The sequence below is a fragment of the Pholcus phalangioides genome, unplaced genomic scaffold (assembly GCF_987345545.1).
Source record: "Pholcus phalangioides strain wild (caught in Gottingen) unplaced genomic scaffold, Ppha-v1.0 ptg000011l_1, whole genome shotgun sequence".
NCBI lineage: Eukaryota > Metazoa > Arthropoda > Arachnida > Araneae > Pholcidae > Pholcus > Pholcus phalangioides.
In genome coordinates, this window is record NW_028301604.1 from 61,499,159 (window position 1) to 61,746,988 (window position 247,830).

Sequence of the window (247,830 nt, forward strand, 5' to 3'; positions counted from 1 at the left end):
TATTTAAATTATTTCAGTTCCATTTTGCAGGTCGATGAAAATACTTATTCAGTATTTCTCTTTCATTTACTCTTTAATTTAATAGATTCATTTATTCTTTTTGGACGCCTATAGTGAATCACCTGGCATCACAGAATCACTTCGTTTTATCAAAAAACCGTTGCATAGAAAATTCACGGCAGAGGAATAATCTTTGATGTTATAAAACTAAATTAAAGGAAAATTAAACGTTTGGATAGAAATTTTGTTTTGTGTAAAACACGTTTCAAAGTGGTTCATTATGTAGAAATTCTACAGTAGTTTCATTTGGTGTAGTAAGTATATTAAGTGCCGTCTTAACGCATGGGTCCACTCAAGAGAAGAAGGGTCTCCCAAAAACGAAATGTAGTTGAAATTTTCAAGAATTTGCCTGGTAAGGGCCTCAGAAAAATCATTCGGGATTTGACTCCTCTCATTGGGAGGATATTCAACATTTTCTTTCTTCCTGAAAGGGGTATCGTTTTTTTTACTGCAAACATGCACCATAATCTTTTCTCGGGGGAGGGGGGTTGCACAAAACTTTTCGAGAAAGTGGGGGCCCGGCCAGGGCCGCAACTAGGGGGGAGCCGGCGGGTCTCGTGCCCCGGGCGCTGGACCAGAGGGAGCGCAAATTTTATTCTTAAAACCTCTCCTTCAACATTACAAGGGAGTGCCAAAATGTGCACTTGCCCCGGGTGACCAAACATCTAGTTGCGCCCCTGGGACCGGCACTAGTGGCGATTGTGGGAGTCATGCGGAGGGGTTAGGCAGGAAGTGCAATTCCCTCAAGTTTTCTCAACATCTCCGTTGTCAAGGTATGGCTCAAAAGCGTAATGTCATGTGCAGTGGCATCGAAGCCGGGGGTGCTGTGGGTGCTCAAACATCCACTAAAATTTGTATAACGGGTCCAAGAACCTCCAAAATGAATTCAAAAATCGAAATTTCCTACATGAAACTCAAGACAAGCACCCACTGGTTCGAAACACTTCCAAAGCCATTGGTCGTGTGAATTTTTACTCTGTGAAATTTTTAAACAATTTGGAGTCTGACTAAAGTCTACGCTGCCACCCCTTACGACCTGCTACCCGGGTTCAGGGCCGTCTTAAGAGCATCATGGGACCCTGGGCCAAATGATTTTTCTGAAGCCCTACCAGGCAAATTTTCGAAAATCTCAACCAGATTCCATTTCCGTGAGACCCCCGGGCCGTGCCCGGGTGGGCCCATGCCTTAAGACGGGCTGCCCGGGTTCACCGCACCATTTGCACCCTCGCTTAAGCCACCCATGCCCTTCCCCCAATATGCAAATGGTCCACGTCTGAATGTAATTTCTGGATACAGGGGGGTGGGGGGCTCACGTTTCAAAAGTTGTACATTCCTGCTATGGGAGATATTGATGAAAAACCTTGGATTGATTTTTTTTCTTCCTCAAAAAACCTACCCATAGGGTATAAGCAGACCATCCCAATATAGGAATGATTTTTTTTGAACAAAATTGCTTGGCTTATAAACGTGAAAGGGAGATGTGTTATATGTGTTCTCATCAGTGTTCGTCAATACCCATCTATATGAGTGATTCACGCATCAAAATTCTATTTCACTACGAATTTTGTTGAGGAGTGAAAATACTCAATATGGACAAAGATGTGGGGAGGGAGGGGGGGGGGCATGGAGGGATGCCCCCCCAGCGTCAAAGGTGGACCCCACTGATCTAACATATATGTGTATATATGAACTGACAACATCATTATCATGCTTCCCGAGCAATCATCACCTTCCCCAGACTTTCATGTCTACCGTATATACTCGTGTACAGTATAAGCCGAGTTTTTTTGTGGGAAAAATTCCTTCCTCAAGTGGGGGGTCGGCTTATACTCGGGTCAGTATGTGGTGAGAAAATATCGACCCCCGCAATCAGTAGTCATTTTTGTTGCAGTGTTCGAGAAACCGGCATTATTGGTATGGGATATGTTCAAACCCCCGAAAATGTCAAAGACGAGGCAAAGAAATCGAAAACATCATTGGCTTTGATACCAGGTGGGCTAACGTCGATTGTACAGCCTTTAGATGTGAGCATCAACAAGCCTCTCAAAGACTATTTGAGGAATTTGTGGATCGAATGGATGAGTTCCGATGATAAAGAAACTACAAAAAGTGGTGTCTTGAAGAAACCTGACATTGGCCTAGTGTGCCAATGGGTAGGCTTCAATGAGGCGTGGAATTCTGTTTCCACCGAAATTATCACCCGATCCTTCGAAAAGTGTTGCATCAGCAATGCGATGGACGGAACTGAAGATGATATCCTCTTTGAAAGTGACAATGGCGATAACAGCCCAGATGAAGATAAAAACGAAGATGCCGCACCCCCTATGATGATCTGATGGATTACCATGAGCTTGGAGACTTAAAAAGAAACGGATTAAAAAGTTTGAATCATTTTCTATCCTAAATTTCCGTAAGAAGCTATTCATTTTGCATGAAAATTTAAGTTTTTTTTTTCCTCTAAAATGCACGGATTTTTTGGGGTCGGCTTATACACGGGTTTTCAATTTATTGCGGATTTGGTGGTCCTGAAGTGGGGGGGTCGGCTTATACACGAGTATATACGGTATCTCTGCCTATGCTCCTCAATTAATCCTCATAAATTTTTGGCAATTTTTTTAATAGAGTTATTTCTCACTGATAAAAACAAATATCACTCATTTTACAAAAATACCCTTATAATTTTGAAGTGGAGCGAAAAATTAATCTTCAAAATTATTTTTTCGTATAAAGCTGTTTCTCATTTGTTCATAATCCGATTCTCTCTTCCTTTTGCCTCTGCTAAAGATGCTGGTGGTGCTATGGTGATATGTTTCAATTCCGAAAATATAATATGAGGATTTTTGTGAGGTTTATCAAGATTTTGCCATCCTTTCCCCCATTCCAATGTAATGCTCTCGACCACCACCAACATGACTACTAATAAGATTGCTACAGCAGGAAGTTCTCCATTGAGGGGTTAGACATCGACGAAGTTATGGGGTGGGGGCATCAGCGTCAATGACAAAGCAGATATATGCATATATATGAATAGCCATCATCATGTCTCTCAGTTTTCATTATCGTGACCCCAAGCATTTCATATCTATCTCTACCTATGGGGTTAATGCACACCTACCTCTCAACAAGATATATGTTTAAAAAAAGTGTTGAACACACTCTGTTTGGATTTGGCAATAAACTATAGGTCTCGGACGAGTTAGCCCTCGTTTGCAGAAAATAACAGCGGTGCGACAAAAATGATCAATTTTAAGCATAATTCATAAGGTTCAAAGGTGACTGGAGGGGTAAGAGCATCAAAAAAGATGTCTCAAATGGGTAAGAATTCCTAATTGACTGCTGATAAATCAAGGGAATAAAATCAAACCATTATTAAAATTATAATGCATCAAAATCGTATTGCAATAAATAAAAATAAAAAAAATATATTGTGTTATATTAGAATTAAAAAAAAAAAAAAACCAACAAATCACTATACTGTTAGTTTTGCTATTATAATAATTTGCTGTTACTTGCATTCTTTTAAACAGTAAATTGTTAAAAATCATAGAAAATAACAAAACATTGAGCTAATGATGTTTAAATTGATGGTCGACAATGTTGATCATGAGTTCATGCAATATCAACCAACATACTTATTTTAAAACTTCCTCAGAAATTTTTCATATTGCATAGCATCAAAAGGTCTATCAGGTGTGTGTTTCTGTTAGGGGTCATTCAAGTATTACGTCAGCATCGAGGGGGGGGGGGGTTTGTTGACTTTTGATGACAGGGGGAAGGGGGGTTTGAAGGTTGCTTACGTCATCAACCACCCCCTTTTGAAGATATGAAATATTCTAAGCTGTTGTTCGAAATTTTGCTGACAAGAGGGGAAGGGGGTCAAAAATGGCTGAAAATCTGCTTACGTAATACTTGAATGGCCCCTTAATAAAACTCACATACAACTGAATATAAAATATTTTGGTAAAACAGTCAGTGTGCATACAAAATGTCTTGCTATCTGTTGCTTATATAAATGTTAATACCATACCTACATGGAATTTTGTTTAACTTCATTACTCACCTCTTGAATGTTATATCTCAAATTCAAAGCAAAAAGTATCGTAAAATAAAAGGTCAAAAAACGATTGTACTAAAACAATCTTTGCAGGAAAATTGTAAATTTTAATAAGATTTTTTATTTTAGTTTGATAAGAATTGAATCTTTATAAGATTTAAATCTTATCAAAATAAAATGTGTCTATGTTTATGTTGAAGCTAATATAGGGAAAATTTTTCTATCTTTTTGCTGAACAGGGTACCTAATATTTTAATTTGTTCATCAATTAGGTACGAGCTTATTTATAGTTATAGATTATTGCTATGGATGAAGTAGAAGTTTTTATGTTAGAAGTTCTAGAACATTAAACTAAAATATTTGTGAAAACCTTCATTCTTAATCTACCACAAAAGAAATAAACAAGCAATACAAAAATAACTCAGCACATTACAATTTTTCAAACAAATGAGCAAGCAAAAGTTATAAATGATATATTTATTTGCTCTTTGAAATAATCTGTACAAAAGTAAGTTAGGCACAATTCCATTTTGTAAAAAAATAAAATTTCAAAAACATTTAAACACATTTTAAAGTTGAGAAAATACTGAATATTTTGCAGAAACTCAAACAGCTATCATTTCATTTGAAGGCACAGCCACTTCATCTCAGATTTAAAAAAAATGAAATAAAGGCGCAATGTTCAAAACATGTAACAATCAGATGAGATTTTTTTAACAAGTGTACAAAAAAGAAATAAAAAAACTTTGGCACATTTTTGTTTCAACACTGATTTATAACTATCCATCACATCAAATGTAAAACATCACAACAAACATATGTACATGCTTTAGTATATATGTATACATAATACAGTAATTATATTTGAACTCAAAACTTTGTGCATGTGAAATAACAAAATAACAAGATTTTATTTTTTAAAGCAGTGTTTCACATTGTATGTATCTTAAAAAAATGAATAAAAATCTTAAAAAATGAACAAAACAGAAATTATGTATGTACTTATATATTCACCTTTCAGTATCTTTGTATGAGCATTTTTTTTTTTATTTTATTTTACTGGAAATTGCAAATCAAAGTGTATGTAAAATTGATTCTAAAAATGCAGAAAAGTTTCAGTTAATAGTCCACTTCATTAAATGAAAATTATTTTGTATTTAACCATACTATCCACAAGATATTCTACTGCTAGCAAGAGGAGGGGAGAATTTTGGAGAATTGATGGATTTTAGTTACTACAGCAGAAGTGGATTTATAGGGCATGTTAAAGATGTGACTGCAATAGAGAGCAAAAGACTAAATCTGAAAAAACTGCTTTAAGTAATATAAAATACACATTGATTGACAAATAGTCCCCTGTAGCAGCATGCATGGGCATTTTAAAAAAAAAATATTGAAACTCATTGTCTGAAATCTGGAAGCTCATTGTTATAAAAAATAACAAAGTTTTGCCTGGTGAACAGACATATTGGGTGCTTCATAACAGGCAAAACATGCTTAATAAAGCTTTTGCACTTACAACAAAAGATTGGTTGCCATATTTTAAAATTCACTGCGCTATTGGAAAAAATGATACAATCGAAATCTAATTCTCTTTACTGGCCATAACGGTTGCAGATGGCTTTACAAGCAAACAGCCAAAATGGCCTTAGACCACAATGATAGGGGGTATGGTATATAAGAGGTTATTGTGAAAGGGTAGGTAGCGATGATTGACAACTCTGATCAGGGGCGGGAGTTTTACATCAAGAAAGACAAGTATAGACGCCTTATCATTTGGATTTCAAAAGCTCCACTCAAGTTTCAGAATGAAGCTCACTGTTGTTTGAAACAATACAATATAGGAACTGAATGGTGAAAAAGTATGTGGGTTAGGTGAGTAGTAAAAGTTTGGACGAGTTTATTTCAGAAAGCAAAAATAGGTTATTTTCACGGACTTCCCAGTAGCCTTCAAGAATTGGTAAAGGGTTAAAAGCAAGAAGAATAAAAAATATTTTCTCAGGAAACTGAATCATGAACAAAAACAGCAAACAGTACACAAAAAGACTGCAAGCATGTTCAAATTTAACTAACTATGATTTTTGCTTGAAGCCATAAAAATAATGTCATGTTAGAGTAATTATGAGTATTACATTATAAAATATATTCTAATTTTGCTGATATCCACAAACTTAAAAAAAATTGATCAACGTTTTTGAAATGAAAAATTTTGACACTACGAATAATATTTACATGAACATTGATGAGAATATGTTTTTGTTTTTTCTAAATCAAGAATAAATCTATAAAAAGTTTTGCAAACAAAAAAAAATGTATAAAATTTTCACAAGTAAGCAAATATTAATGTACAGTATTATGAATGAACATAATCATTCATTGTGAAATATCATATCATTACATTGTGAAATGTAGCACAAACTAATTTACAGGTAAACTCTAGAGGGAAAATTCAAACAGATAAGTTTTAGATACAGTTTCAAAGAAATTATGCAGTGTTTCCTAATTGGTGTACTATGGCACTATAGAGCATTATTTCTCAACTGCTCATTCAAATGTGAAAGCCAATTTTATAAAATATCTCTACTTTCTAAGCATTGGAATTCTTTTTCAAATTCAGGAGAAATCATTACTGTTATTATTGTGAATAATGTAGAGTGTATTCTTATTACACCTATAATTGATCAATTAATGATATCTATTCTTTCTTTATAAAAAGGAAAAGACTTTTATTGACTTTTTATGTTAATTATTTTCTTTAATATAATAACCACAGTGAAACCTTGCTACAATGATACTTGATATAATAATAAATCCCTCTACAACAATATTTTTTCAAATTGTATTTAGAATTACCTATAGCCTAATGTTAAACTCCTCTTGATACAATGATATTCTTTACTATGATAAATCCCTATAATAAATAAAAGTTTTGAAATAAAAATTTCAAAACTGCTACAACAATATATTTTATACTTTGCTTAAAATCATCTTCAATATATTTTTAAATTCCTTACCGTTTTTGTTCTTTCAAGGGTGTCTAATAGCAACAGTATTTTGCACTATCTACCCTTTAGAAGTGTTAACGAAGTTTCTGTGATTCAACTTTCTCTGTAAAGCACAAAAATGTTTTGCAGTAAACTACTTTACAGGGTGCAATAACAAACTGAATTTCATTCAACTAATCAATTACAATTTTTTGCTGTGAATAAACACTCATAAATGCATTTTATGGTGCTACTAAATAACGCCAATTCAGAAGAGATGAATATCAACATCATAAATTTGGTGGTGCCTGATAATATAATGCTACCTCTTGATATAAACATAACCTCTCTTCAACAACATATTTTCTTAGTACGCAGAGTATCATTATATCAAGGTGTCACTGCATATAAATAATAAACATACAATGAATATTGAAATTTATTCAATATATAAAACAGAAGTAACCAAGCCATTGTCTTTCAAAGGTGGAAAACCACTTATTTAGGGTATGTTGAGGTATTCTGAGCATACAGCACTTTTATGCAGAATTACACAAAAATAATTTCTATATCCATGCTTTTGACTGCTTTGCAGTTGACAATGTTACTAACAAAAAAATTGTCAAAGATGATCCTTTACCATTATTCTTTCTTTTGTTGATTATCAAAACATCAATAAGTAAATTAAATCAAAATATCAATATTAATAAAATATTACTGTGTTTATTGATCTTTCGACAGTAAAACCTGTCTAAGACAGACACTGTATGAGACAGAAACCTGTCTTGAACAGAATCAAAAGATAGTCCCATCAATGATTAGTGTGCACCTTTATAAAACAGAATATTATTTCAGTCTTTTGAAATTTCGTGTTGTACAAGTTTCACTGTATAAGATTTTATTGCCCTTGCTGTGAGATTTTTAATACATTTGTTCCTATGTTACATGTTCATCTAATCATTATTCATGTTATATTACATTTATGACTATATTTGTTTTGTTTTTCAATGTTTGATCTAAACAAATTGGTTAACAAATGGTATTAATTTGTATTTTGAGGAAAATTGATGTTCCCCTAAACTAGCGCAAAATAGTATTCTATTAGTTATTTCCATTTTCAAAACAGTGGCACTTATACTGAGATATGCACAAATTAAATGTGTTTGAAAAACAGTATCACAGTTTAGGAAATAATTGAATCTCTAAATTATAATAACTATATTTATGATACATATCTACAAATTTTTCATAAATACAGTATTTCTGAATGCTCAGAAAAATTTAAAAATTTCTGGCAATATATTTTCGGCATAGTATATTTTGATTTCATTACATGAATAGCAGTTTACAAGAGAATATTTCTTTGAGACAATTTGGTACCAGGTAAAAATGGCAAAAGAGTATCAGATTCATCAATCTTCATTTCTGAAACCTTGACATATAAAAAGCACAATCTGAACAATAAATGTTTGAAGAAATGGCAGATTTGTTATGACATAAGTTACATAAAACTCCTCCATCAGAATTACAAGAAATTACAGGGGACTTTTCATCAAAATTTGAGTGCGGGGATGAATAGTCTTGTAATTCCACACTATTTTCTCCAGTCTTTGAGCTAACCTCTTCTGGTGTATTTTGCATCATATGTTGTTTGTATACACGTTGCAACAGTGGATTTGGAAGGAAATCATTATCTTCATCACCTGCACAAGCAACTAATACTACTTTATCAGAAAAAGTTACACTTTTTTTAGGACTTCTCCTCCTCTTATCATGTTCCAATAATGATAAATCTATGCATTGAAATCGATTCACATCCAGATGTTTCATGTGAGCTCTGTCACCACGAATCAGTTCCAAACGTTGAATAGCAGTTTCATAATCTGGAGGCTTTTCTGGTCGTCGCACTTCTACCCTGGATGATACTTCAGAATGATTTGCACTCTGTACAGGATATGTTAAATCTTTCACACTAGACGAATTCATGTTTCTAGATGAAGCACCATTCACACCTATATGCAACACATTTGACAACTGTGCATCTGACAAGTGAGAACTATAAACATATACACTTGGGGAACTAGTTTGGGGTTTAACAGAACTAGTAGAGTTGTTATCTGGATTTGAGGAGAATACCTCTCTTTGAACAGTATTTCGTGGCTGTGAGCTAGTGCTACTTTCCACTTGATTGCAATTCGAAGCATCCTGGTTAAGAGCACAATTATGCTTTTCAGACACAGGATGAACAATATCATTTGAGACTGGAGTAGCTGCTTCACTCATTGGTGCATCTGAATGGGTGATTTTCTCAAATTTTGAAGTCAAATATCTTACTGAAGTATTATTCTGTTCAATGTCTTTGATATCTGAACCACCTTTTGGATGTCGATGAAACACTTGATCATCCACAGATAAATCTGAGGAACAGCTGTAAATATCCTGCAAAAAGATTAAACAATATTAATGCATATTTCACCATGAAACATTGTAAGTATGCTTAATATTATAAGTTACCCCAATAAGACAAAAATTGGTAATTAGCAGCAAAGTTAAATTAACTTTTGCCTAAAAACTATGAAGTTCTTCAGAATTTCAAATTAATGACAGTCAAATATTTTTCTTCATTTGGTTTTTTTTTTCATAGTCTGGACCTGATTTCCATATGGGCAACTGGGACATTTGATCAAGACCCCAAATTCAAACAACATAACGTATATTAACTAACCAGAGTTTTCCAAACTTATCCATCCTCTATTACCCCTTCTTGGAAAAATAATATTCTCAGTACCAACCTAGCTGAGCCACCCCATAATTTCCTATATTATGCATATCTCCTCGGTTTATTCCAGCCCCACCCCCTAAAAGGATGATGTCACCCACTCTGAGAGGCACTGGACTGACTGGCAGGCTAACCAAGCATCTTTGAGCCTAGCAATAGGGGCCCCAACTTTTTTTTTTTTTTGGAAAAAAATGAATGAAATATAGGATGTGAAATGTTACAATACCCCCCCTCAACCTTCCCTTGAAAATTCACTTTGCTTAATACTCATCCTTCCAAATATCTTCAGGGCAAAGTAGAACATTAATGCCATTATAAGCTTCAAAATGCCATTAAATATAGGAAAAGATAAAGTCTCTGTTTGCACATTGCAAGGGAGGGACTGAGATTTCAGTCCAACCTCATCTGACTAAAATTTAAAACTTGTTCTTCAGCTGCAGAAAGTTGCTGAGTGTAGAATCCTCTTCATCACGCTTTTAAAATGGAGTGAAAGAAATGGTATTCAAGTGAGATCTTTTTTGTCTTTTCCCTTTGTTTGCTGATTAGAGATGGGAACCTTCTGAAGGTTGCCTGTTGGCCTTTTGCTTTTTCATTCAGATGAAAATCGCCTGCATATAAGAATAAGTGTTAAATGGAATAAAATCTCCTGCCATATACTTTGGGTGGGAGTGAAGTAGGAGAGTTGAATAAAACTCTTAACTAAAAAATCTAGCTAAATGGAACAAATTCTCATTTGTCCTCCAAGCTATTCAAATCTTCTGAACAGTTTTATTTCCTACTTAATTGTTAAGAGAACAAAAGAAATGTTGATTGATGTTTCAACTTCAAAACCCATATCTGTAAAGCATAACTATAAGCTTTTGAGAAAGCTTATTCAAAACATTCTTTTGTGTGTGTCTCTGTTGCTACTTATTATAATTTCATTGATTCTCAACAAAAACGAAATATGTTTGGGAAAAGACAATCGGGAGAAAAGTTATTGCATAGACTGATTGTTTGAATTAGCCACAAGAGCCAATAATTAACTTTTAAAACTCTTTAAGCCATGTTTCTTATATGAGAGTTTTACATGAGAGTGGTACTTTTACATGTTTTTTACATGAGAGTGGTACTTTTACATGTTTTTTACATGAGAGTGGTACTTTTACATGTTTTTTACATGAGAGTGGTACTTTTACATGCTTTTTACGTGAGAGTGGTACTCTCTCTATATTTTCCTGCATGTAATCCGTAGACACACATAATATTAAAAAAACATTGGAATTCCTTAGTGTGGTTTATATACCACTGCATATTATCAGCAGTTTTTTTTTCCCTGAGAGGTTAGAATAGAAATAAATATTCAAAAAAATTAATGCGTAAAAATACAGCTTTATAAAAAATAATTGACATATAAATTTGAGTAGGAAAATCTACATTTCTTTCTCCAAAAGCATGACCAACATCTTCCATTCCTTAATATTTCATTATTGGTTGGTGCAATTAGCATATGCAGATTATACACCGCTGCTGGTTATACAATATTTTCTCTCAGAATAGTAAAATTTGTATCAGTGAATTATATGCAAGATTTTTTTGACAGATATAATTAATCAATAGGCAGGTCAAATTCACAAAAATATAACAACTAGCAAATAATCGAAATTGTCTATTGATAACTATATACAGTAAGACCTCTGTATAATGTTAACTACTTTTAATGTCCCACATCTATAACTTTATTCTTTGAATGCCCCTGCCAGCATAAACAGCAGGTTGATCTTACTTGTTATTAAGTCACCCCACCTTATGAAGTCATTTATATTTGGTCACCTGGTGTGACATTACACCGAGGTCTGACTGTATATAACCCCCCATTCCATATATAAATTAATCTTTATCAAGCAAATTCTACAATTCAGTTTTGAGCTACATTATCAACTTACATTTGTTCTTGGTCTGGAGGATGATGTATCTCTATTAATATCATCAGCAATTTTATCTCTGTTACCTAAAACAGAAGCAAAAACATAACTTGAGAAAAATGAATGTTTATTAAAAAATTTAGGACTAAATGATTCAATTATCAAAATTATTCTATAAATATTAAGTAATTCCAATAATTTAAAAAATGAAAAATTCTTAGCACCATAAAACATATATATAGCACCATCATGTATCATAAATATTTTTCATATATTTCTTACATTAGTACTTTTTAACCAATTTGGAATATTAATTTCGTGTGCAATAGAGATTTAGGAAGTATGTGATTAATCTAAAATAGTCTTTGTTAAGCTTATTCATGAACTATACTTCAATTTCATACTTGTAGATGTATAACACTGCAATAAATATTTCATCACAAGAGTTAAAAATTATATTTTCAGGAAACTTCCATAATCTAACACGGTTCTTTGAGATGTTTAACTACATAAAAATGAAACTGAAAGTAGTTGAAGCTTACCTGAGGAAAATTGATACATTGAAGGAATATCATTGATTTTCATTTCATGCCTTAGACGCTCTTCCTGTAGCTTTTTCTTTTGAATAAGTTCCTCTTGCTTTAATTGCAACTCTTTCAACCAAACAGCACTCCCTTTGGGAGGTTCTTGAGAATTATAGTTCGGTGCATTATTATTTTTCATTAATGAACAGTTCTGGGGAATACTGGAAATTGGTCCATTTGGAAAGCTTGAATTGAATTTCAAACTCGCTTGAGACTTTTGGAGATGTTCATCTTTGGGAGACTTAGAAAAACTGGAATGAAGAGATTTAAATGGTGGTACAAATTGTTTGGTGCTGGTATCTTTATTATGCGAAATGAATCTCTTATGAATCTCCCCATCTCCTCCAATTCCTGTAACTGGAGGAGGGGGCGGTTTGTAGGGAGGGGGTGTGTGTGTTCTTGAATTTTGCATATTTGAAGAATTTGTAGATTGAAGACATTGTTTCTGCCTTGAAATCCCATCTTTGCATGGATTTAAACTGGGTGCAGTATTTGGGTGAAATTCTAATTGTTTGTGTTTATTAACAACTTGAGGCATATCGTTTGAAACAAGCTTTTTTGATCTATCAGTTAACACTTTCAAAGATAGAGGTTTCTGTGAGATGTCACAATCATCATATGCACGTGAGAGACTGCTTGATTTATCTTGTCCTTCTCGCAGATCTGGCAGACTTCTATTCTTCCGTCTCATAAAGCCCCCTATGAGCTTTCTCCTTATCTTGTGTTGTTTTTTGGCTTGTTGATTTAATAACTGATTATTCTCTTCAGCAATATCTCCAACTATATCTTTACTTTGTTGTTGTGAAGGAGGCCCAGAATAAGTTCGATACAATGGACTCTTTTTACTGTGCTCCCATTCACTGGAATAATCACTAAGGTCTGAATCTTTGCTCGCATATTTTGTACTTGTTCGAGATTTTTTTCTGTATGATTTAGAAGAACCGCTTTCTGAACTACTGCTTCTGTTTTGAGATGCAGCACTATCACTATGAAAAGATTCACTCCCGTTATTTTTTTCTTGGTATAATTCATCTCTTGATTTACTACACTTTTCAGCAGAGGAATCCTCACTTGTTAGAGATTCAACAAAGGAAAGAAGACTGTTTTTCTTTTTCAAACTTTTCTTTGGAAGAGTAGCATATATTTCAATATTTTTCTCAGGAAAATCAGAAATATTTATCAAGTGTTTGTGAGGAGTACAAGATCTGCTGGTTTCACTAATTTGTGTGCAGTTATGCTTCAACTGTAAATCAAAGTTTCCTTTTCTGAGAGTACTTTGATCACCATGTTTATTTTCATGACTAGATTCATGGTACTGGTGGGATTTAGAAAGTTCTCTTGTTCGTTGTTGAGAAACAACATCTTTCAGTTTCTTTTGGAGATTACATGAACGAATGATGCACATACTATGTTTCAGTTTTGCCAATGAAAGAGAATGTGGGCTACTATATGGCACATCCATTGCTGATCGAGCTTTAGCTGAAATATAAAATAATGATGAACTTTAGAAATATTTGAGTTGTCAAAGAGGTTTTAAATGACTGTTTTTCAATTTTCTTACACAGATTTAAAAGCATATGCAGAATTTTTATGTTTTCTATGCATCATCACTAAATTGATATCAAAACAGGTTACTGAAGTGAAAGATAACTCATAACTAAGAATACTTAATAACCTTTTACGTGTTTTGGAACAAATATCTTTTGTATTTAATATTTGTATAATGTTATGACAAACCCAAAAAATGTATTTATCTTCTGGATTTTTTTTAAAGTTTTTTCAACTTTCAAACATTAAGTGTTGAATAACTTCACACACACACAAAAATGTAAATAATATTTTGCTGAAGATACACTACTGTTTTTAAGTTTTGTCTCTTCATTTAGCATCACATTTTTTAAATGAAAGACCTAGCTATCAATCTGCTCATCATTCCCATCTCGATATGTGTAAATTCTTAACCAAATTGTGCAGTTTAAAAAGATACTGATATATTTGACAATAAATGTTTCAATACATAAAGAATTTTTTTTTTGGGTTGGGGTGATGATGTTAATTTATATACTAATCGGATTATAGTAAATTATTATAACAAATTTAAAATAATTGTTTTTGACAACAAAATTAAAGAATTTCAAAAAATTCTAACTAATGCTTTTGTTTTGTTTTTTTTGAGGACTTTAACAAAATGCTGTTTATACTCCTATTGAAACCGACTGCCATTTAAGAAAAAATATGTGAATTAATCATATGCAATTCAGTCAGTCAGTCAGTCAGAGAGAGAGAGAGAGAGAGATCATTGTTCAAATGATACTTACCAGCAGCACTATCACTTAAAAGAGCTGCCATGGAAATATCTCCTATATTTTCTCTTTCAACTGACTTAGCAAGAAATATATCAGCTTCTGTGCACAGTTTTTCACACTCATCTCTAAAGCCTGAAAGAAATGGAAAAAAAAGTTCTAACTTGATTCAATATAAACAATACTGGTATCCCTCATATTATGACATCTTATTTCACGCATGGTTTTGATGCATGAACACCATTGCTTGTTAAAGCTGATTCAAACTATTACAAGCAGTGATTTCGCAACTCATTTTAGAGAGTATCATGGTGCCCACATGAGGGATGCAAACACCTATATTGGCCATTTTAGAGAGACAAAGTGCATTTTAATACAACCAAAACTATTAGATTGTTTTACTAATTTACCCAAATTGTTTTTAACCCCAAACACATACAGCCTTCCTCATTCAACACATGGATCAGTGTGTTATCATGATTTTCAAGAGTCATTATCTCTACATCTCTTTCTTGCAGCTGGTTGATGCTACCGACAGCAAAGATAAAATTCCATAGAAAGAATTTTGGTGTTACAATTGTATGATATAGAGATCACAATTGACAGCATTGAGAGGCAAAGACCGAAATTTATCGGCTCTGCAGAAAGCAAGTTTGTAGTTTTGCCTAGAGTTTCAGATAATAATAATTTAGATTAACTATTCTAACAAACATTTGCTACTGGAATAATAAAAAACAGATAAAAAAAATAAAAAAAAGTTTAATTTCATCATGGAAAGCCTATATGCTCATAACCTCATAATAATATCATATTACTCTGCTAAAGTTAAATTTTGTTTTGGAATTTTGACAATTTACACAATACCAGATATCCAATTTGAAAAATCCAGTAATAAATCTTTTTCTTCATGTATTAATTTTCTTTTCATGAGATAAACAGCTACTCTCAAAGTCAGGGCCACAACTAGATACTTTGTCAGCCGGGGCAAACCAGCATTTTTGCACCCCTTGCCATGTAGAAGAAGCAGTTAAAGGGTTAATTCAGTGCCCCTACTGGTCCAGCGCGCAAGCCCAGGGCACTAGACCCGCCTGCTCCCCCCTAGTTGCTGCCCTGCTCAAAGTTATGTTTTTCATAATGGTCAAATGATATAGAACCTTAAATCATACAAACTAATACCCTGAACAGAAGCTTTTATGTATGAGTATGCTGACAAAGATATTAAGGTAGATAATGTACAAATATATTTACCGTATTTTAAGGTGCATAAGGAACACCTTGCTAAAAATAGGAGGGTTTCTTATACATGGGTACTATAGGATATGATTTGAAGTAAGATATCTGGGAACCTTTATAAGAAGTCAGCTATGCTGGTGCTAGACCAGTTTGGGGTACACTTGATAAAACAAAGACATTGGCAAAAAAAATCTGAAATCCAATTGGCAGTCATTCCTGGTGGCCTCACAAGCCAATTTCGACCTCTAAATGTCAGTATCAACAAACTCTTCAAGGCACTAATGAGGGAGGAATAGAGCAAATGGAAGAAAGATGTTGACTCCAACCTAACACCAACGAGAAAAGTCAGGAAGCCAACAATTAGTGAAGTTTGCAGCTGAGTGAAGAAGTCAGGGAATGGTGTTAAGAAAGAAGCAATTATAAAAGGTGCCGCTTAAGCAACAACATGGGTGGTACTGAGGATAATGCAATTTACAATGCGAGTGACTCTGGCGTAGGTGCCAGAACCTAGGGACTGAGGCCATTTGAGAGCCCCAAATAAACTTTGTAAGGGAGGCTTAGCCCCCCCCCCCCCAATAATTTTTGAAAACACATTGCGATGCACCCTCGCTCTCCTGTATACGCACTTGAGTCCCATATAAATGGGACTACCAGCAACTTTCAGCACCCCCAATGTTTTCTTCATATCGGTGCCTCTGGACTCTGGTGATGATAATGAACTAGTTGATGTAGCTGATTGTAATTTATCAGATGAGGGTGATGAGGAATTTAATGGTTTCAATGACAAATTTAAAAACTATATATATATATATATATATATAAATACCTTAAAATGCAAAATAGCTTTGATGAAAATTTTTTCATAATTTTTAGCCCTAAAAATCAGGGTTATGTATGAGGGTTCATTATGTATGAGTGTTCATTATGTATGAGGGTTCATTATGTATGAAGGTTCCTTATACATGTTAAAATATGGTAACTTAATACGTTCATTTTAATGTTCTTTTTGTCTTAGAAGATTGGAATATATTGATGAAATATTCTTTTTAATTCCACAACTATAATTTCTTGTTATGCATGCAGCAAAGTAAAAATAAGCTTCCTCAGAAAATTTTCTTAGAAAATCATTTTTTTTAGGCTTCTTGTGTAAAGAAGTACTTTGAAAAATGCATTTGAGAATATTTTTTCAGTTTTCTTTGTTGCTAAACAGGTTTTCATTTCTTTGATTCTTTGAATACCATTAATAAATAAATACCATTTTCTAAATTTACAAGAGGTAAGTTTTTTGACAGAGATCAGCTGAAGTCATTATTTCAAATAACACCTCAATCTTTTATTTCAGCTATATCAATAAAAAATACTAAATGAAAGAAAACATGTAGTTATTCCTTACCATATACATGATTTTCACTTTTTTTACTCAGATCTTGAACACAATGTTGTAAATGTGCCACATCATATGGAACAAATGCAGCCTGCTGATTTTCTAATATTTGTCCTAACCTAGGATCAGCTTTTCCTGGACAAAATGCCAACACTGAAGGATAGCTATCAGAACTTGACAATGAAAATGAATCGTAGCCAGGATCTGTGGATACTGATTCAGATGTATTACCCCGAGTGAGTATTCTTCCATTACTAAGAGCCCTAATAAGAAATGAGTTATTAAAGTTTATGAAATTCGCCAATGTAAACTAAACCACACAGAAACCTTTCTCTTTCAACACAGTAACAATTATTTAGGAGCATATATCATCACCTTATAATGAAAACCTTGTGCATCAATTTTTTTTCAAAAATGACTTTTTGACAGTTTTAGATTGAGCTCATCAGGGCTTCCACTCAAAAATTAGAAAAAGTAGGGCTACAGGATGGGTACCCTCCCCCCCCCCTTAAGACAACATAATCACAGCCTTATAAAAAAAGCTAAAAAACATAATTTTTTTTATTTTCAAAAAATTTTAAGATACATTTTTTTTTTCATAGCACTATTTCAGTATCCTATAAGAATAACTTGAGCCTAAGCAAAATGACAGAAAAGACTTGGTAACAAAAACAATTTTGGACCAAAACAGTGTACTAACAACTCTCTTCTTTTCTGTTAACTCTTTTCCTGGATGCACTGCAAATTATGAAGACATGTAAGTTTAAGAATATAAGACATTAAGAATGACACTCCTTTGAGACAACTTTCAAAAGCACAGTGCAAAATTTATTAATTACAAGGTCCAATGTAAGCAATGTACTGTCCATCTAATGCCAGCCAGATTGCTTTGGACACATGGAACACTTTCATTTGTAGCTCTTTGCAGAGCTTTGCAAATATTGTTTACGCCTCTGACTGTCCTAAAAATACAGAAAACAATTGAATGCTATTGGGTAGCATCAGAGTCACAAAACATAGAATAGGCCTATGTAGCTAACTGCTTTGTTATGCAAACTTTTGTTTCACCTATACACAAAATGTGCACCATAATTTTGAATGAAGAATATTAGTTACTGAACAATGAATAGTCCAAGACCAATGAAGTAGAAATACAAAATTGTTTATTCTATCCAGATAGAAGTTTTTAATCACTACTCAAAACAATGACACAAAAGGAGTTTTTGAATCCTCAAAATAAGTAAAAGAAAAATTAATAAACCAAATGATCTACATAGACCCCCCCAAATAACCTTAAAAAATGGCACAACTTTTGCTTTGGAAGAATCATTAATTGCAATCTACTACATTCGTATTATTTGGCAATATTTTGATGATTCCCCTTTCATTTAAAAAAAATTTACACAAATTTTTGTTGACCATATTTGGTAAAAAAGTAGAAAAAGTATGACAAAACCTAGAAAGTAGGACATTTTACCAAAAAGTATGAAAAGTAGAACAAGTGGGAGCCCTGCATCATATCATCAATTACAGCTTTTGAAGGAAAAAAAAATTGGCAACAATCTGCTCTTTACAAAGAAAAAAATGAACCCCCTTTAATGTGTTATTCAATGGAACGTCCCATCCTCTTTTTGCTTTTCCTGTAAAGTTGGGAATTTTTTATATATGAGGTTTTCATTATTTTATTGTGATATACTATTATTGCATAACAAATACAATTATACTATTACTGTGTTAAATATTTCCATTGTTAAAGTTTTTTTGAAAGATTAATTAAATATATTTCACAGTGGTACCTTTTGTTTCCCACTGGATAGAAATGTGGATTGTCTAGAGATGTAGTGCTTGATGAGCTAGCACTGTTACGATCACCACTCCAATTGCCAGAATCACGCCTTCTGGGAATATTTATTGCTTCATGAATATCAAATTTCATTCCAGAAAGATTTCCAACTCCTTTATCTTGAGCAGAATATATATTTTCAAGTGACTCCAAACTGCTGTTACTATTTCGTTGACATAGAAAGACATGGCCATTCTTAGCATTCATAGATTTTTGCCTTTGTAGTTTTTGTAGATGGAGAACATTTTCAACTGCTCTTCTGCTAATATAAGTATTTTCATTCTTTTTATCTTCTTCAAATGTGCTAATTGTTTTATTGTTCATTATTTCATTTGTCCCTTGAGTTGTACCTCTATGATTAGACTGAATATTGAATGGGGTAGACAAACAGTGGGCAGAAGAACTGTTCTTAGCAATTGAAATAGGATCCTGAAAGCTCTTTGAGTCACAAGAAGTGTACATTTTAGGTGCAACTCCATGAATAGGATATAATGGACCAGTATCATTGCCACTGATGAGCCTGCTTTTTCCAAAATCGAAATTTCCTGCAGCCTGAATTTTGCTGAGGGATTGCTTGGACCTCCATGAGTGACTTATCTGGGAAGTACAATCAACTACACTGTATGTGTCTGAAACTTCAGAACTAGATTCACATTTGTGTTTTTCTGTTACTATGCTTGGCATGCTACAAGTATTTTCCTTATCCAGGCAACTGTGGGACACATCCCCATTTGGAGTGACTGCACGACGAGGGCGAATGCTGGCATTATGATCATATGAATTATCAGGATTTGGAGTCACTGCTCTTCTCTGGTTTTCATTGAACTGGTTATGGTTGACCTGCCTTAACTTTTCAGGACATTTAATAGAGCTGTTGTCTTTACCTATTAAGATAATATTCATAATTAATATAAAATTTCTATATTAGTTTTCTATAAAAAATTGAGATGCATATCATGTTTGATTCAATGATTATGAACATTTAAAAGACATTTTAAACTGAAATTTTCATGGAACTTTAGGAAACAAGATTCATATTGAAAACCCACCAATTATTATTATACATAATCTTCAATACATTTTTTTAAATAACTGATGAATTTCAAACATACCAAAAACATTTTGCTCATTCCCAACAAGAACAATATTATGTGGAGCAGTGGATGTTGAAATGGAAGTTCCATAAGGATTAGCATAAAGTAGTAACAGTGGTTGGAAATGACCTCGACAACATTTGTCAACAACTTGCTCCCATTTTGGACCAATCTGTAACATTCAAGTATTATAATAAAACTGAAAAGCTTTGAAATTTAAAAATAAATTTAAAGTTTTTATTGAAATATTTACTTGTTATATGATGCTACATTTATTTTAGCAAATGTTATCAATGCATTAATACTTTAGCTTGTATATATTTTTTTGTCTGAAATATCTACTGTATTTCTTGGAATATGCTCAGGTTACACCAATTCATTTTGTTTCAAATAACATAATTTTGAAGAATTTTACATTAACCCTTATTGTGTAATTTTCCAATATCAATTAGCTCAATTAAATTGCAACTATTCAAAATTGGTTTCAACAAAAGTATTTTCTAAAAAATGCACTTTCATGTTAGACTCAAAAATGCATTTTGATGTTTTGTTCACTTTGGTGTGCGTACACAATGTGACATGCATTTGATACATGAATATGATTATTAAATTAAAATTTTTAATTTCATATATAATTAAAAAAGTGATAGCAAATTCTGAAAAAATATTTATTTCTCATTAAAAAATATCAAAAATGAATGTTACTACAGTTGAATCCCATTATAACAAACTCCAAGAGATGGGAGAAATCACTTTGTTATAACAAAATTTCGTTATAAAGGAATTCCAAGTTTTTACATTGTTCCTACATAAACTTATCTGGGGAATTGGAAAAGTGTTTGTTAAAATGAGATTTTTTTGCTATAATGGTATTTGTTAAAACAGAATTCGACTGTACTGTCAAAAACTTTAGGAAGAGGGGTAACAGAATTCTATAATTTTAATTATTTTACAGATCAAAGCCAAAATGCAATATAAATCTGAAAAGATAACCATTTTCATTTACTAGTAGTTTATAAGTACTTACTTCTCTTACAGCTGCATCATCAAAATAAATCCAAACTCTTAGCTTTGTATGAAAGAAAAAGGTAGAATAATGTTTTCCATAATATGTTACAATTCCTACTAGCTGATGAATGGCTGCAGCAGCCCATCGACTGTCAACTACTGAATGAAAAACCTAAAAAATTAATAAAAGATATGTAAAATAAACAAATGCACATATTTTAATATATGAAAATGTGATAAAAGTACATAAATACAGCAGAACTTTCAATAAATACACTGTTATTGAAACAGACCTTATCCAACAGAAAGGTTTCAGCATTTTTTGACAACTTTAGACATTTTTGAAATTTTCAGAAAATGTTAAAGTAGCTCACCATCTCTGAGCAGTATATCATTTGATATACATATAAACTTTCATCAAGATTTATCAATAACATAGACACACACACAGTGTGACAATAAATTGAATAAAATTTTGGTATAACAATACTCTGCCAATCAAGGAAAAATATTCTTCTAAAGTGGTGATTTCCCATTGTGGGGCCTCTTCACGACAATACAAGGGGGCAATTTGATTTTGAAGAAGGAAATTTGAGAATGATTTTTTCTACTAAGGCTTATACACTTTTTCAGAATTCTCGAATTTCTTGATGACTTCTTTCTTTTATTTGTCTCTTTCAGTGTTTTTTTTTGGAAGGGGTTTAACCAGAGGTTCTTAATGTTTTGTGCTTCAGGGACAATATGCGCAAGTAAGATAAAGTCCACAAATCTACTGTGCCAATAAAATGAAAAAGATGAAAACCACAAACCCCACCCCTTTATAAAATACTATTCTGTCTGTAGCAATGTAAAAACAATGAGTTAACTAAAAGTATCCATACTTTTTTGGGCTGTTATGCCATGTTCGAAGCTTTTATTAACAGACATTTCGTACCAGGCCATTTTACAAGAAATTCAAACTGGTCGACCACATTGAAGAAAGGGCATATAACATTATGAAGGAGTCATAATCATTGACAAAAAAACAATAGGTCATAACCTAAGAGTAATTTTTTTTCCTTTTTACTGGTGGGCCAAAAACCCCACCAGTTAACCATGTTAAAAAAGAAGGCTTCTTTCAATGTCTACTACTGCAGTAGACATTAGTGCAGATTACAGCAAGCAAGCAGATGAAAAGATGAAACGACCTCCTCTGAAGATTTCGATCTACTGGTGCTTCAGATGAAGACGCTGTGAAATCAGTATCATTGTTGTACAAGTGACACATCACAAGTTGCTGTATTGTCGTGAAACAAGTGACATATAGTCGATAGTCTTCCATAGAGGTCGTTTTATCTCCTTGCTTGCTATAATTGAAATGATGATATCCACCACAGTAGTAGGAGAAACATCTGCTGATAAAAAGCCTCGAACACAACAAAACTGCCTGAACAGTATGGATACTAAAGCCTACATACTCTATTCAATGAGCTAATTGTTTACTCATCCAAACTTACAAACCCCCAAAACCTCTTCAAGGACCCCTGGTTAAGAACTACTTTTTCTAACTAAGTAAACAACTTTTTTGGTTCCCTGAACGTGAATAGGAGTTAACTTTTTGAACAACAAGAATTACAAGTAATAGTAGGAATGAGAAAAAAACTAGCAAAAAAAAATTATTTTTAGTTATGGGAAAAAACCAAACTTTGTTATAGAACTATGATGTATTGGGGGGAGAAAACACATATTAGAGTTTCAGAGATGCTTTGGTGGGGTATAGCATAAAAAAGGTTGGGAGTTTGAGAACCACTGTTCTAGAGGGATCATCGTTACATACAGAGGCTGCATTATCATCGTGCATCACCAAATTTATACTGTTGTTGACATCTTTCCCAAATCAGACATTTTAGTATCCCAGAAAATATACTTGTGAGTATTTATTCCTGGCAAAAAATTATAATTGATTAATTAATTAATAAAATTCAGTTGGGTGTTTTACCCCTCCTAAAGGGGGTTTACCCTTTATTATGTAGATTCTATAATTCCAAAATAAATATAAATATCAAAAATAAATTGCCATTGAGTGTTAATTGAACCCAACATGTGAAATCTATTAACATTATTGAAAGAAAAGACAGAAAATTCTTAGAGCAAATCATATCATAAGTTTATATATTCCACAAATTGTATTCAAGCCTATTGCTGAAATAAATGCAAAGTAATCAAAGAAATTTTAAAACACAATTTGATTGCATATATCTGTAAACACTACTCACATCTTGAAGTTTTAAGGTCATGCCTATTGTGCTGAACACATCCATAATGTGATCTATTGTTGGCTTTTCTGAATCCCAAACCAAACCAATGCTCACTATGCAAAATAAATAAATAAAAAAGCTTTAATTATACATACTGAGCATTTTTTTGTGTAGCAATACAATTTTTTACATGTTTCAGTACATTTGGATTCTATAACAAAAAAATTAAAGCAAGTGTAAAGTGCAACGGAGCTAGGAAAATAAATTAACTAGCATGTTATCCTGAATCTGAAAAAATTATATGAATCTCCAAATGTCTGAGTAGCAGAGGGATTAGTGTACTAACTTTTGGTTTATCTGGTGTAAATTTGGATTGTGTTTCAAGAATGAGCACATAGTTGAGAGTCATTCAAAATTTACAAGAAATGGTAGGCCTTGGTCCTATAAGCTTTTAACAAACTTAACTAAACAAATGAATGTAGAGAGTCAAGTTTTAATGCAGCTGTCCAAGATTTTTTGGAGACTTGCTTGATTATTTTTATTAAATTTTAGAAGTGTGTGTAGTTAACCCTTTAACTGTGAGAAAAATCCCATCTTTGCTTTCCAGTCTCATTATTGTTTTAGTAGAGGAAAAATTAATTTAAAATGAGAATTTCAATATATAATTTTTTAAGAAGATATATTGTTTGTTTCATTAAAAAACCAATATTTACAACATAGATTGCTCATAGATGATTGAGCAGTTTAAGGGTTAAAACAGTCAAAACACACAGTATTGCAAACATCAAAATATCATGAAACAATCACAAATATTTCTGAAATATGCAGCAGCTAACTATAACCATTATCATGAACAGTATTTAGGCTGATAGACTCAAGAAATGTCAAGATGAAGATGTTATAAAAAAGATCGGCAATAACAACCATTTATTAGGACAACATTAAAGGCCCCCCCTATACACATATGCTTTTGTGCGCGATAGCTGTAAACAACTTCAGAACCACCTTCAAGAGTGTGCATGTAAAGGCGAAAAAAGTGTGCAGTTAAGAGTGCGTGCTGGAACTGGTCATTCCAGCGTTCAATCGCGAACTCAAAACCTTACATCTAAATGCAAACCAACCCTACAGGCAAAAACGCGATGAATCCCTCATCTCCCACATCATCTTTCTTCATTATCATTCTAAAAAAAAAAAAGAGATTTATGCAATATTAATGATTTCTTCAGTGATAATATTACTTGCAATTTTTTTTCAGAGTCTATTTGACGATTTTTCTTCCTTTTCCAATGAATTGTATTTTTTTTTTAATGATAAATTAGTTTCAAGTACCGTAGTAATATTTATTAGGTTATTGTAATAATTTTTGAATTTTGATTTGGTTCCTTTACCAACTGACATTTATCTATAGGTATATTAGATTACTATAATTATAAAATAACTTCACAAGTTTTCATTTACCCTCAGGGTGTGGAAAAATGTCAAATAGTTTAACTAGGAGCTTTAACACCTATATAAGTTCTTTTTTCTTTTTAAAGAAAATAATTGCTTTTTTAAAAGAAAATAAGAATTTTAAGTAAGATTAGTCTCAAAATTTGAAATTAACAATAGAAATATAGTAATAAATCCATAATTAATGCAAAATAATGTGAGAATTGGTGAAAGAAACTATTCCAAAATTAATAAAAATCCAGAATTGAAGAAAGAAACAATTTAGAATAAATGAAAGTCTTTCAATAATTTGATTGCCCCTTTTTGATTTGGGGCAGGAGCGGTCTTAGGGCAGTGCGACAGGTGCAGGCAAAATGAGAAGGGGAGCCGAAACGCGTTAAATATACATTACTAGAAAAATATTTTTAAGGTACTTATTTAAAAAAAAAACTATAAAATATACATGAAAAATGAGAGATGAGAAAAAAATTGGAGGTTTGTGGCATATAATATTACGGTTATTTTTCGGAAAGAAAAGAATCGATGGGCAGTGCACCTATATATGTACAGTACATAGCGATTTTGGTCAGATAAAAATACACTTTCTTTTTTTCTCTCTCTCTCGAGCTCTTTTCGTTTACCCCTGCGAGAGATTTTGGGGGAGACGCAATTTCTTTCTCTTTTGCTGTGCAGTAAAAAATAAAAATAATGGAGGAATCACCCTTGTGGTCACCCAATTTTTCTACTAACGAGAGCCAAAGTGTTTTCCTGTGTTGTGAGGAGTATTACAAGAATTAAGGGCATCTTATGATGTGGGAAAGATTTTGAGCAAGAGAGGCTTTTCATGCCTCTTTTTTCCCGACTTGTATTACTTTTATTAAAAACGCAGGAGCTAATTGCCAATACAGTACAGTGTATTTCGAAAAAAAATATATATATATACTTATATATTATGGGCCTGGGTTCGAGTGTGGGAGATGTGATGACTTTTCTTTCAGAGTTCACCTCAGCAAAATATCCAGAAAATAACTGTTTCCTTGAATGTTGGTTATGTTTCCATATCATGATATGTGTTTAAAAAAAACCAAAATTAAAAAACTGATAGTAATTCTTATGTTTTTTATCTCCTTCACACACTCATTTAAATTTAATTTTTATGGCAAAATACATATAGTATATGGTACACATATCAAGCCTGAGTAAAACTACTAAGTGGTTAAACAAAAGGGGTATTTTCATATGAATTTTTTCCATTTTTATCAAACCAGTTTCATTTAGGCTTCATATTCACTGGTGAAAGTTATGAATATAGTGAAATTTGACAAAATGACCATAACAATTGGTGATTATGCATAATTATTGATGTATCACTTTTACCGCAATATATACATACACTGCAGAGACGCAAGACCAGCAGCATCTCTAATTTAGTTATGCTCTTGCATTTTAGAGTTTATTGTTATGTAGCAAGTACATGGTTATGATTGTAGAAATAACACTGTATTTTATATTTATATAGTTCCTGCATGACTACAACTTCAAAAAAAAAAAAAGTCAACTATATATGTTTTTAACAATGCACCAAATATGCTGTCTTTTCCAGTGGGGATGAAACATAAAACTGCTTCAGTACAACTATAATACAACTAAAAATACAAGACCACAACAAGCAAAATGGCTAATGAAGTGGCTGAGAAAAGATGCCCATAACGAACATAGATGTTATATATTTTCTAAAATACAGCAAACCCAATTATAAAAACTAAAAACTTAAGATAAGAAAACTTTTAAAAGAAAAGTGTAACTATCCTATGTGAAATTTACCTATTTCTGGTCTGTTCATGAGTGTCTTTCGTATTTGTATAACTGTTCCACAAGCACTCTGAAATAATCACAACAACAAAAAAAAAGTTTAGTGTATAACACATTTATACACAAGTAATAATCTGTAATAAATATAAAAATAAAATAAATAAAAGTAAAATTGAAGAGATTATGAGATAGCATGCCCCATCTATCATGAAAAGTCTCTAATTTCAGAAATTAGAAAATTTGCCCAATTCAGGATATTTTGTCTATGTACTTTAGTTCCAATCAATAAAAAAAAAACAGTATTTTGCAATAGATTTGAATTTTTAGGGAATCCTTTCATAATTTTTCTTACAGTTTTCTATTCTAGTTCTCTTGCAGCATATGGGGAAACTGATTGTTAAAAAATATCCATTGAAAATTAAGACATCAAAAGGAAATAAATCGAAAGGTTATTAATATACACTCATTGCCATAAAAATTTGCGCACCCAGAAGAAGTCGTCAAAATGAAACGAAATTTTACACATGTAAGTACTACGTTGATATAAGTAAGTGATTAGAAAATCCAAGAAAAAGGATAATTTATTGCAGAAAAAAGTACAGATGAACAGAAGTTTTAGTACTCTGTTGGACCCCCCCCCCTCTAGCGCGAATGCACGATGCGATACGAGCGGGCATTGAGGCATACAAATTCCGTATGATGTCCTGAGACATCTCATTCCACACTTGCTGTAAATGCGCCTCTAGTTCGACCAACCTCGTAGGGTGTCCAACTTGCTGTCCCAAATGATCCCAGATATGCTCGATTGGTGACAAATCTGGGGATAGAGCAGGCCAGGGAAGAGTGGTAATGTGGTGGAGGCAGTCTTGTGACATCCTTGCTGTGTGTGGCCTAGCATTGTCTTGTTGAAAAATGGCTCCTGGGAGCCCTGCCATGAGTGGCAACACATGTGGCTGAAGGATGTTATGGACATACCGCTGGGCTGTCATTGTGCCATGGATCAATATTAGGGGTGGCCGTGTATCGTAAGCAATGGCACCCCATACCATGACACCAGCTGTGGGAGCGGTGTGTCGCTGTAAAGCAAAGGCAGGATTGAAGCGTTCACCACGGGGCCTCCACACACGAACACGATTGTCATCACTGCTCAAGTTGAATCTCGATTCGTCGCTGAAGACAACCTGGTTCCATTCCGTTGCAGTCCAATCCCGTCGTGCTCAACACCACTCCAAACGGAGGCGTTGGTGGGTGGGTGTCATTGGCAGCACACGTAATGAGCGCCGCGATACCAGATGTCCTTCAGCCAGGCGCCTTGCGATGGTTCGGGAAGACACAGGGGCCCGTAGTGAAGCTGCTGCCCGTGTCTGGATAGCGGCCAATGAGGCAGTTGGCTCTACACGTGAGTTTCGGATGATGTGACGGTCTTCTCGATGACTGGTCTGTCGAGGGCGTCCTGAACCTGGTTGCCGTGTAAATGACGTCTCTTCTGTCCACTGGTCCCAACACTTCCTCACAGTAAAATCAGAACGGCCTAGTTGACGAGCTACTCACCGAGCTGACCACCCAGCTTCCATCATCCCGATGATTCTTCCCCTATCGAACTCTGACAACTGCTCATATGGTCTTCGACGGCAGCGTAACGGCATGTCTACCTCAGCATTTCCTTTGCAAACTATTAAATACACTCCAGCAAGCTCTGCTTACCTGTTTTATACTCCAAGGAGAACGAAGTTCAACGCCCTCTAGTGGCATTATGCAATGCGCAATCACGCTGCATTTCTAATCATTTGCATATCTGCCCGACATGTACCTTCAGGCCAACTTTCGTTTTGATCCCACAATTATTTCTTGGTGCGCAAATTTTTATGGCAATGAGTGTATTTCAATTTATTAGTCTGAGTTGATAGTTTTTTCAACTTCTAGGGAAGGGGGATAAAATTGTAAAATTTTGTACTTGTAACTAAGAAAAAGTGCAGGGAGAAGGAATTGAACATTTTCCAGAATAATTGGAAAATACAATACAGTCGAACCTTATTAAGATGAAGTAAAAAAAAACAACACACATAAAATCCCTAATACTAACTGAATTTCCTTTCTACTGATAAAACAGCAATTTTAAATATGTCCAACATGAAAAATATTTATTTCATATTAAGTTGCTTTGTCTCAATGAGGTTCAACTGTATAATACGATAATTAAAATTCATATCAAAATGCATAAGCAAAGAAAATATGTCATTCTTTCACTAGAGTAAAAATATTACTCTTTCACTCAAGCAAAAAATATTATTCTTTCACTCAAGCAAAAATATATATCAACGTACTGGACAATCTCTTAAGTCGCCTAAGCCTCCAGCTCTTCTGAGCAGCTCTCCAAAGCTTAGGGCATCATCCTTTTCACTTTTCAAAACTTTGGCCTGAGAACTGAATGATTAATAGGAGAAATGTATGGCTTATATGAAATAATATTATGTACTTCTATGAAGTGAGAAGTCAAAGAGCATGCAACACCTTCAAGAATTTAGCAAACACAGCTTTTCTTAATCAGTGCATATCATAAAATACATTGATGGATTAAAACTTGTTAAAATGCTATACAAGAAGCTTTGTTTGATGAATAGTTATTATGTACAGGGCTGGGTAAATTCCCGGGGTCAGGTCGCCATGACAACTGAAAAATTGGAGCCTAATATTTTTCATGTATAATAACTTAATTGAAGTCAAAAGACAGCACAAAATTATTGGAAATTATGTCAGCATGTCTGCTAACATGTAAAGGGGTCCTTAAGTCCTGGACAAGTGAAAAAATACACTATTTTAGACTGATTTTGTTGGGAGAAAAATTGCTTGGCACATATGATTTTGCTGGTGCCTAAAATTTTTTTTGAGTTGTCAAGCCCTGGTTATCATCATAACTGATTATAATAATATTGATCACAATGATATATAATAGTTATACAAAAATAATTATCAAATCATATGGCAGTATATGAAATTTCTTATTCATGATAAAAAAAAAAATGAAGAGTTTACTTTGTTCAAATGAACAAGCTTACCAGAGAGCAGATGATGGTACATAATGAATCATTTGTGTAAAAGGCAATGGCTCAGATGTAGCGCCACAAGCATGACATACAGTCTGAAAAAAAAAGTTTTAAATATTTGCTTTGTAAGTCAACTTCTGTAAGAATTTCAATTAAAAAAATATATGAGTAGGGCAATAGAGATAAAAAAACATATGAAAAAAAATTAACGAAACCTCTGAAAATAATGGATAACCTTTCACCAATCTTTTAAATAATTCCCATCATAATTAAGACACTTGTCAAAAAAGTGGGTAACTAACTTTTCTACTTCTTCCTCAAAACAACCAATTCCACTAGTGCTGATAACAAGCAATGAACAACATCTTTGACTCTAGAAATTTCTTCTGATGAAGGAATAAGTCTGAGCTGTAAGCCAGATGCTCTACCTGCTGAATTTTGCAGCTTCATGGCTATCAATAATGCCTTCATCAGTAAACATTCTGGGCTGTCATTTGAATGAGTCAAACATCAAAAATATACATGCCATTTTTAAAACCTTTTTTGCTCAGGGAATAGAAAAGTTAGTAGTAACCTGATGTGACAAGTGGCTTCATAAAATGACAGAAATCATGTAAAAAAAAAAAGTAGTTGAAGGTTAGTCATAATTAAATACTGTGTGTAATTCATTTAATTTATCAAAAAAAATATATGTTCAATTATTTTTCATACCAAACCAGTATGTTTTCTTTTTGAACAACGCTTCACATATTTTTTAAACTGTTTTACTATTTACCTGTTCAACTAAAGTCATAGCAAATTTTTGATGAGGAATACAATGACTTGCACTGCACATATCTTCTGATTCTTTGTTGGCAATATGGAAGTGTATTCTAAGAAGAATATTTTCCTGACAAAAAATAAACATTTATTAACTGTTGATTGAGAATTTCAGAGTTACTTTGAACAAATTCATGAACATATAATTATATTCATTAGTTATAATAATTAGAATAAATAAATAGCCATATATATTATACTAATTCAGATAAATAAAAACTTGCATATATAACACTAGTTGAAAAAACTAAATAGTTATATATATGTCATGGTAAATGTGATAAATTGGTAATATTATTATGCATAATTGTCAATCGCCTCAGTATGTTTGATAAATTGATCTCTTTTCTTGATAAATTTATCACTAGCAATTATGCATAATACCTAAGCGTCATTGGTAAATTTGATAAATACTAAAAAAATTACCACTATTACGATGATTATGCATTTTACCTAACTGTCATTGGTAAATTTGATAAATGTAAAAAATTTATCACTTTTATGATGATTATCCATATTATCTAGCTGTCCTAGTAAATTTGATGAATGTACAAAAAATTATCATTGATCAGATTGTATGTGCAATAACCCAATGTACATGATGAATTTGATAAATACTTGAAATTTATCGCTTTTACTAGTGATTATGCAAGATACTCTAGTGCAGGAGTTCTGAAACTGTGCACTGTCAACCTTTCTTAGGGGTACCATGGAACGCCAATCTTGATAGAGGTTATTCCAAGCAATTCTTTGTTAGACGGCTGCTTTGAGGGAGCCATGGACAAGCGTTGATTAGGGAAAGGGGTGCTGCAGATGAAAAAGTTTCAGAAGCCCTTCCCTAGCATAATTGGTAAAGTTGATAAACATGAATAAAAAATCTTAAATGATTCTTGGTAGTATGTTTGACAAAAATATAGTTGAACCCTCACAGGCCTGTAGCCAGAAATTTCATTTGGAGAGGGATCACTTTCATTTTAGGCAGGGGGACCAAAGTGATAGAAAAATAGATTTGGTCATCTTTTTCTCTTTTTTTGGTCATTTTCTCACATTTTGGGGGGGAGGGGCAGACCTTCAAGTCCCTTCCTCACTTGGAACCTCTTATAATGAACTCCTATTTAATGAATTTTGCAATTTAACCTTTTTTTTAACCCTGTCCTTGTGCAAAAATCTATTAAATAAGAACTTGTGAAAATTAAAGAGTTTCTTAAATAGGAGTTTGTTATATCGGGGTATGGTAGTAAAATTTGTTAAATATAAGTTCATTATATCTGGATATGATCGTAAAATTTGTTAAATATAAGTTCATTATATCTGGATATGATCGTAAAATTTGTTTAATAGGAATTCATTATATCTAGGTTCCATTGCAGAATTTGTCAGATAGGTCTTAACTGTAGGAGTTATTTCAGTGATGTTTAGAGAGCGATTAGTTAAATTACAGTCCATTATGTCTGGTTCAGACCCTGGCTTATAAGTATGGTGATCTAAATAATAAATCTTATCATGGCAATGAGATCAATTTAACATATTTACCAATAGTAAATGATGATTATGCATAATAACTGGCAAATGTGATGTATTTAGTACGATTCGTCATGTTTACTAATGGCACTTGGTATTAAGAATAATCACCAATAAAAATAATAATTTTTTTAGCATTTATCAAATTCAGACAGCCCTGGCATAAGATGTTTATTTTACTTCAAAAAACTTAGCGTTTGATGAGCATTCACACAAAAATTTTCAGGGGGGGAGGGACTGGCTTATATTGATTTTATAGTAAATTTATATGGTAGAAAATTACGACAACATAAGGTTCATCCTTGGGCTTGAGCTCCATCAGTCTCCCACTTGTGTAAGGTCAGTTATTTGCATTCTGCATATGAAAGCAATTGGCCTTTTTAATCAAAGTTCTAACATTGAAAAGTAAAACTATTTTGATCAGATGAAACAACTTTTCCAAGTTGTTTTCTTCAGACCAATGCATTCATACTTAGTCTTTTGTTCTCAATTCAACAGTTCTTAATTCATTATTGACTAAAGCTGCCAAGATCCACCTTCAGACTGAAATGACTCACACTTGTGAGAAAAATAAAACAAAGTATGTTTTTTTGTGGAAGAGAATAAAAAGATAGATGCTTTAAGAAGGAATTTTGAAAAACTTCAGCATCTCAGATTATCCAGAATCTTGAACTATGAGACTCAAATTATTGTGACACTATATGAGGTTTGATAGTTCTCTAAGTTGAGCAAAAAAAGATCTTAATAAATAAAAAATACTGTAGATGTCCTATATCATTCAGTACCTGTGCAGCTATGCATCTGTCAGCATTTAATATTTTACAAATTGCTGCATTTTCATTCAGTCAGTAACTAAATCGTGCAAAAATTATTTTCAATTTAAAAAGTAAAAGCATTCATTATACAGTATATGCACTATGCTACTAAAATTAAATACTGGCTTGTTTTAGGTTATGTTTTTTGCAAATTATAAATTATATTTTTGATTATAACTTTAGAATGATTAAACATCTTTTGAGAAAAATAAATTAGAACAGAAAAAACATAACTTACAAAACATTCAGCTGCATCATCCATAAATCCAAGCTGGAAACGTCGTTGATTACTGAAAGTTTCAGCTAAGGCACGTCTTAAGGCATCTGGTGGAAGAGCCGATTCTTGGCTGTACTGAAACTGGGCAAAAAGTTCCTAGGAAATAGAAATGAATAGCTTTTTATATATCTTAGAAAATTGAGTAATAATCAATTTATCTGTATGTAATACAATGATGATAAAGCAAATTCATTTATTTTTAAAAGGCTTTAAAGAGGGTCTAATTTCCTTTTTGCAAAATCAAAATGTCACAAATTTAGTTTGCATCCATAATATAATATTCGATTTTAAGACAGAACAGGCCTACATCTAATACACAAATACTGTTGAAGAAATTTGCATACTTTCAAGGCACAAAATATACAGGATTCAGCCATGCATGTATGTCCCGTCAATTCTCGAAAGCTTCTTCGGAAGATATCCAAATGCCATAAGACCTTAAGTGAAAGAAAATTGTAATTTTCAAATTATTTTGCTTTCTTCAGAGAATAAAATTTAAATCATGCTACACTCCATGAGAAATTTCAAAGGCTTATGGATTAAAAAATAAATAAAACGATTTTTTTATGTAGCATAACATTATACCAACATACGAAGAAATATTTTCATCCTTTTTACGATATGCACGAAAATTTAATGATACGGATGGTGTATTGGCTATAAAGCTTATTCTTGACACCTGTAAGTTGTCTTTCTTCTTGATATCATGTCTCAGTAAAAACATAATTAAAAAAAAAATTATAGTAAATTCAGTTTAAAAAAAATTATGAAAATTGCACTTTATTGGAGCTTCATATTATTTTAATTAACCATATTCCCATAGACATTAATATGATATATATCGAATTTTTAAAATAAAATTGAAGGCTCTGAACTAAAAACTTGAGCTGAGATGAGCTGCGAGTGAAAAATGATGCCCCCCCCCCCCACCTTTCAAAAAGAATTTAAAAATATAACAGCCCCTTATATAAGGATAAACTTTTATCTTTCCTCATTGTTGAAACATGTAGAAGGCACATTAAATAGTCATGGTGCTTACATTTATTTACTTATTTAGATTTTAAAAGTATTTGGGCTTGCAAAACACGTGTTAAGTATTATAGACTCGCTAATCTGGCACATATCATACCAGGGTGCGCCAGATTACTGGAAGTCAATTGAAAAAAGCCCATTTAAATAATATAAACTTTGGCGCAAAGGCATGCAGTGATATGTTCTCTTCTATGCTTGAAGAAAAGTCGAGAGTCTACTGTATAGGGGAAAGCGCAGTTTGTTTGGGCTTACTCAGTCAGCCAATGGGGTTGACACAACAGCTTCAATTTTCCCCTCCTCATGTAATCTCCAGGGCCGTCTTAAGATCATCATGGGCCCCCGGGCCAAGTGATTTTTCTGAAGCCCTATCCGAAAAATTCAACTAGTACTTGTCGTTATTCTGAGGCCCCCTCCTCTCCTGAGACCCACGGGCAGTCCCCGGGTGAGCCCATGCGTCAAGACGGCACTGTTCAAATCTCCTTGGATAAAACGTCATTGCATGGCGATGACATTATGCAATATGAATGTAAGGCCGGGTTTTTTTTTTTTTCAACTGGATCGATACTACAACGATGATTCGCGATATTGACACGGTTGGTTAAAAAATATGAAATTAGGGTTTTTAACCAATCCGTGCGATATCGCGGTTGTATCGCTTATCGTATCGGTTCAGTGTGAACCCAGCCTAAAAGTTTTGAAGAGATGTCAGGGCGTCACAATCAACTTCGAGGCACACACAAGGCCAATGAAAAAAAAGGTCCAACTCCTCTGTGACTGTGATCACTAACAGACACGTTGTCACGCAAGTGAGCATCTTTTTTGGATTAATTACTCCCGTTGCCCGCTAAAAAATGCTTATCTGTTTCATGTCGAGAACAAAGGTTCGATAATTTCTTAGATTGTTGGTAATTTTTCAGAAGGTGGCCTGCTCATTCGGGCTTGACGTAATGAAGAGAACATGCCGTTCGGCACGCGCTGTCGCACGTGGCTAGGCAAAGTTTAACATTTACTCAACGGAAACAAAAAGAACACTTCTATTTTATGCAATCTAATAACTAAAATAGGACCGGATGTGGTAAAAGACGATATTTATCGGAAAGTAAATCTTTCTTAAAGTGTCTTCAATAGTGAATTCGGTCACGCAAGTCTGAAGCACCTCAAGAAAAGCCCACTATACTAACAACAAAACCCTTTTTCACCTTTTTTCTTCAGTCACCTTGTTTTACCCTCTCTTAAACTGCAGATGATAAGATAAGTTTGATAAGATTCACGGTACAGATATGTTAAACGGAAATATCTTCAATGAATCTACAAAATCGTATTTTAGAATTTTCTCTGGAGCTAGGAACAATGGGTTTCACGCAAATGAAATCTACATACTGCCATCAAACAAAAAGATTAATAGATATTATCAAAGAAAAAAATCAAGATTCCGCTTTCCATCGTTTCGCGCAGTGAACTGTCATGAATGAAATTGGGGAGACGTTAAAAGAAATGGGATATTGTTCGGAACCAGAGGATTAGTTCGTAACTATAGCTGTAGTTATAGGAGGTGTTGATACAGGGCCGCAACTAGGAGGGCACTGAGTTTACTGTTTTTCCGTCAAAAATTCTGGGGAGAGAGCGCCAAAATGGACATTGGCACTCGGGTGATAAAGTAAATTTTCGTTTGCAGTTGCGGCACGGACTGTACATATATTTGAAATACAGTAAAAACCCCTCTTAACAGACACCCGTAAGATGCGGTCACCCCTCTTTTACCATCAAATAATAATTTCCCCTCGTATAATAAAAGTAAGCATTCAAACCCCTGATTAACGGTCGCCCGTCTTTTACGGAGGAATTTTTTTGTCCCGCTGGTGACCGCAAAAGAGAGGTTGACTGTATTCCAAAACTTGCGCAATAAACTACTTTTCATGCTAACGAAAATTAGATACAAATACTAAATTAACTAATTCAAATAGGATAATTGTTCAATATTTTCCACTTTGTTTTAATTTTTAAAAAAGTGGTTCATTGAAGAGATGCATTCTCCAGCGGTGGGGAGAAGAGAAAATAGGATAAACACACTTTTACTTTTGGGGGGGGGGGGCATATCTAAAGGGATGGTCAGAGAAAATAGCAACCGCCAAACAACCTGTCAACCTCCGAAATATTTACGACTCCGAAGAAGTTACCCACTCCCTTCTGAAACTAAATACGAAAGTTTGTATGAGGAGAAAACTGGTAAGATAGGTGGCGATTCCAGGATCACTACATGACCTTACTTGACAGATGGGGGGGGGGGGGGGAACTAAAAAAACCTTCTCCCCTCACTTTGAGCTGAAACTGGGAATTCCAAAAAGAAGAATCTCTTATTACTTTGGAAGTAGTTAAGAAGAGTTAGTAGAAGAAATAGTTACCCCAGGCACATGTATAAGAAACTGACAAAAAACAGAAACGAAACTGATAATACAGAAATGGTGTATTATCAGTTTCAAAGATATTGTATTATCATACAAAGATTTCAGTATTGTAAAGAAGAGAATTACTTCGTAAAACATACAATCGGGTTTAAAAACAGTATTCTCCGCATTATCCGGCATACCGAGAATAACCATATTTTCTGGTGTGCCGGGGAATTCGCGCGAGTCACGGTTTCCGGGAAATTTTTCTTAATATCTAGACTCTGAGAACTGATTGAAATACTAGCTGATTCGAACCTTGCCTACTCTCTGCATTTTGGGACCGTTTCTATTTTACAGAACTGTGTTCAGATAGTTCGAATTTCACTTCTGCTTTTACTACCATAAATCTTGGTTTATTGCAAATTTCGGATACTAAGATATTTGTTCTCGTAAATTAGATGAGCTAAATGAAAAAATAAGTAGGCTGTGAAGTATTTCTGTATTCTTTGATTTGAATAAGCACAGCAAAAAATTGTATAATTGCATTACACAATATCATATTGTAATACAAAAGCGACAAAGCGACAGCACTTGCAATCTCTGAACATGTCCATTTTGACACCGTGCAAAACGCAATATTTGTATTTTTGTATAAAGCTGGCGATAATTAGGTTAGAGTGTTAATTAAATGCTCAATTTTCATTACTGTTATCAAATTTCTGGACAAAACACGTTTGCTACAGTGAAAAATATTTTATTTCTATTAGCGCATATTTATTCAGTTTTAATATAGATTGATACACCAGTTTTCTGAACGTATCATGTGATTCTTTTTGAAACTCGCTTTTCCCAGCATGCCGGGAATAGACCAGACTCCATCATTCAAAAAGCCAGTAACCCCCGATTTTCACGGCATGCCGACTAATGCAGAGAATATAGTAAGTTTACAGACAGCTTTATACACGCTTTTAGTATAATATGGTGACGCTCACGATGGTACGTAAAGCATTCAACGATATTGTTGGCGTTTACTTATTTGTTGATGATAAATCAAATCAAATTCAGTCTCTAGATTGTTGCTCAAAGCACTCATAAGTTATAGACCTAATGTATAAGTCACATTAACTCTTACTAGATATTCTAACTTGAGTTTAGGATCCTTCCAAAAAAATTAATTTCAATTTTGATGATATTGATGTTTGGAAAATTCCCAGGACGCCAATAAAGTGTTATATACAGTGAAACCTCGATATAACGATACTCCGTGGACCAAGAAAAATATCCTTGTAAAGGTATTATCGTTATATCGATAGGCTTCAGTTTAACTTTAGAGTACAGATGTTTCCAAACAAGACTTGAAAAAATACCGTTGTTGAAGGATTTATCATTATATCGAGTATCGTTGTAATGAGGTTTCACTGTATTTGTATCCAGTTTGTTCCAGCTAAAGTTATAGAACGAACGAATGCGCGTGTTAAACACGAGCGGCAGCGATTTAAATGCAAAAATACGGACATTTCAAAGATTATTTTGTATTCTCTATTTCGACACGGTTTACAGGTGAGAGAATGTCACTGACCTCTCGAATGACAGCCATTAAAGCTCCGATCATTTGATCGAATCGTGAACGAAACAACCGGTTTTCATCGTCAATGTTCCATCTATCTGTTTCTCAACCACAAACATAAACAGCGAAAATCCTTTCTACTCATACTCGGCAAAAACATATATACTTTATATACACCGTGGATTCATTTCGGTAGATGGAATGAAAAAACATATATTTCATGGAGAAAAGTTGCTGTGTCTGTTTTGTTCATTTCCCTTTTTTATCACCTTTCCGTGTATTTTTTTTTCTTTTTCAACGAAGATTATCCATGGACAGAACCATGGAACTTTTGCTTATAGTGAGCGGTACTTATTCTCTTTTGCATCGTCAAAAAGATTAAAAAATGTTGGTATTTCGTGATTTAGCGCACCGAAGCTTTTTCACCATGCGCGGTCGCGTACGCTCAGTATAGAGAGAGCAGTAGCTATAACGGTCATATTACTGGTTAATTGCACTGATATACAGTCCTGTTTCTACTGAAAAAGAGAAGAGAAAGAAATATTAGCTGAATAATTGAAGAGCTCTTCACTAATTTGTTAAGAAATGGTTGCTTCTAAATTAAAAAAGTATCAGAGCCGTCTCAGCGCACCTAGGCAGGGCCAAGAAGCTCACGGTGCTATCAAAATGGCCTTGCACATATAGAATCAATATTGAGTAGTAGAACTTTGACTGATAGATCATCGTTTATGAGAAAAAGACTATGATGCAACAAAATGAATATTCACCAATAAAAAATTCATTCCACAGAGAATGAATTGTTGGTTAAAAATCCTTAAAAATAAAACCATGTACAGAATAAACCTCATGAAAAGGAATATTCCTATAGTGGGTGAAATAAAATAAAAGAAACTACGTTTTTTTAAATGTTAATTACACGCCGCCTGGCAGTCCAGTGGTTAGGGAGCTAGCTTGTGAGTTCTGCAGGTCTGGGTTCGTACCCCGGTTCGGGCATGAATGTCTACTAACATTAACAAATTCCCTGGACAAATCGTAAAGTTCTCTTGGGAATACGTGATAAATTAAAAAAAATATGAACATACTTGGACGGCGCTGTTCAGAAAACAGTTGTTTTGGCCAGGCATGTTTAGAAGTCCTTTGGTATTTGTGATGGACATACTGTTTCTTGAGTTGGAGGTCAAGTAGGGAAGAAGAATCGGATTTCCCGCAAGGAGACGAGAGCCTCCTCCCGTGTGGTCCCTTCCACCAGCGATTCGACATTTTACAGAGGGCTGAGTATGTGTGGTAGGTGACGAGGACACATCTGTCCCGGGAGTCATCATGGGTGATGACAATCACCCTCAATGCGTTCCAGCAGAGCCTGGTTTACATCCTCGCCACATTTTTTGTTAACTGTAAAAGAATAAAAAAAAATTTGGTTAAATAAAAATTGAATACTTCAAAATAATAAACTACAAACATATTAGCACGAAAGAACAAAAATATACTCATGCGCGAGTATGGTATCACTCCATCCCCTCGTTCAAGTTTATGTAGTGGTAAAAATAACTTTGTGTGTGCGTGAACTAAAAATATGCATCCCGGGGACTTGCAAATATTTGAAACAATAATTTCTCTTTACTGTTGCTCATTATTATTATTAAAAAAAGAAAAAAGCTTTCTGCATTCGTTATATTTTAGGTGACACGAGCCGCCCTTGGAGACAATGAAGCAAAAGATATTTAAAAGAAACACTATCAATCCCGATGATAAACAAATACACGTGACGTAGTTTGAAATTCCATAGAGGGGGTTCCTTCAGTGGTTTTAATGAATATTTCTTTAATGAAAACTATTGTGTATTTTAAATTTTTTACGACTGAGATATGTGAAGAAATATATCATTCCTACATCTAAATCTTCTTTAGGCCGGGATTACACCATAAAAGTTTGATAAAAGATCTTTTACGTAACTTGAAAAAAATAAGCAATAATCCTATTGAATGTAACCAATACGTTTATTGGTGGCATTTCAAGTTTTATAAAAGATATTTTCTAAAAAATTTGATAAATGTTCTTTTATAAAACGTGAAAATGCAACCAATGAATGTATCGGTTACATTCGAGCGAATGTAATCAACAGGCTTATTGGTTGTTTTTCCAAGTTTTGTAAAAGATCTTTTATGAAACCTTTGTAGGGTAATCCCGTTTTAGAGCTACATAAAGTCTTGTAAACGAGCTGATGATGTTAAAATCATATAAGTTACGATTTCATGCTCAGAATTCTCCACGCCACTAACACGAAGAATTTATGCTTTAACTCTATCGCATAATTTATAACCACCCTCTCAAAACATCCTGTTGAAATACGCACACATAAACCATAAATTTCACCCCGATTCCATGGTAACAAACAATAAAGACCAACGTTTGTCAGTTTTATATCTATTCATTTGGAATGAAATAGCATATATTCCACAATGTGTTTGATCATCTTGTTTGCCGACTTGAAAAATTGGGATGGTAACGAAAAACTGACCAAAGGCAGTGAATAGCGCTTGGGAAACATTACATGCTATCAGATGCGATACGTGACACGCGTACTCCTACGCTTTGATAGCTTTAATTAACGATATGCGAAGAGGTTGATTCGACGTTTATTCATTTAAAGAAATGCACTCGCCAGGAAATTTTGTTATGAAAGTCTTAAAAATTCCAAAATATATGTTATCCCCTATTTAAAAGATAAAAGATGCTTTCAATCTGCCATGGTCATCTCCAAAGCTTTAAGGTAAGCGCTCGTAATTCGTGGGCTTAATTTTTATTTCAGTGGATGCAAAAGCGGAAACGTATGAAAAAACCTTTCGTAATTTTTTTTATCTATAACCCACTAATCCGCTTAGACCAACAATACTATAAACGGGTATGCACGTCATCAAACAGTAGAAGCATTTCGCATTTAAACTGCCCAACTTCGAGATCTGCCCAAGGAGGCTAATGGGCACACGATGCGAATAGTCAGGTTATATGTGCGTTGTCGTTACTCGCGAATAATAGACATATGCAGCAGCAAAGATGGAGGTCAGCCATTGTGTTCCGCCAACGGCGGTCAAACTCAGGAGCTCAAGCGCGACGTTTTACAGAGATACCGAATGGTCCTAACATGTACAGTTGAGTGGGGAGGCTGATTAAAAGAACTACAGCAAAAATAAATCACACACGCAATCAGGAAGTGAAATTAAAAAAAAAATGTGAAATGAAGTATTAAGCGAGAGGTCGGCAAGGTCTGATTGCTTGCTGATAACACTAAAATACAAACTAAACATTGTTAAAAGTTTTTGGGAAGTCGAAACGGGACTTATTGTCTTTGTAGCTGTCTGTCGCCACAACAACAAGAACGACACTATCATTAATGTCCACCTAATGACGATCGAAGAAAGTGTAACTTTGTCTTTATACGTCATGGTTATATACCATCGTAAAAACTCCATTTGTATGAAAGTTATAGATTCGAAAATAATGACAAGCCATTTGCCATTGAAACGAACGAAATTGGAATTTTAAAAAGAGATAATATTGAAGAAGAAAAGTCCTTCTCGAAGTGAAGTTAAGACACATCAATATTTAACATAGTGTTTGTGACACCGTGACGAATAGCCAGATAATCTAATAATAACGAGAGCTTTTAAAAATGGTCGTACAAAACATGTTTTCTAGCAACACGAATGAACGTCTGTAAATTTAAATCATCTGAAACTAATTGATTCGTCAATTAACAATACATGCAGGAATCACTGAGGAAAAATTAATCAGCCCATGTTTATAATTTCCCCATATCCCAAGAATTTTTAGCCTGATATCGTAATCTTATTTTCGCATTTTAAATGCAGTCATGATCATCCAATATCTTATAAGCACATTCGGGGAAAAAAATCCAGTACATTGGCATAAAACTCGAAAGAAATGATTACACAAAACAAGTTCAAATTCTCTGGACAGATAATACGGATCTCTTGGGAATAGGTGAGGACTACATAATTATTAAAAAAAGTTTAGAAAGAGAATATCCAACAACTTTACAGACATTAACCACGCTTGAAAGAGAGAAACACTCGAACTGCAGAGCCAAATTTAGATATGCCGGAGTTATTCTGCGAATTGAATGACATGGGAAAGCTGATTTGAGAATTGGCCCATTTAAGTTAGAGTTCTTTACGAGAGTGTGAGAAGTTTTGAAATGCGACAACAAATTTCTCCCAGTATTATAATGAACGCGCGTTACTTTGAACAAAAGACAATAGACACGGTTTCGTTTAATAAGATCGCGAATTCGTTCTCATGATAACAATTCGGCCATTCTAAGTTGCTCTAGAAAAAAAACTAGGCAATGTGATGCCACTTGACCACACTACATCCTGCCGGCAGGCTTTCATAATGTATTTACTAATGGACATACAAAAGACGATTGAAAAGCAGAACTACATGGACGTGAAAAGACTATTTAACCACAGTCATTTGACTTGTCTTTCTTTTACCCTGGAATAATCACTGGCAGTCAGCCAGGCACAAGCACAAGAGATTCCTTGTATATGCTTGTAAAGTGAGATTACTCAGAATTGCCTGCCTTTACATTCCAGTAGCTAAAAAATGAATAATGAGGAGGACTTTTGTTTTTCCTCAGGAAAAAAAAGATCATGAATTTCAAATCACTTCTCGACAACTTCAGACGCTTGTAGCATGTATTAGGAAAATTTATTTTCAAGCAGTAATGAAGCAGATTTCGTTAACGATCCTTAACACAATAAAATATATATTTAAAAAAAAACCTATTTTTTTTATAAAACCTTGGACGTTTGAAGATCCACATTTTATCCCGATGAATAATAAAATAAGTTATATTTAAAATAAAAATAAGATGTCAATTTCAGAATTGCTCAATAAGTTTGATAACTAGCCAGTCTGGGGGGGGGGGGGGTGTACAATGTGTGAAACTGCATGCAGTAATTCTAGACGGGCGTAAAAACGACCATGAGTAAAAATAAACGCGCAGACGAACAGACAGTAGTGAAAGTGAATGCTGTATTACACAATTGGTGATTATTTTTCACCTCTATTACCACAGTTCGGTATAGATACGCTCCAAAATAGAATGCTTTGCAATGTTCTGCAATGAGCCCTCGGCTGACGGAATACTTTCTGTAATAATATTATTTTCTGCACAGAGAAGAGAGTTAATTTCTTCATTCTTTATTTATAATTCTTCCCAAGATTGTTCTTTGACGTACGTCGCAAATTTTGGTATATTCTGCTTTGTGGGAGATACGAATCATTCTTTCTCAGTTACATTATTAGATGTACGTACAATGATCAACGATAATACGCAAATACTGTTGGGCATTCACATGTTGTTCTACTATAACCAGAATGCCTAGAGAATGCAAGGAAAATGTTTCCCAAATCAAAAGAATTCCCTTCTACAGCTTGACGTGCAATTGCAATGCTGATTTTAAATCGATGTTTTCGTGCTGATTTCTCCAATTTCGCAATCTGACGTATGCACTGTGTAATTGCAATTGTGATTCATCGGACCTTTGAACTTTTAAATACTATCTGTAGAATAAACATCAAAACCAATAATAAAACCCATATTTCCAATTACAGTTGACGTTAAATGTGATGCTAAATTTAAAATAAAAGGGGGAGGAAGAAGTGCTCTAGTGTAGCGAAACCTTGATATAACGACTCTCTAAGGACCAAAAAAAATTCCTCTATCGTTATAGAAGAGTAATCGTTATACCGAGAGGTAGCATTATCATTAGTCGCAGTAAAATTTATGCTGTTTTTGGCATCTATTCTGAATTGGCACTGTCAGTACCACCATAAAAACCATTTATAAGTATTTATTCGCAACAAAAAATTATAATTGATTATTTGATTTATAAAATTCAGTTGATTGTTTCACCCTGTGAAGTGGTTTACCGCACAATACTTCTAGTGTACTGCACAGAAAGTAGCTGAAGTAGCTTCATGGCAACTTCATTAACACTTTCTGAGTGTTACATAGTGTAAAATGCTGATGTCATTAAACGCCCTCGAAAGAACAAAAACTGGTGAGAAATTTAAAAATATCCTGAAAGTGATTTTGAGCGAATATAAAAAATATCGTTGCAGCAGTTACTAAATCTTAAAACATATCGTTATATCGTTGTATCGAGGGGAGTTTAACGCTAGACGATAGGCAACTCCAAACAAGATATGAAAAAATATCATTGCAGAGGGATTTATCTTTATATCTAGTATCGTTGTAGCAAGGTTTCACTGTATTACTTTTACACACAACTCAAATTAGAGCTTAGACGGACTTCGTGCCTATCACACCGATCCACTGTATTTCAGTAAAAATAATAATTTTTTTTTATTATAGGACAGTTGGAAGAACTTTTTGCTAATTACGCGCAAAAGTAAGTTATCCAGTAGTAGCTATAAATAATAAATTAGGTCAATTTCATAAATTTTTGGAAGAAAATTCACTTTCATATTTGCGTCTCATTTTATTTGTCTGCGGTAATTTGAAAGTGTCAATTTACAGTATTTTTACACCTTTCAAAACTGTTAAACGACAATCAAAAATATACTGTAACATAAACCTGATTATCGTTAAATATTGGCAGCAAAAAATACATATACAGTGTATGTATATTATTTTTTTTACATGTAATGTTTATGTTTCTTTTTCACACATACTGTACTTAGTTGTTACAGTATCGTACATTATACTCAATACAAAAGAATTGACTGATAATGATGGAAAGACAATAACTCATTTTACACTTCACCGAAACGAGGAAGTATTTACTACCTTTGAAACCTTCTTCTTGGAAGCTTACATTTAAGGAAGAAGAAAGAAAATAGCAAGATAAGTGGAATTTATATATTCTCGTATGTGTGTTTGTGTTGCTCTCCCTCATTTCTCGGTTTTTATCTGCGCTTTGCAATCACCATCCCGTGAACATTATAGAACATTCCTGAATTATTCAGGCTGGAATAAAAGCTCGAGAAGATTTGTAGCACCATTCAAGCGAAATGGACCCCCCAACGAAGGACTGAATTTCCGGTAATGGATTTTACGCTAAGTGCACAACGGGATGTCCATTTCACCTCTCCCAGCAGCATAAAAACAATTCCATCAGCAACAACCAAACAGTGATTGACCCCTTCGATAGATGGAAATAAACGTAGATGTCCAATTCTTTAAGCCACAAATTCATTTAGAAATACCAGAGGAAAAAAATTTGAACAATTTCTGTGTGCGAAAATGGAAAACATTTAAACATCTCATGACCGCTCCTTAAAAATATTGAAAAAAAAATTTAAAGGGTTTTTTCGAATGAGCTTAATTCAAGGCTAGGAATGCAAAGCGCGATCTAGTCTGGAAAGTAACATCGGTAGAATGGAACAAGGCCGTAGTGAGGGGAGAGGGAAGGGGTCCATCCCCTCCGAAATGTTATAAAATGACTGATATTTTTATGAAATAACATAGTTAAATCTATTATTCTCTACCACTTTGGTCCCCTCCGGAATAAATTTATAGCTATGCCCTGGAATGAAGTATGCCTTTTTTTGTCAGCATAAAAAGACACGAATGACTGTTTATCATATTGAACTCATTATTAAAAAAATAAAAGATTAAAGAAATATTTTGAGTCTTGTCGTCGAATGGCCAACGCAATGACCCTCAGTTTAAACAGGTCTGGGTACGGGTATAATATGTTTGTTTAGCCCTGGTACTCCCGAAAATTTTCTCGGCTCTCTAGAAAAAATGAGATTAAAATTGCAAATATCTTGCGCACCCTTGCCTGAGCTTCATTTACTTCAGAAACACCCTAAACTATCTTGAGAAACCCGCTTAGATTCATTGTCTTGACCATATCACCCACACTATGGAGAGTGTATACTGATATATTCTAGAGGCTATAACACCACACTAGTCACAGGTGGACATAGACTTGAAAGTCTGGGGGGGGGGGGACATGATGATGATGATGTCAATTCATATATACGCATATACATTAGATCAGTCGGCTCTATTTTTGACGCTGGGGGAGGGGGGTGTGTACCTCCGCCCATGACACCAGCCATGATGTAATATATACAGTGGATCCCTGCTTGTAACGTTCCCGCTTAGTACGACTTATTTTCTTGGTCTCTCTCTCTCAACTATTAGTAATACTTATTGAGATTTCCCATTTAAAACGTTTTCCCGCTTACAACGTTCTTTCAACATGTTTTTTTTTAAACGTTATAAGCGGGATCCGCTGTAATTTCCCTTGTAAAAAGTATTCAGTTATAACTTAGCGTTACGTGCGAATTCATTCCTCATCCAAAGATGACAAATGAGTTTTATGAACCATTTTAAATGTCAGGAATTGGAACTTTACCGTACACAGAATACGACTATTATTATCTTTAGTTTGTGGTGCAATATAATACTTCTTGAACAAATGAATAAAAATTCCGTGTACTACAAAGTAATTTACTCCAACTAATTCGGTCCTCAAAATATCTCACGACTACCTTGGTTGATCTCACGGTAACTGAAAGTTCCGCGGCATACCGCTTGAGAATCACTGACTTCGCCATTCGGAACTGAATGAAAAGTGTAAGTTCTGATGCAGTGACCAGAGGAGTACGCAGGAAGGGGGCATAGGGGTCCGTAAAAATTAAAATATCGAAAGAAAATACTTTTACATGCTGTATTTTCCAATTTCTGTTAATTTCTTCGCTTTTTTGAAGGTTAGAGAATCAAAATTTATCTGGAAGAAATTCTCCGTGAACCCTCCCCCCCCCCACACCATATATTAGAAAGGGAGTGTGAAGGGGGTTCCCATTAAAAATCCTCGCGTTGGATCCACACTCTCGGATGAAGGGGGGCCTGCACCTACATTTTTTGGGAGAGAGAGAGTCATGACAATTATAATAAATTATGATTTTTTTTTGCGCTCGGAAGGAAATCCATAATTAAAAATAATACTGATCTAGAGTCTAGAGCAACGCTACTTTGAATGGTAATAAAAATTAGTTGTTCACGCAATCAAATACAAAATGATTCAAAAAATTTAACACCTAAAGCAGTGTTTCTCAAAGTGTGCGCCGCGGCTCCAAGGGGAGTCACCAACCTTTGTCAGGAGATATTGATTTGCGTGCCTATTCATGCACTGAAGTGGCTATTTTATGAAGGAAAACAGTACCTATCAAACTATTCTGGGGAGTCGCAGTGAACCACGAATCGGGCAAGGGAGCCGCAGGTGAAAAACGTTTGAGAACCACTGACCTAAAGTAAAGTTAGACGTGATACCATATCTCAAGAGAATAACTATGTCCCCATACATGGCGAGGGGGAGCCACTGAAAACGCTCCATCCCAGGGATGGGATTCGTCCGGGAACGAATCTTTTTTTACACTAAAATTTTATTATAAAGCGGCTGGTGAGAGTGCCTGGGTCCAGTAGCTTGACTCCAAGATGTAAGGGCCTTGAGAATAACATTATAAAAAATATAATAATTTTAACAATATCAATAAATCGAAACAGTACAGATTCTTAGTCGCTAAGCTAATTTTGAATTCATAAAAATGATAACAATAACTTTTTCAAACATGGACTGTCAATCTCTCTTGGCCTGAATTCTGTGTAAGTAAGCAGGGCATTTTTCCAGGTTCCTTCCACTACATTTTTTGTTTGAAATTATTTTTCCACATAATAATTATTCGAGAACCCCAAAATTTGAACCAGGGTTTCTTGAACTTTTTTCACCTATGGCCCGCTTTGGACCAGACTTTTTTGTGGCTCGTTGCCTTATATATATCCACACATGCCCCCCCCCCTAATGAGCGAGACCCTTCTTGCTTATTGAATTGAAGAAAATTTTCGTGAGTAAGGCTAACCCCTGATTCAGTGCATAGGCGTACTAGACTTGAAAGGCTGGGGGGGGGGCGTGATGATGATGTCAATTCATAAATATGAATATACATTATATCAATCGGCTCTGCCATTGACGCTGGGGGGGGGGGGATCCCATATCCGTATCTGCACCCATGATTCAGTGAGGGTTTTGGTGGGGAGAGGGAGGAGTTCTATGTAGTGCTGTATCAACACCACGTGCCCTCAGGAAAAAAAGATGTTCTGGAGCACAAGGGCCGGAACTAGAGGGGGACGAAGGGCAACTGCCCGGGCGGAAAAATTTAGTGGGGGGGGGCAGTTTTTGGTGGGGAACAAAGAACACCGTTATAAACTAATCGAATTTTAAAGTTGTGGGAGCGGCATTATCAAGTTTGCCCCGTGCTGCAAAAATCTTAGTTACGGCTCTGCTGGAGCCCCCCCCCCCCCCCCAAATAGCTTCGTATTTCGTATTTACGTTTACTCTCGCAAATCACGGTACCAGATCTCACCATGTAGAACTCACTATGGACATCAGGCTCAGGGACATGCCTGGATGGGCCTATGTATTAGCATGGCCCTGGTTTTATGCAGAGCCATATTCACAAACAGGGCCCCCCTAATTGTTTGGGAGTACCTGTATACAAATTCACATACTTATTCTCGAACAAAATTGTATCAAATACCATTGGCCCTGCCACGCACTCAAGGTCCCGGGCTGTGTCCGGGTGGGCTCTTGTGTTAAAATGGTCCTTGCTAATGCTTCATTCTGCATGTAGTCACATCCCCCCCCCCCACCACATTTCACTCGAGCTTTATTTCTTTACATCAGAATTTCTTTTTCACAGTGCATTGTGTGACCCCCCTCAGCAGACTGTGATGGCTCCCCTTCAACTTTACTTTCACCTGTAGCCCCTTCCCCCCCTGTAGTATCTCAGGACCGCAAGTGGGCCATATGGCCCCAGGTTTAGAAACACTGATTTGAACAATATATATTTTCTAGCTAGTAAAACATCTTTTGACCACAGTCGTGGATAGAGAAAGACTCTCTCTCTCCCAATGCCTGCTTTACCCAGGGCCACATCAAGTCAAAATGGGACTCTGCGTCCAATTTTTTATGTTTAACAATTTTTTATTTCGATTTATATGCAGAAACAAACTTACCGAACAGATATAGGAACATTGCATTAACGAAGCATATTTTCAAAGTTTAATATCACTTCAACTAGGACAAATGGATATGAAAAATTCAAATTCCGAGACTTACCGGGGTAAGCAAGACGCCTTCATGGTTGCTACGCAACCACAAATCCAACATCAAGGTGCGCAGAAAAAACAGGTAACGATCCACTATAGCGCACAACCACACTCATGTAAACAATGCATTTTTTTTCTTTTTTCGATGAATCAAATCGTATCCGTGTATTTTAACGAATTTTAATATTTCTCAGTCTTACTAAGAAATCATCGTTGCTTCGCAACATCTTTCAACATATTATTTTGCTCGAGGGTAAAATCACGGCTCCCATTTCAGCACTGAGAGTCAAGCTTTACAACTTTTAGGTTAGCATAGAAACATGAAGAAGAAAAAGAAGCCGAATACCCTCGCGCGCTCTCGCCAAACGGCGCCAGGGCAACTTATTTGTCGCCAAATTTTATTTAAACTCGATGTTATATTATTAATCTTACATTATCATTACATTTGTATTGAATTAAAGATTTCAGTTTTTATAAATCTTGACAGAAATTCGATATGAAAGCTATCGTTTTGTACGAACTGGTTTAATTTAAAATTATTGATTGAAAATGAATTCTTTTTATATTCAGAAATTATATATACTTAAAAAAAATCGCCATTTAACTTCTTTTTTTTTTCAAATATTTTTCAATTAGAAATAGTATTTTGATTATTTGTTACATAGTTTTTTATGCATTTTTGTCACATATTTTTTACGTATTTCTTTAACATTGTTTTTCTTTACATCAAAATATTTTTAACAATAAATTTTGTAACGTTTTATGAGTTTATTCAATTATCCGTAAGTACAGTAAAACCTCGGTAAGTCATCACCTTAATAAGTCGTCATTTTTCTTCGGTCCCGTCTAGGCTTTCATAGATAACAATGTTATTAAGCCCTCGTTTACTCGCCGCTAAGTCCGGTAATGGAATTCGCCGTAATGGAAAAGTTTGAGAGAGCGGAACAGATGATTTCTATGGCTTTTTTCCTGTGAAGAAAATGTTCCATAACAACACTGCTATATGTTCAAAAGTTACCATAAAAGCCTTACATACCAAAACGAAGCAACTCAATTAAAGAGAGGGACATCGAAGAAGTCTATTTTCCGAGTTTTGAAGCGTTAGGGACTGCTCGAGCTGGACCGAATTCTTGCATGGGCCTCCATGAATATGGGGCTTCAAATTAAAACAAAAGATCTTTTTGATAATACCAGACATTTTTCCCCAGTTGAGAATGTTCTCTAATGTCTGTTTTGCCCTGCCCAGAGACCCCTCAAGCCAAAATTTGGCCTCGAGTTCGAGATCACCTCACATTTGCACCTTGAACTACTGATAAAAAATTCAAATCACTAAAAGTATCTTGTACATACAGTATATAATTAATGTGCATTAATTGTGTTTTAGAGAAATGCTAACTATTCTAACATTTGCTCTGATTAGTACAAATTAAAAAACTGCTGATATAAATGGTAAGTTTACCAATGTATTTAACCATATATAGTTACAAGGAAACAGTTATTTTCCGGATATTTTTGCTGAGGTGAACTCGGAAAGAAAAGTCACCACGCCTCTGCCGGGACTCGAACCCGGGCCCTCTTGCATACCGGGCAAGCATGCTACCATCTACACCACTGGAGACAAGACCCTGCCTTCCTTATTTCACGCACTGTGGCGTGAGACGCTGAAGTAAAGGCATTAGCAGCCTCTCTTAACTTCAGGAAATGTCCCCCGGGTGGGACGGTTTAGAGTGAGATAGGTGGTTTTTTCTCAGCCCGAGATATCAAGGAAACAGTTCGAGTCCCGGCGGAGACGTGGTGGCTTTTCTTTCCGAGCGTAGCCGGTCAATTTGTCGCAATCAACTTGTCGCGCTCAACTCGTCGCGCATCAATTTGTCGCAGTGCCAATTCGTCGCGGTACAAATTCGTCGCAGAGCCAATTCGTCGCGATACAAATTCGTCGCGGTACAAATTCGTCGCGATACAAATTCGTCGCGGTACAAATTCGTCGCAGAGCCAATTCGTCGCGGTACAAATTCGTCGCAGAGCCAATTCGTCGCGGTACAAATTCGTCGCAGTGACAATTTGTCGTGTAACCAATTCGTCGGGACGTCAATTTATCGCAGAGTCAACTCGTCACGCGATCTGTATGTAGGTTTTTTTGTCTCATACGTGAAAAAATAAACATGAAGAAAAGTTTTTTTCCATCAAGAAATGCACACAGTTTACTAAATTTTTTTTTTTGTCATTTCGAAAAAAATCATCGAAATTACATCGAAATTAAAATTACAATTGATATTAATGTTTTATTATTTAATTATTGTAAATGTTAAAAAAATCATTTTTTCTATGATAAAATTTTAAAATTCTGTAAAAAAATGTCGGTGTTTATGATATTCCCCAAATTACAGTACAGCGGAGGCTGTCTTTAAGTGTAAACTTGTATCTGTCCCATGTGGAATCGAGACTCCCACCAACATTAACCACTACAGTATCTCCACAAGAACCTGAAATAATTAATAATTTAATTTAATTAATATTTCATTTTCACCGGATAAGCCACACTTGTCGCTTTCTCTCGAGATTTGCATTACTCGTAGCGAGGGGAGTTGGGGCGCACACCGAGATGATAAATTGCGATCACATACATTTTCAAAATTTAATTTGCACCGGATAAGTTGCTCAAGTTAAAAACTCAAAAAATCCAACCAATAAAGTTCATAGGTTACATTCGAGCAAATGCAACCGATAATCTTATTGGTTGAATTTTTCAAGTTTTATAAAAGGACTTTTAGAACACTTTCATAGTGTAATGCTAGCCTTAGATATATTGTCGGTAAAAAATTCCTCAAAGATGTATTCCCTACATGGCAGATACATATTCAATAGTGAATTAGGGCCATTCAAGTATTACGTGAGCAGATTTTCAGCCATTTTTGACCCCCTCCCCCTTGTCAGCAAAAATCAGCAAAACACTGACCCCCATCCCCTCCCCCGTCAGCAAAATTTCACCAGAAGCTTAGAATATTTCATATCTTCAAAAAGGGGTGGTTGATGACGTAAGCGACCTTCAACCCCCCCCCCCCCGCCATCAAAAGTCAACAAATCCGAAACTCCCTCCCCGATCCTGACGTAATACTTGAATGACCCCTTAGGCAAATTGTGCTTTGGGATGGGCATTGATCCTAATTTATCATCTTGGTGTGTTCCCGCAACACCCCTCGCTGCGAGAAATGGAGATCCCGCCAGAAAGCGGGAGTGCGGCTTATACGGTGAAAATTTAATTTTGAAAATTTATTTTATCGTAATTTATCATCTTGGTGTGTTCGCCCAACGCCACTCGCTGCGAGAAATGGAGATCCCGCCAGAAAGCGGGAGTGCGGCTTATACGGTGAAAATTTAATTTTGAAAATTTATTTTATCGTAATTTATCATCTTGGTGTGTTCGCCCAACGCCACTCGCTGTGAGAAATGGAGATCCCGCCAGAAAGCGGGAGTGCGGCTTATACGGTGAAAATTTAATTTTGAAAATTTATTTTATCGTAATTTATCATCTTGGTGTGTTCGCCCAACGCCACTCGCTGCGAGAAATGGAGATCCCGCCAGAAAGCGGGAGTGCGGCTTATACGGTGAAAATTTAATTTTGAAAATTTATTTTATCGTAATTTATCATCTTGGTGTGTTCGCCCAACGCCACTCGCTGTGAGAAATGGAGTTCCCGCCAGAAAGCGGGAGTGCGGCTTATACGGTGAAAATTTAATTTTGAAAATTTATTTTATCGTAATTTATCATCTTGGTGTGTTCGCCCAACGCCCCTCGCTGCGAGAAATGGAGATCCCGCCAGAAAGCGGGAGTGCGGCTTATGCGGTGAAAATTTAATTTTGAAAATTTATTTGATCGGCGTACTGACTCTGCGACAAATTTGTACCGCGACGAACTGATTCTGCGACAAATTCGTACCGCGACGAACTGATTCTGCGACAAATTTGTACCGCGACGAACTGACTCTGCGACAAATTTGTACCGCGACGAAATGAGTCTGCGACAAATTTTCACCGCGACGAACTGACTCTGCGACAAATTTGTACCGCGACGAACTGACTCTGCGACAAATTTGTACCGCGACGAGTTTGTAGCACGACGAATTGACGCTGCGACAAATTGATTGCGACGAATTGTCGTGCGACAAGTTGATCGCGACGAATTGACCTAGACCCCTTTCCGAGATAACCACAGCAAAAATATCCGGAAAATACCTGTTTCCTTGATATCTCGGGCTGAGAAAAAGCCATCTATCTCACCATATACAAGTTGAATGTTACCATATGAGTTGAATGTTAAAAAACTCGTTATTTTTTCTTTTATTATCTATAAACTTTCTCAATATTGTAGTTTTAATTCATGTTTTGATAAATGTTGTAACATTTTAAATTTATACGATATCCACACTAGCACATTGAAACTGAAACTTACGGCACTTTACTCAAGTCGTCACTCGGCTTAAGCTGTCAAAATTTCTCGATAACTCGAGCGACGACATATCGAGGTTTTACTGCATATTTACAGATATTATTAATGAATTTTTTTTTTGAAGTATAAATTCTTTTTCTAGGTTTCTTATATTCTGTAAAATGACGTTTACCCGGATAATGATGATGAAAACGTCACTTTTCCGTCACTCAATATTTTAAAATTAGGTAATTAAAATGACACGTGAAACAGAGGCACCGACATGGATAAAACATTGGAGGGAACTGAAAATTGCCAGACGTCCCGTACATACGGGACACAAGCTCGTATGCAGGAGGAGAGGGTGTTGAATTATATATTCATGGGGGGGGGGGGGGGGGCTCAAATAGTCTCAGCTCCCAGGTGCGGTGCTTACGACGTGAAATATATTGACGCGCGCACGCGCGTGAGAACTTTACACTTCTTTGAATCCATTTCAAAATTTGTAAATCAATTTTAAATGTTTTCTTTTCAACAATCATACATTTTTTTTAAATTTATCAAAAGATGTTTCAAGACATCTTTTTTTAGCAATCATGGTTAGAATATACGCAAAAGCTAGTAAGAAATCTTTTCAAAGAAATGCTTCTGATGTAATGAATGAAAGTAATTGTGATTCCTAACGATGTAATTATGAATAAACATTGTTCATATTTATTTTCTAACTAATGATAAAAATACATTAATAATTTGTTCATCTTGTCAAATTAAATTTTTTATGTAACATGTCTGGGAAAAGGTATTACTTTTGGATCATGCAATATGGTTAATGTTGGAAATAATGATTTTGATGGATCTGCATTGTTACAAGCACCCAAATGTGCTTACATTGTCAGATAGTTTGTTATGTACTGACTAATTGTTTGAAAAAGCCTTTCTTCTTTTTCTTTTTTTTGTCTTTACTTAGAGCTAAAAGGACCTACCAGATAATTTACATAATAATTATTTATTACTATCATTATATTTTTACTTTTATTTTCATTTATTATCTTTTTTTTTATTATTCTACTTTCATAATGTAGTAGACAAAGGGTTATAATTGATGCATTTATATTCATCCGAATCAATACATTTTTCTTTTTTCTCTGATGCTTTTTGTTTTCATCAGAATACTATAATTGTATTTCGTATCATATATAAATGCCTACTGTACTTTTTATATTTTTTAAGTTCTGAAAATAGATTGCAGCTTATATAGGTAGTATAGTAGGGGTCTTGAACTCGTGGTCCGCCGACGACTGATTTGTGAAAAATGAAATCAGCTTTCCACTGTCTGAAACTTTAATCATATAATTCTCATCAATTTCGGACATTCTTTGTTGGTACATATACAGAAAAATCAAACCTTGACCAGAATTCTTACTGACCAATAGTGGCCGATTACCTTGGAATAAATTTGTGTTTGGGAATTCGCTATTTCAAGATGAAAGTTGGGTTTTTTCAACATCAAGCTGATAGTCCTGTCCTGGGTATTGTTCTACAAAACTCTCAGAGTGATCAAAATTTATCAAATTAATTAATGATTGCTTAATAATTAATGATTGTGTAATTATTATTGGTAATTATAATTTTTTTTTTTTTTGCAAAATGAATTCAAATTTTACCATAACAACTCATTGTATAGTCGCCAAGAGGGGGGCTACTCAGCCCCTGTGATTCACCCTTCTCATTAAATGTGGCCCACGTAACTTCACGTAAATATTGATGAGGCCCTCGGATACAAAATTTGAAAACTCTTATAGTATAGGATATGTACTTTGCAGCTTATTTTATTGAAGAATCTTGAGTTCGCAGAGAATAACCACCTAACGACGGCCATCTTGACAATTTCAGAGGCCCATGAACGTAAAATTTTTTTAGGCCCCTGCTCAATTTTGTTTTGAAAAATGTCTCTCAGAGGGGGAACATTGAATCGAATTCACAGAAAATAAAACTAAATATTGACGTGAGAAATACAGAATAATTATAATTCAAACAAATAAAAAATGTCTAAGATTTCTAGCCCCTGTTCGAATTTGTCTTGTACCCGAGGACTCGTTGACCAGTAAAGACGCCACTGCACGTAACACACTGAATAATTTACATACTGTTTATTTATTTTAACGAATAGGATCAGTTATTTAATTCATTGTTTTTAACCAGCATTATCTTTTGAAAGTGTAGAAAAAAAGGTTGACAAAAAAAAAGCAGGATACATTCAGGGCCGTAGAGGGCCTTCTCGGGACTCCGGGGATGACTTTTTCTTTGGGCCAATGGAAAGGGTTATGTTCAGAAAAGTGGGGGTTCACCCTCCCAACCTCATTTTTTCAACGATTCGTTTTGGAAGCTAGTCTCTCTTGCAGATTATTTCAAACAAGGAAGTCAAAATTTCCAAGAAATAAGGAAAATAAGTGTACTTTTTCCTTTGTATGGCCCCCCCGCCCATTCGGCTCGGGGCGCCTGGAAATCGCCCTGTTTGCCCCAGCCTAGTTACGGGTCTGGATACATTATATGAAATCAAATTCCATTTACTCTCTGCTTGCTCAAAAAAAAACAAAAAAAAAAACAATGACAATGTAAAAAAAATCGCCTTTGGATTAATTTTGGTCGAAATAGTATGGAAACCGTAAAAAGTTCTTTGCGTTTTCAGATTTTGTTTTCGGCGGTTTCTGGAAAAGGTTTGACCAAAACCACCTACCAATGAGAGAGACTGCAATAAGCCGCCAAGTTGTGTTGCTCTCGTCTAGTTACGTGCTTGAACGGACTTCAGAAGCGCATGCGTGCGTAAAACTCATCTATATTGGAAGCACGCCAACAACAACCGGTTTTTCTCAGAAATAAGAAAAACAATGAAGAAAAAAGTTAAGAAAAACAGCTCCATCACACATACTAGATATTCCAAAAAGAACCCCTTGGCTTTCCCGCCAAAAACTAATCCTCTTTTACCACCCAGTGTAGCAAAAAAAAAAAAAATTTCTAAAAGTTGACCAAGTGGCAGATGTTGGTAAAAAAAACAAGAAATATATATATATATATATATATATATATATATATATATATATATATATATATATATATATATATATATATATATATATATATATATATATATATATATATATATATATAAACGTCACGAGAGATGATTCCATTCCAAATGACAGATTCGAATTTTATCGAGAAAAAAGCTATCAAAACGACTGATATAGTATAAAATCAATGTAGAAACCAATTGAAAAATATTCTAAGAAAAAATGAGTTAATTTTTACAAATAAACAGAAATCTACGATTAAAAGGAAAAAACCATTCGGATCGAAATCTATCAAATAAGTTGGTTTTTTTTCTCAAAAGCTTAAATGAATAGTTTTTACTTTTCCTACTGTATGCGCATTTGTAAACTTAAACAATGAATTGAAACTGACTATTTGAAACTAATAGATTGAATGAATATATAATAAACTATATGAAACTGATAGATTGAATGAATATATAATAAACTATATGAAACTAATAGATTAAATGAATATAATAAACTATATGAAACTAATAGTAGATTGAATGAATATAATAAACTATATGAAACTAATAGTAGATTGAATGAATATAATAAACTATATGAAACTAATTTTAGATGAGTTGAAACTAACACACAATGAGTTGCCGTTCTCCTCCCGTTATACGAGAGACGCATCGAGCTTACCTGCCGCCCGGGTGCAAAGCCTCATGTGCTACCCTTAACACCACCCTGACAGGAGTCTTGCTGGTCTTTAGGGCTTTATGCTAGGGAACCTTGGGAAAAATCCGATTTTTTTCTTAGTACAAAACCTCACATCATTGTTTACCGAGCAAAATGTACGTGATCATTCGTCTCGCTTTTAAAGATTTTCAATACCTTTTTGATGTAGGAGTATTTTATATTAATTTTGTCAGGTGACTTAATCCACAAAAAAAAACTTATTGATAAGCCATACATTTACCCTAGGAAGAGGCAGTACAACAAAACGATTGCTGTTATCACTTCAAGCGGCATAGCAGAAATTACTAAACCCGCTTTAAAAAAATGTCATATATTTTTTTAATAAACTAGGCTTTCTTTCGATTTTCAGAAGGTGCAAACTAAGGGGTATAGAATAAAGTACTCTACAGAGAAATAAACTTTACAAAATATTTGGACTTGTCAATGCTAAAATAAAAGGCTTTTAGGGAGACGAGATATTTCGTCAATGCCACTTAAAAAGTTAAGAAGTTCCTTTCAAAGGCGTTTCTGGAGCTCCAGGGACCGTACAAGTGCGAAGTCGAATTCTTCTTTTGCCTTTATTTAACTGTTCCGGAAAAATTACGGGGTGGGAGCTCAAAAATGCACACTTGCCCTTTGTGATAGAGTACATTCTTGTTTCCGGTATTATGGTCCCAGGTCCTGTCTGTTCCCTCAAATTTTCTTAACATCTTCGTCGTCAAGGCATGATGTCATTTTTATATTGCCAATTTTTAAAAATTTATGTGTCTGACTAAACCCAAGCTGCTGCTCCTTACAACCTACCACCCGGGTGCACCGCACCCCTTGCACCCTCGCTTATACAGTAATACCCCAACTTAGTCCACTCCGAGTTGCACGACTTCGGAGTTACGTGATTTTTTTATGAAACATGCACATTTGTGTAAGTCAAGCATAATCACGGTATTATTGCTGATGTAGTAAAGATTATTAAGTGATAATCCAGCAAAAGCTGTTTTATTCGATCGAACATCATATATAACCAAACTACACTGATTTGAAAGGTATATAAAGATGAAACTTTGTCGCTTATTTAGGAATGGAATTTCAAGGCTTGATACCTGACATTTTTGCAGAAGTCACAATTGCGTACCTCAAGTCCAACGTTATTGCCAGCCTTAAGAAACAAATTAGCTCAATGGACCTTAACTGGAACTCTTAATTAATCCCCACCTACGGGCTACAGTTGTTTCCTTGCCTCCAAACACGAGTAGCTCTTCTTTTTTCGGTGGAAAAAGATAGTGTCAAACATTCAAAGCATTTAATGAAACAAAAAAGGCTTTCGTGGCCATCGTGTAAATTAGAATTAAGTTTAAAAGTTTTCGGCCGACGTGAAGTAGTTTTTGTCTTTCGACGTTTCGTTCGCACGAGTGGCGAACATTTTCAAGAATTTTGCACAGATTTTAGGGAATACAGTTTTTCTTGAGAACCAGATTGCAGTCACAAGGCAAATTAAATTTTATGAAGTCATAGGAAAGTACCATAGTGGTACAACCACAGTAAGAAGAAAAAAAAGGTGTTTTTACTAAATTTTAGTCCCAATCAACAAATATTTATACGCATTTGCATGTAAAATCGTATTTCGACTTTAGCGAATTCGATTCATGCGGTTATCGTCGGTCCCACCTAATAAAGAGTAACTTCGGGGGAATTACTGTAGTCTAATTTTCTCGACCACCCATTCGCCAAATTTTCTCCAGGGCTCCTCCGAGTCTGTTCAAGTACAGGATAAGAAACGCACGTTGGAAAATTCAACCACGTATTCCATAGACAGTCTATTCACATTATAACAGTAGTCATTTTGTACCAAAAAAAATCGTGAAGTTGAATAAATCAAAATACTATGGAAATAAGACAGACGCCCTGTTTCGGTCAAGGAGTTCACCGTGAATTGACCTTGAATACCAACGAAGGTGTATTCTACGCACGGAGCAAGGGAGGTAACTGGTAACTAAAAACTTCTCGCTGGTCTCCTCCAACTTGAAAAAACGCGGGAATTTTTTTTTTCCCATGATAAGAGTGACGCTCCTTACCCTTTTCTTGAAAGTTTTTTTTCTTGTCTACTCCATCATTCTATACCACATACCCCAAAAACAACTTCACGAAACTCCTTCCACTTTAAAACACTGGCTTTCGAGATACACGAATAGCGATATACGTGTAATGGTATACTACTGATAATAACACACTCTCTATATATCGGTGAGTTTATTCCCTTTACTGTAGTTTATGTCATCTATCTTAATCAATAACTAGCTTTCACAACAAAGCATTGCAGTTTCGAAGTATAATTCACTTTCGAAACGTATAAAAATCGTTTCATTATACGGGTAAAAAAATATTTTTCAAATATAATCCAAAAAAAAACAAAAAACTTTTAGTATGTTTGTCGGAAATACGACTCTACGTAATTTTGAGCGTGTTATGAGTTCAAAATCTCTCTCTCTCAGTTTAATAAGTTTCAGGCAATAACGTCAAATTATTACTTACAACAAAATAAATTTGATTGTACGATTTTGCGAAAATTTAATGGCTTCGATATCAGAGTTTCAATAGTTTCAACAATATCTTAAAAATTGACACACGAATCAGTAGCTTCAGGTGCAGTAGATTCAACACAGTATTCACCAAAAATTACCATAACCTCTTCCAACCTGAGCCAAAACCAACCTTTTTTAATTTTTTTTCATTGATTTGTGTTTATTTTATGTCAAAATGCCCTTTAAAAAAGAATTTTTTTTTTAAATTATTTGGGTCGATATCTTTACTGGGACCATTTGAGTTAGGTACCCTTACGCATACCTAAAGTCATAACTTGAACAAAACATAATTAAAACCATTAAAAACCGTTAAAAAATGAAGGTACACATGTGTACCTCTGGAACGAAGAGGATAAGCATTGCATTATTTAAACCAATTGTTTTTTAAAAACTTTATGTACTCATTGCAATAGCTTAAACAAGTCACTAAAAATTGATGTACGCATTGAAATAGTTTCGACAGTTCCTTAAAAATAATGTGATGAATGTGATTAATTAAATAATTGATCATATCGTTTGATGTCGATTGAACGAAAGTATTTGATTCATTAATAAATGGAAACACAACAGAATTCTTTCCGATCACAAGATCTGAAAATCACGTACGCGTTGGTAGACGTTTTACTAGACTTATTTTTATTAGATATCGTGGGGAAGAGTAAATGTATCCAAAAAGAATACGAGCAATTCAACATCAGAACGGAAACGCAAACTACATCAAAAATAATTGGAAGCCAGACAGTGACAGCAAATGGCTCTTTGAAAAACATTTTGAAAAGAGAGCGATCACGTCCCTGTTAAAGGCTCGAAACATTCTTGTCAGTAGAATTCGTTTTCGGGAAAAACAAAAACAACGCAATTCACATGAAAGGATAAACTAAGTCTCTAGGGTAGACTAGAAAAGCAAAAAAAAAAAAAGGCCGTGGAAAAATCTCACCAGTCACACATGCAATGACTGACAGAAGAGACACAGTTTAGATAGCGATATGCAATCTTTCTCGTGCAGTGGGACAAGAAAAACCACTTTGCGGCAAAAAAGTAGTTTATGCATTGAATCCAAAAACCATTAAAAGAAAAAAGATCAGTTATCGAAGCTAATAGATTCGAAATATTTCAAGAGTTTTTCGAGATACTTCGGTTTTTCGGAGCGTGACTTGCTTTCATATCAAAGGATTCGAAACATTAATCATCATTCAAAGATTAACTAACCAAAAACATTCCATTAACATCTACTTTCTGCGATATTTTTCTCTTACGCTTTGAAAAAACTGTAGTTTATATTTCATTTCTGGCAATAAACCTCGCATTCATACAAAACATTTTCTCAGCTCGTTTCTATTTTTTTGTCATTAAAAGTACCAATAATCATTGCAATAGTTGATGCTATATAAAGATTTCTTTCAATACATCTTTTACTGAACTACTGCGTTTCATTTTTTCTGCCGTTATCATAGCCATATTTAAATTTGTTCCTTCTATCCACTGGTGGTAACTTACAGCAAGAAATGCTAATGAATGTCAAAATAACAGCATGATCGAGAATAGTTGGCTCCCCCATTAGGCTGCTATTCGATTAGGACACCTGCTGGGAAATCTGATACGTGTAACGTCAACCAAGTTCTACCAAGAAGTTTACACAAGTTGATGAATATGCTTACATATCTACGTATTTACAACAAAACCACCTGGGGGTTATATTTCACTATTTCATCTACTCTATGACTTATTTTACCTTCAAATATTTTTGATTTGTTTTAATCATGCAATACTACCTCTTGCAGCCTACAAACTCACGGCTCGGTAGCAAGGGCGTAGCGGGGGGGGGGGGCTTGGGGGGTCTAGTCCGCCCCCGAAATGTGAGAAAATGACCGAAAAAAGGGAAAAAGATGGCAAAATCTATTGTTCTATCACTTTGGTTCCCCCCCCCCCCCCGAAATGAAAGTGGTCCCCCGAACGAAATTTCTGGCTACGCCCCTGCTTGGTAGGTCTGGGTCGGGAATTTAGCGAGAGCATAGTCATTCGAATCAGGCTTTGAACTGCAGGTTCCATTCTAATTAGTCCATGTGTACATAAAAAGATCATGGTGCGACAATAATGATAAAACGATTATGACGCGACAATAATGATCGAGATGATTAATCCTGCCGGTATTGAAGCATGAACACTATAATTTTCCTATTTTTTCCCAAAATTAAAAAAACCGCATTATTTTGTAATTTATCTTTTGTTTTTTTCATACTTTGAATCTTCGAGAATTTTTATTTTTAGCACTGCACAAACTTAGATTTTTTACAGTAAGTTTTGAATACTAATCACTTACAGCTTGTGGGTAATCAAAGAAATTCAAAAGTAAATTTCATACAACGATTATTGAAGTAAATTTCTCTTTGTAGTGGCAAAAATCAAATATTAAGAGAGAGAATTTCTTTGTTATGTGGGCGCTTATAAGGAGAAAATAATAATATTAAGAAAAATAAGAAGTGCTTAAGAGAAGAGAAATCCTCAGTCAAAAGTGGGAAGTAAAGAGGCGAAAAATAAACTCTAAACTGATCTCCAGGGTCTCTCGTCGCAGGTAGGAGAAATTAATAGAACAAGACAGACTAACACATGACTGCTAACCAATTCAGCCCACCATCTCTGGCGGCACCCACTAGGCCCTACACTAGGTTAAACGCTGTCAGAAGGTGTTAGAAGATGGAAGAGGGATATGATAGCCCACCGAAAGCATAATTTTCTGTTTCAGTTCACTCCATTCACCCACCAATGCTACCCACTGGTAAGCTATAATCAACTAGCTTCCTACAGTTTAAAAAGGGATGATTATGAAGCTCTTGGTAGAGATTTTGGCTGCCGTGAGTCAGCTAATCTTTCATATATGGTTATGAGGATTTAAATGGGTCTACGGATGAAAGCAACGAGTTTCCATAGAAAACTTTCTGACGCCGTTGATTGATTGTTATCATGGGGAAGGGAGTGTGAGATATAAAAGAATAAAAAGAATGATTGGGTGCTTAAAGAAAACTTATCAACAATTTCAATCAACGTTGCACCTTCGTTTAGTGGGTTCGGTGAATTTCACGGATCGAGTAAGACGATGGTTGGGTGCACGTATAACTGTTGATCGTGATGATTTTATCAACGTCACTTGCTTCAGTTGTGCTGTGTAATGGCTTGTTTGAAACACACATTGGGCCCTATATATCCTAGGACCTAGGTTATAGAGAGGTAAAAAAAAAGCAGGTTAACTATCAACTATTAGTGATGTCGATACATATAGGGTGCCCAAGTTATATTTTTGTTTCACGAAAGTTATTTTTAGACTTATAATAATGTCATATTGTTGATGCAAAATAATCAACATTTTCAAGATCTTTTTGACTCGGCGGATGGATTTCAAGTCACGTTGTTATGAAGAAAAACACTCATCTTCAGTCGTATGGGTATTTCACGAGAGTTTTAAAAGCCGGTGTGATTTACGTTAGGCGTTCAAAAATATAAAAGGTTCCACCAGTTATAAATTAATTTTGTGATAAAACAAGTGTACCCATTTCACTCTTACTTTTCTACTTCATTTTCACTCAGAATCACCTGCCTCTATAAACCAGTAACTAAGAAATTAATAATGAAGAGAGCTTTTGTTTTTGTTTTTTTTAAAACATCATGAATTCCAAATCATTTCTTGACAACTTCAGACGTGCTAGAAAAAATTTATTTTCAAGCAGTATCAGATTTCGTAAAACAAATGTGATCCTCGAGTCAATAAAATATTTCTCCCAAAAGGAAACAAAATTGGGATTAATTGAAAAAAATCTTGGACATTTTTAGACCTACATTTGCTATCTTGGTGAAAAATTAATTAAGCCACAAATTTTTTTTTTTAATATTAAAAATGAAAATGCGCATGTATGCAGAATTACTCAATAAGCTTGATACATGCATTGATTTTCTGAAGTATCGTAAAAAGATGCAGTAAAAAATGTGATACAATTAAAAATTAAAATTGATTCTAAAATTATGAAGTGTTTTATTACAGAACGGCTGAAAAATAAATTTTTTTTTCGGATCAGTGTCAGGAAACAATTTATATGGAATACTATGTTAGAGTTTTTAAATAAAATTGGCTGATTTTATACAGTTTTAGTACAAGATTCACTTTTAAATTTGTGTCTCGTTTCATTCTCTTTTAGTACGTACAGCGATCCAAAAATATGCACCATCAATATAAATTAATTTTGTGACGAAATTGTTTCATCCGTAGTGAATTATTCTTTTTCTTTAAAAAATGGCGCCTAATTTTTCGTTCTGATAATAATGTACTGTAGCAGATATCATAAATACAGTACGACTGCGATAGTAGTAACATGAAATTTTTCACCTTGAAAGGAAAGAGATGGTCGTATGATTAGAAAAATGTCTAAATTGATATGGAAGTTTAGGAAAAAAATTGTTTATGTAATTTATCACGAATATCCTTTAATTTGTATCTGAGACATGGTTCTTTTTTATCATTAGGTGAGAAAATTTTTTGGATTAGCCTTCGTATATTTCAGGTATATGTAGAAACAAAAAATATCTCAAATAATATTTTTTAACCCAATAACCTCGTGATATATCTCGCCCTTCAAGGGAAAGAGAAAAGATAGTCAATCGCTTAAAAAATCGAATTAATTTGAAGTAAACAAACAACTACAGCAAAATAAAAAAACATGACTTGTAACCACTAATAGGAGGCCTCAGTTGTGAATAACGCTTCTTTTATGTATTTTTTTACATCACCCGCGTAGCACATATACATTTCACGCCCAAAACTAAATTGATGGCCTTACAAAGAAAAGGTAGGTTTTCTCTCGAACGTTTCAAAACCATAGCACTTTTTTTTTCTTGACTTTCAGTTTTGCCTCGAACATTTGGTCAAAAACTTGATTTACATTTACAGCTACGTGAAACAGTACGGGATTGTAAGGGGGAAATAAGCTCAGAAACTTGTTTCCAGGTAAACACTTATGGTCGTAAATTTAAAATAAAATAAACAAAAAGAGCATAAAAGCTTATTCAGAGGTTCAATTGAAATAGTAGAAAAAGAGAAAATGAGGGAAAAGAACATGAAAGGGTGTGAAAAAAATGTTCCATCGTATTTATATACATATGCACGTATGTTGTCAAAAAAGCGGGTGCGCCTTCTGTAACCCAAATTTCAAGTGCACGCCCAATTATAGTATAGTATACTACAGTTGAACAACTTGCCGCATTTCCAACAAAATAAAAGCGTAATATTCATAAACAATAACGATGCATTTTAGTTTTTCTTTGCAAACAGCTGTTTTGAAGATTGCAATTCTTTTCCGGAATCATTTCATGGTACAGTAACTGGTTTTGAGTTCGAGTGTTTCTTAAATTTTTTTTTCCATATATTGCTTATAATCTCATTGTGACGTTTCATTCTAAAACATCATCACAAAAACAGCAAAAATATTAGTCATTTATTGTTGTTGTTGTTTTGAAGATCTATGTTACAGCTAATGCGTTAATCCGACCCAAGAGTTGATCCAGTGGTTCCAAAGCCGGTGTCGAGCCCTGAATAGACGAATAATACTGAATTATATTTCACGTCTTTGGATTCGTAGTCCGTAACAAGTTGCTATGTTGCAGTTAACCGTTTCTGACAATAAATTTGGATATTTTGGGACCGCCACGCTCACGAAAAGTTCCACTTGCCCCTAGGCACATAAAGATTGGGAACTGCATGAACAAGTTTAGATTATTGTATTTTGTACAGAAAAAAGAAGTCGGTTTTTACGCTCATTTGGTTTGGCAAAAAGATTAATGTTTTATAAATAGTCGTTGTGATGATGAAATAACTTATTGGGATGATTTGATTCTCAAAATATCTGTTGAAAAAGGATGTTTGTCACTATTAGTCCTACTTAAATTACGTGTTCTTAGGCACTTCTTTAAAAGCCTATTAAAAACATTTTCGTTACTATAATTCAATTGCGTATATGTTTACGTCATAGCGAATGTTCAAGCACGTAGAAATAAAGAAATAAGTCAAGTGAAAATAGCGCAAGAACAAACAAAAAGAATATTACAGTCAAGTTTCACGGATTGATGCTCTGCTAAACGATGAAAATAAATGAAGTGACCACTTGACCTCATGTAACTGTTGCTGATATTGAGAGGTTTTTCAAATCGACAACTTACTATCAGAAGAATAATTTTGAAAATTAAGCATACAAATATTTTCTCATTTGGAAATGGTAATGTAAATTTGATTATTTGTTTCTGGTGCTACAGTACATCGGTTATCGAAATTGACTGATTCGATATGGAACACGTGCAACTTCCATTTCTATCAAAACGGACCTCGATTGCATAGAACGACGTAATGAATTCTAAAGGATCTTGATGCCCTATTTTTTATCAACTAATTTTCTTTATAAGGATATTTTTGAAGTAAAGAAAATTCTAGTTTCTAACAATATCTCATAAAGAATACTGAAAAACGCAAGAATTTTACATAAAAGTTCTGTAGTAAATCATAGATTGCAATACAGTCAAACCACTTGTGAAAACTTTGGAGAATTTTATACGGGATAAAAGAAAATTGTCTCCTACAATGAAAATTATTCTTTATGTAAATAGCCTTTTAGCTATAACAACAATTTCATTTTACATCATTCATTCTATTCTAAATAAACTAGATGTATTTACGTTCATAGACTTTTAATAACTACAATTAGATACACCACAGTACTTTTGTCTCTCTAGCAATAACAGGCAAATGACAGACAGAACAATAAAAAGAATCGTAAAGAGCTTGGGAACGCATAAATGTACGACGAAACAAATGGTTTCGGTACAGTGGATACGATGGACAACACATTCGTCTCTCGTGATGTGGTTAGACCATTAGACAATGGCAGGAATGAGCTAGCGGTGATTTCAACAATTACGTCGTGATTTCAAACAGCGTTTTAATTGGTAGAAAGTAATTTTCCTTTTTGGGAGCTGATTACCTCATCCGGCAGTCCATACTTTCGAAATATATCTTTTTACCCCTTTCAGTAGAGAGACTAAGGTTTCAACTGTCACTACATTATTGTTCTCTGAGCTGAAACATGCTATATACAGCTCGCTTTCAGCTTCAAAGCAACTCATTTCAAAAAGAGAGAAAGCTCCATCGCAATTCAAGGTTGTATTCTAACAAAGCGCTCTCTATTCACGAGCTCTTATTCAGGAAGAAAATCCAGATCACCAATGAAAAGATACATGAAACTTGTCAAGGGCAAATTCAATGCATCAGCAATTTACTATTTACTGAGACTTGAAAGCAAGTCTTTACTAATCATTACACACCTCTAACCTCGGCTTAATCTGGCGACATCCACAATTGTTCCACTTACTTCTTCCTCTTTCAAAGGGTTGAAACTGCTTCCTCTAATGGATTTAATTTCGTGTTCACAGTAAAAGTGAAATTATCAGGTGAATAACGTGCAAGTGAAACGAAAATGACATTGTTTGGAGCTGAATTGAATTAACTTGAAAAAAAAAAAGCCATACATTTCAGGCAGGAAGAAAACGCGCTAACAATGAGGCAAACATAAAACGACACGTGAGAAGTTTGAAATGGCATCTACCGGTAGTGCACTGACCCTTACTGTTAAACTGATGAGATGACTGTAACCATTCGCTTTTTTTAGTGAAAAATAATTTATTTTGTTTCTTTAAACGAAAAAAAAAAAAAACAGACTGTGTGATGTTACAGAAGAAAAAAAATGTAACTATCCATTTTATTCTACCCTCTACCAATCCATATAAAGAGAGCGGCTCATATCTACTCTCTCTGTTCTGTAATGCGAAAGTGACTGATTAACGAGTAAAGTGTATTGCTCTAATATAATGCTGTATATCCATCTCAATTCATTAAAAATCGAAAATATGATGAAAAACACTACTAAGCATCATCAAGTCACGCGGATTACTGTTCAAGAATTTTTGCCGCAAACGTGTGTATTATAGTAAGACGATATGGAACTTACACGAATTAATGGATTTGAGATTTAGCAATAGCAAATACGAATTGCCACTCAATGCCAAGTCTAGATTGATCATCAAGCAAGCTAAACACGTGCTTAGGATATCAGGAGAAAAATGTTGCCACAATACATACTCGGAATAAAAAAAAAATTCTTCTTATATTTTAACTACCATTTACATCGTCAGCTACGTCGTCCTGATCTTCGTCGCTTCCATTTCACACACATTCGACACTTATAGATGATTCATGAGTACATATGAGAGATATCTATCTAGAGTCTAGAGCTCCAAAATCGTTCAATTGCTTAAAGAAGCTAGATTCAAGGAGTAAGGTTCCGGGACGAATCGTCAGGGAAGCTGCTAAACGAAGAAGCAAAAGAGGGAAAAACTACCCTGAAAAATATAGCGCGGGAGCCACAGAGAGAAGAAAAGAGAAACGCTCCCCCTGGGGTCTTTTTTCCTGATTATTATTATGATGAGTGTGGTGTTGTAAGGTGTGATGTGCTCGTTGTGTAGCACTTTTCTCTATCCTCCTTAATCAAAATAAATATGATTATTGTTTTGAAAGACGACTCATCAATGAGTACGTGTTCAGTTACTCGACCACGAAGAGGGAGGATCGTTACTGGCGCAGTCGGTAGGATTTAGAACTGAAAAAAAAATCGGGGGAACATTTTGAAGAATAACACTTATGAAGAAGGGCAAAATGGCCACAGCGTTCCTCCATTGTCAAGCTATGAGAAAGAGAAAGCATGGACTGCTGATGACGGGTGGTTCCTGAGAGCACCATTGCTCTGCAGTTGAAAGGTGAAGAGCATCATTGCTCCAGAGGCGTAGGTGGCGAGCATCATTGCTCCAGTGGCGTAGGTGGCGAGCATCAGCCCCAGTGGCGTAGGTGGCGAGCATCAGCTCCAGTGGCGTATTCAGCGAGCATCAGCTCCAGTGGCGTATTCAGCGAGCATCAGCTCCAGTGGCGTATTCAGCGAGCATCAGCTCCAGCGGCATAGTTGACGAGCATCATTGCTCCAGAGGCGTAGGTGGCGAGCATCAGCTCCAGCGACGTATTCAGCGAGCATCAGCTCCAGTGGCGTATTCAGTGAGCATCAGCTCCAGTGGCGTATTCAGTGAGCATCAGCTCCAGCAGCGTAGGTGGCGAGCATCAGCTCCAGTGGCATAGGTGGCGAGCATCAGCTCCAGTGGCGTATTGAGCGAGCATCAGCTCCAGTGGCGTATTCAGCGAGCATCAGCTCCAGCGGCATAGTTGACGAGCATCAGCTCCAGCGGCATAGTTGACGAGCATCATCTCTAGTGATATACGTGAGAGCATTATTGCCCTGTTGTGTGTCAAGTGAGAGCATCATTGTTCTGTTGTTTATCAAGTGAGAGCATCATTGCTCGGTTGTTTATCAAGTGAGAGCATCATTGCTCTGTTGTGTATCAAGTGAGAGCATCGTTGCTCTGTTGTTTATCAAGTGAGAGCATCATTGCTCTGTTGTTTATCAAGTGAGAGCATCATTGCTCTGTTGTGTGTTGAAACGGCGGTAATTACGCGAGTATTGATTTTTTTTTTTTTGGAAAGATACGTCAGTATTATTCGTTCAGAAAATGATTTTTTTTTTTTTTGAAACGTCAGTTTATTATTGAGAATGTGATTTTTTTTTTTTTTTTTTTGAACAGCAGTATTATCGCACATACTAATTTTTTTTTTACAATTATCTTCGAATGTACGATTTTATATATATATGTATATATATATTTTTTTTTTTGGGGGTTTGTTTGAAATACGTCAGTATTATTGTGCATATATCTATCTATATATTTTTTTTTTTCTCGAATGATTAGTCATTAGTATATGACGTAGACTAGGTGCGAACATTTATATAAGTGAAAAAAAAAACCGCTATACCAAGCAACATGGCATACCTCGGGCGTGCAAGGAGGGATGATTTGGTGGTTTTGGCAGAAGAGTTGGGTCTGGTGGTCAAGGACGGATCGAACATATTGGACTTGAGGAATAGCATCCTCAAATGTGACGGCTATGACGAGGAGTTCATCCGAGAGCAGTTAGCCGTCATCAAGGGAGACAGGGAAGCACGAGAAGAGCGTGACCTAGCTGAAGGGAGGATGCATGAAGAACGAGAACACCTCTTTCGAATGGAAAAACTCCGCCTGGAGATGGAAAGGACGAACGTGTCCACAAATGGACGACAGAATTTTACCTCATTCAGTACGGAACTGACGAGGCTTGTTCCAAAATTTGACGCCAAGGAGGATGATATCGCCTTATTTCTCATAATATTTGAACGCCAGGCGAATAGAATCGGGGTGGACAAAAGAAACTGGGTGTCAGCTTTGCTGACCTTATTGCCGTCAGACATAACCCAATTAATCGCCCGAGAATCGGAAGAGAAGTTTGATGATTATGAGTACATTAAGGAGATCCTCCTTAGAAAATTCAAATTAAGTGCGGAACATTTCCGGCAAAAATTCACCAAACATCAACGCAACCCGGCGAAATCATGGCGAGAATTTGTCTTCGAAATAGCGAATTTCTTCGAAGAGTGGATCCGGGGTCTGGACGTTGGTGACTTCGAGACACTGAAAAGCCTTGTCATTACTGACCAACTAAAACGACGAGTTCCCGGCGATATACGTGACCATTTCGTGGACGAATGGGCCTCTTTCATATCTCCGTCTATCCTAGCTGACAAGCTAGATGAATACGAAAGTGTGCGGTCAAACTTCAAGAAGTTGGGCTCGGGCAATGATAACGTGAAAGATGAAGCAGGCAAATATGGTAACATTAGAAGTTTTCCTCCTAAAGCACCGAATTCCAGGCCAGGACTCAAAACCGAAACACGTAGAACCTTTGTGAAGCCAACTTGCTATTCTTGTGGCTCGGTTGGGCACATATCGAGGGCTTGCAACAATAACGCGAAAGGGCATGCCGTTGTGAATGCACAGAGTCAATTAACGACGGTGGAACCAAGTGAAGCCTCGAATATTTTGACGGTGAAGGTTTCGGTTCCTGTGTCTTCTGCGAAGGTCACGGGGAAAATCGATGAACTTAAAATTGCACCCATCAAATGCGGAACGAAAAAATTTAAAGCGATTATTGATAATGGAGCTCAGATATCAGTTCTGAGAGAGGATTTGGTGCCTTCGAACTGCGACGGAGAAGGCACTATACGAATAATATCTGCGTTCGGGGAAACTGAGGTAGCGGCACAGAAAGTTATCCCGATGAGAATCGATGATGGTATGCACAGCGACATTCCTGTAACTTGTGCCGTGTCGAAGAAACTTGTTAACGACATGTTAATATGCTCAACTGCGTACGAGGCGCTGTCGGAAAGTGTGCAGCTCACTGGGTCCATTCGGCATACCGGAGACTCAACGATGTCGGTCGTACAACTCCTGGATTCGAACGTGGAAGGAGGGAACTGCATCCCTGATGCATCACAAGTCCCCGATAAAGGAGACAAGGACTTTATCGGTTTGCTAATTGGAGATGGCGATCTCGAGAAGGGCTGGGACTTCGTACGTCTGGGCCAAAGACCTTATGGCGTAAGGAATGGTGTTCTCACTCACTCCGAGAACGTAAACGGCGAAAATATCGTACAGGTTGTCGTTCCCACCTGCAAACGAATGGAAACGCTTCGGATGGCCCATGAAATACCTTTGGCAGCACATCTAGGGGAGCGCAAAACGAAACAACGCATGAAGTATTCGTCGTACTGGCCTACCATCAAAAAGGATGTTCAGAAGTTTCGTAGGAGTCGTCGAGAATGCCAAGTCAGACGCACCGTCACGTATAGAGATCGCCTACCCATCCAACCAATCGTGAGACCCGAAAACCCATTCGAGGTCTGCTGCGTTGACTACATTGGACCCTTAGAACCCAAGTCAAGCAGAGGCCATACATTGCCAGAGTACAACACGTGGGACTGATATTTGATCAGGACGTAGAATTTGGAGATGTGGACTACGCTCCTGTTCACATAAAAATGAAATCAGTCCAGGACATTCAGAACCACGTAATGGGGTTATCTAATAAGCTGGAAGTTCACAGCAACGGCAATTATTCGAAACCGAAAGAATTTTTAGACGTGTTCAGCAGTCGGGGAATGTATATATTAGGAAAGTACACGGAAAATGTTTGTAAATGTGAATGCATTTCAGTGCATATGTATTACTAATGTGTATTCAGTATGGTATTTTCATTGATCCCACGATGGTAATTGTTGATTTTGTGATTTTTTTTTTGTATGTGTGCTTGAACATGTTTTTCTTTGTTCATTTCTTTTCCTAAATGTGGTAAGCTCAGTTGTCTTGAAAAAAAAGATAGGCAATGAGCTCCCAAGGGGGGACGAGTAAGGTTCCGGGACGAATCGTCAGGGAAGCTGCTAAACGAAGAAGCAAAAGAGGGAAAAACTACCCTGAAAAATATAGCGCGGGAGCCACAGAGAGAAGAAAAGAGAAACGCTCCCCCTGGGGTCTTTTTTCCTGATTATTATTATGATGAGTGTGGTGTTGTAAGGTGTGATGTGCTCGTTGTGTAGCACTTTTCTCTATCCTCCTTAATCAAAATAAATATGATTATTGTTTTGAAAGACGACTCATCAATGAGTACGTGTTCAGTTACTCGACCACGAAGAGGGAGGATCGTTACTCAAGGGGTTTAAGAGGCTACGATCCAGCCATGTTCCTTTATGGTATAGTATTTTTAAGAAAAATTATATTTATTCACTGCGTTTAAAATATTTAATTATTATTTCTTAAACGAAAAGGACCTTATTTCACGACTACTCTATCCAATAATGTGTTCTTTCAGATAGCTACATGATTAAAAAATATATGTTAACATCGATAATTCAGTTTTTGTAGGATTTCACTTTTTCTTACACAGATAAATACAGCACTTGAAAGTTAAATCTTTAGTCTGCAGTTTCAACATGGGACAAATTATTTATCTATAAGGCCGGTCACCCACTGGAAGTTACAGCGAGCGAAAACAAGAATATATTCGAATAATCAGTGAAACACCTGCTGTATACAGAAAATAGTGTTTTGAATTGGTCATCAAGGTGTATATAACTACTGATGATAACTCGAATACTGTTTTCTTTGCAAAAACGCAGTGAATTACGTTGTGAGAGTTTTCGTTTTGATTTTTTTTCCAGTGTCGTATTTTTCATTTGTTCAAATGATAGGTTCACAAATCTAAATTTTTGTTAAAAAATAGAGAAAAGTTCAAGTTTTAGAGTTCGCGATCAAAGTTTTGAAATTTATCATGTTACACAATTTAACATAAGCATCTATCGTGAATATACCGAAAAGAGTGTTTCGCCCAAAAATGAACAATTTTCTGCTCTTCAGCGGACTTTTGTATGGTGTGAGTTACAATATAGACAATTTTTTATATCATTACCTTCTTTCTAGCTAAGATTAAATACAAAGCTCGATCGTGTAAAATATATTTTACACTAAGTTATTAAAAAAGTGCTAATAAATAAGTGTTGCGTCGATGTCAGCACAAATAAATTCCATTGCCCTCTGTGAATGAAAACTTCGTACTTTTACACACTATACGAAATTAGTCTATAAAATTGAATATTAAGACATTTCGATTGAATTCAATAGAATTTTTTAATGAGGTAGAGGCGCCGAAATGAAGAAAACATTGAGAGGGCTGAAGCTGCCATTTGTCCCATATATATACGGGCTCAAGCCCTTATGCAGGAGAGGGAGTAGAGCGTTGCATTGTATATTGATTATTGGGCCTCAGGCACCTTGTAAAATATATTGGGTTGCTCAAACAGCCTCAATATCCAGGTTCAGGCACCTAAGCAATGAGAACGTTTAGTGCAGTTGCTGATGAAACGCTTCGTTTATGTTTTGACTTCCGCACGTTATTAATGCATTACTGAAAAAAAAATGTTGCATCACTCCGTAAGATAATGTATTCAATTCATTAAACGGATTTTAATTAATGAAAATGATTTAAGTTAATTAATCAATTAATTAAAAAGGTTTAAATTTATAAATAGGAATTTAATTGATTAAATTGGTTTTTAATAATTTAATTAAAAACAAATTATTAGCTCGCAATTAAAAGGTAATTGGTTGTTTATTAATTATTAACTTATGAATGAGTAAGCTATTCCAGACCGGGCCGTAGACTCATAGAAATTTGATTCACCGGGCCGTGGTTCCAAAAAGGTTGAGAAACATTGCACTAGAACCTTTAAAGACGCTTACGCACACACGCCACTTGTTTTCACTTGTTGTAGCTTCCAGTGAACAACTAGCCTAAAAGAGTTACTTATCAGCACGTGTTTCATACCCTCTATTATCTCAACCCAAATTTATTTTGTTTAATACAATTGTAGCTCATCGAATGTTGAACGATGATAGCTGATTAGCGAGTTAAAACTTTTTTCTGAGACGTGCTGTTTTTGTTAGTTCAATTTTCGATTAACCATTATTTGCATTGAACGGTAAATGAACACTTATTACAATTACTGTGCTTGGAAATAAAAATATATTTAAAAACTGTGTTTCATGCCGTGAATGTTTTTTAGTTATGTCTATATCTTTACAAAAATATAATTGATTAATTACTTCTTTTAACTCGATTTAGAATAGTTATTTGACAGGATTAATCTGAACACTGCATATACTCGGCTTAATACATTATTATCTACACCAAAAACCAACAAGGTGAAAAAGTACAAGTCGGATTTTCTCACGTGTGAGAGAGTTGAATATTCCTCGGAGATTTTACTTTAACTAATATACACGCAACAAGAAACCTTAGGAGCGAAAACAAACTTGAAGCCTTGTGAGGACAAGGTTTTTTGTGTTTCGTCCCTATGAAGTTCCTACGTCCACGTCCCTACGTTAGAATATAAGGAGGGAAGCCATATCAGTATGACATTTCGGGATTGAGAAGCGATGTGTCACCACACAAGGGGAACACCGGATTCAAGCCCTTATTATTATTAATTCGGCAAGTAGGAGGAGCGATGGTCACAGCTTTCAGATAAGTCATCATAGACCGACAGTAACAGACAAGTCTTTCACGAATTCACTCAACCGAAAGATTGCCATGTCTAATGCCCTCAGATAGCTTCATGCCTTCGAGACATCAACTACTAAAAAGACTAGGAAATAAAAAAAAGAGTATAATAAACAAAATTCAATTCTTTACACACATCCAAAAAACAACGAAATTATTTCGACCTGAATTTAAAAAAAAAAAGTAATTTGCAGCCAGTCGAGCGTAAGATTGCAGAATATACGTTATAATGTACAACAATGTATCTTATAACAATCGGCTTCTTGATTTTGACAGTTCTAAATCTTTTAGCAATGTATTCATAGAAAGTTGTAAAAAAAAGTTCCCTCGTTTAATAAAATAATATTTACAATAATAAACAAAACAATAAGGAATATGCCGGTAGCTGATAGGCACAACAGATTCCGGACGGCGAGGAAAACATTATTAAATAAGTAATTAGTACCAGTACTTGTTACAATATTCATTTTATAATAAAAATTATAATTCTGAGATTATATTCAAGATCATCAACTTATTGTATCCAGTTGACTGAAATCAATCAATGGGACAATTACATTGGATATTACTTTAGAAACCGATAATACATATAAGTATTTCTGAACTGAAATACGAAACTTGGAGTTGTGCATACATGAAAACAAACTGTCTGTTTAGGATAATGTAAGAACACGTTGAACAACCGAATCAATATGCGTACGTTTCATGAATTAGTAAATATGCAAATTTTTGAGTATATGACCTAAAAATGTGGGAGCGAGTCGAAAAAAGTCAAACAATAAGGAGGACGAAACCGTGACCTGGATCACGGTTCGGTTATTCAACAGATTATTGTTATTTTATTTTTGTCAAGCTATTTCGCAGACGGAGTGATTTGAACGTGTATCAGAATTTTAAATAATTTTAACAATGAAAAACAAATGGAAGGATCAAGTTCAGCTCTATACATGTTGAAAGCATTAAAAACTATATAATAAAAACAGATTAAAAATAATATGACCTGCCATCATTGATACCACACGTATCCTTAGTTTGGAAAATTTAAATTAATATCTGTTAATGTTAATTTTTGGTATCGCCAAATAAAAGTGTTTGAAATGTTATATGAATTGCAGAAATTTTATTAGTCTCGATTCATTTCGTTTTTTAATTTTTTAAAATACAGTTTTATTTGAAGTTCTCATCCGACACCTATACATAATATTTTGTGTTAGTTAAATGGTCAACCACGATTCATTTTATGTAATCAAATGTAAACAAGCCGTTAATAGTTAGCCTACTTAAAAATGAACTGGTTTTGAATAGCAAAAACACTGGATCAAAGACCAAGTTTCTTTTTAAACTAAAGTTGCATTTAATTGGGGGATATTGAACCATTGTCCATAAATCGACACGAAAAAAATCCATAAATACAATACGTTATTTAAAAAAAAAAGTTAAAAGGACGACATTTGTCACAGAATTCTATTACAATTCGTAATAAAAGTTTTATGTATATAAACCAATTTTTCAATAATATTTTAGCATCAGATAACTACTGTATTAGTATATGATTAAGAGCAAAGCAAGCAAAGGAAAATGATAAATCTCACCAATTTGGTTCTTTTGCTTCTATAACCGTACTCGATTACAAAAACTACCCGCTTTCATGTCTCATTAGTTAATAGAAATCCAATAATATTGAAAAATTTAAACACTTTAGCAAAAGGTTATATTTCCCGTATTCTCAATCCAACAGGGGTAAAAACAATTTTTTTCATATCTTTGTCTCTGTTGATACTTGAAGTTACGCACTTGGATATCTAATTATTATTTTTTTTCTGCGTTTCTAACTCTTACAATGCTTCCACCTGTTTTTTCTTTCACTTGATGCTTTGAGTACCAAAAAGTGACATCGCAGCAGCGAAAAGGGAGAAAAAAAAGTAGAGATTGCAAATAGTGATAGACGCAACAAACCCCACCCACAATGGTAAATGTAAATTACCAGAGAGAAGAACGTTGTTTTTAAATCGAATGATGGAAAGAAATTCAATCACACCTACAAATCAATCAAATGTTCATAAAATCGTGGGAGAGTTACGAGTACTTTGGTAATAAAACTCTAGAAGGCGAGACATGTAAAAAAAATAAATGAAAATGGTCTAGGTTAACGACTCGTGAGTCATCTTATCCTTTTTATACAGTACGTCCATATCGCCTCACTTTTTTTAGTGTCCATTAAAGATGTTCGTTTTAGGAAGACGTTCATTAAAGGAAGATGACAGTCACAGACATTCTCCCCCTTCAACACTCACGTAAGAACCCCTTTCTTACCAGATGTTGACATTTTTTTTAAATCTCTTTCACTTCTTTGTCAATAACTGAAGGGGCCTCATATGGAGATTGTATTGTAAAGGTACCTAGGGGTTCTTTTATTTCTTACCTGAGAGATGCTATAGAAATCGAGAAGAGAAAGCACGGGGCCCATACGAGGGCTCTCTCTTCTATCACCTTTATGACAATAATGCTTGAGGGAAGATGAAAATAACCGTAACGGTTACCTATTATGAACCAGGAACAGTGAAGGTAAGGTGGCCTCATCCACAACCAGCAGAGGTTACCTAGAATTGGGGCATCGCTAGAACACCGACATTATGGGAAAACGATAAGTTCAGATCCGATTTTCACTGGCATATCACTGATACAACTCGAGCGTGAACTGAATGATTCCAGTTACAGCAACATCCCCTTTTTCTCGCTAGATTTCTATCCAGTATAATAGGTTTTATTGTTTTTTATTCCCTTTTTTTCTCAGGTAATCGAACTTTTGTACTGGCCAGACGAATAAAATAATGATTGCATTTAATTTCATCCCCGTTCGTGCTCCAATAACTTGACGAGCAATAAATAACTCAAACTTTCAGCGTAGAGTGACCATGTAACCATGGCATTTCATGAATGAAATGTGAAATAGGCCCTTTTAATGCGTTCTGAAATAAAATCAAAATTGTCCATTATTAATTATTTTATTCGATTTTTTGTCCAGTTAAAAAATTAGTTTAAAAAGTGAAACTGAACATACCTCTGTTTTCCATCATAAGTGCACCAGGATTCATAAACCTGTGCTCAGATGGCAAAATGTAATGTCACTTTTTCAAAATTTCACGAGAGCAAATTTGTAAAAAATACTTCGCAAAAATGTGATACTGTGGCTTTTTGACTTATTGCAATTTGCCTCTGTTGGTTCCTCATAAACCAAAAGAGATGGACGAAATTTTGTCACCTTCCAAAATTTTGACGAACGAGGCACAAGAATGCGAACAACTCAATTTTTTGGAAAAGTGACTTGTGACATTTTGCCATCTGATCACAGAAATAATCTATTACCTTCATCCAATTTCAGAAACTGGAGATTATGTCTATGCTTGAATCATAATTTCAATTAATGGTAAAAAAATTACTCAACGCCTATTAGTTACCATTATAATTTTCAAATTCTAGGTTTACTTACGTGTCTGGGCTTAGAGGAGAATTATATATCTCCTCTAAGGTCTGGAGCAATTGGGAAGACTTTTGAGTTTTAAACTATGATCATGGCCATTATATAGATCGTGGTCTACAATTTGATTCGTCAACTATATATCTATACAAATGTACAATGTGTGATACACAGGGCGTCCATAACTAAAAGACACTATTTTAAAGTAGCCTACAGGCGAAACCAATCATCAGAAAATTGTGAAATTTTGTAGAGGACTTCATGAAGTGATGGGAATTTGTTTCAGGGGGGAAAAATGAGTTGCTCATGTCGCCACCAGATGGCATTTTATTAAGAAATGGCACATTTAGGCAAACGTTTATAATTTTAAGTATTGTTAAACACTTTTCCAATTGTTACTGCAACAAAACATGATCCACATGATGGCCATCATTCCCAGATACCATGTGAAATCGCAAGATGGCAGGTTCCACAACTGACTGAAGTGTGTGCGGGGAAATGTTCAGCACGTGGCGTGAAATGTGAAATGCTGCCTTTAAGGTCAGGTAAAGTTCTTGAATTGTCACGACTTACCAGACGTTTCAAATGCCCACAAAGCCAAAAATCGTATGGATTAAGGTCCGGGGATCGGGGAGGCCATAGATTAGGGAAGTGCCGGCTGATGACACGTTCTTCTTTAAAATATGTTTTCAGAACGTTCTTAACACACACTGCAATGTGTGGAGGAGCTCCATCTTGCATAAAGATTGTGTCTGCAAGGCAGTGACGTGCTTGCAGAGCCGAAACAATTTCGTTCTGTAACAGCAATGCATATCGCCTCCCGGTGATCGAACATGTCACTGGACCTGTAGAACGTAACTCCTCGTAGAAGTAGGGACCTAGAATAAATGATGCAGTAAATCCACACTATGCCGTCACTTTTAGTGAATGCAACGGAACCTCTAAGCTAGCGTGCGGACTTTCTGGTTACTAAATTCGGCAGTTGTGAGTATTGACTGCATCATCCAAGTGAAAATGCGCTTCGTCTGTCCTGAGGATATTCCAAGGACATTCTGAGTCGACCTCAACGCGAGCTAGAAACTGCAGTGAGAACCAGAGTCGAGCGTCATAATCATGTAGAAGCAACAGCTGCACAAGTGAAAGTTTGTGCGAATAATATCGGGGGATATTCCGCATGATCATATGGACAGTTGAACGTGGCCTATCCAACGCCTGTTCTACACGCCTGACACTACCACGACAATTTGAAGCTCCGTCCTCTTCCACCCGAAGCGAAACCTCCTGTATTGCGTCTATAGAAACGGGTTTTCTTCCACTTTCAGGATAAACAGCCAACGATCCTGTGGTTTCAAATTTCGTTATCATACTCCGAAAGTTTTTAACATTCATTGGACCTTTTCGAATCCTCTCCGAAGTCCGATATTTCCGTAGAGCAGTTACTGCGGAATTGCTGTTTTGGTAAAACAATTTGACCAAGAAAGCGCGATGTCTTATCGTCATTGTGAGCAACAAACACATTGAGAAACGAGGTCTCCGCGAATGTTTCTAGGTTTTATAACAGCTACTGCGTGACATCACATAAATTTGCATGTTTACTACAGGTATTCAAAGTGAAACGCCCTCTTGTGATGACATGTGCAACTAATTTTTTTCTCCCAGAAACAAATTCCCATCACTTCATGAAGTCCTCCACAAAATTTCACACTTTTCTGATGATTGGTTTAGCCTGTAGGCCACTTTAAAATAGGGTCTTTTAGTTATGTACGCCCTGTACAATCGGCTTGCAGCTTAAGACTGAAATAATTAGCAACACATGCACATGTAAGATCAAATAAGGGAAGCCACGAAAATGAAGTGCAAAATAAAATAATCCATCCAAACCTTTCTTTTTCCTTGAGAATTACTATTTACAGGGGGGGGGGGTGCAAAAAGTCCGTAGAAACTTTAAAAATGAAGAAAAACCGGAAAAATAACCGAAATAAAAAACGGTTTGCTGGGTTAGCATCGCTGGGTCAAGGGAATTTTTTTAAGATAGGAGAAACTCCTAAAAACAGCCGATAGGTGGCGCTTGTACGAGCTACTTCGGTGGAAATATGCAAATGAGACGGTTATAAGATTTTGCGCTCCTAATCCACAATCAGTTCACCATCGTAAACCGTGTATTTGGAACCTGCTGCACTCTGTCGTTGCTGGATTTGTGACTCGCCTGCAATGTGCTATTCCCTGTGGTGGTCATGTGGAACACATACCGCTGTAATAAACGATTTGGAGGCATTCTGTTCGTTATTTGCGTATTTTTTCTTTGACTCGTGTACGTCAGTGCCACCTATCGGCTGTTTTTTAGTTACTTTTTTCCTATCCTAAAAAAATTCCCGTGACCTAGCGATGCTACCCTGCAAATCGTTTTTTATTTCGGTAATTTTTCCGGCTTTTATGAATTTTCTACGGACTTTTTGTCCACCTTGTATTTGAAAACCTTCTTACCATACCTTTTTATCATTGTACTAATCTCATATATTGTACTAATTTCTTCTTCATAAATGTATATAGAATTTTTTGTTGTTCGATTCCATGAATTAATGAATTAGTGATGAACTACATACACATTGATAAATAACGTATGTTCATGGGCAAAATAAGAACAGAGATTTAAAAGCGAAGTTAATATTATGTACGATGAGTAATTTCCTTCACAACTTACAAAATCAGAACTGCAAATGTCAATCAATGGCTTATTCACTTAATTGAAAACAAAGTGAATCAGAAATATGTATATAGTAAAATGTGGTAAACAAACGTGCTGCAAACATACTGCATACAAGAGAAGAAGTGAATGCAAACATAACGAACAAAATTTGAATATGATAAATAAAAACTTGAGTATACACTACTTTTTAAACAGGTTGCCAAAAAAATTTAGTTACCAAAAAATAAGACAAATTGTGGACGGGATATCTTACGCGTTTAGAGTGCAATAGTGCAATTTTCCAATAGTCCAAAAAAAATCCCTACTCTCACACATACATTTTATTTAACCAAATTATTATTTAGACATTTCGCCAAAATTACTGGACATGCCTTACCATAAAACGTACATGTACGTCATTCATCGTAAGTTTTAATGATCTTAACAATCAGATGTTATTGACTTCAACTCAAGTACACAATTTTCTTCACTTAAAGAAAAAACTGTTTGAAGAAATTTATTTCATACGAAATACTGCGCAGTTTAATTACCAGTACTACTTGCTAAGTTTTTTCAAAACTTCCATCAGTTTAGTTATGTAACAAAGCACATTGTATCATTTAAAATAGAGACTGAAATGATGAAAATAGGCAGCTCCATCTTGTCTTATAAAGGCCTTACTTTAAGATGATAAAAATATACATTATTCGTTGTCTTTTCATATGAAAGAAATTAAATAAAAAAAATATTTACCCTCTCTACTCAAACATAAGCCATTGATCATGCACGCAAAAATGGAAATGACTTTATTGCGTGACTTCGATAGATACTTCGTTTCCGGCTCGACCCTGCGTCGATTTTCGATTTCCATCGAGATATTGTTAATACTTTGGTCTGTTCTGAATCAATGAAGATGAAAAATCTAGTACTAATATTATAATTGGAGTTAATTAGTGAATAAAAAAAAACAAAAATATGTACGTGCCGGACTCGTGAATATGAATGCCGGACTCGTGATGCGAGGATCCGGGTTCGAACCCCACAGTGGTGGTCGGCTGAAGTTGGTTTTCTGTGGTTCCCAACTTCAAGGCGCAAATGCGAGCCGATCTCCCCGTTAAAAAGTCTCGCCACAGAGAGCAACAGTCCTACAACGATAAATCATTCAACCATAACACTTCACTCATAGTTAGAAAAACTGGGGGCAGATGACAGCACTACACATAACAAGCATTACACCGAAACAAACTTTACGTCAGGTTGCACTACACGTACACTCACATTCCCGCATGTACCGGTTCGTTGGGGGGTTCCGCGGGGGGGGTGGGGTTGCATGTGTGGTGTAGCAGTGGTAGGTAGGGACTCCAAAAAATGGCTCGGGGATCCATGATGTTCTTAAGTCAGCCACCTCGTTGGGCAATTTGCCTGTTGTGGCGTTGTATTTGTATTTGTATTTGTATTTGTACGTTGGATGAATTTATAAATATGTCATTCTCAAATTTTATTGTAAAATAAATGAAGCAGTTAAAATAAGCAGCCCCTTTAGTGTCGAAAAACTGTTCTTCTATCGAGGCATCAAAAAGTGAGGTCGCCAGCTTGAATAATTTCAATCCACCTCATTAATTTGTATTGTCACCCATTCGTTTGAAAGCGCATTCGTTGCATTTATTCAAAAATTAAAATAAAATCTAGAGCTCCATAGTTAATTTAAAAATTAGCTTCAAGTTAATTTTAAAAATAATGAAAAACGTTATGCAATGCATCTTTAGCACGTAAATAAATTATTTTCTAAACTCGTTTTCAGTTCCAATACCTTGTTTTTCTGCTTGCGTGTGTCGGCTGCGACTATATAGGTCGTATTTATACTTTTTCGAAGCTTTTAACACACACATTTGTATAAGATACTTGAAACAAATTAGGATTATAGAATTTATCAGTAATACTGGGGGTAGTATATTTTTTCATTCGTGATAAAAACTTTGTTATATTTTTCTGTTGATTATGTTAAAAGAGGAATCGAGTGGACAAAATCGTACAAAAACTATTTTGGTCACATTTAATGGCTAAAAATCTCTGAAATTTAAAACATAAGACTCTGGTAGACATTTTTATTTCTTTTACATTGTTCGTGGAAGACCACCCTAGTCAATGATATTTGCATGCAATGATGAGCGTTTGAGAGGGAGAAATAAGGTAAAAAAATGACCAGTCTACTTTTTTAAAAAATAAAAAATATTCTTCTGGCTACTTGTTTCAGACTCGTTGGGAGAAAGCTTAGTCACGACATAATATCGGATAAATACGACTCACGATGTAATAGGTAGCGCCCGAAGGTGAATAAGATCGAGTTCCGAAACAGCTCAAAGGCTTTTTTCGTCATACATTATAAGGAAGCTTAACTGTAGAGATGTAGAGACTGGAAAAGTAAGAGAAAAATCTAGAAATGCTACGCGTTACTACGCTACCTATAAGCAACAACGAAGAGGTAGTCAAGGAATCCAGCAGAAGCAGTGGGGCATCGTTAGTTCGACACACTGGAGGGCTTTATCTTGAGGAAACATTCGTGAAAGGAAGAGAGCCTTCAAACATCTAATTAAACTTAGGAAGGAATGTCCAAAGATATCCAGAGGGAATCGGTGATGATTTTTGTTTGGCTGACTGGCCGTTAATCGTTGAGGATTCCAACCTGCGGTATTCGAATATTGGTAAAAAAAGATGACGAATCAACGACTAAAATGTGATGAATTGTCGGTTTTTCGTTTCTTGTTTGGAGACAGTCGCATCAGCAGAATTTGGCAATGTTGATGTCCACATATCTTTTTATGAACGCGTGGCGTGTATAATAGCAAGGTCATTGTAGGGATTCGTCACTTCCATTTCGTGGCGTGTCACCGGATTTGTTCCAAAAGAATAAGAATCTTTTCATAGAAATTGCCCTTTAGAGTAATGGTTGAACGCTTTCTGCGTGTATACATAACACGCCTCCAGCAAGAAATTATGCGCTATCTAAACCTTTTTCTTAGGTGTTTGGGATCTTTGTAATTCCATTCCGTCTTGTAATCTGAAGACCAAGAACCAACGATGCAGTGAAGAGAAGCGAATCGTCGCATGAGACATGTAAAATTTGGCAACAGATATCAAGCTTATAGTCGCATATAATAGCATTCTATTATTCAAATTACTCTTTAAACTGCCTATTCGTACGATTGTGTGGGTTTCAAAATCGTGCCTTTAGTGGAATATTTTTAAAATAATCTTGCATAAATATATGAAGCTAGAAATATTTTCTAATCGCATATAAATTTCATTTTTCAGAGTCTTCTGTCGTACCTTGACCGATAAAAATAATTTATTTCGTTTATTTCCGAAAAGTCAAATACCATAATTATCTTTCGGCATGATGTTCTTTCAACAAAACGAAACTATAACATACGAGCAAAAATTTTCAAAACTTTTCTGGTGATATGAATGAAAATCTGAGTTATATAATTATGTATTAATAACCCAAACCTGAAAAATAGTTAGCATTTGAAAAATGTAAGCGGAATGTAGTGTAGTATCATAAAGTTTTTGATGTTCATTCATTTTAACGATACTTGAGGATTTTGTTTTTTATTTCTAATTTTTGCAATTTTTGTTTGCACTAATGCTATCTCAAGATATTTGATGTTTCGTATATTTTTGTTGATCATCGGGGAAAGAAAAGTAGGTTTTTTCTCTCTCTCTATCTTAAACAATAATCAGAAAAAGCTCTACTTTGTGACAGTATATGGTATTCCCTTGAAGACGATCCACAAATCGGATTCTTCATATTTTGTTTAAGTTTTTTTTTACTATTTTTAGTTTTCTTGGTTTTTTTTTTGTTTATTTATATATGTATCGATTTTTTTTTTCAAGGTAAAGTTTTGATGTATTGATTTTTCTCATTCATCATTTACGCAACATCAGATAAGTGATGATGTAAAAAAAAATTGAGAGCTTGCTGAATTGGGGCACGTCCATTCCGTAGAATATACGCTTGCGGTCACTTACACCATTGGGTCAATAGCTGTATGAAGCGAATGGGATAGAGAAGGGGGAAACAGATGATACAGTGCATCAATCGATGAAGCATTCACTTATTGACTTACTAAAACACGCACAAACGTTTTCAAATAGCACAAACTAGGTGCGGCAATATCTGCTCAACAAGAAGAATCGAGTCCTCGTAAGTCACCTATGGCTATAGGATTTTGCGTTCTCACGCAACTTCTGCAGCGAAACAGTCGTCTATCTTTATTTTTCATTCAACCTCATAATGGCTATTATCTTCCATTTTAATGAATGCAGAGGAAGAACTACGCTTGCTAAAGATGAATTAGCTATTGTTTCAATCAGCGTTTCGTATACACGCATACGAATAATACATAGAAGACCTGGTTACGACCGTAAGTTTTCGTGTCGATAGTCTATCAAGCGGGATAGAACAATCAAGATTTATCTCATTTTTCGATGAGGGGAAACACTCAATCAACTTGAAGTTCAGTGAAGTAAATATGCACTCAAACGGAAAAAAAATTATATTACTCAAACAAAGAAATGAAATGACATAATTAATACTAATGTTTGACAGATAGATTGACACCTATGTATCTAACACAAGTTCTTGATATTTAACTTTTAGAAATAGGCTTGTTATTTAAATAACGTATAACTTGAAATTCGATGATAATTTTAAAATTTTTGATTAACATTTCAACTAGATTTTTCCCCTTCATTAATATTTTGATGTTGACTCTATAATGCAGATGACTCATTTGCTACAAGTTCTGGTGCATTTTGATGCATTAGATGTTTAAGTCACCCGATCACTTATTATTCTAAGTGAAAAAAAAAATCATACTACTATCGTAAGTATAAAACTCCTTCTCAGAACTTGCTAGAACATTTCTTGACCAGTAAAGTACTACTTTCACTCATGGAATAGAGATGGCTCCAAGATGACCATATAAGAATACGCTCACCATAAAAGTTCTCAAAGAAAATTTTTCACCTTTTTATTTACACTTCCATATTAATTTTATCGCCCCGCCTATGGTTTAGTATAGGATCCTATGGTTTGGCTTGAGTAAGGGAACAATGAGAAAAAAATTTTGAAGACAAGATGATTGGGGGCGGTGGAACAAAAATGTTTGGGAAACACTATGAACTAAAATAACAATATATTTTATAAAGAGTTTCGTTTTTCGAAATTTAGAGTAGTCTCCAAACACTTACAGGTTCTATGGATCCTCTCGTTTCGGAAGAAATTTTCTCAGTGCCCCGTAGTGGCCGTAGTGAAAGGAAGGAGGATGGTCCGCCTCCCCTCCCAAAATGTTAGAAAATGATGTTTATGGAATAACATGGTTATTCCACATTGTACTGTATTTTTCGTGTATTTGCCTTATTCGTTGGTTGACTTCTTAATAACATGGTTAAGTTCACTCTGTCACTTTGGTCCTCCTCCTAAAGAAATTTTTGGCAACGGCCCTGGTTCCCCCCCCCCCCCAAAGCAAGAAGAATAGGATCCTATATTCAGGGCTGCAACTACATACTTGGACAACCGGGGGAAATGCTCATTTTGGCACCCCGTGTAATGTAAAAGGAATCCGCGAAAGGGTGAATTCGGTGTCCCCCCCCCCGGTCCAGCTGACACGTCTGCTCCCCCGCCCCTTCGCTTGTTGCAGCCCTGCCTATTATCTGTACTTGCTATTCCACGCCAACCGAGGGATGATATCGCCCACTTTGGGCACTGATTTAGAGGATAATATTTTTTTTCCTTTTTCACATATTTATTTTCGACCGCTTTTCAAGGGACATTTCTCAAACAGAGCAACTTGCCTTTTACGTAGACGAAAACGTAAGAGATAATCAAGTCCCACTAAATGCAAACGATCTTAGAGTAGGTACTAGACTAGGTTCCATGAGAATATTATAACCCAGATAAAATTATTTATATCTTGAAGTGGCAACACTTGGAAAATTGTCGCGGTCTCACAAAAAGTTTTCCTCAGAGATCCTGAAGTGCTTCCTCTTTAAGGAACCCAAAGACGTACTTGTCGAGAACATTGGACACAAATAGTTTATTTATTGGCCACATGGTAAGTGAGATAAGTGAAGCCACAAATGGGCAGATGGTAAGTGCACATGGCGAGCCAGCTGAAGAAGATGGCACTAAATAATAATTGATATGTATCAACTACTATCATACGCGAAAAGTAACAAAAACTCGAGAAGCTACTGTACACATAACATCATAATTCCAATCAGAGGCGCCGACATGAAGAAAACATGGTGTGGGGGGGGGGGGAGAACTGAAAGTTGCTGGTAAAATAAATTGTAACATTTTCTAAGTTTATTCGATTATCGGTAAGTATATTTATCGATTTTTTTTCTTTTCTTTTTGAGTCCTACAGAAACAATTCCTCGTGTTCCACACAGTATGTATGTTTATTTACCGATATGTTATTAATGAATTTTTAAGTATAAATTCTTTTTCTAGGTTTCTTATATTCTGTAAAATGACGTTTACCCGGATAATGATGATGAAAACGTCACTTTTCCGTCACTCAATATTTTGAATTTAGGTAATTAAAATGACACGTGAAACAAACGCACCAACATGGATAAAACATTGAAGGGAACTGAAAGTTGCCAGTCGTCCCGCATATACGGGACTCAAGTTCGTACGCAGGAGAGGGAGGGTGCGTTGCATCGTTTTTTCAGAAATTATTGGGGGAGGGAGTCCTCAGCCCTCTTACAAAATGGGCTCAAATGACCTCAGACCCTAGGTTTCGACGCCTATGATTCCAATATCAAACACACGATAATTATGATAAATTAATACAACTTCAAGACATCTGTAATGGTTTCTTAATCTCTTTTTGTTAGACTAAAACCAAAATTCCTAACAAGTAGTAGAAATGTAGAAATCATAGGACGTATTGTGAAAACAAATTGTACGATTGTTTTTAACAAATTGTACAATTGCTTTTAACAAATTGTACAATTGCTTTTAACAAATTGTACAATTGCTTTTAACAAATTGTACAATTGCTTTTAACAAATTGTACAATTGCTTTTAACAAATTGTACAATTGCTTTTAACAAATTGTACAATTGCTTTTAACAAATTGTACAATTGCTTTTAACAAATTGAATAATTGTTTTTAACTTTATAATAAGTTTTATGATCAAAACACACGATGGACAAATTTATAGACCGAAAATACACATGAAAAATAAATTTTCACAACATAAACATCTGCAGCTTATTCGATTCCAAATCGATTATTTCGCAAGTTAATTATGCACAGAAGCGACTTTTATCCAGATCTTTCTAGAATTTATTGTAAACTTATAGATTTCCTGGAACCTGGAAGATTTCATGACCGAAAATTTGATTACTCAATTTTGTGTTTTATAGCTGTTTCAATTTTTCATTTATAAACTCATAATAGTTCGAACTGAATTTGGAATATAGTACTACTGTAACTAGAAATCAACAATTGCACGCGCTTGAAAACTCTAAAATTCCGATACTCACCGTGGACTTGCTGTCAAATTCAGGACATCATTTCCGCATTAGTTGTTTTTCCCGCGTGAACGTGATCACAGCTTTTAGATCACTAAAATCTCTCTAATGGTTAAATAATCCAAATTTTCCCGCTTTTCACAAAACACAATATAGAAAAATGCTATTCTAGTCTTTTCTTCGAATTATATACAGTATTTCAAAACCATCACAACTTTTTAAAATATTAGGTACGTCACATTTCTCGGCAACACGATTACAAACACCGTGATTGTCTTCTCGTCTCAGGGTTGCAACACAACTTACTCAGGTGCATTACGCCAAATTCGGACAACAAAAACGATTCGCGCCAAAAAAAGTTATCATGATAACGCCATGCTTGGTTAATCATTAATATAAGACTCCTGAGAATACAATAAATATACCCAAATATCACAGAATAATGCCGTGAAAATAATTCAAAATTATTTTTATTTTTTCACCCACATATTTCAGAACAGACATTTATTTTATTTTTTCAATAACTCGAATGCAAATTAATCTCGATACTTGAAGATTATCAACGACAATCGAGCATAACGGTTTTTAGTGACACGCTAGACTATGTTATCGGAATATATAACTGAGACGCATGAGATGTTTAATAAACCGGCGATTAAATTAATTTGATTTTCCGACCTAGAAAACTTCCAATTTATTTCATGTGAGAATAAAATATTTTAAATAACTCGGATTCGATTTTTTACCGATATTTTTAAGTTAACCCCCCATAAAAACGTATTGAAAAAAATTTTTTTTGCAAAAAACGAATGTGAATTGGTGCTATTAGAATATTTTTAGTTGAAACAATACATCAACACACAGCAATTTAATTAATTAGGGAGGATTTTTGAATTAGCTAAAATGATTTATTCGGGGTTAAATATACAGTTTGCCTCGTGAATGTTATCTATAAACAGATAAAATCTAGCTTAGCAAAGTTGAATAGTTTTTATTTATTTCCAATTTCCTCAATTTTTTTGCGATTTTATAAATCTCTGAACTCTCTCGTAAAATTGCAGCAGTTGTCAAAAAATGATACCGACAGGAAATCAACTCTTTCTAGTAAAAAATGTTTTGTACCTATGCAGTCGTATTTGTGTTGAAATAACACTAATAGATGCACTTTCTAAAATACCAAAAAAAAAAAAATTGAGAAAAGAAATTGGTACAAAATGGGTTTATGCCCATTAATGTATTTGCCATGTATATACAAATATACACAGGACCATAGAGGAGTTGAGAAACGCCAGTTCTTTTTAAGGACGTGCTTTTCGTAAAAAGTAATGCTTTTGCGTACTAAATAAATTGAAGACAATCAATCTATAGTTTGTTTTTCAATGATATTAAAATTATCATAAAAACACTATTTCGAAGCTTAGTAAGATGAAACAAGTCAACAGTGCTTTGAACGTACAAAATAATTTAGTCTTAAATTCGAATACGCAATAATTTATTCGTGTAGCATTTCTTTTGGAGCCACTGCAGGGATCGTTTGCCAAAGTTGGCGATCGTATATAACAGGTAGTTGAGATCGCGGTTGTTATGTTTTATATATGATGGACGGCGCCTCGAGTATATACCTTCTACTTTTGCTGAGCTCACTACGTGTCATCATGGAAAACCCGTTTTGAAAAGTGCACGCGGTACTTCAGAGCTCTTTTCTCTCGTATCTATTTCTACGGTGGTTTGTCTGTTCTCGTTCAAATTCGATTCAGCTTTAAACCAATACATTATAACGGTCATTCAAAATTTACATAATCAGTTCCCGTGATTGTAAAAATTAAAAGCATCGTTTCTCGCAGCTTCAACGTCAGTCAGAAATCTTTCGAGCATATCTGAGCCAGATATCAGAAAATGTTCACTGTATTCTTTATATAAATGTCATATAGTAGAAACTTGCTACAACGATACTTACAGGCACCGGAACAACGGGGACTGAAATAGCTTCAGCCCCCCCCCCCCCCCGAATTTAAAACTAAATTATTTTGCACGCTCAAAGCACGTAATTTTTTAAGAATTTTTCCAAGCGTGTCATCATGGCGCGCATCAGCGTTCAAACTTTACAATTTGAAACAACCAATTGAATTTTATAAATCAACTTATTAATTAGGATTTTTAGTTGTGAATAAATACTTTCAATGCATTTTATGGTGGGGCTAAAAACGCCAATTCCGAAGAGATGCCGACAACAGCATAAATATGGTGGTGACTGATGACAATGCTACCTCTCGATATAACGACAAATCCTCTACAACGATATATTTTCTTGGTCCGTCGAGTATAGTTATATCGAGGTTTCACTGTATTTACGTTGGAAATTTTTTGCATTCTTTTAGAAGAGATGATGAAATAATGTGTGTGAAATTGAAAAAAATCTGCACATTTGTGAAAAATCTGCACATGCGTGAAATCTTCACGATTTCTTCTTTTTGAAAAGACATTAACCGTGAAATTAAAAGTATATACGCAGCGGAGTGCATCTTTAATTATTAAATTATATTTTTTGATTTTTCTCTGGTTTTCCCTCAAGTTCAAATCTAAAACATGAAAGAGAGACAAACTATTCGAGTTCTTCGCGGTAAAAGCATATGCATTAGGCAGCTGAAATGCGGCCTCATGATTTGCTCGTAATCTGGGCCATGGGAAAATGTGTCTTCATAATTCTTCAGTTTTTGTCGGAGGCACGTATTTGTAATCGAGTGCATTTCTTTTTCTTTCCTTGATGCAGGAGTTTGATAATTTGTCACGAAATTCAAACAAAAAATTTTTAAAAATGCATGAATAAATACGGAAGGTAATGGTAGTTTTTGGAGCTCCGGAATATAAAGTTTCTAAATGAAAGCGAGACGTTTAAAAACCGTACAGAAACTAATTGATATTTTCTGTAGTTTTTGAAACTTGTTATAAATTGAACTCAAGAATAAACTATGTAAACTTTCTTCTCTATATATTACACCAAATCACACATTTTCACCATCTATCATTTTATGCTCTATAAAACCGGTTTATAGATGGAAGGGATTTCCTCACAGACTAGGTAAGCCTAAATCTGATTAATATTTAGAAAACGTTAGGCTATTATTCTCCATGAAGTTTTCATGTAGAATAATAGAACCAATCGGTTATTGTCTTCCTTATCTTTGTTTTTAATTGTAGACTATGGTAAGAGATTTTTTTCCCCATACAATACGATGCAAGTGATATCCAAAAACAGTTCTCACAACCTTTGAAAGAAACTGATATGCAGAATTCAAATTCGTATTTTTCACTATTTAAACTTCTTTGGAAGAAAATTATTGACAACTCTACTGCAAGATCAAAAATTTTCCATCAAATAAAATATAACGCGTGAGAGAACTTCAGTCTATTTATAACGATGAATTTAACGCAAATGTATCCAGCGATTTTTTCTCTATTCGTTTTCGGTACATCGAGACCTGTTGTAACTAAATATTACAAGGGTTCCACTTTTCAACGTTCACTACGAAAAAGACAGTGCGTTTTTCTCTTCAACATCGAGCAACGCATACCCTCTGCCCCGCTCGAAAAAAGGAAAAAAGAAACGGCATCTCTTCAGTCTGAAGGAAAAAAAAAAAAATACTACCAGCAGCAATCAACACCCAACCCTGGTCCAGGCAGGGGGCTAGATTAGATATTATATCTTGGAGTCGAAAGATTTTTTTTGGAAGTATGGAGAACGTAGAATGTAGGAAAGGAAGGTAGAGAAGAGAGTTCGATGAATATTTTCGGCAGAACGTGCCAGATAAACACGATATTCTCCAGCCCGCGGCAATATCCTTCAAGCAACTAAATTTTTTTTTCCCTTATATTTCTGAGTTGTTTCTTATTTCCTGAGGATAGTAGAAAACCGGTTGAAGCTAGAACCACTTACTAGGGAGTCCTTAGAACTGAGGTAAGCGCGCGAAAAGCATGGTGCATAAGTAATGATGATGGCCTCCACATAAACCGGAAAGACAAGATTCGTTTTGTGCGTGTGTGCTTGATTTGTCTTCCTTTTCTATGTATGTTATCCCTGGCCATCGAGATCTCGATTCACCCAGTTCAGAAAACGGAGCATGCCACATCTTATAGTTTTTGGAGCCTTCTATAAGATCGTCGACGAATACGTAGGAGCATGGTACGCTCCATTAGTTGACATTGAGAATAACTGTGATCTTTGTGGAATCGAATGTGGACAACCTTTTACATATTATCATAGGCGTCGGAACCTATAACATTATTTTATATATCTATTATGGAATGAGCTCCTTTAAAAACATTTAACTGAATCTTATTAACTAACTAATTACAATTTTTTTTCTGTGAATACTGAAAAGTGCATTTTCTGGTGATACTAATAATGCCCATAACATCAATTTAGTGGCATGTGATAATGCAGCCACTCGATTTACAGAGTGTCTAGTTCAAATATCAATATTCTTGAGCAGTTTCTAGGGCTGAGAGTATTTGAACCCTCCCAATAAATTTTGTGATGGGGCTATATATATATATATAAAAAGCCCCCCCCCCCTCCAAAAATTCATAAATATACAATGGAACGCACCATTCTGCCTCCTGCGTACGGGCACGAGTCCCGTATATACGGGACGATTGGCAATTTTCAGCCCCCTCAATACTTTCTTCATGTCAGCGCCTCTGTATGTTATAAATTGAAATGCATTTTGACCATCAAACAAGAACTAATATATAGTAGCATTCAAAAGCCTTTTGTCAAATCTAAATGTGTCTGCAAAATTTTTATTTGAATTTTTTTTATTGAAATCTATCTCCTATGAAACATAACCACCGAATCGCACTACAAACTATACAAACAAAAAAATTGCATATCTAAACGTTTTAAATTCAGAGAAAAATTAATTTACTTTTATGTTTCCTTAAAAGTCTTATGACACAAACAAACAAGAAAGCAAACACCTCCTAAATAAATCAGTCACGTATTGGGCCAGGACCGTAGCGTGCGCTTTCTCGGGGCACCGGGACAGACTTTTTCTTGAAAGCCCCTCTGAAAGGGTTATTATTATGCAAAATAAGTGTACATTTTTTGTGGGGGCCCCATTCAGTTCGGGCCCTGTGCCAGTACCCCGGTTGTCCCAGCCTAATTACGGACCCGTATTGCACCATAACAAAGTAGAATAAGTCAACACACGTTTTGTTGGAAGCAGTTCAGATTGTAAGACTACTTACTGTGTTTTGGTATGGACTCGGGGCAGGGCCGTCTTAAGAGCATTATGGGCCCCCAGGCCAAACTATTTTTCTGAGGCCCTACCTGGTAAATTCTAGAAAATTTCAACCAGATGTCATTTTTGTTGGGCCCCTCTTCTCTTGAGGCCCCCGGGTGGGCTCATGCGTTAAGACGACACTAACTCAGAGTCACAACTAGACGCTTCGTTAGACGGGACAATCACGCATTTTGGCGCCCGTGTTTTTTACAGAAGGTAAAGCGTACAAACACCGTTATCAGAGAAGCATCCTCACTATCACTTTTGTGTTTAACAGTGAGAACTTATACCTTAATATATATAATTAAATTATAACCGATAACCTATAGGAGCCTGTAATACCTCATACGATGTATTACCTATTTCTACCTTGGACTGCTTCTCTTTTCTATAGAAAGATTAGCATAATTTTCCCCCTTCTTGCCCATTTGTGCTTAAGTAATAACATGTTTTTTTGGGTTTTTTTCAATTGGAAGACGATCAAATAAGCCCATGTCATATATTTTTTTGTTTATTCAAAGATTGAAAAGATTGCATATGCAGAACCGAACTCAAGCAGTTGAGAAAGGTACGGGTCGCTAAATTTTAGGGGCGGCAAAACGGGATAAAAATATGTAGTTTGATTACATTTTGATTTTAACATCTTAGCAAACTATTAATAGCTTGAAACTCTGTCCAAGACAGGGAACCCTTAATATTCAGACATCAAAACTCAGGACCAGGGCTTCGAAAGACCCCCCAATATGGCAAGAGAGTGAATCTGGTGTTTCCGATGCTGGTCCCAAGAGGAGGCTGCATTCTTTCATTAACCAATTATTGAAAATTACACTGATGAAACAAAACGCGTTCTTGCTCCGGCTGAAAAAATATCTAGTAGCAGCTCTCGGTAAATGATCGGTTCTCTAGCTCCGACAGCCCTCCCACTATGGTTCCCTGCGTACAGATATTGTAGAGCAGTGTTTCTGGTGGCACACTTGTAATTTTTTCGCTGGGCAGCGGGCACTATTGCCCAAATTTAATGCCGAATAGCTTCCTTATCACCATGAAATAGTAGATTTATAGGCGTTCTCGGTTGTCAGTGTGAAACAAGGCATGCGCCAGAGTGCTCAAAGACACTGGGGGAGGTATGGGAAATCAGTTTTAGAAGACCCACAAAGCTGTTTTTGCAGCGGGCTGCCAAATATTCAAGTCCATCCCTAGGCATATAGCAAACTCTCTAAGAGAGACACAGTGATTCTCCAAAAAAACGGCACCTTTAACAAGTGGTCCCTCAGAAGAGTTGAAAATGAAATGTATTGAAAAAATTCAGACGACAGTTGGGAGGTGGCGCATTAGTGAAGTTTCTCTGAACGTATTTTAATTTGGATGGAAAGTAACTCAAAAGAAATGGTATCAATGTTCATTTATACAATACAGTGATACCTCGGCTAATTCGTTCCAAAATCACGTTCGTTAGCTGAAACATGATTTCCATAAGTTTCTATGGAAAATCATTTGACTCATTCCAGGTTCTGCCCAATATTAAAAAGATAAGTTTTTAAAACACCAAGGAACGCTATAAAAAAGTAAAAACTTTCTGAAGGCTAAAATGAACAGATTCAAAATTAGATAAATGAGAATCTGCAGGAATTTGAGAGCAACTGCGTGTGTGAAGATCTTTTGTATTTTATACTCATGTACGCAATCAACAACAGCTTCAGTCTGCTGGTGTTCACACAACCCAGTCGAGTTCATAGGATCGTAGGGTGTCCCATCCATTTGCGACTTTTCAGCTCATTTCTGTGTCAATGCAATTTCTGTCTACATTTCTGTCTACATGCAAATAGAAAAGATAAGCTCCTGCAATGTTCCGACTGTTTAATTTGATGCTAAGTGTCTTTCCCTGATAGAACGCGTGCTATGAGAAGGGCTCCTGAACAGGCTCCTTTTCAATGCATTTTCTATTTTGGCTAAATCTTTCATTTTACATGAAATGGTTCATAAACTTTCAGAAAGAAAAGTAGAGATATAATTGGAAAAAGATTCCGATTTGGACATGAGTTATTCGGGCTCGAACAACAATAATTTGCGCGAAAATTCTACTCATGACGCGGCTGTTTTATGTCAGCACGTGCATCCATATACAAATACAATACAAATACAACGCCACAACAGGCAAAATGCCCAACGAGGTGGCTGATAAAAAGATGCCCATAAAAATATGGTTGTCATATGTTTCAAAAATACAGCAACCCAATTAAAAATGCAATTAACACAAATTACAAACAATATATACACATGATAAAATATTATACGATGCCCATAAAGAATACTTATGGTTGTCTTATTCTAAGAATGGATAGCTTCTCGATTTACCCCAACATGTTTATCGTATTTCTTTTTAAACGTGTCAATTGTGTTACAATTTACTACCTCCGGGGGTAAGCTATTCCACGAATCAACGAAAATGTTCGTTAGCCGAATCCATATTCCTTAGCCGAGGCAGAAAAATCACGAAAAAAAAATTTTTTAGCCTAAAAACTCGTAAACCGGGGCATTCGTTATCCGAGGTATCACTGTAATTACAAAATCGAGTTAGAGATATAATCGAAAAGTCTAATTACCGGGCCAGCTAATGACAAATCGGGGCTAAACTATTGGATTTCGGCGAAGGACCGTAGAGATGGTTTACCCCCAGGTACGGTAATGATTGACTTTCTAATTAAATTCTTCCTTCAAGTAGCATTCAAAAATTACTATCATACTGATTTGAGTATATATCAGAGTCGTCATATCGGTGCTGTCTTGATGGGCGCAGATTCAAAAAAAGTTGAAATCCCTCACCCTTCTGTTCTACAGCAAAGCATTTGCGGTCGCAGCCACCGTTAAGAGATCATTGACGAATTGGTTTACTTTACTTATGTCAACACTTCACACTCGACCCTAAATTCTTGAGACATAATCTCAAGGGGTGCCAGTAGGGGTCCAATTTCTCCCTCCAAATAAAATGGTGGTGTATGGAGATCTTGCATACCAAAGAATAAAACTCTCTTGAAGTCACCAAAAGCCCCTTCACTGCCTGAAAAGAAAAGTTGTTTCAATGGACTGAAAGAAAAGAAAGGGAACGAGCGTTCTTGTATACGTATTTACCAGTATAGAAATATATTTTATTCGTCTGGGTGGCCTTTCACTTTGAGCATATTGTTAAAGTCATCTAACGTCTTTTGGTATAGTGTGTACCGATGATGCATGCAGATTCTTTAAGATGAAAGTACGCTTTAGTATCCGTTGACAGCTTTTTTTTGACACTAGATAACATTAGAAATTGAGAGGTTTCTCATTTCTTGCGTATTATGGTAGAAAATTACAAAAATTTGAAATACGCAGTATTAGTTTAATTTCTTAATACATTTTTTTTAAATCTGATATTAATTAAAAAAAGTCGTACCCTGTAATGCGAAAACTTGTATGACATATACATCACGGTGCAGATAATTATGAACTATTGCCATATACTATATAGGAAATATTCAGTAAAAACCTAATGATCTATAAGAATGACAGTAACTGTATAGAACAAGATCTTTATCTAACTAGCTTACCCGTCGCGCGTTGCTGCGATCTCAGAAAAAAGGAAATTCAAGGAAATGAAGAAAAGGGGAAAAAAAATTTAAAAAAAAAACGTTGCCAGAAACCTTCTCGCGGGAGTTTAACGCATGGGCCCACCAGGGCACGGCTAGGGGGCCTCAAGAGAATAGGGGCCTCAGAAAAATGAGAATTGGTTGAATTTTTCGAAAATTTTCCAGGTAGGGCTTCAAAAAAATCACTTGACCCGGGGGAACAACAACTTCCCAAAGTTTCATGGCGATCGGATAAATGGTGTAGTAATGCATAAAGGACAAACAGACATACATTCGTTTTTATATATATAGATATGGAAAGTCCCAAACTTTTTAGATTTTATAGCCCCAGAAATAAGATTACAGAAATTCACGAGATATTTAGTGTCACCTTAAAATACCAAGAATCGTCGCTTGCTTACCATTGCATAAAATTATGAATCATTCCTCATGTGGTCTGATGTAAATAAAACACAAATATTAAATTACCAGCCAGTAAAAATTACGTATAAAATTAATTGAAAAATATCGCTGGCCGTATCCGATTCCCGGTGGAGAGAAATTACATTTTTTGCCCGAGTGGAGTGGTGGTAAGATGCTTGTCTACAACCGTGAAGGCAGGACCGTCTTAAGAACATCATGGGCCCCCGGGTCAAGTGATTTTTTTTGAGGCCCTACCTGGAAAATTTTCGAAAAATTCAACCAATTCTCATTTTTCTGAGGCCCCAATTCTCTTGAGCCCCCGCGCCGTGCTCGGGTGGGCCCATGCGTTACGACGGCACTGCGTGAAGGTTCAGTTCAATTCGCCGACAATAACTCCAAAAAAACAGGACCATGAAGGTTGCTGTCACTGTCTTATGTTCAAACCCGAGGGAGGATATAGATAAGATATTTTCCTTAACGAGCTTGAGGCGACTACCCCGATATAGACAGCGCCTTCATTTCCAACCCATTTCCAATCTCATTAATGGCAGTAAATTGCAATATAGCGATTTGGCCAGAGTTGGTGTTTGGTGAAGTAGCCGTATGAGATAAATTACTCAGGTACGCAGAGTGCAAGACCGAGGCAAAAATACCAAGAACCAAGGGCCTAGCGAGGGGGGGGGGGACTTGGGGGTCTGGTTCCCCCCCCCGAAATGTGAGAAAATGACCGAAAAAAGTGAAAAAGATGGCCAAATCCATTGTTCTGTCACTTTGGTCCCCCCCCGAACGAAATTTATGGCTACGCCCCTGCCAAGAACTCTATTATTCAGGAACTTATTCGCCTCTGTCGCCTTTAAATTCCCAAAAAAATTCAATGTAACAATTTTTGCCTGACAAGTTTGCTTTCCTGTTTGGTACACGCGAGACCGCCAAATTATTACTGTGTTCTCCAGAGGCGAATCAAGGTCGGTTGAGGACCCGGGCAAAAAGAAATAAAGGAAGCCCCTGAACCCTTACAGCGGCAATCCCGAGATATCTCGTCAAACTTGATCTGATTCAGTTCGGTCGCCCCGAAATATCTTGGGTTCTTAACACGCTTTTATTTCCAATGTGACAGTTAAAATGCGGATCAAGAAAATTTTAAAAAAATCTTAAAAGGGTTAAATTAGAAAAAAGTGTGAAGTTCGGGGCCCAGAGCGCGTCCGCCGTTAAATCTGCCTCTGATATCTGTGTGTGTTTCTCTCTCTTCCACCTTTATTTATTTTCTTTCTACAACAGCGGTTCCCAACCTTTTCGTTTCGCGGAGCATTTTTCAGAATAAATTTCTATGGCGGAGCCCATTAAGCTCGCTTTTCATATTTACTTACTGCATTTATAAATTTTTTCACTGAAGTGACCTGGGAAGTGTTGACGGAGCACGCACCACACCGCTTTACCCTAGAAGATTCCAAGAAACAAACCGCTACTACTGTATATCGTGTAAAAACGTCGAACATTACAGCATGTCAAGTGGCGTTGATGCACAAACTATTACTTCAGTTAGAACATTCCAGGAGTATGAATTTTTTTGATAAATCTTTGAATATTGTTTTTATAAGTTATAATGTATTGGTGCAAATCTTTTTACGAATTCGAGTACATAGAAGCTATTTGGGGTATCAGTGATGAAAAATGATTGATTATGCTGTTGTTTGAAAGTATGTAGACACACGATCATTGTAAGATGCATTTAAATCATTAGTCCAGAAAGTGAGAACAATAACTGGATTATTTTTTTATTCTCAGAGAAACCGATCAAAAAGCTAAGTTTTTCATATTTTTCACCATCGCTTTACCATTTAATGACCATGTTGTGCGTAGAAAACCGTAGCGCCATCTATCAGCAAGCCGAAGGACCCAAAAACCGTCGTAGCAGAGGAGGCTATGGGCAAAAGTTGAAATGATGGGCCTGGCTATGGGTGCTGTGCGCATGACGCCACATCCTGGAGCAGAGCACCCCCCCCGCCCGGTCAGACGTTTCGACGGGCCTTTCTATAGTCAATTTATATCGCCGCTGATGTCATAGTGGCCCGGGCTCGAACCCTAACAGCACCACAGTGGTGGTCGCGGAAGATGGTTTTCTGTGGTTACCAAGTTCGAGCCGATCTCCCCGTTAAAAAGTTTCGTCACAGAGCTACAAACGGTTCAAATATTCGATCATTGCACTTCTGAAATATAGATGGCAGCACTGATCAAATCAGAGACAACTCTAGACACACACTTAACGTGTCCAGCACGACTTACTAAGTGGAAATTGTCCATGGCGATAGACCACAGCTGTGCTCATGTCTTATTTATGGGTTCAGGTCTATACAGAAGTGATTTCTGAAAAATTACAGTATTTTAAAGTGTATATGAAACCCCCTTTTGCCAAAAATTGGGTCCCAAAAAAATATTTAGGTGTTCTTATACATAGATAGTATTATAGATATATCTTTCCAAATTTCAAGCCCAAAAAAATCTGGGGGTACCTTATACATGTTAAAACATGGTAGGTATAAGGTGGATAAGCGTTGTCACGGCAAGGGAGCTATGGGTGGCAAATGTTTGAGAATTACTGCGCTGAATCATCATTGTGATCTGCTCCTCCCCAGGGGTCACGACTCACACTTTGGGCACCACTGTATTTGCGGGTAGTAGACGTGAAGAAAGAAAACTTTTTTCAGATAGTCATATCCAAAAGGTGCCAAAAAATTATTCACTTCAGGCAGCAAAATTTTTTGGATTGGCCCTCTGGCTGTAACATACCATAGTTTAAAATATATAAGAAACATATACAAATATTAAATAACCATACCCATTTTAAATATATTATTATTTTTATATTCATACTTCATGTAATAGACATATCAAGCAACTATATACAAAAAAATGTAGCATGAAACAACGATGCTAATCCATTTAAATTACACAAAATACATCGATAATAATTATGAGAAACCCCAAAATATTTTAGAGGAACCATTTTAATTGGTAATCTTTTCTATGATGGAGTGAAAAACATTACAAGGAACTGGAAGAATTGGGGAAATGCTTTAAAATTCAATAACTCTTGCAAAAGCAATAAGTTTCAACACTGAGTAGGTGAGAGTAATACAATTCTGCCACCCATTCTACTGACTCTTGTGTTGTTGCTAGGCATGAATGAGTTAGGCACTGCCCTAGCAGGAGATGCGGGAAGCTTCAGTAAGTTCCGCCATTGCACCTGTTACATCTAGTTGTGTGTGCTGTTTGCAAATAAGTAAATTTTCCTCATTGTTCTATAGTTTTCATTATCTGTCAAACTTGTGACATTTGGACAAAGGTCAGTGTTTTTCAGAGAGTTTTACTAGAATATAAATCAATATTGCATATTATCAGGTATTTGATACGAAAATTTAATTTGTTTTCATCCAGTCCTATGTCAGCTGTAAGGTCTGAACTACAATAATGTTGTAATGGGGTAATTCTTCCACTTCTATGTGGAACAGTTCTGCCATGTGGCAGTATTGCCCTAATACAACCAGTAGTTATTGAGGAGGAGAACACTGCTTTTCGGAAACGGCAGATTCCACTGTAACCAGTGCAACTCCTTCAGTATCAGAAGACTTGTATACTAATCCTCAACCAGGCATACCTTGGGAAAGACAACTAAAAAAAAAACAATTGAAGAGCTCTCATCAATGCCAGCAAAAGACCCTAGACCCAAAACTGGTAAAGATAGAAAACAGCACTTAGTTATTTCAACATCTTCACGCATGAAGTCAGTTCTTGAAGACAGTAAATTACAAAAATAGGTGAACGAAAAAAAAAGGAAATCCTAAAGCACAAAATGAATTAAAAGAAAAACAGAGCATCCAAGAAAAATAAGGTTGATAATAAGACCAACAAAGACAATAACAAATAAGTTGAAAATAGACAGGGTTCTCCAACTGAAAAAGCCAAAATCACCACAAAAGTCAATAAATTGCAGTCTAAGAACCTTAAAAAAAAAGTAGTGAAGAATTATGGCAGGAGGAAGCTCAACTTTGATCAGTCCTTGTCATCATCAGAAGATATTAACGAGAAAACCCTGTGTGACGGTAATGAAGATGATGATGCTTTAGGTTTATTTGATCCTGATATTGAAATGTGTATGATTTGTGGATAGTTTGATAATAATTGAACTTTGGCACCACTGCATTATGTGCTCAAAGTGGGTTCATTCTTAATATAGTGGATTTTACCATTCTGAATACAGTGGAATACCAAAAACTTAGTTGTGATTTTTGCACATGCCCATGAACACATTTTCACTTGTCACCTCCTTGACAACTTATCTCTGAATTTACACTAATTGCCGGGCTATAAATGTTTGTAACTTTTTGTAATTTGTAATAAACATATGTTTTTATGTACTATATACCTATGACATTATTAATTAAAAAACACCCTACAAACTAATAGATTCAGCTTATGGTGGAATTGCCCCACTATATGGGACAAATCCGCCACTTTGCACAAACTTTTTATTTTTTTGTATGTCTAAGTTATAAAAGAAGAATTTTTTTTTCAAAAATAACAAAAGGTATAGAAATGATTTATTAATGTGTTTAAAATAACTAAATATTAAAAAATATTTTTCAAAGTCAGAAATAAAAGTTTTTGTCGTAAGGTTGCAGCATTACCCCACTCTCCCCTATATGGTTTTGAATAGTGACGATCGTCTTTTTTTTCATCTGATTATAGATATGTGAAAAAATGATTAAAAAAGAAATCAACAAGCAACAAAGAAATACAAAAATGATGGAAAAATCATTGGAGACTTTGAAGTACAGTATATAAATTTAAAAAAATTTCTTATTCTTGATGTCTGCAAATCTTTAAATGTTTAACTTTTTGTCACTATTTAATTTGTTATTCAGTCACTATTATTTGATTCATCAATTTCTTCTGTGACACATATTACAGTAAATTTTGTAACCATTTCAACCAGTTGCAGTGATAGTTATTCATACTAATTTTATCTTTCACTATCAATGTAGAACCCTTACAGTTCAGTAGAGTACACTAAAAAATGTAAATTAATCTGAATAAATATTATCGTAAGAAACTTATAACAATTTTAACATTAATTAATTTAATTCATAATCCTAATAATTCATCATTAATTTTGTTCAATATTTTATTTCCAACAGAAAAACAATTTCCATTTTACATACATCAATGATTATTTGCTAATAGATGTGTGAGTCAGGATTTTACTTACAACATGAAATTGCAAAAGAAATAAAAATCATAAATCTTTGACTAGCATCTTTATGAACAAAACTGAGAGAAAAAGTATGCATATTTCAAGAACTCTTCAGTACAATCAAAAATTACATGGCAAAAGACTGATTGTGATGAAAGTTATGTAAAGTCATTTTAGAAAATGGTGCGGGTGAGTTTTTTCTGTTGTTCTGTTGCTCTTTGCTTGCAAAACCAGTGATTTTATTCCTTTTCTTTCTCTTCTTTTTACAGGAAAAACAAAGATCGAATAATCTTGTTTCAAAGAAATCATAGACTGTTAGGAGTGAAATTCCTAACCAAAGTCCTACATATCCACCAACAAAGCTGAGTATACCAATAGGCTAAATAAAGAAGAGACACTTATAACCAACTAATGCAGTATAACAGAAAACATAGTAAATAATACAATATATATAAGTGCTATTACTTTATTAATTTTTTTATATTATTCGCATCCCCCCTCCTCAAGAATATTTTCTATCAACTAATATACATCCAAATACAAATATAAATGCCATCAAAAAAGATCTCACTAATATAAGCTTCCATTTTCCTTGATTACATTGAAGGTATGCAATGACTCACCTCATAGCGGCGTTTATAAGTGAAGGTTGTAATTTCCATATTGTCAAAGATGATTTGAACTAATGTTTTACACCTATGTAACAAAGTAAAAGTTAAACTTCTTTGACAATTTTGGTAAAAGGCAGCTTTAATATAAGTGCATGTAATGGGAAATGTATATTTGGATACACTTACGATAGATCATTAGAATAGACACATGCCTTCTGGGAAAAAAGAAAAGATTATGAGACAATATTCATAAGATTAACAAAAATTTCTGTATATGCAAGTATAAAATCAATGTAATTTTATTTTTAATTTTTGATCTGAGTGTTTAAGTCATAGCTAGTAGTCTAGTCTCATTGAAGGAAAAGTGTGTTTGAAATAGTTAAAACTGGTAGTAGAATCAATATCAGTAGCAAAGTAAATTTTCAGATAATGCAAGGTTGGGTTTAGTTACAAGGCCGTAACTAGGTTGGGGCAACTGAGGCACTGCTCAGGGCCCCGAACCGAATGGGGGCCTCACAAAAAATGTACACTTATTTTTCAATTTTTTTCTTCTTTAAGTGGCCGCAAGAAAATGTCTGTCCTGGGCCCCGAGATGGTATGCTATGGCCCTGTTCTCATCAATGGTGGGAAAAGAATGTATAAAATGATTTTATGAAGTTAATTACAGCAATATGCGAAGTAGTAAAAGTAAGTCTACACTCATATACAAAGTCTTAGAGCCCATGTTCTGCAACTTTCATCTATGAAGAGTTTACGTCGCAGAACACATCCACACTCATATACAGAATTACACACCATGTGTTCTGTGACTTGTTGCTCAGCAAATTGAATGATTTGTTGTGCGACTTTGTATACGAGTGTAAACACATACCCTAAGCAAATCTCCTATGCATTTTTGGAGGGTGTTCAAGCTTTATGTGCAGGAGTCTATGGGGTCAACAAGTCTCCTTCACATTTCCAGTCATACACGCTTCTAGGGATATGGAAGATGCACATATTTCGGGAGGGAGGGAGAATGCCCACGCACATCTCTCCCATATTTCAAGTACTACGAATGTTTAGGAGCAGGGCCATAACTAGGTTTGTTTTTTCAGGGAAAGGCAAACGTGATTTTGCCTCCACGTTAACAGTACTTGATTATTTTATAGCAGTGTACTTTTGTAATAGAGTCCATACCTTTCGAGCTGTTGTGCCATGTTCAAGGCTTCTTTGAAGCAGACGTTTCGTGTACATCTTCAATGCTGTTTTCAACAGGCAAGGAGACCAAACGACCTCCTTCTATGACTTATCTACTGACCCTTTTACTGAAAATGTGGAAGAATCAATCTCATCGTTGTGACGTCGAGAAAGTGATGGTGTGATGTGGGGGCTTCTGATTAGATGGGTGGGGATCAGTATATTTTGATTCTCCTCTCCCCACAGCATGTAATGCATGGGCCCACCCAAGCGTTTCAAGAAAAGAGGGGTCTCACGAAAATGAGATCTGGTTGAAATTTTCAAGAGTAAGCATGTAAACTTGCTTGATAGGGCCTCAGAAAAATCACTCAGCCCAGGGCCTCATGATGCTTTTAAGATGCCCCCCCCCCAAATCAGCCGTCCCCTGAAGACTGCCAACCGAAACAACTGTCCCATCCTAGTTCAAGCCATGTTAAGAGGTAATAAAGCCCCCCCCCCCACATTTCAACGAGTATGCTCACCTGCATATATTTCAAAGGATACTACACATTTCTGGAGATACAAAACTCAGGACGCATATCTAACGCTGTGGTTATAGTAGAGCAAAAATATACGATAATAGTGACTAGGAAGAAGAAAATGCGTATATGAGTGGAGGAAGAGATGTCCGCACATTGTAGAAGAGTAGGATGACAGAGAGAAAATATGGTCAGAGGGGTCTGAAATGTAAAGGTGTGATAATGATGATCTCTCCGCAGAAGGGGGAAAGGAAAATAAATGGAGAAACAGACCAATCAGCAGATAGCAAAACTCAGCAGATCGAGGTGAAAACAAACTGGATTGTTCAATTCGCTCACCTCTTTTTCTCGTTGCTTGAGTGTGAGGTGTCGAACAAAACAATACAATTGCTTTTGTCGCTAGTCTATTATGCACTTTTGTACCTCAGGGTCACCTCGCTATGTGTTTGGCCTAAGAAGTAAGCAAGTCTTGCATTTTTGCATTCTGGGAGGCAGGAATAGGAAAAAAAAAATTGCCTGTGTTCCAAGGATTGTCAATTGCCCCTGTGCCATTTATGAGCAATTCGTGTGTTTGAAAGGCAGTATAGTGATAACCTCCGTTTTCAAACATGTGAATTACTGTGCTACCACTGATAACACAATAAATTACTTTCGTCACTAACAATAATGAATGCAAGTTTTCCGCTGTTGGAACAAGAATAGCTCAAATAATGATCATAAATTTGATTTAACACCATCTAAACTATTTATTTAAATTTGATAATTCATTTTTATCTTGTCGAAGGCTCGTTGGCCAGCTCTTGGCCACCCCTGCCATAAAGTATGAAGGAGGGAAGAGAGAGCACTCAAATGTATTTTTTCTCCAATCTACTCCTCAGTAAACTCACCTCGGTAAGAGATTCAGTTAAATAAATAATAATAATTAAGTTATAATCACTTTTTTTTATTCATGAATTAATAATATTCAGTTAATAATCAATCTGTTGGATGGATTTACACGTAGATCAGGGCAGTAACTAGACTGGGGTAACTGGGTCCTGAGCCAAAAGGGAGACCCACAAAAGTTTACATTTGTTTGGCATCACAACCCTTTCAAAAAGTCTGCTCCTGGGCCCTCAGAAGGCACGCTACGGCCTTGTTTAGTTATATTATAAAATCTACATTCATAAGGGCACAGGAGGAGTCTACTAACTGAATTCAGTACATTGGTTTCTGATGTATTTTAGAGATACGAATTATGCGTGGCTGTTATTATTATACAAGGTTTGAATTGCTGTGGAGACCAGGGATACTGACATGATGAAAAACATTGGGGGGCTTAAAGTTTAAGTCATTCCGTATATATATGGGATTCAAGCCCATGCAGAGGAGGAGTGCATTGCATTGTATATTCAATAATTATTGGGGGGGGGGGGCGCTCAGAAACCCTCAACTCCAGAAATCTATGTGATACCTTATTGTTTTCTTTTTAATATTTAAAAATACTGTTTTTCTGATCGTCTTTATATACAAAGAATGGTGATGGTGTGGAAAAGTATTAAATTCCAAACTTCAGTAAATTCACCCACCACATCATGGCACAAGCACAAGCATTCTACTTTTGGTCACAGTCGGATGAAACAGAATAGACAAAAGTTATAACATAATTTTATATCCGAAAGTCAATGGTTTACTTGTTTACAGTACAAGGTGGTCTAAAAGACAACAGCTCCAGCTTCTTAAACTACTCCAAACTCAACAAACTTAAACAAAAAACTCCAAACTCCAGCACTAGTACAACTGCACCATATGTGAAACATAAAGAGGAGCCTGTGTGTCTCTGGTGTATTGGTTAGCGCACTAGCCCAGTATGCAAGGGGATCTAGGTTCGATTCCCGGAGGAGACAAATAATTTTTCTTTCTAAGTATTTGTTTCGGCATAACATTCAGAAAATTCAATTTCTCAATATAAAGAGGAGCCTTGGTAGAATAGCATTCTGTAATTACTACCAAATGAACAGTTGTAAGTGAATGATAATATTAACGATTGTCTGATACAATAATTGATGAAAAGAAGTAAGCTTTTCCTCTTAAACCTGAGGGGTTCACAGATAGTTGGTTCCCTGCAAGCAAGTTGTTATCACCAAGACTTAGTAGACACCAAGACTTAGACATCATAAAAGTGACCCAAGAGTGTTAACCACAAGGGCAGAGCACAACTTGGCATTTGACAACATATTACCATATTCTGAATTACTTGGGCATTGAGCTATCATGTTCTGAATTTATCACACAGAGTTACTTTGCTAAAACTTGGTGCATCAAGAGAGTAGAACCTTTGGTTCAAACGATTTTTAGTCTAATTTCCTAGATTTTTTTGTCTAATATAGGCTTTAAAATTGCGATAAATCATGGTGCACAAACTTTGAACTGGGGGACCAACTTGGCTCTTTTAAGAATTTTATCTGACCTGTGAAGCAATTTCGAAATATTAAAAATATATCATTGTATAAAAATACACTTTAGGACGTGCACTTAAATGTAATAATATGTATACAAAATAGGCGCTGGAATAAATTATGATAGATATTTTTAAGAAAACTGGCACATAAGTCAGGTAAAGATCAGAATTTATGCTTTTACCACAGCATCTATATTCTTTTTAAAAAAAGCACTAAAAGAAGAGTAATTTTGGTCTTTTAATGCTCTATCCTCCAATTATGCTGCTACAACATACTTCTAAATGTTGAAATACATTACAGAAAGTAAACATTTTTCTAAACCAACTAAATTGTTTTTGTGAGATTATTAATCCTTTTACAGAGAATAATTTATAGATTTGGATATAGTTGTCACAATGAATAACAGAAAAATATAAGCATATATATATGTCTAACCATAACATTCCAAGAAATCCCTATTGTTTAAACTTAATCCATTGAAAAAATGAGATCTGATACCGAAGCAGTGGGCAGGACGATAAAAAATGGGGGGTAAAGATACTTTGTAACAATTTCTTTGCGAAGAAGCTCTAACTTACTCTGGAGCCTTCACTACTTGATTCTTGGACTTGTGCTTCATATCTTCGCATTCTGCATGTAGATATTTGTAGTGTAAATCTCATATAGTCATTTCAATAGAATTATTATTTTACACTGTTACACACATATAATATCAAGTGGTACGAGGATATACAAATGTATAATAACTCAATTTTATATGAACAATTTTAATTCTTACTGGCAGGGTGATGAGCACTGTTCATCACATTCTTTTCGGGCCATTGAGAGAAAATCAGAAACACCTTGAAAAATAAACCATCAGCAAATCTTGGGCTCAAGTACTCATTTGGTTCATACAAAATATTTTACAAATAAATAAAGAAAAATAATACCTTCTGGGCAATAAGTGTTATTATGTGGATAGTCAATTCTATAATCTGCACAACCAAACAATGCAATTGATTTTTCAAGCTTGCACTTCTCATTGCACATCTTGAATAACAAATTGAAAACAGAACAAAAGTTAGATGGAAAAATCGTATTCACGTATTCACAGAGAGAAAAAGTACAAACTTCACTTCCGGGTACAAAAACAGCAAAATAATAAATGACAAACAGAAATAACCATAACTGAAACATTTTAACAAACAACTTGAAAAGGTATGTAAACTTCTTTTGTCATTTCATTATATATAGACCTATACGGTCTATATGTATATTACTGTTATAGGCCTGAGATCAGCAGTTTTTAGTTTTTATCAATAAATTCTAGATTCTACCAAATCAGGTGGTTGAAGTATGAAAAGTACTGAAATACCTGATTTATAATTAATAATTAAAAGTATTATGATATATAACTAATAATTAATGACTTGTGATGCATAATGAATGGATGAATAAATGTTGACATTTATTAGTAATGCCTGAAATAGAAATGTTTAAAAACATTTTCCTTAGTTTTACCATATCTTAATGTGGTAAAAATTCACTATTCAAGTGCGAAAACATTCACAAATCGATATACTGCATTTATTTATTGTATACTGTAATTACACATATAAATTTCATCAATTGTGTTTTCATTACAAACTCTTAAAAATTTAATTACATTTATTTAGTTCACATTATTCATTTCAATATTTGTAGCAGTTAAATACATCTACCCATTTCATTGGCTCTATCAAAAATCATTGCAAGCTTTGATTTATTTCAACTGATGATTTGAAAATTAGTCTCATACTAATCATTCAACAAGACATTTATAGGCTCTATAACAAATGTGTGACAACAACAATAGTTCACTAAACATTTTTATGTTTAATTAGTTTAATTTACTTCTGAACTTCAGTATATTTGCATATTTATTGAACAACAAAAATCTAAACAGTTATGAAAAAATAATTTGTCTTTAAAAAACAGTAACAGTAAATTCATGCATATCACTTTAGAGAATACTCACTTTTTCTGTAACTGGACCGTATCCACCATTAGCTTTCCATTGTGAAATGTAATCAGTACAATTGCTTTTAAAAGGTCCTGGTAACAAGTTTTTATCAGACTGAAAGCAGAAGTGTTGAAAATATCAGAATAACTGCTGGTGGAACAGATTGTTTCTTAGAATGACTGTTTTCAAGTTTGATATCTTAACATAGTTTCATAAAGGGCTTATTTTTGGCATTTTCCAACCTGAGGCAGATATTATTTAGCCACCCTCAAGATGTAACTATGTGTTGTATATTCCATGTATATAAAGAACCCTGTGTTTTCCGATTCTTGGAATGTGCTTGGAAATGGTAGTGTAAATATAGGTTATGCTATCTGGGGGTCACGCTGTCTGTGCGTAGGTGTGTGTAAAAGAAACCCATATACTCACATCAGTTGAGGTTTGTCTTTTGCAAAGGGTGGCAGCAGCTCTTATCTGCTCACCAATTTAAATAAATTCTCAATTTTCTTCATGTTATAGAACTGCTGCTTAGTCTGCGCGTCATTACCTTAGTTAAAAAATTCTATGCATTAAATACAACTACCTATTTGAAAAAATATTTTCTTTTTTTCACCTTTTCTCTATTAATATAATATGAATGAGATATAATACAACAAAAATTTAAATCAGCAAATATAATCATTTCTTTGAACATAAAAAATGTAAAATAATTTTTAGCCACATCCAAATAATGTTCAGTAAATAAAAATAAAAATTAAAACTCTGATACTCAACTCTAAATTATTTTCTTCTAAATAATAATTTATTACACAGTTATAATTAATGCTACAAGCATAATTCCATTTTCTATAGATTAAATAGGTAAGTTTGGCAATTAATCCTCACTCACACATTTTTTAAAATGATTTTTAGTTTTGTGACTTGTTATTGAATTTGGCAAGATTAGAAGGCTTCAACAAATAAAAATATGCAGAAATACTGCATGCACTTCAATAAAGTATTTTTGTTGAATATCATTATATTTTCAAAGTGCTTTGTAGAATTAACAATCTATTACACAACTAGTTAATGGTTCAAATGACTGAGCTTGAAAGTTTTAATGACCATCCATTAATGCATCAATTAAATGCATTTGTCAGCTTGAATCTTACAATTCTATGAACTGTACATAGAGTTCACTTACAAGACGAATGTACATCCTATATATGTTGCCCAGATTTAAAAAATATCCTTCTGAAGCAGGTGATGGGATATGATATGGGGAATGTATGCTCATTTGTGCTCCCCTTGATAAATGTGATGGATGATACTCTCTGACTTCCAAGTTCAAAAGAAAGCTGATCCCTATTCAAAATAAAATATGTAATTAAAATAGTAAATTAACTTCTTCCAATTAAATACAGAAATTATTGAGTTTGAGCTAGTAATATTAACAGGGCTGTAGCATGGTGTTATCAGGGCCTGGACACACTTTTCCTTGACACCCCCTTGAAAGAATTACGCTCAGAAAAAGGAAGGGTTTGCCTCCTCTTCTCATTTTGCAGATTTTTCAAATAAGAAACTCAAAATTTCTAAGAAATATTCAAAATAAGTGTAAATTTTTTGTTAGCCCCCCATTCAGCTTGGAGTACCAGGGTATTGCCCAGCTGTCCCAGCTTAGTTATGGGCCTGGATATTAAGTAAAAGATACTAATTGCAAAAAATATATAATATAGGTAATAAGTGCATTGCCATTTTTAATTATGGTGATAACTAGGGTTTGAATTTTTATGACATGTCATATTATTTTATGAAAAGTTAAAATTTCAGGCTTTTTTGTACTATTGGTAATATTTTAAGCTTTTTTTGTGTTATTGGTCATTTATTACCAACAATTTTAATCTGTAGGAATTTTACAAGACATGCCAAGCATGTGCAAATGATAAAGATCTTATTCATTTGGTTATTCATTTTTGAGCTCAATGCTCTTTCGTCATACTTGAAGCCTGGACCGTAACTTCCTGTCAAGATAGACAAACTTGATTTTACCATCGTTCTCTCCATCACTAAAACTCCATAGCTTCCCAACAGTATTTTTATCATTATGTTTTTTGAAGTATATAAAAATAATTTTTTCAAATTTCACCCTTAAAATTTGTTGCCCTCTCAAGCCTGGGAAAATTACTCCTTTGTCTTTCTGTCTAGTTCTTGTTCTGCCTGAAGTTGAGTTTCCAAAGAATAAAAAGTTATAGAAGTTTTAAGAGTTTTGTGAGAATATTTTTATTACCAATGCACTTCAGTGAAAATCCTTTGTATAACGATTTTTACATTCTATAAAGATAATACTCTCTGGTCCAGATGCACTTTGTGCAGTGTAAGTAAATTACATCTATAACAATAAATCCTTTATAACAATGGTCTCTGGTCCATTGAGTAGTTATATTAGCGTTTTACTGTATTTTATTTATTTATTTTGATTGGACTGAACACAACATATGAAACATACAATCAGAACTGAAAAAAGCACAAAAAAAAAAAATAAAACTCCACAAAAAATGACATTATGACGACACAGACACTCTGTGACCCCAAGGGACTGAAAGTCCTTCCAGTGGGTCAATATAAATTAAATTAAAGAGTTAATTGCATTATGCAACAGCCTTGTTACAGTACTAATTGGTTAATATATTTTATTAAGTCACATAAATATATATTTTTAGATATTTTTTAACTGAAGAAAGAAAACGTATATATTTACATATAAACATATACAATTAGTCAGTTGACATACACAGAATTCACGTACAATCATATATTCACATGTATTTTTAAGTTGATTACTGGAATGGTTATATTTTTGAAGTTTTTAGAATGAATTATTTTAATTGTGTTGTTTTATGATCTATTATTGTGTAAAATATGTTTAAGTTCTAGGACAAGGAAGCGATTCAATATGTAGCAACATTGCAATTCAGCTAAAGAAAGAATCAATGAAGAAACCAGGTCTCTGCTTTATGACAAGGCTTCTTTAATTATTGCTGCATTTGGAAATTTTTCCAAATTTTTAAAAGATCTTTGCGAAGATAATGATTTCTTCTTTAAATTTCCCTTTGAAAAAAAAAAAAAAAATCGCAGCGGTTTATAAACCTCTGAAAAGTATCTCACAACTCTGAAACCTACTAGGAGTAATTTCATAAGTTTGGTGTGGGTTTTCATTTGAATTTTATGAGATAATTTCAATTAAAATCATTGATGTTTATTTTTTAATTTGATATGATAAGAAGCAATAACTGAAGCAGAAGAGGTGAAACAATGAGGAAAATTATAAGGTCATATTTTCATATTTTAAGGTCATACATCTATGTTTTTTAGGTTATAAAAATCTTAGAAATATGCAAGCATTTAAGTCATACAAGTCTCCAGGCCCATAGAAAGAAATTTCATTTGGAGGGGACCACTTTCATATTTTGGGTGCGACCAAAGTGACAGAACAATAGTTTGCTCATCTTTTTCCCCTTTTTTTTGGTCATTTTCTCACATTTTAGGGGGGGGGGACACCAGTCCCTCATGCCCCTCCCCTCGCTACAGCCTTGCTGAGCCCTAGTGATAACAAATGTAATGAAAATGCTCCAATAATACTTTCAAACATACTAGAAGTATTCTGAAAATATTATTACAAATAACAATTGAAACAATCTAAAATTAAAATATGGCATTGTATGACATGAAAAAAATTAAGTCCACATTTCAAAAATTTTTGCTGAAACTTTCTGAATTTAACTTGATTCATTTAGATTTTTAGTTTTGATTCAGTGTCTTTTATATATTGCTAAAAGAAAATTATAAAACAACCAATATTTTGGAATACCAACTTGCAGAAACAGGTACCGAAAGAGGATCAGCATTAGGTTGTCCCACCAAAGAGTTGTATACAAAGCAATTGAATGGAACTTCCCTTGAAAAGCTTAATGCTGGCACCAAATAAGGTTTACTGCAACATGATATAAAGTAAAATGATTAATAGCAACAATCAAATATTTCACAGAGGTTTTATGAGAACTTTCAATTGTTATAATGGTACACAGCAGCATTAGAATTAAAATATAAAAATCACTGGTCCAATATGAGGACCTACTGGTCCGCAGACATCTTGGCTGGTCCAATAAAGCACAACTAATGATTTTGTGTGTGACTTTATCGAAAAACAAGTGTGGTGGTTTGAAGAGAGGCATTCTTTTTTAAATTACATTTTCAGAAAACATTCTGCAAAAGATATTCATTAAGAAATAATTAGAAGAAAATATCTTCATAAACGCACATCTTTATTTTTTAGTATATTCAGCAAAAAAAGGCATTTTCAGGTATCAGGCCTGCCAAGACACTAAAAAAAAAGAACACTTGAATGTGCTGTCTATGCACCTTCAGAAATAAGGGCGAAAGGAACCAGCCATAAAATATTTTTGTCAGATGGAAAAGATAGAAAAATTAATTAGATGGATCCTAAAGGATTGATAATCAGCCGAAAGTGATATTCTAGTACAATGATTTTTTTTAGACAAAAATTCAATAAAATTTCAATTTAATTCATAAAAGATTAAAGTGCCATGCAAATGCTGAAAAAAAAATTATGATTCATCAAATGTATGCAAAGGATTGAGGCACCAGATGGTAAATATTCTGTATGTATGTATATATATATGTTATGGTAAAACCCAGAAGTAAAAACCCAAGAGTAAAACCTAGTTGTTAAGGCAAGACCTAGGTTTTACCAAAGTGAGTTTAGTAGAAGCTCAAAATACACTTATAAACGTTTTTATTTTGGACTTTTGCAATGTCAAAGCCCATTTTTAGCCCTTAACTGGCCTTGTGAAAATTTTGTGTGTGATTGGTGTCGTGGGGTCGTTTTGAACCCAGCGAGTATTAATGCATTTTAAAAATCAAGAAAAAGAGTCTTCATAAAAGCAATGGGTTTTTACACTTCATTGATCTGGCAATTAATTCACTGAATAAGTTTTTCAAATTTCTTTAATTACTTTCCCAAAATTTTTGTTATTAACATTCGAAAGAAATGGAGGGATATACAACACTTTAATTAAAAAATAATAATATCTACCATATTTTCACAAGTACCAAAATCAGTCTTATTCTAAATCGGTATAAACAACACTATGACATGTTGATCACACAGATCTTAAGTACAATTAACTAACAACACTATACTCATGCTCACCTCAGGTATCCGATGTTTCATGACTAGAGCCCGGATTATATGCAAATGCAATTTTTATTTTTGTATTAAAAAAAAAAAAATCATTTTTGGTTGTACAATCAGCAGCGGCGTATTTACAGGGGAGCTTAGCAGGCTATAGCCCAGAGCTTGAAGTTCAGAGGGGCAGCAAATTTGAGGAAAGAGTAGCCAAGAAAATTAGTAGAATGGAAGAAGGGCGGGAAAAAAAATAGAAAAACTTCAATATAAATCCACCTCTGCTCGTATTTATATTGAGCAAGGGACTAGGTCAGTGAATGAGTGACCCAGAGAGTTTGCAAGCACGCGAGTAAGCAAAAGAATGACTTAGAGAGTGGGAAACGTGTATGAAGAAAAGAATGATCTAGATGAGTGCGTGCATATGTGTGAATGACCAAAAGAATGAACCTAGTGAATGTATAAACGTGGAAAAGAGTGACCTATAAGGCAAGGAAGCATGTCAGTGAGCGACCGAAAGAGTGATCTATAAGGCAAGGAACCATGTCAGTGAGCGACCAAAAGAGTGACCTAGAGTGTGCAAGTATGTGAGTGACAGGGAATTTTTCAAGTGTAAGCGAATAATATTTTGGTACTAATACCAAAATATTATAAGTATAATATTATATACCAAAATACTATAAAAAAATCGCCCCCTTCAGTTGGCGCCTTCTGCAGCCACGTAGTTCCGAAGCCTCCTAGATACTACTATCTAGGACAGTGGGTCTCAACCTTTCGGAGCTCGCGGCCCGGTTAATTTCCTTCATGTGAGTGGAACGCCCGGTCATACACACGACTAATGTGAAATAAATGGGTAAAAATGAAACGGTGAACCTTTCACGGCCCGGTTTGACTGATGTCAAGGCCCGGCGGTTGAGAATCACTACTATGGGGCAGTGGTTCTCAACCTTTGGAAGCCCGCGGCCCAGTAAATATCTTTCTGCGTAAGTGAAAGGCCAGGTCATACACACAACTAACGAGAAATTAATGGGAAAAATGAAACTGCGAATCACTCACGGCCCGGTGTGACTAGTGTTAGGGCCCGGTACTGGGCCGCGGCCCGGCGGTTGAGAAACACTGATCTAGGAGGCTTTGGTAGTTCGAAGGATTCAAGACGGCCCTGCGAAAAAATTCCAACTACTTCTCGTTTTTCTGAGGCCCTCTTCTCTTGAGGCTCCCGGGCTGTGTCCGGGTGTACCATGCGTTAAGACGGCACTGCCTCCGCCTATGCCTGCGAGTGACCTATAGCGTGTTTAAGTATGTGAATGACCAAAAGAGTGACTTAGAGACACAGGTGTACTTGTGGGGGGGGGGGCAAGCGGGGTATAGCACAGGGTGGTGAATTCGAGGAAAGAGTAGTAAAGAAAATTAGACTATGTGGGGAGAAGGGCGGCAAAACTCGTATAGCCCACTGGTGGCAAAACCATAAATGCACCTCTGACAACCAGCACAGAAAAATTCTCTTTGCTTTGCTGATAATTTTTTATACTTTGCTTGAATTTTAAAATTAACCATAGATTTTTTTTAGGGTATTTTTGGTGAAACAAATATGTTTGTTCACCAAAAAGTCCTAGTCTACCTCTCACTGTGGCCTTGTAAGAAGTATTTAATGTGATTTGTTCTTTGGACTCGTTTTACCTGCCGTAAAGAGGGTAAAACGAATTCATAAGAACAGGGTCATTTTAACATAAAGGCTCACCGGGGAACGGACCAGGTAAGGGGATGCTTAGGGAGTGAGGGCCACTGAGACCTTGTATGTAGCAATTAACATCAATTGTGTCAGACTTGAGAGGAACTCAATTCGCATTGCTCGGGCCTAAAGCCGGGTCCACATCCGCTGCGCTAAGCGACACAGCAGAGCACAAAAATTGATAGCGGCTTTTAGTGCCGCAACTAGATGCTTGGTCAGCTGGAGCAAGCACGAATTTTGGCGCTCCCTCGTAATGTTGAAGGTGAGGTTTAACGGTGAAATTTCACCCACTCTGGTCCAGCGTCCGGGGCACCAGACCTACCTGCTTCCCCTTAGTTGCAGCCCTGACGGCTTAAAAGAGATCAGAACATTACTAGAATAACTTTGAGCAGAGCGAGGTTCAAGTGGTCGAGCAGCTTGTTGGAGTGCACTCTAGTACTAATCATTACACCGTGTAATGATTGGTACTAGCAGGTACTTATACCAGACAGCGATGCGCGTCAAAAGAAGAAAACGCCGCCATCCAAATAGAATGTGCCAGTGGATCGCGCTGTTCTGAGAACGCGGACAGCTACATTATTTTGAGCTGTTCACCGTCCACATCAACCACGCTATGGGCAGATTCACCTCAAAAAACGGTTTACCACTGTGCAGGGCTGCAAGTGTGGATCCGACTTTGAGCCCATGATGCTGTCAAGATGATCTTGCATAGGAATAGGATTCTTTATCGTACACGCACTTGATTACTACCATTCTGATCTGTGTTACGGTGTCCCCGTCCCAGAGGGTGATATAGTTCAATTTGAGAAACACAGATCTAATGGAAGTTCAAGATGAATTTGTTCCAAGAAGGTTTCCTAGTCAATACGATCTTGCTGAGTCTACTCTACGCATGCTGCCTCGTATCTTGAGTGATTTGCCGAGTTTCTGCGTAATGTAGATTGAATGACAAGTAACGTGATAAGCAACGTGTTTGTGGTTCGAGGGGGATACATCTGATGTCTGTTCATAAGAGAAACCAGTGCCACGTCTCCTGAACCATGTGTGGTGGAAAGCTGTCACGCTACAATGACAACCGGTTTTTGTGCTGGTGTTCCTCGACAAACTCGAACATGCGGTACTGAGCAAATACCCTTGAGAACAACGATTACATCCACAATTCATTTATCAGGTATCACTATTCATAAGCATAGTCACCTAAAGTGACCGCAATGGGATATAATCGGATTGATATTACCTGCAATTTGTTGTTTCCCCGTCCGTTTCTATTTCGCATTTTTCAACGAAATCACGATAATTATGACCGAGGATCTGTTGTTCGTATCTGCTCAGTTCCCGGAAAGATGCTACAGGAATGAATGGAACCTGCAAGGTTTCAAATAATGCATCATTTAAACATTTTTTCGTGCTTATGCTATTTTGTCTGTATATTTAACGTATCAAATATCTATTTATTCACATTTCTAAGCTATAATGAAAATATAACGAATTCCTATTAGAATAGAAATCAGATAAACAGGTCGAGATTTTACTGATCTCTCATCGTATAACATGAAATGTTTTCAATTACGTTTAAAACCGTAAATAATGAAAGATTTTTAAATACAATTTTTTTTCACAAGTAAAACAGAAACAGATTATCAAAGCACAAACTAAATTTTTTTGAAATTTCAAAGGCTAAGGATTGCTCATCTGATTAGAAACAGTTACGAGCGTTCAAAGTGAGCAAACTTTGTTCAATAAAAGACTAAATATTTGATATTTGCGAATGACTTAGAGGAGAGATTAATGCAAGTATATCATTGGTGTTTCTCTGATTGCTACATTGAGAATCAGAAATGGAGAAATAGAGGTCTTTGATGTCATGGAATTGATTTTGGAGCATTTGAATGAAGCTACAGAGTAAGAGTTCTTATTGATATATGCATATTGGGTAACTTGCAAGAACTTGACGGTAACTTGCCATATGCTATCTTGCGTTACAATTTCTTTGTTACGTAGTTTACAGGTAGTATTCCGTAAAATGCTTTAATTTGTTTACGAATTTTTTTATGTCTAGTTTCACCCCCCTGTGAGCAAATAATAAATGTGTATTCACACAGCAGGTTTCAGTGAGCACTTGTGCAAATAAAATACCACCTCCTTTAAAATGAGAAATCTGATTACGTGTTGAGAAGTTCATTTCCTACGACATCAAAGGTAAGAGGCTGTATCTAAATTTTGAATAAATGTTTTGTAGACTATATAATGGAAGATAGATAATTCATCTCTTTTCAACGCAATCCTTTCTTTGAAGAGTGTGATACTATTTATGTGTAATTTCGTATTTTTGCTGCATGAATAACAAAATGCAGTATCACATTTTTTTAAGACATAGAAATTTAGTTTTTGTGGATGTATCTGAATGTTTTTCACATTGTTTTTTTTTTTTTCGTGATGAGGATGACATATTCAATAAACCAATTGAAATTTGTATGTATCTTTTCCTTAAAGAACGAAAATACGCGTTTATTCCTTTAAGCGGAATTTACGAGATATTTCGCCTCCTTAAAAACCTCTTATTTCAGCATTGACATGATATTTTGTAAAATATCATGTCAATGATATTCATAAATATCAAGTTTGCACCTGTTGAAAATCAGAAGAAAGACTTTATTAAGAAAGATATGGCATTTTAAAGAGTGTTTCGAATTTCTACCCCCTGCCCCGGAAGGAAGAATCAGCACGAATTTATCATTTTATATAATGCGTATATTTCTGTGAAATCAATATCAATAATGATTTTTTTTCCTCTCACGGTAGAAGAGGCATGAAGTTCACTGAAGTATGTATCTTTTAGAACCGAATTTCTTGTTATAAACTCAACGAAAGGCTCGAAATGATACATATTGATGAAATTTAAACCCTTCATGGAAGCACGAAAATAAGACTTGCTAACACACAGTTGAGAAAAATTGGATCCTATTTAGATAGTGCTACTGAGAGGGTAGCCACACATTGAGAACAGCGGTATCTAGTGGGGGAAAGCCAATGCTATCTTTTAGGCTCTTCTTAGGACTCAATTTTATTATTTTTGAAATTATCTGAAATCGAGAACAGCAACAATGAAACAAAAAAAAAAAAAAAAAACGTGTAAAACAATTAAATAATCAGAACTTTCACAAACCTGAATACTGTCATTCACTAACCGGCAGAACTCGGTATAATTCATGCAAAACTCAGGGTCAGAATCCGCAGTACCGCATTTTTCTGGGTATAAAGCGCAATAAGCAGTAGAACGAATTCTGAAATTAATAAAAGGAAAATACCAATTTTCATAAAATACTGCCATTTTTAGTAATTTCTTATTAATTCTACTTACTATCGTTTCTTTAGACATCACGACATCTACAGTCGTTATGACTACATCGGTAGAGCATCCGACCAAAGGAATATGATATCCAGTGCTTGAAACCAGCTTGGGCAGCTGCTTTACGGCCGTATTCACCAACACAGTTTCAACAGCAATCGCAGGTGGAAGGATTGAAGATCGAAACGGATTGGTTAAATTAAGGATTTTAACCAATCCGTGTCGATCGCTGATCGTTTAACCTGCGATCGCAGTTGAAACTGTGTTGGTGAATACGGCCGTTAAAGGTTAGTTGCTGAGACCGTCATGTGAGAAAGCCTTTAGTCGTGCTTTTTTGAATTTATAATTTTTATTTCAGATATCGTTTTCTGATGTGACCAAGATTGAGCCATCAAAGAAAAATAAACGTAAGGTCGGTACATTGTACCAGATTTATTGGTTTTATGATACGAAATTGCAAACTTGGTATGCTGTATATTGTGTCGGTTCAACAATTTGGATGTTGACACGTAAGTGCTGAATAGCTTGTTCCCCCATATTTCCTTATCCATTAAAAACATTATCGACACATCACATTGTTATTTATTTTCAATAAATCCAAAAACGGCATGGTATAGCTGATACACGTTACTGTCACCATACAGTGGCGCCAAAATTATGACTCGTATATTTATCGATTCGATTTTTTCAAGGCTTCAGTGTTAAACAGATAATATGCGTGTAGTGGGACATTGCGTGTTGCCCTGTCATGTATACGCTTATGATCGTTGGAAATCGTAATGAAGATTGATTCGGCTCAAACGGCTGGAAATGTCTTTGTATTTTGTTTAAAGATCCTAAACTGAATGAAACTCAAAGTAGCGCGTTCACAGTCCGATGTATCTACTGCTGAGTACTTTTCCTCGAATGCAAACATGTTATAAAAGCGTATCTTTGCCGTATGGCCCATTGAACTTCTGATTGATGCTGATAATTTTTTTTTCTCTCTCTCTCACTTACACACACAACCACAGAAAATAACCCAAGGCCATTTTATAATACATGCAAATGTGAAAGCCGTGATTTAAGGCAATTTTATTCACAAGAGGGAGTGGAGTGCCCATATAGTCCTGCATTTTCTCAAATAATATGCGTGTGTGCTTATGTATTTCATATTACAGGCGCAGGGACATAGCATACGATATAAAAGAGTGAAAGAAAAATTCTTTTAGACCATAAAATTACATTAAGGAAAGATATAAAATAAATAACTTGTTCATTGTAGTCTTCTGAAGTCTTCTGTTTCAAATCAAAATGAGTTTCGAACTCTATATTTCCAGTAATAAACCGTATTCCGACTGCTGGAATTATTATTTGAATGGATGTTACCTACCGCTTGAGTAAACAGCATCATTATTGAAACATGCTTCTACTGATTGAAAAAAACCCCCAAATATTTATAACATCGATTCGCTAATAGCTGTTGGTTTTATATTTCAGGGTCATATACTACGACTTTCCTCAAAATTCAAGAATGAACTTTTCTCTGTTTATAGAAACTCAAACTGTCAGCAAAATGCGGTGAACAAACAACAGCGCTAAAAGTGTTAATCATTACTGTAAAAATACATGCATTTGAAAATACTGTATAAAAAGCTATTTTTGTATTTATTTCACAATAAATTTCGTCACTTTCATTATCTTTACCTCAATTATGCTAAAATGCGTTGGGAGAGAAAAAGAAGAATATCAGTTTACCGTAAGGAGCCTTTTAAAAAAAGATTAGGTGATCTTACTATCGTTCATCGTTTAGTGATACGTACCGAACTGAATTTTCTAGTTGAGATTTGAGATAATTTTCAAACTGACAAATCCTATGCCTCATGCAATATAAAAATGATTTTTACAAGGAAATTTTCTATCCCGCGTGTTGCTTTTGAAAGGTTATGCTTACTATGCATACATCTGTCAAGATGATTATATAACAGCTTTGCGCGGTTAAAATCAGCTGGTTCAGTCATGTGTTTAAGTGCATTTTGCTATGCTTTCAATGAAACATGATTTCTGCATAGTCAAGAAGCATCATTATCTTGTAGAATCATTATCTCGTAGAATCATTATATTGTATAGGATCATTGTCTTGTAAAGTGAACATACGTCCAATTAAACCGGGGTGAGATGGGACAGCCTGGCAAACTCGTCAGCTCTTCTTGTCTATAATTTATTCAATTTTAATAAGTTCACAAACAGCAATCAATATCTCAAAATATCCTCATAATAAAACCTCCTCCACGCTTCACTATTGAAATGCAAATAGAAGACATTCCTTCACAGATGGATCGTCGTACAAACCTGTGTCTCTTTGACTAAAAAAAATAACGCAAATTTTGATTTATTTGTGAAAAGCACATTTTATCACCGATCTGGAGTCCAGTTTTTGTGTTATATAGCCCATTGTAGCGTTTCGTTTTATTAACAGGCTTACGTAATGGTTTGCGAGAGCAACTCAATTTTTTCATCCATTCGTCATAAGGCTTTTCTTTGTCGATTGCATCAAAGAAACTAGAATCTTGTTAGCTGTTTGAATCTATTGCGCTTAGAACACACTTTGATATGCTCATCACTCATAAGGTCACTCGAGTCTGCCTACATCACGGACGATCCCGATAACACTTGGTTTTCTTGACAGTTTACTGAAGACCACCAAGGGAAACATCCTCGAGACGAGTGATTTTTCTCAAACATAATTATGAATGACATTTTTTAAAGAGAATGTGGCAAATCATTTTCCAATCAAAAATTCTTTTTTATCAGAACCACTTTTCAACCAATGTTCAATTTTCACAGACAAAATCGTTTCGTATAGTAACAAGTTTTAGTCTTTCACAATATTTTGTTCTGACGAATGGGTTGTGAAAAGTATGAACCAAAAGTAAAGCATGCACCTGATGTCACCGTGACACAACATAACGTATTTTGCATATAAATGCTTGATGCTTTTCTGGAGATTGGTTTCTTAAAGAATGTTAGAATTTTTTTCCCCGAAACCATTTTTTTTTCAAATTAAATTCATAGTGTGATTAAAATGATTAGAATGTCTGTGGATAGCATAAAAAATATACAGTAGCGCTCAAAAGTCTTTTGACAACAATAAATTTGCCTACGAATTTTGTATTTGAATTTTTTAATGAAACCCATCCTGTGAAACCTTGCTTATTTACACTTTGTAAAATCAGAAAAAAAATCATTTTTATGGTTTGTCAAGTCTTTTGACACAAATAAAACAAGAATTTAAATAACTAATAAATAGTCAAATCCGTCATGTCATGGGGATTATAATAATAAAGTAGAATTATGTTCTAAAGTTATTTAGATTAAATTATAATTTTCTAATTAGTTAAGAAATTAAAGTTAAGGGGGTAGGTCGTGATGAGAGGGGACGGGATGGGTTCAAGAATCACCCAGGTTCACTGACAATTGCATTACAAGAACATATTAAAATAAGATCTGACACGATGAGTCAAAAACCAAACGACATTTTTATAAATTATGATGGTTGCATTTATTTTAGATATTCAGATTAATTCATTAAGGGGCCCCCCTGAATAGAACATAGATAAAAAAAATTTCTCAACATACAGCATATAGATCATCCGAACTTACTAAATTACGAAAGCGGTGGTCAGCAGTTCTATCACAAGAAAATCAACACTCCTTATTGTTCTAGCAGGAGTCCTAGATACCCTCGAATAGGAATCATGAGCGTCCTAGTCCGTTTCAGTTGAGGCGATGGAATTATATTGGGGCATCTCGATGGACGCGTTATTGGCCAGAAAGTTCATCCGAAGATCCTGGATCACTGTAGAACCGTTGAGGCGTCCGTATGTATCCGTAGGTAATAAGGGGGGGGGGGGGTTGGAAGAATCGGATAGACGAGCAATTATTACAGGCATCCCCATGGACGCGCTATCAGCAGATCAGGACCTCGGGAAATCTACAGCGACGGTAGGCTTTTGAAATGTTCTCATGGACGCACTAACCGCAACAGAAGACATCTACAGGCTGGCTTGCTATTCTTTTTCAAATTCAGTAGAATATCACACAGAATCAATTAAAATGTAAGAAAGGGTACACCGGTTTCTGAAGTAGCTTAAACCCTCACAGCTACATTATTGAGAACTGTCCCTAGGAGATGCGCCAGGAAGACTGCCCAGAACAAGAACACACGCTCCAAGGTTTCTAGAATATATAGCACACGCTCAGCGTTCTCAGGAGGAAAAAGAAAAGGCAGGATCGAAGTCGATTGGTTAAAAAAGCGTTTAGAACCCCTAGGGCAAGGGGGTTCCTCACAAGGTCAAGGACATGGCATCAGTAGAGCCCGGAAGTTTAGGCACTAAAAATGGTCAAAATAGGCAGGCGTAATAGCACTAAAAATAACTAAAATAGGCACTAAAAAAAGGCAAGGATTTATGATTTATTGAAGGAAGGAAATGTAGCTATTAGAGTTTATAATAACTACATTATTATCCACGTTAAATTGATTTCAAGCCCAAAATGAAGTACTTGAGGTCCCTCGGGTCAATTTCAGGGACACCGAAGGGAAAATGATCTGTGGGGATCCTTCGAGTTGCTAATAATTCTCGTTAACTTGAAGTATTATTTGGAATAATCACTATCATTTCGATAGTTTAAACATAGCTATCTTGTTCTATTGTTGTAAAAAAAATTTACCTATTTTTATATTCCCACATATGCGGCACTCCTCCAATCGTGGGGCTCTGTGTGGCCATATCTGTCACACACCCCTGTGGGCGACTCTGGTCAATTTAATCGAATACCATAAAATATGTATGTAAAATAAATCGCCATGGTTGTTTGCAGTACATTTATGATGTAAAAAAAAATCAAAACCATACGAACCCCCAGAGCCCTATTTCCTTCTACCCCGCCTTGTGTGAGTCATGACGTCAACTGATGACCTCTTGGGATAGCCATCGGTCAGATATACATATACAATGCAGTCCAATGCCTGAGCGAGACATATAAAGTGAAGCATGCGGAGAAACAAATTTCTAATTTCTAATTTTCCTCTGCTTTTCTAACTTAAACTGCGTTATCTGAAACACCACGTCTAACACCATCCGGTCAAACCAAAATTAACTCATGGCAACATAAAGTTCCTTATCTCTCAGATCACTTATTTGCGATTAAATGGAGCTGGAGGGGATGTGGGGAGGGACTTTCTGATGAAAATTAATACTGACAGTTGGAAATTTTTTTAAAAAAGCATTTCTTTTGTTCTCAATGCTTAAAATATCCAAGTTTTGCATATAATGCCCTCTGAAATGCGCCAATAAACTTAAAACTATGTTGAAATAGGCATTTATGGCGGAAAAAGTTCAAAAAAGGCATTTTTACAGAAAAGCTTGAAAATAGCCAAAAAAAAAGGCATTTATGGCATTTTGTCTGAACTTCCAGGCTCTAGTCATCAGCAAAAACAGGAATTCAAGGTGTGTATGATAAAAGGGCATGCAAAAGAATGGCAAGAGATGTTGACGGTGAGGGGGAAGGGGAGAAAAATAGAAGCTATATTGTATTATGAAAAAGATAATAAAAAACAGCAGCGTCCTCCTGTGTCTGGTTGCCTGGCTCGAACATCTCCGAAAATTAGAATGTACAAAATGGCTGAAACTACAATAAATATACACAAAGAAATGTAAAAATTTATCCATAAAATTTCAAATCAACAATTAGTCAAATCTTCATTGGAAAACCTTTGGATGGTATGACTACTTCCCATGTTTTGGTATGCACCCAATAATTTTGTCCCATGGTCAGTGGGTATTTTTTTCAATTTTTTTTTCACACAATTGAAAAAAAAACCGTCGAATTTACATAATTTCTGACTCCAACTCGTCTATCGAACTGAATCCATAAATATGTACTTGATGGTATAGTTATAGCCAGGACCGCAACTAGATGCTTGGTCAGCCGGGACAAGCACGCATTTTGGCACCCCCTCATAATGTTTAAGGAGAGGTTAAAGAGAGAGATTTGCGCTGCCTCTAGTCCGGCACCCGGGGCACCAGACCCACCTGCACCCCCCTAGTTGCGGCCCTGGTTATAGCTCTGACTTCACCACCCATAAAACCTTTATTTTGTTGCCCTTCAGGCATGTCTAATACAGCGTTTCTTAACCTTTCCCTACCTATGCCATCGTCGCGGACCACAGATGGTCCGCAGGCCAGACTTGATAAAATTATTCATCCGTTGTAATTGATATCAGTAACATCCATATGGGTTGAAATAAAATTATACCTTGATACTTGGATTCACCATAGATCATCGACTAGAATACAGGAAATTGCAGTCTTAAATACGGGATATCACTAAATTTTGCCAAAAATTGGAATTTATTGCTTTAAATGCAATTTGCTGATTACTGCTAAAATTGCTGAAGGGTGTGGAAATAAGGAGCTGCTACAAATCGCAATGGACAAAAATGGACAGTATTTCCCGAAAAAAATATTCAAATGATCTCATGACCATATTTCATGGAAAAAAATACGGTAAATTGGGATATTAAATCATCATCATAGTCATCATCATCACCACCACCACTATCATCATTATCATCAACCATTTTCAATCCATCCACTGCTGGATAAAGGTCTCCTCTAAATTTTTCCATTTTTCGCTGTCTGATGCTTTAGCTTTCCAGTTGACACCAGCCACTTTTCTGATCTCGTCAATCCATCTTGCGTGGGGACGCCTTCTCGGACGTTTAACACCACGGGGGTACCAATCTAGAATACTTGTAGTCCATCTGTTGTCTTGTCTTCTTGCAATATGTCCAGCCCATTTCCATTTTAGACATTTAATTCTTTCCACGATATAATATTACCTTTGTGTGGTTCCTTATCCAAGTGATTCGTTTTCTGTTTTTTCTTGTGATGCGTAGCATACATCTTTCCATGCTCCTTTGTGTTGTCTGTATATCTGTAGCCTTTGTATCGTCTTGCTTGTGAGTGTCCATGTTTCAGCTCCATAAGTCAGTGCTGGTAGCACACACTGGTTAAACACTTTTATTTTCAGGCATAATGGTATGTGGCTCTTCAGAATTACACAGTATTTGCCAAAAGTGCTCCATCCAATCCTGATCCTTCTGTTCATTTCATTAATGATTAATGATTCCGTTGTCCATGGTAATTTCTTGTCCCAGGTACACATAGCTTTCTACTTCTTCTATCTCTGTGTTATTGAGCAAGATTGTCCTCTTCAATGCAAAGGGGTTGAACAGAACTTTAGTCTTTCGCAGATTCATTTTCAAGCCCACCTGAATACTTGCTTTCGCCAGTTCTTGTATCATTTCTTCTAGTTCGTCTGGATTACTGCTGATAACAACAATGTTGTCTGCAAAACGCAAATGGTTGAGAAATTCTCTATTTAATTCCTTTCTCATCCCAATCCAGTTTCCTGAATACTTCTTCTAAAACAGCGGTAAAGAGTTTGGGTGAGATAGTATCACCCTGTCTGACTCCTTTTCTAAGTTTAATCTTTGCTTTTCCTTTATCCAACGAATCTTTGCAGTTGCTTTGTCATATATTTTCTTGATGATATTGTGATGTAAGTCTTCTCTACCCCAATTACATCTAGAGCTTTAACAGCAGATGTGAGGACAGAGTCAAACGCTTTCTCGAAATCAATGAAGGCCATACACAATGGTAATTCGTATTTTTTGTGTCTCTTTATGAGTTCCCTAATTGTTTGGATGTGTGATCCATTGTACTAATCCACTTTGAAATCCTGCTTGTTCTTTTGGTTGAGCTTCATCCAATTTGAATTCAAGCCTATATGTCAGCACTTCGGTGAAGATTTTATAAATTACTGACAAGAGACTGATTGGTCGATAATTCTTGATATCCTCTTTTTCACCCTTTCTGTAAAGAAGAACCATCATAGCGTTATTCTAATCTTCAGACACATCCGATTTTTTGAGACAATTTGTGTACAAAGCAGCTAGCATACTGGCAAATTCTTCTGCTTCTTTAATAATGTCTATTGAAATCTCATCTTCACCTGGGCATTTCCCTTTTTTCATACATCTTATAGCCTTATAGACCTCTTCCTTCAGGTTGTACAAATACACTACTTGTACAAATTCAGCTCCATTTTCTTTTCTTTCTGCTCCTTTTCCTCTGTTCTGATAAGGATTCGGTTGTCCATGGTAATTTCTTGTCCATGAGTTTTCCGAACTCCGAAAATTAGAGTTATGTCCCGTAATACGAGACACAATTGATCCGTCAAATTGTTTCAGATATTTTACTGGTCCTTGTTTTCAGAAAGTTTGTGAAACACTGGTCTAATAACTTTTGAGCTGTATTCATGGTCATTGTCTTTCTGGAATATCCGCACTAGCTACATGTGTCACGTCGTTAAGGACGATATGTGGTTATGAAATACATTTTTGTAATAAACCTGTCCCTTATGTTTTTCCCCCACAAGGCAAAGAGGACCGATATCTTTAGCAGAGAAGCATTCCGACTCCCACCTTAGTGTATAACAGTAAGACTTATAATACCTTATATAATTTACCTTATAACTATCTATAAGAACCTGTAATCCTCATATGTGTTTAATTACGCTTTCCCTAAAAAAATCCATCGAATATTCATTTTGTTTTAGAGTGTTTATTATGTTTCTGCATAATCCTACCATAAATTCATAATAAATAAGAATTAATTACTTCTACATTTGATTAAACTATATTTCTCAAAACATTTTCGATCCATCGAAAAACAAAAATTAGACAATAAAACCTCACTAACCTCTAACAGACAAATTTCAGCTATTCACAGCTACAGGTATCGATAAATATATCTCTTCCGCTTTAAGAAGTCAAAATCAGGGCAATGCATGCAAATGAGCTGACGCTACAAGCATTATTGCATTTGTCAAAAGACTTTTGAGCGTTACTGTAGTCAAAACATTTGATAGCAAAATTTTGGAATTTAGGATGCATTTCACAAAAATATTACAATGTGGTAAAACATTTATGCACAGTTAATGAACTGAAGGGTGTGGAGAAATAAATTTCTTCAACTATCTATAATAAAAAAATTGACAAATCAATTTATCATCTCTTATTGTTGTTGTACTTCGTTTTTTCTTTTTCTAAAATGTTGCCTTGATTAATGTAATTGGTCATTTGTCACACGGATTTACTAAATATTTAAAATTCAATTGCCTAAATTTTGAATTCTCGAAATAATTATATTTTTTCTAAATGATCTGAAAGCATTCTGCAATTTGCAATCCACAAAATGCTTCTAGACCATGTTGAACTCTAAGACAAAGACCTTTGTCCCCAACCTTTGCTTTGGGTACTATTATTAGCCTCGACATCCGAGACGCGACAAAATTCAAGAATCTACGAGATAACGCTTTTGATAAATTTTTGCTTTCTCAGCAGCTATTTCCATGTGTGAGTAAACTTGTTCTATAATGAGCTTGAACATACATAAGCCTAAATTACAATGTAAATGACAGATAATGAAAGCTATGAAATTGCAGTACGCCAAAGAAAATATTAAAACAATTAGATTTTATTGATTTGAGATGTGGGATTCCATATCAAAGATTATTTCCGAGTTGAATGTGCACGTTCTCGGTTAAACTACTGTGCAAAGCATATACAGTTAACTCTTAATATAACGATATTTTGCGGGCCAAGGAAAAATATCGTTGTAGAGGAATTATCGTTATATCGAGAGGGAACATTGTCATCACGTGCCACAAAATTTATAACGTTGTTGGCACCTTTTTTAAATTCGCGCGTTATTAGTACCATCAGAAAATCACTTTGAAGTATTTATTCGTCGTGAAAAAGTGTAATTAGTTAGTTGAGTAATGAAATTCATTCAGATGCATTGTCCCCTGTAAAGTAGTCCACTGTATTGAACTTTTGTATCTTACTAAGAAAGTGGCAATACCAACAGCTTTATCAACATTGACGGTGATCACACACACAAGTGGTGCAAAACACTGATATTATTAGACGCTCTTGGAACAATAAAGACAAGTGACGAAGTTAAAATTAAATTAAAGACGATTTTGAGTGTTATGAAAAATATATTTTTATACCATTATTTCGCTTTTTGTTTCAAAATAGCTTTAAAAATATCGTTACAGAGGGATTTATCGTAGTAGAAGAAATCGTTGTATCGAGAGTTGTTTAACATTTGACTATACGAATAAGGTTTTAAAAAATATCGTTGTAGAGGGATTTATCGTTGTATCGAATTTCATTGTAGCGAGGTTTCACTGCACTATAAAAGGACAAAAATTTCTGATTTTTATTCTAAGTTAATTACTTAAGAATTCGAATATGTTTACTTGTTTATTTTAAAGTGTTATACAAATAAAAAACAGTTGTCCATTTAGAAATTCAAAACAATGAGGTTTTTTCAAAGTAACGATGTTATATATTTATGAACATTTGACATCAAAGAGAAATTACCCCACTCCCAAAAAAAAAAAAAAAAAGATGAAATTGAATCTTTTTGGCTCTGCTTTATTGTTATAAAATACAACGAATAAAGATTTCAAATAAGAATGAAAGTATTTTCTTTATCTTACTCGTTAATGTTGCAAAGCGTGATGGCAGGCATTTCCACTTCGGGCGGTTGTGAAACTTCGAGCTCGACTATTGCAGGGTAGTCCATATACATGAAAAAAAAGGTGCCGCTCTGATATGCAAAGCCTACCGCAAGCAAAAGCTTGAAGAAGTTCCTAACCCACGTCCTCCATACACGCAATTTTTTGTATACACTTGTCGGTTGAGGAGGATGGAAACCAGACGACGAATCAACGTCCATACTGTTATTCCGTTTCATGTCAGAATCACGAACTCCGTGTACTATAGCAGAATGTCGTTCCTAAAGATTTCGACGGGCATTTTTAACGGTGCCTCTCATCAAAGAAACAACGCTTATGGTTGCAAAACCCCAAGGTAATCTTTCCTTAGAAGCTGCATTTAGTGCTCCAGGAAAGCCGCCAATGTTTGCAATTGTCTCTTTCGATGAACTTATACTGTTTTCATCTACTGGGAATGGAGCTATGGATTCCTTCCTGAATGCAACTTTAGGAAAACAGGGTGCAGCTGATAGTTCGTTGTCTACATGACAGAACCACGTCCACATTCGTGATTGCCTGACACCTAACTTCTTTTTTATTTGAAAACTGTGAAGACATCAAGTTGCTATTTGGATAAAAATAGGAGATAAAAAGAATTGCTTCGATGTTTATACTTTCACGCCCGGCAGTTATCAATGTTTTCGTAAACTTCTCATCGGTGATCAACTCTATGAATTTCAAAACAGGCATGAATAACAAAAGGAAAACGAACTTCATAGAGAGTTAACTATATTGTTAGTGGATAAAAACTACTTCAGTCGCGAAGCACGCGAAAAGAAAAGGAAAGAAAAAGTGGCGTGAGCCAAAAACGCAAACAGTCATTATTTGCTTTGCACAGTAACAATTGGAGATTTCTCGGGTACTTATCATTATTAAAAAATCATTCATTTTCTCCGCGCTTCATATCACTGAGTATCTTTGTCAGGCAATAATCGAAGGCACATACATTTTTTATAGCAATAACGCGGGGTATCGCCTTCTTGTATTTGATGGACAGGCACATGACAAAATCGACTGTTCCAAGTTTTAGCAGCTGGACATTTTCACATCAAAGAATTCAATTAATTTCGTTACGTTCGATACGGCCGCACTTCGGTTTTGTGACGTTTACATCTCGCATACCTTGACAAAACAATAAGCACTTTTAATGACATATTGTGGAGAAGAATGAGGTGGGAGAAATATATAATTAGTGCGTAGTTAGTAATAGCTTTCGAACAGAAAGTAGCGATTGCTTTGTTTTGGTAACGGTGAAAATACATTAACGCATACAACCATATTATAAAAGGGCGAAAAAAGACAAGCTCATATTTACAAGAGGCTTGATTACGATACGTCGCAGTATTGTAATTATTAAATTGATGAAAAGAGTGACTCAATAAATGAGAAATGGGGAGAAACTTACTATTATAAATTTAAAATAATTTAATAACAATTTTGTTCTGAGATTGCGATTACATTATCTTTTGACTGAGTTCCAACCAACGGTCGATGTTTTCTGAGATATGCTTGAAATGAAGACTGACAAAAATATGAAATGAACATATATATGAACTGAATATTGTTTGCACTGGTATGTAGACAAAATAAACGATAACAAAATGCAATATAAATAATATTAATAATAAGTAAGTGTTACAATAATACAAATAATTAATAAGAAAATACAACATACAAACATAATAATGATATATATATATATATATATATATATATTGAAACACAAAATACCACATTTAAAAATAATCGAGTGTAATTTTTAATAAACGGAAAAAGATAACTATTCACATTAGCAACGAGCATCGAAAGCAAATAACTGAATAAATATAACAGTTAATAAAAGTGAGAATTCAAAAATAAAATACATACTATGACTGATTGACACTAAATCACGGGACAAATTAAAATATGTGCGAATTAATGCCAAGAGCTTGGATAATAAGAAAGATTTTTAAAAACTATGATAGTTGTGGAGGGCTTGGATCTTATAGTCACTACTGAATCTTGGGAAAACGATGCATCATAAACTTATTGTTGGGGTTTGTTAAAATCCACGTAATAGGGATCCAAACTACATCCCCAAATTTCATGATGAAATTTCCTACATGTCTAAGCTTGAGGGCTGTCATACTAGGGGATTTCAATAATCTAGGTTGACAGATAACATTGGTTCTGACCCAAAATCATTTTTTAGATACGTCAATAATGGATGTATGGGGACAGTTGGCCCCCTCTGGATAGGAGGGTCTAGGGTAGAGAGCAATGTGTAATGCTTTTAATGACATTTTCACGTCGGTTTTTAGTAGAGATAATGGTATTCAATTCAATGTACGGGTGTTGCATGGGGTAATAGAATTCTCAACGATATTCAAGTGGAAGACTAAATCTAATCTAATCTAGGTCATAAATCTCCTAAAAAATGTATGTGCAAGCAAAGCACCAGGACCAAATGATATCTATCCCAGGGTCCTGAGGGAATGTGCTAATGAATTGTTGGTGCAGTCGCACAGATCTACAGGAGTAGTTTTGCTGAGGGTATTGTCCCAAGTGATTGGAAGCTTGCTAATGTTGTTCCGATATTTATAAAGGGTAGTAGAGAAGCTTTTTCCAATTATCGTCCAGTGAGTTTGACGAGCTCCTTCTCCATAACTTTGGAAATTATTATCAAAAAGGTCTACTGGTGGTCGCCTCAAGTACGCGTTAGGAAAAATATCTTTATCTATATCCTCCCTCGGGGTGGAACCCAGGACCGTGACAGCAACCTTCACGGTGGTAGACGAGCATCTTACCACCACGATACTCAGGCGCATCTGACGATACTGGGAGCATTCACAAAAAGTTGCGTGACGAAATTCTTTAAACGCTCATCTCAGGAAGTACCCAAAGCAAGTTAAAAGCAATGGTAAATTGGAAAAGTCTATTCAATGAGAGAGATATCACTCCAGTTTTAATACCTCTTCCCGTCAGAGCACCAGGCCCGCTGCCCTGATTCGCAACAAATTGTTTTCTACTATATCTCGAGCAGTTCACAACGGAAATACGACATTGTTATCGTTTGTAAGCTATTCCAAAGACAAAGCCTACCACGCGATTCAAGGCACAAAAAACGTATTCACGGCCGTGTCTATGACACAGACTACTCCAATACATATATATATACATACATACATGCAGTATAAATTTCCATTAACTAACTTACTACTATAGGAAGGACCTTACTCCCTCGGGGTCACACGTTTGTGTGTTTTTCGTTGCTATTATTTTTGTCTTTGGTACTGTTTGCATGTTTTTTGTCCAAAAAAAAAAAACCAAAAAAAAACCCCACGTTTTTCAGCCTGTGGTTCGTGGAGATGAGGTAGTTGTCAGCAGAAAGTTTGAAAATTTAATTCTAAATAAATCAAAATGTCTCATAGATTGAAATAAATGATTAGACCCACATAAGTTGGTGGTTCACCGAATTATATTAGACATTGTACTAGTCTTTGGGAATGGAAACGTTGAGATACGTCGGTTTAAAATAAAAATAAATGATTGAAATAAAAAGAAACAACGTGAATGGACCAGGCTAGGACATTTCTTTTATATTAAAGCATGATAATACATATTGTAAGCAGCGGAGTGAACAAGGATAGCCGTCATAATTTCGAGTATTTTCCTCCCGAAAACAATTTCGATTGTTCAATGTATCTTCGTCAATGTTGATGTTATGCTCAGAGATAGAGAGAAAGCTTTATTTTATTATGTTTAGATATTGAGTTTTATCTCGAAAGTTTTCAATAGAAGAAATTTTCTCTTCTAAGAATTCATACTGCTGCTGTTTGTGTGTTGCTACCTATCTTATTCTACCGCGCTTTCTCTTTTGGTCATTGCCGTTTTTCTAAAAAAAGTCTTTATTTTCTCTATACTTCAGTCTCAAAGATATATTTTAGACGCAGCCAGGGTTACCTAGAGCCTTATTTCAGCATTTCTTCTCGAAACTTTTAGAATTTTTCTCGTTTCGTATACATTCCCGGCAACAATAGACAATATGTCTGACGAAAACATTTTTTAAATACTTTTTTCAGCAGTGGATATGTTACGGTAACTGTGAAAAATTGGTTATTATGCATAATTGCCAATCGTTTGACAAATTTATCACTTTTACCGGTGATTATACATAATGCCAAAGCGTTGTTGGTAAATTTGATAAATGCTAAAACAATTTTTGGCTTTTACTGGCGACCCAAGTGTGTTTGGTTAGAGTTAAGGTTGTTAAATATAGTTATATCGAGGTTCGATTGTAGAATTGGTTAAGAAAGAGTTTGTTACATTGGAATCTGATTATATACGCGCAAAAATATGGAATTCCGATTTAAGAATTTATCAAACAAGTCAAACCTCATTAATTGGGAGCGCAAAAATATGACTCCGTAAGCGGAATGGCCCAATAAAGGGAGTAACCCTTGATCTCGCTATTTCCTCTGAACCATTCATGCACTCATGCACATAAAACCAACTTTAAGTTATTCGAATGAGTATAGTTTTGGAAATTTATTGATTCAAGTTAAATACAGTACATTAATTTATATTATTTGCCTTAATTTTCCTTTCCATCACAAGATCGTGGAATTCCGCAAAAGACCAAGATAGGATCATTTCGACTGCAGTAGATTTTTATAGTTTTATGCTAAAAACTACTCCAGTAACAATATTATAAAAATTGCTCAGGCCATCAAAATGTATTGACAAGAATAAAAATTACATTTATTCGACCAGTAATTGGTAATTAAAATTATAATTAAGACAACTATCTACGTTTACTAAAAAACACAAAAAAGTGATTAAAAACTGATTTGCATTCGTTTTACATTTTTGTAATCATTTCTTAGCAATTATGAAAAGCAAGGCTGTAATATCTACAGAAACAATGTCGAAAATGATGTAATTATATCATTTTCATGACACACAGGAATGCCTAATTCGCCATTTTTGAAGTGGTAGACTCTTCAAAGTTTAGAGAAAACACATAAAATTGAAAGGTTTATAGAATAACCAAGAAATTTCTTTTGATATAAAAAAATAAATTAAGGAGTCATTTGGAGTGAAATTGGCCATACTTGATGGGCCCGATTAAAGCATGCGCCCTTCTGGGTATGGCCTGGAGGCCCCAGGCGCATATAGTGGCCTCGTAATAATGAGACTAAAATTTGAAGAAAAAAATGTTTAATTTTGTAACAGCGTATGTAAGATATCCACATTTTTAATGAGAATCTTTTTTGATTCGTTTGTTTCGCCTGTTTCGTTTGGATTTTGCCTATTGTGGATATTGTATCTGTATTTGTATTTATAAGATTCTAAATTACCATACGTTTTGCACGTTGAGCTTATTATATATAAAATTATAAGTATATGCAAAAAAAGAGTATTTCGATTTCTACAAAAATTGTTAAAGGCGTACTTTAAGAACCGTGACCCATTAAGCGAAGTGTGGAGAAGCATTATCAGGAGTTTAGTAACATAAGAGTGCGCGCCATAGAGGACAATCGGGATTTCAAAAAAGTGGCCCGGTAAACGGAGTGACGCGTTATACGGGTGACCTGCTAACGTGGTTTGACTGTAGTTATTTCGGGGATGTTCGGAAATATTCATTAAATCAGCGTTCATTGTATCGGGTTAAGCCTCTGGCCCATAAGTACGGTCATCTAAACAATAAATCTCATCACGGCAATGGGACCACTTTATCAGAATTACCAATTTGAAATGGCGATTATGCATAACAACCGGAAAATGTGATGAATTTAGTAAAATTTGTCGTGTTTACCACCGATGTTTGGGTATTATGCATAATCACCGAAAAAAGTCATAAATTTAGGGAAATTTATCAAACTTACCAAAATGGTTGGCAATTAATTATTATAATAATCGGATTTATCACATTTACCGTAATATATACCATAACTTCTTGTATTACATTGTGAATGATGTAAGAAAGTTTCCGATAGTCGACAGTGAGAACAAACTGGATTTGTGATGCCAATTTGGGTTTTGGACATTACCGTTGCAGTTGTAGATCAGAATTCACTTAATTGATTGAATAAAAAATTTCAAAATAGCAAGCACTTAAAAATAGATGGATAAATTTACTCTTTTTTTGAAAACCATGTTGGATGGAGGATTAACGTGAAAACGTACTACTCACGTAATTTTTAGTGTAGCATTACATAGAATTTTTTTTTAATTCAAGCAAATTCCGTTCAACTGCAAGTTCTTAAACAATCGAAATTATTGGAGTAAAATATACCTGTTAAAAATATAAATGTTTGTAACACACACATGCACATAAAAACATGGAAATGGTGTATTTTTCCATATCGAACCAAACTTTCACATATTAAAAATTTATTCTAAATAGTTTCTCCCAACCATAACACAAAAGCATCTGCAACATTAAAAACTGAAGAGCTATAAAAGAATCTCTTACTAAACATACCTACCAAAAAAAAGCAGATGACCAACAAATGCAGACATTAATATGATCTTAATACATTGATTTATTTTGAATATTTTAGTAAAATAAAAGATAATATATTCTCAATATGAATGAAAAAAGTTTTTTAAGGGAAAGTTTGGTATAAAACTGAGAATTCGTAAGCAAAGTAGGTGTAAAAGAGAAAGTAAAATAGATATAAACTCGGATTTTATGTGGATAGTTTTGAATTCAACTCTGATTGTCTGGATTCAAGTATGATGGTCTGGTGATTCGAGTTGCCTTCAAAAGCTGCTTCTGACCATTCGATTCGACGTACAAACGAGCGACGTTATCCGAGACGGGCGGCAATGATTTACACCTTATTACACTCAATGGAGCTTGTGTTACAACAAGACCAGTGAAAGAGATACAGTAAACATTTGATATGTCCAAAAGGTTTCGGTTTTCTTACAGATATGTTTACGAAAGCCTTTGTCGGAGGTTGTTGTCACGCATCCTGTCACGTCCATATTGTCGAACGCATTTCGGTTACCATAGCAACAGCTTTCGGCTCCGGTTTGTTTCAAGTTGAGCGAGAAAATATTTCTGACTGTGTGCTTTGCTCCTTTCAACAACCATCGATTCGACGCTTTCTATAAAACATGCCTTAAAACTCAATATATCTCATAGATATGCAAGATCTCCGCTTATAATTCTTGATGAATTAAAGAATTGTCAAGAAGCAATTTTTAATAATAATTTTACGGAAATCACATAAACTAAATGAAGGTATTGTATATTTTGAGCTCGTTTGGGTATTTATGCTTCTAAGCAACTCCTAAACATTCGATTTTTACTTGCGTGCTGTTCACGAAGTTTCTATAATTACCAGCAGAATAGCTAAATAGTACACGTGTCTCTCCTATTTCTTGACAATCCAGGCAAGAATGATTTTTAACCCTTACATTTTGGAGGAAAATACCATCTGTGGAGGAGACATATTGCTGTTCATTCTTCAATAATGATAAGAAAGTAAGCTGGCAAAAAATAAATGCCATTTTTATAGTATTCAAATCTGTGTAAATCATATAAATACAGTGTGTTCCCTGAAGTGTACCATCCCATATTTTTTAAATATTGACAATATTTTTTTGTCACTAAGCTATAGTAATCTATACCCTATATCAGGGGTGGCCAACAGCCACCAGCATGGATCCTAGCTGGCCTGCAGGAGATTTTGTGCGGTACCCCGACAAGGTAAAAATAAATTATCAAATTAAAGTTAATAATTTTCTAGCTGTTAAATCAAATTTGTGATCATTATTTGAGCTATTTTTTCTCGTTCCAACAATTAAAAAAATTACTTACATTCATTATTGTTAGTGGCGAAAATAATTTACCATGTTATCACCATACTAACTTTTCAAACACACACAAATTGTTATTAAAGCTTGTCATGAGCAATTTTTTCCGACACCTAGTTTGGCAAATTGCCTATTTTCCAAAATAATAACTGAATAAAAATTGGAACAAGAGTGTTTCATTTGTAAAATTCAAACTATGAATGGATTGGATGGAATAGTTTGCAGAAGAAACTAATTTTTGATGCATTAAGATCTGGCTGGGAACGCAACCAGATAAACAATGAATATGTTTATGAAGATGAAAGGGAGTACAATGCCCAGGGTAAAAGTTTAGCAACTAAATTGTATTACTAATTTATTCATTCCCGTGTTTTAGCGCATTAATTATAGCTTATACAAATGTGCGAGTTTTCCGGGTCATTTTACTGGTGCGGCTTATACACTGGAATGACACCTGTAATGCGGCCCGCGACGCTGCAACTAACCGTTATGAACCCTTGAACAGAAAGAAGTTGGCTACCCGTGCCCTATACGAATACAAATACTAAAAGGTATTGAAATATGCATACATTTCAATATCTTACGCAACATCTCTTAATGCAGTGTTTCCCAAAGTGGGCGATGGAAAGGTCGCGGTGGGGGGGGGGTGATAGAAGCTACGAGTGTAACATGGGATCCTATGGGTTTGCTTGAATTGGGGACGATGAGAGAAAATATTTCTCTGAAGAAGGGGCGATGGAACAAAAAGTTTGGGAAACCATGATTAAGGCAAAAAAAAAAAAAAACTTGGTGGAAATATAAAAAATGCAGTTTCTTCATGTACTGCATTCTGCATTTAAAACAAGAAATGAACTTTTTCATCCTTATCATTCTTTTTTTTTCCCAAAAGACGATTCAAAACTCAGGCAGTGCTATTTTTGTGTAAACCAGATTTTTTTTTTTTATGACAGTACCTGATAATAGACTAGAATGATGGCAATCTTGCTGCTTATTTTGTCAGAACCATATACAGACATTTGAAATTTCAACAACTTCATTGGAGTTATGTTTCATGGTTGTTTAATAACTTGTCTCACGTTTTTTTTAATCCCTAGCATGAACGCACTATTGGCGGATGATATACTGTGCAATGAATGTAATCTAGTCAAATGGTCAAACTCTGAATGAATTTCTTTTCACAACATTTTTTCTGTTGGTAAAAATATGGCTAGGAAAAGATCCACATCGGATTATGGAGTAAATCTCACGTCCGATTGTGAAAAGTAAATAAAACGAATTCTATTTAGTATATTTTCATTTATATTTGATATCTACAACTGCTGGTGAATGAAGAATCGAAATGATTGAACTATCATCGACAAGACTGAAAGAAATTCAGATGTCAAAATTTTCATGACATTCTATGTTGACTTTTCCTTTAACAATTGCACGAGACGTACTTTCTACCGAGTGTCCATGGCAGCGTGAAGATGTACTAGCAAAGAGAATCTCACCTCAGTTTTGTTCCTACATCATTCCTTTTCTATTTATACGTGAGATAATGAAAGACAAGAGGAGGTTCTTCAAAGCGTTTCAAGTTTTTAAATCAAAGGTGAATCAAGTTTGTCACGAAACGAAAGCAACGAATATTTAACTTGATATTTTAAGTGAAATTCAAGTGGCTTTGTTCTTTTTTCCTTTTGTCTCATTTGTACTTTCTTTATCAGTATTTTCTTATCACATTCTATCACTTGTCAGCATTGAAAGGCCATTAAACTCAGCGACAGGGCAAACAATTTCAAGAATGAATGACATCCGGTAGAGAGAATTTTTTCAAACATTTTTCGTGAAAATTTTCAATGGTAAAAAATGTCTAGATAATTCCGATGCAGGACGTAGTATGCCTGATTAGCCCTTGTGCTCTTAGAATGAACTGGATTACTGCCAGCAAGTATTCGACCACACCTAAACCACCATGTATCAGTCTGCCAGGTTTTTCTTTTTTCTTCTGCCAGTATATGTAAGAAGGATAATAAGAATTTTAAAACATTTCATTTTTTTCAGCCTTCAAAACATCTTTCATTTCCAAATTTTGAGTTATAGTGTAAGTACGTTATTTGAAAATGGTGAAAAAAATTACGTTTTCCACAACATGCACTGAAATGAACAATACTGGCAAGAGATATGATTGAAAATACATAATGTGCAACAACCTTAAATATTTGTTTCAGTTGAGTTCGTAAATCAAACATTATATCTATATTGAAAGCAAAACAAGAGAAGAGTTCATAAATCGATTACAGGTAAAAGTACGTAACACACAAAACAAGATTTTTTAAAATATTTATAATAATTTTTTTTTTTAACGTACAGGTAATAAAATTCAGGGGGTTCCTCATTTGCTTGTGAACTCCCCAAAAATTTTCCCCCGTGGATATATCAATGCTTGCCAATTCAACTTTAAACTGGTCTTCTGAAAAAAATTAGGAATTTAACCATTGTTGTCCCTATGTAAATTCATAAATAACTATCCAGTAAACCCGATCTGTTTTTAGTAAAATGAACCTAATATGATTATTTTGTTCGTTTACGCAAAATAAAATAGCACATAAAAAAATGATAATGATATGAGAGAAAGAGAGACGGCAGTTTCTCTCTCTGTCTTACTCGCAGGCAATTAATTGCGAAAGAGAAGTCTGTCAACGTCGTCACCATTGCACCCAGATGAAACGCAGTTGCCGTTTAGGATAATATGACGCGGCAATTTATTATCATACGCATTTGACGTCATCTTCATCCACTTTGATTACTATGTGAAAGAGTTTATATCAATTCCTAGTTACGACAAATTCAGTTTATTAGTTGCGGTAAATCATTTCGGTTTCAATATAACTCGAATCGCTATTGCTTTTATTTTTTAAAGACGAGCAAATTTCACACTAAAATACAATGCGCTCAATTTAAAATGCATCGCACTCCACATATTGATGAATATTATTCATTATTATTATTTAATTTATATGCATTTTTTTTTCATTCGTTATGGTAATTCAATATGGTCAGGATATATCCATTTTATATCCTGTGATTGTTACTGATGAAGCATGATTTGATTTAAGGGATGTCCGTAGCCAAAGTATCAAACACGCAGCTCAGAAAACCCACATCAGTTTGCCAAGTCACTTCGGCATCGTACGAAAATAGGCTTAGGTTGTGCCATGTCAAGGTGAGAAATAACGTACCTTCTATTTTTTGACATACTTTGGATGTACAAGCTACCAAAACAATTTCATGTATTCATAGCTTTACCACCTTATAGCGGATGAACGTGACTGCTGAATACAAGGCAATGCGGTCTGTTTTACTATTTATCCCCCCATGGCAATTCTGTGTGTGTGAATTTTTTTTTTTTGAAAACAGATTCACCTTCGAAGGACTATAAACACGAAAATCTCGAAATCTTTCCAGTTCGGACCATCTTTTGTGGGGATATTTGAAATAGACTGTATACTAAAAGAGCACACGCTTGGAAGAGTTAAAGATGGATATCACTGTTGTGGTCTAGAGCGGTGTTTCTTAACTTGTTTTTGGTCATGGCTCCTCTGGACACCATATTTTCTTCTCGTGCACCCCCCCCCCTCCATATCCAGCATCTCCCTCATAAACTAGGGAAGTGAAACACTTTCTACTTCTTGAAGGGATTTTTTGAATAATTTTACAGTGAACAAAAATTTTATAAATAAAGTCAATCTGCAGTCCCCATGGGCAATGAGAACCCCTACGGATTTCAGTGAGCTTCCCACTTGAAGGGATGCTACGCAAGGCCGTCTCCACATCAAAGTTACCCGTACTTAGCTGGAGGTACTTGCATATTACATACTTGCTGTCGAAAAACATCGTACCAAATTTCATCATGCAGCCTTCCCATGGACACGAGATTCTCGGGCCATACTCAAATAGGCACATGCGTTAAGACGGATCTGGACCAATGGCAGTTCTGTTGGACTTTAAAAATAGTCACACATTCTTCGCTCAATATATTTCACTCTTAAAAGCTTTATATTTCCTCACATCTGAATTTTTTTCTACATCTGTCTGTGGCCTCCCTTTACCACCTGGCATGGGCTCCCCCTTGCACTTGATTTTCACACACGGTGGAAGTCCCCTTAGAATACCCCAGGACCATAAGAGAGCCATACAGCCACAAGTTGAGAACCACTGGTCTAGACTAGAGTATAGACACCAGAGTTCATCAGATTGCAAGAAATGTAGCTGAACGTGCGCTGGCAAATGCATTGAAAAACAGAAACATCATTTTTAACACTTATTGTCGCCATGCCATGTATTTCACAACGTGTATAGTTTGAAAATATTTGCTCTCATAACAATTTTCCAGTGAGTATAATTTTTAAATTGAAAACACACTGCAATTCGAAATTACCACTAAAAATATACACCTTCATACAAAAACAAAAAATAGAATACATTAACTATGTAACAATATTTTAATCTCACTTAAAATTCGTGCTTGAGAAGCTATAACAGTAAAAACATAAGAGGAACTGAAATATTTGTTAGAAAGGAAAATTTTATTAATATTTTCTGTGTTTTCTTAGCAGTTACTCACTCGCATTCATGGAAAACCCGATTCCATCAAATCAAGATTTTATGTAAACCACTCAAACATGTTGCATAGAATGAAGAAACTGTAGTTTTCTTTCCTTTTTAATCAGATAAAATGAGTGATTTATTTTTTGATGTATGAGGAATGTGCTATTTGAGAAGATAGACCGAGAATGTCTTAGAATTCACCAAAATTTATCGTCTAACTCTAATAGAATATGAGAAATGTCGTTTCTCTCAGATACTATCACACGCAGAGTAGAGTGAAACGTTCCTAGAAGGACATTCATTATTTGCTAATATGGAGGAATAGGAATCTTGTTTCTTCGAGAGCCAGTAGCTAGATATAATGGAATGGAATATCATAAGAATGATATTAAGTACATGAATATGACACTCATGACTACGCGAGTTTCCTTCTTTGTGGAAAGAAATTTATAATGAAAGCGAGATATATGTAATTTTTTTATTTAAGAAACACAGTATTCTTTGCATTATTCCTTATACGCGAGTGTTTCACACAATAAATGTTCAGAAGGAATACAAATTCTACTACTGGTTCTGAAATTGGAGTAAAATATGGAAAAATATAAGCAAGAAGAGAGAAATTCAGTTGTGATTGTGGTACATTCAAAAAATAATAATTGTCTGTGATATAAAAACTAAAATTTTCTATACACAATTGACATTGACATTTTCTATACAGAATTCACATTGACATTTATAAAACTGACATTTTCTATACAGAATTGACATTTAGAAAATTGACATTTTCTATACAGAATTGACATTTAGAAAATTGACATTTTCTATACAGAATTGACATTTAGAAAATTGACATTTAGAAAATTGACATTTAGAAAATTGACATTTAGAAAATTGACATTTTCTATACAGAATTGACATTTAGAAAATTGACATTTTCTATACAGAATTGACATTTAGAAAATTGACATTTAGAAAATTGACATTTAGAAAATTGACATTTAGAAAATTGACATTTAGAAAATTGACATTTAGAAAATTGACATTTAGAAAATTGACATTTAGAAAATTGACATTTTCTATACAGAATTGACATTTAGAAAATTGACATTTAGAAAATTGACATCGAAAAATGCCAATTATTAGTAGTATTTGTTTCTCCATCGTACCGAAAAATATTCATGCCTTAAAATTTGAATAAAAATTTGTTGAGATATTGGTGATCGCATTTTTTTATTTTTGCTAATTTTTACGCTAAACACAGCGCGTAAAAGCTCCAAAAATCAATAATTTTGATTACCAATATCTCGATGAATTTACACCCAAATTTTGGAGGGGAAATTAATCCGAGTTTTATAAAGAGAAGTGCAAATCACCAATTTATATTTTTTAATTCGAGAACGTATAAAAAATTTAAAATTTAGTTTTTTTTTTCAATAATCAGTCTTTGGGGTTTCAACTATTAAAGTTCACAGAAAAATTTTAATCTCTTTTTGTGGATCATTTTTCCTATTTTACTTGAATTAAAAATAAACCATAGAGTTTTTATTCCTTTCGGACACTTTGAGTGAAATATTCTTTATACTTCATGATGTACCATGTTAAAACATTGAACTTTTAACTTCAAAAAATAGACATAACGCTGAATCCTCTATATCACATATTTCTTTTATTTGCGGTTCATAAAGATATTTAATAATTTGATTTTTAACAACAAAATAAATATCTTATCGCGGCTATTGAAATTAATAAAAGGAATTAATTAAAATTCTACAAGGTTTTACTTTTAGTTGCTTTTGTCGTAATTATCAAAAACGCTGGTTTCAAATATGCATCGTTAATTTAGATAAGCTCTTTATTCAAGTTTTTTTTTTAAATTAAAATGTCTTTTCACATTTTTTTAAAATTATAATTGCCCCTAATTATTTATATGAAAATTATCCTAAAGAGATCTTAAGCAAGAAAATAAAAAATATTAGAATCATCCCAAATGATAAGATGCTAAGAACTTTAATTTTTCCGGAGGAGAAAAAAAATATTTTTTCGATAAAACTGAAGTTTTAGGGAAATACATAAATATAAGCTATATATATACATCCAGGATAACAATGGAGAGCAAAAAAATTTTTTTTTGATTCAGATAAAATAACAATAAAAAACGAAAGATCCGAACTGATAACATTATTGGTTTATTGCAAAGGCGGAAAAAATTTGCGAAGCATTTTGAACAGAAAATGATGAAGCGATATGAATTTCTAAGTTTATGCTAAAAAATTATTATTTATTATTAAAGATAAGCTGTTAGTAGTAAGGTGGGTGTGAAAGAAAAGTTCATCTAGATACAGAGTTAACGTCATTTAATAATAACTTCATCAAAACTAGTTAAAAAAGGAATCTTTATCACAGCCACCCATTATACGTATATTCGTGTAGCTTTTTTCTTCTTGCTATTGCTTCTTGTCAGGAAGGAGGATGAAAACATGAGTAATTTTGTTCGAGAATAATTAATAAAAGAAAATGCACATTTTCTATTCACGTTAATTCTCCTCTTAATCATTAGTTAGGTGTGCTAGTCTCAGCAAGCTCGCTAGTCTCGCTCGATTCATGAAGTTCTCGAGGAACAGCAGACTCGTTTCTTCATTGTCCGATGGATATCGATTCACAAGGCGTCTATCGCTTCACAACTTGCCTCTCATTAATTTATTTCGACACTTGGAACATAAATTTAACGACTTTTGATGTTAATGTATCAAATCTAGTCTTCGAAAGTTTGTTTCTCGACGAGACACGAGCTGCGGGAAGCAAATATATTGGTAATACAAGATGCCAAGCTCCGATGTTTCATGATTAATTTTGCACTTAAATCTTCATATCTTTCTAGTAAACCATACGCCAGTATGTCTAATTTCAGCGACACTTGGAGTCGAGTACTATTTTTATAAAATCTAGTGCCGCAAATACTTTTCGAAAGTAAGTGGTGTCCATAAATTCGTAAATGGTTTAAAATTTCATAAAAATTCTAGGAATTTTATATTTGAATTGGGTTTGCGAAAAAGTTATTCTCACGAAAACTAAAAATAGTTCGAATTTTTGTTGATAGAGGGCGCTCAATACCAGTCTGGCAGGACTGATTGGACCCGAATCTTTCTTCTATGTTCAAAACGTTCATAAAGCTTCAGCCGGCGATTCATGGCTGAGGTAAAACAACTTTACCAACAAAAACCTTTTGGTACAGAAAAAGAAAAATCGTTCACATTTTTGTTGATGGAGGGCGTTCCATGAAAGAAAATTACGTACTGGAAATAACCAACACATATAGTCCTATAAAATACAGGGTTTAGTGTTAACAGCCAGTTTCTGAACTTTCGTGTCACTGGAGCTTACATAAGCTTTCTCATTGTGATGACATTGGTTGATAAAGCACAACTGTGAAGTTGTTTTACCACAGCCCTGAATCGCCGGCTGACGCTTTAAGAACGTTTCGGACACAGAAGAGATTGAAGGAAGGCTCAGATCCCATCAGGTCGATAGCGGTCACGTATATGGCCCTCTATCGACAAAATTTTGAACTACTTTTTTTCTGCATCAAAAAAATCCTTCTTCGTGAGAATAACTTTTTTTCCGCAACCGCATTCAAATATACCAATTCCTTCAATTTTTATGAATTCTCAAACTATTTACGAATTTTTGGGATACCCTGTTACTTGGGCTGGGAATCGATTAAAATTTTTAACGGGTTAATCAAAAATTTTTAATCGATTAATCGAATATTTAAAAATTGAAATTTTAGCAATTTATATAATAAACATATTATGTAACTTTTTTATTAATTCATGCTACAAAAATATTTTTTATTCAGTTCTCACTCACCTATTCGCTACATGTAACAAATATTGGAATAGATTAAGAAATTTAATTAGCACTATTTGAATTGATAACGAGCATTTTTGTTCAGATCCTGGAATTTCTTCACCAGGATCTTTTCATTTTTTAGAAAATCAGTCATTTTAGCTTAATCACCGATTTCGAAACTATTTTCGATCTTCATACTGCTTAATTTTTTCCCTATAAATTGCTCCTAAATGGTACTGGGCGGCACTGATGTTTCCCGGATACGAAAACTGATGTTCATAATGAAGATAACAAATTTTTATCTGGTCTCTCTAAAACTTCCATCAAATTATATAAAACTGAAATCGTCACCAGTTTTTATTGAATCAACTTATATTTCTCCCATATCGAAAAATTTGATCAAAATATTGATTCAAATAGTTTCAAATATGGTAACTTAACTGAAATGTTGTATCTAAGAATACAATTTAAGACATCTAATCAGTTTCGTCAAATAAATAGAAATTAATTAAGAACTTTTAATAAAAGTTTTAATCAACTTTTTATCGTATTGATCGAGTCGATTATAAATCATGTGAAAATTTTCACTCTGACCCGATTAATCGGACCTGTCCTAGTGTTTACACGTGTCGTGACCCGGAATTTCGAAATCCCTATCTTAAACTGATTCTGTTAGAATACACTAAAATCAAATTCATTTCAGAATTCACACCAAAAAAACAATAAAAAATTCTTAATTGAGCACGAATACAAAAAAATGCCAGATTGAAACTTTTAAAAGGATAGTGTAATACGTATAAATTTATAGGAAATCTTTAATAAAAAAGTGCAATATATAATTAACCTAATTTTCTAGTGCCAATATTTTTGGTTGAATTAGACTCGTCCCTCAACTTTTCAATTCACGTGCTATACCATGAAAAATGATAGCTTTTATTGAATCTTCTTTCGCGGTACCAATATAAAGATTAAATAGAACGGAAGAAAAATCCCCTCGTGTTCTTATTAATTAAATTGAACTTTGATCTCTACATCACTAAACTCCTCATTTTTTTAGGGATCCCATGATATTCTTAATTAAGAGAGAAAACCGTGCAAAGTGAATTCAATATCACAAAGCAGATTATTTTAGTTTTTTAACGAGAACACGTGGTGTGACCTTAGATAATAAATATTTGATGTAAAATCCAAACGAACTATAATTATGAATCAGAAATATATCAAAATAAAATGGAATAAAACAAAAAAAAAATAGTTTCAAATATATTTTATAGTTCTAAATTTGATAAAAACTATAAATATTTATAAAAAAAATTAACCACTGATTTATTTTTCATAATATTTAAATAGTGATGTTAAAAGGAAAATTTAGTATAACTCAAAACTTTCACTTCATTTCAAAACACTTTAATCCTATTTACAGCTCCTTAATGCATTTATGTATATTCCAGATTATACATAAATGCACTAAAAAAAATTCTTGAAAAAAAAATTCTTTGATGAAAAAAAAAATTCTTCTAAATCGAATGTTCAGAGAATTTAAGCTTGTTAAAAATGAAAAAAAAAACTACAAAAATTATAGAATATCATTTTTAATGTACAACTTTGCTCTTATTTCTTATTTGACAAAATAAATTCTTCTTAAAACCGGAATATTACTAACAGCTTTGAATTTGTATTTATGTTTGATACAGTAAATACACCAGCTTATTATACAGTAGAATACAACTATTATAAATTTTTATTGATTAATGCTCTACAATTGGATATAAATATTAAAGATTTTTTTAATTACAGATCTACAGTAGATTTTATATATATATATATATATATATATATATATGTATATATATATATATATAATCTACTGTAGATCTGTAATTAAAAAATCTTTATAAAACCTTATATATATATATATTCATTGAACATTTTTATGCTCTTTCCAAACTAAAAATAATCTTTTTCTATTAAAATCGCTTGATGAAATCAGTGTCATCATGTAGGTAATTGAAGATATTATATCGAAAAGCATTGGCAGAAATTTTTTTTAAAATCTAGTAATGGAGGGCTTGATTGTTATAATTTTGAAATCTATATCATAACAGGATAGCAGCATGGGCAAATGAATGGAGTTTAGCGCTAAGTGCATGATCGCTCATTTTGGTTCGAACAACCTACTTTTCACTTACGAGTTGAATGATATCACTATGGTTGCAACTAGAGTCACCGATTTGAGAATTCTTACTGACGAGCGACTTGGGTGTTCAGCGGTGATCAGAAAAGCGAATATAGAATGCTCGGTTTCATTTTTAAAAAGGTCTCTTCGCATTCTCCTAAAGTCATTCTTCCGCTTTTCCGAGGCCTAGTTCGTACTGCACTGGAGTATGTCGTTAGGTTTTGGAGTCCATACCTACAGCGGGACATAGACTTGGTTGAATGGGTATAGAGAAGAGCTACACGTACTCTTGTTGGCACACAAGTTCAGGGGATACGATCGAAGATTTTCAACGGGTGGATAGGATGGACCATGAGTTATTTATACACCGTCAATCAACTGCTTCGACAAGGGGACACCCCAGTATCGTTTAATAAAGGCCAATTCTATGTTGTGGTATCGTAGGGAGTTTTTCTCTAGTAGGGTTTCCAATTAATGAAGTAGTTTACTTCCGGGGCCACATGGATTCTAACACAATTGATACGTCTAAAAAGAAGTACGATAGACATGGGGGGGGGGGGGGAAATCGAGAAGCTATCCATAGTTAAGACAACCATTAGCTTTTTTATGTGAGCATGTATTATATATTATTAAATTTTTTTTGTGATATATGCTTTTATATTGGGTATTTTGGTTATATTTCACATCCATATTTTTTATCGGCATAATTTTTTCAGCCACCTCGTTGGGCAATTTGCCTGTTGTGGTATTCGTACTTGTAATAAAATCATTATATGCGTATTCCATATGAAATACAGGGTGTTTAAAAAAGAATCATCCGATTTAAAAAAATCATAACTATTCAGCTTTTTATCCATTTTGATCAAATATATATAGGTAGAAAGAGAGAAATCTCGAGTTTCACGCAGTTGTCGACAAGTAGCGCTAACGCTCTTACTTCGGCCGCCACTTCAGTGCTTGTCAAGATGGTGACTGCACAACAGAAATCGTTTTGTGTTCTAAGCTTCGCGAAGTGCAAGTCCGTAACAACTGTTCATCGTGCAAGTCCGTAACAACTGTTCATCGTGCAAGTCCGTAACAACTGTTCATCGTGCTTTTCGTCGACAATACCCTGGTGTTGAACTTCCTACCTCTCAGAGCATTAGGCGATGGTATAAACAATTCCTGTGTAAAGGGAAATCCCCTGACCGTCCCCACATGTCAGACGAAAATGTGGAGCGAATCCGACAGAGTTTTGCACGTAGTCCACAGAAATCCACTCGCAGTCGATGCAAACATGCTCGCAAAAGTTTGGGACAATTTGACTACCGTATAGACATATGCCATGCATCCCAAGGTGGACATATTGAGCACATTTAATTTGGTTTCCAAAAAAACTTTGATTAGCCATGTAATATAAAATTAATCTTAAGTGTGTATGTGTTCAATATTTTTCGTAATATTCGCATTTCACAAATCGGGTGATTCTTTTTGAAACACCCTGTACATTTTTACCGTATTTAGCACATACATATTGAATTAACCTCACTCATCACTGACTGTATATAAATGCAACGTAAAAATCGAACTACGTATATCTTGAAAACTGGTCACAGAATTTTTTGAGCAGTATGAAATTTTTTTAATTATCAATCATCACGTAAGCAGAATGTTAGGCACTTTTAATTCCCTCACCATTGTCAGCAAAACTAAATACGTAATGCTCTGACACATAGTAATCATTTTTTAAGCTTCGAAAAATACCGTTTGTGTGTGTACAAAACCACTCTCATTTTTATCCTCAACCATTTTTCTGTGGTACAAAAATTTCCCTCTGCATTATTTTTTCACTTTTATCAAGAGGCCACACAGGAGCGGTTCTAGGAGTAAGGAAAAAAATAACTACAGAAAAAATTTAGAAAAAAAAAGGATGTAAAATTTTCAAACTGTTGGATGGAATAATTTTCAGAGAAAACTAGTATAATACGTACACATCGCGTATACAAATTCGTGAGTTTTCGGAGTCATTTTACTGTGGCATATACTCCGTAGGGGTGCCGAAAAGTCTTGCACGGGTGAAAATTCCATCTCGAGCCGCCCTGAAGATGAATATGACCATCTCAAAGAGGTTCCACCACAGAGCACCAAGCGGTGATAGATGAAGGACAATCACACAAACACTTCAGTACGAGTACAACATAGCAGACAACAAACGATATGATATGGTGTTAAAAACACCTCTCACCCATCCTTCAGCTGAACCCTGTATTATAGAATATGCTTATTAGAATGTTTACGAATATTCCAATTAGCATATTTATAGTTAACAAAATTGAAAGATAAGTTGATCCCCAGGTTCCTGGTTCGAGCCCTGTCAGATTCCCATTTGTGGAGGAGGAAGTGGCAATGATGGCAGGGCCGTCTTAAGAGCATCGTGGGCCCTCGGGCCAAATGATTTTTCAGAGGCCCTACCTGGTAAATTCTAAAAAAACTCAACTACTCCCTCATTTTTCTGAGGCTTCTCTTCTCTTGACGCCCCCGGGGCCGGGGCCGGGTGGGCCCATGCGTTAAGACGGCACTGCCTGACGGCGTTCTTCTTTTTCCATCTTTGTTGCTTCACACTGATCACGGGCGGAGGTGGACAAGACACCGGCATACCGTACCCTATACGAAAGCACGTTCAAAAGTTCGGGTATCCAAATAATCCGAAGTACATAGCTGGAATTTTTCAAGATTTCTCCCTCTTTTCTTGTTTTTCACCAAAAACGAATTTCATTATATTTTGTTTGATTCTTCCAACGAAAATGCGAATAATTTCATTTTAAGAGAACTTGATTTCTAGCCTGGTGATCCTAGCGTGTGGTCTTTGGCGGACCCCACTGAAACTGCCGAAATTTTCCACCGGCCCCTTTATAGTACAAAAAACCAATAAAGTTTATATATATTGGTCCCCAGGGATATGAGGGTCCCTGTCAGCCTCCCTTATAAACAGGGCATCGGTCTTGGCAGCTCCAATCTTAATGAACTAAACCGTTGAATTAGGAACAAAATAAGTGAGAGTGAATAGGTAGGTCAACTCTCCTCCCCCGAAAGTCCATATATATTGTTTTTTTTGGATAATCCGCGTTGTCAGTAATCCGAAGTAAGCTTGGTCCCGTTTACCTCGGATTATCGAGACTACTGTATTTCATTTTTTCATGCACTTGTTGGTGACATTTAACTATTCAAACCCCTCCCTCCCTCCCTCTTGTCATTTGAAGCAGTGTTTCCCAAAGTGAGCAGCATCGCCCCCGAGGGCGATGGAATGGTCCAGGGCAGCGGAATAGCACAGGATCCTAATGAGTTGGGGCGATGAGAGAAAAAAAATTTCTGAAGGGGGAGGGCGATAGAACAGAGGTTTAAGAAACTGTTAAAGTAAGCAAAGAAAACCCCCTACCCTCCGCCTTTGATGCTTAGGTGTCACTTAGATGCAGGGACGCAACTAGGAGCGGGCAGTGGAATCTGATACTCCAAGCGCTGGACCAGGAAGGGTGCCCCAAGTTCAAAGTTTACGTTCAAAATAACTGGGGGGGGGGCGCTCTAAAATAAATACTGGCTCTGCTTGAATACCCACTCCCCCAGAGATGCCTCAGGGGTGTGCAACAGGGACGGTCGCACTGGGCCCCGCATTCAAGGTAAATTATTGAAGGCTTTTTACTGTACCAATTTTGTAATTATTTCTTCCATTAAATCCGAATTTTCATCAATTGCAGAATAATTAACTTCATTAATTCTTGATTTTCATCAATTCTGGAATTATTTCTTTCAATTACTTTTAATTCATCAATTCTAAAATTTTCATTAGTTTCGAAAATTGTTTAAAACTACCTTTACTCTCATTAGTTTAAAATTACCTTTGGTGCTAAATTTTCATCAATTTTTACGTTAATTTACATTTGTGTTGTATTAAAAATTTTTTGTATACATATTTCTCAACGTCCCCGTATATTCTTTTTTTCTGAGAATAAAGGTTTATTTGTATGAATAAACTACATACAACAACATAACAAAAAACAACACAACACATGAACTACACACAAACTGTATACAAGACTATGACCTCCCAAGGGACCTTATGTCCGTCCAGGGACATAAGGTCCATTTTCCATTCTAAAATAATCATAAATAATAAGGTGGGTGGGGTTTGGGGTTCTAACCCCCCTCAAGTCGAGATTATAGTGTTACCCATGAGAAGAAAAAAAAAAACTGAACCCCGAGAAAATTCTGCGTACGCCTATGGGCGTATTTACAGGAGGGCTTAGCACGCTGTAGCCCAAGAGGGCAAGTTCAGATGGGCGGCAAATTTGAGGGATGAGAGGCCGAGAAAATGAGTAGAATGGAAGAAGGGCGGCAAAATCAGTATAACCCTAAATAAATCCGCCTCTGCCGAGCAGTGCCGTCTTAACACATCAACATACCCAGGCACGGCCCCGAGGCCTTAAGAGCGGGAGGGGCTCATAAAAATGAGATCCGGTTAACATTTTAGAGGAGACAAGCATTTCTAGCCAGAGATTTCCCCTCAAAAATACCACTTCGCCCGGGGGGAAGGGGGGGGGGCCCTTGAGCATCAAGGGCCTTGCTGCAGAGATAGTAAGGGACTATGCCAGTGAGTGACCAAAAGGGTAAATTGGAGACACAGTTGACTTGTAAGTGTATGCACTTGCAGGAGGAGGCTCAAGTGGGTTATAGCACAGGGTGGTGAATTCGAGGAAAGAGTAGTCAGGAAAATCGAACTGGGAGAAGGGCGGCAAAGCCATAAAATGCACCTCTGGATGGATGCCGATTCTCCTCCCCCACCAAATATATGAAATCGGGTGAAAGAGGAGGGTCCAAAACAGTTTTAGTGGATCGAAATTATTAAGACGAACCGGGCTTCCAGGTCGAGTAAGGTGGTCCTGCCCCCCCCAGCATGGTCATGTGAGGGATGTAAACAGTCTCGGCATCGAATTTAAATCTTTTCTCAAGAACGCAACATGCTCATAAAACTTTGCCTCAAGATTTGATGTGAATCACCTGTTTTTATAAATCGCGCAATTACCTTTCAAACTCTAAAATCTAAATGATTTTTGGGATATTTGAAAGTGAATTTATATATATTTTTTGAATGTACGAAGTTAATTTTGTGAAGAAGTATCGCATCACGAGATGGCAGCACATGCGCGATTATCATAATTCATTTGTTAAAAAAAAATGCATCTTAAAATATTTTTTTTTTTGTTTCAAGAGGCTTAGAAGAATAGGCATGAGAGAATGACGCCCAAGAAGGGATAGGTTGATGGGTTTTTAGCCCTGGCAGGGCCATCTTAAGAGCATCATGGGGGCCCCCCAGGCCCGTAGCCAGAAATTTAGTTCGGGTGACCAAAGTGATAAAACAATAGATGTGGACCTCTTTTTTCCCTTTTAGCGGCCATTTTCTCACATTTCGGGGGGACCAGAATCCCAAGTTCCCCCTCGCTACGGCCCCCTACCTTGCTAGAAATGACCAGTGCCGTCTTAACCCATGGGCTCACCCGGGCGCCTCAAGAGCAGGAGGGGGCCTCGCAAAAATGAGATCTGGTTGAAATTTTCGAGATATTGCCAAGTAGGGCCTCAGAAATATCATGGCCCGGGGGCTCACAATGGTCTTGAGAAGGCCCCGGAAATGACTGCTCACTAATTAACATGCTTATTCTCGAAAATTGTATGAACCAGGTCTCATTTTCATGAGGTCCTTTTGTACTTTATGTCGCCTTGCGGGCCCATGTGTTAACACGGCATTGAGCCATGGGGCAATAGACCTTTTATAATTATATTTATTTTGTTACTCCAACTTTGTTTTTAGATAAACAAGCTCAACCGATATTCCGTGGGCCAAATGTGGCCCTCGTAGAAATTTGATGTGACCCGCGACCTCAAAACTAATTTCGTAAAAAATAACTAAATCATTATTCATACAAGCAATTGTTTGGTTAAATAGTGGCTATCCAATAATAAATTGAAAATCATGAAACATTTTATTCGATTGTGACCCGCGACCAGTTACCAACCCACTCAAGTGGCTAACAAAAGAATACCAAATCAGCCAAGTGACCCGCGGCACATTTCTAGATCAATTGAGCTGTTCATGGCAAATTTCAAAGATTTTAAGTGACCCACGGTGCATTTCTGCATCACGCAAGAGGTCCGCGTCATATTTCGAGATTTAAGTGACCCACGACACATTTCCAAACCAGTGAAATAGCCCGTCATATCCAGAAGGTTGAGCACCCTTGCTATAAAACCAATTCATTTCAGTAGGGATGGCTTTCCTACTAAAGTCTGAGATGTTTGCTTAGTGAATTCATGTTTAAAGTATGGAACCCTGCGGAAAAAGGGAGATTGGCACCAAAATAACCGTGTCTGGAAAGCTCTTTAGAAGTGTTGGCCCTGATGAAGATATTGAAATAGTTTTGATATCCCTCGACATGAAAGATGAACGCATATTGTGCATTTAAATCAACAAGTTTAAACGGCCTGCCACAAGGTTGGATGCGATATCTTCTGCATCTCGTAAAGATTCGTCACGTCAACATCTATTTGAAGTTACCCAGTTTTATGAGTGTCGTATATCTTCTCAAATACAGAAATAAACCATTAAAGACGACTTTGATTCTCAGAAAGTGAAAAAACACCAAGTGGGACTACTCCCACCATATATTGGCAAAGAAAAAGAATGTCGAATGGCAAATTTTCTTACCAACCGGCGTCAATGGGTTGAGAGTTCAAAGTGCGACCAATTTGAGTTTTTAAGCTATTGTTGATTTTTCGTACATGTGCAACTGATTTTTAAGACCAAGATATAGACAAAATTAACTGATTATAATCCGTTCAATTATATTCATTAATTAATGTGTCAATGCGTTAAATCATTCTTGAACATTTCTACAAAGCAACAATTGTTGTATCTCAGTTGTTTCCTGCAACTTTATTTAGCAGCTATTTCATCACGGCTTTTGTCTTTTTGTCGCTTGAAGACAAAAAAAAATTCCGTCTAATTAGAAATAGTTTAAGCTAATTCAAACACCTTTTTCACCAATACGTAAATATAGCACCATGTTTAACCCTTTAAACGGTAATGACGAGATATTTAGTCTCCATAAAAGCCTTTTATTTTAGCATTGACAAGCCCAGATATTACGTAAAAATGATTTCTCAATGGAAAACTTTTCCTTGTACCCCCCTTAGTTTGCATCAGCTGAAAATCGGAAGAAAACCTACTTAATTAAAAAAGATATGACATTTTGAACTAGGGTTTAGTGATTACTGATAGCCTCTTAAAGGGTTTATTACCATTCGATAGTGTTTTATGAATCGTAAATAAAAATTGGTAGATGAAAATTCGTTTCAGTTGCATTACTCTACTCTGATGTGTAAAAATTAAATTTTCAACAAAAGAAAAAATTAGCGGTAAAACTGGGGAATTCTAAATCAGTTATTTTAATTTTAACGATCATGGAAGCACGAACATTTTCGGCAGGCATAACAAACGCGTACATTTCATGACCACCTGTTTCCAAAGGAAAGAACTCAACACGATAATAAACCTTTCGCTATCTTTAGAAAATCTCAGCATTTTTTGTCAAACTGAACTGTCTATTTAAAATGTAATAACATTTTTGGCATCTTTCACAAGTTTACATTTTTGAAAATTGGAGTTTCCATTTGTGCAGCCTTCAGTATTTACATATCATTTGTCACTTTTTCAAGCACGAGGAACTAATTAGACATGCTAAGCTAGATGCGTTCATTACTCTTTTCACGTCAATAAATTTAATTAGATACCGTCACCAAAAGGAGCTTGTCTTTATGCAAGTGATTTTTATAACGTCAGAAAACATTGCCTGTTCTGGCGATGAGATAATGTTTAAAACATTCAGTCGATTATGTGTATAAATTTGAATACTCTGAACAGGACAAAAAGAAACTTGTATTTATGAATCTTGGAGCTAATGTTCTATTTCGAATAACAAATTTTTGTTTTAAATAATTTTTGTCTAATTCAATGACAAAATTAACCATTCTATCCATTATTTCTGCAATGACGAATAAGGGCAGAAAGATTGAAAAAATTTTAAAGCTATAAATCTAAAAAAACAAAAAAAAAAAAAAAAAAACCATCAACATTAGCATATTGATTCTTTTAGGTACCAAAAACGAGTTCATTTCCAAGTAAAAAATTTTAAAATTTAGTCACCGAAATGGTTATCTAGTGATTAGTACAAGTTTTGAATATCGTTTTTCCATATAATGTTTGAAAAAGCACAATTCAGACTGGAAGCAACGACAGAAAAAACTAACAACGATTTCGCGCACTCATTTTGTTTTATTAACATCTCACAATTACAAAAATTTTTACTCAAAAAATTAGCAATATTTTTGGTGTCGTCATAACTTTGACAACTCAACATCGAACATAAATTTCGCTCTCATGTTGCCTGAAAAATCTCCTACCAACGAATGACTGAAAAAAAATTGACCAGCTTTGACAGGCAATTATGACAAAACAAATGGGAAAAACCATTGACAATAGAAAAAAAATAGTGACTAGGTTTTTCAAAAAAAAACAAAAACAAAATTGATACATCTCACTGTTTCCAAGCAGAAAGACTGTTATTGAAAGGGGGGAGGGAGAAGATTTAGCAACACCAAGTAGCACAGCAGCGTAATAATATATGATCAACATTTAGTTACGCAGCACATCAAAAGAAATCACACGTAAACGACCACTGAAAGGATCGAGTAGATTAGATATATACTTGCACTGCGCACTGAAAGGCAAACGTCTTCACACAGATACACAACTGCCACGAATTTCATCAGACGAGCTCTATTGGTAGTTCATGGAAGCAATGCAACTTTTTCGATTCACCGGAATCCATCGTCGTCGTATCTCACATATGAAAGAGAAAAACAGAATGAAAAAATTAAGCCGATTCCAGCTATATATTTCAGCTGGCTGTCTGTGGAAGTTCTCGAGATATTAAAGTACCGCTCGCGGGTTCTGCTGCCACGTCGTTGACGAAGACCGCTTCCTTGACCAAGATGAGAGGTTCGTCAGAAACCACGGGCACAACCACGATTTCATTCAGAGGTTGATCCTCGCCGGCATCGTCGGCCACCGCGATAACTGTCGCGGTCGTGGTTGTAGTAGTTCCTGCCGCAGCTACCACAACCACAGACTCGGGTTCCTTTGGTATGGAGCCGGTGGACTGACGCTGTTCATCCGAGGTACCTTCCGGCTTTGCTTGGCCTCCTTCAGAGCTGCTCCCGTTGACGGTTTCACTACTGCCACTCTGGCAGCTGTGAAACTCTTCTTCCGGAGAGAACCTCTTCTCTGACTCTGCGAGATCAGACTTCAAAACGTTGGCTGTCAATTCGGCAACTGCTGTAGCTGAGAATATGGCAGACTTTTCGGGAGCGTTTTGCACGTAGATGATACGGTTAAATGCGCGCCACCTCTTAAAGAGCTGCACGTACATCTTACATTGCACATACATGAAAACGAGACCACCCGTGAACCCTATAGCTACCACGATCAATTTAGTCCAGAAAGGCCATTCTAGGACACCAGAACGCATTTCTTCAGCTGTACGGTCAATAAGAACATAAAGAGACCAGACAACACAAGTTATGGCAACAACGTGAAAGGTTATGGAACACAACACTTTTCTTTGTTCCACCGATGTCATTTCAAGCTTTTCCCACTGTAACAAAAAGGAAAACAAATTAGTATATGTTTGAGGGAACAATTTTAGCAACAACTTATTGTCAAGGTTTTGAACAGAATTAAAAACGAAAGTGTGGAAAAACCTGAGAAGGCATTAAAACTTTGCAGACTTGCGAGGAGGTGGGGGGGGGGTGAATGCAAAGAACTTTATTTCTCCTCATTGTAATAAAAATGCAAATATTTGATACTGTAATTCGATAGAAAGTATTTCACAAAGTGTCCAAAAAGGAATAAACATTTTACGGTTGATTTTATAATTAAAATAAAATATGAAATACCGTCAGCGAAATGAAAATTTGCTAGTGACGCTTCGTGCCGTGAAATAATAGGTAATCGCATTTTTATACGGCCAAAGAAAAATCCAACAAATAAAATTTGTGCCTCTTTCTTGTATCGAAAGACAACGATGTCCGAATGAAAATTCGCTGAGATATTCGTGATTAAAATGCTAAACTTTTTTGTCATGTTTTATGAGCTAAAATAACTCTATCTCTAAGTCTCAAAAATTTTTAGAATTTCGAAAAGGCGCAAAAGAGGCAAAAATCAAGAATTTCAATCGCCCATTTCTCGTTTTATGTTTTTCCAAATGTTATTGGGTACATTTTTTTCAGTGCAAAAAGCGATGCGAATTTCACAAGTTGAAATTTTTGTTTTCTATTGGTTGCCACAACCCTTAAATACATCTTTTTTTTTTCGAGTTGATAATTTTTTTTATAGTTACTGACACGCATAGAAAGCTGGAAAAATCAATTAAAATAATCTATTTCGAATTTTAGTAATATATGACACCCATACTTGTTATGGGCATCTTTTTCTCAGCCACCTCGTTGGGCATTTTGCTTGTTGTGGCCTTGTATTTGCATTTGCATAATGTATTAAGTAAAGTATATATGAAGTAATATATTCAATAATGTACAGTCATATCTCAATAAGTCGAATGTGCAGCGACCGACAAAAACTTCGAGTTGTTGTTAGTTCGACTTATCGGGAATTCCGATTTCAGAGTGGGAGAAAGAAAGACTTATTAAAATAACAGTTGCAAACTTCAAGGTAAAAAAAAAAAAATGCTAACAAAATAATTTAATAAATTGGCGAAATAACAGCCATATGCTCTGCAGCAAACAAATAGTTGTCGTCGTCAATTGGAACATCTACCAGCAAATTCAAAGTATTAAATGGAAAGAATATGATCTCAATTTATGCGCAAAGGCTATTCTAAATTTCTGTCTTCAGACTGGCTGCAGTGATGAACGTTTAAAGGACCCTTTGCACATATGCAAAGCAATGCATTTAAGGGATGAAATTAATTTCTATTTCCTCGAATTGTCATTGCCAGAATTTAATTTCACTGATTATTTTTTTATAACATTTGAATTGTAGCAGAAGTTCCTCGGGGGGGGGGGGGGGAGATAAGGTTCAACTGTGATTCTTCCCGAGGTGGGGGGGGGGGAGATAAGGTTCAACTGTGATTCTTCCCGAGGTGGGGGGGGTTGGATGGGGTCATGGGTTTTTTACTGCAAAAAAACGTCGTAAACTCGCCACAAGAGTGGGAGTACGCGCCAGGGCTTTTGAATCAACCGTAGAATTTATTTCTTTCGGACATATTCGTGAAGCACCTTGGATGATGGTAGTATATTCTCTCAGAAAAAGCAAATTTATTTCCATGAATATCACTACGAGATACGTTTCTATTTGGTCAACTTAAACTTATTACTTTTGTTATTACAGATTTATTTCAAAATTATTTGTTCCTTATAAGAGTGGTCCGATTAATCAAGTCGGTTAAGCGATCAATTATTAATGGCAGTTAAAAATTTTATTTGAGTTAATCGACTCGATCAATCCGATCAAAATTCGATTAAAAGTTCATAATTTAACTTGATTTATTTGACTAAGGGCGGTATTCACCGACATGGTTTAAACTAGTCACAATTTTTTGATGAGAGATCGACACGGATTGGTTAAATTCAGGTTTTTAACCAATCTATGTTGATCTCTTATCCAAAAATTGTTACTACAGTATAAACCATGTCGGTGAATACGGCCCTAAACCGACTAAACGTCTTAACTATTATGTTCCCATACTAAACATTTCAAATAAGTGACCGTACTTAAAAACATTTGAATCAATATTTTGATCAAATTTTTCGACATGAGGAAACCAATTCAATTCGTGACGATTTCTAAAATAACCGATTAAAAAAACACGACAAGATCCATGTTAAGAAATTCCAGGATATGACAAGCATGTTCAGCATATCGTCTCCCTTATGCCAGAGACATGAATGTGCAAATTTTCACTTTTGGGTTTATTAGCTGGTTGGATCCCTTATTTTGCTAAGTTTTCCAGAAACGCACACAAATGCGTATCTCTATTCAAACACATTTTACAAAACATTTTATGAGAACAACTTTCATAGAGTAACATTCAAGTCATTTTCCAAGTTCTAGAAATTTGCACATTCATGATTCTGGTAAAGGGGGATGATTTTAAAATAGCTTCAAGAGGGCGGCCTTTATTTCGCAATCTATTTCTATATTTGTTTATATCCATTCAAAGGGTAGATGCGTGAAAATGAATAGAATATGTTTTTATAACATCAATTAATATTAGATACAGTTACGATACTACGTTTGCTATAAATGAATAGCATTTGAAAACATTCGATTAAAAATTTTAATCGATTCCCAGCCCTAGTTTATTACTATCGCCACATCCAAAAGCAGCAAAAAATGAAGCTACCAAACGTAGGTATCTACAATTTCAAGGCGTCTTTTCTTATTTTCTGTGGCATAATATCAAAGTTCTTATATGAGACGGGTAAAAGATTTTTTTAAACCCAAGCATGAGAAGGATTGAATACGTTTTGGAGTTATGGCATAGTGCGAACAACAGGATCACCAATAAACGCTTGTCAGAATCTATTAGCTACTTCAATTTACGGTATGATACGAGCTCACACAATAAAAATTACCTTGGCTTCACGGAAATGACCACAATAAAACATCATTTAGTTTACGTACTTATTATACATATTAGAAAAGAAGTTGCAGCTTACTAAACACGGCATTGCAAAATCACTTGGCCAAGAATGAACTATAACAAATCAGTTACGATGGAATAAGTGTTCCCACAAAATATATCATTTCGTTACCTTTTAACAAAAAATTGTGGAAGTCAGGTTTTCACTAACCTTGCGAAAAGGCTTGATTTTAGTATGCATGATAAACTCGAATTTGCACAGCTCACAACATCTGGTATCCGAGCTCTTGATCCATTGTTGGAGACAAGACTGGTGGACATAGCGTAGAGATCCAGAACAATAGCAAGGAGAAATAAGAGGAAGATCGGCGTCTCCCTCGCAGTGGCAAATTCGGCAAATGTCCATGCCCCCGGCCGAACTTGACACTGTTGATGGTTGGGAAGATCTGCGTCGGTCCATGTGGGGGCAGGTTGGGGACCCGGCACTGAAAGTCTCGTGCTAAAAATTGAAAACAGATACTGTTAACACATCGTGTACCGTATCAAATGTTTCAAAGTTTATTTTTACTTATTTTTTGGACATTTTGAAAAAAAAACCAATACTATTGATAATCAAAAATTTAAAAAAAAATCAGAAAGAAATAAATGATCGAAAATATATTTTATTCGTATTAAAATATTGATAAAGGTAAAATTTGTATTCCACATCCAATCCCGAATGCAGGGAAAAAATTGTGAAGTTTTTGATAGACATATATCTATAATGATTCAGTTATTCATTCAGAAACGTAAAATACTATATGGTAAAGAGTGTTGAGAGCTTGCATAGCAAGAATTATTGTGTTCGTAGTGTTGTTGGATCACCCCGTGTCATGCGATTTCGAATACTGATTGCCAATCTATCGCATCTTGAACATCTGATAATGCATATTTTATCAAACAGTGATGTAATATTTCCATAGCACAATATTACAGAAATCCAGGAAAATTTTATAGCATGCGTAGAATTAGTCCATAGCAGGGCTGAAGAAATTCCAGGCGCCAGGTCGTCATGGTGTCTAGAAAATCGGGTATTGGCGCCTAAAGTTTTTAAATATGGTTGCTAAATTGAAGTCTTAAGGTGACAAAAAATTTTCATTACGCTATCTTTTAACATGGGAAAAGTAAAAGAAAACATTATTTAGAAGTTTTTCTTGAGCAAAATACCACGCTTGGCTCTTAAGAAATTGGAGCTAATATATCTTTTAAATATTTTTTTCGCTTTGTCAAGCCCTGGTCTATAGATACATAATTTATATAGTATCTGTTCATGCATGATTTTGAAATTGTAAGCTAAAATTTTCGTTTAAATTAATACTCAACATTAAGTATAATCTGAGCCGATTATTCCTTCAAAATATTAGCAAGTCATGAACATGGCCTCTAATCAAAAGTCAGTCCTGTATCCCCTTAAGCGTGCAGAGCTATGCAACGATGATATTCATATGTGAGTCGAAGTTCAAGGCGTTTATGTTCGATATTGTCGATACGAAAAACTATACCATGAAATAGAAGCTTACAAATCATTCGTATAAAGCTATTTAAAATACTAGTACTTTCGGTTGAAATACTCTAAAATATCAAGAAAAAAGAAAAGCTCGATAGAGAAACCGAAACCCTTACGGGTAGGCAAAACACAGTATTAGTCCATTTATTATTCAAAGAATCCCATGAAATCCGAACTCGATTCGATATACCTGTTCGTACAAAACGCAGATATTTGGAGAACATTTTATCCTTGAAATAGGAATAGAATAAACCGTTGGAATGGTTATGCGATGTACGAAATTTAATAAACGTTAAAATGAATTAGCTGATTATGCGCATCAGCTTATAAACACGTCTGTGTATATGAACAGAGGTAAGCATAATAAGAATTCCTGCTTCAAGTCAAAATTCTTTAGAAAATGTTTCACCTTAATACATAACGTACGGCTAAAACCAATTTTCTATTGTTGCTATAGCAACATATTGGCAAACATTACTGTCACTTCAATTCTGTTGTCCTTTTGTGTTTCTTTAGTTTTCCTAGCTTCAATATCGAATATATTACACTGCGAAATCGATGGAATTAAATTTACATATCGGAAGAAAAAATAATTATCAAAATATCATTTCCTATCTTTGAATGCATATTACATGATGAAATCAATGCAGTTATTCTAAATTAAGAAATCTTACGCTTTATGCAATACCCAGGCTGGAATTATGACAATGTTTTCAGATAATAAGATAAAACTTTGTACATTGTACGATCAAATTCTTGCTTTTATATCATAGATTTTTCCAGAAAATATTTCGATACAGCCGGTAGCATCCATTACACGAATCCAAGTGTAGACTACCAAAGGTTAGTGCATTAAATATTTACCAATCAAGAATCCATAATGTACTGTGTAACAGCCCAAGTCATCAGAAATATGACGAAATTTTTTCAAACCTGGGGAATTAATAATGCTCATCATTGCTAACCGAGGAGATAGTTAGATGCCATTATAAAAGAAAACTCGGAATTTTATGGTAGTCTTTTTCACTCGTTTAGGAGATAAATTGAAGCTTTAGAAGCTATAAATCACATTATTTTTATGGCATTGGTCTACTCTGCAGTTTATACTCTATTATTTGATACCATTGGCTGCTTCGGTTTACAGGAAAATTATGTTTCTTTCAGACAATGCCTCAGATCTTTATGTATTTTATGATGGTTGATTTTTTTATCCTAGAAATAACAGAAAATCTCGGTAAAGTGAGGCAAGCAACGTATTGTATGTGTGCGTGTGTAGTAGCACGAAAGAAAATCTATTGAAACAAAAGAGAGGTAGAAATTGTCTTTTGAAGCAAGATGTTGATAAAAAGAATTCCAAGTCAGCCAAGTCATTTTCTCTCAATAATTTATGATAAATTCAGTTCATAAAAACATTTTAAATATAAAAATTACTCACCGCTTTTTAAGATTTCAGACAGAAAATTTCTCAACTAATGAATTCAGTATATTTTTAAATAACAAAAATTCTCACCCTTGGATAGAAAAAAAGTTTGTTTAAAAAAATTTACATGAAACTTTTTTCTACGTTCTGAACTTCGTTCATGTTTAACATCTGTCAAAACTGCCAAAGGGAGATCTGTCAGAAATTGCGTTCTTTTATTTAAAACTTGCGACAAAAATAAACTGAGGAAAAGTAATTTTTCTCCTGCAAATCTTCCGCAAGGCGAGAACTCGAAATTTTTTTTGAATCTAACAAACTGTTTCTTGTCTTTCAGAGAGAGAGAGATGCTTTAAGACACATTATTTTGATTTAAAACTCTTTATGACATTGCATTAGTGCCACTCATTTCAAATACCAGTGTTTTGTTAAAGAAAATTGCGTTTACAATGAAGAGATTGGATCTAGTTCGTTTCGGTAAGCTGCTGTTAACTTCCATATTCCAAGGTGTTCGCAAAACTTTGTGAAAAAAAAAAATCCTCACTTACCTGCTGACAATTGTATCATTTCTCGCGATAAAAGTGAAAAAATTATAACCGATTGCATTTAAGGAAATTTTTCTCACCTAAGTATGAAAGATATATATACTTGTTTATTCAATTATACCCACCTACATACCTCAAAATTTATGCATAGATAGCTGACACATGGGATTGAAAATTCTCTCGAGATGTCTGTTCATATTAGTTTTTGAAATTTAGTGCTCTTTATTCATGAGAAAAATGAATTCTCGCAGAAAAAACGCTAATAGCTCCAAGTTTTCCTCATTCGGAAAGCAAAGACAAGATATAAGAGAGGTAAGAATTTCATGCCAAAAATCGTTAAGTAACTAGAGAACTGTTATCAATGTTAAGTAGACGATTGGTTCATGTTTTAAGGCTTGTATGAAACGAAGAAATGGGAATGAGTGACTAATAACTGATCTCTAACATAATGGCCTGCAAAAATAATTTTACCTTAATTACCTCCGTTCTTCTAAATAACCACTTCCTGTTCAAGTAATATATACAGTAAACATATGTTTCGGGTCTTTTTCTATGCATCATTTTGTTGCACATGATTCACTCTTTTCTCCAAAGAGAAGATATATTCAAAAGATAACCTAAAAATATTGACAGAAGGTGTGAATCTTTTGTCAATACTTTTGCTACAATTGAGTCATCTATTTGTCAAATCAGCACATTTATCACTTCAGAAAAGATTTCTCTGTACTTTAAGTTTACGCGCGTGACAGCTCTATATATTTTCACAAAACTTTTTCTAGTAATGGTGTTTAGAATCATTACTCAAAGCAAAAAGTTTTTAATCATTTACTCAGTATTTACTTGGTATAAGTAGGAGGTCATTCAACTACTAGAAGTAGTTGTATAATATTCTCTATAATATTCTCTTATCATAATAGAATGTTACGAGAATATAATCAGTCAAAACAAAGTCGAGATTTGTATGTTAAAGCCATCATTAGATTACAAGCATAAAATTACGACTACAGGATTTTTCCGTGGTTGTATACAGAAACTGTATAACATACAACCAAACGTTTCATCTGCATCAGACATCGATTGGTAGCATGTTGATCATAAATCACAAACGTGAAAGAAATGAACTTTTGCTCTATTTCAAGATAGTAAGGTGTTTCTTTTTGTTTGAATATGTCTTTTTCCGATTTTATGCAAAGCGGCAGGTTGATTTTTACCTAATGTTTTATTTCTTGTTAAAATTATCATGGCATTTGTATGCTGCAATGAGTTTTAATGCTGCTCAGATAACTATTTTGGATGTTTTTTCCTGAAATGATAGAGATAAGAGATTGATCCTAACTTGTCTACGAAAGATTTAATTGATCGCTTGGGCATAAACACGAAGAAAAAAGGGTGAGAAAAAGTGTACACCATCGAACAAAATTTGTTTCCAAAAATTAATATTTTCTATTATCTGCTCGAATAATTTCAAAGGTATATAAGCCTACCACATTTTTAAAATAAACTATTCAAGGAAAATATTTCAAATTTGTATTTGTGTAATGTAATTCAACATTATTGGAAGTTTATTTTCGGTCTAAGAATATAGTTTTATTCAAATAAGGCATTTTTAAAAGTATGATGAAATTATGAAAAAAGGGGAGACACATTATGCACAATTTCCAGCTCCGAATAATTAAAAAAAAAAAATAGGGACTCGAAAACTTCTAAGGCAACTGACACACCCTAGACAAGAAAAAAAAAATCAAATTTAGCGGCCATCAACTATCGCTACCAAACAGAAATGTTTGCAACATTCGCTGGATTAAAAGTTCAAAAGTCACAGCGAGATATATCGTGATGTAGCCAACTTTTTACATTAATTTTGTGTATCTATCGAAATGAGTTCTTACCACATCACCACTCCAGTGTGAGATTGAATTTCACAAGGTCATCTTTAATTAAGGAAATATTTCGAAGCATCGGACTCTTTCGCACGCCAAAGTATTGCCAAAGAAATGGAACAGTTGTAAAATGAATAGTTATAGAATTAGGCTAGCTACTAAAATGTTTGAATTCATAACTCGGTTGCATCAACCAGACTCCTATCCCCAGAGTATTGTTTTAAAATAAGAGTAAAGATTTCATTATAATCAGCCATTCGGATTTCCAAAATTCAATTTTGCTGATTACACTATGCAAGTAATGCTATATAGTGAAACCTCGTTGCAACGCTATTCTGCGAACCAAGATATAATATCCTTGTAGAGGGATTATCGTTACATTGAGAGGCAACATTATCATCCAGTGTTATCAAATTTATGCTGCTTTTGGCATAACTTCTAAATCGGCGTTGTTGGTACCACCAAAAAAATGCGCTTTTGAGTATTTATTCGCCGCAAAAAATTTTAATTCATAAACAAAATTCAGATGTGTGCGTGTATTACCCCTATAAAGAGGTTTATCGCAATGCACTTTGGTGTATCACACAAAAAGTAGCGATACCGAAAAACTTCAACACTGTCGATGATAAGTTGGTACCAAATACCGATATTTTTCGATGTCCTTAGGGAGAACTAAAATATGTGTGACTAAAACTAAAAATATATTGAAGAATATTTCGCGAGCCAAATTTGAAAAAAAATATTGTTGTAGCGGTTTCAAAATCTCCTTAAAAGACATCGTTTTTGAGTAGTTTATCGTACTAACGGGTATCGTTGTGTCTAAAGAAGTTTAACATTAGACTGCGCAATTCCAAACAAGATTTGAAAAAAAAAAATCGTTGTACAGGAATCCATCGTTATATCGAGTATCGTGGTAGAGAGGTTAAACAGTACATTACAAAAAATACTAATGACAGGCTGTATTTTTGTGCGTGAATATACTCCATTCTGGAGAAATTAAATACATGCTTATTAATTTAGTTTGTCTCACCAGTCATCAATAAGCATGGGGGAAATTCTAACACGTACAATTCAAAAACACAATTTCGATGTTTCAATGTTGAAGTATTAAATTATGTAAAAAAAGGAAAAAAAACTAAAAATTTATAAATTAGCCGCATTTTGAATTCTTTCTACACGGACAGTCGTTTCTGAAATTGCTCAGGCCCGTCTTAAGATCATCGTGGGCCCCGGGCCAAGTGATTATCCTGAGACCTTATCTGGCAAATTCTCGAAAATTTCAACCAGATCTCATATTTATGAGGCCCGGATGGGCCCCATGCGATAAGACGGCACCGCTCACTAGTCATGCAGACGATTTTGGCAAATTAATTAGCACATATAATCTTTTTACGAATTTAGATCAAAACTGGCAATTTTTTTTTTAACTGAGTTGCTAAACACACACAAAATCCTGGATTTTCCCTCAACTGTTTACAGCTGTTCATACTAAAATCATGATTTTTACCCCCTTCAAAACTTCGAATTATCCAAAGTATTAAGAAGAAATCGAATTAAACAAGAAATTTGAACATTAAGTTACATAGGGGAGTTCGTGAAAGTTCGAATTAGAGATAAATTATTACGGGCAAAATACTGTTATATTTTTGTATAATTTTTTTTTCCTTTTTGACTTAATAATAACGTGTTCCAGACTATGTCATGAAGCTGGGCAGAGTTCTGGCGTTCATTCATTCATGCGCTGCGTGTGATAGCAATGTGCTTTGGCGGTCGATTTGCACCTCAATGTGAGAACAGATTCATCATAAAGACTGAGCTGGTATATGTTGGTGTTTTAACCGTTTGGGTTCTACATTCATTCGTCAATACATAAAAGTTTTATGTGCTCCGAAATGCGAATTCGTACATCAAAAGAGTGCAAAAGAAACCTGCAGAAAAATGCTATCTCCCACTTAATATTGCATTGAAGGCATTTGATATTTGAGGTACTCGTTTTGAATGAAATTATTTTTCGATAATATCGATGTAAAATTTTATTCCAACTTATATTCATTCTGACTACAGAGCACATAGAGAAATTCGGAAAATATCTTGTTATTCGGCACATGGGTGTTTTTTATTAAGTTTATTATACTTCACATACACACACACAAAAAATATTATCTTTATATTTTCATTTGGTAAAGGTAAACACACTCCCTTTGAAATAAATACGATTCTTATTACAGATGGTAAACATTGAGTGAGTAAACAAACATCCCTTCAATCAACTATTTAATCTTTTTTTATATATAATATACGTTTTTTGAATATAGTTTTTGACTGCAAGATGTATTTCAAATACTTATTTTATCACTGGAAAATCTCACAACAAAATCGATTTTTTTCGTTCAGATTTCATATCCAAGCGGGATACAAACTATTCATGGTTTCTATTCATATGAAAATATAGTATTCCATCCACTCCAAATAATATCCATGCAATAATATTCCCAGATACAGTAACCTGGGAATATTATTAGTAACCCTATCACAAAAGTTTTCTCTTTGAACACTGACAGCAAAAAAGATTCTTAAAGAGTTTAAAAATTTACTACACTTTAAATCTAGTGGCATTACACTTGCAAAAAAATTAAAATAGACTAGCAAACTAAGTGTTAAAGTTCAGTTTTATCAAGTAACACTCAATTGTTTGAACGTACCGGAGCACAATTGGATGAGTTTCTCGGAAGCAAAGAGAGGAGAGGGGTGGGACTCAAAAACACTGCATGGCTATAATTTGTAGTGTACAGTTTAAAATGATTTATTGCGCGGAGCAATTTTCATTTCAAGCGAAACAGAACTCGCGGGAACCAGAAATAATGTAATCTAACATGCAGTAGCAGAACATATTTACAAGATCATCTGACCGTTAATAAAATGAGAAAGTGAAATATGCCAGGGCAGTAAATAAGGTTTAATTAAGAGCTTCTCAAGAGAGGACGGACTGAAGTAAGTAAATAAAAGCCAGAAAGAACGAATACAGCTGGAAATCATAAAAAAGAAAAGGCGAAACGCACGAGACAAAAAACATAAACTGTCCTGTCCTAGGGTTGCGGAATACGAAAACAATTGCACACAAACAATGAAAAGAGAAAGAACGCTAAGAAAGTTTCTCTTCCATGGAATCTCGAAAAATTACAATATCTTAAACAATGACACAATATGTAGAAGCTCTAGTGACAGGCAGGTATTCAATCCGCTTGGAATATAGGCGTTTGTTTTTGCTCTCGACTGAAATTCGGACCAATCAACAACTGATCTCACATTATACAAAGCAAGTACGCTCGTGCACACGCTTAGGATTGTGTGGATACTTTTTTATACCGTGAACGTGGGCTACTTTGGCGCAGGAACCCTTCTTTGACTCAAAACGATAAAATAATAAAACTTACTCTAATTACTGTGGGGAAAAAAAAATTCGTAACTACTTTTTGCTAAGTAGCAGTACTAAGCAAGGTAACGGAGTGCCTCTTGTAGTTCACGAATGGCCGACTAGGCAGTAGTATGCTGTGAGAGATGAAAAAACCACGTGCAATCAAACTTTCAACTGTGGGGGATTATAATCCAGCTTCAAGTTATGTAGGTAGGTGCCCAATTAACAAACACAATTTAAAGCTTTCAACTGAAGTATGATTAAGATTTCTTTTAATCATTTTTTACCGAAAAAATTAATTGAAAATTCAAGCTCGGGTAACTTGAAAAATATGCCCTAATTGGCCCAAAATTTTGATGGGACAAAGTAGGCCGTGTTTTTGCAACCCTAAGCAATTTGTTTGTGCACTTGAAAACAATTATGCATTAAATAATTATGTTTATTTTTTATTGTTCATCTTATTTCAAGTTTTTTGTTTCCAGACTACCGCATACCCAATCATATATCGCTATACGGAAATTTTCAACCGGTGTCGTATCGGTGGCCGCCCTAAGCTCGGTAGGTAAAGACCTTGTTTCTAATGTTGCCCGGATTCGATCCCGTGGACCTTGACGGTAACCTTCACAGTGGAAAACGAGCATCTTACCACTTGAGCGCTGATTGTTTCCAGACTGAGAAGATGGCGTACAAATGCAAGTATTAGCCTGGAAGTCGAAATTATTCAGACTTCGGCAATGACCACCTTCAAAACTGTTTGGTTTATTTCAACAGATCCAATTGCATCTAAAAGCAAGTTGCGGATAACTTTAAAATACCATTAAAAACAAACTTGAAAATGCATTTTCTAGAAAGCCAGGACATCCCAAGGTTTTTAGTGCCGACGAAGAATTAGCATTTGCTAGTCACGTTGACAAAATGTGTGATTATGGGTTCCTAATAATTAAGCCTCCAACGCCTGTTAAGAGATCTTTTCTTGGGCAATTTGTAAGATATAAAATTAAGTAAAAAGTAAAAAACATCTAAATATTGCTATTTTTATAATCAATACAGGTTTAAATCTTTTTTTTAACAGGTTTAAAGTTTTCTTTCAAAAATTGAGGTTTCATTACGAGCTCAGATTCAAGAAATACCCTAGCTTTTCATTTGATGCTTTAAGATAAGGATAAGTGAAGTGGACTAAGGTTATCCACATACAAGGGGGTAACATTGGCCCAAAATGTTTTATTTTTTTAATTAGCTTACCTTAAATTTTTTTTTTTTTTATTCACATACATAATATAAGATAGCCTATTGATATAAGAAAGGTCACCAAAACTTAAACGTAGTAATAATATTGGGTTAATTGGAAAGTGAATTTGAAATTTTTAAACAAAATGGGCCAAAGTGGCTCGCATTTACGTTAAGAAAAAATGTTAGCAAATGACTAACAAAATATAGTATGTTATTTTCAATTTAAGTTAAAAAAATTCATGTATTTCGACTCGTAAAGAAACTTAAGTTATTGCATTATCGAAAAATGACTGAAAAATAGTAGGTCACAGAACTTGAACGCTATCAGATGTTTAAACTTCATTCTCAAACGTAATAATGCCAAGGACGATATGAACCAATTTATTCTTTAATTTATCGCACGGGTATCATTTGATACTTATAAAAAGAAATAGAAATGATGAAACAAAGCCATCTTTCATAAGCATTTATATTGATCAAATTAGAACACGTTCTATAAGTAATGAATTAATGCTTAATCGAGGTTAATACGAGATCATGGCAACTCCGCGACATCTAAGAGCTTTCTTTTCTTTTTCAGAAAATCGAGACTCATCGATCTAGATTTATTTTTGGATCTACTCTTTTGACACATAAATGGCGTGTTCATCTAGCTTACAATAGCAAATCTAATATTGGAGGGACAGGTCCTGGTAGAAAATCACAAAAAATTTAACAAGAAAAGCAAAGCGAATTATGAATATATAACGTTCACATTAGAAGTTTGTAAAAAATCTTTTGTTTTGTAGATTTTTTTTTTCAAAAACAAGCTTTTTTAACAGTTTTTAATTCACTCGAGAACAGTGAAAGGACAGTAAAATTAATTACAAAGGGATTGCACAATTAATGCGCTAGTCTCTGCATGAAAAATAAATTAGGTGCATATCTTTGTTGCCAGTTTGATGAAATATACATTACAAACACGCGTGTTACTCGCAACTTTCATAGTTCGTGTACAGTTACGATTGAATAAATGCGCCATCATTTTTTCAAATGCATTTTTCACAAAGAAATTATTGAATCCAAGTTAAGATTAAGGACTCGATTCACGCTGAATTATATTGGAGGTTCATATGCATGTATAGAAGATAAGTATTTTATATTTGAAGAATTGATAAGATTATATTTACACTTATATGCAAACAGTTTTTATCTCGGTATAGGCCATTTACGGAAGTAAAGTCCATTTCAGGATTGTATCGTAGAGATTAGTAAAGAATCGAAAAAGAAACAAGAATTACTGCAACCCCGTGGACTCCAATAAACCTATAAAACCATACACGGGCGATTAGGCGAGAATATCTTCACGTTTAAATAGCGATCGGGCGATACACAAGTGTAAAAGCTTTTGTTCGTGTAGATTTCATGACACAAGCCAAATCAGATAACATTGGTTATAGAAGGGTAATGCAACAAATTTAGCTGGCCGAAAGAAAATGAAAAGGCAGTCAATGAGTTCAGATTTTTTTAAAATAAGAAAGAGCTTCACCGAGAATGTTTGCTAAGAAATAAGAAAAAACCATTTTTCTACGTGTATTAGCAGCAATTTTATTATTTACACATTTTAGTTTTATAACAGATGTATGCTGGGGATAAGCGGTGATATGAATATATTTTCGGCAATCTGTTATTTTCAAGGACTCAATGGCTCAAATTTTCTCATTTCAAAACCAATCAAATAATTTTCTTACATTATAAACAGACCATTCTGTCACCAAAAATCCTATTGCTGAAAACAAATTATTTCTAAATTCTGTTAGAGTTGCCAAACACTCAAACATATAATTTACATCACCCGTTCACATATACTATATTTATCGGAGAATTGCCAGCATATGCACATCAAAATTGACGTTAAACGTTCGTAACAGTCTGCGCACGACCTCTACAAGTTCCCTCGATAGCAAACGATATGAAGCGACGAAGTTGATGTGATCTTACTAGATATAATGCTCAAAACACGATATTTATAGATATATATATTACAACCTCCCTTAAGAATATTAATAACTTATGGAGATTAACAACGATTCTAATTAATTTATTACAAGCAGACAAATATTAATCTTACTCATGTGAAACTCGTAATCGATACTTTGATAACTTGTACTATTTGGTTTTCATCGGAAAAATAGAAGTAGCTAGCCTTAAGTTTTCATATACATATAGTGGTAATATGTAATGCAAGGACAGTGAGATAACATAGAACCACGGAAGTTTTAGACGAAGAAAATGCTTCGCAAACGCAGGACAGGATCATTTATCGTAAAATCCTGATTATTCAAGACACGAAGGTTTGGTTATAATTGAGCTCAAAGAAAGCTAAAAAAAAGAGGCTTGTTCTGAAGAAAACTCAATAAGGACCGATAACTGGCTGGAATTAAAGATAAACAGGTGGTTGTTTTATCATTTTCCATCGGGAATTTGTTATTCATGATGCATCTTGTGATCGAATAAATATAACTCTTGTGGGCAATTAAAACAAATTTCGCCTGGTATATGTTATAGTTTTATCTTTTTTTTTAATATCTCACTTTTAATATCTACTTAGAGAAAGTTCAAGTTTTTCCAACATTACTGTAATTCATGAATTTCAATGTGGTATTTTTGTTGAAAAATTTATGAGAGTTATTTTGATTTTGTAAATTATTCTGTCAATTGATCTTTTATTGCAGACAGTATACTTCTAACAAAATTTAAGATTAAAGGAAATATTGAACTGCCTAAAACCGACTCCTTAGCCGATCCTCTTTCCTCGTATGATCGGGTATAAAAAATACCAATGTATTCAAGTTTGCCGCTTTCTTCCCAATGGAATTAGTGATCTCGAGATCACGCAATTTTAACGTCGATCTTGGATTCTACAACGCCGTTACTACGTCGAAAGCCAGAATGCGCGTGCCAGCATTACTCCTCTACGTGACCAGGAGATGCCCATACCTGCAAGTAGTCGGGTTCTGAAAATCACGAGTCAGCGAAGCAACAAAATGAAGTACAGCATCACTAGCCAAGTTATAGTTTGAAGACAACATGCAAAGAGACTCATCTTAGAAACACTTCCAATCTTCAACAAAAAGCTGAGGAAAATAACTAGCATAAATAACAATATGAATACACATACACAGTAAAAGCTAAATAAAAAGAAATCATCTGTTGGTAATAACTAGAGTTTTCACGTCTCAAATCTTAGCCCTATTGAACGGTGGACATCCTGATGTTACGCGAAGCGGAATGACAACGCTTGACCCTGCTATGGTCCGAATTTATGGACACACCCCAGAAATCAGTCAAATGGTACATCAAAATGATAAAAGAGGACGGACTAGTAATATATATAAACAGACGTGAGAGTATATATATAAGACTTGGTCTCACTTCATTTGCCATTTGGAAAGTTGCCCGGATTGAGCACCTCATTTGAGATACAATACGTGAAGAAGCTAGACTTGGAAGTAAAAAAATCATGGCAGACTTCAAAGGTAACATTGAATTGCCATAAAAAAAGGTTATTTGGCAAGCTGACAGCTAAACTGCATACTAACAAACCTTATACTCTTAAATCAACGGTAAACCGGATATTACGAACTAGTCTCGACGTGCATATTATCAGATGCGTTATTTGTATAATTTATTCTTTTTGATTTTGTAACACATTGTAATCCACATTACTCGTATATGTATTGTACTCACATTTTTATGCAACTTGCACATAGCGCGAGATGGATTTGCATTCACATTCAATATATGTAATTATTCGTAGCTGGAAATGTAAAAACAAAACTTAAAACAGTACCGACATTATAAGGAGTGCCAAGAAATAGAGATGCACGTTTTGGAATTTTGCAGCACGTCAACCCATTTACACTGAGAGCTTCCGCAAGTGTTCTAAATAAGAATATTAAATAGATAAAAAAGTAATGATTTTTGTTATGTACAGCAGCTATTACTGTAAGTCATTCAAACACACATTTCGAGTTGTAAATAGAGTAGTGAAAGGGTTGATAACATCAAAGAAAGCGAAACAAACATAAAAGTTGTTCCCTAAAAACATGTTAATTCCGTTTAGATATCGCGTTGGAGTTTAGATTACGTGTTACCGAAACGTGTGTTAAAAAGATTACATCAGACACGTTGCTTCTAACTATTGAAAAGCTTGTTCCAATAATAAAAAAAAAATTATTACTGCAATTGACCCATGCTTAAATTACACACACAGCAACAAAAATATCATGTTACCCGAGTTGCACACATAAACATGTTATAAAAATAAAAATTTCAGTCTTGGCTTTTGACTTGGGTTTAATCGTAACGAGAACATGACTATAATACAAAATAGGTTGAACACACCTTTCAGCTTGACGTTCAACTTTCACTTAAAAGTACTAGAGTGAATTATTCACGAGACTAAATACGAAATGTCTCCCGACATTTCAATTAATTTGAAATCTTTATTCCTCCAAATCTGGATTTAGTTAGACAATCCCGATAGCATTATACTGAATAGTTAAAAATGCCATTTGGAAAAATATCCAGTAGTATTATGTACTACTTTAACATTAAAATAACGGCCAATTTTCTCGATCAGAAACATGTATAAATGAAAATATTTTTATTTTATAAAAGCAGTTAATTTTTTCCTGAAGGTGTAAAAGGATAATTAAGAAAACAAAGTTTGTTATTAATTATAATAACCATTATACACTTATGCTGGAAATTTTTAAAACTAATTCCGCTTGAAAATCGGAAAATCTGTAAAGTGTGTTTTGATTTTTATAATAGGATATATATTGCAATAACTATTTGTTTCTTGTCAATTTCTCGCTTTTAAAGACTTTTATTATACAGCGCGACTTTACCCACGCCTTGTTTTTCTGAATCTTCAACAAGTAACAATTGGCAATAAATTACTTGTTCTGAATCGATATAAGTAATGTTATTAATATGTAATTTTTTTTTCAAAACAGTAGAATATCAGCCACAATCATTCAATGTATATGTTACCGCCAAAGACCGAAACCGGCCAATCTTGTCAAATATTGGCCTTGCCAACGTCCGAAAGTCGGATATTGGCCGGCCAGTTCGCGAAGTGGCAGGTGATCCCTGTCCAAAGTCCGATAACATGATTCGGGATCATCCTCAAGTTGGCGTATTTTTTCGTCCACGTTAGTTATGGCAACCCATCAAACGGCAGTCACGATGTCGTAATCATTTTTTTCTGCAAAATTTGGAAGAAAAACTATACACGCTTATATAATCATTTTTATAGGTTTTCCTCAAATTTCAACTTTTTCTCTCTCGTCACATGGAGCTAATCCAATACAACTGCTATATATAGACATTTATCACACGTTGGCGATTAAAAAAAAATGGATTTGGCTCCTACCGGGCCGTCTTACATTAGCCCATCGAGCTTTGACAATGGAACTCCGTCCACTTCGCGAAATTTCCAGTTTTGCCATTTCTGCACTTCAGACTTCAGCCAAAACTCTTGGCCAATTCGCGAAGTGACCGCACTTCGGGCTTTGGCAGTAACTCATATATCAACAGCAGAGACCTTGTTTGAAACCAATCTCATTATTTGTTCAGGAACAAATTCAAGTATTTTGCTGTTCAATCTGTCAATGACCTCTGAATCTCCTCTCAAATTTTAAAATTTAATATCTCTGTCACTTTGTCGCACAGTGATGAAACTTGTTTGTCCATATATTACTGCAAGTCCAAACTTTTTCTAACTATGTATCCTTTTTCCGGGGCCTTGTAGTCAAAGTTACATTTTATAATTAAAAAAATTTGATTTGTTTACGTAAGAGAGAGAGAGAGAGAGAGTACCACCATAATATAAATATTTACTTCATTTGAAACACTTTTGCAATTGGAAGTTTGTCTACGACCAAGAGTTTGGAAAAAAAAATCGTCCTGGGTAAGGACTTCCTGGACACGCTGTGTATTGTTAAGAGTGAAAAAAAAACTCAACTTTGCTCAGATCATCTGTTATTGACTTCACAGATCGAAATAAATCGATGACGAGCTGGAGATCCATCGAGCTCAACATCAAGTCTGCTTCGATGCAATGCTGCTTATATAGGTCAAATGCTACACTGCTGCAGAAAACGTCATTTAAGAAAAAAATTAAAAAATAGATGAACGAAAAATCAGGGTATGATATCGCTCGTGGGTGTAACTGTAACAAAGCATACTTTCTCATATTAGAACGTGTATATACATAATAGATATCGAAAGAAAACATAAAGCACCCTTTTTTGCAGATGCTGCTCTTGTTTATTACAAAATGTTTTAGTTTAAATTAAGCAAAAGAGCAAATATTTAAGTCCCGTGAAAAACTAAAGTTCTTTTCTTTTTTTTTTTTGCATGCAATCTGTATAAGTATACAGTATTACAAAAAAATGTAGCTGAAGAGCCTATTCATATTAGTTTTTGAATTGAATTTGTAATTTCACAAAAGAAATGCAGAATCGGAAACCAGTTTATTGACATCCACTTTGGTGCTAATCAGTATAGCAAATTTCAAATAATACATTAGTAATAAAAAACACTACTCGCTAGAGAAAAAACCACCAAGTTAGTTAAAATACAAATCAATATATGTTATTTACAAAGCCCGAAATTGGTCAGTTCACGAAATGGTCGAGTTCGTTACAAATTGACCCGGCCTGTGTCTGAATTTCGGGCTTTGGCTAGCCAGTTCGCGAAGTGGGCGGAGATTCCTGGCCAAAGTTCGATAACAAGACATGATTCGGGGTCATCGCCAAGTTGGCGTATTTTTAGTGATACGTGTAATTATGTCCACGTTCGCTATGGCAACCCATTAAATCAGTCATGATGCGGTAATAATTTTCTTTTTCATAATTTCACAGAAATGTCTGTTATTTTTATAGGTTTTTCTCAAATTTCACTTTTTTCTCGTCACATGAAGCTAATCCAACACAGCTACTATACTGTATATAGCACTGCATCACACGTTAGTGATGGAAAAAATGGATTTAGCACCTACCAGACCGTCTTACATCAGCACATCGAACTTTGGCCAGGGATCTCCGGCCCCCCACACTTCGGGATTTGGCAGTAACATATATAATATACATTCTGGGAACATAAGATTTCGGGAAAACAAATTACTAATCTTTTAGTATGACAAGAATAACAGTGAATGCATCCTTCACAAATTTTGAAATGCAATATCACTTTTCAGATCTTAATTATTAGTTAGCACATTAAAAAACATGCATATTTGTGGGGGTGGGGAGAGATTGCCGTGAATGAACTTGATGTGAGCGGATCTGGAACAGGTAAAAAGCATACCATGTTTTCCGAATGGACAAGTGATCATTTCAATTCAAGGAGCCATTGCAAAAAAGGCGGGGTTTCCCTAGATTAAATTTTTATGCCATTTCGAGATCGAGAGCAAATTTTAAATGGATATAGGCGTAGGTCTGGCGATAATTCTGAGTATAGGAATGAAATTTTTAGCAAAAATTAATTTTAATATGGAATAGTGAAGTGGAAATTAGAAGCAAAACTATCTTGCGGATGGAAAAATGCAAAAACAGCAAAACATTTTATCATTGCTTTCAGAAATGTGAAAAACTAAACATTCATTTCGCAGAGGTTAATAATTTATTTACCGAGGTACTTGGGAATGCACAGTGATTTTTCTTCTTTTTGTCAGCTTGACTAAACAAAACTCACTGAATTTTTCCATCATTTAGAGCGGTGTTTTAATATAGTTCAATTTCAAGTAACACGTATCTGTCAGCCATGTATCTGTCAAAAATGTCGTTTTTTGATACTTTACATTTTGTGCAGTTTTTCGTTTCTTAAATGAATTAAAAAAAAGTTGTTTTTCACACAGCAACTTCCGAGCAAAAGACAGGTGGAAAACTCGATCGAAAGAAATTATGAAGCGGAACTACATAAATGGCTTCGTTAGCCGAATCCGTCATTTCAGAGTTTTATAAAATTAATTGGACAACCGAGAAACTCAAAAAGTGCGTGCTGGTAATTTCTCATTCTTTAAAAGCGGGAAAATTATAAACGGTTTCCCAAAAATTTCAATAACCGAACGTGGAAATCTGAGGCTTTCAGAGGCCAAAAAATAATAAATATTCGATAAAGAATGTGGAGACTATTTCACTTTTTACTCACACCCACCTCAACTTTTTTTATGAACGATAAAAATTGCCAACCTAGCCATATCGAGTGTTGAAGCTATCCAGAAACATAATTTACGATGCACTGTATATACGAAGTAAAATTGTTTTCTAATTTGACATCTGTTCGAAAACATGAATGGCGAGTGTTTAGCACGAATAAATAAGACGCCACGGATACATAATGAAAAATTACACATCCGTTGCGCCGGTTTCTGCTAACAAGACCTACATATTGAAATTTCAATTGTGTGATTTATTGAAAGGATTATAAAGATGCTGTTGAATATGAAAGAAACTGAAATTTACAACTCACGTTAAGACGCACAAATATTTTTAGTATAAACTGATAAACAATTGATGATAGTTGTATAACTCATAATTAAATTCAAATCGTTATTAGCAAGTATAGTTTCAATTTGTGTATGTGTATGTTACGGTCGAAACCCGAGGACCAGACAAAACTTAGAATTTACCAAAGTGAACTGGTAAAAGTCTGAAAAATGCTCTCCTGAACTTTCCTATTTTAGGCTTTTACTAAACCAAATATGCCAAATACAAAAATCAGTGAAAGCCTTTTTTTTTCTAATGAAGATTGAAAGAGCGTCCGTTTTTATGAATCTGTCATTGACCACCACCAAATTACTTTATGCTAAAAACTTATCAATTAATATTAATTATCAACTTTAATTACTAGTTAATTATAAATTCTCTGAATTATAGAGCCCACGTGTTCTAAAGATTTTATAACGATGTTTACTGAAAATTTCCATTTTGGACATTTGCGATTCAACCTAGGAGTTACCGGTCTTCAGGCTTTTATCTTGACTCTTAAAACAGAGTTTCAGTTCAGAGAAAAAACCATATAATTGAGCTAATTTTCAAAAGAGAACATTGCCCAATTTACAGTCGAAGTAAAAAACGTTCGCGGAGGAATACGTTTGCTTTACAAAAGTAGAAATAGTCCAACAGGTAGCATATAAAAGTGTGGTAGGAGAATATTCAAATATTATGCTTCTTGATCAGCATTCAAGAGAATTATATACATTTGAATTTTAGAAATGTCCCGTTTTGAAAGGAAATTAGTTACCTTTTGATTAGAATTTGAGCTGGTCAGGTCTGAAAAATCGGAAATTTCTACGTTACCTGTTGATTCCAGAATGTTTTAACTAGCCCAAGAAGGTACCCTTACTGCCCTTTCGTCATTAACATAAGAAATACGATTGATCATTCTACAGTGGAACCTCCCATATTGGACACTCCCGTTAGTTGAGACCTCCACTGACGGACACAATTTTAAATTACATTGACGAGATTCAATGTATTTATTCATTAATGGACACTCCTCATTAGCAGACAAAATTTTCGGTCCCATGGGTGTCCGTTATCGAGAGATGAAAGTACCGAAACTGTATGAAGGTAATCCAGTTTGAATAATCCCGGTTGCATAATCCGACAGACCTCATCCCAAAAATTTATAAACAGGTATAAACAGTGCATTTCGGAAAAAAGTGGAATTGTTCCCTTTTTTGTAAAAAATAAGCTCAATTAATCTATATATATATATAATTGATTTCTGCCTGTGTGCGTGTGTTCTTTATACAAATCTACAATTTTAGACCAATCGTCGCCAAATTTTGCATATATACCAAACAGGGCACGGATTGAACGATAGGCTACTTTAAAATTTCAGAGCTGGGCAAATGACCAAAATGGGCGAAAAACTGTTGGATAACAATGGTTTCTAGGCCTCAACAATCATTTTCGGAAATTTTACTTTGGTTACCGTGGTTCTCTAGCAATGCGTTTCAGACGTGTACAGTATATGCCTTTACAATGGTTTGTCACTTCTTTAATGATACCAGTATTATATATAATAGTCTATTCCTTTATAATGGTTTCTCACTTTTTCAATCCACCCAGTAATTGAAGAAAACCCGAGCAGAGCCGGGTATTATACTATTACAGTATATAATTGATTCTCTGTATGCGTACGTATCCCCCTATATGTCCTCTATACAAATCTACAATTTTAACGCCGCTGTGGTGGTCGAGTGCCGCTGTGGTGGTCGAGTGGTTATAGTGACGGACTCGCGATGCGAGGATCCGGGTTCGAACCCCACAGTGGTGGTCGGCTAAAGTTGGTTTTCTGTGGTTCCTTCAAGGCGCAAATGCGACCGATCTCCCCGTTAAAAAGTCTCGCCACAGAGAGCAACAGTCCTACAACGATAAATCATTCAGTCATAACACTTCACTCATAGTTAGAAAAACTGGTGGCAGCACTACACATAACAAGCATTACAGAGAAACAACAAAAAACTTCCCGTCAGGTTTCACTACACGTACACGCACATTCCCACATGTACCGATTCGTTGGGGGTTCCGCGGGGTGCATGTGTGGTGTAGCAGTAGTATGTAGGGCCTCCAAAAAATGGCTCGGGGATCCATGATGTTCTTAAGTCAACCACCTCGTTGGGCAATTTGCCTGTTGTGGCGTTGTACTTTAAACCTATTTTCGCCAAATTTTACATATATACTAAATAAGATCCGACGTGAGTGATAGGCTACTTTAAAAGTTCGTCAATGCTGGACAAATACTCAAAATGGGTGGAAAAACTGTCGGGCAAGCATGGTTCTTGGCCCTCAACAATGACTTTACGAAAGTTTTACTTTGGTTACCTTGGTTCCTAACAACGTGTTTCAAACATGTTTATTCCACTACAATGATTTGTTACTTTAATGCTGCCAGTATATGGAGTAAATCCGGGCAGCGCCGGGTATTTTCACTAGTAATTTATAAAAAAAATTCGAAATTTTAACTATAAAGGATCAGGATCAAAAATCTTGACACTACTTTTCTTTCGTAGTGCAAATAAGGTCATGCTGCACCAAACACGTCTATAAACTATCTAAAACGTCTGCAGAGTATGCATCAATCATCTTACCCAGTATCATAAAAAATGACGGAATGAAGAATAACAGTCAAAATGACCATCATTCCATTCGTCCGTCAGCACAACGTATCACGGAATTACATTTAATAACCATAAGTTGTTCTTACGCGCTACAACCTCATAACACAGAAATATTCATTTAATAATCAGTCCCTTTTTTTCCCCCCTTTCTCTAACGAGAAAAGTCAAACGATAGTAAATAGAGTACAAAAAAAAAAAAAGTGTGGCGAAAGTTGGCGTGCATTAGAAGCAAAAGCCTTGACCCGTTTTATTTATTTTTTGCGAAACAAATTTTTCTTTTAATGACGGTTCTATGTTTATGTAAAAAAAAAATTGAATCCCGAGAATTAAAAAAAAACGGGACAAGAAAACCTGTGATATGATGGGAGACGAGAGAAAAACTAAAAACGTCGGGAGAAAAGAAAACGCGCAAACTTATGTATATATAGCGATAAGAGCCGAAAGTATGGCTGCTGATGACGTGTTTCTAAAGTTTTGTCTCATGCATATTTAGTGATCGGGTAAAGCTTGAATTAACTAAAGAAAAACAACGAAACAAGTATTCGCATATTTTCTATATACTGCCACACTGTGAGAAAGTGAGAGAGAAAAGAAAAACTTTTTTTTTCCTAAGTTTTATATTAATTTTTTTTTCAACTTTGTACGAACTCTTGCGTATGGATGTATTGTACAGGGTGTTTCAAAATTCGCGCACATCATAGTTTACGAATGTTTTTTTAAATGAATATGAACTTTTTATCAGAAAATAACGGATTAGACTCATGAAGTGAAACATTACCGTTAATAAAAGTTTAAAACAACTTTGAATTTACTAGAAATTAGGGCTGGTCCAATTAATCGACTCGGTCAATCCGATCAAAAATTCGATTAAAATTTTTATTAGAAGTTTATAATTTCACTTGATTTATTTGACTAAACCGATTAAATTTCTTCGTATTAAATGACTAAACCGATTAAATATCGACTCGTAGCTTCTATCGCCCCCCTGGACCATTTTACCGCCCACCATTGGGCGAAAATTGACCACTTTGGGAAACACTGGTCTACACAGACATTATTACTCAATTCATGTCACTGATTAACAGCGATGAATGGTAATTCTGGTTTCCACAGGATAATGCCACGCCAGAAGAAAGTTTTCATGTTTTAACTGGATTTTTTGCCGATCGTGTCATTAGGCGAGGACTTGGGCCACCTCTTTCATTGGACTTGTAACCCCAGAACTTTTTCCTTTGGGGCTGTCTTAAAAATGTGCCATATTGCAACAATCCACATGCATTTCATGAACTCAAAACTAACGTCATTAACGCAATATCTGATATTGCTCGAGACTTTACGACGTCTGCGAGAGTTAATCTGGTTAAAAAAATGTGCGTATTTGTCCGTGAAAGACCAACGTTTTCAACATCTGTAGTAAATTCAACGTTTTTTTTAACTTCTATTAAAGATGTTTCAATTCATCAGTTTAATTCGTTAATTTCTGTTAAAAAGTTTACATTCGTTTAAAAAACATTTGTAAACTATGATGTGCGTGAATTTTGAAACACCCTGTACATGCGTGGCGTACTTACAGTAGGGGGCAGCTTAGCGGGCTATAGCCAAAGGCGGAAAGTTCAGATAGGCAAATTTGAAGAATAAGTTGCCCAGAAAATTAGTAGAATGGGAAAAGGGCGGCGAAATTTGTATAACCCTCAATAAATCCAGTTCTGCTCAACATCAAGGGACTAGATCAGTGAGTGACAGAGTTTGCAAGCACGTGAGTGAGCAAGAGTGACTTAGAACGTGAGCAAACAAGTGAATGACCAAACGAGTGACCTACAGAGCAAGGGACCAGGTAAGTGAATGATATAGAGCGTGTGCAAGTATGCGAGTAACCTAGAGCGTGTGCAAGTATGCGAGTAACCTAGAGCGTGTGCAAGTATGCGAGTAACCTAGAGCGTGTGCAAGTATGCGAGTAACCTAGAGCGTGTGCAAGTATGCGAGTAACCTAGAGCGTGTGCAAGTACGTGAGTAACCAAAACGAGCGGCCTACAGAGCGAGGGACCAGGTCAGTGAGTGATCTAGAGCGTGTGAAAGCATGTGAGCGACCAAAATAATGTGCAAACACGCGAGTGACTAAAAGTGACTTTAGAGACACAAGTGTACATACAGGAGTGTGGGAGGCAAGGGCAAGCGGGTAACGCGAGGACAACAGGATGGCGAATTCGAGGAAAGAGTCAAGAAAATTAGACTAGAATAGTAGAAGGACGGCAAAATTGGTATAGCCCACAGGCAGCAACACCATAAATGCGCCTCGGTGTACATGAACGGTAATTATTAAGGTTATAATTTTTATGAACTAAAAACTGACAGGAAATGCTCTATAAAAAATGTATTAATACCCTAAAAAACTAAAATTAGTCCTATGAAGTGAAAAATAAAACCTCAAAACTTTTGGTATCCAGTAACATTACGTTTGGCAAAATAATGTGAGAATGAGAAATATTGATGCAGTTGATACTATTAAAAAACTAGTGATTGCTTTGACTGAAATTCTTCAGTTTACTACCACACGTATATCACAGAATCAGTAAGCAACGCAGGGGGACCTGGGGACCCTTATTCCCCCCGGCTATGGCCTTCTCCCAAAACAACGTGACCTTCCCATAATCCTTTAAGACCGAGCTCGATCGATTGTGCGGATGAAATACTTAAAATCATGTTTTCAAACATTTCCCGGTATGCTCTATCGTGTAAAAATAGCGAAATATGCAAATGCTGCAACAGACAAATTGCCCAACGAGGTGGCTGAAGAAAGATACCCATAAAAAATATGGATGTCAAATAAAACAAAAATAAACGCAAAAACAAAAAAAATATGCAAATAGAAATCCTAGCCTTAATTATAATTCAAGTTCCGATCCCAAAATGTTTCGAAATTTTGCGTGAATACGCATGAAATACTGACATTTAGTTATTCAGTGGGGAAAATAATTTGTAATTTGAAAAATTTAGCCGCTAGGGCGATAATCGCTGTTTTAAGCCATATTATAGAAAAATTACAGAGAAATAAATGTATCGTTATATCCGACGTCGTTGCGTTTTCATCGACGTTATAAGCAATGTTCATTAACATTATAATCCATAGAATCAGTGAACGCCCCAAATAATGGAAGTCATAACCGAGTTTGACTGCATAGATGACTGCATAGGCTCTGTTGCAGCTAAAAGGCTGCTGATTATTCTATTATTTCAAATGTAGTTCTAAAGGATTACACACTGATGTTGTAAATGGATGGTGAAACGTTGCCCCGATTCTGCAAATTTGCGTATTAAACGCTACAGAAAAACACTTGTTACGTGGTCTGAGATTTTTCACTTTATCAGAACTATATATATAAATAATTCTGATAAATCATATCGTAAACATTTATTGCATAAATAGTAAATGTTAATTACTTTTGTACTGATTTCTCCCCTTATTTACACTTTAACCGACGCAACATGTAACGAAAACATTCTGCAAAATGTTTTTTCCCCATGAAGTAGGCTCTTTTCCGATTTTCAGCAGGTGCGGGTGTAGAAAAATGAGTTCCATTGAGAGAAATCAGCTTTACAAAGTATCTGGGCTTGTCATTGCTGAAATAAAAGACTGAAGATGGCGAGATATCTCGTCAATGCCGAAGAGAGGGTTGAATCACCAATGGTTCCTCTAGTGGCTACTTTCAGAACTGAACTTTTCTCCTATACAAAATTCACATTGATTCGCGAAGTTTCAAAACATTCATATCAGAGGTTCTTATTTTAGATCATTTTGAAATAGGAATTTTATAACCACCCAGTACACACTGTACTTAATTAATTTTTATATAGGGTACTTCGAAAAACAGAGGAGTCGAAATCATTCAGATAGGTTTATTGTTACTTGAAAGAAAAATAACTTTTTAAAGTTTTTCTAAAACCGATACTTAGCTTTAATGCTCTAGAAAGGTAAGTTTAGCAACCCCCCAAAAAACTATGAAAATAAAAAAATGCACCAAGTTGCAGCTTGATTTTTGAAACAATTGAAGTATCTTTGCAAGGAATGTGCAGATACAATATTAAAAAAAAAAAAAAAAATCTATGTATTGTCTTTTTCTATAACATTGTGAGAGAACAAATAGAGATAACATGGAAAATATTTCTTGTTACAAAATACAAATGTAGATTTTACATTGTATCGTCGTTGAGAAATTTATGTATTGGATAGATAGTTATTCTAGTAAAATTTATTTCTGGAAGTCATACAAATCCTGATGTTTATTTATTCAACAATAATCATGTCTGGAATTACTTCACTGTAGTTTTCAGTGAATTAGTATCTGTACTGTATCTGATTAATTATTTGATTTTTCAGTGCAACAAAACAATAGCAGATGTAACGACTTTACCATTTTATATACACGATGTTTCAGAAAGGACACTAACTTTGAAATGACATAACTTGGAAACGGCGATAAACAAAAAAGTGAAAAAAGCAGTTCGTTCAATGAGCATACCCTGAATTTCAAATACGCAGGTTTGTGAAATTTACAACTTTGGCTAATAGATAACACCAATCTCAATGCAATGTCTTTTAAAAGGTGGATGATATTTTCCGCCGCAAACATGGGTTAACTTAACTCATGAAACGATAGATTTAAAAGGCTCACCTTCCTTAGCAATGACATGACAAAAGTGAAGAAAGGAATTTAAAGCTATTTTAGAGCTATGTTTCTGCTGCAATAGATGCGTATGCCTCACAGATGAACTGTTCAAGGTGATATAGTGTTTGAGGACTGGCTGTAAACAATGGCGTTGAAATGGCCCCACAGGAAGAAAGCGTGAAACAAAACAACTATGGTGCTACCTATTAATTAAAATTGTAATTAATTTTGCAAACCGGTGTATATAAAATTCCAGGTTTGCCCATTAAACTTACTGCTTATTTAATCTTTCTATGTATCACTGTTTCAAGTTATATCATTTCTCAAAGTTAGGGAGTCATTTTTGAAACACCCCGTATATTCAGCTCATTTTCTAAACTGAACTCCTAAGTGAAAGTCTATACAATCGGATAACTATCATGTTTGCAATAGATGTATCTGAATAAGTACGGAAATGAAATCAAAAGATCCGAACTCTTACATTTTTATTCTTGACAAAGACACCACTGTCAAGATAGTTCGTATGAACATATTCCATTCACAATTATATCTATTCATAGAGCTTAAAATACTACTCGTCATGCAAGTTGAAATCGATGGCGTTTGATATTACTCGAGAGTAGCCAAAATAAATCGGCATCGTCTAATGATAAAGAACCGACGAAGTTCAACGGCCGTTTATCACCATGTTAACAAGACGAATTTGCGATATTATTCAACCACGCACACAGAATAAACCACTGAAACAATATTCTTGGAATACGACGAATTTGCACAAGAGACTTTTACTTATTTATGCAACACAGAACGCGCTGAAAATTACACAAAATAATGCTCAAAACTATAAAATAGTTTTGGATAATTTATTGATTATATTATCGTGCATTTGAATTAAATCTAATGTTATTACAGTCGACGTTCGTTATGACGACCTTCATTGTTCCAAGGAAAATGAAAATTATATGGGGGAGGTCATTATACCGAAAGTCGGAAAAATAGCTTCTTAAGAGGATACTGTTTTCAACGAAATAAAAAATTATTAATTTTGTTGTAATGTTAGCATTTGCATTCCGATCCTTCAATTTAATGTAAGCAGTTGCAATTAAAATGCATCGGATTATATATATATATGGTAATATTTATAAAATTGGAATACAGCACTGATATGAATGAATGTAAATAACAAACTGGTGGTTTTCAGAATGGAAAAATGTCCGCTGATACTGTACATTCTTTCCTTATCTGAAGAAAAGTGATTCAAGTATGAATACCTATTGGACGATATGTCGTAGTCAGAACCTTTCATATCCTTTCTTCACAATCCATAATCCGAGAAATCCCCAACCTCGAGAAATGGAGGGATCAGTCATGCAGACATCCCATTGCGTCTCCCCCATTATATAAGCAGATTATATATATATCGAATTTTCCCAATATCAAAGTCAAAGACACTAGAGAACAAATTTCGTATATTTCTTTGCAAGAAAGGGGGGAAAAGCAGAGCTCGAGTTTGGTCAATGTATTGTATTGAATGGTTTTGCCGGTCGATATATTGGATGGAAAATATTCTTTTCTATCTTTCGAACTGAGCGCAACTCCGGTCTATCGCCATGGACAATTTACATGGGCATTTACAAATGAGTTGTGCCGGAGGTGTGCACGTGTAACTAATACTATGAGTGCGTATCTATTTTTCAAACTATGAGTGAAGTGTAATGATTGAATATTTGTGCAGTCGTAGGTGTATTGCTCTCTGTAGCACGACTTTTTAACGAGGAGATTGGCTCGCATTCAGACTTAAGTTGGGAACCCCTGAAAACCAAATTTGGTTGGCTACTATTGTACCGGCGGTTGGGTTCGAACCCGGGTTTTCGCGGTGCGAGTCCTATATATGACCACACAACGGCGGAAAACATTGGATGAATAGAAAACATTTTGGACTTATCTTACCAGTCATTATAATGGCACGGTCGTCATAACGAGCGTCGACTGTATTTATCTTGCAATATTCAGAGTAGTACAAAATCCAAAAAATTGAATTTCTAAACTTGCAACTAAACCACCTTGAACGTAATGTATCATTGAAAGCGTTCCGATAAAATTACGCAAGAGGTTTCAATGACTTTCAACAACGTAATCGGCTTCGAGAAGATTAGGTCAACCAAAGGAAGATTAAAAAAATTACGTATGACGTATTACGGTGCGATTTGACCGTCGATTAAAATTTCAACTGGAGTTTTTCGACCTGTTTTTTTTCTCTTGGAAATCCTTCTGTTATGAAATTCGTTACCGTATTACCTAACGTTCATTTCAACTGATATAATTTGATAATCTCTCTGAAACTCGACTATAAGCATGTGAATTTTCGCTTTATTGTTATCTTTCTTCGCACTCAATTCTTTCAAGAATAAAAGTAAAAATAGTATCTATATATATACATGTATAATCTTCAAATCAATGTAAAATTTTTCTCATGTCCTTTTTCTTCTCTGGTGATTGAAACATGAACCAAACTACATGAATAGCAAAAATTTTTAGACGGCAATAAAACAGGAGGGAAAAAAAGGAAATGAGAAATATATGTTTTTGATTTTCAAATCCAATTACCTCGTCATGCGTGTTTAGCTGTTGGAAAGATACCCTCTGTTGTTTCGGAAGCAGCATCGTAATAACCGTCCACATTTCTTGTGAAGCCACTGCAATAAACTTTTCATGCATTATAATTCTTAATATCTACCCGATTCAACCGATCAATTCCATATATTATAAGAGAAAAGGAAAGCAAAAAAAATAAAACTTATCGGAAAACTTTTTTTTGGTTGATATAGTATCGGTTTTCATACCTGGGAAGAAAATCATTCATATAAGTCATCCTCAACAAGGCTTGAAAACCTTGAAAAACCGATTTTTTTGCACCTATCAGGAGACAGACAAAACGATGGTCCAGTCTAGGCTCATGTCTCAAATAACCAACGCGTCTGTCATCCTCAGAGTACAACGGAAATTTATCAAAACAATGATGTCTAGACTGAGGCAGAAGAGACTAATGTCTATATCATTAGCTAAAATACTACAAGTATCTTAATATGTCTTTGGGACGGTATCTGTTTAGTTTGGAACCTCATTGAGGACAGTATACCCCAGAAGGTACTTGAAACACTAGCAAATATTCCTATTTAAGAAAATCTTGATTCATCCAAGTTTTTATAAATCTTGCAGACGTAAGTTCTAAATCACATTTTGGTTAAAATTAAGCATCAGTGCAATTTGAAGCATTTTGGGTGGAAAATATAAAGTTACATGTAGTCTTAGTTCAACCGAAGATCAAACGGAAAATATTAATTTAAGAAACACTAGTGAGCCGTGACTACGAAAAAGGGTATTTAATAAGTGGAACAGAGAATGTTTTTTTAACCAATAATTATTTTTGAAATTTTCATAACTTTATCAACAGAATTTGATCTTTGGAATCAAAAACTTATTTTGTAATATTTATTGGATGCTCGTCGATGAAATTTTACATTGAACCATTTTTAATTTAGAATTTAAAGAGAAAAAATTTAAACTCTTATGGAAAAAAATACGCTCTTCAATTACGTTTTTCAAAAACTATCTCATGGAGTAGCCTGATAACAAGTTTGTTTTATGCGCAGATTAGATAAATTTATGCGAAGTTCCGTCCACTTCTTTGCAATTCTCATTCCGTATGGTTATACAGTAAAAACAACGTTTTCATTTTATGCCATCGTGGTATGGCAAGAACAGTCTCGCTTCTTATCGATATTATACGCCACGACGCTTCAAGTTGTTTCGCCCATCCCTCGAAAAATTAATCTCAAACTATTTTTAGTTCCTTGCTCATAAGATCTTGCCGATGAATTCATTTTGAGAACAGTAGCATTTCTAATTAGCATATTCATTACGAATTTACGGAAGTTGCTTCAGATTTCATTAAAAAAACAGGTGGTGGAAGAGTTTCGTCTCAAATTGTCAGTTTAAAAATTCTTTGTAATTAAAAAAGTTAGATTTACGGAAAAAAATCATCCATGTTTTATTATTTGGACAAATATGTTTTCCGTAAGATTCGAAGATATTTTCTACCATATTGCAAACAAAAAGGCATTAATAGGGAGACTGTATTTCGACGTGATAAATGCACAAAATAGAGATTGTTACGGGAGAGGAATCACCAAAGAAATTTGGAATTTTAACTCCCAATTATTGAATATACTTGAAAATTGTCATCAACGGAAAATGAGAATGGCTAAACTCTATTTTTGTCAACCTTGGACATGACATATACCTCTTCGCTCCCCTATAACCGTAGTCTAAGGGGAGGGGGGCCATGGGTGAAAATGAAGTGAAAAGAATATACGTGGCCGATGAATAAAGGGCCACAAAGCTGTAAAAAATAAAGAAATTAGGCATTTAAATGAAAATAAGGCGTGAAAAAAAGTATTTTATAATTCATTCGAATTACTAAAAGTACCCCCAGAAGAATAAAGCTAACAGATCTCTAGCCTGGTGGTTCGGAGATAAACCGCATTCATCAAATTTTTATACGCTATAAATTTATTCAGAAATCAATTTAATATATAAGAAGGGGTCGCGGAGAGCCTGGTCAAGACTGGGGGGAAACAAGATACTTTTTTTTCCTTTCAAACCGAGCTCAACTCAGGTCTATCACCATCTATGGGCGATTTACTACCTAGTGAGTTGTGCCGGAAGTGTAACTGTGTGTGTACCTAATAGTCTGAGTGCGTATGTAGTGTTGTGTTTGATTTTTCAGTGCTGCCATCTATATTTCAGAAGTGAAGTGAGTGATGTGTTATGATTGAATTACATTTGTACTGTTTGTAGGTCCTGACCTTTTTCGCTCATGAACACTTTTGACAAGAGAATACTGTCAAAAGTGTTCATGAGAGAAAAAGGTCAAGAAACACCAATCTTAGATGTGAACAAAAAACAAATGCGAAGCTCGAAGACGACACGATACTATGTTAATAAATTAAATAACAATTCTATGGAGAATTATCCTAAATTTTGGGAACTTTGAATTGAAAAAAAGAGCGACATAAATTGTCATGTAATTCCATTCAATTACTAAACTGGAAGTCTGAAGCAAAAAATAAAGTCTTTGGAAACTCAATAACTCTTGACCTAAAATGGTACAACCGAAGGATAAATGTCAAGTTGGATAATGCAAGAAAAGGAAAGTCGTTTTGTGCTACAAAACTTTCTCAGCATCACACGCAATGGAAAAGAAAACATGTCCGAGACAATTTCTTTGGAGAATTCAAAGGAAATTAAATGATAGAAGAAACACAAAAAAAAAAAAAAAAAATTCTATTATTCGACAGGGGAGAAAAGGATTCTTTTGGGCAAAAAGACTGAACCAGCATAACGGGTAAAGTGATCAAATGAAACCGGTAGCAGGAATTACTCTGACCCAATTCACGTTATTACTAACCTGTGACCTTCATATTCGTCAAAGCATCGCGTCATTCACTTTCTACCAAAGCTTTTCACCAAGTAAAGAGCTTCGATTCATCTTGAATAATTCCCGATGAAAAATTCAACAGAAAAACCCGTTCGAACATAACACTGATTCATATTCCAGATTCGAATGTTACTTTTTTTCTTCTTGGTCCATACAAATTACTCATAATTACGAAGCGTTCCACAGAAAATGAGCCATTAATTTGATTACATCTGACAACTTTCGCGAATTCCTCCATCTTACATAAGCATAGAAAATATAAACATAAAAGGTGCTATTTAAGTTTTGGAGACACAGAAGATTTACGTCGAAGGCTGCAATCAATGATAAGTTGTGGTAATTTATACGTATCCGCAACTATCGAAGCAATTACGAGGTACAAAAAGACGCTGCAGTGTATTTAGAGTTCTTCGTATTTATATTACCAGTTTGAACAAATAATCTTAGAGCTTTCCTCTAATTTAATTTGACCTCACCAATGTGTCCCTTTCCACAATAAATTATTTTAGGAAAAAAATGAGGGGAAAAGTTTAGAAATGGATTTTGTCAATAATGAAAACGAATTCAGATCATTAGTATTCCTGAGCAAAGGCTGAAACCATGCATAGACAGAACAATTTCGTTTAATAGAAAGACGCAATAAGATTAAGGAAAACTTCATTAGTGAATGTTTCTAGACATGGAAAACAATATTTACGATAAACTAAATAGTGTTGGATGCACGAATTTGTATTCGAGTGATGTTACGGTACCAAATGAGGAAATTTGTTTTGTTTCTATAGAATGAAACGGATATCTCAATATCCGAAAAAACACCAAGTTGCCAAGTGCAAAACTTATCAAGCATTCAACAGTCAATTCACGATAAGAAACGTATTAAACCAATAATCCCCTCGTCCTGATTTCAATGAAGGTTGCGATGCATTAAGAACAAAATATGTTAAGGACAAGCATCATAATCTTTAATGTGGGGGGGGGGGGATTGACGATTATCTTCAGTTACATTTTTAATCAGATCTAATGTTCCAAAATCATATCAACAGTTTTAAATTTTGACCCAGTTTCCGACTGCTCGACCTCTAATTTAAAGGCGATTATGTTATTGATCCTAAAATTGAGAAGGTTCTGCAAACGACGAATAAAAATTCTATCAACATTGGTATCTTAGTCATCGTTCTATGCAGATTATGAACACCGTGCGTCTGACAAAACACTTCAATCACGAGTTAATTCTTATTCACCGATTTCGGACACGATTGAAACTGAGAAAAAAAAAATCCACGAATATTACGGAGAATTTTCCCAACTGATAACTAAGTACCTAATCTTAAGGAGAAAAAAATTGATTCCTAGTCCAAACATGTGGAACTTTAATATTTTGAAAGAATAAATCTGACGAGAGATGCCACGGCACGCGCATGTGTTACGTCATAACCTGTGTTTACAAAGCTTGGTGCCAGTGATGAGATGATCCAGTACCCATGAAATGATATTACTACTCATATGCTATTATTCAGAATGAAAAACCGATACGACATTTCATCGAAGCACCTTAATTGTTTTACAGAAACTCAACAAATTTAATTGTTAAATGACTCGTAAGTTTATAAAGGTGCGATTTAAATAAGAAATAAATAGGGTAAAAATCGATGCACTTTGCATTGAAAGTTATCACGGTGTTTTATGATCGAAAGGATTTATTGAGCATATAAGGTAGTCACGGCTCAGTAGCAATAATAATAGTGCCACGAGATGGCTTATTTTAGATGTTCAACAGTTAGTTCACACGAAATAGGATCTTTTGTTTTGGGAGTAATTACAATATGCTGTGTGTGTGAAGATTTTTCTTTTAAATTTATTCAAGGTTGATGCTTTAAAAACTACAGAGATTAGATAGGAAACCTTACCTGTTCACACGTAGCATGAGATCTACGATGGGTCTTTCCTTTAATGAATATGGCTATAATGCCAGGAACAAGAAATCGATAACATTTTCTTGGCTAAGAAGTATCCTTCTAGCCGTTTCTGATAAAAATAGAAAGAGTCACATTGCAACAAACGAAATCGTGGACACTCGGCGTCTGAAAAATGCAACTGTTATACAAGACGAGTCGGGCTAAAACGAGTTACGGTTTTAGCTCGGCGTAAAGCACTACCGCGACTCTTTACGCTGCTTTCACTTCGTGGTTGCTGCTGCTGCTCTTACAAGAGGCCTGGAGTTGCGGCAAAAACGACAACAAATGTTACCGCCATCTATCGGGCACAAAACGTAACTACAATATCGGTATCTTTAACGGGCCAGCTATTTCTATCTCGATTTTTTTTTGTTATTGGAGAAAATAACAAGTGGTTTTCGTGCAGTGTTTCTCAACCTTCTTTCGCTCATGGTTCCCTTTGAACTATATTTTTTCTCGTGGCCTTGCTTTATTCAGGGTCCCCCCCCCCCCCCATCAAAGAACGAGACCCTTCCTATTAATTGAATTGATTTTGTGAGCGAATTGATAATGAACAAAAATTCCATGAGTAAAGTGGACCCCCGATTCAGTGAGGGGTCTCGGCACTGCCCATGGCCCACCACATCCTACAGCAGGTCCTGTAAGCTCAACCTTTCTAGGACCTCAATATAGAGAACGTATAGTGCGAAAAAAAAGAAAATAAACAATCGTCAAGGGGTCCAACTCGGGAAGTCGGGGCCCCTTAACCCCACCCTTGTTGGGGGGGGGGGCACGACACGCCATTTTCACACCATGGACCTTTAGGCAAAATTATGTTCTGGGGTTCTGCTCTTAAGTAATCAAGGTACATCCACTTCTCATCATATGGACCTTCCCTATTGATATGCTAATATCCCAAACGGGGCTAGACCGTGGAGGACTTTGGGCTGTGTCCGGGTGGGTCTATGCATTTAGACAGTTCTGTTTCATTCTGAAAGGAGTCACACTTTTCCCACCATATTTTCACTTCAAAAACTTTACATCGGAATTTTTTTTTCATAGCTCTTTGTGGCCTTCTTAGCACAAACTGTCATGGCTGCATTTCAACTTGATTTTCACCCGTGGCCCCCTTGGAATATCTTAGAACCACAAGGGGGGTCATATGGCCTCAGGGTGAGAAGCACTGATATACAGGATATTTTTATTTTCATTTGATAATATTTCCGAATCAATACTAAAATTTGTTATTTGATTTTGATTGTTGAATCAAAATTGATTGCAACATTTATTCCATTTTTTCTCATAATTTCTGTAACCTCAAAGCAAAATGTTGCATTATATAGCATTTTACATTCAATTGTTTTTCAGTTTTGTTTTATCAATGCTAAAAAAGCATCAAACCAAAATATCGGTAGTTGCTGTAATAGAAAGGAATAAATTATAGCAAAATATAGTAAAAAATGGATTTTTTGGTTGTAAATTTTTCTCCAGTAAAATCAACTTTTAGGACTGCGCTGAAATACAGGTTTCATGATTTGATAATTAGCAACAAAGGCACACATCAGTGGAAATCACATAGTAATAAACAAAATAAATCGAATCGTCTTTTTCCCCATTAACAGACTAAGATGGTAGTGCAGAGGCGCCGGGAGCGTTTTGGACCTGTGGGTGCTCGACTTGAGTTTTTCATTGCAGACTGATTTCGCAACTAATTCTGGGGTTTTCAGAGCCGCATGATACAAAATTCTGCTAGCACCCACAGCACCCTCGGCTCTGAGCAGCCAAATTGAGATTTGCATTGATTTTTCTCAATTTTTTTTCTGTTATTTCCCGTTCTGATCTTTTGATTTAGAGGAGTGGTTCTCAAACTTTTGTCACCCCCGCGACTACCTTTCCCAATTCATGATTCATCTACGGCTCCCCAGAATAGTTTGTTAGATATTTTCCCACATAAAAGATCTTCAAAGCATAAATAGGCACACAAATCAATATCTCAAACTCACCACGACACCCCCGACAAAGTTTGGTGACGCCCCTAGTAGCCGTGACGCACACTTTGAGAAACACTGGTTAAGAGATATCAACCATAAGATTTATGAAAAAAATAATTCCCTGTATGTTTTCTGGACTTGCTTATGCCCATAGAAACAACATTAAAAACGAAATTTTATTCTTTTCCTTAAAAATAGATGATTTAAAAAATTTAAAATGATGACATAACGGCTGAAATGAACGAAATTTTTGTTTTGTAAATTAAATTTGGAATGTCAGATGTTCAGGAAAAAAAGTAATGCAAAAAAATATTTTTTCTAAAAAATAAATAAAACCCATATTCCCAATTGGAAACATTTTCCGTTAAAAGGTTAATTTTGTGTTCAATGTGTGACGACAGGGCCGCAACTAGATACTTTGTCACCCGGGGCAAGCCGGAATTTTGGCACCTCTTGCACGTAGAGGAAGCAGTTAAAGGGGGAATTCGGCGCACCTTCTGGTTCAGCGTCCGGGGCACCAGCCCCGCCTGCTCCCCTCTAGTTGCGGCCCTGTGTGACGGTAACCCAGTTCTTCTGTTTTTTTAGTTCTCAACATGGGGGTACTGGGATATATTCTCAGGGAGGCCATGGGTGAAAATGAAGTGGAACGGGGGAGCCATGATTTGTATTTAGAGGGGGGGGGGACAGTTGATTCAGATGTGAAGGAATAAAGCTGTCAAGTGAAATATGGGGGAGGGGAAGAGCAGGTCCGCAACTAGGGGGGTGCAGGCGGTTCTGGTGCCCAGGGCGCCGGACTAGAGGGGGCGCAAATTTCACTCTTTAACCTCTCCTTCAACATTATCGGGGGCGTCAAAATGCGTGCTTGCCCCGGCTGACCAAGCATCTAGTTGCGGCCCTGGGGAAGAGTATAATTACTTTCAGAATATAGCAGAGAGAATCACCCATAGAACCAGGGCCGATCTTAACACGCGGAGGCCCATCCGAGCATGGCTGAGGGGAACCTCGTGTACATATAGGGGCCCACATGATGAGATCAGTGAACTATGATTTTTGAGAAGGAGTATGTAAATAGCTGCAGCTTACAGCTAAGTACGAGGCCCAAAGAACATCACTTTTTTGGAGAGCCCATAATGATGAAACAGTCTCGCGTAGAACCACGGCAAGAAAGAAGCTTACTGAATTCTAGTTCGAGGCCAGAGACTGACTTTATTAATAACAAAAAAATTTTGTTTGCTATAAATTTACCAAATGAATCAGCTGAATAAGTAGAAAGGGTCTAGCTCTCTGAGGTTGGAGCCCTAGACAGGATGGTGGTCCACGAGAAGAAAATATTGTTCAAAAAGGGCGTGCGCTAAAAAAGGTTGAGAGACACTGGTCTAATCCATTGAAATTGATTTCGCTCCATAGTAATCGCTTCGGATATTAACAAAACCGGTTGATATGAAAGAGACGGAAACATTAAGATGTATCAACAAATATCAAATCTAATCTCTTATGAGCATAAAAAATGCTATAAACTTCGGAAAAGCAACTTATATGAACAGAGTGTTATTATTCAGCCATATTGGTGAATAGACATCATTCTTATAAAAACCGAAATATCGAAGCGTTTGCATTGTGTTTCAATATTGTTTGTGTTTTTTCCCTTAAAAGCTAGCTAACGGTGATTGATAACAGCCATCGATTATGTAGCATGAAATTGCAATAAGAGTTTTATTCTCGACAAGAAAAAAAAAAGTTTCGAACAACTCCATTATTTTCGGAATTAAATACTCGCAGCGGGTGCGAGGAATTCGCTATTTCTTGAACAGAAACAAATCCTTTTTTAAAAGAATTCCTTTTCGATCATCAAACAATTTCCTTCAGGTTAAATTTAGTAAAAAAATCTCATTATTTGCAATTTAAAAAAAAAAAAAACAACAGAGATGAAAGTTTGCGAGAAAATGGAGGGTATGTAATGGAAGATAAAACATAGGAAGAAAAATGTTTTGTACACAATTTTCAGTCCTGGAAATAAATAAAATGAACAAAAACCTAGTGGGAAAGATAAAATAAATATTGTAGCAGCGTACACGCAGTCACATTATCCCATTTTGACTGACGTTGCGTTTGCATAAAACTTTGTTTAAAAATTTTTCAAGTCATCATTTTTATACAATGTTAAAATTTCTCGTTAATTCTAACTTTTTTCGAATATTTTAGATAATTCAAAGGTGGAGGGAAAAAATTATGATTTTTGTACAAGCAAATTTAGTTTGGAAAAATTCTACAAAAAAAAGCCAGACTGCTTTTCTCGATTAAGTTGTGAAGCAATACATTTTTAAAGACATGAAAGTTTGAAAAAATTCCATTTTTCTCTACTCTTTTTTTCTGATAATTTAATACCTATTTTAACGTTGTTCAGCAGAACTACATCGATACTGTGTACCACTTAATACCGATTATGTTTTTCAACGTATAGATCAAGGTGTAACATTCAAAATCTGAATCATTTTGTTGTCATTAAGAGTATGAAAATTATCAGAAAGTAATGAAAGTATATTTCCTTGATAGCATGAGAATGATAAGAGAAATTTGGGAAATAGTTTCACAACGGAGGATCATGAACTGTTTCCTTAAATCAGGTTTTGAGCGTGGTCAAAAAATTCTGCAGTGATGCTGATTCCAGAACAGTTGAATAATGTAGCATGTAAGATAAATTACAAAAATTATAAATTTTTATCATAATTATTAAAATTTGGCAAACAGTTTTGTAATCGACTATAAATTTTTAATAATCGGTAATTATTATCCTATGTGAATGTTGATTAAGTTGCAATTTGTAGTCATTTTACAGATCCAGGATGGATAAATTGAAAAATTCAAACTTTTTCTCCAGTGACTTTGTGTGTGTGTGTGTGTGTGTGTGGGTGGGGGGGGGGGGGCGACTTCGAATTAACCACTGCATTTTGTAAAATTTCTCTACAGAGAAATTTGATTTTTTTATGACTTTTCAAAACTGAAATTTTCAGATACTTTATCCTGATTTTCGATCTTGAATTTTATTTTAAATTCCAAAAATATACCAATACAGTTTTGGAACATATAAATATAATGCAGTAAGTGAAAACATAATTTTCAGTACGTGAATTTACACTAAAAGACCAAATATGAAATCGGGAACGCTTGTATAAGCGACCAAACCAGGAATATGACGGTCTAGAAAAATGACAGTCCATGACCGTATAAAGCTCAGCATCATAACAAAAGTCAGAATACGTGATGCATTTGAGACATTTTCGCTTGACAACCAGACAATCATTATAGCCATAAATCATTATTTTCGACGATGACCGACGGAAAATCTGAAAGAAAAATTGTTTATATATAAGATGAAAGCTTGGACTGCAACTGACTGTGGTATAAGAGAGGGAGTGTGTGTGTGTGTGTGTGTGTGTCTGCAAGTAATCAATGATTTGTGTGTAAGAGACTAAGTGTGTACGTGTGTGCGTATCTTAGAAAGTTTACGAGCTCTTACGAGATAAGCGGCTGTGCAATTTCTTTTCTGTCTAGTTTTTTTTTTTCTTATTTTTGTTGTTTGCTTCTAAGCGTCAATCATTCGGCGTCTAGTCCACAGACAACGACGAATCGATGTCTAAAAAGAGATCAGAGAGAACCCCCTTCTCTTTTTTTCTTTTATCCTTATCTAAATCTTACCACGAATTCTTGAACTCTGACTGACCAGCATATTGACATTGGAAACGATCACACTTGTAACGCGAAGACCTATGCCCTTCATCAATTTTCAAGAAATGAAAACGCAGTTGGATCAGATAACAAAAATCGACTGGAAAAAGAATCGATAGAAATAAATAGATTTTTTTGTGATTAGTGTCCACGTTTTAGAAGTAGTTGCTGTTCTACAAGTTTCACCGGAAAACAAATAATTTCTGAAACAACATTTCTGTCTCAACAAGGACTGTCATTTTTCTTAACCATAAAACTCAAAGCTCACTGTATTCATTCCGATTTACTATTTATATTTTACACGTAGCAATTTCAAGCATCAGAAATATAACGCATAATAAGGATATTTTTAAAATGACATTTGAATGATGTACGCAAAAGTCACAGAATATTTCAGAAATATTACAAAAATGCTTTCATGGCAGAACGTGTAATTATACCCAGAAATATCAGTACATAACTCCTCCAAATGAATGTCTTGATTAAGACTCAGTTTCCACAGAAGATATCGTCTCCATGCAGAGAATGCATTTTTTTGATAAGTGAAAATAACTCCTACAAGCTGTATTCACTAGAGACTAGACTGACATCGAGGGTCGTTTCCATGCTGATGAAGAGCTTTTACCGTCACAACAACACTTTTTTGCAATTTGCGCAAACCTAAGCTAACTTTAGGCGACGTTGAACTAATGAATAGCGAGGGCAAAATCCTTGAAGAATGAGAAGAGTCCTTACAGTGAAATGCTCTCTTATATCTTATTTTCCGTAAATGACACCAGTAAAGTGGCCATTGAGAGGGTTTAAGAGCTGTTTATTACAAAAACCTTCCTTTCATCATCACAGAAGTTCAACATAGTCACTGTAATCGAACCCCTTTATGGATATCTGTTTTACTCAGGAAGGATGAATTATACAGTATGGCTTATACTTAAATATATGCATATATTACTGCAATAAAGCTTTCTATAAGATACTATGTGTGTGTGTGAGTTCCACACATAAAAAATGTAATCATTAAATTCGAGTTTCCTATAAAATACTAAAATTTAATTACTTGACGCCGAATTATGATCGAAAACATGTATCGTTTATGCATTTTGTATTTATTTATTTTCGCAATATATATACTGATGGAAAAATAAACTGTCAAAAAAGTTATCGAAATAAAAAAAATCTAACAAAAATCGCTTCCAGTTACTTCAGAAAAATAGAAACCAATCAAGCACGACCTTCATGATCGTCTTATTACACATCAAAGAGTTAACGAAGTATATGTACAGGGTGTACGGTTCAAATGTACGTAACGATCTTTGAGAAGTTCTCACACGTTACAAGAAGTTGGAAAGGATAAGAAAATTATATAAATAGGAAGCAAACTCAACAAAGTTTTTGAGAAAAAAAAATTGGTGTAGGCTGTGTCATAGACACGGCCGCAAGTTTTGACGTGAATAAGTTCTTTGTCCTTGAATCGCATAATAAGTACCGACATAAAAATGATATCATTGGATATCTCTTTGAAATACCTAACACAGACGACACCATTGGCTTATATTTGCGTTGAGAACCTCTCGAGATATAGCGGAATATTAGAACCAAACTGGTACCATTGGTTTGGTCTCGCAAATATCTTTACATATCTTCAATTTACATTGCGTACCTTCCGAGATATAGCGTAAACTTTTTCATTACGAATGCGGGCCGCGGGTCTGGTGCCCAGACAGGAAGAGGTATTAAAACCACAATGATACCATTGGATTTGTGTTAACGAGGTCTACCCGCAGATATAAAATACTGATATATATTGTGAATTTTTTTTTTGTTTTTGAGAAATATGCGTTTTAATTATTTCCTTACGCAATTTTTTAAGAGTGTATCGAGTATCGTTAGATGATTTAAAAGACGTATTCACATAAAAAATCAGTGCACTTCCACGTATGCTGCTTTTATTTTGCTCGAATGATACTAATCAATAGTGGAAGTCCAGCTATGTCCTCTGCAGCATTTTCGGAGTGACAGCAGCAATAACGTCTGTTATTCTAACACGAAGATCTTGCAGATCATAAATCTTTTGGCTGTCTCTCTTTAACGCATTCCTGAAGAAGAAATCTAGTGGAGTTGTATATGGTGACTACTATATATACTAAACCACACATGCACCTCATCCATATTCCTCTCCGGAAGTTCTAACGAACTGGTACATGCTGGAATGTGCGTGTACGTGTTGTGAACCTGAAATGAAGTTTGTCTCTGTGCAATGCTTGTTATATGCGTAATGCCGCCATCTGCCATCAGTTTTTCTAACTATGTGTAATGATGTGTAGTAGTGAAGTGTAATGATTGAGTAGTTGTATCTTTATAGGGGGCGTATTCACCGACATGGTTTAAATACAAATACAAATACAAATACAACGCCACAACAGGCAAATTGCCCAACGAGGTGGCTGACTTAAGAACATCATGGATCACCGAGCCCCTACCTACTACTGCTACCCCCCCCCGGAACCCCCCAACGAATCGGTACATGCGGGAATGTGCGTGTACGTGTAGTGCAACCTGACGTAAAGTGTGTTTCTGTGTAATGCTTGTTATGTGTAGTGCTGTCATCTGCCCCCAGTTTTACTAACTATGAGTGAAGTGTTATGGTTGAATGATTTATCGTTGTAGGACTGTTGCTCTCTGTGGCGAGACTTTTTAACGGGGAGATCGGCTCGCATTTGCGCCTTCAAGTTGGGAACCACAGAAAACCAACTTCAGCCGACCACCACTGTGGGGTTCGAACCCGGATCCTCGCATCACGAGTCCGGCACTATAACCACTCGACCACCACAGCGGCACTGTGGCCACACAGTGCCACACACACCACAGCTTAAACTGTAGTCACAATTTTTTTATAAGAGATGAATATAGATTGGTTAAAAACCTGAATTTAACCAATCCGTGTGGATTTCTCATTAAAAATTGGGACTACAGTTTAAACCATGTCGGTGACGTGATCTCTGTGACAAGACTTTTTAACGGGTAGATCAGCCCGCGTTCGCGCCTCGAAGTTGGGAACCACAGAAAACCAACTTCAGGTGACCACCATTGTGGCGACGGTGGGGTTCGAACCCAGATTCTCACGATGGGAGTCCGTCACTATGACCACTCGACCACTACAGCGGCGTTGTACATGGTGACTGGGTGGCCAGGCTGTTGGACCCCCGCCTCTGATCCATCGGTTAGAAAAGTTCTGTCCAAAAATGATCGAGCATCCGTATCTATGTGCGGAGAGACTCCATCTTACTGGAAGACAACATTGGGCTATAAATGTATTGCATTTGGGGTGCTGGATGAAGTTGCAGCATATCTAGGTAAATGTTTGGTGTCACAAATGTCTCATAGAAAAAAAAAAGCTCAATGACAGTACCACATGGAAGCACCCACCATACATTGATTTTGAGATTGTTTCTTTCCACTTCAAAAATTGCACAGGGATTCTCTGACCCATAAATTCGGCAATGGTGCTCAACCCTGTTGGACACATGAAATGTTGTTTTATCTGCAGGAAAAAAGTTTCCGGACAGAAAATCAGGTTCACCTTTGTGCGAACCAACAACTTCACAGAACAATTTGCACCTTCTCTTGTGGTGTCATCATTTTTCTCTTTGTTTATTCGTAAGAATGTCACCATGCATAACGACACTTTCAGTGAATTTACGGTCTAACTCTCAGAGTTGGGAAAGCAAAACCTTTTTAATACCACTATCCTACGTGACATTACTGATTTTTAATCATTGTTTGAAATTGGAAACATTTGATTCGAATACCCTATTGTATAAGCAAATAGAAGTATAAATATTTATTTATATTAAATACATGTGTAAATATAAATTGAACTATTTCATTTATCCCCTCGATAGAAATATATAAAGAGCGTGTGAGGATGATAATGAACAACTTCCTTGTAGTGTTTACGAGTTTTCAATTGAACCAGACTCCAATGTCACAGCTCCTTTGGATTCTCGAGAAATGGCCATCTGTCACGTCAAAAGTACGTGAATGCTTGAAAGTGGTCATCTTTTTTATTAGTTCACTTTCCATAAAAAGTTACGTTTTTCTTTTCAGTTCCTCGAGAAATGACTATTCGTCACGTTAAAGGCACGTTGTACATTCAAAAATTATATTTTCATTTATTCTGTTTCTTTATTTGCATAGGGAACTTCTTTGATTCTTCGATAATAAATGGTGAAGAAAATATTCTATACAAATAGAAAATAATTTCATTGAATGGAATTTGTTCATGTATGAAAGAGAAGTGAACATGATTCAAAATGTGATTACTGTTATGGGTTTTGCGTACTTGTGAATTATAGTATTCCGATACGAAAGCAAACAATAATTCTTATTCATAAATTGATGTCAATAAAACAAAACGCATATTTGAGAATAATTTAAAAAAAGGATTAGCCCTAAAATGAGAACAACGAATACCAATAAGCTATTTGTTGTAAAGATGAGTATCTATTACATAATGCAGTATCAAGCTGCACAATGCTGTGATATAGTTACCTAAAAAGCAAATAAAATCGATTCATTGATTAAACACCAACATTCAGAACCACAGTACATTAATTTCGAGATCGAGAAGGCGAAACGGAGACGCATGGCCGACTTCAGGCAGCCTTGCTTAATTCAACCGCTACTACTGTACAGTTGTGCTATCATTTGCGTCCTATATTATGTGCGGTACAAAGCGAGGTATGCGCGCACACACTGAATATAAGTCAAAGCAGAGACAGCTTTTATCCATCATAAAGAAGAGAAAAAAAAAAATATATCGGAAAAGTTCTCCCGTGGAAGAGAAAGTTTGGTAGTTTTTCAATCAGAATTCGAATTTTTTCATAGCAGCCAATGAAGCGCTCAAAGAAAGAAAAAATGTTGTGAATTTTCTGTCGGGGCTCTTTTATGACGAGACCGTTCATATATACATGGCAGCACTTCACTCTCAAAAGAGGCTGATTATATGTTCGGATCTCTGACAGATGACAGTGGACCATACGTATATATAAGTTTCGGAGGCTTCTCGCTTCTGCGATTTTCAAGAGTTATATAGATCTACAAATGCGTATTTCAAAGCGAAACATAATGTGATGTTTTTATTTTTTTCCCCTATCACTATTTCCCCATTAATTTTTTTTAATATATATTTTCAATACACTGAATAAGCCGTGATTGTGTTTTTCGTGACTTTTTCGATCTCACTTCTACTTCTTATCAGAAAATATGTTAAAATTATTTCTTCCACATGCTAAATTATTATTAAATTGAATAAAAAATATCATTTGAGAGTATATTGACGATATACAAGCAGTGCCAAGAGAGAGAGAGAGAGAGAGAGAGAGAGAGAACATAGCCTTAAATCTGATTCCTATACATCTTAGAGCAGTGGTTCCCGAACTTTTTGTGTGAAGCGCACAACTCCCTTTTAAATACTTAAATAACGAGAGGTCCTAAATCTTTTAAAAAATGTATGCGCAAGCAAAGCACCAGGACCAGATGATATCTATCCTAGGGTCTTCAGGGAATGTGCTAATGAATTGTTGGGGCCAGTCGCGCAGATTTGCAAGAGTAGTGTTGCTGAGGGTATCGTCCCAAGGGATTGGAAACTTGCTAATGTTGTTCCGTTATTTAAAAAAGGGTAGTAGAGACACCGTGTCCAAATAATAGTCCAGTGAGTTTCACGAACTCCCTCTCGAAAATTTTGGAAATTATTATCAAAGGGCAGTTGGTGAAATGGATAGACGAGAATAATGTATTGTCAGATAATCAGCATGGGTTCAGGAAGGGAAGTCACGTGTAACTAACCTCCTTTTGATTCTATAATTACGTGACCAAGACTTTGGGGAATGGTAAAAACGTCGATGTTGTTTATCTTGATTTCCAGAAGGCAGTCGATTGGGTCAAACATGATTATCTCTTGAAGCGGTCATATGTGATTGGGGACAGTTTGTTGAATTGGATATAATGATTGAGAGATACGTCACAACGGGTTATGGTGAACGGGGAATTTTCTGATTGGACAGGTGTCACAAGTGGAGTTTCTCAAGAAAGTGTCCTTGGCTCATACTTTTCTCACTTTTTTATCGATAAACTCGATCAAGGTATCGATGGGATTGTTAGCAAATTCGCAGATGATGTGAAGCTAATGGGGGTAGTTGGGAATCAAAGCGATAGGGAGTTGCTCCAGATTCACTTGCATAGGATTGGAACATGCGCAAATGAATGGAGCATGAAGTTTAGCGTTGACAAGTGCGTGGTCGCTCATTTTGGTTCGAACAACCCACGTTTCTCTTACAAGTTGAATGGTGTCACTATCCCGAATGCAACTAGGGTGACCGATTTGGGAATTCTCATTGAAAAGTGAATTAGATTTTCTGAACATTGCTCAGCAAAAAAGCGAATAGAATACTCGATTTCATTTTCGAAAATGTCTCTTCGCGTTCTCCGAACGTCATTCTTCCACATTTCCGAGTCTTGATTCGTCCTGGACTGGAGTATGCTGTAAGGTTTTGGAGACCATACCTACAGAGGGACATAGACTCGGTTGAAGGGGTGCAGTGATAAGAGCTACACACTGTCAATCCACTACTTTTACAAGGGGACGTCAGTATCGATTGGTAAGGGACAATGCGAGGTTATGGTGCCGCAGGAAATTTTTCTCTTATAGGTTTGTTAATAAATGGAATAACTTAACCCCCCGGGGGTAGTAAATTCTAACACAATTGACACGCTTAAAAAGAAATACGACAAACATGTTGGGGTAAATCGAGAAGCTATCCATACTTAGAATAAGACAACCATATGTAATCTGTATGGGCATTGTATAATATTTTATCATGTATACATATATTGTTTATAATTTTTTTGATTGTGCATTTTTAATTGAGTTGCTGTATTTTAGTAATATATGACATCGATACTTGTTATGGGCATCTTTTTCTCAGCCACCTCATTGGGCATTTTGCCTGTTGCGGCCTTGTATTTGTATTTTTGATGCTTACGCATTCCCAAGAGATCCGTAAGATCTGTCAAGGTAATTTGTTAGTGTCAGTAGATATGCCATATGGCAGGAAACGTTTTTTTTAATTTTTGCTCTACCCCTTAATAGTGGGATCGATCTTTCCTGCAAGAACAAAAATATCTCCCCGTAAGTGTTTGTCGGCCTTTGCCTACAAAAAGTGAAGCTATTTTTAGCATTCGCCTATTCTTCCAAGAAATTCATCACCTAACGAAAAGAATACCAAACGCTACTTTGTGACGGAAATTGTCAAACATGCACGCACTGGCGAAGAACCGACACAGAATACACCAAAAAACGTTGGTTTGAACTAGAAAAAACTGGACGAAACCAGCACCTCCTAGAGATATAAGGCCTCTGCACTATTTGCCATAAACGTCATTCAGACTACCTAGCAAGTTTGCCACATTTTGAAACACAGTATCGTATTTCGTTTCTTCTTATTTTGGCGTAGAATATTCCTGATTGGCTCACAAATACCGCATAGTGATTGGATGTGGGGCATAGAAATCACCAATACTGATCCCGGTCATTTCTTTTCCTCACACCAATGATTCTGGAATGAGCAGGGAATTTTTTTCCCCTGAATATTCTGAGGGAAAATGGACTACTTACTGACGTCACAAGCAGAGTGCGGAGACCTTCTATCTCCAGGAGGTACTGACGAAACTCACCTCTCATATACAGAAGGTCACGCATGGCACAAACTGGCGAGAAAAAATGCATCTAAAATCGCCGAAGTGTGAATTATCGAGCTTTGCTTGGCATCAAAGTTGCATTAAGAAGTTGTGATGCCAAGCTTCAATGCTTGCTTTTTAATATAGCTTTGCTTGGCATCGAGAAAAAGGACAATCAACATGTGATTCCGAACGTGAAAAGACTCGTTCTTGGGTCTTCCAGACAAATACTTAAAAAAATTATCTTTATGATTTCCGAAAACTCTCTTTTGAAATGAACGAACTTCATATGTGCATTCAAAAGTGTAACGAAAGACCATCTTTTTCAAAACCGCGATCTCAGCATTATCTACTCATCTCGCAATTACGTAGGAGGTTCATGTGTGCCCATCACATGATCCCATCATCTACTCATGCAAATGACTTCGCATCTTCAACGTTACGTCTTCATAGTGTGAATGATATCGTCCATCTTGCCGCATCTTGTATCAATCTGATAAGTGACTGATAGCTACTTTTCCACCTCCGAGTATCTTGCCGCCGCAAATGTGTGAGGTACTTTTTTTATGTAGCGCTACTATTTTTTTTATTATATTGCGCACAATAATTTTTTTATGATCACATATTAATAGAGCAGAGCCCATTTATTTAGATAACTCAAAGATATAGAAGGCATAGTTTTTACTATTTTATATGTGCAAATTACAAAACATGTTCACATTGAATGAATCTTATACATGAATCTTATACAAAATCTAATCAGTTGATCTAAATGCAAGCATTTGTTTTATGATCATTTTTGTGACCAAAGTCATAATAAATATTGTTTTTTTTATTTAAGCCTAACGATCTTTGACCAACTTCCTTTTTTATTGTGTTCATTGTCACTCCTTCCTCTTTCCCCTGTTTCCAGGTTCACGGGCATCCAGGTGAAATTACATCACTCAATTATTACGCTAACTACACACTGTTTTTGCATCACAGTAGACATCTAAGCCCGAACCCATACCTGCGCAGTCAGCAGCTAGCTTCCTAACCACTGGACTGTTAGGCGGCGGTCTGTTTTGAAAAAATCCTATTTTAACAAGAATTTTTATGGCAACCCCTCCCCAACTTTTTTCAACTTCAGTCAACCTCTTAACTATCATGGACGTAATATTGAGTACAAACGCTAGTGGAATAAATTCAAACAAGAGTTCTCTGTGCTTTCTTTCCTCTCTCTCCACCATCGCGAAACTTTATAGTAACAATATTCAAATGAAGTTTTGCAGTTGCTTTTCCTCTTTTTATATACTCCTGTTTTAATGTTTTTTTTCCCCACACATATATGATATCTTTCTAGTATATGCATGTAAGAGCGAAAGAGAACACCTAACGTGGAGGTGAAAAGAGACTCTAAAAAAAAACTCTCTTATCTACCTTTCTCTATATTATACTTTTTCCTTATATATATATATATTTTATTTTCCTTTCCTTTTTCTTTTCATAACTTGTTGTTAGGTTGGTTCAAGGTTACCAGATTTATCGCTTATTCATCAAATAGAAATAACCCAAATTTGTTGCTTAAAGATTGTACGTAAAGTGGTTGAGGTTTAATCGATAGATGGCACTGCACCGATACTATTCATATGTGCGTAATCTCAACTCCGCATTTTTCGAATTTTTCGAAAAACCAACATTGTGATCGATACGTCAGTGCCGTAGACTTAAGACATATACACCCTGTGGCCAAAAAATTAGGAACACCCTGCTACTTACCACTAATATCGTGTGGGACGTCCTCTGGCTTTGATGACAGCAGATATTCTTCTAGGCATGAACTCTGCAAATTGCTGAAATAATTGAGGAGGAATATTAGCCCATGATAACAAAATGGCAGCTCTCAATTCCCTCAGTTTAGACAGTGGTGTTTCGTAGCTTTTAACAGACCTTTCAACCTCGTCCCACAAATGCTCAATTGGGTTGAGATGATTGGGGGGAGGGGCATTTAAGCAATTGAAACTCTGAATCATGTTTCTCACACCAAGCTGGAAATAGCCATCATCATCAGAAAACATTATGGCCATAAACAAATGCACGTGCATGGTCAGCAACGATGTGAAGGTAGGCGCTGGCATTGACGGATGTTTTCAATAGAAATAAGGGACCAAGTGTATATACCAGGAAAATGCTCCTCAGACCGTGATTCCGCCGCTACTCGCTTGAATAGTTGTCATGTGGCATGCTGGATCCATGGCTTCGTGTTGCTTGCGCCACACACGGATCCTACCATCAACGTCATGGAGAAGAAATCTTGATTCGTCAGACCAAACAACCTTCTTCCATTCTTCAAGTGTCCAATTTCGGCGTTCTCTAGCCCACAAAAGCAGTTTTGTTCGGTTTTGCAGCTAAATCAAAGAGCCTATTGTTGGACTCCACCATTAAAAAACAAATTACTTGCAAAATACATCTTGCAGAGCGTACGGATATGCTTTGCGATGATCCTGAGTCGTATTGCGCTGCAATTTATTGCGTTGTAGCTCTTCTGTTGCTGCACACAATGCAGCAGTCACCTGGCACATCTTTCATTCACAAGTGGTTTCCGCCCACTATTGCACTTTCTGCTTCAAGTTTTTTGGCTTAGCAGCGATTCTTCAAGACTCGAGATACTGTTGTACGAGAAAAACGAAGGTGAGTGGCTTCGGAGATACTGAACCACACCTTCTGCCACGTTAGAAGTCACTCAAATCTCTTGTTTTCTCCATGAACAGAAAAACTGCAACGTCAACTGATGCTTCCGACCAGGAGAAAGCTTTTATCCGCAAATCCGGTTTATTACGTCAGTGCACGGACGAGTCGAAGTTTGAGTAAGGAGTGTTCTTAATTTTTTGGCCACTGAGTGCATATTTTATATATTTTTATATGAGATATTATTGTTATTTATCTATGGTCAGTGCTCGAGCTTATATTTAAGTATGTAGTGGATACATCAACATGTGTTTGACAATCAATGAAGGTTGAATGATTGTAGGGCTTCCTATCATCAAAATCTGAAACTACATGATTTCGTCAAGCTTGATAATTAAAATTTACAGGGCTGTCTGCAAGCATGAAAAACAAAGATTTTTCATTTATCGTGTTTTTAAGATTTTCACTATTATTAGGGGAGTTTCCTTTTTTTCAGACACCATGTAGTTTCTAATTTATTAGTTACTTTTGATTAGTGGAGTACATACATGGTAAATAAGTAGCTCACTTAAGAGTTCAGGTGCGCTTTAGGTTTGACATATATTTATTTACGTTGCAAAAGAATAAAATAAATATATTTTAAGATGTTTAAATTTTGGAAAATCTTTCGCGACCACCCCCAGTTCATTTACGTGGCCTCCCCAGGGAGTCGCGACCCACGGTTTGGGAATGACTGTCTTTGAGTAAAGATAACCAATGTTTTGAATTTAATGTATATTCAACAAAACGCTGCCTAATATTAAGATTATTTTTTCACCAAACACGTGAATATGTCTGACACATAAATGGGACAATAAAAAGATCCCTGTACTCAGTGTGTAACATGGGCGTAAGCAGAATTTTCTCGTGGGGGGGGGGGGGGGGTCATCATTTTCTTTTTCCGAAGGGGAGGTTTATTTTATTGCAAAAAAAAAAATGAAATCTCTGTTCGGGAGGGTTACTAATACGAACCTACCTCCCCCTTCTTGCATATGTTAGTGTTAGGCAATAATGATGATGATGCTAGGAAAATTAATCTTGAACCCCTTACCTGTGTGGCCGAACTGGGCTCGGGCAACTGAAAAATACGATGTTTGCGATAAGTCGATGGTTTTTTTTTTTTTGTGACGAGAAAAAAAAAAATTTTCACCTGCAAATTGAGTTTATCTTTTTCATATTGATATAATGCACGAAATTAAACAGGGGAAAAATAATTCCATTTTTGATGCATTTTTCCAAAACATATTCCACAGTTAAGGGGTTGAACTAGATACGAACTAGCTACGTATTTCTATGAATTTAAAATTCTAGTTTCAACACACGCCCTGCGTATATTCTCTGTATCGTTCTGTGCACTTGCGTAAGTGAATCAGACCGAAACGTACAGTTTGAAGCCAAACCGATTTCGAATGACTACTCAATTATGAATGTCACATCGATTTCCGAACGGAACATGAACCCACACCGAAATACACAGTAGGAACATAATGCACCAAGAAGCTTATGGTGTGTAAGATCATGTCCGGAAAATTCAGACAGATAGTCACCGATACCACGTTCGTCACCACGTCGTCATTGAGACATGGATTAGGTTTATCATTAATTGTTTTTGTCGCACGACATTCACTTTCTACACACGGGGAGCTAATTAGACCGTGACCTACAATTTATTGCCGATTCGGAACAGCAGCCTCTTTTTTTATACTCACCGAAAGGTTGGTGCGCTAACCCTTCGGTGTGGGACTCCCTGCGGTAGTAATCTTTTTCTCTGGTCATGTCACCGATTTTGATGTTGATGTACCCCAGAGTCAGGAAGGTTTCTGACAAGAACGAACCAGATATCGAACTCGCGACACCTCTAAACATCCTTTGGTACTTTAGGTGCTATCGACCTGGGCTACCGCACCTCTTACGTTTAAGCTGGGCATGCATTATGTTTGGTTAAAATTTTCGAGAGTAACATATTAACTTTCTTTTGCATATAAATTGGCAGGCAGGCATTTTTAACCAGGTATAAGGCCTCAGAAAAATCATTCTGTCGGGGGGCCCACGATGGTCTTAGACAACCCTGCACCACTTGTGTTCTTTATTGAGTAAACAAAATAGGACGTAAGTAAAAATAGCTGCCTCAATAGTATCTCTTGGTCACTCATTTAAGAATAAACTTGGTGGTGAATTATTGTCGGTTAATTGTTGGCGTTAAAATTTTCATGAGTCATTTGAATCCTGGTTGCTTGTGGAGACTGATTCGAAGTGATACCACTATAGCAAATAGATAGTAAATGCATTCGATATTAAATATAATAAAAATTTACAACAAAAATTTCGAAGATATTTTCGTCATTTGAACGTAACTGATAGAGAACTTCCAGTTCGTAGCACCTACAAACGAAAGGAAAGGTGGAAAAAACTTGTTTAAAAAAAAGTGAAAAATACGAGATACTCAGAATTTCTTTTCCTAATATTCCAGAGGATCAGAAAATTTTTGAAGAGAAAAAAACCATCGATGCAAATGCATATATTTTTTTCATATACACGGAGTTTCCAAGCTACTATCAAGAGAAAATAAAAAACTAGAAATGACTTTTAAAAGCACGCGTCGAAATCGAATTTTACACTTTGAAAATAAATCTCTATGAGCCCATAAAAATACGAAGCTTCAAATACTTCCACTAAAAGATATAAAATCGCGGAGACATAAAGATATAAAAGAGTTAATACGAAAAAAAACCAGTGTTAAAAAAGAATGAGAAAAGCAACTGCACGCATTTGCTCTTCATTTTAAGTTTAACAGAACACGTCATATCGGAAAGCTATAAGACTAAATTCTGTATCCCTTATGTTTTTTTTTTTATGTTCGTTATCGAACATAAAACTTCAATTTTTGCTTTCCATGTTAAGTCTGAAAACTACTTCGAAATTGCTCGCACAATCAAATGGTGAATTCTTTCTAGAAATAGACATCAAAAGAGCGTGAAAGAAAGACATCATTTAATAATAATAAAAAAAGCAAGAAATCTCAAGATTTGACTCTGTCAATCCTTTCTTTCTTATTTCGACAAAATCACGTTTGATAATTTTCGAAACGCCGCCAACAATCCTCTTTTAGATTGTTGCCGTGAACGATTGTATTGTAATGCAATATAGCAACCATAAAACAAAAGCCTAGCCCTGCTAATAAATGTGATTCGCAAATAGTTTATCAAACCCGGATTTAATTTTTTTTTTAAATTAATCTTTGATTTTCACACACACAGAATTCCTTCCCGGCTTGAGCTGAGCTCGGGTACGCGCAAAGCTGCATTAAGAGTTTCAAGTGGCTTTGGGTACGCGTGATCAGCCATTCTGATCCTTCAAGAGTGCATCTCGGGCATAGCGAGAAATTTAACAACAATTTTTAGTAGGTGCTGCAGATTAGCCAGGCTTTTTAATTCTGTTATGTTAAAAATATTTCTGATCATAAAAATAATTATTAGAAAAAGTAGATTTTTTTGTCTCTCAAACTCCGAACAACTGAGATTTATGCAAGTTGTATAACTAACAGCATGAACCGCAAATTTTTGGCAAACCGTCGATCCTAGAGGCATACTCACAATTAGAAAACCATACAAATAACGTGTAGACCTTCATAGATGTCATTCATATTGCAAGGGGTTGTTTAGTTATTAAAATAAAAAAAACTAACTCTTTATACGGTCACCCTGTGCTCAAAAACCTAATTAGAATGCTGTTGCCCTGCCTCTCCCGAGTAAAACGAAAAAAAAATCCATGTTTCTAAGTGCAATATTTACTGAGATATTTTTTTATTTAAAAACGGAAGTAAGTTGAGAACAAACAGGATAAATACGGGTAAAACGCATTTTACACCTTAATTTTTTTGTTGGCCTCAGGAGAGACAGAGCAACAACTTTCTAATATGTTTTCGAGAACAGAGTGTCCGTATAAAAAGGTGTTTTTTTTTCATTTTAATAACTATACAACCCCTTGCAATATGAATGACTCATCGGAAGCATACACGTTATTTGGATACTTTTTCTAATTTCAAGTGTACTTCTAGGATCAACGGTTCGCCAGTAATTTGCGGTTCATGCTGTTAGCTATGAATCCTGTATATATAAAAGTGAATATGTAACAAGTGAGATTTGAGCTACCGTTTTTAAGGAAAAAATATATCTTTCTTAAAACAAAACAAATGCATAGTTTTATAATATAATATGTTTGGGGCTCGGTTTTCACATCTCTCGAATGTTTCAAAACTAAGTAACTTGTTGCGATCCGTAAAAGACATTTCAATTTGTTTTGCATAAGTTGGATATTGGAAAAGTTAACTGAACTCACAGATAATTTCGACGGTACATACCGAAAGTTCGAATATCAATAAATAAAATAGTCCTGCCAATATCAGTGTGAAAGTGTCATAAATCTCACGAGAACTAAAAATAATCTTGCTTCCAAAAAAAAATTGAAATGACATCCTTTGCAAAAAACGCCATTTCACGCGAATATAACAAAAAGGAAAAAAATTCATCTAAGATTTATTCAGTGGATAATAGCATTTTGTTCATGTCTTGACATCACAGGCACGTCGTAAACTGGGAAAAAAACGGTCAAGCCATGCAAAACATAAAAGTTACACCTAAACAAAATGTATTTCTTAGTAACGCCATCACCATTCATTGGGAAAAAATATATTGCGTCTAGTCCCTATATTTACCAAAAATATATTATACATTCGAGGTAAAGATTTCACAATCTTCAAAAATGAGCATTTTTTCAATAAACATTGCTTCATGAGAGTTTAGCTTACCGGATTATACTGTATATATATTTTCTTTTCAGCCTCGCATGACACCATTTGGAAAAAAATAATTTTTACAAACATCTTTATTTCACTTCAGATCGATCCCTTGAACTGCAGTTTTAATCGCATCTTCTGTTGTTAAATTAAAAACTGAAATCTCTTGGATACATTATCAAAAAAAAAAAAAACTATAAAAAATATTTACCTTTATATGAGAGAGAGAAGATAATGGTGTTGGCATCACGTGAAATCACCCATTTAAATTTCATGCATATAATATACACAGATTCCGTATCATAAAATGAATAAATTCTGAACTGTGAAACTAACACAAATCCCGTCCTATCCCAAGTATAATTTAGAAAACTTCCTAGAAACAGATTTGATGCTTTTACGGTAGGAAGGACTTGGTATAGCACTAAATTTTGCTAACATCATTGCATTGTGATGAGGCAAATTTTTAATTAGACTTCCATCAATCGTGCATGAAAGGCACAATGAGCTAGCTGATCAAAAACAACATAATGAGTCACCATGTTTTTTGGTTTTTTTTCACATGGATCTTTCGGAATTTATTTGTATACCAGTGTTAAATATTGACGTTCGTCCTACTTTTCTGTTCAGTTCTTTATTTGTTATTTATTTCCGAAGAAAATTATTTCCTCTAAAATCCCACGTAAAAATAAGCTATCTCCTTGACTCTATGACAAGAAAATATTATTACAATATACAGTACTGTGTTTTTGTTTTTAATTTTATTTTACTTTAGCTTAAAATTTTCAAGTACATTCTTTTCGCAAGGCTAGCCATGGCAATCTGAAAGTCAAGTTGTTACTACACCAACCTCTGTCTGTGTACGCATGCGCTCCGAATTTTGAATCCTAGTTTACATCTAGTCAAATGTCGTTGTCTAGCGCCCAGTGGTTCTCAACCTGGGACCATATGGTCCTCTTGTGATTCTGGTATTTTCTGGGGGGAAAAACTGGTAAAAATTAAGTGGAAGGGGAGCCACGACCAGTGGTTAAGGAAGCCACAGAGCTATGAAAAAAATTCAGATGAAAAGCAATAATGTTTTCAAGCGAAATAATGAGATGAGAAAAATATGACTACAGTAAATCCCCTCAGATGCGGTCACACCCCTTTTACGGACGAATTTTTTCGTCCCACCGGTGTCTGCAAAAGAGAGGCTTTACTGTATTTAGAATTCCCATAGAATTTACCATAATCACTGCCATCTTCGTCATATGGTTCTATCCCGGCATGGCCCGGGTGTTGTTTGTCTATACGGGTCCTACATGATGAAATTTGCTACTATTTTAAGTAAATTTATAGGCCACTAACACACACACACATGAAAAATAACGGTCGTTCCCTCTTGTGGGAGTTCTATGCAGGGCTCATGTCAACATCATGGGTCCTCGGTCATGTTTCGGGGACCCATAATTTGTTGGAAGTAACAGCTTACATATTTCCGCAATTACTCTCAAAAATTATAACTATTATAACTATGCAGCGTCTGTCAGTATACTGACACTACTCAAACCTATGAAGCTCCCGGTCTGATGGAGGTATTCCATCGAAACTTGGTATATACGCTATATGGACCATGGAAAAAAGAAAAATTCGATAAAAAAGCGTCATTTATTCACCTGGTGGTCAAAAATTGAATTATTTTTTTATTTTGCATGAATGTTTCTCCCATGGTCTCATTAAGATATCCTGAAAATTTTGCTGCATTTGGATGTACGGGAACTTTAATTATAATCACCCTGTATTTTTCACATCATTCGGTTCCAATAAGTAGGAAATGAACCGGGATAACATAACTTGGCATGTTAATTTTTTCGCTTAACTTTCTTAGAATTTCTATTCATGTGACATTATCGCTTGAATCATGTATAGTACGGAAGAAGATGATACCGTAATTGCTCACAATGATTATATTGTAGTACTGTATAACTAACCAGCCGAAGCAAAGCAACAGGTTCGTTTGAACCAGCAGCTATAGTAACTTGTTCAAATGACGGCCGAATATTCAAGGTCCGTATGTTCATTTTGTCGTATGACAAACAAACATGTTTTCAGTAGTACTTGAAACGAAAGACAGTAGATTTATGTAAACTATGCCGTAAGATGTCGATTTATTCGAATGTACGAATCATACCTGAAGCTGTAGACCAGTGTAACTGAACCCTTTTTTCTCCTATGGTCCTCTTAGGATCACATTTTCTTCTCGTACCTCCCTCCCTCCAGGGCACTCCTACTCAGTATGAGCAGTCAGTATACTGAAACTACTTAGACCTATGTAGCGCCCATTCTGGTGGACGTATTCCATTGAAACTGGGTATATACGTTACGTAGACAATTTAACAATCTTTTTTATTGCACAAATCTCTCCCATGGTCCCATTAAATTATCCTAAAAATTTCGCTGTATTCGGATGAGAAAAACTACTCACAGTACGGGGACTTTAATTATAATCACCCTGTATATACATTTTTTAAAATGTGCTTCACTCGAGTGTATATGCTTAAAATTTCGTTTAATAATGTAGAATTATCTCATTCTAGACGATTTTTGTACTCTTAATGAAGATAAGTTTTCTTTTGAGGATCTTCGCAAATAAATGACCATATTGATAAATGTTTTGGCCTGCAGCAACAGAAGCATGAGAAGACTAATTGCGAAAGCAATTATCTTTTACGTCATTAAATCATTGCTCGGCTGAAGCTTCTTCTATTATCTTTCTGATGGTAAACGTAGCCCCGGAGGAAACACGATTCCGGGATTAAGCTAGAAGTCTTGCGATTTTGCCTCATTATTTCCCTCGAGTTTGATCTTTCCTGCTGTTCGGTCTGACAATAAAGGGCCACCATTCTTGACGAAAGGATTAGAATGCTTTTATAACACAGCAGGCACAATGAGAAAAATATATATATAATCCCCGATGCATTAAACCCTGAGCTTTTCATCTTGCACCCTTTTGTGCTTTCATGGGTTCCCAATCGGTGTCCTATAGCATGGGTGAAAGAGGATATTGAAAGACATTAATAAAAAAAATTGATGACAAAATTTATTGCCGCCGATTCGTTTAATTAAAATTATAGTAAATAAATGCCAGAAAGATCGAATTCTTGCCGTTTATTCTATAGGTTTTACGAAAAATGGTTCCGAATTTGATTGAAAGAAAGGAAAAAAATTCACAGATTAACTTCTTATAAATATCTACAACAAATTTTTTTAATCGCGTAGGATAATGTTCTAAATTACATTATACGTATAACTAAAGTTGTAATAAATTTTAAAGATATTTTATTTTCCAAATCACACATGAATCGGTGCTCTACGTCAATACTCAAATATTTTTATTGCACTGGTTTTCCGGATGTCTTGTGAATGATAAAATGCAACAATCAGGAAGATTTGTTTTCGGCTTACCAGGATGGTCGGTGATCGTGTCTCAAATTCCACTCCATGAAGTGTTTGAGATTCTTACCTGTTACACCTCTAGAGAACAGCTAAGAACGGCTGATAGATGCTGTACTTACCATTTTCAGGAACTTACGACCTTCTTAACTTTCTTTTTCGTTGAAATTAAGATCAGTAAAACACTATAAAGCTAAATATTTGTGTCACTGTTTTTCTTCAGTGAAATATTTGGCAATTAATCATCTTGTAATGAACAAATTTTGGTATTAGTAAGTAAAAATATTAGTGTTTTTTTTTTAATCTTTATGAAGTTCCATCAAATGATTGATCACATTTTGCTTTTATATTCGTATTTACTGTATATGGATTGGAAAGTAAAGTGAAGTCTTCCTCATTTTGAGCAATATACAAATTTTGATTGTAATTTTTTGATATTACTTCAATCGCATTGATAAAAATAGGGAATTGCCCGTATGATAACTGCACGCAGCATACTTTATTCCGTATAGGCTTTTTTATATTTAATATTTCAGTATTAAATATTTTGAGTAAAAAATCCCAAGGAGAAAAACGATCCATTCCTTTAGAAACATCTACCAAGTTTACTCTTTTTAAAGTGTTTAGATGGCAACAAGACTCACCAACCAACATCACCTAGCTTCATTGGAAAAAAAAAAAAAAAAAAGATATTTAACGGCATAATACATTTTTATTCAATGTTTTGTGCACGCGATTTGACTAAATTCGATCATACGAGAAAAAAAACAGATTCGATACATAATAATTAATAATCGTCTATCGCTCCCATCACCGACAAACGCATGCATAAGGCAACCATTTATCAACCATGAATGTTATTCGATGTCACCTAATTTTTTTAGCGTCGATCTTCGACATAAAAGATGATTCAGACCATGACCAAATTCTCATCGACGTTTAATTGGTTTTGGAAAATCTCATTAGTGTCTTCATTAATGAGATACATGTCAGCACTCGACCAGCGAGATCTCATTACGTGGGAACCAAACATTCTGCAATCCAATATATTTCGTACGGCTGTTGCGCATGAGAACAATTGATTAACTCATTTCAACACCAAATTGATTGAGCATATGTCTTATTCTACTTAAAGCTTCTAGAAAGCTCAAAAGCTTAATGGTTTAGAAACAGATAAACACTCGATTAAATGAAGCGGCAATATAAGAAACGCGTGTGATATTAATTCTAACATTGTCGCATTTTTAATACGATTTTTTATTTCATCAAATTCTTTCTCGATTAGAATCCTGTTAGACAGCTGTTATCAATTTTCCCTGCATCAGCTTATAATTTTCAAATTGGTAAACTGAGGCTATCGCCAAAATGAATTGATCTGAATTTTTTTCCAAATCTTAAAAGTTGTTGAAGCATATTTTAGCTGAAGATGAAAAAAATTTTGGAGGGGGATCCGGGAATATCGTTTTTGATTCTCTTGCTGATTTTTAATTCATGTATAATGCAGTACTTTAAAATAATTTTCATGCAACTGTGACATTTTTAAAAAAAGAGTTTTATAAGAAACTCCAGTATATATATATATATATCCAGTATATATGGACTACTGTAAATATGCGACGGTGAATTCTAAGTGAAATAAAATAAATATAATATTTTTTTAGAATAAGACAACCATAAGTATTCTTTATGGGCATTGTATAATATTTTATCATGTATATATATTGTTTGTAATTGCATTTTTAATTGGGTTGCTGTATATTTGAAATATATGACATCCATATTTGTTATGAGCATCTTTTTATCAGCCACCTCGTTGGGCATTTTGCCTGTTGTGGCGTTGTTTTTTGTATTTGTATTTGTATTTCGAAACGAATTTCTTCAAAAAAGTGTGATGTGAGAAAATACTCATTTTCACATCGCAATTCATAGCAATCAATTTACACTGAAAGAATTATTAATTACTAATCATCACCTTTGAATACCAGAATTAATAATTATACTCACATCAGAATTTGTGACGATTTCGCGCATGCAATATTCAGATGTTGCACGATCGGTCCGGTTATAGTACGCGCGCCTCGCATAAGCAATAAACCAATAACTTTCCATTTTTTACAAGTTTGGTCATGGATATTCTAATAATAAGTGGGGCATAAACTCTAGTGAGAAGAGGAACCAAAGGAAAAAAAAATGTTTCCTTTTGGTAGAGCAGTAATATCTAAATCATAAAAATCTCAGACTAGTGGTTCAAGGACAGATTGGTAAAGAGTTCTTAATCAAAGTAAGTAATGATGCCACTCATATGTGCGCGCGCATATGATTTATCTCATTTAACTACAAAAGAAATCATCATGATTAGCTGACTATAATGGTGATGGAAATGATAATAATCTTAACCACGCACAAAATATAATACCGTCATTTTGAGACATAAATAAATTGATAAACAATTAGTGTTGGGTACTAGTTGGAATCCTGCATATAGACCATTAATCTGCTAAGAGATATCAATAATATTCGGTTCATTATGAAAAATATTTTCAATAGTTGGAATTTAATCTCTTCATGACAAAGAGATTAATTCTTAAGCCAATAAATAGATTTCAAAGGAACAAAAAAAACTTACCTAATTTTTCACAGTTGTTTCGCACATCGTCGATTGTACTTGATTAATGGGAGGCAAGGGATAAAGGGAGCACAAGTATATTCTACTGAGAGGGTACATGTGACTGTTTTTATGAAATGTTATCAGGAATCAAATGCATAATCGAATGAGAAAGATGTAAGAAAGGGAAAGAAACCGAAAAAAGAATGCCCTCGGATTTGTCTGCTCGCAATAAACTAACTCCGCTATGTGTTTACGTCAGAATCTGTCTGCTAAATATCTGTTGGCAGCACGCGGATTGTAGATGAAACAGGAAATCCGTCGCACTGATTGAAATGCCTCCCAATGGTGAGATGACACCACTGATAAAATTTTAAGAAGCGATTATAACCGCCCATGTTTAACGACAGTGATGAGTGATATTCCCCATTTCGTCAGTCCAGATGCACTTCTACATCCTTCTTGATCCTCTACTCTTTGAAATATTCTTATTAAAGTTCTTTCGAAAACCGCAGAGGGGGCATATTAGTCTTCTCAACCAATAACACAACTGATTCTAAAGATACTTATAAAAGTCATTTCGTTTCATGTTTCCATTGAAGAGCGAATGCTTGACCTCAAGCTGAGATCAAGGCGTCTGAACGCGTCGCATACATATTCTGTCAACATGAACCGAAAAATCATAAATTTATACAAATTATTTCAATTCGTATTTCACCAAAGCCTCGAATTTCAAAAACAGTTTTTATCGTTAGAGAGATCGCAGGAGAGAGAGCTAGATGGTTTTTTTTTTAATCGCAAAAGCAGCTGAATACCAAACACTGCTTTTAATAATGTTCTGAATTTGAGTTATTTTAAATTACACAAGTTATATACTTTTAATAAGAGTTTAAAAATATGCTCAAAAGAATTTCCGATCAGCGATGGGATATCATCATCGGATGGAACTGTCAGCATTGCATTTTGTATCAGATTTTCATCCGTTTTTTCCTTGATTTAAACATGCGATTTCTGTTTACCCCGCGTAAGGATGACATTTATTGGAGAATAATAGATATTTTTTGTAAATAGGAATTAGATTAGATTTTGTAATTAGAAAATAGATTTACTGCATTTTCGGAGCATTTCTTAAGAAAATATAATATTGAAATGTAGATTGCAATATATTAATGTTCCACAAAATATTACCTTACTCTAAATTGAAATATATTTGAAACGAATTAATCGTTTTTTTCACGTAAATGGCTTTATAATGTTTATCATCTATTTTTCTTTAATTCTGAAGACTTCACAGAATATGTACATCAAAATGAAGGATTGTATTTATTAAATGTGAAGAAGTCTTGAATATGTTTTAATTAGCTGATAAATACGATGAATACGCGTATTCTCACTCTATGGTTGATCATACAACATAGTTACTTAAAAACAATCATTGAATAGGCATTTTCTTGTAAGTTTAAAAAAGCATTTGCTGGAGCAGAATAAAAAGTAGATGAAACAAACGTTTCTAATGAACCGAATACCTTATGCTAAATTTTATGTTAAAAATGAAAAACATATGCTACGAATTACTTGAACGAAATGGTAACGAAAATTTTAGGCGATATAAAAAAAATACGTATTATTTTGAAACAACACATGTATGCTGATCAATCAATCACACATGTATGGTGATTGTTTCCTTAATTTTATGTATTTAAGTATAACAGAAGTACAACTTTTTTTTTCGAGAACAAACACACCTTGTATCATTTCTTTTTTAAATACCCGAACAAAAGAAAGTGATGAGAAGACACGAATAACACTCACCTTTGTCTCATATTTGACTTTTTCACCAGTATTCTTTCTGTCAGCTGGGGTGACCCTAATTTGTTGCAACGGCATGTTAAAATCTTCATTTTCTTACGATTCTCTGTGCTATCGTCATTCTATCGTTTACGAAAAAATCTTTCGTGTTCTTCATCATTTACTAGAAATAATACTGACTGCGAAAGTTGAATTTACTACGTAAGACCGAATTAAGCTCGATATAATGAGAGTATACGCTTTCTCTGATTAATACATTATTGAGATACTTCTACAGCTGTGTATGTATGAGTGAATACGTTTTTAATTCATGATTATTGTGAAGATCGCGTTCGAAACACGATAGGAGAAAGAGACAGATCTATGTGTGAAGACAGGATCGTTCGTTAGTTTCTAGAGCTCATCATGCGAAAAAAATACGACGAACAAATGCACGAACGACCGACCACCAACTCGAAGGCAGCAAAGCAACCAACGGATCCTCCTTGTCCTTTTTCTCATGAAACAGCAGCGGCTCCTGCGGCTGCGCCCGCGGAAATGACGTCGGATCACAGAGGGGAACCAACCACAAATGGCGGCAATTCCGTGTAGTTGTGTTGTTACCGCTCCTGCCGCAGCTTGCTTTTGATAATACTTTCTCGAGGACACACACAAAAATCAGTGCGAATCTTTTGGCAAGCGTTCCTTCCATTCCATTTCCACGCTCACTACTGCCTTTTTTGGCATGGGAATATCCAATTGTTATAATAATAATTATTATTATTTAGACCATGAAGGAGTACCAATTTAGCTATGCGCATATAAAATAAATAAAAACACTGACTGCTTCATTTTTGGGCACTTGCTTGACAGATTGAGGAGTACAATTGATGATACCGATTTTATGACGTTAATACATTCACATAATGTTTATGATGATAAAAAACAATCACTTAACCCTTTCATTTTTTTGGAATTTTCAAGACGTTTTTTTGAATTTTTTTCACTCAAAAAATGCATTAAAAATAATTGTCAGTAAGTTTTTTTTTTTTAATTTTCAATTTATTCATTTATTTTATTTTTATGAAGAAATTATTCACTTTGGTCAAATTTTTCCAGCCAAGATCATGCAAGGTATATTTATCTTTCCAACGATGATGTCACTCTTCGCTATCCATACGAAGGTTTTTAACAGCTGGCTATTGCGAAGATGAATTCAGAAAAGAGAAAATTCAACTGCCCTTGCGGGGAATCGAACCCACGTCCTCTCACTTGCCGGGTGAACGTCCTAGACTACAAAGGAAAGGAATGCCTTAATCTTTGAGCTCGCGTGCACTGAACGGGACCGTACATGGACGGTCGGACCTTCTTCCAAAGACACGAGTTCATTGCACACGAGATCCAAGCAAACATTGAGATATTCGTAGCCTTTGTAGTCTAGTGGTCTAGGGTGCTCACCCGGAAAGTGAGAGGATGTGGATTCGATTCCCCGCATGGGTAGTTAAATTTTCTCTCTTTCCTAAAATTCATCTTCGTATCAGCCAGCTGTTAAAAATTTTCATATGGATAGCAGAGAGTGACATCATCCTCGGATAAGTCACCATCTGGTGGCAGTGTGAGCAATTGTCGGCCTGAATTAGGTCCGACCGTCCATGTACGGCCCCGTTCAGGGCATAAGAGATCTACGGAAAGATTGAGATATTTGTTGCCTTTGAGTTCAATGCGCTCACCCGGCAACTGATAGAACGTGGGTTCGAGTCCCCACAAGGCAGTTGAATTTGCTCTCTTATCCTAAAATTCATGCTCGCATCAGCCCGTCCTTAAAAACCTTTGTATATTCATCTTCACTTACATTTTTTCTAGAATTGGATTGCTAAATTTTATGTAATAAGTCACACTTTTCCCGGAGGCGATTCTCCTGGAAGCAATCTAACCCCCTGAAAGTTCAACTTTAAATGCTGCTCTCTAATGACAGGCCCAAAAGTTCATATTCACCATATTTCTAACTCAAAACTTACACAATAAATGAGTTAAATCAGGGCTTTCCCCTCCGTGAGAAAGCGAAACTACAACATTTGTGTGTGTGTGTGTGTGTGTGTGTGTATGCAGAGTCTGGAAGGATTATAGAAGTTTTTCATACTTTTCACATACATACACAAACGAAATTTGGTTTCCATATAATTTAAATCAAATGTCCGAACTAGATTCGGACGTTGGTCTTCAGATTCACAGTCTGCTGCACTACCACCTACACCAATTCAGTTGTCAAAATAGGTCGTAAGATTGTTTATTACAGAAAGCATATAATTTTAGTGAAGCCCACACAAGCGTAAAAAATTTGCCCTTTTCGAAATGTATTACTACCTTCATCACTCGCTACCATTAACCACGGAATTTTCATTTTTTCCTTACGCGAATTAAAGTAAACAATGTTTATATGGCATACTGAGTGTTAATCGAAGTTATGTTAGTTACCTTGTAACAATACCATGTTCATTATGTTGACAGTTTTACGTTTATTTATGTTTGATTACAATAAAAAAGTTTGTGATACGGTTTATGGCTAAGGTATCACGTGTTTTTGGCTACTTACTTCAAGTTACTGATATTAAAATTTGAGTTGTAAATGAAAATTGTAATAAACCATAATCATCAACCATTTTCAATTCACTGCTGAATGGAGGCCTCCTTTAAATTTTTCTCATTTTTCTGTCTGATGCTTTTCCCATAAAGCTTTCCCATTTCAGTTGACTTCGGCCATCTTTCGGATATCATCGCTCCATCTTGTTTGGAGGTGTTTTCTTGGAAGTTTAATATTACGGGAGTACCAGTTTAGAATAATTATGGACCATCTATTGTCCTGTCTTCTTGAACAAGATGTTGAGACCATTCCCATTTCAAACGTATAATTTTTCCCATGATATCATACACTTTTGTTTGCCGTCTTATCCAAGTGATTAGTTTTCTGTCTATCCTTGTTATGATAAGCACACATCTTTCCATATATGCTCCTTTGGAAATATACATCTATTAAATGTATGCAACCACATATCTTACACTTTCTTTTTAAAAGGCTCAATACAAAACCAATCACCAATCAGTTATTTAGGTTTCAATCTTTCAGTTTCTCCTCAGCTTGAAGAAACTGAATTCATTTTACTTGTTAAAGAAAATTTTGGCAATTTCTTCAAAAGGAGTGAACGTGTTTCTGAAATCTTTATCTATGATGGATGAGGGAGAGTGGTGATGACCACACGAGAAGGTTCGGTGAACTGTTGTGGACATGCTTTTCATGGAACCAGCTTGCTGACATCGAATCCCTTTTCATTCTGTAGTCTTTGTATCGTTTTGCTTGTCACTCTCTGTTCATGTTTCAACTCCATAAGTCAGTACTGGTAGCACACACTGGCTGAACACTTTTGTTATCGGGCATAATGGTATATGGCTCTCCATTCGATCCGTTCCTTCTATTTATTTCATTATTGATGCTGTTGGCGATTTTCATTTCTTGTCCCCAGGTGTGCATACACATAGCTTTGTACTTCTTCCATCTCTGTGTTGTTGTAATAAATATACAGTGCACGCATATATCAAAGAATAATATAATAAAGTAAGTTGTTTACTTACACTACTATCACACCCATACTTACACACACTACTATCATTCAAGAACTCACAAACAAATCATTCTGCATTTGTTCATTAGTTTGATCCTTTAAATTAGTGTTTCCCAAAGTGGGCAATATCACCCCTACAGGGACGACGGAATAGTCTATGGGAGGGGGGCGGTAGAAGCTATGGGTTTAGTATAAGATCCCATTGGTTGACCTGAGGTGGAGGGCGATAAAAAAAATTGAGGAGGGGGGATGGAACAAAAAGTTTGGGACACAATGTTATAAATTAAGGGACTCTCTATTAACTAAAATACAGTGAAGGGCTATCAACTACACTAGACGCTACTTTCATATGAGACGAGAGCCGTACTCACTTTTATCCCAGGAACTGAACTATACAAAAGAAGAGCTCTAAAAACTCCCTTTAATTTCCAGGCCTTTACGACTTACGTAAACAATCACACCATTGCATAAAACTTAAAACTATAAGAAGTTTAAAAATTATAGGTTCGCTTACTCTCACTGAGGCTAGAAACATTAATTTTTAGAAAAAATATCATCGAAGCTTGATACGCAGCTTTCTGTTCCCTGATTTAAAATATCAGATGGATATTGTCCGTCTTGTTTATCCTCTTCAATACGCTTTGCAAAATCTATTAGAAAATTTCGAAATTCTCAGCCGAAGACACTTTTATTCTCATTCACATTACATACACCATGTAACGCAGTATTCGAATTTACACATTTTGTACATTTTTAATGCTCGTGCGTACGGTAGATCTTCAGACTTAATGAAATATGAAAAGAAAGAATGATGAAAATAGCATTTGTCGCTAAATAGTCATTGTTGCGAAGATTTTGGAATTAATTATAGTGAAATTGTCTTCATAACGTAATCCTAAATTTGAATTTCACTAATATAATCGTAAAAGTTCGTTCTATACGAATAAATAAATACGACTTAGAAAAGTTTGTAAATTCTAATTGCGTAGTTGAGTTTATTAATCCAATCTGTTGATTTTGATATTCTATCATACGAGATGACGTAAAAAATTTCGCTTATGAATTTTATTTTCACACACACAAATACGATTTTGTTTCCTTTTAGAAAATTCATTTCTATTTTTCACAATGTCCGGGTTCATTCATCTCCTCTTTCAATGATAACATTCTTAGCATATCTATTTAGTTTTAGGTCTGGTTTCGTTTTTTTTCTGAATCATTTTGGTGTACGTAAATCTGTCTCTGAAAAAGATATTGTTGACGCATTACTAGTCACAACTCAATATACGAGACATTTCATAAGAAATGTTCATGGCATAGTATTCATATTTTCATGATTTTTTGCCATAAATAGTGCAAACAAAATCTACGAACCGAAACCACTAGCAGTTTAACGAGAATAGGACTTTTTTTGCAGAATATCCATTCATAATTCATAATACAGTACATGTGCATCAAACAACGTATAACTTCGGTTTTTATTTTTACACGCGTGTAGAGTATATTCATTTTATTACTCTCTTACATGAACTGCTCTACAATAAAACGGATGAAAAATTCATTCATTATTGATAACATAATCATTACATCTAAGTAATAATCAAACGTACACATAATGAAGTTCATAAGATTTTCAGTACTATGCTCGATGATCTTTGTAAACAACTTTAAAGTGTAATTTATTTCAGAAAAATGCACCAAAAATGGAAATATTTTCTCCTTGTTTGTTGTCATGTATTATATCAATAAAAAAAAGATAAACGAACTTGATTTGGGCTTCATGGAAAAGAAAACACTATTTGCTTTTGTAAAATAGTGTTTAAAATGTAATCATCAAATCAGAAATATAAAATACTCAACTCGGGCGTCATTGCCAAGAGGTTAAAATGTTTACCGTGAACCTGAACTCGTGGTAAAAACGGAATGATAAAACACTCTAGCATAAAGATTTTTTTTGTCAAAATAAATTCATAAGCGCAAGTGATGGGCTCTAATGGCCTATTTAGGCACTATTGAATGAGAATGTATTAGGTGAAAACAACACAAGAACTGCAAAAAAAAAAATTCTTATTCTGCCCAATTTCTCTTAAAGTTCCGTCTTCATAATGTCTTGTTTAAAAATTTTTTTTTTCTGTAGAACGTAGTGTTTGGCCTGACATGACATGCTTAAAAATTCTTCCGATGATATAATATTCATCTTTATCATTTGTACCAGGAGTTTAGAATCACCCTTTATAACGATGGTTAGAATAGTTAATGTATTCAAATGTGGGCGTTGGTTTAAATTTTTTTTCTTTACTACACTGATTCGGTGAGTTCTTTCATATATGCAAAACCATGAAATGTTTTCGCATAATCCTCGTTCCCGTTGCTTCGAGTGAAAAAGTGATTTGAAGTAAAAACAAACTATTTTATTTTGTCCGTCTTGTATTTTATTTTCTGTCTCCGATACGATAACATTTAAAGTGGAAAATCTTGTTTGTGTGAAAAGACGACTTTTAGAAAAATGCTAAAATTGAATTTTCATCCGGTTTACTGAAAAGCACACATATATGTATGCATGTACAGAAGGAGAGAGAGAGAGAGAGAGATCGTTATAAAATCTTGTCATCTTCCTCTTAACGCTAGTTTTAATTTTTTTTAACATACTATTTTTTTCGTTTCTTCAAGTTCTGTTGATAGATTGGATTAAGTGGTAGATGCGCAAGTTCTTTATATCAATGAACCAGTCTTTTATTTCTTCGCTAGAGTTGACATGTTTGAATATAAAAAGTACATATACGCGTTTCATGAATGCGGCCAAAATAAAATCTCGTTAACCTACGGTCCATATCCTCCGACGATAAGAAAATCAAACTCTTGACCAAAAATAATTCGACTCACTCCAACTCTCAAACTACTACAGCAGTATTGGATGCTATAAGATTTTGACGTCGGTCATGCTAAGAATGCTTCATTCTCTTTGGAAATCTGCGCTCCGAGAAATGGCATCCATGGCAACCCAACCTATGAGTTTCTACCGATTTCATAAAAGCAGTTTATCTTGCGAAATCCCTTTGCTTGCCTTTCATACGATGTTATTCTCTATATCGTGGTTCCAATAACTACTCCACTATTTCGGAGAGAGATTATACATTTCTTCCATCATCTTTGGATTGTCGTCTCCTCCTACTTTCAGTTATTCTGATTGTTCGAATGACAAGATGGATTTTGATCGTTTCAAGTTTTCATTAATGTCAGGTTATTTAATTTAATATTTATGATTTTATGTACCATGGTTAGATCACGTAATCTTACTTCTTTTAAGGGATCGATCAATAGAATATCTATATAAAAACTTTCAATATACATGGTGTCAATGAAATGCATACAATACTGATTATACGATTAGAAATTTTACTAATTTAATAAGGTTGAAGATGCTGTTAGATGTTTTACTCTGAATTTTACTCTGTATTCAATCATTATATACCTTTTCACAGTTTAAAAAGAACAAAAATTATAGGCCGATAACTGTATCACAAGCAGTTTTGAGAAGACATAAAATTGGATTGATGAAACTCGATTAATACAACTTTTTCAAACAATTTTTGAATTCTAGAAAAAACTAAAAAATGCAATTCACCCTCATTATCAAAATATTCGAGTTCACGTAAAAGTAGAGGTATATCAATGTTTACAGACATATTTAGACGTAACGTATTACATAACGTATTCATTTCCATTAAAGTGAAAAATTGTAACTGCTTATAATAGATATTACGTATACTATTTCACATTTAAATATATTTTCGCCAATATCATATGCGCATTATTAAATTTTTTTTACTTATATTCCCCCCATTGGAGTTTGATTAAAACATTTCATCACCCTCGATAACTCAACAATGATGATATCAAATTAATTACTTACTATATCACATTTTTAGTGTTGCCTCCATATTGAAATAGAATCATCAGTAATTAGTGTAGAACAACTGATCCTTAAATTTTAATTTTTGATAATATAATGTTGTTCACTTTTATTTAAAAATATCGATTATATATAGGAATGAATGAGGAATCACCACAAAAATATATAAAATTCCGTACCCATAGAGAACGAGAAAAGGCGCTATGTCTAAACTGACTAGGCCGTTAATTTACTTCAGTGATCCGATAATTAAAGTGTTCGATAAGACTCGATGCAGATACAATGCGATTTTGAATTTTATAAACAAAATTATTATTATTTATTATTAACTTATTTATTAACAAAATTTTCGTTGATTTCAATATTCCTTCGTTGTCTCAGAGTAATTACAAAACAGCTGTTGTATTTCTCTTGGCTACTGTTAAAGGAATTTTCCGTGTTCTGTTGTTTTTCCTATGTGTTCCAAGTCCAACCCACTTTCAAATGACTAATGAAGTCTAGAGATTCATTTCCCTGAAATTCAATCACGTATATTCTGAAATAAGTTTTTGGCAGGAGCTATTAGACGATGATGAATTATCCGCAAACAACTTCAGAACAAAACTAATCAACTGACAAACTCGTGTAAATAAGGATCATCTCTCTCTGGTCCACATATAGACCGACTTCTGACGTTATTTATTTATTTTCCATCCGCTATTCATGTACGAACATTAGATAATAGTTAATTTATTTGCTCAAATGTTCGATAAAACCCCAAAGATGTCCACTGCAGCTGAACTCGATTGCAAAATCCACCATGCTTCACGACAGATATGTATTTTCGAGACATCAGAGCCACTAATTCACTAGCTGTAGGGTATATTATAGTCATATTTTACGAAAAAATAGCTCTTTTTACATTATTCACATCTCTAGGCGTGTGAAAGATAAATATATATGTTGGAATAGATATCCATTTCAAGGCTGATGTTTTTCTTTTCTTCATGTATTTGATGAAAATATAAACTTTATTACTTAAATTTTTTTCGGGTTGTTTTAATCTGTCATCATTTAAAATCAAACTTTGCTGTGAGTTCTAAGTTTGGATCCCAACGAGAATATGAATGTTGTTTCAACATGTGTCGAATCATAACTCCAGCGCTGATTTGATTAGTCATCATGAAAGTGTGCAAAACAAATGTGAAAAAAAAATTCAACACATGCAAAGTAGAGAAGTTAAGTAACATTTAACACACTAAGCCGGATGTCATGAGAATTTTTATGAATACAATTATACGGAAGCAAATTACAGAGTTGTGATTCCTAACCAGTTGACACAAAACGTTGAACCTTCAGGGTGCCGGAGAATTGTCTCGAAATCAATCAGGACTGCTGCGATGAATTTCAAATTCCTGTCTCATCCTCAAGAGTGATGCAAACGTAAAGGGTTTGGAAGTCCATGATTTAGCCTCAACAATTGAACTTTCTTACCAATAAAATGAAGTCCACGAACCTCTTTACAAGATAATATTCAGTATATAGCAATTTAAAAACAATGAGTTCAATGTTTTCTCATCCAAGGACACATGGTTTAATGTTCCCTTTTGGAAACAGTTTCTCTGGTAGAAAAGTTCACCTTTCTCGTTGTATTTTGAGGCACATTAATAACAGGGTCGTAACTATGTAGGAACCCCACAGTAGATCATGATTAATTATGCAATGAATAATACAGGCTGTCCCAAATTGCACAGCGGATCTCTCCGTAACCTTTGACTTTCGAAACATACTTTCAATTATAAAAGTTTTCAAATATGACGTACCGTTACTTAAAATCTCAAAATTTGTTCGAGTCATATACATGAAAAAATAAAGAAATTAACTTTTCATTAATTCCTCGTGTGCTCGAAAACCCACAATTAGAAAGCTATTGCCCTGTCTCTTCTGAGGCCAACAAAAAAATTCCACGTTTCTGAGTGCAATATTCACCGAGATGGCCGAATTCAAAAAACGAAGGAATTGTGGGAGAAAACAGCTTAAAATGCAGAAAAACCGTTTAACCCACATTTAAAGCTGTTTTTTTCAATCCGGAGATAAGAATTGTGTATTCAAATTAGAATACGAAAATGATTTGAAATCGCAATGATTTTTTTTTTCACATTTAAATATGCAAGAGATTCACAGTTGAGCTTCTCTGATGAGACCAAAAAAAAGAATAAAATAAAATAAAACTGCAATATATATATTCCTCCTTTAAAGCAATGAAAACAACTTATTTCACGTTCCGCTTAGTTAACAATACCGAAGTAATCCATAAAATATATTTGATCAGATTATTTTTTTTCTACTGAATAATTATTGAAAAAGTAATAGGAAAGAGCGTCAAACACACACACACTGAAAGAGGTTGATTTAGTGAGTTTCACCTGAATATGTCGAATCAATCGAGTCTCTCCTGGAAATGATTAGCTTTTCGGCAATTACCACTTCGGGATGGGGATACGTAAAATCAATTCAAAGCGTTCGCCTCAAATTCCACCTAGATTTCCACCTATTCTCAAATGGATAGGATCACGTATGTATTTATGTAGCTCAGTGATATCGTTTGTCATTTCACTCCTGATATATTTCTATGCTTTATGATACATTCAATCTATGCATTGGCATGGATTTAGGAAAAAATCAAATTCGATAATGCCTGTCATTATTATTCTCGGTAGATTGGGTTCGACGTTTCATTAACTTCGTGCTGAAGATGATATCCGGTTTATTTGCGAATAATTTGAGAACTATTTACGTTTTTTTTGTGCACGCAAATCGGGGAAAAATAATAAAATGGTAATTTTTCGTTAACAGACTATACGAACAAAATCTGTCAAAAAAAAAATCAATCAAGCACCCACCATACATGTACGTAGAAAGTATTCTTCGTATTATTTTTCAGCAAGTTATTAATTTGATTTGGTGTACATTTACTCAATATCACAATCTTTCCACAACAGAGTGAGAGAGCGCTATTTCAATTCAGTAACTTATACGAAATATTTATTTATATTTCTGAGATTTTTGAAAGAACACATATATCGCATCACTCCATAATGAAGATGTATATTGGAGTTTTATCACTGCACCGAATAGAATGATATATTGTTTTACAATATCATATATCATAATTCCATTATACATTCAAAATTCGGCATTTTGCCGGTGTATTTCACATTCCCGAGAGATTTCTCCTTAAAGTATTTATAACTACAAATAATAATAATAATAATAATAATAATAATAGGCTTGATATCTCAGATTTTTTTTCATTAATAAAAAAAGTTAAATTTTCATCTTCATACTCTAGTGTTTCTTAACCTTTTTTTTCTCACACATGCTCTCCTTTGACTATATTTTCTTCTCGTGGCCCCTTGTCCTATCAAGGTCAGAAGAGTACGCAGGGATGGACACAAAGGGCACGCGCCCCCTCCCCAAGCCGACAAAAAATCAGAAAAAAAAATTAATATTCCGGTAAAAAAAAAAAAACCGTTTATATATGCTGTTTTGACCAATTTCTGTTAATTTAAATGGTTTTTGAAGAGTGATAACGCAAAAATTTCCGGGAAGGAAATTTTTGTGCCCCAGCCAATGGTTGATTCTGCTTACGCCCCTCATCAGGGTCCTTTAACCCTCATCCAGAAGCAAGACCCTTTCTACTTATTTCATTGATTTTTTAAGTAAATCAAGTCAACAAAAATTATATAAACAAGGTCGATCTCTTCGGACTCTTGGACTAGAGTTCAGTGAACTTCCTTTTTTGTGAGGCTTTTATACGTGGTTGTCTGCACATCGTAGGAGCCTTGGGCAATGTGATGTTCTGGAGCACCGTACTTAGCTGGAAGTAGCAGTTTACGTATTAATATACTTACTCTCGAAAATCATAGAACCAGATCTTCTAATGCAGGAGCCCAATTTGGACATTAGGCGAAAGGGCTATCCCAGATGGGCTCATGCGTTAAGCTGGCCCTAGTTCTGTGCTGGATATTTCACTTGAAAGCTTTATTTCTCTCTCTCTCTCTTTACGTAATTTTCTTTTTGACAGCTCTCTGTGACAGGTTGTCAATCTGTAATGGCTTCACCATTCACTTCATTTTCAACCGCACGTCTCCCTTAAATCATTCCAGGACCACAAGGATGCATAAGGGACCAGGTTGAGAATTGCTGTTCTATACAGGGTGACAGGGTGATTCAGAAAAGATGGGTAAACTTTAAGAGGTGACACTACACACCAATACAAACAATTGTCATCGAAGAATGCATGGTCTAACATGAAACGCAAACGCCGCTCCGCGAACGTTACAACGTCATTCCTGTTGAAATGTATCGGGAGAAAAAACACCATTCATGCAAATGTAACCTGGGGAGGAAGAAGAAACCGTATGCAAATCTGCGTCAGAGTGAATAAAAGAAGCTAACGCCAGCACTGTGAAGTTATTCCAGCGTGCAACCGTTCTAACAGGTGTAATGTACAGGATAATGGCGCGCTTTAGTAACACTGAAAAAGCAGACATGCATTTCATTTACGGAGCTGCAAACGGAAGTATCACAGAGGCAGCACGAATGTACGGTGAGCGTTTTCTCCACAGGCGGTTGTCCAGAAAGGATCCCGTTTCGCACAGCTGCAGACGCAATCACGCAAATGTTTCCGAATTGGGCAACCGCCTGTGGGGAAAACGCTCACCGTACATTCGTGCAACCTCTGCGATACTTCCGTTTGCAGTTTCGTAAATGAAATGCATGTCTGCTTTTGCAGTATCACTAAAGTGCACCATTATCCCATAATTTGCACGCTGGAATAACTTCACAGGGCTGGCGTCCGCGCCTTTTATTCACTGTGACGCAGATTTGCATATGGTTTCTTCTTCTTCTCCAGGTTACATTTGCATGCATGGTGTTCTTTTTCTCCTGATAAATTTCAACAGGAATGCCGTTTTGACGTTTGCGCGTTTGCGTTTCATGCTAGACCATGTATTCTTCGATGACAATTGTTTGTATTGGTGTGTAGTGTCACCTCTTAAAGTTTTTCCCATCTTTTCTGAATCACCCTGTATACAGGGTGCATAGCAAACAGGGCGTATGACATTTTACTGGTGAACTGTTGGTCCTTGAGATGTATTTCCAATTAGAAAAAGTTTTCAAATAACGTGCAGAAATGTCATTTCATGTTTCAAGGGGTTGTATAAAAATTAACTTTTTATACAGTCTCCGTGTACCCCAAAACCCAGTTGGAAAGTTGTTGCCCAGTCTCTCTTGATGTCAACTAAAAAAATTCCACGCGATATTCACTGAGCTATTCGAATTCAAAACATAGAGGAAAATTGGAAAAAAACAGCTTTAAATACGGGTTAACCGTTTTATCCGCATTTTTAATGCTGCTTTTCCTCCACTTTCTTCCGTTTTGCGAATTTGAGTATCTCTGTGAATATTAAAAACGTGGAATTTATTTTAGTTGCATCAGAAGGGACAGGACAAGAACTTTTTAATTGGATTTTGGGGCGCACGGGGACTGTATGATAAGTTAATTTTTACATTTTAATAACCACGCAACCCCTTGAAACATGAATGACATATCTGAATACTACACATTATTTGGAAACTTTTTCTAATTGGAAGTATGCCTCTAGGATCAACAGTTCGCCAGTAAAATGTCATACGCCCTGTTTGCTATGCACCCTATGTATAGCAGTGGTTCTCAACTTTTTTCAGCCCGTGGCCCCTTCTTTGAACTATATCACTGTATCTTCTTCTTGTGCCCTCCCCCGTCTCATCCAGGGCCCTCCCCCTACCTTCATCCAGTGACCCTTTCTACTTATCGAATTGAATTGAATCAAAACTAAATTTTTAATGAACAAAATTTTTTTAAATAGGATCGAACTCTGAAATCCCGAGCCATTCATGGATCCGGAATGGAGGTTGTCATCCCTCCCAAGAGCCGAATTACATGCGAAAAATAGGTCTGGTTATAATACTGGACTATATCTATCGAATCTACACAATAAATCGAAGCTCCTGACACATTACCCTGGATCCGAACCTCTCATGCCCCCCCCCCCCAATCCTTCTCTCTATAACGGGTCCACGCGCAAAGTGATGGGGCCCCATACTTAGCTGGGGAAGTAACAGCTTAAAATTATATTTTAAAATCATAGTACCAGATCTGATCATATAGGCCTCCTTTGGATATGAGGCCATGGCTCATGCCTACATAGTGTATAGTTTAAGATGGCTCTGCGCTTCTGTGGACAGCTCTGCTGGATTCTGATAGCAGTCACGTTTCTTCCCACCATATTTCACTTAAAAGCTTTATTTTTCAAAGCTCTCTGTAACCCCTTCACCACTTGTCACTGCCCCTACTTTCATCTGTCTTTCATCCGTGGCCGACTTAGAACATCCCAGGACCACAAGGGGGACCATATAACCCCAGCTTGAGAACCACTGTTCTCGTATATGTGTGTTTGTGAGATTAATTGGATTTTTGTATTTATATCTCTGCTGAGAGAGTAGCCCAGTTTTCGCACTTGGAACATTTATAACTTTCCCTCAAAACCTTGAATATATATAGTAGACTCTCTACTATCCAGTCTAGTTAAATAATAATAATAATAATTCTTTCAATTTTAAATAATTTATGTAAGAATCAAGCCTACGTTTTACGTATGTGTTTTTTAAAAGTCTACGTATTTTTACTATATAATATGCATGATTTTATGTTTCCTGCAATTTAGACATTATAGAATTTATCTTAAAAGGTATACAATATTTTTGTTTTTGGGCTTTCATTCTTTGTAATAAATTTTGGAAATGTACATTACAGTATACAGGGCGTCCTGTAAGTGGTAATGCAGCCTTTATCACTTAAACCGTCCATCATAGAGTTATGATTCCGATTCAAAAAATGCTCAAAAAAGGCTTTCAAAAATTACCCTGTACCAGTTTTGATAGTGAAAATACAGTGTGTAAGAATATAAAAAGAAATCTAAATTTTTATACTGGCCTTTGTTCTCTAACTTCGAATTAGAAAGTTGTTGCTTTGTATCTCCTGAGGCCAACAGAAAAAAAAATCCATGTTTCTTAGTGTAATATTCACTAAGATATTTGAATTCAAAAATCGGAGAAAAGTTATGTAAGAACAGCAAAAAGTCACGGACAACGCTCCTTTCCCTCATTTATGCTGTTGTCACACACACATTTCTTCTTTTCCTTCCTTCCCCTAACTTTTCTCTGATTTTTGAGAGCGGGTTTTGGTCTAAAAATGGGTGTTTTCAATGGTATGGGTGGGGTAGGAAGTGAGCATTTATAGAACTCCGGCCTATCCGCCTTTTTTTTTTATTCGGCCTGCTCTTCTGTCACGTTAGGCGGGAAAGTTAGGAGTCCACTGTGCATACAACAAACACAAGTAAGTACAGTGAAACTCGGTTATAACGACATCGAATATTCCACGAAATTCGATTTCGTTATAGCCGAGGTGTCGTTACAACGGAGGTTAATGTTTTCAAGACTTTTTTTGAAGAAAAATATAATCAGAGGCAATCAAATACATTGCATGAAGTTTTTATTTCTTCGTGATTAGGGGGACCAATTCGATCGAGAAAATTGGGATAATTAATACGGGACATTACAGATTCTCGCCAAAGATGTTTCCGAATGTCGACAAAATTACCACACACACACAAATATTGTTCATAAATAACCCTTGACAAGAAAAAAAAATGCTACAGCAAGTCTCTGCTAAAATGAATTTCACGGAAAAAAATGAATTTTTCAAATATGTGAGATGGATATTTTTTCCAAATTCATTATGACACAATTTATAAATTATGCAAATTACCTTCATTCCTGATTCTAGTGAAGATTATAAATTGAAACAAGATTCGTTGAAAACAACTGGACTTTTTTTTAGAAAAAACCAAAAAGAGCGAAAAATTTTCGTTATATCCGAGGTAGTTGCTTTTCATTGACGTTATAAGCAAAGTTCACTGACATTATTCTCTATGGGAATAAGTCCAGACCACCAATCATTGACGATATAGCCGAGGTGGTGCTACAACAGAGGTCGCTATAACCGAGTTTGGCTGCAATTTAAAAATATCTGTAATTTTAAATTTCCTATGAAATGTTTGTGTCTGTTTCTTCTAAAATTTCACTTTTAGGTTTTCCTTTATAGTTATCGATATATTTTAAATTGCCGTCTAAAAAAATTAGCCGAATAAGTTTAATTAAGCCGACCGTTTAAATTAACCCTTCATTTGGCAATTTTGCAATTAACCCTTTATAGGCATTTTATATTTTGAGCTCGTACGGCATTGATGCTTCTAAGCAACTCCTAACTATTCGATTTTTACTTATGAGCTGTTCATGAAGTTTCTATAATTACCAGCAGAATGGCTCAAAGGGGTACACATGTGTTCTATTTCTTGACAAGCCAACAAGAACGAATTTCGACCTTGCATTTTGGAATGAAATATCATGTGCGTTGGAGAAATATTGCTCTGAATTCTTCAACAATGACTGAAAAGTAAGTTGGCAAGCAACAAACGTTATATGTTTTTATTATTCTATAATCTATGAGTGAATCATATACACTTAGTTGGCTTAAAAATTAGGAACATTTCTCACTCAAACTTCGACTCGTCTGTGCAGCACGTGCGGTGACGCAATAAACCGAAGCTTTCTCCTGGTCAGAGCACCAACTAACGTTGCAATTTGCCTATTCATGGAGAAAACAAGATATTTGGGGAACTTTGAATGCAACATGATTATGGCCAGTATTGGTGGTTCCAGTATCTCCGAAGCCGCTAACCTTGGTTTTTCTCGTACAACAGTATCTCGATATCTCGAGTCTTCAAAGAATGTCAGCTAAGCCTAAAAACTTTGAGCGGATTAGTGGGTGGAAATCGCTTGTGAACGAAAGAAGTGCCAGGCGACAGACACGCATTGTGTGCAACAACAGAAGAGCTACAACGCAACAAATTGCATCGCAGTACAACTCAGGATCATCGCAAAGCATATCCGTACGCTCTACAAGACGTATCTTAAAACGAATTGGTTTTAATAGCCTGCGACCAACAAGAGTAACTTTGATTTCGCTACAAAACTGAAGAAAACGGCTTTTGTGGGCTAAAGAAATCCGAAATTGGACACTTTCTTCTCCATGACGTTGATGGCAAGATCCGTGTGTGGCACAAGCAGGACGATGACATGCATCCGGCATATCACATGACAACTGTTCAAGTGGTTAGTGGCGCAATCACGATCTGGGGAGCATTTTCTTGGTATACTCTTGGTCTCTTATTTCCATTGGAAACATCCGTCAATATCGTTGCTGACCACGTGCACCCGTTTATGGCCATAATGTATCCTGGTGATGAAGGCTATTTCTAGCAGGAAGATGCACCCCCCCCCCCCCCACGGAGCTGGAATTATCTCAGATTGGTGAGAAAAACATGATTCAGAGTTTCAATTGCTTCAATAACCCTCTTAGTCACCCGATCTCAACCCAATTGAGCATTTGTGGGACGAGGTTGGAAGGTCTGTTAAAAGCTCCGAAACACCACCTTCTAATCTGAGGGAATTAAGAGCTGCCTTTTCATTAGCATGGGCTAGTATTCTTCCTCAACGGTTTCAGCAACTTGTAGAGTCCATGCATAGAAGAATATCTGCTGTCATCAAAGCCAGAGGACATCCCCCACGATATTAGTGTTGAGTAGCAGGGTGTTCCTAATTTTTGACCACTAGATGTAAATACGTTGTGTTGCTCTTAATGCAACACCCCATTTTTTTTTTAAATATCGATACTAAACATTTTATGTCATGAAATGACATTCACGGTACAGTCAACCGTAGCGTCGGTTTGCGAACTTAATTCGTTCCTGATGTCTGTTCGTGAACCAAATCGTTCACAAACCGAAATAGTTTTCCCCATAGGAATCAATGTAAAATCCGTTCCTGAGACGCCGAAGATTACTAGTATGAACAACAACTCCTGTGAATGATCAGTGGTAATCATTAAACTAACACTGAAATAATTACCATAATTAGAAAGAGATGCAAACAGAGTTTGAAAATGATGCCAGGGCAAAGTCTGGTTTCGTGAATATATATATCATATATTATAATATCAGTGTAAAAGACCTAAAAAAAAAAAATCTTTGCTTGCAACACTATCAGGCCATAAAATATACAACAAGCCGAATTGATGACTCTGAAAGACTTGCTCTTAAGCTTTGTAAATAAGAACTATGCAATGTACGATGATAGAGTAATGTTTCTTCACAAGTTACTGACTGGTAGTTCTATGTCAGATATTATTTGCAAAACAATTTTGTAAACGTTATTTTCTTCAGAGCTTCATAAAGTTAGAAATAACCTGCGGATCCATTAACGGGATAAAAAAGCCGTATTTGGTGGTGGGAATTTTGCACTGATGAAACATAATTCTTCAGTCTAATTTTGTCGAAAAAAAATGTGATTTCAGACTTCTGAAGCATGCTTCATTCGGGATTCAGACAGTTTTGCGTTTTCGTAAACTAAATCATTTGTTATTGTTCGTAAACCGAATTGTTCGCAAACCGAGGGTTGACTGTACCCCATTTGCTTAATATAACCCCTCAATTCTTTTTTTCTTTTGGATATTTCTATGCTTGTCAGTTAAAGGGTTAAGAAAAACCAAAAATAAGTGCATGGAATCAGAGTTTTCTCTAAGTGTTAATTTTGGTAAATTATGAAAATAATGTGCTTGCGAACGTCCCCGAACATTAAAACTCGTTTAGAGATTGCTCTAATTTCTCAACCGTTACGACGTTTTTTCTCGCTATTTCTACACAGAGAGTGATAGCTCTGGCAAAGCACACGCGAAATGTGCGAATGCACGCGTATTCGTACAAGCGAACTATGACGCAATATCCTAACTGTGCGTGGATATACACGTATATATATATAGAGATAGATGGTTGGACGTACGTACATATGAGGGATGTACCGTTATAACAGCTGTTTCGGAAGCTTGCTTCCCTGAAAGCACACGCGCAAACGCTCCTTCTTTACTATTATTATCCGTTTTTTTTTCATTGACATCCTTCTGGTTCAGCAGCGCGCGTAGGAAATTCCACACCTTTTTATTATAGCGCAGCTGGGAATGATACTGATCACATTATTGGTAATATATATATATATATATATATGCGAAGACTCCCGTTTTAAAGTTTTTTTTATAACCAACTGAAAGAGATTTGAACTTCCTCTGAATTGTGCATATTGAAATATTCAAGCGTGAAATATGTGACGGAAAGAAGTAATGTTACACTAGGGAAGGAAACATGCTAGAGTGGATTGACTCGGGTACCTATTACTTCTGTTATTTCCTGAGTCCTATGGTAAAGGATTTAGCATGCTCCAACGAATGATTAAACTCTCGCTATATCTATCTAAAGATCCGATTTCAATTTTAAAAATGTTCATTATAATTTCGAATTTTCTCGAAGGGTGTTTTTCCACCGTAAAACGAAAGAGCGCGTACGAATACCGTCTTTTACGTTGTATGGAATTATGCGCATCCAATTTCTCTTCCCCGTTTTATTAAATTTAATAAAATTGTCTTTCCGAAGATAGTAACAATATTTGAAACACTATACTTTTCTCCTTGAATAGAATATACGCCTGTTACACGGAGAAACATTTTAAACTGGAATTAAAAGATTGAAAACTATTATATTTTGTATCGATTGCTCAAGGGCTGGAAATCTCCATTTATGCTGAAATGTCTCATATCAACAGATTACGATGGTAGATTTTCTTCCAGAAAACGATTGAAGTAACGAGGTTTTTTAAGATTATCAAAGTTAGACGCATTAAATCAAAAGTTATTACAAAGGATGATTGAAAAATAGTGAACAAATACTCTAACATCACCGAAAATTGATATACCTGAAACTGATGTTATATTTAGTGCAATTTTGTTAATTCAAATTTTGGATAATTCGAACTTTTACGGGATACCTTAGCCCGTAGAGTTAGATAGAGTTTTCTATCTAATTCAAAATGTTAAAATTCATTGTTTAATTTGAATTTTTTCACATATTTTGGATAAATGGAAGTTGGAGGAGAAAATTGTGGTTTTTGTATGAGCAAATTTTTTTTTAAAAATTATATAAGCAGTCAGACTTTGTTTCTCTCGACCAAATTGTTACACAACAAATCTTTGAAGACAAAAAATACATAATTTGAAAATTCGGAAGTGGTATAGGCACACTATAGATGCCGGTTTTTTATCTTGCCTTCTTGTCCGAACTTCTATACTAACATTCTGCTGAGCAACGTAAAAAGAAATGTGGAGCCAGTCCTGACGATATACCCAAGTTTAATGATAAACTCGACTAAAGTACCAAAGGATGTTCAGAGGTGTCGCGAGTTCGATACCCGGTTCATCCTTGTCAGAAAAATTTTCCTGACACAGGGGCTACAACAAAAAAAAACGTTGACTTGACCGCAGCAAAAAGTTGCTACCGCAGGGAGCCCCCCATCCAGGGGTTAGCGCACCAATCTCTCGATGAGTATAAAAAAAAACAAGCCTGCCGTTCGGAATCGGCAATAAATTGTAGGTCCCGGTCTAATTAGCCCTCGTGTGCAGAAAATGATCGTGGTGCGACAAAAATGAATGATCAAATGAATACTTCTTTCTTTGAAAACGGCACGCTTTGTACGGGTTTAAATTTAATTTGCTTTTCGCGTTAGATTTACATTTTAGCAACTCAGTTCGACAAAAAATTATCATTGTTGATCGGAAACCGGCAAAACTCCCTCCATGCTCTAATTTCATAATTTCATAAAAAGCCTATCCGTGCTGAATGAATCCAACAAAAATGCTTGAATGACGAGTGCGCTATTTTAAATAATGAATTGTTAGTGTAAGAAAATACCAAAATGCCAATTTTTAAATTCCAAGTGTTTTCTTCCTTTCATAATTTAATGTCCATTTTACCATTGTTCAGCTGGAGTGCATCGAGAATGCTTACCACTTGATACGAATTACGTTGTTCAACCTATGGATCAAGGTGTACCATTTAAAATTTGAAACTTTTTATCGTCATTTCAAGAGTAAGGAAAGTATCGGAAAGTACAAAAAAATTACGGTTATCAATTACTAAAATTTGGGAAACAGTTTCGTAACTGATGATAAAATTTAAAAAATTGATAATTATTATCCTATGTGAATATTGATGCTTAAGTTGTAATTTGCAGTCATTTTACTGATCCAGGATAGATTAATTGGATAATTCGAACTTTTTTTCCAGTGACTTTGGACTTCGAATTTATTCAGTTCGACTGCATATATATAGAATGATAAATTTATTATCTAAATAAATAATATTTGAAAAACTTTATTGCATCTATTACTTACATTAACCATGCATTAATTTTTATTCGATTATTTAAAAATTATCATATTTAATCACGTTTTACAGAAATTATTCCGAGATTCAACAATTTTTTTTTATATAGAATATACAAATTAATAGATAGAAATATAGAATATGGACTCGTTTCGGTGCTTAGCACAAGGGTTTCCGACGCAAAACTTCTCGCAGAGCCCTTGATAGTTATAAGGCTGTTCCGCGAAATTTTTCATGATAATGAGGCTACGAAACTTCAAAAATTAAATTTTCAAATATTTATCTAAGAAAGTGTGTCCCTACTGCTGTTTCAACAGCGTCATAGCCCCAGGGCAAAATGAAAATGATGTGGGCTTAGGCACCACCTCTTAATTTACATATTTATTGTCATACATCATTGAGTCATATCCTATCGGGAAGCTCCTATGCAAATGAGTCCCCGTGTCATGCCCGAGAAGAACTCATGCGTTAAGATGACTCTGGTGTCCCGTAAAATACACATCAATTTCTGTAATTCAAGAATCCTCACTTCTCTAGTGATAAAAAATTTCTAAAGAAACACAGTTTTTTTTACAATTTGTTATATTTCCTGATGAAACGGAAAATGACATTCATGAACTTCTTGAGCTTTTGGTTCGAAAATTTGATGTGAAAAAATGTAATGTTACTCTTTCGAAGTTGTTTAGTCATTATAGTGATCTGATTTTTTTTAAACGACACTATCGCGTTAAAACTCAAAATAAAGAACAGTTTTGCGAGTACCAGTGACAAAAAAGTTTTCTCCTTTGAAAGCTCTCCGAGTTCCGGGATTTTTAAGGGCTCCGTGGCGTTTGATCATGCGGCACCCCAAAATGCTGTCACCTAGCCCCAGGGTTCCAGGAAACGCCAGTTTGAATCCCATGTTCTAGTACAGCGACAGAGTCGCATTAACGGTTTTTGGTTTTGCCACCCTTGTCCCATTCTAGTCTGATCTTCTTGACTACTCTTTCCTCGAATTCACCACCCTGTGCTATAGGCTCTGCTTGGCCTCTCTCCCCCCACTTCTGCAAGTACACTGTGTCTCTAAATTCACTCTTTTAGTCAATCATATGCTTTCCACACTGTTTTAGTCACTCACATGCTTGGACACTGTTTTGGCCATTCACGTGCTTGCTCACGGTCCAAGAACACGCTTTTGCTCACTTACATGCTTGCACACTGTTTTAGTCGCTCACATGCTTGCACGCTGTTTTAGTCACTCACGTACTTGCACACGTTCCAAGGTCACTCACTGACCTTGTCCCTCACTCTGTGGGTCACTCTTTTGCTCACTCACTGACCAGTCCCTTGCTGCCTGGGCAGAGGCGCAGTTATTGAGTGACACAAATTTCGCCGCCCATTCTCCCATTCTACTAACTTTCTTGGGCACTAATTCCTCAAATTTTGCGCCCCTCTGAACTTGCTATAAACCACAAAGTCCCCCCCCCCCTCCTGTAAATAGGCCACTATATACAAGGGTCTTCAACACATGACCTGCGGGCTACTTTTGGCCCTCGGAGCTATATACCATGGCTAGTAGACCACTCTGGCTAGTTCTTTAGCCTAGAGCAGTGGTTCCCAACCGGGGGTGTGGGAGAACATTTTTGGGGGTGCGAGATGGAGAAAAAAATTACAACATGTTGACTGATTATTCAAGAAAAAATTATGATAAAAATTGAATTTTTTCAATTCCTAAAAAAATATGAATCACGCCAATATTTTGATGTTGGCTTTTCTGTTAAGAAATCACTGTATCATTGTATAAATCTGGATTCCATCTTGTAATTTTAAATATTTAACTAATGAGGTGGTGACTCGCGGGCTTCTCGAAGTTTTAATTTGATCCGCAATGTCTGAAAGGTTGAAGACCTTGCTCTAGTAATTCAAATTGTGTGTGCGCGCGCGCACGAACCTTTCTGAATCCAAGGACCTGTTAAATGTCTGAAACAATTTTACGGACCACTTATGTCCCGTATTATGGGACATTCCTGTAATTCTGGTTGTTCCGATTTTTTTCGGCACATTTGACCCTTTTTTTTAACGATGCTTTGATTTGAATTTGCAATGAAGTCGTGAATAATCTGCGTTTTCATAATACAGTACATTATTATCTTATAATAATTATGGCAAAAAATAGATATTCATTTTACATATTTGTCGGGTTCAACGTTTTTTCCGCAGTTTTTCTGCAATTTTAATACAAATTAGTGATCATGTCTACTTCTGGCAACATTTTTGATGACAATTGGTTATGTGCAGTATTTTACCCTATTTAAGATTTACGATCCCATTCCACCATATGAAATATAGTCATCTGCATAGGCGTACGCAGAATTTTCTCGGGGGATTTACGTTTTTTCCTGCAAAATAACACTATAATCTTGGCTCAAGGGGAGGGGGATTAGAACCCCAAAACTCCCCCTTTGCGTACTCCGATG

At 35.3% G+C, this 247,830-nt stretch overlaps 3 protein-coding genes and 1 long non-coding RNA gene across 11 annotated transcripts; 2 read left to right on the top strand and 2 right to left on the bottom strand.

Annotated features, from left to right (window-relative positions):
• Positions 1 to 4,599: 4,599 nt before the first annotated feature.
• Positions 4,600 to 89,225, bottom strand: LOC149080666 (uncharacterized). Of its 2 annotated transcripts, none has more exons than XM_089239856.1 (17): positions 88,963 to 89,225; positions 39,252 to 39,561; positions 33,528 to 33,620; positions 33,145 to 33,279; positions 30,527 to 30,640; positions 29,764 to 29,846; positions 29,032 to 29,131; positions 26,720 to 26,777; positions 23,486 to 23,580; positions 21,250 to 21,402; positions 20,241 to 20,394; positions 19,082 to 20,012; positions 17,295 to 17,548; positions 14,684 to 14,803; positions 12,324 to 13,844; positions 11,803 to 11,867; positions 4,600 to 9,537 (listed from the first exon to the last, which is right to left on the bottom strand). In XM_089239856.1, the coding sequence occupies exons 2-17, from the start codon at positions 39,489 to 39,491 to the stop codon at positions 8,518 to 8,520; spliced, it is 5,136 nt and encodes a 1,711-aa protein (XP_089095982.1). In that variant the 5' UTR covers positions 39,492 to 39,561; positions 88,963 to 89,225; the 3' UTR covers positions 4,600 to 8,517. The 2 variants fall into 2 exon arrangements, with proteins under 2 accessions (XP_089095982.1, XP_089095980.1); XM_089239854.1 differs by lacking the exon at positions 88,963 to 89,225 and adding an exon at positions 49,350 to 49,676.
• LOC149080667 (uncharacterized) lies at positions 70,071 to 72,107 on the top strand. Its single transcript, XM_089238802.1, has one exon. The coding sequence runs from the start codon at positions 70,071 to 70,073 to the stop codon at positions 72,105 to 72,107; it is 2,037 nt and encodes a 678-aa protein (XP_089094928.1).
• Positions 89,226 to 103,429: 14,204 nt separating the features above from the next.
• Positions 103,430 to 224,925, bottom strand: LOC149080668 (E3 ubiquitin-protein ligase MARCHF8-like). 7 transcript variants are annotated; one of them, XM_089239859.1, is made up of 12 exons: positions 124,138 to 124,706; positions 120,313 to 120,430; positions 118,384 to 118,511; positions 114,087 to 114,205; positions 111,419 to 111,579; positions 110,251 to 110,349; positions 109,184 to 109,283; positions 109,030 to 109,093; positions 108,830 to 108,881; positions 104,303 to 104,331; positions 104,129 to 104,201; positions 103,430 to 103,884 (listed from the first exon to the last, which is right to left on the bottom strand). In XM_089239859.1, the coding sequence occupies exons 2-12, from the start codon at positions 120,355 to 120,357 to the stop codon at positions 103,633 to 103,635; spliced, it is 1,122 nt and encodes a 373-aa protein (XP_089095985.1). In that variant the 5' UTR covers positions 120,358 to 120,430; positions 124,138 to 124,706; the 3' UTR covers positions 103,430 to 103,632. The 7 variants fall into 7 exon arrangements, with proteins under 7 accessions (XP_089095985.1, XP_089095983.1, XP_089095984.1 ...); XM_089239857.1 differs by lacking the exon at positions 124,138 to 124,706 and adding an exon at positions 224,457 to 224,678 and having other exon boundaries at positions 103,561 to 103,884; XM_089239858.1 differs by lacking the exons at positions 103,430 to 103,884; positions 104,129 to 104,201; positions 104,303 to 104,331; ... (7 more) ...; positions 120,313 to 120,430; positions 124,138 to 124,706 and adding exons at positions 157,936 to 159,336; positions 162,554 to 162,841; positions 190,829 to 190,927; positions 224,457 to 224,925.
• Positions 120,815 to 122,054, top strand: LOC149080669 (uncharacterized). The gene is made up of 2 exons (XR_016193612.1): positions 120,815 to 120,902; positions 121,975 to 122,054. It is a non-coding gene; the product is annotated as an uncharacterized LOC149080669 (long non-coding RNA).
• Positions 224,926 to 247,830: the final 22,905 nt, after the last annotated feature.

Coding starts and splice junctions, on each gene's coding strand:
- LOC149080667 (XM_089238802.1), top strand. CDS start 70,071: ATGGCATACCTCGGGCGTGCAAGGAGGGATGATTTGGTGGTTTTGGCA.
- LOC149080666 (XM_089239856.1), bottom strand. CDS start 39,491: ATGATGACTCCCGGGACAGATGTGTCCTCGTCACCTACCACACATACT. Junction 33,621..39,251: donor TTCTGAACAGCGCCGTCCAA/GTATGTTCATAT, acceptor CTTTCACTTAAG/GTCTTATGGCATTTGGATAT. Junction 23,581..26,719: donor CATGAACAGACCAGAAATAG/GTAAATTTCACA, acceptor TATTTTGCATAG/TGAGCATTGGTTTGGTTTGG.
- LOC149080668 (XM_089239857.1), bottom strand. CDS start 224,545: ATGAAGATTTTAACATGCCGTTGCAACAAATTAGGGTCACCCCAGCTG. Junction 114,206..118,383: donor GGGGAAACAACAAATTGCAG/GTAATATCAATC, acceptor ATCATGTTGCAG/TAAACCTTATTTGGTGCCAG. Junction 104,332..108,829: donor CAAGTAGTGAAGGCTCCAGA/GTAAGTTAGAGC, acceptor CTTTTTTCCCAG/AAGGCATGTGTCTATTCTAA.